At 42.7% G+C, this 288,358-nt stretch overlaps 2 long non-coding RNA genes across 2 annotated transcripts; one reads left to right on the forward strand and one right to left on the reverse strand.

Annotated features, from left to right (window-relative positions):
- Nucleotides 1-38,728: 38,728 nt before the first annotated feature.
- On the reverse strand, nt 38,729-210,146 carry LOC134758869 (uncharacterized). Its single transcript, XR_010134535.1, has 6 exons — nt 210,068-210,146; nt 178,496-178,677; nt 127,339-127,476; nt 73,932-74,058; nt 44,161-44,316; nt 38,729-39,506 (listed from the first exon to the last, which is right to left on the reverse strand). It is a non-coding gene; the product is annotated as an uncharacterized lncRNA (long non-coding RNA).
- Nucleotides 99,880-100,953, forward strand: LOC129534779 (uncharacterized). The gene is made up of 2 exons (XR_008681480.1): nt 99,880-99,965; nt 100,589-100,953. It is a non-coding gene; the product is annotated as an uncharacterized lncRNA (long non-coding RNA).
- Nucleotides 210,147-288,358: the final 78,212 nt, after the last annotated feature.

Here is a 288,358-nt window from a genome sequence, read left to right on the forward strand (position 1 = left end):
AAAAAACTAGTTCTTATGCAAGTAAATTGTTCTAGATCAGTGGCATTTACAGAAATTAAAAATTGCATGCACACAAAGCTAAAATGTGCATTTTGTAAGAACACATTCAAAAGGTGAGATGCGCAAACTATATATTAAAATGATTGCTTAGGGAAGAAAGGAGAACTGGAGTGAGTAATGGCAATTAAATGGAGTGAGTGAATGAATAAACACATGAATGAATGAATAAAAACAAGATGGGCCATGCACAAGTCCAGAGGGCATACATGAAGTAAGGAGTATGGCCAACTCAATTATCTTCCTCTAGAGTTCAAAGTGAGAAAGTATTAGCTAAAACACAACACCACGAGCTAGGCACTGTTGAAAGCACTTTGCATATATTAACTCATTTGATCCTGACAACATTCCCAAGCCTGTCCAGGTCCTATTTGCCTTTGGATGCAGTCTTGGCCATTTTCCTCTCTCTGCTGTATCCTAGCAGTGTTAACGTTGTTCCAGTGGCTTCTGGAGCAGCCAACATTGACCAACCAGAGCAGCAGAAGAAAAAGGTGGGAGAGTGGTCCTGCAGTTGGTTGGTAAGCCATCTAAAGGCGTGCACTGGGGACTGTGTTAATTTCATAGTGCTGCCGTCAGATATACCACTGATTTAGTGGCTTAAATCAATGCGAATGCATTATTGACAAGTCTGTAGGTCAGAAAATTGAAATTGGTTCCACTATGCTAGAATCAAGGTGTCAAGGGGACCATATTCCTCTTTCTGGGGGCAGTAGGGTGGCGGTCCCCAACTGCTTTGGAACCAGAGACCGAATTTGTGGAAGACAATTTTTTCATGGACCACCAGCAGTTGGTGGGGGTGGTAGTTTCTGGATGATTCAAGCACATTACATTATTGTGCACTTTATTTCTCTTATTCTATTATTACACTTTATTTCTATTGTTACATTGTAATATATAGTGAAATAATTATACAACTCATCATCATGTAGAGTCAGTGGGAGCCCTGAGCTTGTTTTCCTGCAACTAGATGGTCCCATCTGGGGCTGATGGGAGACAGTGACAGATCATCAGGCATTAGATTCTCATAAGGAGCATGCAACCCAGATCCCTTGCAGGCGCAGTTCAAAATAGGGCTCACATTCCTGTGAGAATCTAATGCCACTGCTGATCTGACAGGAGGTGGAGCTCTGGAAGAAATGTGAGTGAAGGGGTTCAATTGTAAATCCAGATGAAGCTTCACTTGCTCGCCCTCCACTCACTTCCTGCTGTGCCATCCAGTTCCTAAGAGGCCATGGCCTGAGGGTTGAGGACCCCTGCCCTGGGGGATAGTCTATTTCCTTGCCCTTTTCAGCTTCTAGAGGCTGCTCACATCACTTTTCTCAGTTCATACCCCTTTCTCTGTTTTCAAATCCAGCAACATTGCATCTCTCTGACAATTCTCCCATAATCACAGCTCCCTCTCTGACTCTTTTTTTTTTCGGATGGGGTCTTGCTCTGTTGCCCAAGCTGGAGTGCAGTGATGCTATCATAGCTCCCTGCAGCCTCAACCCCCTGTGCTCAAGTGATCCTCCTTTTTCAGCCTCCCAAGTAGCTGGGAACTACAGGCATGCACCATGATGCCCAGCTAATTTTTAAATTTTTCTTTTGTAGAGATGGAGTCTTGCTATATTGCCCAGGCTGCTGTCAAACTCTTAGGCTGAAGCGATCCCCCTGCCTCAGCTTCCCAAAGTTCTGGGATTATAAGCATGAGCCACTGTGCCCAGCCTCCCTCTCTGACTCTGACCGCAGCTGGAAAAGTTTCTTTTAAGGACTCATGTGATTAGGTTGAGCCCACCTAGGTAATCTGATATGATACCCTCATCTCAAAGTCCTTAACCTTAATCACATCTGCAAAGTCATTTTGTCCATGTAAGATAACATATTCACACATTCTGGGGATTAGGAACATCTTTAGGGGGCCATTATTCTGCCCACCAAAGAAATGAACTGAAATATTTTGGGGTGAAATGATGCCAAAGGAGAAAGACGGAGTTCTTCCTGGGCTGGGTAGAAAAGAAGGGAATTTGCTGATGATGTTGGTGTCCACGTGACCTCATGTTTAATTTAAACATTGATGAAGTCTGCCAACATTTGAGTTACACTTAGAATAGAGTCATTTGCAAAAGATCAAAAAAGATCCTGGAAAAAGAATAAGAGAATCCAAGGGGTTGAGGGAAGCAGTTTCCAGACTCAGATTAACTGCAGAGTGGGGAGGGTAGAGGTGGAGGGTGTGGTGTGGGAGGGTTGAAGGGGGCAGTGTGAGGGTGGGGAGGAGTTGCAGGCTCCCCAGATGTACTGTGAAATGTGAAAATGAATGGGTGAAGAGAAGAAAAAAGCTGAAAAGTATACATTTCCTAGTCTTTCATAAAATAAAGCTAAGATAGGTTGGGCACAGTGGTTCACGCCTGTAATCCCAGCACTCTGGGAGACTGAAGCGGGTGGATCACCTGAGGTCAGGAGTTTGAGACCAGCTTGGCCAACATGGTGAAACCCCATCTCTACTAAAAATACAAAAAATTAGCCAGGTGTGCTGGCAGGCACCTGTAGTCACAGCCACTCAGGAGTCTGAGGCAGGAGAATCACCTGCTCCCGGGAGGAGGAGGCTGCAGTGAGCCGAGATGGCACCATTGCACTCCAGCCTGGGCAACAAGAGCAAAACTCCATCTCAAAAACAAAAACAAAAACAAAACAAAACAAAAGACCAGAAAGCTAAGATAACTAAGCTCTCCAATAAAAATAGCAAAACCAGCTATTTTTTATTAGAGAGCTTAGTTATGGAGAGAGAATTTTGGTGTTAATGTTTTAAGGGAATTCCTAGCAGAATCAAAACTGCACGTTTGTCTTCCAAATAAGTGACAAAAATGAAAACAAGTAGAGCATTGCCCAGACATCAGAAGGCCAAATAGAAGATTCAATAGCAGAATATTAAAATACAGCATGAAATAGACTGACAGAGGCTGGATCTGTCAGTCCTCTGTCAGTCTATTAGTGTAAGGAGGCACTTACACTAATGATTTATACCTAATGGTGTAAATTCCACTGCCAAGAAACGAAGACTCTCACACTACAGGACTGTATTTGTTTAACGAATTGCTGCTTGTGAGACATCTCGCTAAAGCTAAATGACCTCAACAGTCTGAAAGCAAAGTTGAGAAAGACAATGTTAATTTAAACAGAAAAGGTGACTTCTAGTATAGAAAATAGTAAAATAACATCTAAGGCAAAACTATTGACCATGACATGCAGGAAAATTACTTATGATAAAAATCTATAATCAATAATATAATTTTGAGATTATCAAAGTTTTATTCTTTGAATCAATATAATAAATAAAATACAACCCATGGGAAAGACAATTCATAACTAGAGAATATATATATATATATATATATATATATATTTTTTTTTTTTTTTTTTTTGAGACAGAGTCTCGCTCTGTTGACCAGGCTGGAGGGCAGTGACATGATCTTGGCTCACTGCAACCTCTGCCTCCCCAGTTCAAACTATTCTCCTGCCTCAGCTCCCAAGTAGCTGGGATTACATGCACCTACCACCACGCCTGGCTAATATTTGTATTTTTAGTAGAAACAGGACTTCACCAGCTTCACCATTTTGGCCAAACTGGTCTTGAACTCCTGACCTCAAGTTATCCACCCACCTCGGACTCCCAAAGTGCTGAGATTACAGGTGAGAGCCACCTCACTCATCCTAGAGAATGATTTTGATTGTTATATGTTAACGACAAATTAAGGATCCAAAAATTAAATATGGATATAAATTATATAAACAATGAAAATAAATTAGATGGAATGAATAGAATAAGGTTTTTTTACTTCATTGAAAATATACCTTCTTTTCTTATGTTTATGATTATTTATACAAATGGTTATATGATACACACTAAAAAGCACAAAGATTCAAAAAAAGCATTCAATCAATATAGAATTTTGACAAACGTTTTATTAAATAACAATTGTCTCAAAACTCAAGGTTAAAACCACAGATTATTCAGAAAATAAGAAAACTTCTTTTTATTTTAAAACACTATAGAAACAGGCCTGGTGTGGTGGCTCACACCTGTAATCCCAGCACTTTAGGAGGTCGAGGCAGGTGGATCACCTGAGGTCAGGAGTTTGAGACCAACCTGGCCAACATGGCAAAACCCTGTCTCTACTAAAAATACAAAAATTAGCTGGGCGTGGCGGCACATGTCTGTAGTCCCAGCTAATTGAGAGGCTGAGGCAGGAGAATTGCTTGAACATGGGAAGTGGATGTTGCAGTGAGCCGAGATCGTATCACTGCACTCCAGCCTGGACAATGGAGTATGACTCTGTCTCAGAAAACACACACACACACACACACACACACACAAATAAAACAAATCCTGCCACCAAAACCACTGTAGAAACATATATTCAGTCATGTGCCACATAATGACATTTGGATCAATGATGAATTGTTTCTATGAGCCTGAGCAAAAGAGTGAGACTCCATCTCAAAAAATAAATAAATAAATAAAACACCAGCAAGTTTCAAAAAATGAAACTCTAAATACTTGAAATTAGAAAAAAGGAGGTGTAACAATAGAAAAGAATAATGCACTTCTAACGCATGATTACAAATGCAATTATGAGGTGTACATAATTACATTCTATTAATAATGAAACATCTTAATGAGATATATTATTTTTACATAACATAAATTGACAATGGCAAATTGATATAAGATCAAATAAGAATCTGAAATATACTAAGGGATGAAACAACTGAGAAATATTTAGTGTGGGCGTTTTCTGCTCCCTGTCTTTACAAAAGACAGAAAGCTATAAAATTTATCCTGTGGGCCGGGCGCAGTGGCACATACCTGTAATCCCAGCACTTTGGGATGCTGAGGCAGGCAGATCACCTGAGGTCAAGAGTTCAAGATCAGCCTGGCCAACATGGTGAAACCCTGTCTCTACTAAAAATACAAAAAAATTAGCTGGGTGTGGTGGCGGGCGCCTGTTATCCCAACTACTCGGGAGGCTGAGGCAGGAGAATCGCTTGAACCCGGGAGGTGGAGGTTGCAGTGAGCCAAGATCGTGCCATTGCACTCCAGCCTGGGCAACAAGAGTGAAACTCCATTAAAAAAAAATTATCCTATAAGGTAGATGTTTCTGTTCCCAATATCTAACCAAAATAACCAAAAGTATTTTAGAATAATCTCACTTGTGAATACAAAACTATGTGATTAATAACAATGTCAATAAGTAGAATGTAATGATACATTAAAATAATAAGATAAAAGCACAAAGGGTTTATCTTAAGTATAGAAGTGACCAATATTCAGAAAAACGTTAATATATTACTATAGCTTATATTACCATCTCTGAAAAATGAGTCTATAAATCAATAAATGAGTAGATATTAAAGGGTGTTTTATCAATTCAATCCATTATTATTTTAAGGTCTTAGAAAGACATATAGGAATAAGAGAACACTTCCTTAATATTATCAAGAATATATTATAAGCTATTAATAATAATTGACATCATGCTCCAAGGAGACGTAAGCCCTCTAAGGATTTCTCTTCAAACAAAGCACCTAAGAAAAATACCTTGCCTGCCTTTTTAGTTAGTTCACTTTTGAAAGTTATGAGAACCAGTTTTGTGTATCTTGGCTATCAGGGAGGTTAGGGTCTCAGCTTTTATCTGAAAGAACTCTAAGTATCTGATATAATTTGAAAGTATGTCCCCTTGAAATCTCATGTCAAAATATGATCCCCAGTGTTAGAGGTGTGTGGTCATGGGGCGGATCCCTCATGAATGGCTTGGTGCCTGCCCCAAAGTAATGAGTGAGTTCTTGCTCTGTTAGTTCACTGAAGAGCTGGTTGTTTAGAGGAGCCTGGCACCTCCTCTTCCTCTCTTGCTTCCTCTCTCTCCATGTGATACACTGGCTCCCCATTCACCTTCTGCCATGACTGGAAGCTTCCTGAGTTTCTCACCAGAAGCAGATGCTGGCACCATGCTTCTTGCACAGCCTGCAGAATCATGAGCCAAATAAACCTCTTTTCTCTCTAAATTACCCAGTCTCAGGTATTCCTTTATAGCAATTCAAAATGGACTAACACAGTAACCTCGAGGCACAACTCTCTTCCTGCTGCCAAGTGGGGCACTGCTTGCTTTCCCACCAGGCACTGCTTTGGAAACACAGCACAATGAAAAGCAGAGAGCTCACCTTGATTTCTTAGGGGTGATCTAGTCTTAACCCCTCATTTTGCACATGAGAACACTGAACTTCAGAAAGGAAAAGTGAGTTACGTAAGAGCAAACACCTACTGGCAGAGCTAAGGATAAAAAATCACAATTTACAGAACACCCGCCGCTCACTCCTCAAACAGCCTTAGGAAAAAAAATGCACTGCCTGTTACATTCTGTTATTTTGTTTTTTGTTTGTTTGTTTGTTTTTTGAGACAGAGTCTCGCTCTGTCACCCAGGCTGGAGTGCAGTGGCATGATCTTGGCCCACTACAACCTCCAGTTCCTGGTTTCAAGCAAATCTCCTGCCTCAGCTTCCCGAGTAACTGGGATAACAGGTGCCCACCACCACGCCTGGCTAATTTTTGTATTTTTAGTAGAGATGGGTTTTCACCATGTTAGTCAGGCTGGTCTCGAACTCCTGACCTCAAGTGATCCACCCCCCCTCGGCCTCCCAAAGTGCTGGGGTTACAGGCCCTATGACATTCTTGCAGGTGAGAAGAGTGAGACTTGGAGGCATTCAATAACTGTCCTAAGATAAAACAGTAAGAAGAAGCAGAGCAGAGCAGACAGAGCACCCAGGATGTTTGTTATTTTTATTTTTCATAACATTTCATAAAATAATGTTATAATGCTTATCTCTCTCTCTCTCTCTCTCTCTCTCTCTCTCTCTTTTCTGAGACAGACTCTTGCTGTCACCCAGGCTGGAATGTAGAGGCACAATCATAGCTCACTGCAGCCTTGACCTCCCCTGCTCAAGGGATCCTCCCACCTCAGACTTATGAGAAGCTGGGACTACAGGTGCGCACCACCACACCTGGCTAATTTTTTTTTTTAATTTTGCAGAGATGGTGGTCTCGATATGTTGGTTGGCTGATCTCGAACGGGGTTGAAGCAATTCTCCTGCCTCGGCCTCCCAAAGTCTTGGGATTACAGGTGTGAGCCACCATACCCAGTCTTGTACCTCTTTTAAATACTTGTTCACTATTTATTCAATGAGGTCAGGATCAGCATATCACCGACCATGTCAAGGGCAAATCACCAAAGCAGAAGTCCAGAGCAGAGACCACATTTCTGATTTAGTATGACAGGTTGACCTGCCCTGGGACCCTGTCTCTTAATCTGGTTCAGAGACAGAGTTTTGGATTGGAACTCAAATTTGCCGGTTCCATAGCCTGCGTACTGGGCTATGGCACTCAGACCTCCTGATTCCTGGACAAGAGTACTTTCCTTGTGAACCCCTCTCTGAAAATCGAAAATGAACATGGCACGGTTTTCTCCATCCAGGTCATTCCAGAGGTATTTCTTGTCCACCTACTTTGTGCAGAGTAATAAGCATGGGACCAGGCAGGCAGGGTCTTGCCTCACCTAGGGGATAAGACCAGGCTGAAACATGCAACTGCATTTGCAGGCTGTGGTTTAACATTTGTCTCTGGAAATTCCAGCCAGGTGGGGCTGGTCTTGACTTTTCTGGCAGGAATTTCTTTAGGAAGCTTTCTTTTCTGGTTCCTGATGTTTGGCTTTCTGCAGGAAGGTGCCTGTAAACCTTCTTCCCATGGATTCTGACCTTGCTGCTTGTAATCTGATCTTTGCTTTGCTCTTTCTTGCAGGGAAAGTCTTCCACTGCACAACTGGAAGAAACCACTGCCTTGGGAATTTTCTGTCCTGCAACCCTCAGCTACCCCCTTCTGGAATGCTGCCATCATGACTGCTAGAGACACTTCGTGGAAGCCCACAGGACGTGTCACCTTTTCTCATGGGCTCATTTTGTGGGCCAGGCACAAGCTTCTGTTCATTCCACCTACGGGGTTCGAAGGTCAACTCTCTGCAGCATCTGTTTAATCTCTAGAAGAAATGCTGATAAAACTTGGAAATGTCGTAGCTTAGGTATCTTCATTTTGATTGAAACCAATTTTGCAAAAATTATGACCGTGAGAGAAATATGACATAGAAAAATTACGACAGGGAAAGAAATCTCACCTAACTGATTCCATCTTGCTTCTAACCTCCAAGCTGCTTTTGTTCAATCCTGGGCATAGACCAACCTAACCATGGGAGAAACTTAATTTATAGTTTAACTCTGAATCAAGGATGAGTGTCGCTTTCTAAAACAGACCCTCTCCTTGTCCTGATACTGAAACCACCTTTGTAAGACCCAGGAAAGACCACGAGATTGAGATTATAGGAAGGGTCTGAATTCTGCTAAGATGTAGGCATAGTTAAATAATAACCTGCCATTGTTCCATAGCTTGCTTTCTTATAATCCCTAATCACTCAGGATTCATGAAGCCACAGGTCATAAGATTTGTGACTTCCCCAATTGCTCATATAAATAACATCACTACTGTAGAACCTCAGAGGGGCCTTTTGAGATGTTTTCCAGACTTTTGCATTGTGACAACTAGCTCCACTTGAACCCATGACTCATGACTCAACCAGTCCTGTGGTCCCCACCCAAAGGCTGACTCAGCAGACAAGGACTGTTTTCCACACCCCTGTGATTTTATCTCCAACCAATAAACAGCACCCATTGCTTAGCCTCTCCCAGCCAAATTATCCATGAAAACCTTAGCTTCCAAGCTTTCAGGGAGACTGATCTGAGTAATAAATTTCTATCTCCTGCTTAGCTGGCTCTGTGTTTATTAAACTCTTTCTCTATTGCAATACTGCTGTCTCTGTAAATTGGCTCTATCTGTGCAGTGGGGGAGAAGAATCCATTAGGCAATTACACAATTACTCCTTAATATTTAATTAACAGCAATAGTCATAAAGCACTATTTCTAAATATTTATTCAACACAGTCCTCAGAGGCCCAGTGACATAACCATGACACTCAAGCTCTTCAGACTGATACCTTAAACTTTCAGGGCTTTGTTCGCTTCCCAGATATGATGGAAATCAAGTTTCATTGCTTCCCTTTAGGAAGTTAAACTTATTTCTGATTCATGCCCTAACTGCATCCAGTTCTCTCTCCTGTAGTATTTTCTGCTCAAACCAAATGGGGCTTGTTGCATTTTTATCCTCATCCACAGCATGTATTACTACACCGCCACCCCTTTGTCCAAGCCATTCTTTTTGCCTGACATGCCCTTCTCATGGATGGATCTCTGCCTTCCCATAGTCCACTCACGCTTCAAAATGCCTCTGAAAATAAAGATATCAAAAAGACACCTGCACTTGTATGTTTATCACAGCATTATTCACAGTAGCAAAGATGTGGAATCCACCTAAGTGCCCATCAAGGGAAGATTGGATTTTAAAAATGTGCTATATAGACACCATGAAATACTACTCAGCCATTAAAAAGAATGAAATGAAATCATGTCTTTTGTAGCAACACGGATGGAACTGGTGGTCATAATCCTAGGTGAAATAACTCAGGAATGGAAAGCCAAATACCTCACGGTCTCACTTGTAAGTGAGAGCTAAACAATGGGTACACGTGGACATACAGAGAGAATAATAGACAGTGGAAACTACGAGAGGTGGGAGGCTGGGAGGGGCTGAGGGCTGAAAAGGTACCTACTGGGTACAATGTTCACTATTCGGGTGATGGGTACATGAAAAGCCCAGACTTCACCACTCCACAATATATTCCCTAAGAAACCTGCACTAGCACTCCCTAAATACATAGAACTACAAAAAAATTTAACCCAAAACAAACAGAAAAGCACGAAGTGCTTCCAAATGACAGATGTTTTATGCTGTGCTATGGAATGTGGGGAACACATTCAAAATTCAGAGAGTTTTTATGTCTGCCTCAGCAGGTTCTTTCCGCTGGGCTCCCTCTTGTCTCTGACAAACTAGGATGCATGGAGAGATCACACACACACACACACACGTATAAATACATATATACATACTTATAACTACATATATACATATTTATAACTACACATATGCATACATATGTATTTATCACATCTGTCTGTATCTGCTTATCTATCTCTATATCCATCTATAACTATCTACCTCTGTATCCATCTATTTCTATCTATCTATCTATCTATCTCTATCCATCTGTTTCTCTCTCTCCATCTATACATATCTATCTATGATCTATGTATCAATCTATTGATCTCTATGTATCTATCCCTATTCATCTATCCATATTCCTATCCATCCATTTTTTCTCTCCATCTATACATATCTATCAATCTCTTCCTCTATACCTGTCTATGTATGTATGTATGTATGTATATATGTGTCTATCTATCTATCTATCTATCTATCTATTCCTATTCATCTGTTTCTCTCTCTCCATCTATACATATCTATCTGTTATCTATCTACCTATCTATTCCTATCCTATTTATCTCTCCATCTATACATATCTATCTACCTATCATCTATTATCTATCTACCATCTATCTATCATCTACTATCTTTCTATCATCTATCTATCTATCTATCTATCATCTATCTCTCTATGTATCTAATTTATTCTTCACAGCATGGCTTTGTGTCATTTATCTTTTATTGCTTCCAACAACACTCTGGGGTATAAACTAGTGTTATCCTCATTTTCAGAAGCAGAAACTGAGATGCAGAGAGATAAAGCAACTTGTCCATTTTTCCTGAGTTTATCCCATTGGAACTTTGGGAGCCGATCTCTTATAAATATATTCTCCAGAGCATCTAGCACCATGCTTGCTTATTAAACGAATGAACACACATGTTCAAAAAATAAGAGAATGTCTCAGGATGCTACAGTCTGATTTGCTTCCAGGTCTACTGCTGGTTGGGTCCGTGCATGTAATGTCAGGGGTGGATAACTTGGCTGCTACGACATATTCCATTTGAGGAATAATTTAGAAGTGTGGCCGCAAGATAAAAATGTCAGTCTGGCTCTGGGTTAACCGGTGTTTCTAATTAAGCCACGATATACAGTGCTCACAGCCAAATACAGTGTGGCTCCGGCGATAACTCAGCAAATAGTGTGTTGTCTTCATTATCTCATTCCCTGACATTTCTCTGATGAGTTTATAAATCCCTGTGGAATCATGGCCTCGATCTCTTTAATGAGGCCTTTAAAAACCGGGGGAAATTATAGCAGCGGATAAGGTTGGCTCCACTGTAGACCTACTTTATAGAGATTTCTCCTCCCCCTAGTGAAGTAAACACCATTTGCTAGACCAAGGAGTTTAATTCCATGTGAATTGGTCAGGGCATATGATTAATTCAAGCAGCAAACGAATATTAAAAGCAGTTTCTGTCTTCCCTGACCTAGTGGGTAACAGAAATGGAAATATTCCTTTGCTCTAGTAAAGAGAAGAGTAGAGGCCAGTGGCTCACGCCTGTAATCTCAGCACTTTGGGAGGCCAAGGCAGGTGGATCACCTGAAGTGAGGTTCGAGACCAGGCTGGCCAACATGGTGAAACCCCATCTCTGCTAAAAATGTAAAAATTAGCTGGGCATGGTGGTGGGCACCTGTAATCCCAGCTACTCATGAAGCTGAAGCAGGAGAATTGCTTGAATCCGGGAGGCAGAAGTTGTAGTGAGCCGAGATGGTGCCACTGCACTCCAGCCTGGGCGACAGAGTGAGACTCTGTCTGAAAAAAAAAAAAAAAAAGAAGGGTAGAGTGGAGAGTCTGGCTTTCATAGTCATGAACCCAAGTAATAACTTTCTAATGTTCAATGTTTACTGACCCCCTACTGTGTGCTAAACCATGGGGTAGGTGCTGAGGTTACAGCAATGAGTACGGAACTTGGAGAAAGCTATGCAGTGGCATGGAAAGTACTGAGAACCATCAATCCATCAATGAGTAGGAGGAATACATAACCCTGATGGGCCAGACATGTGTCTGCAGCACGCAACCCTATTTCCAACCCCTTATATGCCCCCGTTGGGATTTCAGGTGCAGAACAGGACCTGGGGCCTTGTTTTCCCCATTTCCTTGCCAGCAGGATTCTGGTTTACATTCTGCTCTGAGAGTCACACATGCAAGATTTGGAAGGAGGAAGAGAAGCAGAAGCCGTTTCCACTCCCCTGCCAGTGACAGGTAGAATCAACGGTTTGGGCAGACGTGCAATTCGGCACTGCAACACCTGTTGGCGGTGCTGCAGGCAGCTGTGTTCTTCCCTGTGAGTTCCTGGCCTGAGCGACACTGGTGGTTTCTTGTTTCCTTGAATAGTAGTGCTGTGCCTTAGAGAGAGGAAGTCTTTCCTGACTTGCTGCTCTGCCCTTGATACTACTGCTTGGAGAAGACTGGGGCTATTAGTATTAGTGATTCTAATTAATATGAGCGGCTTGTCTTCCCCTCCAGTCATCTGCCCAATTCTACTGAGACACCTTAAAGGCAGAAGTAGCTCCTCCACGCCTGAGGAATCCCATCTCTCTTTGCTTAAAGTCTGCAATGATGTTACCTGAGAGAGTCATCTGGCAAAGAACCAACCTCAAGAAGTCTCTCAAGAGCCACCACTGCCACCTCTCATTGTCTCTAGGTGAAACCTCAGTTTTTCCTAGAGAGATGTGTGCAAGGTCTGACCTATTGTTATCAAAATAATAGCAATCATTTGTAATTAGTGTTGTTAGAATTTCAAGGAATATGGATGGGAATAAATTCGAAGAGGTGCAGATCTGAAATCTGGGAATATTTTTCTTTTGGGAGAGGCTCCTAGTAATTCCATTCCTTATAGTTTAAGTTGATTGAAGAGTGTAGCAAATATAGCCATGGCCACGTTTCATGAGGGATCTGATATTTCTTGATGTAAAGTTTGTTACCCAACCGGAGAGAAACCATAGCTGAGGGAACATGGTGTGGATAGTGGAAAAAGGGAGTTCTAAATAACACTTGTGGCCTCACAAACAATTATAAGCAAACAAGCAAAATGGAGCACTGTAAAATATATGCACCTCTTCTTCTTCGCTTTATGTAAATATTTGCTTACAATAATCAATTACCTTTTAAGATTCTTCTCTTCTCTTCCAATTATACATAAGGAATATTGGTGGTGGTTAAACCAAGTGTTTATTTTTTAGGTTAAAGAATTGATATGGTTTGGCTCTGTGTTCCCACCCAAATCTCATTTCTAGCTCCCATAATTCCCACCTGTTGTGGGCGGGCCCAGTGGGAGATAATTGAATCATGGGGTCTTTCCATGCTGTTCTCGTGATAGTGAACAAATCTCACGAGATCTGACGGTTTTAAAAATGGGAGTGTCCCCGCACAACCTCTCTCTCTCTTTGCCTGCCACCATTCATGTGAGACGTGACTTGCTCCTCCTTGCCTTTGATTGTGAGGCCTCCCCAGCCACGTGGAACTGTGAGTCCAATTAAACCTCTTTCTTCTGTAAATTGCCAAGTCTCGTGTATGTCTTTATTAGCAGCGTGAAAATGGGCTAATACAAGAATACTTAAGAGAGATTGGAATTGAGTAGAAGAACCAACATCTGCCAGAGATGGATACAGTATCTGATGGGACTAGAACCTTTTTCTTTTTGGGTAGAGAGTAAGTACATCTTTGTTTATACAATGTAGAGCTATATTATGTTAAGAGGAAGCATGATATTGCTGCTTTCTTTGAAGTTAAATATGAAGAATATATGCACAGATAAGGAGAAGTCAGAGGGTTGTCTGTGCCAGGTTTTCGTCTATTGGTATTTGGCACCATTCTCGCTTCTTTCTGTGCCTTCCCCACAGTGCAAGGCTCATTCTTTAAGATTTATTTAATCATTGTGTAGAGCGTGGACCATTTTCCATCACAAAGGACCAGTGAATGTGAGAAGCTGCAGAATTTACCTTCACATTAATTCACAATGAATACATAAATAAATAAAAAGATGGATTCTCTGTTGGGTGCTAAGCAATAGGAAGGAAATCCTGTAAATTTTTCTAATCTGTGGTCTTCCCCCCAAATCCAGCACATCTGCTCAAAACCTAGAAAAAAAAAAAACAATTCTGTTTTCTTTTTGCCATATTAGTCTGGTTTGTAAATAATAAAGAATTTTAAAGTGAAAAAACAAAAGAAAAAGTAAACTTCTTTCACAGGGCTGGAGGAAAGGGAGAATGAAGATTTTCTGGTCAATAATTCAACCTTTCACCATGTTACAAACCAGATTATGGTAATGCCTCTTGCTTTCCCTGTATTTTCCATTTGATTCCTCATTGTGCTGGATGTTTTTAAAATAACTTTGCATCATCACAAACCCTTCTAGAGTCTTTCCTACACTGCAGGAGAGAAGTCTGGAGATATATTTCTTAGAATCTCCATCTCCATGTGGTTCTAAGTTAGAACTCTCCAAAGACAGGGCAAGCAGAAAAAAAAAAAAAAAAAAAAAAAAGTAACACAAGCCAAAAAAGGCAAAAAAGAAAGAGGAGCTTTTAGTAGCAGTAGTAGTAGTAGTAGTAGTAGTATTGATGGCAGGTGCACATAGTCACATGGGCAGACAGCCAATATGAAGTTTGTAGTGCCTCTTGAGAAAGCTCCTGGAATTTACCCGGCTTGCAATTGTGGGCAGCTGACATTGGTGGTGTTGGCATTCTCTGAGCTTCCAGAGATTTGCTGTGGGTTCCAGATGAGCTCTTGTTAATTACTTCCTTCTCAAAGCTTCCCAAACAGTCATTCTTGCAGCCCTTCCAATAATTATGTAAGCCCTTGATGCCCTCTGTTAAAGCCTTTTTTACTTGGAATACCCAGGGTGGCTTCTGTTGATGGAATCTTGATTGCAAGACTATAATCATGAGGTGGAGTCTTCATCTAGTGCATATTTAAACAAAGAGCAAAATGTGGAGGAGATACCGATGCAGGTCTATAAGAAATCGGCAGCAAAACAATGTTTTGAGAATTACCAAACACATACTTCATGGGAGGAACCCTATATACTTTTCTCTGAATACGTATATTTAATGAATCACAAGAAATGTTTATTCCAGTTTATGTTGCATGGGAAGTAACAATAAAACTGAAGCTATAGGGCTAAAGCTCTAATTCTTCTTCAGAGTACACTTTCGCTCTTTCTGGTTCAGGAAGATCTCATGTGTCCAACAGTTTACTCATCCAGACTATGCGTCAGCTTCAGAACCTGCATTACACATCTCAGAAAGGATCTGGTGTTAGTTGAAGCTCAGCTTGCAGTCTCTAAACATCGAGGTTTTTGCCTTGTTTTGTTTTGTGCCAAAGAGAGCTCAGGTGCACAGAATAGATTCATTGTAAGCCTTGGTTCTTGGAGCACTCATTCTTGGTCCATGCATGGTTATTTGTCATTTATTTATTTGTCAATTAGTGTATCTTAATAATGAAATCAGCACTCATGAACCCATTACTCTTAGATCCTGTGAAAACTTTCTCTTCTTCAATGTGCTCTGAAAAATGCTGGCAGAATTTTACATCTTAGCAAAAAGAGCTATGTGATTTTGCAGGTGTCTTTTTAACTTCATCACTGGATCTATATCTTGGACAGATTCTACATTTTTTTCCCTTTTATGTGAAAACAAGGAACAGACATTTCAAATCCCTTTTGGCAGAAAGAATAATGTCCTCCTAGTAGTCAAAGCTATAAATGGATCAGTCTTGGGCAAAAATATAAATGCTTTGACGTTTCTGTTCTTCACGGTGATTTCTACATGACCAGGGTGGTGTGGCTTGCATTAAAACTTTGGAAACTCTCTTTTTGGATTAATAGCTGAAATGAACCTTTTAAATGTACCTATGCATTTTAATAGTAGATACTCAAAAATATTAAACAAATAAGTAAATACTGTTTAAAGGTTCTTAAGTGGCACATCTGTTATACTTTAATCAAAGGAAATTATATCAGAAGGCACGACAAAATATAAATGTAAAAAACGTGTAAACAATTATCTCACTACTTGATTGCAAAGTTTCGACTTTTTAAAAGTATAGGTTTGAACTGAACTAATAATGAAATATAGAAAACCATATTTAAATATAAACAATTTGCTTACCATTAAATTGAACAGAGAATATATTTATGTAAAAATAATAAATATATTATATTTGAATCCCAAAATAAAATTTGGGAATTCAAAACAAGTGAAAATAACAGCAAATGAAATAGTTGAATCAATTGAAATCCAAAGTGAAAAAAAAGTTTTCTGAAGTGATTGTTACGTAACCAAAAAGATATTCTCTTTTTTCTTTTAAAATTATTTTAGAGAATCATCTCTACATGAAAAGATAGTCTCTAAAGTAAATGTAAACCACAAGGCCAATTCTTTAAGACTTATTTAATTATTTCATAGAGAGTTGATCAGTTTTCATCATAGAGGGCCAGTTAATTTGAGAAGCTGCAGAATTTACTTTCATGTGAATTCAACATGAATAAACACATAAGTAAATAAAAAGATGGATTCTCTGTTGGGCACTCAGCAATTGAAAAGAAATCTTGTAAAATTTTCCAATCTGTGGTCTTTCCTCCAAACCCAGGACATCTGCCCAAATCTCCAGGAGTAATCGCTAAGCATTCAACCATGTTTATGATAAAACAGGGATTTCTCTTATGATGGACTAGACCTAATGTAGACATCAAAGGAACCCACTCATGTGCAATTAGCACCACAGATCAAGTCCACTTATGTTTAAGGGATCTTCATTCTCAGCCTCCAAATCTGTGCCTTCTCCAGCAACAGCACATATTCAGAAATGTATAGGTTACAGTTACATCTGTAAGAAAATGTGGAGGTCCCCATGTCTTCTAACCTACTAAGCAATAAAATAATAATTGCAATCACAACAACCTCTGTTGGACAGTGTATTAGTCTGTTCTCATGCTGCTAATAAAGACATACCTGAGACTGAGTAATTTATAAAGGAAAGACATTTAGTGGACTTACAGTTCCACGTGGCTGGGGAGGCCTCACAATCATGGCAGAAGGCAAGGGAGGAGCAAAAGCACGTCTTACTTGACAGCAGGCAAGAGAGAATTTGTGCAGGGAAACTCCCTCTTATAAAACCATCAGCTCTCATGAGACTTATTCACCATCATGAGAACAGCATGGGAAAATCCCACCCTCATGATTCAATTACCTCCCACAGGGTCCTTCCCACAACACATGGGAATTACAGGAGCTACAATTCAAGGTGAGATTTGGGTGGGGACACAGCCAAACCATATCAGACAGTGTCAAATACTTCCATTTATCTCTCATCCTCATGACTGCAGGGTAAATACTGTTATTTGAATTTCACAGGTAAAAAAAAAAAACTGAGGAAGAAAAGTGATGTAACTTGCCCGCAGCTGCACAGTAGCTGAGTGATGGAGCCAGGATGTTAACACCAATCTTTCCCTTAAACTCACATTTGCGTGTGTGTGCTACATTACAGCACCAAGCACATGATCTTTCCAGATGCTCCAACCCTCCCAAGGATGGAGAGAAGGCAGCCTGGCAATTTGTTAGCCAACTAAAATTATTAGAAGAATCTGTCCTGTCACTTTCAGTCACTAGTACTACCCTCTGAGGCAAAAGAAAAAATATCTTGTACCTTTTCTCCATGTGACAGATCCTCAAGTATTTAAAGACCCCTCTCTGGTACTCTAGGTTTTCTCCTCTCCAAGTAGATAGATGTTCCCAGGGAACATGTATCACTCAGAGTTTTGAGGAGAAACAGGATCCATAGGATGTCTATACATGTTCACACTAGAGTCACACTAGAATTCACAGGCTCAAACTAGATCTATTCCATATATATATATATATATATATATAGAGAGAGAGAGAGAGAGAGAGAGAGAGAGACAAAGACAGAGAGAGAGAGAGACAGAGAGAGAGATTAAGATTTATTTATTTATTTATTTTTTGTTTTTTGAGACGGATTCTCTCTCTGTCGCCCAGGCTGGAGTGCAGTGGCACGATCTCAGCTCATTGCAAGCTCTGCCTCCTGGGTTCACGCCATTCTCCTGCCTCAGCCTCTCGAGTAGCTGGGACTACAGGCGCCCGCCACCACGCCCAGCTAATTTTTTTGTATTTTTAGTAGAGATGGGGTTTCACCGTGTTAGCCAGGATGGTCTCCATCTCCTGACCTCGTGATCCACCCACCTTGGCCTCCCAAAGTGCTGGGATTACAGGCGTGAGCCACCGTGCCTGGCCAAGATTTATTTTAAGGAATCCACTCACATGATGACTTAGGGAACTGTCAAATTAGTAAGTAAATCTGTAGGGCTGACTGGAAACTCAGACAGTTATAGCCTTGAGGTAGAATTCTTTCTTCTCTAGAAACCTCAGTTTTTGTTCTTAAGGCCTTCAACTAATTGGAGGAACCCCTTCCAGGTTGTCTCCTTTGCTTGAAGTCAACTGGTTGCAAACATTAATCACATCTACCAAACACCTTCACAGCAACATCTAGGCTAGTGTTGAACCAAACAGCTGGGCATGATAACCTGGATAAGCTGACACTTAAAGTTAACCACCATAGAACGGTTAAATCGGAAAGCCCTGGGGAAGAGAGTCATGTTTTGTTTCTAACAAAGCAATAGCTGAAGGAAGTAAGAGTCAGCTATTAAGAGGGCTGGGGACAGAAATGGAAAGAGAGACCAACCCATTATACTCAACTTGGAAAGATTATCTGCATTCTGACAGCCAAACACATGAGAAGTGTATAAGACCTTTTCCCCTCCACAGAAGGAAAAATCATTTCACTGACGAGAGCCACAGTGCAATCTCAGGGTCTGTTTCAATGTGTAGGCAGCCCATTGGGAAACATCTCTTGAAAAGTCGCTAGATTGCATCAATTGTGAGGTTACACACACACAAAGAGATAGAGTTCCAGCCACCTCTTATTCTATTCTTGAGACTTTTTTACCAGCCAGTTACCAATAAAAGTGAGCCAGGTTTCCACAGGCTTCTTCCTAACAGAGCCTCTTACCCTGTGCCTAACGTGTTCCTGTTCTCATGCTTCATGCTTGGCATCTTCTTCTGTTTATACTTCTCTTCCTGTCCCTTAAACCTAAATTAGCCTTTAGTGTTTCATATCCCTAACTTTACTCAAACAGCTCTGCGAGAAATTGGGTCAGATTCACACTAGATCTCCTTATCTTCCTCTGTCTCTCTTCTCTTCATCCTCGTATGAAATCAGGGGGTTTTACTATGGTTAATCCTCTGGGAATACATTCCTAACTCCAACCCACTCTATATGATAAACCTATCAAGCTCCCCTCATGGAAGTGATCAGACAGTTGAATTTTGTGCTTCTGATGGTATACAGTGCATAGTGTATTAATCTGTTTTCACACTGCTGATAAAGACATACCCAAGACTGGGTAATTCATAAAGAAAAAGAGGTTTATTGGCCGGGCCAGGTGGCTCACGCTTGTAATCTCAGCCCTTTGGGAGGCCAAAGTGGGCGGATCACGAGGTCAGGAGATCAAGACCATCCTGGCCAACATGGTGAAACAAATTCTAGTTGTTCATGCTGGAAAACAGAGAAGAAATTGACATTTATGTATTAACTTTGGATACTGCAATCTTTCTATACTCACTTACTAGTTCCAGGAGATTTCTGTGGATTCTTTTGTATTTTCTATATAAGCAATCGTATCATCTATGGAGAAAGGTAGTTTTATTTCCTCCTTTCTAATCTGTTCTTGTCTGATTGCACTAACTAGAACTTCCTTTAAATGTTGGTTGATGCAACTTGATATAGATACATTAACTTATAAAATTCTGTAAGATAATGGCATTGTTCCCATTTTACAGATAAAGAACTTGAGGTTTAAGACATTTAATTGGTTGGGCGCATTGGATCATGCTTGTAATTCCAGCACTTTGTGAGGCCGAGACAGACGGATCACGTGAGGTCAGGAGTTCAAGACCAGCCTGGCCAACATGGTGAAACCCCATCTCTACTAAAAACACAAAAATTAGCCAGGCATGGTGGCGGGTGCCTGTAATCCCAGCTACTCAGGATGCTGAAGCAGGAGAATCACTTGAAACCGGGAGGTGGAGGCTGCAATGAGCCGATTTTGCGTCATGCACTCCAGCCTAGGCAACAGAGTAAGACTCTATCTCAAAAATAAAAAATAAAAAAAGACATTTAATTAAGTCAGAAAAAGGATAAAAACCTAGGTATTCTATCTTTAAGTAGGCAAGCACATAGCATGGTGCACCTGTCTTTGCCACTTGCTATTTGTGAGAGACTGAGCAAGTTGTTTAAACTCTTTTAAGTGTCAGTTTCCTCAAATGTAAAATGGGGATGATGATAACAGGCCCATCTTGTTAAATTAAGTTAAATTAAATGTGTTAAAAATTTTAAGTACCTAGAAAGGTATGTTGCACTACTGTAAAAAAAGAAGAGAAACCAAAAAAGCCCGAAGCTTTTCCTGTTTCAGCATCTGCCTTTGAACCTGTCTTTATCTGAGAGTGAAAGATATTAATAGAATCAATTTCCTGAGTTTATTGTCTGTGAAATACAGACTAAAGAGACAAGCACCAGGTAAGTACTCAACAAATATTGTCTGTAGTTATTAAAATATTTACTAACGTGGGTGTTCTCCCATATTTCACTATTACAGATATTCCTAAAATGAGCATTTTTACACACATATTTTTGCATGAGAATGATTTTTCTGCAGACTGAAATCTGAGAAGTGGGATTGCTGGGTCCAGGATATGGATGTTGTAAATTTCAATAGATGTCACACAATTTCCCTTTAAGAATTGACTACTTTAAATCCCTCACAATGTTTTTATCACAACTCCACCAAGTTTTTTTGTTGTTCCTGTTGTTTTAGACTAGGGGATCTTACTCTGTAACCCAGACTGGAGTGAATTGGCACAATTATAGCTCACTACAGCCTCCAACTCCTGGGCTCAGGAGATACTCCCGCCTCAGCCTCCTGAGTAGCTGGGGATACAGGTGTGCACCACCATGCCTGGCTAATAATTTTTTTTTTTTTTGTAAAGACAAGGGTTTCTCTGTGTTGCCCAGGCTGGTCCCAAACTCCTGGTCTCAAGCAATCTTCCTTCTTTGGCCTCCCAAACTACTGGGATTGCAGGCATGAGCCACCTCACCTGCTCTCAATTCAGGCTATTACCAACGGTTTTCCATTTTTATCAGAATAAAAGCAGAAAAGTGGTATTTTAGTTATTTCATTATAACTTATATTTATTTCTTAGTGAGATTAAGCATGCTTATATGTCCTTTGGCTTATTTATGTTTTTTATCCATTTTTAAAATTTTAATTTAATATTCATTTCTTAAACTTACGTATTATTATTTTTTTTTTGAGACCAAGTCTGTCTCTGTTGCCCAGGCTGGAGTGCAGTGGCAAAATCTCAGCTCACTGTAACCTCTGCCTCCAGGGTTCGAGCAATTCTCCTGCCTCAGCCTCTGAGTAGCTGGGATTACAGGCATGCGTCACGACATCCGGCTAATTTTGTATTTTTAATAGAGACAGGGTTTCACCATATTGTCCAGACTGGCCTCGAACTCCTGATCTCAAGTGATCTACCCACCTCGAACTCCTGGGCTCAAGCAATCCTTCTACCTCAGCCTCACAAAGTGTGGGGATTAAGGCATGGGCCACTGCGCCCAGCCAAACTTAATATTTTTTAGATTTTTTTTTTTTTTAGAGCACCTGTTATATGCCAGCATGGTTTCTGGGCACTAACCAAGTAGACAAGATTTCTGGTCTGGTTGGTCTGAGCTTGGGTACTGACATTTTTGCTTATTGTTTTGTAAAGGATCACTGTCAACTTTGGAAATTCATCCTTTGTCTATGATGCGCTACAATTTCTGGAGGGGGAAGAAATTGCATTATGAAGGCAGAGACACACATGGTACGTCTTACAGATACAGTACACCCCATCTTTACAATATAAATAAATAACTGCCATAAGTGTGACAAAATCTTAATTCTCGCTAGGCATAGAGGTGGCTTTTCCAAGCTGGAAATGCAATCACGATTGAGTGTTAATGATGTTCTTGATTTACCAGGAAGAATCAGATGCTGAGGCCCTGACAGCATCCTTGATCACAGCTGAAGGAGGGTAGGAACAGCAGCGTTAAGGTAATATCACAATCTGGAATGCCCTGATTTACAGCAATTCTTTCTTTTTATTCTATACTAATTAAACAACGCTGAGTGTTATGGCTTGACAATGAAATCTCAGGCCCAAATCCAAAAGTCAAAACTGAAGCAAGTTACCCAATGTGGCCTGATGATAGAGTCCTTTGGGTAGTAGATTGGAAATCAATAGTTTTCATCTGAGTATAAAGTGCTTTTATTCAAGGGGACAATTTGTATCTAATCCGTGCCAATGACTTAGCACCAAACATGCAGGGCTCTGATACCTGATGTTGATAAATGACAGCAACGTTTCATTACAATTTGCGTCAGAGGAGACTGGGGTGGGCACCAATTCTACTGACTAGGACAGTTCCTGGCAGTTTGCCTGAAAAGGTGAAATTGAGCTGCTGTCCTGGAGACAGCTATAAACACTTCTTCCGTCTTTTCTGTCAGGTGTTTTCTCACAAGGCAACCACATCCACCATGAGAAATCAGGTCAGGATCTGAAAAGCTATGTTCTCTGAGAAAAAAACAGAGCATGGTCCATATGACCTGGAGGGAAAGGATATTAAGGAAAGTTCTCAAGGCTCACACTTGTAATCCCAGCACTTTGGGAGGTGGAGGCAGGAAGATCTTTAAGGCCAGGAGTTCGAGACCACCCTGGGCAACATAGAGAGAACCCCCCCCCTCCCATCTCTACAAAAAAATTAGCCAGGTATAGTGGTGCATGCCTGTAATCCCAGCTACTTGGGAGGCTGAGGTAGGAGAATTGCTTGAGCCCAGGAGTTCAAGGCTGCAGTGAGCTGTGATTGCACCACTGCACTCCAGCCTGAGGAACAGAGCAAGACTCCATTTTTAAAATATGTCTAATAATATATAAATTAATTAATTTAAGGAAAGGGAAACTTTCCACAACACTCACACACACATACACACACACACACAGACACACACACACACCCCGAATCACCTTTGAAATATCCTTCTTTAACCTGAAAATATCCTTAGAGAAGTGATCCTTTAGATGTTTGTTTATTATAAGGTAACATCTTAAAAGGTATAATTTCCACTTGCCTCTTGCTGCCTCAAAGGGCCAAATTGTGACTTTTGTGACAAGTCCATGTGATTTGTATATTGGACATTTGGGGCTATGGAATATGATGTTGAAACCAACAGTGTTTGCTTTTCTCACAGAGTTGTAAGTAAGTATTCTTAGCCCAGAATTATGTTAACGAGGCAGGTGGATCACCTGAGGTCAGAAGTTCGAGACCGGCCTGGCCAACATGGTGGAACCCCATCGCTACGAAAAATACAAAAATTACCCAGGAATGGTGCCAGGCACCTGTAATTCCAGCTACTCGGGACGCTGAGGCAGGAGAATCACTTGAACCCGGGAGGCGGAGGTTGCAATGAGCCATGTTCACACCACGATACTACTCCAGCCTGGGCGACAGAGTGAGATGCCGTCTCAAAAAAAAAAAAAAAAAAAAGTCTGTTCATTGGAAAACACTATAGAACACAAATGAGATGTTACAACAGACTAGTGACCCCCAAATGTTTTCTCCATGTGAGCTTCTCAGGTTTATGATGCATTCTTCTGATTTTAAATTTAATAACAGATATTGTTTATTTAGCTTATGCTATGTAAATTTATAATGTATGTATTTTGCTTATACTATGCATCTATAAGTTATATATTTTGTTTATAGTATGAATGTTATTTATAGATAAACATATAGACACTGTATAACTATATATGTATATTATATATGGCTTATATTATTTTAATTATTATATAATAAGCCATATGTAATACCCAATTATATATTTGAAAATTCCCAATTATATATTAAATCATATATGTATACCATGTATATTTTATATGTATGCATTGTTTGTAATCCTTAATCTTCACAAGAACCACAAAATATCCATTATTGTACTCATTTTTGTAAATTAAAAAATTGAATGTCAGCAAGGATTGTTAGCTTGTTAAATGTCACACAGCTGATATGTAACAAAACTTTGATTGAAATACCTATCATTCTTCCTCAATCTCAATGCTAATATTAATAACAATGATAATGCCACTATGTTCTAGGCACTGTTCCAAGTACTCTCTCTCTCTCTCTCTCTCTCTCTATATATATATATATATATATATATATTCATTTTACCTTCATGAGATCGGTATTATCACCTCCCCATTTTATAGGTGAGAAAACTGAGACACAGCGAAGTTAAGCAAATTGCTGGAAGTCACGTACTTAATAAGGGTGGAAATGGTATTTAGACCTATGACGTTTAACTACAAAGACTAGAGATCTTTCTATTACATCTTTAGGATCTATTTCCTTTTATCTTTTTTTTTTTTGAGATGGAGTCTCACTTTGTCACCCAGGCTGGAGTGCAGTGGCGCAATCTCAGCTCACTACAACCTCTGCCCTCCGGGGTTCAAACAATTCTTCTGCCTCAGCCTCTCGAGTAGCTGGAATTACAGGTGCCTGCCACCACGCCCAGCTAATTTTTGTATTTTTAGTAGAGACGGGATTTCACCATCTGGGCCGGGCTGGGGATCTATTTCTTAATGTAGAATTTAAGGATGGAAAGAAATCACGTTGAACCTTTTATGAACATTGCCAAGTTGCTTTCTTAGCAGATTATTCATATTTCCTCACCTGCCAGCAAGGTACGTGAATGCCCATTTCAGCACACTCCTACTAAACACTTATTTTCTCAAAGAAGAAAAAAAAACCACCCAAACATCTTAGCTACTTTGGAAGATACAGTATGTTATATTGTTAATGTTTAGTGACTTTGCAAGTTTGTCACATATTTTAGTAGGTATTTATAATCCCTCCCTAGAATATAGTTCTCCTCCCTTAGGACAATGGTCTTGAGTGATCATTTGATCACCCGGAGGACTGGAGTCACTGAGAGCTGTGGCATCTCCCTCGTCTGGTCCTGTTGACCCTGGATGCTTCCAGCTTCCTTGCTGACTCCAAATGTCCCTGACAAAATACCCATGCCTCATTCTAGATCCACATTGAGTTCATCCATTACCATTTTCCCAGATTGGTCTTGTCTTAGTGAATGTATTTGATCCTGAAGGAAGAAAAGAAAAAATCTTTCTTGGGGTCCAGGAACCAAATTGCCATCTCTTTCCTCCATCTCTGTAGGCTGTTTGTTGTTGTTGCTGTTCCTTTCTTGTGTGACTCACTAAAAGAAGAAGAAAAGAAGAAGGAGGAGAAGGAGAAGGAGGAGGAGAAGAAGTAGAGGAGGAGGAGAAGAGGTAGAGGAGGAGGAGAAGAAGTAGAGGAGGAGGAGAAGGAGAAAGAGAAGGAGGGGGAGGAGGAGACAGGAGGAGGAGAAAGATGAAGAAGAGGAGGAGGAGGAAGGGAAGAAGAAGAAAAAGGAGGAGGGAAGAAGAAGAGAAGGAGGATTAGAAGAGAAAGAAGAAGAGAAGTTGAAGAGGAGGAGGAGAAGGAGAAGAAGGAAGGAGAAGAAGGAGGAGGAGGAAGAAGATGGGAGGAGGAGGAGAAGGAGGAGGAGGGAGGAGGGGAAGGAGGAGGATGAGGGAGGAGGAGGATGAGAAGAGGAGGAGGAGTAGAAGAAGAAAAAGGAGAAGGAGGAGGAAGAAGAGAAGAAGAAGAAAGCCATTCCTCTGGCTTTGGAAATGACACTCAAGTGCCAGGTTCTACAAGCATTTCTTTGATGAAAGAGCCAATGAGACTCACAGCATTCTCCAGAGAAGAGGCAGCATAGTGCAGTTATGACCACAGTTTTGGAACCAGCCAGCCCTTGGTTTGAATCCTGACTCAACCACTCATAACTGGGGTAATGTAAGGAGATATTTATAATGTAAGAAGAATTTAGCACAGGGCTGGCACATAATATGTGCTCAACCAATTCTAGCTATGATCATTATTATTATTAGATTTAGGAGATTTATATTAGGGGTATATGGGAAGAAATAAAGAAGAGAAATGTTAAGAGGAAAGGGGAGAGAGAGTAGTTCAGTAGTTCCTTAGGAAAAATAATGTCCCAACTTTACAATTTTTCCAGGAAGCAAAATCCCCCCATCTCCAATTTTAGTCATTTAGGCTATTAGCCATGTCCTCCTTCTTCTGATTATAATTTACAACCAAATGATGTGGTTTCCGTTTTTGAACAAATGGTGCAATGGACAGAAACCTCGAATATCCCCTTGACTAATTAGGCCACTCATCAATTGGGCTTTAGCTTATCTATTGAGTCAGAAGGCAGTCAGAAGACGTCAGACTCAGAGTCGTTACAACAGGCAAAGACATTACTAAGGGGTCAGAGATTGGAAAAGTTGAACCGTATCTCCTGGTAAGATTTTTGTGAGAACTTCATTTTCTAAACCTGCCTCTCCATATTCCAAAGATTTATACAGATGATTTAATGGTTTGATGTGAAGCTGAATATGCCTGTGGCTTCAGAAATATCAAAAATATTGCTTGAAAATGAATTTCAGCCTGCCAACTTCATGGTCTACATGGAGTTATAGAAACTGTTTGGTTAATTCTTGCCATCATATTATTTCCATAAGTTCCCTACTCCACTTCCCATATACAAAGAAAATAGCTGAACCCTTCTTTACATACACATGCATTTATTTATTCAGTGATCATCTGGATTGGCACCCTCAATCAGCTTAGTCGTACAACTAACTGGTCAACACAGTGATAAAGCTTGGCTTCCTCCACCTCTGCCTCTCTCACATCTGCCTCTTCTATCTCATCCTCACTGCTCTTGTAGTTTTGTGAAATCTTGTGTAGTTTTGCATGCTATTTTTTCTTATTTTTCCCCAAATTATCCTCCTGCCAAAGCTATTTTTCTAAAGTGCAAATAGTCACATAGCATTTTCCCACTTATGCAAATTCTACGGCTCCCAAACATCCATGGTAGTGCTGCCAATAGACAATGATGATGGGAATGTTCTATATCCCAGTTATTCAATATGGTAGCCACCAGCCACATGTGGCTATTGAGGATGTCAAGACTGGTTGGCTAGAATTTAAAATGGAATTTTTAAAAATTATAATTAATTTTAATTTAAATAACCGTATGTGGTTAAGGTGGTCCATATTGGATGCTACAGATCTCTGGGATAAAGTCCAAGTTAAGTACAGTACAGGGATGCCATGCTAATGGAAAATGATGGAGAGCCTCCAAGATTTAGCTCCTGACTGCCTTTTTAGTCTCAGCTACCACTCTTCTCTGGCTTGTATTTTTGCCAGCAATACATATACCTTGCAGCTCTTCCAGCATACTTTTCCAGGCAATGCTATGATGTCTTTGTACAACCCATTCCTTTGGCCTTGAATATCCGCCTCTCCTGACTTTGTAAAACTGACATATCCTGTAGGATCCTTTAAAATAGACGTGGGAAAGAAATCACTCTATCAAAAAGACCTGCACTTCTATATTTATCATGGCACTATTCAAAACAGCAAAGATAAGGAATCAACCTACGTGGCCATCAAGGGAGGACTGGATAAAGAAAACGTGGCAGATATCTACCATGGAATACTACTTAGCCATAAAAAATAATGAAATTATGTCTTTTGCAGCAACATGGATGGAACTGGAGGCCATTATCTTAAGTGAAATAACTCAGAAATGGAAAGTCAAATCCAACATATTCCCACTTATAAATGAGAGCTGAACAATGGAGGTAGGAGGCTGGGAGGAGGGTGAGTGTTGAAAAATTGCCTATTGGGTACGATGTTCAATATTTGGATGACAGGCACACTGAACGCCTAGACTTTACCACTACATGATATTTGCATGGAAGAAATCTGCACTTGTACCCCTAAATATATAAATTAAAATAAATAAATAAATAAATAAAATGGACCTGAGACTTATCCCTCCAGAGAATCTTTCTTATCTAACCCAGAAAATCAATTTCTTTCTTTTGATTATTTTTTCCTCTGTAGGTGGTTTTACTATTGCACTGAAAACATTAAATTATAATTACTTACCAAACTGTCATTTTCTTAAGAACAAATTCATGACTTCAGTTGTTTGTTTTTCTAGCATCTGCCACATTACCCAGGATAGAGTGGTCACTTAATAAACGTGTGTTCAATTAGATGTCACTGAATTATTTCACTGACCTGACACAGAAAAAAAATTATTATTTAACTGATTTTTTTCTAGTTCAGTGAATATCCTTTAGACTCAGTTTTAAGTACAGCACCAAGAAATCTCATTTCCTTAGCAATAGAAAAAGAGTTGGGGATAGAGTGAGATTACTGAATAGAAAATTGGCCACAAATGTCAAATATCCGGTTTCACCTGTTCATTCAGCCCAGTTTGAGAATCAAAACACAATAAAATCACAAAGCCTCTTTTCAAAAAATACTTTTTTTATTGTAAAATTGTTTCTCCTACAACCTCTTACCAGATTTTGGTTGCATTTAAAATATATATAGTGCCGGTGTTTTCAGGAAACATATATAAATTAGATCTGTCCTTTGCACGGGTTAAAATATTATAGTTATTTCTCCAGGTGGAGGGAATCAATTTTGCTTTTAGTGAGTTCATTCCTTTCACAGATGTCCATACAATTAACGGACTCCATGTGGGTATCTATGAATCTGACCTGGAAAACACCATGAATTGCTCTCTCATTTTTCCCTGGCTGCTCTTAAATCTAACACGTAATACTAGCCAGCAGAGTTTAGAGGCACACCTAGGCTTTATTCATAGGGAACTACAATAATATTGGGTTCTCAAATGCAAAGGATCTAGCGGACTCTGAAAGGCAGAAGTCAAAAGTCAGACATGAGACTGAAGCCTCACATCTGTACATCATTTCACAATTTGCCAAGCACATTTAACCCTATTATCTCATTGGATTGTTACAAGAAGCTTTTGAAATAAACAGCAAAACCCATTATCTGCTTTAATAAGAAAGAAAGAAAGAAAGAAAGAAAGAAAGAAAGAAAGAAAGAAAGAAAGAAAGAGGAGGAGAGAAAGAGAGAAAGCGAAAGAGGGAGGGAGGGAGGAAGGAAGGAAGGAAGGAAGGAAGGAAGGAAGGAAGGAAGGAAGGAAGGAAGGAAGGAAGGAAGGAAGGAATTGTTGGCCCTGTGGCTGATCTGACATGTCCAAGTTCTTACAGCCAGCACGGCAGGGATAGAAATCTTCTTCAGCCTGGCCAGAAGTCCAGAGCTATTTTCCCTACTCACTCTGCTGCTCAGATTATGGGTTGGCCATATCCCCTCTGGGACCAAGATCTTGCAGCCAACCATCCAAGTCTTCCCAAAATTGCAGTCTCAAAGTAAAAGTGTGTTCTCACCATGCCATCCCGCTATTTTCTTTCTGGAATGTTGCTTCTAGTAAATGAGGGGGAAAATTGCCAGCGATGGCTTGGTAAGTACCCCCAGCCATGGTCGACAGTGGTTACCTTCAGCCACTAGGTGGGAAGTGGTCTCCATGGAAACCCAGAAGCAGAGCTATTTCTCAAACACTTTCCAGCAGCAAGAGCTCAATTATAAACTCTGTCAAGAGTTTGAATGTGCTAAAGTTTGAATCAGACTGGAGTCATACCTCTGAATAGGGGAAAAGGACTCCAAATAATCAAGAGATATATTTCTAACATTTGTCTTTGGGTCACTGATGTGTGTGTGTGTGTGTGTGTGTGTGTGTGTGTACATCATATTGTATATCCTTTTAACCCAATTTGATACAACAATACCTCTATTTCATTGTCTCCTGGATTCAGGATTTTGGTAATACCCTAAAGGTGAAGGCATGTTGTCATGAGGATATTAGAAACATTCTTTAACCAAACCTTGTATGGAGTCCAAATGGGACCTACTTCATAATAAACATGACTTTGTCTCACATGTTCATACAGGGTTCTCTAGTGTTTTACATCAATGGATCAGTGAGTCTTACAAAACATTCCAGTGAAGTACTGTACTTTTTTTGCCAGATGCATTTCATACGCAAGAAAATAAAAGTATCTCTATTTTCCACTAAGGACCTGGAATGAAAAGGGAAACTTATTCAGTCCTTCCCCAAATACCAATAGCTTGCCCTACAAATATGAACTTCCCACTACATCTCTGGGGACCTCATGTTCCTTATGAGGGGCCTGCTATAGATTGTCCTCCAGATGAAAGACTCTCTTAATTTGTATTTTGTGTCACACAAAATAAGTAGTAGACCATTGGCTAAATGTTTCCACTTGAATTCAGATGCCTTGGCAAAATGTAAATATAGAATAACACAGAGATAAGTGATATGGTTTGGCTGTGTCCCCACCCAAATCTCATCTTGAATTGTAGCTTCCATAATCTCCATGTGTGGTGGGAGGGACCCAGTGTGAGATAATTGAATCATGGGGCCAGGTTTTGCCTATGCTGTTCTCATGATAGTGAATAAGTCTCATGATATCTGAAGGTTTCATAAAGGGCAGTTCCCCTGCACACGCTCTCCTGCCTGCTGCCATGTAAGACATGGCTTTGCTCCTCTTTCGTCTTCTGCCATGCTTGTGAGGCCTCCCCAGCCATGTGGAACTGTGAGTCCATTAAACCTCTTTTTCATTATAAATTACCAGTCTCAGATATTTCCTCATAGCCATATGAAAATGGACCAATACAATAAGTAAAGGTAAAATATAAAATAGAACAAACTCTTAGTCATTCATGAGAGAATTGTCTACAACTTGTGTTCAGTACCAAGCAGGTAACCTCCCTTTCTTCTGCTTCTAGATTGCTCACTTAAACAATGAGTTGTTATGAGTCTAAGCAAATGATACAATTTCAGTTACAAAAAAACCATTGCGAGAGCTTGTATCAGTTATTTATTGCTGTGTAACAAATAACCCCAAGCCTAATTGCCTAAAATTTATAATTTCTCATGGTTTTGTGTTCAGCTGGATGTTTCCTTCACTCCATGCCCTACTGGCTGGGGTCATGTATTCAGCTGCATTAAGCAGGGAGTTTGACTGGGGTTAGGACATTCACGATGATGTATGTCACTCACATGCCTGAAAGCACACGTGGTGTAGCCTGAATGGCTGGTGGTTGGTGGGTCCCCTCTCTCCACCAAGGTACCTAGATTCTTAAACAGGGGTTCAAGAGAATAAAAGCTAAAGATACTAGAACTTTTAATGACTAGGCCTAGAATTGGTACAATGTTATTTCCATTGAGTTCTTTTTTTAAATTATTTTTTGAGATAGGGTCTGGCTCTGTCACCCAGGCTGGAGTGCAGTGGTGCAATCATGACTCACTGCAGTCTTAAATTCCCAGGATCAAGTGATTCTCCTCCCTCAGCTTCCTGAGTAGCTGGGACTCCAGGTGCATGCTACCATACCCAGCTAACGTTTTGATTTTTTGTAGAGACAGAGTTTCCCCATGTTGCCCAGGCTTGTCTCAAATGCCTGGGCTCAAGTCATCCTCCCACCTCGGCCTCCCAAAATGTTGGGATCACAGGCATGAGCCACCATACCCAGCCTGTACTGCCTTCTGTTGATCACAGAGAGTTAAAGTCCAGGCAAGATTCAAGGGAAGGAGAGGGAGAGTCTACCTCTTAATGGGAAGAGTTGCATATGCATGCAGGGATGTAAGAATCGGACATGGAGAGAGTTATTTGTGGTCATCTTTGGAGATAATCTACTGGTCTTCCCTATAGCCACAACAATTTATGTGCCCCCATATGCAAATTTTACCCTTCCACCCCAAAGATAATCAGTTTCAACCAAACAGTGCCTCAATCTCAGGCCCAAAATCCAGGATTTAAACCAAGTTTGGATGTGGCTGGATATGGATGGAGCTACTCAGATATGGTTCCTCTTGATCTGGAAACTTGGAAACCAAAACAACAACAAATATCCAAGCTATCAGCTCCCCCTACCCGAAAAATCCACTCAACATACATGGTGAAATAACATACCCCTGTTGAAAAATTGTCTGTCGTCAGTTTCCCTAACTGTGGGGGCAGGAAACATTCCTTGATTAGGGCTCATTTCTGCACTCTGGGAGTGATTCCCTAATCCATAGTTCTCTGCTGTAGGTTTTGCACTCAGAGCCCTTGGGTCTGCCCTAGAAATCATTCTTCTTCTTGCATAAGAAAGAGCCAGTGCTTATGGCCAAGTAGCTTTCTCAGCCTGCTTTCTGCCAATATGTCGTCATTTTGAATCTTTCATTTCAGTTCAAGTGTAATTGCCCAACGGGTTCTTCTTGCCTGCTGCACAGATAGAGCCAATTTACTGAAAAAGTGGTATTGCAGTACAGAAAGAGTTTTATAAATGCAGAGCTAGCCAAGCTAAAGGATGGGAGATTATTGCTCAAATAAACCTCCCCAAGAACTCAGAGGCTAGAGTTTCTGTGGATAATTTGGCAGACAGGGGGTGAAGGAATGGGTGCTACTGATTGGGTTGGGGATGATATCATAAGGTTGTGGAAAACAGTCCTTATGCACTGAGTCAGCTTCTGAGTGGGGCCCACAGAACCCACTGAGTCATGAGTCACAGATCTGGGTGGAGTTACTTGGTCACCAGAATGCAGAAGTTTGAAAAACATCTCAAAAGACCAATCTTGGCTTCTATGATAGTGATACTATCTACAGCAGCAATGGGAAAGTTACAAATCTTGTGACTTCTGGTACAGCAAATGATTATAGAAAGGCAAGCTTTGCCTACATTTTCAGAATTCAGACCACCTCCTACAATCCTACTTTTGTGGGTTTTTATTAGTTGTACAAAGGCAGTTTTGGTCCCAAGCAAAAAATAGGTTAGTTTTAGGGAGGGACTACTATCATCCTTGCTTCAAAGTTAAACTATCAACTAAATTCCCCCCATGGTTAGCTTGGCCTACATCCAGGAATGAGTGAGGACAGTTAGCCCATGAGGCTAGAAGTGAGATAGAACCAGCCATGCTAGACTTCTCTCTCTGTCATAATCTTTGCAAAGGTGGTTTCACAAGCAAGGGTTGTTTTGCTGATACAATTGTTTTAAAACTTTGTGGGTTTCCTATGAATCTTAAGGAGTTCAATCCTTACCCTCAAAGCCACATTCATAATTCCCTCTAAAACATGCTTCTCTCTACTTGAGATCTGTCAGGGTGATGTGGAACACATCTTTAAGGTTCTTGGATGGTCTATCGTCTAGCTTTGAGAGTCTACTTTCAAAATCTTTCAAAGGTCTTAAAAAGAGGTCTTGCAACCCAGATTCAAGACGAACATACTGACACTTGTGCGGGATGGGTGTTGTGATGGTTAATATTGGGTATCAACTTGATTAGACTGAAGGATGCCTAGATAGGTGGTACAGCATTGTTCCTGGGCATGTCTGTGAAGATGCTGCAAAAGGAGATTGATATTTGAGTCAGTGGACTTGGAGAGGAAGACCCACCTTCAATGTGGTTGGGCACCATCCAATTGGCTGCCAGCATGGCTAGAACAGAACAGATAGAAGAAGGTGGGATAATCTGGCTTGCTAAGTCTTCTGGCTTCCGTCTTTCTCTCATGCTGGAAGCTTCCTGCCCTTGGACGTCAGCCTCCAGGTTCTTCGGTACTTGGACGCTTGGACTTATACCAGTGGATTGCTGGGGGCTCTTGGGCCTTTGGCCACAGACTGAAGGCTGCACTGTTGGCTTCCCTACTTTTGAGGCTTTTGGACTTGGACTGAGCCACTACTGCCTTCCTACCTCCTCAGCTTGCAGATAGCCTATTGCAGGACTTTACCTTGTGATTAGGTGAGTGAATTCTCCTTAATAAAGTCCCTTTCATATATACATATAGCCTATTATTTCTGTCCCTCTGGAGAACGCTGACTAATACAGGTGCTATGATGCTCATGGATGAGAGGCATTACTGGTGGCTATCTTTGGAAACAATGTACCAAAGAGTTGAAAGGGACCTTAAAGATCATATGACTGTACTCATTTTGGACCAAAATTAGCCCATTTTATTTATTTATTTATTTTTTGAGATAGACTCCTGCTCTGTTGCCCAGGCTGGAGTACAGTGGTATGACCTTGGTTCACTGCAACCTCCACTTCTTGGGTTCAAATGATTCTTGTGTCTCAGCCTCCAGAGCTGGGATTACAGGTGTGCACCAGCACACCTGGCTAATTTTTGTATTTTTAGTAGAGATGGGGTTTCACCACGTCGGCCAGGCTGGACTTGAACTGCTGGCCTGCCTCAGCCTCCCAAAGTGTTGGGATTACAGGCATGGGCCACTGCAACCGGCCCGAGCCCATTGTAGAGATTAAAAACTCAAGGCTTAAAGAGAAGAAAGGAGTTGACCACAGTAACAAAGCAAGAAAGATAAATCTTGTCTTGTATGTAGGTTCGGAGTGCTTTCTACTACATTTCCCTTCATGCTCAGTTGAAAAGAAAAACTGCTTTAAAACTCATTATTAGGCATATCAAAGATAAACTATCTTTGATGTATCTTTTTAAAAAATTCATAACATTGCCATCTTCCTTTAATATGCAGAATAGATTTGACTGTATCAGAAAGATATAAAACCAGAGAACAGCAAGCAATACAAAGTGAGAAAGCAACGTCCGGATTCTTGTATTTTTAGTGCATCTGGAGGAAAAAGAAAATGTCATTTACTGGGAGGTTATAAGGGTGCTACTTTTCATTCATTCTTCATCCATTCATATCACACACTTTTTAAACACCTTTTATGAGTCAGACTATATTCTTCACGTGAGATATTGGGCCTTTGATAGACTTTTAAAGGGTTGCAGGCAGTTGATAGTTGGAAATATAAACATATAGTGAGAACAGAGCAAGCAACTTTACCTGGAGCCGCTGAACAATATCTTGCAGAAGAAGGAGCAGAAATTCAACAGGGGTCAGTGCTTGCAGGGAGATCTGGGAGAATAGGCTGCCTGCAGTTGGACGCGATTAGAATGGAGTGTGAATGGTGGGCAGTGATGGGAAGGGAGATGCTGGGGAGGTTGGAAACATCAAGCAGCACTTTGAGTTGAACGAGGAAGCTGCAGTCAGTAGCTTCATAAGCAGAAGTAGAAAGAAGGCAACATAGCAGTTTCTGTGCCAACCTCAAATTAGAGTTTCTTTCACCCTGGATTAGAATGTAGAGTTTCTAATTTATTGGTCAACATAATGTCTACTCAACCAAGTTTCCTTTTGTCTTTTCCTTTTTTTTTTGTTTTTTAGACGGAGTCTTGCTCTGTCACCCTCGCTGGAGTGCAGTCGTGCAATCTCAGCTCACTGCAACTTCTGCCTCCCAGGTTCAAGTGATTCTCCTGCCCCAACCGCTGAGTAACTGGGACTACAGGCATGCACCAGCATGCCTGGCTAATTTTTGTATTTTTAGTAGAGATGGGGTTTCACCATGTTGGCCAGGCTGTTCTCGAACTCGTGACCTCAGATGATCCGCCCGTCTTGGCCTTCCAAAGTGCTGGGATTACAGGCGTGAGCCACTGCACCCGGCTTCTTTTGTCCTTTTTTTTGTTTGGTCATTGATGTTCCCTATGATAACACAACCTCATCATGGGAACCATGGCCAGAGATATTTGAAGGAGGCAGCTGGCAGAAAGACACACAGTCATAATATGAGCTAATCTTAGCAAAGACACATGAGTGCTAAGAAAGAGTCCATGCTGAGTGCACCTACATTTTCCATTTGGGTCACGCCTTTCACCTCCCTGCTCCCCCGCTAGCCCCCACCCCCCCCAAAAAAAACCATGTAGAATTTCCTTTTAAATCATTTATCCCTGCCTCAGGACCACTGCCATGAGACAGTTGGAACAGAAGTTGTAGAACATGCTTTAAGCAAAGTGAGTATACATTATTTGAAAACATCATTCATTTTTAGAACCTGCAGCATTTCACCAAAATGAACATTAGGGATCATTTAGCTGAAAAATCTGTTGCAAGATAAAAAAACAAAAAACAAAAAGGCCTCATTGTTCTGTGCCCAGATAAACCTGGGCAGGGTGACTTTGATCAGATTTGTGTTCAACCTCCAAAGGCTGGCTGCCTGTTTAACCTCAACTGTGGCTCAAAACAAGGCTGGGGCCAGACCAGTCATATTCTCAAAGAGGCAATCAAGCCGCCTAGCAAAGACAACAGAGGCAGCAAGAGGGCATGGTGCCATGAAATAAATTAGAATGAACATCCCATTTTTATCTCCATGGCAGTCAGCCCATTCCATTCTTTGCATGCTATTTTCATATGTTAACAGCAGTTTGAGAGCTGAATGGGAAGGGAGGAAGAATAGTTTAATGAAATGAGAGGGGAAGAGAGAGAGGGGAAGAGAGAGAGGGGAAGAGAGAGAGGGGGGAGAGAGAGAGAGAGAGAGAGAGAGAGAGAGAGAGAGAGAGAGAGAGAGAGAGAGAAACATGTGTCGACTATTAATCCAGACCTGGTAAAACCTGGTTGTGTCTATTGCAACCAAAAGTAACTGGAAATTGTTTCAGGGGCTTGCACTGAAATGATGGTATTTTCCTCACTCATCTCGACCCTCTCTGCCTCTCTCTTCAACCTGGCTTCCACGACTTTTGCAAGCTTTTAGTAAAGACATTGACATTCCCCTGGGTCTTCTCCAGGGATCTATCCAGTTGGGATTATGGAACCCTGATCTGGCGCTTAGAACTCTTTCTGGTGGAGGAAGGAGAGACTGTCACTTCTCATCCTTCTTTCTCCCAAGGGCTCAGCGGTCCTCCCACTCACGCATCCGTCTGGTTTCCCGCACTCATGAAGCACTGCAGAGAGCATGATACCTCATGATGGGCTGGGTGCCAAGCCCTGAGATCGCATGAGAAAATGGCCAGTTTCAATGGCAGATTTTGTCCATTAAAACCTATTACTAGTTTCCTCCCAGAGCCCAGCTGGTTCCATTATAGAAAATTGGAGTGAAATGATGTCAGGTTTGTGCCATAAAAATGAATAGGAATCTTGCTTTTCATTATTTTAAATTGCAGATTGTTGCACTGATAGGTATTTATTTTTGTCATTTCTCTCTGGCCCTGGTGAGGGTCTGACCCCTGAATAATGAATAAACAGAAAGACACATGTTGGCACTTGAGCCTTGCCTGTGTCACCCTGGCTTTTCCTTCCCATTTGTGACAAATTCAAAAAATGCAGCACTCTTAAATGGGTTTGTAATCTGTACTCTTTTAAACTGTCACTCAATCTCTGTCTCAGAAAATAGGCTATTGAAACTATGGAGGAAATATTTCACAGATACTTCAACATTGCAAACTTGCTTTCAGGATTAGAGGCAGTCCTTTGGTAGCTTTAGAATTAAAATAAGAACTTGGAGTAATTGTTGCTTATTGAGATAAAGGAGGCTCATTTGGAAATGCCACATGCACTTTAGCAACCTTAAACATGATGACTTCTTCTGTTTGGGAATAATCGAGTTTTTTAGATGTTTCTTTCAGACCTAGGATTTTAACACGGTGAAACTCACGAGTGGACAAAAAGGGAGAGCAACAGTGACTATAATAGTAATGAGTGTGGGTGCGGTTTTGTCTTTTAATGTTACCAACATTTTTTTATCTTGTTGATTTAGCACTTAAGTGGCTACTTAAAGTATAAGGACTAAAAATATAATAAGTCCTGGAACTACTAGACATATGAGAAGCAGCTGAAGTACTATAGAGATAAGAGAACTTATACCCCAGGGCAGCCTTGATTTTCATGAAAATGTACAACTCACAATGGCCTCGAGCCTTAGAATCACAGAACAATACAAATGAAAAAGCCTAGCAAACAAATAGTAATTGCTTGCCTTTAAAAAATTTTTAAACACCATTGTTCTAGTTTAGTTTGTTTTGTCTTGTTTGAGACAGGGTCTCACTCTGTTGCCCAGGCTGGAGTGCAGTGATGTGGTCACAGCTCACTGCAGCCTCAACCTCCCAGCCTTAAGCAATCCTCCCACCTCAGCCTCCTCAGTAACTGGGACGACAGATGCGCACCATCATACCTTGCTAATTTTTAAATTTTTAATTTTTTGCCAAGACGAGATCTTGCCATGTTGCCCAGGCTGGCCTGGAACTCTTGGCCTCAATTGGTACTCCTGCCTCAGCCTCCCAAAGTGCTGTGATTATAGGCATGAGCCAGCATGCCTAGCCTAAATACTATTGTTTTCATAGATGCATAAAATGTCCAGGCATGTATTTTTTTTCTTGGTTTACTAATTAAAAAACGCACCTAGTAGATCTCAGGGAAGACAGTGGCGTGAGGAGCAATCCCACAAACGTCTTCCACTCAGTCCCATTCTTCTAGATGAGTCAGAGTCCACTCTTATTAGCAATGGCCACAAGAACTGCAGACCCTGGGCTGTCCCTGAAATTGTGCCATCTTTTTCTTTTTTTTGAGAGGAGTCTCACTCTGTCACCCAGGCTGGAGTGCAGTGGCACCGTGTCGGCTCACTGCAACCTCCATCTCCTGGGCTCAAGCAATTCTCCTGCCTCAGCCTCCCTAGTAGCTGGGATTACAGGCATCCACCACCACTCCTGGCTAATTTTTATATTTTTAGTAGTAACGGGGTTTCACCATGTTGGCCAGGCTGGTTTCGGACTCCTGACCTCAGGTGATCTGCCCGCCTTGGCCTCCCAAAGTGCTGGGATTACAGGCATGAGCCACCGTGCCTGGCCAAAATCATGTGATCTTTATATTCAGCCCTCTGGCCAATGGTTAAAAGCCTGGGCTTCAGAGAGATGGAGAATGAGGGTGGGGGGCAGGGCATGATCCTCCCACTGTCAAATTTGAATGTGAGAAATAGAGAAATGTCAAAAATCTCTTATTCCCCTTAAATCAAAGTAAATCCTATCCTGAGCTCTCTCCTGGTATGTTGAGAAATTCAAATTTGGTCATTATTGGAACTCCCTACCCCTAAATTCATGACTGTGTGAGAGAAACTTGGGGTTTCATGAAGACTCGAATATTTAAAAAAAGGCTTCCAAAATGTATGTCTGTGCTGGTTATCCATGATATGAACTTTTTTTTTTCTAAGTAGAAAGTCCTTTGCATAATTGCATGTTCACCATTGTGTGTCATAGTTGAAATGAGTTCCTTCTTGAGACTAGAAGTTCCCCACACCCAGGCGTCATGACCTTGGTGTGACTCAAGATCATTCGTCTCTGAGATCCACCAACTTGCCAGGGAGTTGAACAGCAGTTAGCCTTGTTCTCTTCCCAGTCTTGGAGAAGCTCTTCCTTTCTCTTGTTGGCCAATTGTGTCTTCCTTTCCAACATCTTTCCTCCATTCTTTTTCTTCTGGGAAGATCTCCTGCCAATAGCCTTTGGAAACACAAAGAAAACATTGATGTCCTGACCCCATCCCTTTGTGAAAGGAGGAGCTGAAACTTGACAACTCTAAAGCATCGTCTTAAATCTGGATTTCTTTTATTTATTTCTTTATTTTTGAGATGGAGTCTCGCTTTGTTGCCCAGGCTGGAGTGCGGTGGCACGATCTTGGCTCACTGCCATCTCCACTTCCCAGATTCAAGGGATTCTCCTGCCTCAGCCTCCCAAATAGCTGGGATTACAGGTGCGTGCCACCACACCCTGCTACTTTTTGTATTTTTAGTAGAGACAGGGTTTCACCATGTTAGTCAGGTTGGTCTTGAACTCCTGACCTCAAGCAATCCACCTGCCTTGGCCTCCCAAAGTGCTGGGATTACAGGCATGAGTTACTGTGTCTGGCCTTATATCTGGACTTAAATTTTCATGCCATCACTTACTACCTCTGGGACTTCGGAAAAGTTAAATAAGCTCTTTGTGCCTCAATTTTTTTTTTTTAGTGGCACAATTTCAGGCCAATATTATAAGATTACTGTGACAATTAAATGAAAGAAAAAAAGGCATGCACATTTCTTAGCTCAGTGCACACAAAACACTCATACAAGACCAACCATCAAGATGGAATTGTGGGCTGGGCACAGTAGCTCACATCTGTAATAACAGCACTTTGGGAGGCTGAGGCACGTGGATCACCTGAGGTCAGGAGTTTGAGACCAGCCTGGCCAACATGGTGAAACCCTGTCTCTACTAAAAATACACAAATTAGCCGGGCATGATGGTGTGTGCCTGTAACCCCAGCTACTCCGGAGGCTGAGGCATGAGAATCACTTGAACCCTGGAGGCAGAGGCTGCAGTGGGCCGAGATGGCACTGCTGCACTCCAGCCTGGGTGACAGAGCAAGATTCTGTCTCAAAAAAAGAAAAAAAAAAGGTGTAATTGTGGCTTACCTATTCATTAGGCTTCAGATCTCGGTTGCAGTAGTTCTCCTGAATAAACTGTATTTCTAAAACTAGATGGTGATTTCTACCAGGAGGTGCCAATAACAAGATACAGGCTCTCATAAAAAAGAATGAGATCGTGTCCTTTGCAGCAACATGGATGGAGCTGGAGGTCATTATCCCGAGCAAACTAACGCAGGAACAGAAAACCAAATACCTCATGTTCTCACTTAAAAGTGGGAGTTAAACACTGGGTACACATGGACACAAAGAAGGGAATAACAGACACTGGGGCCTCCTTGAGGGTGGAGAATGAGAGGTAGGAGAGAATTGAAAAACTACCTATTAGCCACCATGCTTATTACCTGGGTGACAAAATAATCTGAACACCAAACCTCCATGATATGCAATTTAGTTATATAACAAGCTTGCATAAGGACCTCTGACCCCAAAGTTAAAAAAAAAAAAAAAAAAACAGATGCAGACTCCAAAAAATAAGAAATAAGGTGCCTCTCTGTGACTTGTTCTCCAGCCAGAGCTCAAATAGGACAAGCCACAGAGGGTAGATGCATGCCCCATCGTGTGGCTTTATACATGGGTGTTTCTCTTTATGTGTAACTATACTGTGCTCATGGGCTCAGAGACCTACACCTACACCCAGGATGCTCTCCAGCCTCAGCTCAACACAGAATTCCTCCACACAACTCACAGATCATTGCTTTTCAAACAAAGCTAACACAACAACAGATGCAGATGTTTTAGAAAGAGGTCTTCAGAGAAATTATTTCTCTGGGTCGTGGGTCTTGGCAGAATCGTTTCTGAAGGGTGCTTTAAGCTGAACAGTGGTCACCTACAGATACAGCTATCAGATTTTAATCCTTGGAACCTCTAAATGTTATGTGATTTGAAGAAAGGGATTTTGCAGATGTGAATAAGTTGACGATCTTGAAATGGGGAGATTATTCTGGATAATTCTCTGGGCCATAAATGCTCACAAGCATTCTTCTAAGAGAGGAGCAGAGAGAAATTAACACACAAAGAGAGAAGGTAATGTAAAGACAGAGCAGAGAGAGACTTGAAGATTCTGGCCTTGGAGATGAAAGTGGTGTGACCACAAGCCAATGAATACCAGCAGCCACAGGGGACAGGAAGTAGCAAGGAATGGATCCCCCTCAAGAGCTTTTGGAGGAAGAGTGGCCCTGCCAACACCTTGATTTTGGTGTAGCAATGCTGAGTTTGGATTTTCGGCCTCCAGAGAGAATAAACATCTGTTGTTTTAAGCCAACAATTTGTAATTTATTATAGCAGCCCCAGGTAACTAATACAGTAGGAAGAAAAAAGAAAGTTGATGACAAGAAGACAAGAATATTTGATGACAATAGAGGGAAGAAGACAATGTATCATCCTTCCTAAAATTAATGCTTCATTTCCTTATGAAGTTAAACAGAGTTCTGAATATGGGATCTGTGGGGTTTTGAAGGTACATAGGCGTGGTATATAGGGTATGAGGATATATAGCTTTTGAGGGTATATAGGTATTTATTGAAATGGCTGTGAATTAGATATAGGCATAGAGCAAATCACTCTATAAGCACAAGAGAGTCTGGCAGAGCAGTTTATAAGGCAAAATGAAAGGGCTTCCACTGCAGTAAACTATCTCAAGTGTGGCATCAATGAACAAGGCCAAGGACATGGTGATGGAGAGGAGAATGTTTTTCCCCTTCCCTCCATAGCTACTGAAATAATGTTAAATTTTGTGTTTGCTAATGAAACAATATAATTCTGTGCCAGTAATACTTGCAATATCTATTCCTGGTATATGACCACCACCTGCTTTATTGTAATAGGAAAACAGATTAAACAAAGTTTAATACTCATAACATTTTTCAGTTGGGTCCTTTGAGTCAACAATGGGAAATGGCAGAGGATACATAAACAAACTGGGATAACTAGAAAAAATCTACACACACACACACACACAGACACACACCATAGATATAACATTTTCCTCAGAAAATAAAAACTTATTTCACAAAACAGAACAATATTTGAAAGTGGAAGTTTTCTATTCTGTTTGGAAAAAAGAGTACCACTATCGCTTAAATAAGAAGAGCTTAGGTTTTAAAAGATAAAGAAATGAAGCAGATAAAAAGAAAGTAAACAGTATGCAGAATAAGCTACAAAACATGCTCAGATTTATATCTAAGAAATATCTCCAGACTATAGAAGACAACTTTAAAAATAATTGAAAAGAATGTGCAGAAAGATAAATGGATATGTTGTAAGAATTCAATCCTTTTATTTTTACTTTGAAAAGTAAGATGGTGGATATAGAAGTTAGAATAAAAAGATCCAATCTGTTAATAAGAAAAGATTCCTTTTCCCCCTGAAATAAAATAAGTAGTTTAAAATTTTATCTTTAAAACTGATATGGAAGAAAAAAAATCCAGAACTTATAAAAAAAATCCAAAGATGAGAAATCAGGTGGACAAAATAAGTTCAAATAAACCAGACAAATCTCTTGCAAAAATTTGAAATGTAAAGGATAGAAATACAATCCTGTAAGCTTCAAACAAGCAACCATTTACTTTCAGAGGAGTTAAAACCAGATTGGCTTCAGATTTTCTTTCTGGTACTATTAATATTTAAACATCTAGTTCTATAGCACTTGTCAAGGCCCATATAGACACTCTCAGCTCTTCAGGGTCTCAGGCTATATGCTGTTCAATGTGCCTTTTCAAAAAATATAATAATAGTAAAATGGGAAAGTGTTTTGCATGGTGCAGAGATGACAATTTTAAAGAACAGAAAATGGTCATTGAGATAAAGAGTTATTATATGGATGATTAAAGATACTGAGCAGTAATGAAATACAGATTGTTGCAGATGTAAGCTGAGTACCCCCAAATCCTCCAGCATGCTTTCCTGTAGTATCCAAATACAGTAGCCAGAGGCTCATCCCACAAACCCAAAGCATGCCCAGGGCCCACCTGTCCTTGTTTTTTTGTGGGGGGAGGGGGTCCCTGGACCACTTCACCCCCAAATGTGAATATAACTGACCATATCCATTCCTTAAGCAACTACAAAGATGGTACTAAAATATAAATCTTATGAAACTAGGGATTTTGTCTGTTCCATACATCATGGTATCCCCAGGGTTTAGAGTGATGTTGCATGACTGAATGGATAAATGCTATTGTCAATGACATTTTTTTTTGAGGCTTTGACAGTGGTGTTGGAGGTCAATGGCATCAAGCAAAAAATACTCAAAATTGTATTTAATGCATCACTGTTCTTAAAATTCTACGGCCATTTCTACCATTGTGTCATCTTTTTCATACAACATTCTCTGTCCTAAGGCTTCTGACCTCCTGCCCAGTAGCGAGGCTGGTCCTCTCTTTCAGACTTTCTCATCTCCTTCCTTCTCTGAGCAAAATGGGCCCAAAGGCTTTCTGTCTCAATCCCTCAATAGGGAAAGTGGAAATCCATTTATGTTGAAGCACACCCTTATTTTTACTTGAAGCAGCCGTGCACTCTAAGGCAAAAGATGTGTTTCCCATCCCAAAACAAAACGTTCCATTTGACTAAAGTTCAAAAAAATAATATATTACCCTACATACATGGCTTTATTTTCCTTGGTCCTGTGCGATTGGTAACTTGACATGCTGAAAGAAAGAAACACTTGACTTCCAGGGTTCAGGCGATCCTCCCACCTCAGCCTCCCAAGTAGCTGGGACTACAGGTGCACACCACTGTGCCTGGTTAGTTTTCTTTATTTTTTGTAGTGACAAGGTCTCGCTCTGTTGCCCAGTAAAATCAGGTCTTTAATACAAATGTTCTGACTCCCATGGAGAATTCTTTCCTGTTGGCTGGGGAGAAAGAAAACATTACTCTCCATATTTCCTATATCTAGATCTATTATATCTATGTTTATCTCTGTTGCTATGTGTATGCCTGTGTCTCTCTCTCTCTCTCTCTAGATCCCCTCACATTCAAGTTTTCTATTTAAGAGAGAACCACAAATTCAGAGTATTTAGCAGGATCAAGAGGTCCCATAGGGCAGACCAGAAGGAAGATATGCTCTCTGAAATCAAGTTCTTTATTATTATTATTTTATTTTTATAAATTTAGGTAGTACAAGTACAGTTTTGTTACATAAATATATGGCCTAGTGGTGAAGTCTGGGCTCTTAGTGTAACCAATATACGCAGTTTAACAATCTTCATGGACTAACTGGTTAGTTTAACTACCTGCTCTTTTTGTTAGACTGTAGAAAGGTAACGTGATATACCATAGAGATCTCTGAACCAGGAGACAGCAGAACCTGGTTCAGTTCCCCACTCACCCTTTCACCAGCTGGGTTACCATAGACATGTTAATCCACCCCCATCCCCATGCCATAATTTTAACAATTTATAAATAAGCTACATCAGTGTTTTCCAGATATTGACTCATGTAGCAGCAGGTGCATCAGGCTCCACATTCAAAGATACTGACTCAGAATCTGTTCTATTTAAGCTCCCCAGGTCATTCTGATGTAGAGGCAGGTTTGAGAATGACTCACATCGCTGACCTCTGAGGTCACTTGGCTAATTCTGTATGGTGCTCACTTACATGAATACACCACAACTGATTTATCCATTCTCTTATTGAGGGATGGAGTTTATTTCCAAATGTTTGCTATTATGAGCAATGTTGATATGAGCATTCCTTCTTGTGTATGTGTAAAACTGTGCACCTGTGCAAGAACTCTGTAGGGTAAATTCCTAAGAGAAAAATCACTGGGTTATAGGATATGTGCATCTTCACATTTCCTAACTATTACCCATTTGTTTTCTAAAGTGGTTACACCAATTTACACTCCCATTAGCAGTGTATAGCAATTCTTCTTGTTCTATATATATGCTTACTCCTGATGTTGCCAGACTTTTTCATTCTAGATATTTTGAGTAAATGCTTTGTATGAAATTCATCAAAAATAAACTGTTGGCCAGGTATGCTGGCTCACGACTGTAATCCCAACACTTTAGAAGGCTGAGATGGGAAGATCCCTTGAGCCCAGGTGTTAGAGACCAGCCAGGGAAACACGAAACACAGAAAGACCCCATATCTACAAGAAAAAATAAAACGAGCTGGAAATGGTGGTGCACACCTGTTGTCCCAAATACTCGGGAGGATGAGTTGGGAGGATCACTTGAGCCCAGGAGTTTGAGGTTGCAGCAAGCTATGATTGCACCACTGCACTCCAGTCTGGGTGACTGAGTGAGACTCCATCTCTAAAATAAAATAAAGAAAGAACTTTTTTTTTTTTTTGAGATGGAGTCTCACTCTGTCATCCAGACTGGAGTGTGGTGGTATAATCTCAGCTCACTGCTACCTCCACCTCCCAGGTTCAAGTGATTCTCCTGCCTCAGCCTCCCAAGTAGCAAGTATTACAGGCAGCCACCACCATGCTTGGCCATTTTTTGTATCTTCAGTGGAGACGGGGTTTCACCATGTTGTCCAGGCTGGTCTTGAAATCCTGACCTCCAGTGATCCGCCTGCCTCAGCTGCCCAAAGTGCTGGGATCATAGGCGTGATCCACTGTGCCTGGCCATGAACTGTTGTTAATGTCTGGTGTTGGCTGGTGTCCTTTTGCTGGTGCTGCATGTATGTGCTCAGTCTGCCTCAAGAGTAAGTTTATTAAGCAAGCCCTTGCCTTAATATTCTGTGCACTCAGCACATAAACAATCTGAACCAAACTTGAGAAGGAGAAATTCTTTTCTGGTGTCTCTTGTTTAGATTCCGGCTTGTTTGAAGACACCAAGTCTATAGTTGTCCATGATGGTGTTTATTATAGCTTGCTATGAAGTTAATAAGATAATAAATAAAAGTTTGTGAGGTTTAGATCAATGTTAACTGCAGTAGTAAATGTAATAGTGATTTAGAAAATGACTTTATGTTACTAGATCAATGGAAAAGAGATATCCTCTAAGTGGGTGGTTAGAATATGCCGGTCGTATGCTACCAGAATAGATGGATGGCTAAAGAATTTCTTCTTTGTATGTACATGGATGTATATATGTGAAGTCCTTTAAAGAACTTCTCCAGTGACAAATCCCTTGAAAACTGTATCCTTAGCCTTTGGAGACCTTGAGGGGATGTCTTAGGAGAATACATGTAGGAAATAGAGAATGAACAGGCAGCTGCCCTTGACCATAAAAAGTTAGACATAGAGTGCTTTTAGAGAATGAGAAGCTACCCTGCAACTAATAGGTTAAAGCTCATAAAAATATTAAAATATGGGCTGGGCGCGGTAGTTTACACCTGTAATCCCAGCACTTTGGGAGGCCGAGGTGGGTGGATCACAAGGTCAGGAGTTTGAGACCAGCCTGGCCAACATGGTGAAAGCCCATCTCTACTAAAAATACAAAAATTAGCCAGGCGTGGTGGCAGGCACCTGTAATCCCAGATACTCAGGCGACTGAAGCAGGAGAATCAACTGAACCCAGGAGGTGGAGGTTGCAGGTAGCCGAGATTGCACCACTGCACTTCAGGCTGGGCGACAGAGCGAGACTCCATCTCAAAAAAAAAAAGAAAAAGAAAGAAAAGAAAAGAAAAATGAAAATATGAACCCCATGAAGGTATCATAGACTTTTTTGTGTCCCTTTTTGTGTCCCAATATCATGGGATATTGAAAGAACCATTGGAGATAGCATGATTTTGAGAATGTCTTGCTACATTCCCAAATGCCACATTTGACAGGTCCCTGATTCATAGTGTGAGATGTCAGTCTGCTTCCAGATTCAGGAGCAAAGTTATTTGGTTGTCTGCCTGCCTGGGAGCCATGAGAAGATGACTTGGAAAGAGACACATTCAGAGTGTTCTGATTGTCTAGGAGCTGTTTCGTGTTTCTCTCCTTATGCCAGCATACCAATTCGGGGCTCAGAAATCGATATCCCGAAAAATCTCACTTTGTACATGCTGAACTGAAAAAGAAGGCTTAAGGTGTCTTTGACATTCTGTCCACCTTCCACACCCCACCACCATCTCTCCCAAAGCACAGGACAAAGTTATTCTCTGAAATTCCTTTATCTGCTTAAAGTTCAGCCCTACCAAAGAAGAAGACAATTACCTCCAGTATGGTCCCTGCCCTGATTTTCATTAACTAAACTTATATGGCAGGAAGAATGGCTGAGGTCAACCAACCCGGAGAGATTTTTGTCACAAACCATTGTCTGCTCTGCAAGCCCAGCAGACTTTGCCAGAGGCCATTGTATGTTCTTCAAGCCCATTGAAATCTCTCTAGTAATCATTTATTTCCCCTCAACAAAACTCCTCTTTTTCCCCTCCTATAACCTGTTTTGCCAAGATCCAAGCCCCATTCTTTCTGTAACCTCAAGATGGTTTATAAGCTTCTGCACCCCACTGGGGGATTGAGTCTTCATTCTGAAGGCTCCTGTGTAAACACATGAAATAAATTTGTTTGCTTTTTCTCCAATTAATCTGCCTCTACAAGGTGATTTTTAAGTGAACCTTTTGAGGGTGAAGGAAAATTCCCTTTTGTTCCTACACCAGCCTCTAAGCAGCAGTGGTTGGGTGGTTCAGAATTTGTACAATAAGGCAGGCATAGTAGTGGAAGGAGATCCAGACAGAGAATTCAGAATGAAATAAATGACTGAGGTAATGAAAAGAACTTGAATTTCACTGAATGTTTTTCTGAGAGAACCTCAGATTTTTATAACCAGATTGAATTGCAGAAATCATTGGACTGGACTAAGATTTAAGTGGGAAAGGAGCGAAAAATGTGATGTTTATTCTAGTGGTTCAAGTTTCAGAACAGAGTGCAGCTGTGAGATTAAAACTAGCTCTGTGTTTAGCCACGGCTGAGATGAGATTCCTCACACAGGCTGACGATTATTGTAATTTTCTTATTATAAAAATAATACATATTTCCCACAGAAAATGCACTTTGTCTTTCCTCTTGATTTTTCTATAATTTTAGTTGTTGGTTCCTGCTTATTCTGGGAGTCTTTTAGAGAAGGTATGGGCTAGGTCACCTAGAATATGATGACTTTCACTGCCATATTGAGTCTGTGTGTACAGTTAAGGTGTCCTTCATTGTTGGTGACCAAGAGAATCAAAAGGTTTTTTTTTTTTTTTTAGGAGATCAATGTATTTTTATGAGGAGATCCATGTACTCCATTCTCACACTGCTATAAAGAACTGCTGAGACTGGGTAATTTATAAAGAAAAGAGGTTTAGTTGATTCACAGTTCTGCATGGCTTGGGGGGGCCTCAGGAAACTTACAATCATGACCAAAGGGGAAGCAGGCATGTCTTACATGGCGGAAGGAGAGAGAGAGAGTGTGCGAAGGGGAAGCACCCTTTATAAAATCATCAGCTTCTGTGAGAGCTCCCTCACTATCACAAGATCAGCATGGGGAAAACCACTCCCTTGATCCATCACCTCCCACAAGGTACCTCTCTGGACACATTGAGATTATGGGGATTACAATTTGAGATGAGATTTGGGTGAGGACACAGAGCCAAACCATATAAATCCATTAGGGGAAAATATCTATGTGATAGGGCAGAGAAAGAACAGGCAGTTACATGCTACCATATAAATGTAGAGGTAGAATTCCTCTAGAATTTCATTTAGAATTTATCTACTCTGGCCTGGTGCAGTGGCTCATGCCTGTTATCCCAACACTTTGGGAGGCCAAGGCAGGCAGATCACGAGGTCAGGAGTTTGAGACCAGTCTGGCCAACACAGTGAAACCCCCTCTCTACTAAAAATACAAAAAATCAGCTGGGTGTGGTGGCAGGCACTTGTAATCCCAGCTACTTGGGAGGCTGAGGCAGGGGAATCACTTGAACTCAGAAGGCAGAGGTTGCAGTGAGCCAAGATCATGCCACTGCACTCCAGCCCAGGCGACAGTAAAAAAAAAAAAAAAAAAAAAAGAATTTCTCTATTCCTATAACTTCATCCTATGCACCAGGATTACAGGCATGAGCCACCATGCCAGCCTAAGTGGTAACTTTTAGGGCATGATACAGATAATCCAGTCACCTCCAGTTACAAGTCATCAGGAAATAGACCATTTGATGAATTAAACTCTTGTCTTCACAAACACCCCTTCACATCTGTTAAATGCCTACTTGAGCTAAAGCATTGAAAGGAATAAACTACCAGGAATAAAGGTGTTGGAGCTTGATTCTTAAAGGTCAGCTTGGGGTGAGGGGGAGCAAAATTTCTTTCCTTTATGTCTAAGTTGCAAAAAAATGATTGACCTCTGATATTTCCTACAAGTTTATCTTTGATTTCATGAAAAGAATTGATTTAAGTACTAGGAATTCTAAAGAAAATTCTAAAGGAATTCTACCTCTACCTTCAAATGGTGAATTTCTTTTATGAATTCCCTTTGGGGAGAAGACGTGGCAATTTTTCTTGGCTGAATTCACATATCTTGAGCTTTATGAACTAAATGATGAGGAAGACTGTTGAGGACTGTTGGAGCAAATTCCTCCTACGCAACTAAGTCACATAAGTAGATTGTGTCATTTGAGAAATGATAGCTCAGAACTCCAACACGTTACAGAGAGGTTGTTGAGAATATATTGAAGGCCAAAGGTAGTGAATCACCAGACAGGCGTAAGTGTGCATTGAATGGTGTTTTGAGCTCTTACCGTATTCAAGGCAAAACACATTTACTTGAATTACTTCATTTAACCCTCACAGTAACCCCATTGAGTTGAGTGTTATTGGCCTCATTTTATAGGTGAGTAAACAGAAACTTTAAGAGATTTAATAACTCTCTCAAGTCTCTGAACAAGTGAGTAGCAGATTCAGCCCTCAAATCCAGTGTATAGTTTTGCTCTTAACCATTTTTTTTCATATTTGGTTGTGTTACATGCAGTCTGGAATATGATCTTGCTTTCATAGCATGATTTTGCTGTCAAACCATATTTTTATCTGGACTGAAAGTTACATTCTCCAGAGAACCAGAGTGTTATAAATGCAGATTTTCTAATAAACTTAGACTCAAGAAGGGAGGTTCTTATTGCAGAGTTTGGTTTCATGCACAGAAAAGGTAGAGTTCCTTATTTTCCAGGTATCTAGGAAATGGTGATGAACACCAAGAAGGATCTTAATGGATGTGCTTGTTTATTTTATTTATTTATTTATTTGTTTTTGTGATGGAGTCTTGCTCTGTTGCCCAAGCTGGAGGGCAGTGGTACAATCTTGGCTCACTGCAACCTCCGCCTCCTGGGTTTAAGTAATTTTCATGCCTCAGCCTCCTGAGTAGCTGGGAGCGTGCAACTACACCTGGCTAATTTTTGTATTTTTAGTAGAGATAGGGTTTCACCATGTTGGCCAGGCTAGTCTCGAACTCCTGACTTCAGGTGATCCACCTGCCTCGGCCTCCCAAAGTGCTGGGATTCAAGGCTTGAGCCACTGTGCCTGGCCTACAAGTTTATTTTTGATTTCATGAGAAGAAATCAACTTAAGTATTAGATAACCTTAACTCTGGTTCCACTTCTCCCATTATCTTGTTGTGTGGTTTTGGAAAAGTTAATAAACCTCTCTGGATGTTGGGTTTCTTAAAGCAGGCAAAGCACATTTACCATCCTTCATTCACAGCATTATTAGGAACAAATAAAATATTATGTGTACAACAACGACAAATATTTCAGTCCCCAGTAGTGAATGGAGAAGGCCATAGTTGTGTTTGAGGCGGTTTTTATGTATCTGTGGCCAGGATGTAGCCTTGGGCTGAATGTATTTTTAGGTTCTTGCATTTGTAGGAAAAGCAGTATAGATACAGGAAGATTTGGGCTCAGACTGGGTGCAGTGGCTCACACCTGTAATCCCAGCACTTTGGGAGGCCTAGGTGAGAGGATTGCTTGAGGCCAGGAATTTGAGATCAACCTGGGCAACGCAGCAAGAGCCCATCTCTACACACAAAAACACAAAAAACAAAATTAGCCAGGTATAGTGGTGCACACCTGTCATCCTAGCTACTTGAAAGGCTGAGGCAGGAGAATTGATTGAGATCAGGAGCTGGAGGCTGCAATGAGCTATGATTGCACAATTGCGCTCCAGCTTGGGTGAGAGAGCAAGACCCTGACTTGCTTTCTCAATATAGGGAGACTCCATCTCTACAAAAAATAATTTTTAAAAATGAGCTGGACATGGCAAGACATGCCTGTGGTCCCAGTTACTCAGGAGGCTGAGGCAGGAGGATCGCTTGAGTCCAGGAGGTCGAGGCTGCAGTGAGCGCTGATCATGCCACTGTACACTGATTAAGCCTGGGTGGAGTACTCCCTCCCTTCAGAGGGAGACCCTGTCTGAGAAGAAAAAATAAAAAGATCTGGGGTTGGTGTTTCAAGTAAATAAAAATTTGCCAGTGAGTAGGGGGGCAATTGGATATCACTAAAGGGGGACACTTCAGGGAGGACTTTGATCACCACTTCAATGTTACCTAGAATTATCCTCCACCCCTACCATTAGAATAGCGACCCAGCTTGGGAAGGATAGGGATTCCCGCCTCCACCCCCCGCCTCCCAGTTTGGGTAGTTTCTTCATACACATGCACAGAGCAGTATTCAAAGATTCAGACAGAGGCTCACTCCTTCTGTCGCCTAGGCTGGAGTGCAGTGGTGTGATCTCAGCTCACTGCAACCTCCACCCCCACCAGGGTTCAAGCCATTCTCCTGCCTCAGCCTCCCCAGTAGCAGGAATTGCAGGCGTGCACCACCATGCCCGGCTACTTTTTGTATTTTTAGTAGAGACGGGGTTACGCCATGTTGCCGAGGCTGGTCTGTGAATCTCTGGATCTCTCTCTGGCTCGGCTTCCTTATCTCCAGGAAACATCCATGCAAACTCCAGCCTCCTGGCCTCCTGCCCTAGAACCACACTCTGTCTCCTTGATTCTGCAAGGCTTTGCTGTGCTCCCTGGCCATTGGGATTAGCCATGGTACCTCTCTGCAGGGACTGAGTTGGGGCACTCCTACAGGTCACCTCATTTGCTGGTCTTCTTGCAGCGATCAATGTCCTGTGTTGTCTATTGTTCAATCTCCAAAAACTCTTGCTTCTTCCATTTATCTGATGTTCTAGTCATTTAAGGCTGGAGTGGAACTCTGATCCTTGTTTTTCCTTCATGGCTAGAAATGGAAATCTTTCACTTTATTTATGTATTTATTTAATTTCATTTTATTTTTTTTGAGATGGAGTCTCACTCTGTCACCCAGGCTGGAGTGCAGTGGCGTGATCTCAGCTCACTGCAACCTCCACCTCCTGGGTTCAAGCGATTCTCCTGCCTCAGCCTCCCGAGTAGCTGGGACTACAGGTGCATGCCACCACACCCAGCTAATTTTTGTATTTTTTAGTAGAGATGGGGTTTCACCATGTTGGCCAGGATGGTCTCAATCTCTTGACCTCATGATCTGCCCACCTCGGCCTCCCATAGTGTTGGGATTACAGGCGTGAGCCACTGTGCCTAGCCTTTATTTATTTATTTATTTATTTGAATTTTTTTATTTTTTGAGACGGAGTCTCGCTCTGTTGCCCAGGCTGGAGTGCAGTGGTGCGATCTCGGCTCACTGCAAGCTCCACCTCCTGGGTTCACGCCATTCTCCTGCCTCAGCCTCCTGAGTAGCTGGGACTACAGGCACCCACCATCACGCCCAGCTAATTTTTTGTATTTTTAGTACAGACGGGGTTTCACCGTGTTAGCCAGGAAGGTCTCGATCTCCTGACCTCGTGATCCACCCACCTCAGCCTCCCAAAGTGCTGGGATTACAGTAGTGAGCCATCACGCCCAGCCGGGCCTTTATTTTTAATATGTGATTCAGGATTGCCTTTTCCCCGTAGATTTCTCCAACTATTTCAGTACTTATGCTCTCTCTCTCTATTTGGGGGGACAGGGTCTCGCTCTGTCACCCAGGCTAAAGTAGTGGCACTGTCTCAGCTTACTGTAACCTCCACCTCCCAGGTTCAAGCGATTCTCCTGCCTCAGCCTCCCGAGTAGCTGGGATTATAGGTGCACGCCACCACGTCTGGGTAATTTTTGTATTTTTAGTACAGATGGGGTTTCATCATGTTGACCAGGCTGGTCTCAAATTCCCGACCTTGTGATCTGCCTGCCTTGGCCTCCCAAAGTGCTGGGATTACAGGCGTGAGCCACTGCACCCGGCCTCACCTTGTTTTTAATATGTGATTCAGGATTGCCTTTTCCACATAGATTTCTCCAACTATTCCAGTTCTTATTCTCTCTCTCTCTTTCTTTAGGGGGGACAGGGTCTCACTCTGTTGCCCAGACTGAAGTACAGTGGCACGATCTCAGCTCACTGCAACCTCTGCCTCCCAGGTTCAAGGGATTCTCATGCTTCAGCCTCTCAAGTAGCTGGAACTACAGGCACACGCCACCACACCCAGCTAATTTTTGTATTTTTAGTAGAGATGGAGTTTCGCCATGTTGGCCGGGCTGGTCTCGAACTCCTGGCCTCAAGAGATCTGCCTTCCTTGGCCTCCCAAAGTGTGGGATTACAGGTGTGAGCCACCGCACCCTGCCCCGGTTCTTACTCTCTATCTGTCTCCTGATAGATGGCGTGATGTGCAGCAGCCCCTTGTCCCTGTGCTAGGAAGCCAATTAAAACAAATCTCACTAATTCTGTATGCAGCAACTCACAGGAGATTCACAAGCAATCTGTATGGTAGGTGAGATCATTTTTGCTTCCGTGAATCAAAAGTAACATAGCTGATGGCAAAGACAGGATTTGGACCCATGTCCTCTGAGTCTTCATATCGCATGTTAAAATAACATCTATATAGAACAAAGGGTTAGAAGGAAGAAATGAGGGCCAGGCACAGTGGCTCATGCCTGTAAACCCAGCACTTTCAGAGACTGAGGCAGGAGAATTGCTTGAGGCCAGGAGTTTGAGATCAACCAGGGCAACATAGCAAGACCCTATTCCGACACACACACACAAAAATCCCTACAAAATTAGCCAGGCGTGGTGGTATACACCTGTAGTCCCAGCTACTTGGGGGACTGAGGCAGGAGAATTGCTTGAGCTCAGGAGTTGGAGGCTGCAGTGAGCTATGATCACACCATTGCACTCCAACTTGAGTGACAGACTGAGACCCTGACTCTGAAAAAAAAAAAAAGAAAAGAGAAAAAGAAAGAACATCAGGTCAGGCATGGTGGCTCATGCCTGTAGTCCCACCACTTTGGGAGGCCAAGGCAGGCAGATCACTTGAGGCCAGGAGTTTGAGACCAGCCTGGCCAACATGGTGAAATTCCATCTCTACTAAAAATACAAAAAATTAGCCCAGCGTGGTGGCATATGCCTGTAATCCCAGCTACCTGGGAGGCTGAGGCAGGAGAATCGCTTGAACTTGGGAGGCGGAGGCTGCAGTGAGCCAAGATTGCACCACTGCACTCCAGCCTGGGTGACAGAGCAAGACTTTATCTTAAAAAATAATAATAATAAAAATAAAAATCTAGAAAAAAATACAACTGACTATTTAGCTTATCTACAGATATAAACAAAAGCATCGGGTGAAAGAAATAACATATTTTGTTGTAGGACTATACTGTGACCAAACCAGATTTCTAGATTGAGTCATTTTTAATTTTTCACCCACTTTACCCCAGTAATAACAAGAGTGTAACGAATGTCTTTTTGTATAAAACTTTTCTTTCCTCACCAATCTTGAATTATTGCTTTAAGATAAGTTTTCAGAACCAGAATTTAGAGATAATGTTTCTGTGTACTTTTACTATTCTTTACAGATAATTCTGAAAAGAGGGAACTAATTCATATTCTAACCAAAAGTATATGAGGCTGCACATTGCATTATATATTCATCACAATTTGGGTCATCATTTTTCTATCTTTGCTAATTTCACAGACAGAAAAGGACCTCCTACTTTATTGTATTTTTCCCCCATTTCTGCTGTGGCTATATATTGTTCTAAAAGTTTGTTAGAAATTCTTTGTGTTTTTTGTTTTATGAGTGGATCTCTAAGTGTTTATTTAAATTATTCCTTTGCTCTGTAGAAGATAATTAAATATTAAATACACGAATCATTTGTTATATTTGTTGGAAAATGTTAATTATTTTAACTGCAAATTTTTTTCATGTAAAATATGGAGGTTGCCTGCCTGAAGCCCTGATATTTAAGCAAGCAGTTTAGAAGAAAGCAAGGCTGTGCTTGCATGAAATAAACATCTCTGCTGTCAGTTAACTATATCCACCTAATCCCCCGGATTTTACCTTGTATGTAACTGGCTTCCTCCCCACCCCATCTCCGCCTTCCATTTTTGAGCTGCAATTCCTCCTCTAAGTGGGATTTGAAATATGAACAAATGGTAATTGTCTTTTATCTCATCTCCATCTCTCTCTCCTCCCCTCCCAGACTCTGCTTATGCATTAAGTACCATAACATTCACAGGATGGGCCTGCGAACCATCTGCCATTACACGGAGAGAGCAGTTGAGAAGAAATCATGTGTAGATTAAAGGCTGTCTCCTTCTGTCACTTAAACAAGCACATCCCAGATTTGTACTGTAATATAAATGAGAGAGGTAAGCTAAATGTCTGGGCAGTTTAAGTTGCATGAAATTAGTACCGTGTGGTTGGACAATTCCCCAGAAGGGACTGGTAGAAACATCATCCCATGAATATCTCGGTGGAATTTTTTAAAATATAGGATGGAGGGCCAGGCACAGTGGCTCACGCCTGTAATCCCAGCACTTTGGGAGGCCGAGGTGGGTGGATCACGAGGTCAGGAGATCGAGACCATCCTGGACAATATGGTGAAACCCCGTCTCTACTAAAAATACAAAAATTAGCTGGGCATGGCGGTGCGTGCCTGTAATCCCAGCTTCTCGGGAGGCTGAGGCAGGAGAATTGCTTGAAACTGGGAGTCGGAGGTTGCAGTCAGCCAAGATCATGTCACTGTAAAACAGAGATAGACTCCGTCTCAAAAAAAAATTTTATATATATATATATATATGATGAAGAGCAAGAGAAGATAGTAGCAGTTAATCAAGGCAGAAAGCTAAAGACAGCAAAATAAAATATTTGTTCAAAATCTGTTACACGTGATTGCATCTGTGCCATGTGAAAAATCATTTGTTCATTGATTCATTCACTCATCCACTTATTCACTCAACACACGGGCATGGCATGCTCAGGGCAAGGTGGTGACTGTGTGTGAGTGTGGTACACTCTTGGCTCCTATAAACATCACGGGCTAATGGAGGTGTAGACAAGCAAATAAATAACCAAGTGCTATGATCAAGATGAGGTTCTTAAAAGGGCCTGCCCTTTGCAGCTGACACATCTCAATTAGATTTTGAGCCTAGGAAACTCACTGGCTGTATGACTTTGGATTTAAAACTTTCTGAGGCTTAAATCTATCATTTATAACATATGCATAAAAACATCTCTCTCTGGCCAGGCGTGGTGGCTCACACCTGTAATCTCAGCACTTTGGATGCCCTCCTAGTTTGGGTAGTTTCTTTTTCCTCAGTTTGGAGGCTGAGGCAGGAGGATCTCTTGAGATTGGGAGTTCAAGACCAGCCTGGGTGACATAGGGAGACCCCATCTCTACAAAAAGATTTTTAAAAAATTAAGCGGGCATGGTGGTACATGACTGTAGTCCCAGCTACTCAGGAGGTCAAGGCAGGAGGATTGCTTGAGCCCAGGAGTTTGAGGCTGCATTGAGCTATGATCATGCCACTGCACTCCAGCCTGGGTGACAGAGTAAGACTGTGTCTCAAAAAAATAAAAAAACTCTAAAAGGCATTTTTGTGAGGATCGAATACAGAAAATAGCAAACTCAGAGCCTATATTCAACAGGTATTTAATAGGTGATTAAAAGCAAAGGCACAAAGTACAATGGTAATTCCAAAAAAATTAAAAATAAAAACACTTAAAAAAGAGTCATCACAATAGAGGGGATATTTGGGATTTGGGGGAAATGTAGGAGTTCTCCAGGTAAACAAATCAGAGAGAAAATTCCAGGTAGACAGATGAACATACACAAAGCCTGAGAAGAATGAAACTGCCAACAATTTGGGATAATACTTGAAGAAAGCCCTGTCGTAGAGGTGGAAAGTCACCAAGGAAGTTTGACATATTTCCTGTCATGAGGCTTTGCATGGGGTCATGGTCAGTGAAATGTCCCTCTGTTTGGCAAGCCTAGAAACTTGATATCGTCAGTGCACTCTCAGGGGAATTGATCTTCAGAAAGACTAACACTAACCCAACTCTCAATAGACTGATGTATAACCAGAAAGCCTGTGTTACCTCTCATTGAGATCCCTATAAATAAAGGGTACTTACAGTAGCATATCAACACCTTTCCCCCTTCTACATAGGTGCATGGAAGATGGCTTCTCAGATCAGACAGCTTGAGATACATTTTTGTCTAATAAGAAGAGTGAAAGGGCTGTAGTGCTCTCTCTCTTTTCTGCTGAGGGATATCACCAAGATAAAAGATGCCTCTCTGAATCTTTGCCACACTGACCAACAACTGCCCATTCTAGTTAAAAAGAGAATAATTTTCGAGATTGTTAACTCATTTGCTTAGATCATGGTTAATCTTGCTCCTGTCTGGGAGGCAGTCAGTACCCCAGCAACGACCATGTGCCTTTTTGCTCTGATCCTTCAGGTAACTTGCCTCTCATTGTAGCTATACTTCCTAGAACAGTGCCTCTCCACTGTCAGCACACAGCAGATATCGCTTAAAGAATGAATGAGTGGCTCACAACTGCAATCTGGCATTTTGGGAGGCTGAGGTGGGAGGATCGTTTGAGCCCAGGAGTTTGAGACCAGCCTGGGCAATGTAATGAGACCCCATCTCTAGAAAAAAATAATTTTTTTTTTTGAGACAGAGTCTTGCTCTGTCGCCCAGGCTGGAGTGCAGTGGCCTGATCTTGGCTCACTGCAACCTCCGCCTCCTGGGTTCAAGCAATTCCCCTGTCTCAGCCTCCTGAGTAGCTGGGATTACAGGCACACGCCATACAAAAAAATGTTAAAGGCACCAGACATGGTGGCTCATGTCTGTAAGTCCCAGCTACTCAGGAGGCTGAGGTGAGAGGATTGCTTGAACCCAGGAGTTAGAGGCTGCAGTGAGCCGTGATCATGCCACTGTGTTCCAGCCTGGGCAACAGAGCAAGACCCTGTCTTTATAAAAAATAAATAAATAAATAAAAAGACATAGAGAGAAAAAAATGAATAAGACATTTAACTGAAGAAGATATACGGAGGGCAAATAAGCACGGGAAAAGATATTCAGTATCGTTAGCCATTAGGGAGATGTAAATTAGAACGGCAATGAAATGCCATCCTACACCTATCGGGATGGCTGAAATTTTTTAAAAAATAGTAATAACAAATGCTATTGATCATGTGAGGAAACCAGATCATTTATACACTGCTGGTGAGAATGTAAGATGGAAAAACAGTTTGGCAGTTTGCTAAAACAAGTCAATAGAAAAGAAGGTTGGAGGGAAGTGGGCGTGGCTATAAAAAGTAACAGGAAGGGTCCTTGAGGTGAAGGAAATGTTTTGTATCTTGGTTGTATCAATATCAATATTCTGATTTTGTTATTGTACGGTACTTTTGCAAGAAATTTCTATCAGAATAACTGGGTAAAAATTACATGGAATCTCTGATTTATTCTCTATAACTGCATACAAATCTATAATTATCTCACAAATTAAAGAATACATAAATTATTGGGTTTGCAATATTCTGATTTTATACCTAGCTTTCAGAAGGCTGTCTTTTGGCCGACTGAGGTGACTTCAATTCTGCTCCCTTTCCTCAGTGTTCCCGCTGCAGCCTTGTGGAACTAGAATTTAGAGAGTGTGCGGGCTGGTGGGAGACTTGGGGGAGAAGGTTGGGGTATAAAGAGTCTTGTTTTTTGTTTTTTGTTTGGTTTTGTTTTTTGAGACAGAGTTGCGCTCTTGTTGCCCAGGCTGGAGTGCAATGGGTGCAATGGCGCAATCTTGGCTCGCGGCAACCTCCACCTCCCAAGTTCAAGCAATTCTCCTGCCTCATCCTCCCGAGTAACTGGGATTACAGGCGTGAGCCACCGTGCCTGGCCCTAAAGAGTCTTGTATTTTAAGCCAAGGAATAATAATCAGAGGCCTCAGTGAGGTCTTCCTCTATGTCTTCCTCTTCTGCACTGAGAAAACTATCGTTTCTTCTGCCTTGGTTGGGTAATTCAAGCCTCTATGATGGTTAATTCCCAAATCTCAGAGGTTAAACACACTCTGGCTGGTCTCTCACTCAGAGCCCCAGGTTGGTATTTGCTGGTTGACCTTTCTTGTGTGGTGATTCAGGAATTGAAGCTACTTGCATCTACTTTTCTGCCACCCTTGAGAGCAGAGTTTCTCTAATTGTGGTCCTGAGTCCAGTTGCATCAAGACCACCTGGGAATTTGGAAGAAATGCAAATTCCTCTGGGTGCGGTGGCTCATACCTCTAATCTCAACTCTTTGGGAGGCTGAGGCTGGAGGATCACTTGAGGCCAGGAGCTCGAGATTAGCCTGGGCAACAGAGCAAGATCCCATTTCTACAAACAAATTTTAAAAATTAGCCGGGTGTGGCGATGCATGCCTGTGGTCCCAGCACTGGGGAGGGTGAGGTGGCTGGAGGATCACTTGAGCCCAGGAGCTGTGGGCTGCAGTGAGCTATGATTGCACCACAGCACTCCAGCTTGGGCGAGAGAGAGAGAGAGAGAGAGAGAGAGAGAGAGAGAGAGAGAGAGAGAGAGAGACTCTGTTTCTGAAAAACAAAAAAATAAAACAACAACAAAAAAGCAAATTCCTGGGCCCCAGTGCAGACCTACTGAATCAGCAATTCTGAGGGGCGTGCCCAGCCATCTGTGTTTGAACAAGCCCTTCAGGCAATTCTGATAAACCTGACAATTTAGAACCACCTTTCTAAGAGGAAGGTGGCATTTTAGTGACTTGAGTTGGAATTTGTTCCAAAGACATAATTTTATTTTGAGAAATTATATGTAGTAGAAATGGTAATTGTACTGTAATTCAACAAGCACTTAACCGAGCGCCTGCTGTGTGCCAGGCCCTGTAGCAGGCACTGGAGATGCATCAGTAATTAAGATGTTGGTCTAGTGGGAGGGAGGTAGGTGAGGGATGAGATATTATCTAATGGGTACAAGGTACATTATACTGGTGATGATGGTTACAATAAAAGCTCAGACTTCACCACTATGCAGTATATCCACATAAAATCCTCAAGTGGATCACTTGAGGCCAGGAGTTCGAGAGCAGCCTGCCCAACATGGTGAAAGCCCGTTTCTACTAAAAATACAAAAATTAGCTGGGCGTGGTAGCACATACCTGTAATTCCAGCTACTCGGGAGGCTGAGGCAGGAGAATCGCTTGAACCTGGGAGGCGGAGGTTGCAGTGAGCCGAGGTTGTGGCACTGCACTCCAGCCTGGGCAACGCAGCTAGACTCTGTCTCAAAAATAAATAAATAAATAGAAAAGAAAAAGAAAAAGATAATAATGGTAATAATAAAGTGAACAATTAGTGATCACAGGCTGAGTGCCAGGCACTTGACACGTGTTATTTTACAGAATCTTCACAATCTTTGGGGTGAAGTCACTTTCATTTCTTCTACATCAGAGATGAAGGTATCAAGACAGAGATTCAGAAAATTGGCCAAAGCCACACATTTAGTAATTGGGAGAACTGGGATTCAAGTTCAGGCTGTGTGTGGCTCTAAAGTCAGTGTGTGTAACTTGTAGCTTCAACTATGGAACTGACGTTAAACTTATGGAAATAGAAGAAAACCCTTATGCCACAGTGTGAAGGAGGTGAAACAGAAGAGGAAGAAAGCTGTTGATGAAAGCTTCTGTTGCATATTGATAGCAGATGTGTCGGGGCAGTGAGAGAGGCCCTTTGGTAGAGACACACAAGAGGAAGGAAGCCTCTAGAACAGAGAGATGAAGGTTCAAGCCTCTGTGCGCCTGGGTCCTAGCAGAGCCCCCACCTAAAGGCTGCAGGACCTTGGACAAATCAATTAACCTTTATGAGCTTTACGAACATATGGCCTATAAAATGAGGGTGATACCTTTAATGACTGTCTTACATGGCCATTTTAAGAGTCCAGTGAAAAAAATTATAGCTCACATAAAAATGGTACCCACAGAAGCCGTTCTTAGAAAGCCGAGTAGTCCGGGCACTTTAGCTCACAACTGTACTCCCAGCACTTTGGGAGGCTGAGGCGGGTGGATCACCTGAGCTCAAGAGTTTGAGACAAGCCTGACCAATATGGTAAAACCCCGCCTCTACTAAAAATACAAAAATTAGCCAGGCATGGTGACAGGCACCTGTAATCCCAGCTGCTCGGGAGGCTTAGGCAGGAGAATTGCTTGAACCCGGGAGGCAGAGGTTGCAGTGAGCTGCTATCGCACCACTGCACTCCAGCCTGGGCGACAGAGTGAGACTCCATCTTAAAAAAAAAAAAAAAGCAGAGTGGTACTGCAGGCCTTAGTACGAAGCATCTAACATTGCCAGGTTAACAATGGTGGGTTAAATAAGGAGATCCTTGAGCTGGTCAAAATATATTCCTGGAAATTCTGCAGACAGGTGAGAGAAAAACATCCAGCGCAGAGAGAGGGACAACCCCATGCAGAGACGCAGGGGCAGGTAACAACATGGTGTGTGTGTGGCTAATCATAATTGACTTGTGTGAGTGGAAGGGTGAAATGTGACTAAGGAATGAGAAGCCGGGGATGGAAAGAGACAGGTTGCAGTGATGCTTCTGATATTTTCCATGAGAATGAAAAATCGGTATATTTATATTGAAATGAAAACAAAAATACTGCTGGAGCGTAAATGAGAAAATGTTTCCAGAAAAACCTGTGCTGGCTTTACAGCACCAGGCAAACATCAGTTATTGCTGCTGCTGCCCATGTTGTCAAGTGACAGAAAGCTAGAGAATGCTATCCTTCAAAGATTGGATGTAATTTCAAACCGTTGTAGGAAATGCAAACAAACAAACTAGCAAACAGAACAAAAAAAGCGTGCATAAAACATCCTTAGCCAGCGGGGAGGAGGGATGCCATCTCGATCTAAATTGAAGGTGATTTATTACTGTGAGTAATCAATAGTAGTAGGTCCACATCAATTTTATATCTAATTTAAAATTTTGAGGTCTCCATGTGCTCATTAAAGAATATAATGGATTTACATATTTTAATTAAGTTTTATGGATTGTGAACATAATGTAATTAAGAGACTTTTCAGGAGGTGTGATTAATGAACAGGGTGGCCCGACATATGGCAACAGACACCACACCGAGTGGACTCGGGTGAGAGGACTCCAGCCCCCGCAGCTGACAGCCCAGGACTGAGTGTTTATGACACTATTCACGGGGACGGGTGATCGGAGCCTCGTGATGCTGCGTGGCAGCAACATGGCAGAAACAGAAGCGATGGGGAGCAAGTGAGGCCAGCAAGAGGCCAAGTGCAAAGTCTGAATGAGTGTGCATGCCTGTGTGCCACAAAAGATCCTTGCTTTCTGCCTCTTCAGCCTCCCCCAGTCTGCCCCCGATCACCTTCCCCACTGCTGCTGCCTTAGTTTCCAAGCCCATTAACTCTTTTTTTTTTTTTTAATTTTGAGAGAGTCTCACTCTGTCACCCAGGCTGGAGTGCATTGGTGCGATCTCAGCTTACTGTAACCTCCACCTCCCGGCTTCAAATGATTCTCCTGTTTCAGCCTCCTGAGTAGCTGGGACTACAGGCATGCGCCAGCATGCCTGGCTAATTTTTGTATTTTTAGTAGAGACAGGGTTTCACCATGTTGGCCAGGCTGGTCTCAAACTTCTGACTTCAGGTGATTCGCCTGCCTCAGTCTCCCAAAGTGAACTCTTTTACTTTATTTTTAATTGCAAAAAAACCCACATAACATAAAATATACCATCTTAACCATTTCTAGTGTTAAGTATATTCACATTGTTGTGAAACAGATCTCCAGGAATTTTTCATCTTGCAGCTCTAAAATTCTACCCATTAAGCAGCAAACTATTTTTTTCTCCTTGCCCCAGCCCTTGGCAAGTATCATTCTACTTCCTGGCTCTATACATTTGAGTACTCTAAGTACCTCATCTAGGTGGAATCATACAGTCTTTGTCTTTTTGTGATGAGCTTATTTCATGTAGTATAATGTCCAAGAGCTTCACCTATGTTGTGGCATGTGACAAAATTCCCTTCCCTGACTTTTTTTTTTTTTTTAAGGTCAGGGTCTCACAGTTTTGCCCAGGCTGGGGTACAGTGGCAGGATCATAGCTCACTGCAGCCTGGAACTCCTGGGCTTAAGCAATCCTGCAGCCTCAGCCTCCCAAGCAGCTGGGACCACAGGTGCATGCCACCATGACCAGCTACTCATTTTTTTTTTCTGTGAGACAGAGTCTTGCTCTGCACCCAGACTGGAGTGCAGAGGCACATGGCTCACTGCTGCCTCATCCTCCCAAGCTCAAGCAATCCTCCCATCTCAGCCTTTTGAGTAGTTGGGACTAGAGGCGTGCATCACCACACCTAATTAATTTAAAAATATACATATTTGTAGAGACTGGTCTAGAACTCCTGGACTCAAGCAATTCTCCTGTCTTGACCTCCCAAAGTACTGGGATTACAGGCATGAGGCACCATGCCCAGAAGATTCCCTTCCCTCTTAATGACGAATAATATTTTGATGCATGGACCAGGCACCGTGGCTCAAGCTTGTAATCCCAGCACTTTGGGGGGCTAAGGCAGGTGGATCATGAGGTCAGGAGTTCGAGACCATCCTGGCCCACACTAAAAAATGCAAAAATTTCTAAAAATACAAAAATTAGCTGGGCGTGGTGGTGCAGGCCTGTAATCCCAGCTACTTGGGAGGCTGAGGCAGGAGAATCTCTTGAACATGGAAGGCGGAGGTTGCAGTGAGTCGAGATCGCGCCACTGCACTCCAGCCTGGGAGACAGAGTGAGACACCGTCTCAAAAAAAAATTTTTTTGATGCATGTATATACTGCCTTTCTTCTGTTCATCCCATGATGGACTTGACAATTTCATTAGCTCTTTCTGCTGTAGTGATGCCTCTCAGCTGGCCTTTCCAGCTCCAACCTCAGGAATCCTTAGGCTCACCTCTTGATAACCCACAGGTGGGGTCTTCCTAAGATGATAGGTCACTGTCCCGCTTAAAGCCTGTTGATCTTTGGACATTTGTGATCCCATAGTCAGGTTTACGGCACTCTCGTGGCCTGGCTATAGGTTGGTGCAAAAACGATTGTAGTTTCACCTTTAAAGTAATGGCAAGGCCGGGTGTGGTGGCTCATGCCTGTAATACCAGCACTTCGGGAGGCCGAAGTGGGCTGATCACTTGAGGTCAGGACTTTGAGACCAGCCTGGCCAGCATGGTGAAACCCCGTTTCTACTAAAACTACAAAAATTAGCCGGGCATGGTGGCACGTGCCTGTAATCCCAGCTACTTGGGAGGCTGAGGCAGGAGAATTGTTTGAACCTGGGAGGCAGAGGTTGCAGTGAGTTGAGATTGCACCAACGCACTCCAGCCTGGGTGACAGAGGGAGACTCTGTTTCCCCCAACCCGACCCCCCCGAAAAAGTAATGGAAAAAATCGAAATTGCCTTTGCACCGATTGAATACTTCATGGTGCAATTCTGCCTCTGCTTCAGTCATGTGGTACATCTATTCCAGGCTCTGACACCTGCATCCAACATTCACCACTTCCAAATACACTTGCACCTTCAAGTCTGTGCACACCTGGTTTCTGCGCCCGGAAAGTCTGAGTTCACTGTGTGTTGGCCTTTCTGGATCTACCTTTCTCTAGGCGATCTTTATTTTTTTTGTGGGGGGATGGAGTTTGGCTCTGCCACCCAGGCTGGAGTGCAGTGGCACAGTAATAGCTCTCTGCAGCCTCAATCTTTTAGACTGAAGCGATTCTCCAGCCTCAGCCTCCCAAGCAACTGGGACTACAGATGTGCATCACCATGCCCGGCTGATTTTTTTATTATTATTTTTTGTAGAGATGGGGTCTCCCTGTGTTGCTTAGGCTGGTCTTGAACTTCTGGTCTCAAGCAATCCTCTTGCTTCAGTCTCCCCAGGTGCTGAGATTACAGGCCAAAGTCTAGGCCATAATTTTATTTTATTTTACTCACTCTGTTGCCCAGGCTGCAGTGCAGTGGCACAATCTCGGCTCACTGCAACCTCCACCTCTGGGGATCAAGTGATTCTCCTGCCTCAGCCTCCCAAGTAGCTGGGATTACAGGTGCCTGCCACCACGCCCAGCTAACTCTTGTATTTTTAGTAGAGATGGGGTTTCGCCATGTTTCCCAGGCTGGTCTTGAACTCCTGACCTCAAGTGATCTGACAGCCTTGGCCTCCCAAAGTACTAGGATTACAGGGATGAGCCACTGCGCTGAGCCAGTAGTAAGCATTTTAATGATGATTTATGGGTTTAAAACATGCTACACAGCAGCAGCAGAAAACAGACACTCAGGAAAAGTCAGTTTCCTCTCTCCTTTCCTCCAGTCTATCTTCTAATGATGAAATAGGCAATTCACAGCTCTCATGGTTTGCTTTGCTCTAATAACTTTACAACATCCTTCTTCCTACAAGATCATCGTGAAGGGGCCTCCTGGACTGATGCGCCTGAGCGAGCCCCCTCTCCTTTCTCTGGGTCCTCGTGCAGCCTCGCCCTCCCTCTCCAGGGCAATGATCTAATAATGACTGTCTTCTATATTGGCCTGCAGTCTCCTCTCCGCTTTCCCCGCCTTGGAATTACTATTGGCCTCTAGGGGGAGCTCAAGACCTCATCATGTTGTAGGCCCATGTCCAAGGCAGGAGTCAACTCACAGATATTCAGTAAATATTTGTGGAATGAAGGGACAGATGACTGAAGGGATGGATGTCAAGAATAAGGATGAACCTTGGCTTCTGAAGCTTTTTCTCCGTCAACATTTTATGCTTTTGGATTCTCTCCTCTTTGCTTCGTGTTTGGCTCTGGGGCACTAAGGCCATCTTCTACTTGGATGGAAACAAATAGACCTGCCATTCCCCCCACCATTTCTCTTTAGAAAGCCAGGTGCCCAGCCGGGTGCGGCGGCTCATGCCTGTAATCCCAGCACTTTGGGAGGCCCAGGCGGGCAGATCACCTGAGGTCAGGAGTTCGAGACCAGCCTGACCAATAATTTACTAAAAAGTACAAAAAAATCTACTAAAAAGTACAAAAAAATTATCTTAATTAATCTACTAAAAAGTACATTTACTAAAATTAAAAAATTAAAATTAATCTACTAAAAAGTACAAAAAAATTATCTGGCCATAGGGGCGTGCACCTGTAGTCCCAGCTACTCGGGAGGCTGAGACAGGAGAATCGCTTGAACCCGAGAGGCGGAGGTTGCAGGGAGCCAAGATTGTGCCACTGAACTCCAGCCCGGGTGACAGAGCGAGACTCCATCTCAAAAAAAAAGAAGGCCAGTTGCCCAGTAAAGTGAGGTCCAGAGGCAAAGAACAGCTCGGTGTGGGCACTTAGGCCAGCTATTCCAGGTCTTCTAGAGAAATATTTTCACGCCAGAAGTATTTTCCTTCATGTCTTTAAAAATTGTATTTTAATTTTTTTAGACAGGCTTTGTTGCCCAGGCTGGTGCAGTGGTGCAATCATAGCTCACTGCAGCCTTGAACTCCTGGGCTCAAGGGATCCTTCCCATTAGCCTCCCAAATAGCTGGGACTATAGGTGTGTGCCACCACATGGGGCTAATTTTTAAAATTTTTGTAGACGTTCGGGCGCAGTGGCTCATGCCTATAGTACCAGCACTTTGAGAGGCCAAGGCGGGTGGATCACTTGTGGTCAGGAGTTCAAGACCAGCCTGGCCAATATGGTGAAATCCTGTCTCTACTAAAAATACAAAAAAATTAGCTGGGTGTAGTAGTGTGTGTCTGTAATCCCAGCTACTCAGGAGGCTGAGGCAGGAGAATCGCTTGAGCCCAGGAGGCGGAGATTGAAGTGAGCTGAGATCGCACCACTGCACTCCAGCCTGGGCGACACAGCGAGACCCCATCTCTAAAAAAAAAATTTTTTTGAGACGTGGTCTCGCTGTGTCGCCCAGGCTGGACTTGAACTTGTGGCCTCAAACTCCTGGCCTCAAGTGATCCTCCAGCCTTGGCCTCCCTAAGTGCTAGGATTACAGGCTTGAGCCACCACACCCAGCTGATTCATTGGTCATTGCCTTGGCTCATCCCAGAGTGATGAGGTCTTCTGACTCCAGAATTGCAGTCCTCTGGGAAAGAGGTAACAGTGGCTACCGAGCCTTGGTTCTTTTTTTTGAAACAGAGTCTTGCTCTGTCACCCAAGCTGGAGTGCAGTGGCATGATCTCGGCTCACTGCAACCTCCACCTCCCGGGTTTAAGCGATTCTTCTGCCTCAACCTCCTGAGTAGCTGAGATTACAGGTGGACACCACCACCTCTGGCTAATTTTTGTATTTTTAATAGAGACGAGTTTTCTCCATGTTGGTCAGGCTGGTCTCAAACTCCTGACCTCGTGATCCACCCGCCTCAGCTTCCCAAAGTGCTGGGATTACAGGCGTGAGCCACCGCGCCTGGCAAAGCCTTGGTTCTTTGTTCACATCCTGGCGACACATAAAATCTCTGACAACTTATTTGGTGGCTATGCTGCTGCTTGAGAACAAAAGTTTCAAATAGCAATAAAATGTTGCTTAGCCTGGACTTTTTCTCTGTTTCATGAAAATGACTTAAGCCTTGTGTGTGCTTGGTTGAGGATTTTGGAAACTGAATCTTAGCTTACTCATGTAGATACATATTTTTTTCTCTCTCTCAAACCTGGAGACAAACAAAAGAATGGTTGCATGGAGGAAGGATTGGTTCATTGTCAGGAAAACGTCAGAGAAACTTTCTCAAAGGGAATTACGTTTTGAGAATAAAGGAAGGGGGTTCCAAGTATAACAGATTGTATGGGAGCGAGATTTCACCACGTGCGAATGCCACGTACAAAGGTAAACAAGTGGCACAAAGCACAGGACATGGTGTGTTGATGTCAGGGAAGGTTGAATCTTAGGATCTAAGGAAGGAGTGGTGAGAGATAAGGCTAGAAGTCGAGAAGTTTTTTTGTAATAGCAGACCCAGGATTCATTCTTCCAACAAGCAATTTTCTCAGCCTCTATTCTGTCTTCTGTCCCAAGGGCTGTGGGTGAGTAAATAAGAAGACTCGTTTTTTGTTGTTGTTGTTTTTTGCTTCAAGGAGTGTAAACTCCCCCCCCACCCCCCACAAAACCCAGAGGGGCTCCGATCCCTCCAGTGGTATTGGAGAGTTAATAGAGAAAATGTCCTGCAAAATGGTCACACGATCACTGCTGTGTTTTTGTTGTTGTTGTTGTTGTTGATGTTGTTTTTTCGTTTGTTTGTTTTCGTTTTTGAGACACAGTCTTGGTCCGTCACTGAGGCTGGAGTGCAGTGGCGTGATCTCGGCTCACTGCAACCTTGTCCCCCCAGGTTCAAGTGATTCTCCTGCCTCAGCCTCCCGAGTAGCTGGGATTACAGGCGGCTGCCACCATGCCCGGCTAATTTTTGTATTTTTAGTAGAGACGGGGTTTCACCGTGTTGGCCAGGCTGGTCTCAAGCTCCGGGCCTCAAGTGAGGCCCACCTTGGCCTCCCAAAGTGCTGGGATTACAGGCATGAGCCACCTCGCCCGGCCCAGAGCTGTGTTTTAGAAATGTTGGTGATGCTGGTGTGGAGGATGGACTGGAGGCAGGAGACCCTAGAAGTGGAGAGCCCATTGCAATGACACAATGAAGAGAATATTTGGCTGGGCATGGTGGCTCATGACTATAATCCCAGCACTTTGAGAGGCCTAGGCAGGAGGATCACTTGAGCCTAGAAGTTCAAGACAAGCCTGGGCAACATAGTGAGACTTGTCTCTATTAAAAAAAAAATAGACTGGGTGCTGTGGCTCACACCTGCAATTCCAGCACTTTGGGAGGCCGAGGCAGGCAGATCACTTGAGGTCAGGAGTTTGAGACTAAAAATACAAAAAATTAGCCAGGCATGGTGGTGCACACCTGTAATCCCAGCTACTTGGGAGGCTGAGGCAGGAGAATCGCTTGAACCCAGGAGGCGGAGGTTGCAGTGAGCTGGGATCATGCCACTGCACTCCAGCTTGGGTGACAGTGCGAGCCTCCATCTCAATAATAATAATAATAATACTTGAGGCAGATTGGGAGGAACAAAACCAGGGGATAGAATTGGAAGTTTTTTCAGAGCTAGATTTCAGAAGTACATTGGGAAGAACTTGATAATATTTTATAATCAGTTGATCACTGGAGGTTAGGGATAAAGGAATGGAAAAAGTGAGAAAGGTCTCGAGTCGTAAGGAAGAGATATATGACACAATATACCCAGATAGGTGATACAGAAGGAAAAATAAGTTTTCAGGGGAAAGGAGAAAGGAGGGTTTGGAAATGTTGAAATAGCTGTGCCTGACATTCTTACAGAAATACGTCTGGTAAACAGCTGGATGTTGTCAGATGTTCAAGATCCTCTCAGCAGGATTCAAGATACAGATTTATAAGTTATAGGGGAATTTCTCCAAGCAGGGTAAGGAGGAAGAGCTTGAAATGACAACATAGTAAACAGCACTCAGAAAGGAAGGAACAAGATTGAGAGCGTGTAGTGGGGAAAAATAGGAGTAGAGAAACTTGAATGAGAGAGTGGTGAGGCTGAGCATGGCAATCTTGCCTGTAATCCCAGCACTTAGGAAGGCTGAGGTGGGAGGATCACTTGAGCCACTAAGTTTGAGACCAGCCTGGGCAGCATAGCAAGACCCCATCTCTACAAAAAATACAAAAAAGTATCTGCTGTGGTGATGTGCACCTGTGGTCCCAGCTACTCGGGAGGCTATGTCGGGAGAATCACTTGAGCCAGGAGTTCGAGTCTGCAGTGAACTATGATTGAATCACTGCACTCCAGCCTTGGTCACACAGCAAGAACCTGCCTTAAAAGAAAAAGAAGGAAGAAAGGAAGGAAGGAAGGAAGGAAAGAGGAAGGAAGGAAGGAAGGAAGGGGAAGGAAGGAAAGAAAAAGAAAGGAAAGGGAAGGAGGGAGGGAAGGAAGAAGGAAGGAAGAAAGAAAGGAAGAAAGGAAGGAAGGAGGGAGGGAAGGAAGAAGGAAGGAAGAAAGAAAGGAAGAAAGGAAGGAAGGAGGGAGGGAGGGAAGAAAGGGAGGGAGGGAAACAAGGGAGGGAGGGAAGGAAGGAAGGAAGAAAGAAAGAAACAGGGAAAGGAAAGGAAAGGTAAGGAAAGGAAAGGAAAGAAAGGAAGGGAGGGAGGAAGGAAGGAAGGAAGGGAAGAAAAGGAGTGGTGAAAGGTAACAAAATCCTTGGAGAGATCTAATCTACAGACAGTGAGAAAGGATATTGGTGGCTAAGGCAGGCCATGTCATTGTTGAGATGAAGACCATGGCCACAGACTGAAGGATAGAAAACAGTAATTCAGAGAATGATATTAAGAAGCTAGCTAATGGTGGTAACTAACCTTTAGGCTAATGGCTTGAAAGTCAGGAAGGGTTGAGAATAGGAATTTTCAAAAAGGAAAAGTAGCTGGGTGTGGTGGCTCACACCTGTAATCCTAACACCAGAAGAGTCCAAGGCGGATGGATCGTTTGAGCCCGGGAGTTTGAGACCAGCCTGGGCAACATAATGAAACCCTGTCTCTACAAAACATACAAAAATTAGCCGGGCATGGTGGCACACACTGTGGTCCCAGCTACTCAGGAGGCTGAGGTGGGAGGATCACTTGAGCTTGGGAGATCAAGGTTGCAGTGAGCTGAAATTGTGCCACTGCACTCCAGCCCAGGCAACAGAGTGAGACCCTGTCTCAAGAAAAAAATAAAAAAAGTGACTGGCCTTACTGTTGAAACCTTCCCAATGCCATCGGGTGGGAATTTTGACAAAATCATTATTTTTCTTGGGTAAAACTGCTCAAATGCTGGTAATAAGTGGAGAAAGTTTCTCAATATACATCTCCCATTTCTGTCTGCTTAAAGTGTCGTGTCGTGTTATGTGACATTATGTGTAATATCTGTGAGCATTGAAATACCTGGAGTGTTGAGTACTCTGAAAAAAATTAATTATGCAGAGAAATGGCCTTTCTCACTAAAGAAAATCAGTGCAGGTGAAAACCCTGCTTCTCCGTTTTTTTTTTTATTTTTAGGTTACAGTGCAGTGGCGTGATCACTGCTCACTGTGGCCTTGAACCCCTGGGCTCAAGTGATCCTCCTGCCTCAGCCTCCTGTGTAGCTAGGACTACAAACACATGCCATGATGCCCAACTCATTTTATTTTCTTTTTTGTAGAGATGGAGTCTTGCTATGTTGCCCAGGCTGGTCTTGAAATCCTGGGCTCAAATAATCCTCTTGCCACTGCCTCTCCAAGTGCTGAGACTACAGGTGTAAGCCACCACATTTGGCCCAAATTTGGCTTCTTGACTTTTGTGGCCACCAAAGCCTCTGCCTCTTACTAGTCATGTGACAATGGGCTAGCTACTTATTCTCTCTGAGTCTCAGTACTCTTATTTACAGAACAGCAATAATATCACATTATGAGGATGTTTCTGTTGACATGCATTGTGCACCATTAATTTTCTTGGAGCCTGGCAGAGTTAGGCACTCAATAAATGTTAGCTCCCTCTTCCCCATCCCCTACCTGCATTTGATCACCAAGCATTTGATTACTTTGGCCTGAGCGAACTCCCTTAACAAATGTTTCCACCTTAGATTAAAATTAATTCAAAGAGAGGGACGGGCAACACATCCTATAAGGGACTAAGAAAATGGCATTAATTTTGCAAATTAATAAATATGCAAATGGCAGCTTTGCATAGACTAGGCTATATAAGCAGGAGTTAAATTGTGCTGTAAATTATGCAGTGCCATATGGAGCAGATACCCTTGACTTCGCATGCAAGGCAGAGAAAGCAGAAGCAGCCCTTGCTGTAATGGCTTCTGAGAGTGAGTGGCATGTTCGTCCAATGGCAAGCCCAGTGCTGAGTCACGCAGCTGACTCTGGAGTGGCAGTGGGAGCCCCATGGCGAACAGGCTGCAACCCAGTTATTGCTGAGAATAGTCTGGTAAAGAACACTCTGTAGTCACCAAGAGGATGGTCACCCACCAGCTCATGTGAGACAGCCACTTGTGCACTGATCGCACCGCTTGGGGGAGGTGGTAGGACGGGAGGGCTCTCTTGGGTTTCCGGAGCCTGAGCTGGTATCGCCACCATTCCAGCTTCAAGGCAGGTGTGACTGGCCTGGGGACATGTGAGTTGCTGCTAGATTGATACATCAATCACTAAGAAACAAATAGTCTAAGAACGGTCCAGGTGTTCTGCATTTTGCTAAATAGATGCTGGAGGGCAGCAGTTTCTTGTTGTGATTATTCAGCAGTATCACCCAGGGAACTTTTTAAAAATAGATTCCTGGGCTCCTGCCTCTGGAATTCTCATGCAGCTGGTCTGGGCTGGGATCTGGGAACCTGTTTTCTTTTTTTGAGACAGGATCTCACTCTGTCGCCCAGGATGGAGTGCAGTGGTGCGATCATAGCACACTGCAGCCTCAACATCCAGGGCTCACGCAATCCTCCCACCTCAGCCTCCTGAGTAGCAGGAACTACAGGTACACACTACCATGACTGGCTAATTTTTGTATATTTTTCTAGAGACAAGGTATTCTTATGTTTCCCAGGGTGGGCTTGAACTTCTGGCCTGAAGCAATCCTCCTGCCTTGGCATCCCCAGTAGCTAGGATTATAGGGTACACCATGACTGTCTAATTAAAAAAAAATTTATAGAGACAGGATCTTGCTATGTTGCCCAGGCTGGTCTTGAGCTTGTAGCCTGAAGCCATTCTCCTGCCTTGGCCTCCCAAAGTACTGGGATCCACCAGTATTTTCAATGTGGCCTCCCCCTCACACTTCTGCAATAAAATAGGTTTAATTGGCTTATGGTTCTGCAGGTTGTACCGGAGGCATGGAGCTGGCATCTGCTCAGCTTCTGGGAAGGCCTCAGGAAACTTACAATCATGGTGGATAAGGCAAAGGAAGGCAAAGGATAAGTAGATACTTCACGTGGCTGAAGTAGGAGCAAGAGAGATAGGGAAGAGATGTTACACACTTTTGAAACACCCAGGTCTCAGGAGAACTCTGTCATAAGAACAGCACTAAAGGGATGGTGTTAAAGCATTCATGAAGGATCCATCCCCATGATCCAATCACTTCCCACCAGGCCCCACCTCCAACACTGGGGATTACAATTCCACGTGAGATTTGAGTAGGGACAGAGATCCAAACCATATCACCTGGACTTATACACTTGGCATGATGGAAAACACCCATTCAGAAAACCACACAGAAAACAACGCCTGCACAACTGTGGCACTTACCACGCAAACTCAACACTGCAGTAGAAGCATGGGCTTTGCGGTTTTCACGACTTGCCAATAAATCCTGCGTGCTTCATGTTCAATGCTGGAAACTTGGACATAGTTCCTCAAGTCTCGGTATCTTTAACTGTAAAATGGGAATGATTAAAAAAGACATGATCTCCCAGAGCAGCTAAGAGGGTTAAAAGAGAAAACACGGCCGGGCGCGGTGGCTCATGCCTGTAATCCCAGCACTTTGGGAGGCCGAGGCAGGCGGATCAGGAGGTCAGGAGATCGAGACCATCCTTGCTAACACTGTGAAACCCTGTCTCTACTAAAATTTTGTAAAAAATACAAAAAATTAGCCGGGCGTGGTGGCGGGCGCCTATAGTCCCAGCTGCTCGGGAGGCTGAGGCAGGAGAATGGCGTGAACCTGGGAGGCAGAGCTTGCAGTGAGCCAAGATTGCACCACTGCACTCCAGCCTGGGCGACAGAGCGAGACTCCAAAAAAAAAGAGGAAACACATTTTTTTTGTTTTTGTTTTTGTTTTTGAGACGTAGTCTCACTCTGTCACCCAGACTGGAGTGCAATGACCCAATTTCGGCTCACTGCAACCTCTGCCTCCCAGATTTCAGCAATTCTCCTGCCTCAGCCTCCCAAGTAGCTGGGACTACAGATGCCTGCCACCACACCCGGCTAATTTTTGTATTTTTAGTAGAGGCGGGGTTTCACCATGTTGGTCAGGCTGGTCTCGAACTCCTGACCCCAGGTGATCCACCCCCATCAGCCTCCTAAAGTGCTGGGATTACAGGCTTGAGCCACCGCACCTGGCCTAGGAAACATGTTTAAAGGCAGAAGGGATTTAAGGAAGTAATGAGGTGTTTTAAGTAATTAAGACTATGTCCTGAGCCCGATCTGCCTCTCTAAAACATCCACTGAATCCGGCTGCTGTTTCTATCCTCTGAGCCAACCCTTTTCTACTTGGCAGGGCTTCATATCCTCTCTAAAGCCTGAGATCCTGCCCCTCCGCATCTCATTTCTGGGCTAAACATTTCCATGGATCCATGAGAGCTGGCTGTGTTTGCCATCCCTGGAGATATCTCATTTTACAGCTGGGCAAACCCCAGCATGCACAGTTCGTGTCTTTGAAAAGTCGTGCCGTTACAGAAATGTCTAGGCAGCAGGTGGCAAAATGGTGTTGTTATCGGAGCCACATAGATAATCACGCCTTGCTACTAATCATTCTCCATCTCTTTCGCGCTTTGTAATTTACAAGGGCCTTCCACGTCCATTACCCCACCCCACCCTTCCAGCAACCGGTGCGAGGTGATTGAATATGGAGATGCTAGCCATGCCCTTGGACAGCACGCTGTCCTTTTCAAAGCACTTCTACTCCCATTATCTCACTGGATCTCCCTCACACCCTCAGAAGATGGAAACTGCGGGAATGATCAGAAGAAGAAACCAGGAAACAGAGCACTTGCTGGCAAAGATCCCATACAGCCAATGACTACATCCAGGCCTGGACTCAGATGCAGCCTCTCCTAACACTGTGTGCTGATTCCTAGACATAAAATCCACTGCCCCTACCACTCCTTTCCTAAACAAGTGGATTTTTTTTTCTTTCTTTCTTTTTTTTTTTTTTTGAGACAGGGTCTCACTCTGTCACCCAGACCGGGTGCAATGGCATGATCACGGCTCACTGCAGCCTTGACCTTTCCTGGCCCAAGTGATCCTCCTGCCTCAGCCTCCCAAATAGCTGAGACTACAGGCATGCACCACCATATCAGGCAATTTTTTTTTTCTCCTTTTTTTTTTGAGGCGGAGTCTCACTCTATTGCCCAGGCTGGAGTGCAGCGGTGCGATCTCAGCTCACTGCAACCTCCGCCTCCTGGCTTCAAGCGATTCTCATGCCTCAGCCTTTTGAGTAGCTGGGATTACAGGCACATGCCACCATGCACAGCTAATTTTTTTGTATTTTTAGTAGAGATGGGGTTTCGCCATGTTGAGAAGGCTGGTTTTGAACTCCTGACCTGAGGTGAACCACCCGCTTCAGCCTCCCAAAGTGCTGGGATTACAGGCATGAGCCCCTGCACCACATTCTTTAAGCTATTATAAAATATACACTTAAGTTATTATTGACTATAGTCACCCTATCGTGCTATGCAATACTAGGTCTTGTTTGTTCTTCTATTTTTTTTTTTTTTTTTTGTAACCATTAACTATTTCCTCTTGCCCCCAACCAAACTTATTTTTGGAAGCTTCATCCTATGATATATAAAAATGTACCATATCCTGCAATAAACACTCACACACACACACACACACGTACATATATATGTAGGTCAGTGGGTTGCAGTTGGTTTGTCACCTTAAGATCTGTAAACAAGGGCTGGCGTGGTGACTCACAACTGTAATTCCAGCACTTTGGGAGGCCAAGGCGGGTGGATCACCTGAGGTCGGGAGTTCGAGACCAGCCTGACCAACATGGAGAAACCCTGTCTCTACTAAAAATACAAAATTAGCCGGGTGTGGTGGCACACGCCTGTAATCCCAGCTACTTGGGAGGCTGAGGCAGGAGAATCAACTGGTGGAGGTGGAGGTTGCAGTGAGCCCAGATAAAGCCACTGCCCTCCAGCCTCCAGCCTGGGCAACAAGAGTGAAACTCCATCTCAACCACAACATCAATAAAAGATCTGTAAACATTTAATTAGACATGCATATTAATGTTTGGCTTTGTAGTTTTCTTCTCACATTTTGGGACCATTTGGGAAACTCTGTCTCAGGTGCGGCTATGAGGCTCTACGGGGTTCTTTGTTTTCTGCCAAAGCATTCTGGTGAAATATTTCTCAACATGAGCCTCCGTGTGCTTTTCCATATGCTTAACGCGATAGCTCAGGATGTCTGCACAAGTGACTTCACTCCTCGGGGACTTTCCTCCTTCTTACATCTGTGTGCCTGAGGCTACAGTCTCCCTCCTGAGCTGCTCCCATCTGCATCAGCAGATCGGGAGGCCTGTGGCACGGCTGTCTCCTGAGGTCCTCTTTCATCATCACCCTGGTGAAAGCATTCATCTCTCTCTGATGTTAGATTCTTTGTTTTGGGAATCCCAGAGCTTCCACTTTCTTAATGCATTCCCTCATTTTAGCAAAACAACATCATATAGGGGAATTATCTCTCTGTCTCTCCCTCTCTTGCTCGCTCGCTCTCTTCTGTTTTTTAGAGATGGGATCTCGCTTTGTTGTCCAGGCTGGTCTCAAACTCCTGGACTCAAGTGATCTGCCTGCCTTGGTCATATAGGGAAGTCCTGAGAAAGGTGCTTGAAAGTGTGGGAAGTCTTTTCCTTTTATTTTTAGGTGTCTTTTTTTGTTCTCAATAATCTCAATAAGATGTATTTGTGTCTGTGTGTGTGTAAGGACGTATTTGTGTCCTTATACACATGGACATAAATATGTCTTCACCCTCTCCCTTCCCAACACACACATTAAGAGGTTTGTTTTATAAATGTGGAATAATAGACACTGGAGGCCTAAAAAGGTGAGGGGGTATGTTGGGGGGAGTAAGCATTGAAAAATTACTTATTACTATTACTATTTAGGTATATTTTTTTTTTTTTTGAGACGGAGTCTCACTCTGTCCCCAGGCTGGAGTGCAGTGGTGCAATCTCGGCTCACTGCAACTTCCAGCTCCCGGGTTCAAGTGATTCTCCTGCCTCAGCCTCCCGAGTAGCTGGGATTACAGGAATACACCACCATGCCCAGCTAATTTTTGTATTTTTAGTAGAGATGGGGTTTCACCATGTTGGCCAGGATGGTCTTGATCTCCTGACCTCATGATCCACCCGTCTTGTCCTCCCAAAGTGCTGGGATTACAGGCATGAGCCACCGAGCCTGGCCTGGGCACTATTACTAACGGTACCCAAATTACTATTTTAGCAATGGCTGAACTAAAAGTCCAGACCTCATCACTATGTAATATATGCATGTAAGAAACCTACACTTCTGACCCTTAAATATATAAACATATTTTAAAATTACTGTTTGCCCCATGAATATGTACAATTATTATTTTTCAATTTAAAAAATTAAAAATATAGGCCAGGCGAGGTGGCTTACACCTGCAATCCCAGCATTTTGGGAGGCCAAGGTGGTTGGATCACCTGAGGTCAGGAGTTCAAGACCAGCCTGACCAATGTGGTGAAACCCCATCTCTACTAAAAAATATAAAAATTAGCTGGGCATGGTGGCTCCCAACTGTAATCCCAGCTATTTGGGAGGCTGAGGCCGGAGAATCGCTTGAACCCAATAGGTAGAGGTTGCAGTGAGCCAAGATAGCACCACTGCATTGCAGCCTGGATGACAAAGTGAGACTCCGTCTCCAAAAATAAAAGAAAATAAAATATAAAAAATACCCCCCCATAGAGTTTTGTTTTATAATATGACAGTTTTGATCTTGGATTCTATTTACATTTTTCTTGAAACAATCTAATTTGCCTCAAGGCAATGTAGATGACTTTGACTACTGTAAGGCGTATACATGTAAAGGTAGGGGAAATAAAGCAGCAAAGTGAATGTTATTTAGTGAATTGTGTACCCCACACCAAGATTCAGATGTTGAAGCCTTAACCTGCAATGAGATTGTATTTGGAGATAAAGTCTTCAAGGAGGTAATTACATTTACACGAGGTCATAAGGGTGGAGCTCTAATCCAATAGGCCTAGGGTCTTTATAAGAAGAAAAAAGGCCAGGCGTGGTGGCTCACACCTGTAATCCCAGCACTTTGGGAGGCTGAGGCGGGCGGATCATCTGAGGTCAGGAGTTTGAGACCAACCTGACTAACAAGGTGAAACCCCGTCTCTACTAAAAATAAAAAAATTAGCTGGGCATGGTGGCACACGCCTGTAATCCCAACTACTCGGGAAGCTGAGACATGAGAATTGCTTGAACCTGGGAGGCAGAAGTTTCAGTGAGCAGAGATTGCACCACTGTACTCCAGCCTGGGCGACAGAGCAAGAGTCCATCCCCCCCCCAGAAAAAAAGAAGAAGAAGAAGAAGAGACACCAGATACCAGGGACGTGCACAGAGAGAAAGGGCCATCTGAGAACACGGTCTGCAAGCCAAGGAAAGAGGCCTTGAGAGAAAGCACAAAAATCAGTGTTACGGAGTGATTGTGTCCCCTGCCCCAAGATTCAGATGTTGAAGGCTTAACCTGCAATGTGATTGTATTTGGAGATAAGGTTTTGTTTTTTGTTTTGTTTTGTTTTTTGAGACAATGTTTCACTCCAGTCACCCAGGCTGGAGTGCAGTGGCGCCATCTCGGCTCACTTCAATCTCTGTCTCTCAGGCTCAAACGATCCTCCTGCCTCAACCTCCCAAGTAGCTGGGACTACAGGCACACACTACTGTGCCAGGCTAATTTTTGTGGTTTTTTGTAGAGATGTGGTTTTTCCATGTTGGCCGGTCTGGTCCTGAACTCCTGATCTCAAGTGATCCACTGGCCTCAGCCTTCCATAGTGCTGGGATTATAGGCATGAGCCACCAGTTCCCAGCCAACATAAAGTCTTCAAGGAGGTAATTAAGTTTACATGAGGTCATAAGGTTGGAGCTCTAATGGTATCAGGACTTAGTGTCCTTATAAGAAGAAGAAGAGGCCAGTCGCAGTGGCTCACGCCTGTAATCTCAGCACTTTGGGAGGCTGAGGGGGGCGGATCACCTGAGTTCGGGAGTTCAAGACCAGCCTGACTAACATGGAGAAACCCAATCTCTACTAAAAATATAAAATTATCCAGGTGTGGTGGCGAGTGCCTGTAATCCCAGCTACTCGGGAGGCTGACGCAGGAGAATTGCTTGAACCCGGGAGGCAGATGTCGTGGTGAGCCAAGATCGTGCCATTGCCATTGCACTCCAGCCTGGGCAACAAGAGCGAAACTCTGTGTCAAAAAAAAGAAGAAGAAGAAGAAGAGCTCTATGCACACAGAGCAAAGTCCATCTGAGGACAGTCTGCAAGCCGAAGACATAGCCTTGGGAAAAAGCAACCCTACTTGCACCTTGATTTCAGACTTCCAGCCTTCAGAGCTGGGAGAAACACATTTCTGTTGTTTAAACCACCCAGTCTGTGGTATTTTGTTACAGCTGTCCTAGCAGAGTAATACAATGAGTATTTTAAGGTTTGTAATCTCACTCTGTGGTAGTATGTGTTCATCAGCATCTTATCTGATGCTGAGAGAAATTCACTGAAATAGTTAAAAAAAAATAAACATAAAAATAAGGGCCTTGCGGTGGCTCACATCTGTAAACCCAGCGCTTTGGAAGTCTGAGGCGGGAGAATTGCTTGAGCCCAGCTGGGAGTTTGAGACAAGCCTGGGCAACATAGTGAGACCCTGTCTCTACAAAAATATAATCAAATTAGCCATGTGTGATGGCGGGTGCCTGTAGTCCCATTTACTCAGGAGGCTGATGTGGGGGATCGCTTGAACCCAGGAGGCAGTGAGTTGTGGTGGTGTGCCATTGCACTCCAGCCTGGGCAACAGAGCAAGGCTCTGTCTCAATCAATCAATCAATCAATCAATCAATCAATCAAAGGGTCCCACTAAGAGACATATTTCCAAGAATGATCAGGACCAGCTGAACAGCTCAAAAGCAGCCTCCTGTAAACGCTTTCTTCCCTAGTAGCCGCACAGCTCCCTGGAGTCTTCTAACCCATAGATCTCACCTGCCTGTCTGGATCTGCTGGGTGAGTGTTCTTTGTGCCGGTGGGTTGCAGCATTTGTGTCTTCTGCTGTGATGGAGTGATTTGGGAGCTAGGGAATGCCCGCGTGTCATTGATTTGTCATTTGAAAGTTAAATCACAGACCTGGATGGTGGCCAGGAGTTGAGGCTGGCTCTCCCCTCTTCTTCCTTTCGTTTTACGCACCTGTGTATTGACTGATAAGTTGCAGTGCTCCCTGCTGCATTTCACAAATAATCCGGCAAATCCTCGAGATTTATTTTAACGATTGATTAGAAAAGTCAATGTTGTACACAAAGGATTAAAAAAAGAAATATTTGGAATCTACTTAAGTACCTGTTATCGCAAAGACAGTCTAGACTGCTCCAAATTTATACGCCACAGACAGGAAGAGAAGGAAAATTTCTTTTTATAAATTGCATTGTCTATAAAACAGAAGGAACATGAACTGGTCTCCAAATGACATTAATCCTACCCTGTTTCTATCTACTGGTCAATAGAGTGACCTTGATCAATTTGTTTAACCTCCCCAAATCCCAGTTTAGTTATTTTTTTTTGTTATACTAAAGAAACGCATATGGCTTCAGGATTCCTCAAGGATCTAGAACCAGAAATACCATTTGACCCAGCAATCCCATTACTGGGTATAGACCCAAAGGATTATAAATCATTCTACTATAAAGACACATGCACATGTATGTTTAATGCAGCACTGTTCACAATAGCAAAGACTTGGAACCAACCCAAATGCCTATCAATGATAGACTGGATTAAGAAAATGGGAACATATACACCATGGAATAATATACAGCCATAAAAAAGAATGAATTTATGTCCTTTTCAGGGACATGGATGAAGCTGGAAACCATCATCCTCAGCAAACTAACACAGGAACAGAAAACCAAACACTGCATGTTCTCACTCATAAGTGGGAGTTGAACAAAGAGAACACATAGACACAGGGAAGGGAACATCACACACTGGGGCCTGTCAGGGATAGGGGGAAAGGGGAGGGACAGCATTAGGGCAAATACCTAATGCATGCAGGGCTTAAAACCTAGATGATGGGTTGATGGGTGCAGCAAACCACCATGGCACATGTATACCTATGTAACAAACCTGCACATTCCGCACATGTATCCCAGAACATAAAGTAAAATAATAAAAAGAAAAAAATGCATAACATAAAACTTATCCTACTTTTTTTTTTTTTTTTTTTTTTGAGATGGAGTCTTCCTCTGTTGCCCAGGCTGGTGTGCAATGATGCGATCTCAGCTCACTGCAACCTCCGCTTCCCAGGTTCAAGTGATTCTCCTGCCTCAGCATCCTGAGTATCTTAACCATTGTTAAGTGTACAGTAGCATTAACTACAAGCATGGTGTTATGCAAAAATCACTGGAATGTTTTTGTCCTGCAAAACTGAAACTCTAAACCCATTGAACAACTTTTTCTCCCTCCTCTCTACCCCTGGCAACCCCCATTCTACTTTTCATTTCCAAAAAGCTAGACTTTTTTTTTATCATTATTAATAAAACCCATCTACAAAAAGAGAGATGCCATTCCAAACTTTCCTGCCTCCAGTCTTTGTTGTGAGGCAATACTGAGTCAAGGTCAATGAAATTGCTCTGGAAGCAAAATCACTCTTCGAGTGCCAGCGGTTATGTAAAACATGAGCCCGCCTCACCAAGTTAAGTAAGGAGGATCTTGATGTAAATCTGGCATTAGGCTTAAAAATTCTAACAGTCTGGTTATTTGGAGATACGCAGAATTTCTTATTGTGTTTGTACACTCACAGTTTTGAGGAGAACTGGAAAAAGAGATTGAAAGGTTGTGTTTCAGGGAAACCTCTTTTTTTAAATATAGATAAGCAAATGTTAAGTTGAAAATTATTCTGGCTGGGGCCGGGTGCAGTGGCTCACGCCTGTAATCCAAGCACTTTGGGAGGCAGAGGCAGGCGGATCGCCTGAGGTCAGGAGATCAAGACCAGGCTGGCCAATATGGCGAAACCCCGTCTCTGCTAAAAATACCAAATTTATCCGGGGGGTGGTGGTGGCGGGGGCCTGCAGTCCCAGCTACTCAGGAGCCTGAGGTAGGAGAATGAATCGCTTGAACCCGAGAGGCAGAGGTTGCGGCGAGCCAAGATCTTGCAACTGCACTGCAGCAGTTTGAGAGGCCGAAGCGGGCAGATCAATTGAGGTCAGGAGTTCGAGACCAGCCTGGCCAACATGGTGAAACCCCATCTCTACTAAAAGTACAAAAATTAGCCGGGAGTGGTGGCGCCTTCCTGTAGACCCAGCTACTAGGGAGGCTGAGGTGCAAGAATTGCTGGAATCGGGAGGCAGAGGCTGCAGAGAGCTGCCATTGCCCACTGCACTCCAGCCTGGGGGATAGAGCAAGACTCTGTCTCAAAAAAAAAGAAAAGAAATTGACTTGGACTTTCATCTTTGTTTATCCTGGTTCAGTTCTTATTATATTGCAATCATTGTAGTTTGACCTTTGTCACCTGTCACCTTGGTCAGCTGATTTCCAAAAACTGTGAGGATGCCTTGGTGAATGCACAAAGGAAATGCTTCAACTTTGAGTTCCAGTTATTTATTTATCTATTTTTTTAGACGGAGTCTCACTCTGTTGCCAGGCTGGAGTGCAGTGGCATGATCTCGGCTCACTACAACCTCCACCTCCTGGGTTCAAGTGATTCTTCTGCCTCAGCCTCCCAAGTAGCTGGGATTACAGGCACCTGCCACCACTCCTGGCTAATTTTTGTATTTTTAGTAGAGATGGGATTTCAACATCTTGGCCAGGCTGGTCTCGAACTCCTGACTGCAGGTGGTCTGCTTGTCTCAGCCTCCCAAAGTGCTGGGATTACAGGCATGAGCCACCGTGTCGGGCCCATAGTTCATCCTTTAAAATTAATCTATTTTTGTGTTTTGTAAAGTATACAACATATTAGTACTTGGGTACATGTAAATAATTTCTAAATAAATATATACGTATATTGAAGTGTAATGTGTCTTTTAAAATTTAATGTTATTTTTAACTTATGGCATGCACCAACAAAAAGCTTCAAAGGCCAATAACTGATTTCCTGTGTCATTCAGTTCTCCAGAGAAAGAGAACTGATAGGATTTATTTATCTCTTTCTCTCTCTCCTAGGGATGAGTATTATGAGAGACATTGAAACAGAGAGAGTGTAAGAAATTGGCTTATATGGGCCAGGCACGGTGGCTCACGCCTGTAATCCCAGCACTTTGGGGGCCAAGGAGGGTGGATCACCTGAGGCCAGGAGTTCGAGACCAGCCTGGCCAACATGGTGAAACCCCATCTCTACTAAAAATACAAAAATTAGCCAAGCATGGTGGCAGGTGCCTGCAATTCCAGCTACTGGAGAGGCTGAGGCTGGAGAATTGCTTGAACCCAGGAGGCGGAGGTTGCAGTGAGCCGAGATCGTGCCACTGCCCTCCAGCCTGGGCAATAAGAGTGAGACTCCATCTAAAAAAAAAAAAAAGAAAAAAAAAAGAAGAAATTGGCTTATATGATTATAGGGACTGGCAAGTCCAAAATCTGTAAGGGCAGGCTGGAAGCTAACTGGGGCAGAATTTGTCTGTTACAGTCTTGAGGTAGAGTTTTTTCTTCTCCAGAAAACCTCAGTTTTATTCTTTTTTTTTTTTTTAATGGAGTTTTCTTCTTGTTGCCCATGCTGGAGTACAATGGCACTATCTTGGCTCACCACAACCTCTGTCTCCTGGGTTCAAGCCATTCTCCTGCCTCAGCCTCCCAAGTAGCTGGGATTACAGGTTCCTGCCATTATGCCCAGCTAATTTTTTGTATTTTTAGTACAGACAGGGATTTTGCCATGTTGGCCAGGCTGGTCTCGAACTCCTGACCTCAGGTGATTCACCTGCCTCGGCCTCCCAAAGTTCTGGGATCAGAGGCATGAGCCATCACACCCGGCCCTCAGTTTTATTCTTAAAGCCTTCAACTGATTGAAAAAGGCTCTGCCATATCACAGACTTTACTTAAGCCCACTTCACTTAAGTCTACTTTAAAGTCAACGGATTGGTCAGGCATGGTGACTCACGCCTGTAATCCCAGCACTTTGGGAGACTGAGGTGGGAGGAACACCTGAGTCCAGGAGTTCAAGAACAGCTTGGTCAACATGTTGAGCCCCTGCCTCTACTAGAAATCCAAAAATTAGCCGGGCACAGTGGTGTCTGCCTGCAATCTCAGCTACTCAGGAGGCTGAGGCAGGAGAACTGCTTGAACCTGGGAGGCGGAGGTTGCAGTGAGCTGAGATTGCACCACTGTACTCCAGCCTGGGCAACAGAGCAAGACTCTGTCTCAAAATAAATAAATAAATAAATAAATAAAAAGTAAAGTCGATGATTGTAGTTGTTAATCACATCCACAAGACACCTTCACAGAAACACCTAGATTAGTGTTTGATTCCATAAGTGGGTACCACAGCCTAAGCAGGTTGACACATAAAACTCACCATCACCCTACCCTATTGCCAGGTTCCCTAAATTTGCATCCCAACTCTAGTCTACACCTATTCTGAGCGCCTTCCATGCCATTTCCAGGCTCAGCTTACTGAAGGAAATCTCTGGCCAGGTCTCTCCTCTGCTTAACTTCCACCACCCCCAGAAAAAGACCAAGACTGACATCTGCTCCTCTTTAGACTGTGGTCCAAGGTCTCCCTACCCCTCTCCCCTGGCTTTCTGTCAACATAAACATCTCATTCATGCTCACTCTTGCTCCCTGCTGCTCTCCATCCCATCACACCCCCATGCCTGGGCTTTTCTGTTACTGTGCCCTGTATTAGGCCATACTCGCTTTGCTATAAAGAAATACCTGAGACCAGGTAATTTATAAGAAGAGAGGTTTAATTGGCTTCTGGTTCTGCAGGCGGTATAGGAAGCATGGCGGGATTTGCTTTTGGGAAGGTCTGAGGGAACTTTCAATAATGGCAGGAGGCAAAGGGGGACACAGGCACTTCACATGGCTGGAGAAGGAGCAAGAGCGGGAAGAGGGGGGCGGAAGCGGTGCTACACACTTTTAAACCACCAGATTTCGAGATAACTCACTCACTATCATGAGAACAGCCCCAAGTGGATGGTGTTAAACCATTCATGAGAAATCCACCTCCGTGACTCAATCACCTCCCACCATGCCCCACCTCCAACTTTGGGAATTACAATTGAAAATGAGATTTGGGTGTTGACACACATCCAAACCATATTATGGCCCCTGAAAACATGCCATTCCCATCAGTTGTCACATCTTCTTCTGGCTTTACCTGTCAAAATCCTACACTCTTCAATCAATATGTCCACTCTCCAACCTTATCTTACTCTGAAATGTGCTTCTTCCACTGTATTTCTGGGGCTCGGTTAATGTATTCCTTCTCCTGGCATCAGCTAGAAATTGCAAATACAAATTATATAGATAGTAGAGTGTGAGAAGATATTCCCAATGCCTAAAACAGTCAAGGGAATAACTTCTAGAATATACAAAGAAATCCTGCAAACCAACAACAACAACAAAAAGGACAAAAAAAAAAAAAAAGAAAAATATTTCTATTGCCTAATATATTTCAAGGCAATGCACAGAAGAACGAGCTCTGGTAGGCAAAAAGAATATAGATAAATACTTAAATAAATGAAAAGTAGAACAGCATTGAGATTGTTCTACATCACTACAGATGGCAAAAATTAAAAAGACAGGTAATACCAAATATTGTATAGGAGGTGGCTGACTTCATGTCTTTCTCTGTCTTTACCTATCACTCTATTGATTTTATTGAATTCCTTAGCTCAGCTTTGTCTCTGAACCCTACACATGCAAATCCAACCCATTTTAGATATCTCTGCTTCAAAGTTCCATTGGTTTGTTAAATACAACATGTCCCATACTGAACCTGTGCTATGCTTCTCTAAATGTGTTTCTCCTCCTCTGTGTCCTGTCCCAAAGAGGCACCCATCATTCTCTACTCTACCTAAGTCATTCAAATCCCTGGCTCCTCCTTTCCCTTCACCCTCACTGTCTGTGACAAAGTCCTGTATATTTTCCAGCTAAAGTGTAGCAGATATCTGTTCCCCATGTTCCATTCTTTTTTTTTTTTTTTTTTTTTTTTTAATTTTTGAGATGGAGTCTCACTCTGTCACCAGGCTGGAGTGCTGTGGTGCGATCTCAGCTCACTGCCACCTCCGACTCCCTGGTTCAAGCAATTCTCCTGCCTCAGCCTCCTGAGTAGCTGGGATTACAGGTGCACATCACCATGCCCAGCTAATTTTTGTATTTTTAGTAAAGACAAGATTTCACCATGTTGGCCAGGATTGTCTCGATCTCCTGACCTCATGATCCGCCCGCCTCAGCCTCCCAAAGTGCTGGGATTACAGGCTTGAGCCACCGCGCTGGGCCTCCATACTTTACAAACGTGACCCTAGCTCAGGCCACTCTCATTTCTTGCCTGAACTACTGAAATTGTTTGTCATTTGTTTTTCCTCCGTACAATCTTGCTAGCTAATATAATACTGACAGATTTCTAAGAATATGGCCCACTCCATGACCTGAAAACACTTGCCTTTCTCTCTGGTGGGAGGGAAGGACATGTGAGCAAATCATTACAATCCTATCCCATGAGAGGCTTGCAATGAGGGAGGGGAGAAGCGTAGTAACTACGGGAGCAGGGAGGAAGACTAGCCAATCCTACCATCCACCCATCTCTCAGAAACCATGCAAGTGATCTTCCTAAAACGCAGGTCTCACCAAATGCCCCAGTCTTTAAACTTTCCAAAGGCTGCTTTTAGGATGAACTCCTTGACACAACGTAAGCCCATGCATGGACAGTCTTTGCCTACTTGTATAAATTTTTTCTTTCTTTCTTTTTTTTTTTTTTTTTGAGATGACGTTTCGCTCTTGTTGCCCAGGCTGGATGGAGTGCAATGGTGAGATCTCGGCTCACCACAACCTCCGCCTCCCGGGTTCAAGCAATTCTCCTGCCTCAGCCTCCAGAGTAGCTGGGATTACAGGCATGCGCCACCACGCCCGGCTAATTTTGTATTTTTAGTAGAGATGGGGTTTCTCCATGTTGGTCAGGCTGGTCTTGAACTCCCGACCTCAGGTAATTCGTCAACCTTGGCCTCCCAAAGTGTGGGATTACAGGCATGAGCCACCGCACCCGCCCTTTGTATAACTCTTTTACAAATTCTTGGGCAATGATAGACTACTCATAATATTCAACACACACACAAACCATCCTTTCTATTCCCCTTTGATGGACAAACCTTTACAAACTGCTTTAAATTGAATGTTAATTTGAGTTGGTGAAAAAAAAAAAAAGTTCCAGTTTGGATGAAGTTGCATTTAAAATATTTCCAGTTGCCTCCTGTCACTTCCTTGATAAAGGAGGTAAATAATAATGCAACACACATTACGGTCATGAAATGCCTGCAGTGTGCAATGCATTATACTAAACATTATGGGGAAGGCAAAGAGAATTTAGCCAAACTCAACCACCTGCTCTCTCCCAATCTCCCCAACTCCACATCAATAAGCTGTCTCTAGACAGACTTGCAAGCTCTCTGTCCTTTCATCACTCCACATTGAACTCCTGCCTCACCCATGCAGCACGATTCCTTCCTATTCTATGTTATTCCTGCTTACGTACACGGCCAATCCCTGCCCACGTTCAGAGTCTGATCTCCTTTAATGTAGGGGTGCATTCTGATTTATCTTTGTATGGGGTCTGGCACTACAGTCTGCTACTGAATAAATTCACTGAATTAATGAGAGATAGTTCTTGTTTTCTTTTTTTTTCTTTTTCTTTCTTTCTTTTTTTTTCTGAAACAGAGTCTCGCTCTGTTGCCCAGGCTGGAGTGCAGTGGCATGATCTTGGCTCACTGCAACCTCTCCCTCCTGGGTTCAAGTGATTCTCCTGCTTCAGCCTCCCGAGTAGCTGGGAGTCCAGATGCCCACCACCATGACTGGCTAATTTTTGTATTTTTAGTAGAGATGGGGTTTCACTATGTTGGCCAGGCTGGTCTCGAACTCCTGACCTCAAGTGATCCACCTGCCTCAGCCTCCCAAAGTGCTGGGATTACAAGCATGAGCCACTGTGGCCAACCAATACTTTTTGTTTTCTAGGAGCTCACAAATTGTCTACCGACTATGATATTAAGAGCAAATTTCCCAGCAAAGATGTCGGAGTCTTCTGGAACTAGGCACTGCCTTACATGTTCAGCGGGCCTGACTCATTCATTCACTTAGACGATGTTCATTGAGATGGGTAGTAAAGACATACATTCAGAACCGACCCCACGCTAGGCCCAGCTCTAAGATGCTCAGGATAAAATAATAATAATAAAAAAAGATTGGATGTGACCCTTGCCCTACTAGCATGTATAGGAGAAAGAGGCTACCAACCCTAAATAAATGAACAACAATTGCAAATTGTGAAAAGCTCTATGAGAGAAACAAGTGGTGCTTTATGAGAGAGCTTAGAGTGGGGCACTCAGCTATTCTCCTGGCTGGAACGTTCATTGACCTCTCTCTGCCAATCTGAACCCCAGACCTCTTTTAACCCATGGCTGAGTTCCCGGAAGTCTTCCCTGATTACTGCAAGCCCTGCCTGACTCCTAAAACATTTATTATGTGCACCACAAAATACGCATAACTCTTCCAGCCAAGAAAGCTGCATTGGAGCCTGTGACACATGCTTATCTAGTACACGAGCTACAGAGGTGATCTCTGTAGCCACCAGGCCCCCTTTCAGTCATCCATCACGCAGGCCCTTCCATGCTAATAGAACCAGGCTCATGGGCAAAACAGTGCAATTTCTGGGATCTTTTTGTATACTCATTTAGCGACGGACAGAAAGGTCCCCTCCACCGCAGCCACCCCAAAGGCACAATCGCAGTAAGCTGATTGCAAAGTTCTATATCCATCCGTCTAACCTACCCTTTCTTGACCCTAGCTTGACTCATCCTCACTTGGAGGTAGCCATAAGTACTCTTTCTTCCCTTTCCCGCTATCTCTACCTCATGCTGAAGACTTTACTCATGATTAACTCATTTGTAATGGCTCAGTCATTCCTTGTTGATGCGTGGAATAAGCCGCTTATTTCCCAAAACCCTAACAGACTCTTCTCCCGGAATTATACCTCCTGGATGGGTCTATTTGGCAAGGCAACGGGCAGTTTCATATGAAGACCATCACACAAGGCAACCATGAATACACACTTCGGAGGTGAGAGTGGAGGAGTCTGGAGGGAACTAATGCGTGAGATATTTATTAATTCTAATTTTAAGCATTCCTGTAACGTAATATCGTGTTCAGGATTAGTGAGTTCTTGGTCTCGCTGACTTCAAGAATGAAGCCGCGGACCCTCACAGTGAGTGTTACAGTTCTTAAAGATGGTGTGTCCAAAGTTTTTCCCTTCAGATGTGTCCAGAGTTTCTTCCTTCTGGTGGGTTCGTGGTCTTGCTGACTTCAGGAGTGAAGCGCAGACCTGCAAGGTGAGTTTTACAGCTCTTAAAGGTGGCAGGTCCAGAGTTGTTCATTCCTCCCCGTGGGGTCATGGTTTCGGTGGCTTCAGGAGTGAAGCTGCAGACCCTCGCAGTAAATGTTACAGCTCTTAAAGGTGGTGTGGACCCCAAGGGTGAGCAGCAGCAAGATTTATTGCCAAGAGCAAAAGAAGAAACACTCCACAGCACAGAAGCCAACCCCACTGAGTTGCCGATGCTGGGTCCTGAGGCCTGCTTTTATTCCCTTATTTGGCCCCACCCACATTCTGCTGATTGAGCCATTTTACAGAGAGCTGATTGGTCCATTTTACAGAGTGCTGATTGGTCCGTTTTACAGAGTGCTGATTGGTCTGTTTTTACAGAGCGCTGATTGGTGCATTTACAATCCTTTAGCTAGACAGAAAAGTTATCCAAGTCCCCACCCCACCCAGAAGCCCAGCCACCTTCACCTCTCAATATCATCATTCCTTTTTTTTTTTTTTTGAGATGGAGTTTCACTCTTGTTGCCCAGGCTGGAGTGCAGTGGTGTGATCTCAGCTCACCACAACCTCCACCTCCCAGATTCAAGCAATTCTCCTGCCTCAGCCTCCAGAGTAGCTGGGACTACAGGCATGCACCACCATGCCTGGCCAACTTTGCATTTTTAGTAGAGATGGGTTTTCTCCATGTTGGTCAGGCTGGTCTCGAACTCCCAAGCTCAGGTGATCCACCTGTATCAGCCTCCCAGAGTGCTGAGATTACAGGCGTGAGCCACCGCACCTGGCTAATCATTCCTATTTTTAACAGATGAGGAAAATTAGGACACAGGAAGGTAAAAGAATTTGGCTAAAAGCAAACTCTTATAGGACAGAGTCATATGTTTAAGCAAGTGATTTTGAAAGTGTAGGAGGCAGGGTAAAGTGGAAGTTTGCATCGAGCTATTGTTCTCTAATGTGAGTGTGCATCAGAATCACGGGAAAGGCTCCTTACACAGGTTGCTGAGTCCCAGCCCCAGAGTTTCTGGTTCAGTGGGTCCACGATGGAGCCAAGTAATTTGCATTTCTAACAAATGCTAAGGTACAAAAAGCTCACTATAATAATAATAATAACAATAAGTGGTATTTCTCAAGCCCTTACTAAAGTGATACTGGCCTAATATGTGCCCAGATGATATTGCTTCTGGTCCAGGGACCACACTTTGAGAAGCACTGGCATAAAATATGCTGTGAGCCCAGAGGAGAGATAAATGACCAATGCTTCAGGGAGGCCAAAGGATGGCTTCATAGGGAAAGGGGCATCTAGGTTGGGCACTGAAGCTCATATAGGAGTTCTAATTCACTGTCCCATCTACATTTGTTGGTCATAGAGGAAAGGACTGAGCACATGCTGTGTTCAGACTTATAGGTACAAGTCAAGCTCAAATGTGGTGAATGTTCAGTGAGTTTGTATAATTTCGGGTGGCTCAGCAGAGCTTGTACTGACAGGGAGAAGGCCGGTAGGTAAGCCTGGGGCCAGATGGAAAGCCACACGAAAGAGTTCAAATTTCATCCTTTGGGTACCAGGCTTTTAATCAGAAGAGTAATGCAATTCTCTTTGCTTAATTGTGTTCTAATTGTTCATTCATTAACTATAAGAAGGTGTTAATCACTCACTATACCAAGGAATGCTAAGGTATAAAAGCTCACTATACAAATAATAACAACAACAAGAGGTGGTATTTCTCCAGCTCTCACTACAGTGATACTAGCCTTGCATGTACGATATGACTTATTCCCTACAGCAATCTTTTGCAGCAGATGCTACTGTTATCCCATTTTAGAGAAGAGGAAACTGAGGTGTAGGGAGGCAAGGACACAGTGCTTGAAAGTAGCTGAATGCCAGTTGGGCACAGTGGCTCACGCCTATAATCCCTGCACTTTGAGAGGCCAAGGAAGGAGGATCACTTGAGACCAGGAGTTCCAGACCAGCCTGGGAAACCTCTCTACAAAAAATTAATATTTACAAAATTAGCTGGGCCTGGTGGCGCATGCCTATGTACCAGCTACTCGGAAGGCTGAGGCAGGAAGATTGCTTGAGCCCAGGAGTTTGAGGCTGCAGTGAGCTATGATCATGCCACTGCATACACTTCAGCCTGGGCAGCAGAGTGAGATCCTGTCTCCAAAAATAAAATAAAATAAGGAAAGTAGCTTATAGGGATTTTGGTTTAAGTTTAAAGGGTCATTTTTGCATCTTAAACCTTGCTTTCCATTATGACATCCTTGAGTTCAAGGACTGTATCCTTACCTTCCCTTTCACCCAAACTTGTTGCCTCTAATATGAAGCCGTTCCTACTGTGCTCGGTAAAAGTAGCCCAGGCTCTCCCAGCAATGCCCTTTCCCTTGCAGGTATCCTGACCTCTATACAAAGGCATGAGGCAAACAGGAGCTACTGCTTGTTATCGGAGGATCTGTGGTCTTCATAGTGCAGGAATGTCATCCCGGGGGGACTGTAGGATCTATCACTGTCAAACCCGAGGCCTTTTTTTTTTTTTTTTTATTCTTGCAAACTCAGGGCTTTTCAGATCTTTAGGGCTGATCAGAGATAGGGCACTACAATAGACGGCTTAAATCGCAGCAAGTGGGAAGAAGAGGCAAAGAGAGGTACCACGCATAAAATAAAGTACACTGACTCTTTTTGGGAAGATAACACATAACTCTTGGTACACGCAGCACAATAAAAGTCCTTGGAGAACAGAGAAGATCTTTGTCAGAAATTGTGTCTCATTTAGCAACATTGTTTCACTGTGTTCCTTTCAGAATGAAAGTGATTCATCTTGCTTTTGTTTCGGGTGGCCTTTTATTTTTTCCCTTCCTGGGAAATTTCTTTTCCATTAGGAGGCAGGCACTTTTTCCTTTCACCTGTCTTCACAAACCAGGACTTTCATCTGCAACGTGTTTATGCTCAGCTCTCACAGTCCAATTTAACTCTCTCTCTCTCTCTATATATATATATATATAATTTTTCATTTTGCCAAGTAGTGATTCACATAACACGGACAATATTGACGTGAAATGGGTTAAAAAATATTTTAATGATCCCGTTCCTTGGAAATGGTGTGTGTCTGTGTGTGCATCGCATTACAAATACTATCATTTATTCAGTCAGGAAGTATTTTTGCATTTTTTTCTAACTTCATGGCGCTGCCGAGGACATGAAGTATTTGCTAGGAGGCAGTCATTGCACTGGGACTATCTCTAAATGAAAGGCAACACAAAAAGTAGTTAATTCCGTTGTAGATGTTGAAGAGCAAAACGTCATGATACGAGACACCCCAAGGGCAACTTTAGAGGCTGTGTTCACCGCATCGAGAGAAGGAAGGAGAGGATTCATAATGAAAATTCATAATTCATTTTGACTTCTATCAGAAGCCTTTTTGACAAAAGACAGAGACTGAAGTAACGAATATCTTCTTGGAGGCCCGTGTCTGCCAGGTATTAACCACTTTATTTCATTGTCTCTGTTCAGCTTCAAGCAGCCTTAGTAACGAGGTGCAGTGGCTCATACCAGTAATCCCAGCACTTTGAGAGGCTGAGTTGGGAGGACTGCTTGAGGCCAGCAGTTTGAGACCAGCCTGGGCAACATAGCAAGACCCCATCTCTACAAAAGATTTAAAAAAATAAATTAGCCAGGTGTGGTGGTGCACACTTGTAGTCCCAGCTACTCAGGAGGCTAAGGCAGGAGGATCCCTGGAGCCCAGGAGTTTCAGGATGCAGTAAGCCATGATTGCACCACTATACTTCAGCCTGTGTGACAGAGTGAGACCCTGCCTCAAAACAAAATAAAACAAACAAAAAAAAAGCAGCAGATTGATTAAACCTAAGTTTACAGCAATTGAGCACCTAGATTTACAGCAATTGAGTGACTTTCAGAAAGCTCTATAGCTCAAGGATGGGTACGGTGGCTCATGCCTGTAATCCCAGCACTCTGGGAGGCCGAGTCGGGCAGATCACCTGAGGTCAGGAGTTGAAGACCAGTCTGACCAACATTGTGAAACCCCATGTCTACTAAAAATACAAAAGTTAGCTGGGCATTGTGGTGGTAATACCAGCTACTTGGGAGGCTGAGGCAGAAGAATCACTTGAACCCGGGAGGCGCAGGTTGCAGTGAGCAGAGATCACACCATTGCACTTCAGCCCGGGAGACAGAACAAGACTCCATCTCAAATGAAAAAAAAAAAGAGTCCTTTCAGCATTGAATGGTTTTGGTTCTAAGTCATTTGACCACATATACAAAGGTTTATTTCTGGAATTGATTCTATTCCATTGATCTGTTGGTCTGTCTTCATGCCCTATCAGTTCATTTTCAGCACCAGAAGGTTAGTTCCATGAGGGCAGGTGCCCTGCCTGGCTTTCCACAGCCCCACCCCTGACACAGAGGAGCTCACTGAATTTCCAGTAGCTGACGAGCTGTGATAGTTTCTAGCCTTCCCTTGCACAGCCCAGATGGACTTCCCTGCATGCCTCCAGCTTGTCCTGTGTTGGGCATATCACCTCCCCTGGGCAGTCTGTCATGCTCTTCTTCCTCAGACTTAAAAGGGTCCTGCCTTCCCTCTCTCCAAACCCATCTCAGTGTCTGCTGGATTAGTTTGACCTTGCCTAGCCCCGTCGTCATTCTGTTCATAAGTGGAGCTTGTGCATCCAGCATTTGCCATTTGCTCACCCTTCTTCCAGGCGTCCTTCTTGCACCTATGTTCCTGTCCTCCATAGACCTATGTCCACCAGTCTCTCATGGACCCCCACCTGCTTTCTGGGATTTCCTTGTTTTACTTGAGTCCTGGCATCTCAGGGGCATGTGAGGACAAAGGAAAGCTAAGCCTTGGGCTCTGTTCCAGCCTTGTTTAAGTCACATCAAAAGGCCATCCTGGTTTTTTTCTTGTTTTTGTTTCCAGTCTCATAAATAAGGCCTCCGTAATGGCAGGGAGGAAATCCCGAGGGCAGGAACACAGCATTACATCATCACATTGCCTACAGGGATGCATTTTCAAGGCCAGCAAACTCAATTAGCTCCTTGATAACAGCAGTTCCAGGACCAGGACGCACACAGCAGAGTTCATCGTGCTGAAGAAGGACACGGAAGACAGATGACAATGTGGTCCACCATGCAGACCCACCAGCAAACTAGCCCAGAGAGACAGCTCCGTACCAAATGTGGTTTGCTTTCAATAATTTTGGGCTGCTATTTTTTATATATTTAAGTCTTGAGAAATAGAATGCTCTTTGTAAGCTTCATCCTCGTTATTTGTTTCATCACCCATCCCTGAGCAAACTTTCTTTTCTTCTGCAAATTTCCAGCTATTGTGCTGGACCCTTGTTGACTCCAATAGAGATGGCACCATGTCCCAGAAGCCAAAGAGGAGACCTGGAGCCAGTGAAGGTGACATAATATCAGTGGCAGGAGGCAGACAAATTCCTAGGCAGACAGGGCCAGGTCCCTGGTGAAATCCGACCTTCAAGCCAAAGACAGCCCAAAGCCTGAAACCTAGCTACTACAGCCCAGGACTGGAGTGAGAACTTCCTCGATGGCTTTTTAGCCAATCAAATGATGCTTTTTCCAGGCCCACCCACGGACCAATCAGCACGCACTCGCCCATTCTGAGCCCATACAAACCCCAGACTCAGCCACACACTGGAACTACCTGATTTGGGGAAGGGGCTGCTTACTTCGAGTTACTCTCTCATGTTGAGAGTTGTTATGTTGCACAGTAAAACTCTTCCCCACCTTGCTCACTCTCTGGTTGTCCATGTAACCTTATGTCACAGGACAAGAACCCAGAGCCTGCTTAACAGCAGCAGTGAAAAGGGTTGTAACATGTTTCTGGCTGGCTTACCAAGCTGCGGGTGGTGACACACTCTCATTTGCTGGACTGTGAGGGAAGACCGGTAACCCTTCTGGGGGCCCAGGTCTTGGGACTCCCTGAGCCAGAGCTGTGACACACTGTAACACCCACTTAGGCCTCTGTGGTTGCTGGTGTCTTTAAATTTTTGGGCACCAACATGTTCCCCTCATCCAGATGCCAGCACCCAAGGCAGAAACCGCTTGAGGCACATCTGGTCCAACCACAGCCTTGTACAAAGCTCGTGCGCGTGCTGGCACCTGGAGCTGTCCATCCCGCCATAGCAGCTGGCACACTTGGCTGTGCCCCACGCTTGCTTGATCACACACCCCTCGCCACTCTGTACCTGACTCACTCACAGTGGGTGTGGGATCTGGGTCGGTAGCAAGAGCCGAGCAGAGCCAGCCCAGCACAGCTTGCTGGGCTAAGTGGGCAGAGCCAGCCCGGTGGTCATGGGTGAAACTCGGGCATCTCTGCCAACCGCAGAGGTTTCCAGCTGGTGAAGCAGCATCCAAAGAATCCTGTGTCAATAGGGTTTATTGAGGACTTACAAATGGGGCAGTCCAGGAGTGGCAGGCTGGACAGGAGACTCCCTGCTTTTTAAAAAAATGCACACAGGGGCCAGGTGCGGTGGCTCACGCCTGTAATCCCAACACTTTGGGAGGCCGAGGCAGGTGGATCACCTGAGGTCAGGAGTTCGAGACCAGCGTGACCAACATGGTGAAACCCTGTCTCTACTAAAAATACAAAATTAGCTGGGTATGGCGGTGCATGCCTGTAATCCCAGCTACTTGGGAGGCTAAGGCAGGAGAATCGCTTGAACCCAGGGAGTGGAGGTTGCGCTGAGCCAAGATCGCGCCATTGCACTCCAGCCTGGGCGACAAGAGTGAAACTCCATCTCAAAAAAAAAAAAAAAAACAATGCACGCAGGTTGTAATACTTTGTCACTTAGCAACCTCCACCTAGCAACCTCCATGTATCCCAAAACAAAGGGCCTCGAGCCCCTGTAGAGCCTGCATTTCAAGGGATGGTCCAGGGATTCTGATGTCCTTTACAGATAAGCAATGAATCTTCAGGTTGGCCATTTCCGGATTCCTTAGCTTGGAGCTTTTTTTTTTTTTTCTTTGAGATGAAATCTCACTTTGTCGCCAGCCTGGAGTGTAGTGGCACAATCTCGGCTCACTGCAAACTCTGCCTCCTGGGTTCAAGTGATTCTCCTGCTTTCAGCCTCTGAGTAGCTGGGACTACAGGTGCCCACCACCATGCCCGGCTAATTTTTGTATTTTTAGTAGAGACGGGGTTTCACCATGTTGGCCAGGATGGTCTCGATCTCTTGACCTTGTGATCCGCCCGTCTCAGCCTCCCAAAGTGCTGGGATTACAGGCGTGAGCCACCACGCCCAGCCGGAACTTTGAACACACATTTCCTTAGACGATAGTGTTATTTTCAGGGTGTGCTTAAGTTATTGCTCTCAAGTGTGTCTTCCATACACTAGCATTGAGGCCTAGAGAGGTTAGAACACTTACCTACATACATTTAGCAAGTGGCCTTATCTCAGTCACGGTTTAGTCATTGTTCAGTGTGTCAGATCATCAGCTGTGCGAATGTTTTGGGTAAGTTAGAGCAGGCATAAAATCCTCATCCAGAATCAGTGGGGAAAAGGACAGTCAGGATTACTGAGAAGTCAAAATAACAAACTATTTTAACCAGAGTGTCATGAGAGCAGAGAATGTTTTAGGCTAACAGTTCTGAGAATTTAACTTGTCCAACCTTGTAATTTTACAGATGAGGAAACCTAGAGCTGTAGAAAGTTAAATTGTGTCTGCCAGGCAGCCATGGCTCATTAGCACACGTGCAGAATGACTATAAATAAGCCACAGTCCACTTACAGCTTTTCTAGCCACTCTTGCAGAGTCCTTTCAGAGCGTGCTTTATCACCCAGAGATGAGGCGGATTCCAAAGCAGCACACAGTGGGCCTTCAGGTGCTGTCAAGTTTATGTTGATATGTTATTTGCTTTTATCTGCAAACTAAGCAAGCCCTTCAGAATCTCAGTTAACTTTCTATTTTCAATAAGGAGTTCTTTGTTTATAGTGCTAAGAGAAGTGTTGGTTATGCTGGTAAACAGCAAAACTGTCGAATTAGAGGCATTCAAATACTTTTGCAGGAAGGTTATGTGAACCTGAAAATCTGAGACCGGTCTCAGTTAATTTAGAAAGTTTATTTTGCCAGGGTTGAGGGCGCACACCTGTGACACAGCCTCAGGAGGTCCTGATGACATGCCCAAGGTGGTCGGGGCACAGCTTGGTTTACACATTTTAGGGAGACATGAGACATCAATCAATAAGTGTAAGGTGTACATTGGTTCAGTCCAGACAGGTGGGACAACTCTAGGCAAAGGCCAGGCAACTCGAAGTGGGGAGGGGGCTTTCGGGTCATAGGTCAATAAGAGACCAATTGTTGGATTTTTTTGTTTCTGATTAGCCTTTCCAAAGGAGGCGATCAGATATACAGAGGGGTGACTTTGAATAGAATGGGAGACAGGTTTGCCTTAAGCAGTTCCAAGCTTGGCTTTTCCTTTTAGCTTTGTGATTTGGGGACCCCAAGATTTATTTTCCTTACATCATACTTCTCTCAAAGCAACCTCTGTTTCCCAGGCCTCTTTAGCCCTAAGATGCATTTTTCATCTCCTGCCTTTTCTGGAAAAAGAAGAGGAATCCTGTGTACAGAGGCCTTTATATCTTGGCTACCAACAATCCCTGCTTCTATGCAGAACGCACTTAGAAAGCATGTGGATTCCGGCCTGTGTTCTAAAATGGCTCATTAATCATGCATTTCCTTAAGAAGGATTCTAAAGAGCTCCGATTTGGTGGGGAGCATTCTCCTTCTTCCCTCGGGCAGACTAGCAAGTGCAGAGTCTTGCAGTTCTTTCATCTATTTACAGCTCACAGAAGCCACCCCGAAGGGGATGATGGTGATGTGTGATTCCTAAGGAGAAATCACTCAAATTCATGAAGATTATCCCTGTGCCTTTATAACGTAGGTACATCGTTAAATGCGCTTTGTTGAAGCTATGCTAAAGTGTTGGACATTTCAGTGGATAAACAAAACAATAAAAACAGTCAAGATGGTTTTCTAGTTATGGGACTCTTAATACTCTACTTGAATTTAGCAGGGATTAGGTATATGTGTTTGTGTTGCTTCCTTTCTCCTCCCTCCCTTCCTCATTTTCTCTATCTTTATCTTTGTAACGAGGCCATGCATGTTACTGGGAAATACAGTAAATTTGGAGACAGGCTTGGGTTCCCATCCAAGGTTCATCATCACTCATAATTGAGTGACCCCATACACATTATGTGACTATTCTGACTCTTAGCAATTGAAGGATAACAATAGAGAAAAAAATTGTATAAGATTACATATAAATGCATAAGATTATATATAAATTGTATAAGACTATATATAAATGGATAGATAGATGGATAGATGGATGGATGAATGGATAGATAGATAGATAGATAGATAGATAGATAGATAGATAGACGGATGGATGGACGGACGGAAGGAAGGATGGATGGACGGACGGAAGGAAGGATGGATGGATGGATGGATGGATGGATAAATGGATGAATGGATGGATGGATGGATGGATGGACGGACGAATGGATAGCTAGCTAGATGGATAGTTGGTTGGATGAATGGATAAATGGATGGATGAGTGGATAGATGATAGACAGATATGTAGATGGATAAATGGATAGACGGATGAACTGGTAGATGGATAGATAGATAGATGAATAGAGTCCACAGGACAGTGCATAAATAGATCATAGACTCTTTTCATTCTTTTTTTGTTTATTCTTTTTTAGTGATGAAGTCTCACTCTGTCACCCAAGCTGGAGTGCACTAATGTGATCGTAGCTCATTGCAGTCTGGAACTCTTGGGCTCAAGCAGGTATTTGTCATCATGCTTAGCAGATTTTTAAAAATATCTGTAGAGATAGGGTCTTACTATGCTGCCCAGACTGGTCTCAATCTACTGGCCTCCAGCAATCCTCTCACCTTGGTCTCTCAAAGAGCTAGGATTACAGACATGAGCTACTATTCTTTATTCAATAAAAATGTGTTTCATTGAGCACATTGTTTGGCCATCCCACTTGTAAATGCTAGGGATATAACACTGAATATAAAGCGACAAACCCCTGCTGTTGTAGAACTGATATTCTAGTGAAGGAGCCAAACCTGAATTATAGTATATAGAATGCAACACCCGTCATAGAAAGAAACAAGTCAGGGAAGTAGGGCAAGAAGTGTGGCTGGGGAAGAGGTGTTTCAAATTTTAAATGGGTCATCAGGGAAGGACTTATGCAGAGGATGGCATTTGAATAGAGGCCTTGAGTGGTGCTGGAGGGTGCAGCAGATAATCCAGGGAAGAGGGATCCCTGGCAGGGGCCTACTGCAATACACAGTGATAATTTATATGTAAAGAGAAGCTGTTCTGCCTTCTTATGAATGGGATGAAGTTACAAAGCAAGCGCAGTTCTTTATACCAATCCCTTTCCTACTTATCTTCCTCAGATGTTGGAGCACAGAGGAATGCGTTGACCAGTGACCCAGCTGCTGCTCTCAGAAATCTACCAATCGCCATGTTTCCATGGAGGCCAAGCTTTCCCAACTGCTCCCAGACAGTGATTGAGCATGGCAGGATTCTCAGGCAAGCCCACTCCTGGGAAATGCACCACCTCTATCATGGGCTCCCCATCAGCTTTGCAGAAACTTTTGCAGAACCTCGTGCGAAGTCTTGCCCTGCCCTGTGTTCCCGTCTTTCCCTTCTCCCCTGGTGCTAGACTTGCGCTGTGGTCTGATGACTCTCCTGGACTCTGCTGGCTTCCTTCCCATTTTCCCTTGCAGGAGTTTTCTCTAATAAATCTCTTACACTCTTATTAGAGTTTTCCCTAATAAATCCAGACTTAGCGTCTGCTTGGAATACCAAGACTGACACAGGCACCACTGAGGAACTTTAGGTGCCCAGGTAACAGCCAGCACAAACTGTTGGACCTTTGAGTGAGGCCAGCTTGGACCTTCTTGTGCAATTGATAAATTACAGCCATGTGAGATATTGAAATCCTTGTGAACTATTGGTAGGGATGTAACATGCTACAGCCATTTTGAAGAACAACGTGGTGGTTCCTCGAAACATTAAAAATAAAATTGGCCTGGCACGGTGGCTCATGTCTGTAATCCCAGCACTTTGGGAGGCCAAGGTGGGCGGATCACCTGAGGTCAGGAGTTCAAGACCAGCCTGGCCAACATGGTGAAACCCCACCTCTACTAAAAAATACAAAAATTAGCCGGGCGTGGTGACGGTTGCCTGTAACCCCAGCTACCTGGGAGGCTGAGGCAGGAGAATTGCTTGAACCCAGGAGACGGAAGTTGCAGTGAGCCTAGATTGCACCACTGCACTCCAGCTTGGGCAAGAGAGAGAGACTCATCTTAAAAAAAAAAACAATAGAATTACCATATGATGCAGCAATTCTACTTCTGGTTATACACCCAAAAGAACTGGAAGCAGGGACTCACAGAGATCCTTCTGCAGTCACGTTCATAGCAGAATTATTTACAATGGCCCAAGTGTCCATTGCACATGAATGAATAAGCAGAATGTGGTATATACATACAATGGAATATCATTCAGCTTTAAAAATAATGGAAATTCTGACACATGATACAACATGGATGAAACTTAAGGACATCATGCTAAGTGAAATAAGCCAATCCCAAAAAGGCAAATACTGTATAATTCCATTTATATGAGGTACTTAGAGTAGTCACAATCATATAGACAGAAAGTTGATTGGCAGTTTCCAGGGACAGGGGAGACAGGAAAATGAGGAGTTATTGTTCAATGTATATAAAGTTTAATTTTTTTATTTTACTTTATTTTTTTTTAGATGGAGTTTCGCTGTTGTTGTCCAGGCTGGAGCGCAATGGCACAATCTTGGCTCACTGCAACCTCCACCTTCCAGCTTCAAGCGATTCTCCTGCCTCAGCCTCCTGAGTGGCTGGGATTATAGGCATCCACCAACATGCCTGGCTAATTTTTGTGTTTTTAGTAGAGACGGGATTTCACCATGTTGGCCAGGCTGGTCTCAGACTCCTGACCTCTTGATCTGCCCACCTCAGCCTCCCAAAGTGCTGGGATTACAGGCGTGAGCCACCATGCTGGGCCTAAAGTTTAAGTTTTTAAAATGAAAAGAATTATGGAAGTGGATAGTGATAAAGATTGTACATTATAAATGTATTGAATACTACCAAAATATACACTGAAGAACTGGTGAGTTAGTCTGTTTTGCCATGCTGTAAAGGAATACCTGAGGCTGGGTAACTTATAAAGAAAAGAGGCTCACACCTGTAATCCCAGGGCTTCGGGAGGCTGAAGCTGGTGGATTGCTTGAGTTCATGAGTTTGAGACCAGCCTGGGCAATATGGTGAAACCCTGTCTTTACAAAACATATGACAGTTAGCCAGGTGTGGTGGTGCACACCTGTAGTCCCAGGTACTTGGGAGGCTGAGATGGGAGGATGGCTTGAGCCTGGGAGTATGAGGCTGCAGTGAGCTATGATTCCATCACTGTAGCACTCCACCCTGGGTGATAGAGCCAGAACTTGTCTCAAAAAAAAAAAAAAAGGCTGGGCGCGGTGGCTCACGCCTGTAATCCCAGCACTTTGGGAGGCTGAGACGGGCAGATCACAAGGTCAGGAGATCGAGACCATCCTGGCTAACATGGTGAAACCCCGTCTCTACTAAAAATACAAAAAAATTAGCCGGGCATGGTGGCAGGTGCCTGTAGTCCCAGCTACTCAGGAGGCTGAGGCAGGAGAATGGTGTGAACCGGGAGGCGGAGCTTGCAGTGAGCCGAGATTGCGCCACTGCACTCCAGCCTAGGTGACTGAGTGAGACTCCGTCTCAAAAAAAAAGAGGTTTATTTGGCTCATGGTTCTACAGGCTGTACATGCATGCCACTAGCATCTGCTAGGCTTCTTATGAGGCCTCAGGAAACTTACTCACGATAGAAGGTGAAAAGAGAACAGGCAGGAACATCACATGGGGAGAGAGAGAGCAAGAGAGGGAGAGAGAGGGAGCAAGAAAGAGAGAGAGAGAAGGAGCTCCTGGAAACAACCAGCTTTTGTGTGAACTAACAGAATGAGAACTCTCTCATCACCATGGGGAGGGCACCAAGCCATTCATGAGGGATCCACCCCCATGACCCAAATACCTCCTGCCAGACCTCACCTCCAACATTGGGGATCACATTTCACCATGAGATTTGGAGGAGACACACATCCAAACCCTATCAGATGGTAAATTTTAAGTTGTGCATATTTTAGCACAATTTAAAAAAAGAAAAAAATTATAGCCAGATGAAAGAGCCCAGGAAAGTCAGCAGAGTAAACTTGTACCCAATGCACAGAAGTGTAATTTTGTTTTTGTTTTTGAGACGGAGTCTCGCTGTGTGGTCAGGCTGGAGTGCAGTGGTGCCATCTGGGCTCACTGCAACCTCCGCCTCTCGGGTTCAAGCGATTCTCCTGCCTCGGCCTCCCAAGTAGCTGGGACTACAGGCACGCACCGCCCCCACGTCCAGCTAATTTTTTTATTTTTAGTAGAGACGGGGTTTCACCATGTTGGCCAGGATGGTCTTGATCTCTTGACCTCATATTCTGCCTTCGTCAGCCTCCCTAAGTGCTGGGATTACAGGCGTGAGCCACTGAACCCGGCTGTATAATTGTTTTAAGGCACTTATGTTTGGGGTGCCTTGTTAGGTAGCAAAGGCTAGGGACGCAATACCAGGAGAAGACTTAGAGGAACCAGGAACAGAGGAATAAACTAGCAGCTGAGGCAGGAGAATCCTTGAACCCAGGAGGCAGAAGTTGTAGTGAGCTGAGAGTGCACCACTGCACTGCAGTCTGGGAGACGGAGACTCAGTCAAAAAAAAAAAAAAAAAAAAGAGAGAGCTCACAGTTCTGCAGGCTGGCTCAAGTGTGAAGAGAAGATATGACCAACCCAGCACGTGCTGAGGAGCCCTGCCTGGGTCCTTAGCTGAGCAACCATTCCCGGACCAAACTGTCTTTCCACAACCTACTCCTGTCAACCTGATTGTTTAGTAGAGTGTCATACTATGCCTGTGTTCACACTTTGATTTAGGCCTCAGTAAGTCCCACATTAGATTCTGTTCCTGCCTCTAACTGGGCCCTTTAATGTCCACCCATTCCTGTCTTACCAATGTATATTCAGACTTGGGCTTTTTAGCTAAATATTTGGCTGGGCACAGTGGCTCACACCTGTAATCCCAACATTTTGGGAGGCCGAGGCAGGAGGATTGCTTGAGGCCAGGAGTTTGAGACCAGCTGGGGCAACATAGTAAGATCCCAAGGTCTACAAAAAATAAAAATACTAGCTGAATGTTGCGGTGCATGCCTGTATTCCGAGCTACTTGGGAGGCTGAGGCTGGAGGATGGTTTGAGCCCAGGAATTCCAGGCTGCATTGAGCCAGCAGTGAGCCATGCAGCCTGAAACTCCTGGGCTCAAGCCATCCTCCAGCCTCAGCCTCCCAAGTAGCACTTGTACCACTGTCCACCAGCCTGGGCAACAGAGCGAGACCCAGTCTCAAAAAATAAAATAAAATAGAATGAAAATATTAAATATTCACCTGCATGCCCCATCTTTTGCTGTTTCCTGCTGATCTCCTAAATCTGACCTGGCTCGCCACCTCCTTGTTCTGGTCCTTGGTTTTACCTTCTTACTCCAACCCATCAAGTGCCTTGGCAAACTCTGCATCAAGAAATTGGCATCACAGCTGAACCTTGGGGCTGGAACCCAGCCTTGGTTGTCTTTCATCATTTCCTTCTCAACATTGCACTCCCTTCTGCCACTGGAAGGCTGTCTTCTTCATTTATTTTTTTTTTTCAGATGAAGTTTTTGCTCTGTTGCCCAGGCTGGAGTGCAATGGCACGATCTCAACTCACTGCAACCTCTGCTTCCTGGGTTCAAGCAATTCTCCTGCCTCAACCTCCTGAGTAGCTGGGATTACAGGCGCCTGACACCAAACCCAGCTAATTTTTTTGTATTTTTAGTAGAGATGAGTTTTCATCATGTTGGCCAGACGGGTCTCGAACTCTTGACCTCAGGTGATCCACCCGCCTCAGCCTCTCACAGTGCTAGGATTACCAATGTCAGCCACCTTGCCCGGCCCTGAAGGCTATCTTCTAATGCGCTCCTGAATCCCTCACTGTCCCTGTGTTCTCATGGCTAACCTGCTTTCCAGCACATCAAGATGTCACTTGCTGAGAATTTCAACTTCTGCCAGCCAGAAGTTGAAGGCAGCCAGTGGCAGGCAGTCTGGTGAAGGCAGCTCTCTCCACCTGACCCCACAGAAGGGCTGCATTTCCGAAGTCAGCGGCTACCTCCTCCAAAGGATTACTCAGGACTTTCCTGGCAAGGGGGATGATTATGCCTGCCACAAAACTTACTAACTTGTGAATCCTTGGCAGAAGGGTTGAGCCTGAAAACTGTTTTCAAGTAGCAAGAATGCACTTGATTCATGGAGAGAGGCATTTTTTATTTGAGAAAAAAAAAAGTAAATCCCTTTTCTGCACTCCGATAAATGAAAAAATCCATACTATTAAATAGCACTAGGAAAAACTAGCTCTTAGAGGACTCATGAATACTTTCAAATTATGGTGAAACAAAGACACACAGAAGACAATGTCACAAATATAAGATACTCTTTTTTTTGAAACAGGGTCCTGCTCTGTCATTCAGGTTGGAGTGCAGTGGTATGATGATAGCTCAATGCAGCCTCCAACCCCTGAGCTCAAATAATCGTCCTGCCTTAGCCTCCCGAATAGCTGGGATTAGAGGTGAGCACCACCATGCCTGGCTAATTTTTGAATGTTTTTCTAGCAATGGGATTTCACCATGTTGTCTAGGCTGGTCTCGAACTCCTGACCTCAAGTGATCTGCCCACCCTGGCCTCCCACAGTGCTGGGATTACAGGCGGGAGCCACTCGCCCAGCCCATATCACTTTTTGATCCTAAAAATCCCTTTATATGTCTTTGGGATATTTAAGGATTTAAATATCCCAAAATTTAAATAAAGAGATTTAGTGGGCCAGGCACTGTAATCCCAGCACTTTTGGAGGCCGAGGTGGACAGATCACCAGGTCAGGAGATCGAGACCAGCCTGGTTAACATGGTGAAATCCTGTTTCTACTAAAAACACAAAAAAATAGCCAGGTGTGGTGATGGACACCTGTAATTCCAGCTATTTGGGAGGCTGAGGCAGGACAATTGCTTAAATCTGGGAAGCGGAGGTTGCAGCGAGCTGAGATGGCGCCATTGTACTCCAGCCTGGGCAACAAGAGCAAAAGTCTATCTCAAAAATAAATAAATAAATAGTAGAAGTTTCCAGGTGTGCATTTCAGGGTGACAGGAAGCTTTGCTCCATGTAGTAGCTCAGGAATTCAAGCTGATGGCTTCAAAAGTTACTGAGTGTCACCTTTTCTGACAATGTGAAGATGGAAAGAGTGGAAGTTTAAACCTCCAAATTTCCTTTTCAGTAAATGAGGCAGAAATTGCACATATTACTTCCTTTCCAGTTCCACCAGCAGTATAGTCACACGGCCACCCTAATCAAACAGGGCTGGAAAATGTAGTCTCAAGTTGGACTCAGGCCTACTACAACAATAGCAATAGATGTGTAAAACTGATTACGATTGCAGCTTGCATCTCTACCACACCATGACTGGCATAGACAAATTGTGATTCATACCCCATAGTGGATGAGGGACATTCCTTCTTGAGATCAAAGGATGAGATACTACTACTACCTGCACTCAGCACGGAGATTTCATTAGGAGAAAAAGTGAGAATTGGCTATAGGTGAGGTAATAAATAGTGTCTACTGTATACTTTTCATATAAATAAACTGACAGTTGGGAAAAAATAAATTAAGGCATTATATCTCTGCTTTGGTTTTATTACTCTGTGTCTGACATGTTTAATTCTACATGAGTCTTCAGGACCAGACTCTGTCCTCTGAGGACAAGGATTTTGTTGGTGACATCCCTTTGCCCCCAACCTCTCCCTGTGGCTCTATGCTTGAAACACTGGAGGTGTTCCATGTTTGCTAATGACCAGAATGTACAAGGTTCAGGTTTCCTCACTGTTACGCATGTGCATGTGAAGAGACCACCAAACAAAAAAGAACTGGAATTGGAAGGACAGGGAGATTGAAGGGTAGTGAGAGAGGCTGGAGAAGAGAGTGAAAAGACTGCTTCCCTGATTTGAAATTGGTGAGATGTTCCTTGGACTGGTCTGAGGACCCGAGGTTGTAGGTGGATCTCCTCACAGAGTGAGGGCGAGGACAGGGAACCAGTCTCCCAAAGGAGTCCTCCTGTCCCGGGTTTTGGCACCAAATGTCATGCGCGTCCATGTGAAGAGACCACCAAACAGGCTTTGTGTGAACAATAAAGCTTTTTAATCACCTGGGTGCAGGTGGGCTGAGTCCGAAAAAGGAATCAGCAAAGGGAGATAGGGGTGGGGCAGCTTTATAGGATTTGGGTAGGTAACGGAAAATTACAGTCAAAGGGGGTTGTTCTCTGGTGGGCAGGGGTGGGGGTCATAAGGTGCTCAGTGAGGGAGGTTCTGAGACTCATTGTCCAGGAGAAGGAATTTCACAAGGTTAATTGATCAGTCAAGGTGGGGCAGGAACAAATCACAATGGTGGAATGTTATCAGTTAAGGCAGGAACCAGCCATTTTCAATTCTTTTGTGGTTCTTCAGTTGCCTTAGGTCAACTGGATGCAGGCTTGGGCTCGGAGGCCTGACAACGGCCGTAGCCCTGGGCTGTGTATCTACCCACATCAAGGAAAACAAGGAGTTGGAAATCAGGGTGGTTAATGGTTTTAACCATTGAGCCAACTTATACCAATGGTTGAGGACAGAAACAGAGTGATAGTAAAGTGAGCACACGTGGTTATAGTAATTGCAACATTGGGTTGGTATCATCCTTGACCTCTGTGTGTCGGGTTGGTTCTATGTCTATGTATTGAAATTTTCTCTGCTTCCCCCTGTCCTGTGGTGTATACACTTGGTACATTGCTTTGTATAACTCAGTCATGTTGCCAAAATAACCAGCTGTGTGCATATCCCTTCTCTTTCCTTGAGAATTTATGATCCTCAAAATCAAGGGACATTTATTAATCTTATTTTTTCCAGCATCTTTTATAATGCCTAGGAGAAAGGGTTTTTTTTAATGTTGAGAAAACTGAATGAAAAAATAGTTTGCTTATGCTGACATAATACATCTTTCAAAACCCCTGACATGATAGGCCAATTATATAAATATTACTCACCATGACTTTAGGACAATAAGCAACACTATTGAATTTATAGATTAAACACATATTTATTGAGCATGTATTATGTACAATAAAGTCGTCTACTACACAGCAGGGAGTAGTTCAAATGCAAAGTGGCTCCATGCAGCGAAGGCATTATCTAACACTCCTAATTATAGGAATATGGGCCCTTTTTCTATTTAAAGTTGAATTTAGGGATTAGTGAGATGTTATGGGGATTTCTACCAATAGTGAACTTTCTATAATTAGCCATATCCAAGTAGATGGTGAATGATCACCAGAACAGAATATTACTCAAGGGAGGTAAAGCTCCATTTCTGAAAAAGCCTCTTCCAAAACAAAGTTTCCATAATTATAAGGGGCAAAGGGTGATGCTTTGGCTACATCCTATAGGAACTAAACTTACACCATCTTGTTCAACCATTGGTAAGGACTCTGACCATTCACTAATGAGCTGAAATATCAGGATAATTTTTTTTCTTTTTTTTGAGACAGAGTCTCACTCTGTCGCCCATGCTGGAGTGCAGTGGCATGAACTTGGCTCACTACAACCTTCCCCTCCTGGGTTCAAATAATTCTTGTGACTCAGCCTCCTGAGTAGCTGGGATTAGAGGCATGTGCCACCATGTCCAGCTAATTTTTGTGTTTTTTGGTAGAGATGGGTTTCACCTCATTGGCCAGGCTGGTCTCGAACTCCTGACCTGAAGTGATCCACCCACCTTGGCCTCCCAAAGTGCTGGGATTACTGACATGAGCCACTGCACCTGCCAATGCCAGAAGAATTTGATAGTGATAATATGGTGTTTAGGGGCTAAGAATGGTCTGATTTTGTCCAATGCCCTAATTACTCATCATAGTGATATAGGAGTTAAAAAGAAATTACTTAGGCAGATAGTGAGGGTATGGGTGTCTTCGGTAATGTTTTCCTTCTTAATGAAAAGCAGCCTGAAAATAATTTTCTACCAAAGAGCAGCCTGTAAAGAACTGCAGACAGAGACAAGCAAGCTGGAAGCTTGCAAGGGTGAATGACGGTAGGAAAAAGGTACCTGGGACTAGACATGTTCAAAATAACCATCTTCCCTTCCCCTTGCCAGCCATGTGTGCAGTAAGGAGCAGACAAGACGGCACCTGTCAAGGGGACAGTCCATTTGCATAGTAAGATTAGGGTGGGATGGCCAGACTTCCTAGTGACTATGTGTACCTAACACCTGATCAGACCAATCCGTGAGCGCTGTGTAAATCAGACACTGCCTCCTTGAGCCTGCCTATAAATCTGGTGCACTCCACTGGTCTTTTTCCTTTTCAGAAGCCCCTCTCTCTCACTAGAGAGAGAGCTCTTCTCCTTCCTCTTTCCTCTGCCTATTAACCTTCTGCTCCTAAACTCCTTGCATGTGTCCATGTCCTAAAGTTCTTGGCGCAAGACGACGAACCCCAGGTATTTGCTCCAGACAATGATGCCATGTCAATGGTGAGTTTCAGAAGGAAATGTCCTCACTTTAGGGGCAAAGCCAAGAGAAAAGAAGAAGAAAAAAAAAACCAACATGACTAAGGATAGCTGGGCCTGGATCCTAGACCCCAATTCAGAGCTCAGGTAAGCTCTACTGGACCACATGTTAAAACATTTATCCTAAATTCTTAGGTATTAGCTTTTTCACATACAGTCTAGTTTCTTATACCTGCCAGTCCCAGTGGAGAATCAGTCAGGACATATTCATTAAGATTGTCACTGCTGGCTGGGCACAGTGGCTCACAACTGAAATCCCAGCACTTTGGGAGGCCGAGGTGGGTGGACTACCTGAGGTCAGGAGTTCTAGACCACCTTGGCCAACATAGTGAAACCCTGTATCTACTAAAAATACAGAAATTAGCCAGGCGTGGAGGTGGATGCCTGTAATACCAGCTACTCAGGAGGCTGAGGCAGAATTGCTTGAACCCAGGAAGCGGAGGTTGCAGTGAGCCGAGATTGCGCCATTGCACTCCAGCCTGGCTACAGAGTGAGACCATATCTGAAAAAATTTTTTAAATTAGCCAGGTGTGGTGGCATACACTTGTAGTCCTCCTAACTACGCAAGAGAGTGAGGCAGGAGGATTGCCTGAGCTCAGGAGTTCGAAGTTTTGGTGAGCTATGATTGTTAACACTGTACTCAGCCTGAGTGACACAGAAAGAGCTCATCTCTAAAAAATTTCAAATATTCACTGGGCATGATGACATGTGCTTGTAGGCCCAACTACTTGGGAGTTGGCTTGAGCCAGAAGTTTGAGGCTGCAGTGAGCTATGATCATGCCACTGCTTTCCAGCCTGGGCCATAGAGCAAGACCCAGTCTCACAGAAATTAATAAATAATAATAAATAAGTAAAGGGCTGGGGGTTGAAGGGAGGGCTCTCTCTTGTTCCTCTTCTCTTCTGCTATATCTCTTCCATCCAGAGGATATAGCAATAAGGCATCATCTTGGAAACAGAAAGTAGCCTTCACCAGACACCAAGCCTCCTGCTGGCACCTTGATCTTGGACTTCCCAGCCTCCAGAACCAGGATACATCAATCTCTATTCTTTATACATCACCCAGTCTGTGGTATTTTGCTATAGCAGCACAAACGAACCAAGACACTATTGACATATGGAAGAAAAATGGGTCCCAGAGGCCCCCCTCCCCCGATCTGGCTTTCACCTGTACCCTTTGTCATGGAAGCAAGAGAGGTGGACATCGCTTTCTAGTCTTCAGGTTTCCAGAGCATAGACAGAAGAGTGTTGATAAAGGGGGGTGTCACAGAAAGTCAAATAACTTCTGGCAGGTCTCCACTAGGATATTATGTTGTAAATGACTTTAATAAGGAGACTTTCAGGCTGGGTGCAGTGGCTCATGCCTGTAATCCCAGCACTTTGGTAGGCCAAGGTGGGAGGATCACCTGAGGTCAGGAGTTTGAGACCAGCCTGGCCAACATGGTGAAACCACATCTCTACTAAAAATACAAAAATTAGCCAGGCGTGGTGGTACATGTCTGTAATTCCAGCTACTTGGGAGGCTGAAGCAGGAGAATCACTTGAACGTGGGAGGTGGAGGTTACAGTGAGCTGAGATGTGCCACTGCACTTCAGCCTGGGCAACAGAGTAAGACTCTGTCTCAAAAAAATAAAAATAATAAGGAGACTTTTAGAGGCTGCAACCTAGAAACTCAGCCTCGGGTTGGCAACAGGCAGACACTTAATCAAGTTGGAAAATGCATTCTAATGCAAAAGGAGAAGAATTGGCAGACAGCTGGCAGGGATGCTGTACCCTGGCTGGGCTCTGGAAGGCCCTGCTAGGCAACTTTAACAGGTTGCAGCCGAGAAACAAGAGATGGGTCACATAAACGAACTTTCAATGGTCTTCAGCAAATGTGGCTGGTCAATGGCTTACAATGCAACTCCCTGAGATTCTTTCCCCTACTCTGGATGTGGAAGGGTATAGAGGGGTATGAAATAGTGTCCCTCTAGGTTGAGCTCATGGGCCAAGTGTGATGAGATGGAATGTAGTAGATATAATGCAAACTTCCTCCCTTTAGTTCTAAAAACAATTGCATGAAAATCAAACAGGGAACTTGGCTTTGACTTATTGGTTTTGACTGGCTCAACAAAGGTTTTTTATTCTGATGCTTAGTTGTGTAGAGATCTGCCTTATTGTGCATGGGCTGGACAAGTTCAGATTTAAATGCTATATTTAAGAGGAACAACACAGGCAACCTATATATTGTTTAGAGGACATTAATAAATGGTATAGGAAATTGAATTAGCAAGTGCCTAGTTTATTTAATCTTTAATATTCCAGGATTTCAAGTTTGTGAAAATATAGCTGAAAAGGATGTGGTCCCTGGCATAGTGGCTCATATCTGTAATCACAGTGTTTTGCAGGGCTAAGGTGGGAAGATCACTTGAGCCCCTGGGTTCAAGACCAGCCTGGGAAACATAGCAAGACCTCATTGCTACAAAAATTTTTTAAAAATTAGCTAGGCCTGATGGTGTATACCTGTATCCCAGCTAGTCAGGAGCCTGAAGCAGGAGGATCACTTGACCCCAGGAGTTGGGGGCTGCAGTTAGTTATGATCATGCCCCTGCACCCCAGCCTGGGCAATAGAGCAAGACCGTGTCTCTAAAAAATAAATAAATAAAATAAAATAAAAAATAAGGGGGCTTGGGGTTGTTGAATTCCCACCATATCCTAAGCACTACGGTATATAATGCTGTGGCTATGTTCTCCAGTTTGATCATTCTGGTCATTGTTCCCATTTCACAGATGAGGAAACCAGGGCTTTGAGAGGCTAGGCAGTTTTCCTACTCACCCAGCCAATCAACAGCATACCTTCTTTCTGCCCAATTCAATTCCACAACATCAAGCATGTCACATTCTGTGACTGTAAGATTCTTTGCTTCAGTGATCCTATGAATGATTCTTTGTATTTTTTGTTGTTGTTGTTTGTTTTTGTTTTTTTTGAGACACAGTCTTGCTCTGTAACCCAGGCTGGAGTGCAGTGGCGCTATCTCGTTTCAATACAACCTTTGCCTCCCAGGTTCAAATGATTCTCCTGCCTCAGCCTCCCAAGTAGCCGGGATTACAGGCAAGTGCCACCACATCCAGCTAATTTTTGTATTTTTTGGTAGAGGTGAGGTTTCGTCATGTTGGCCAGGGTGGTCTCAAACTCCTGACTTAAGGTGATCTGCCCACCTTGGCCTCCAAAAGTGCTGAGATTGCAGGCATGAGCCACCGAGCCTGGCCCCTATGAATGATTCTAACATTGCAGTGTTCAGAGACTGCACAGAATGGCTGTGCAGGAATAGAAAGGTTGCAAAGGGGCATGGGGAGCATGAGGTGGAAGAAGGAACAGAGAAATTACAGAAGTGGTCATTCATTAGGTCCCCTGCCCCGCAAACAAAACATTCTTGTTTATTTCTCTGCATTTCTGCCAGGCAGCCATGTGACCTGAGAAGAGCTCCCTTGTGAGACAGGATTTTTCTCATTTCCTGGCTCCTAATCTAATAGAAATGTCTAAACTAGTTGGCTGGCTCTGCCTGAAGAGGGGGGAGTGGGGAGAAAAGGTAGAATCAATCACTCCATTTGAAACTGCATCTGCTGAAAAGATGTCACGAAGAGGCAAGGAGGACCAGAATTCTGTTTACCCAAGCACTTCTCCTAGCAACCGCTGGCCCATTTCTTGTTTCTTGGCTGCAACCTGTTAAAGGTGCCCAGCAGGCCTTCCAGAGCCTGGCCAGGGCACAGCGTCCCTGCCAGCTGTCCGCCGATTCTTCTCCTTTTACATTAGAACGCGTTTTACAACTTGATTAAGTGCCTGCCTGTTGCCAACCCTAGGCTGAGTTTCTAGGTTGCAGCCTCTGAAAGTCTCCTTATTAAAGGCATTTACAAAATAATATCCTAGTGGAGAGCTGCCAAGAGTTATTTGAAACTCACAGTTATTCCCATGGGACAGTCAATGTGAGTTTTCCCCAGTTAGAATTCATTTGGCTGGAAGACAGAGTCCTTGATACACACTTGTAAAAGTAACTTAATATTTGTGGGTTTTTTTTTTTTTTTACTTTTTATTAAATCTTTTTTTATTTGTACAGATTTATGGGGTTCAAGCGTGATTTTGTTACATGCATAGATTGCATAGTAAGGTTAGAGTTTTTGGGTATCCATCACTCAAATAACATACATTGTATCGATTAAGTAATTTCCCGTTATCTGCCCTCCCTCTCACCCTCTCACCCTTCGCAGTCTCCATTTTCTATCATTCTACACTCTACATCCATGTTTAAATATTTATAATTAAAGGAACTGCAATTGTGATTCAGCTCCGACGTGGGTGGCAGAGACCTTACCTGTGTCCTAGCTACAAACGAAAGCTGCAGAATCTATCAGTTCTTAGTCATTTGTAGTGCTAGATCTCAGGAGGCAGATGAGTTCTGCAATAAGCTCACACTTCCTTGGATGTTTAAGATCATTGCACAGGCTGAGCATGGTGGCTCACACCTGTAATCCCAACACTTTGAGAGGTGGAGGTGGTTGGATCACTTGAGGTCAGGAGTTCGAGATCAGCCTGGCCGGTATGGTGAAACCCTGTCTCTATTAAAAACACAAAAATTAGCCAGGTGTGGTGGTGCACGCCTGTAGTCCCCGCTACTCAGGGGACTGAGGCACGAGAATCACTTGAACCAAGGAGACGGTGGTTGCAGTCGCGCCACTGCACTCCGGCCTGGGCGACAAGAGCGAGACTCCATCTCAAAAAAAAAAAAAAAGATGCTATCTTGTTGCTCAGAGTTTTGGCAGAGATCACAAAGGCCAAGACAAGCATGAAATGTGTCAAGGACACGAACATCCTTCATTAAGGTCCTGGACCTTGTTCAGGACATGCTAAGAGATGCCAAACCGCTTCAGCTAGCATTGGTCTTGTGACAGGCTGCTTATATAGGAATGGATTAAGAAGGGTATGGAGGATTTCTCTGGAGAGACTTGTTAGTATACCATATCTCCACTCAGGGCCTCAGGAGGCCTCAGGGCAAGAGAGCGGGCTAGAAGAAAGCCATCTGGGGGTATTCTGTGTGGCTCTGGGGTTGGAACATCATAGGGAACTAGGCATCTGACTTGCTTGTGACTGAGCTGCAGAAAGGGGCTTGTACTCTCACACCTGGCCATCACACAGAGAAGGAACTGTACCAGAATGGCCTGTAGGTCTAGAGTGGGAAGGGCAAACTCTAGTGAGGTCTCTATGTGCCAGATATGGACCTGCTAAAGGGGCTCTTCCATAAGGGTCAAGATAACTCCAACAGAGGGTGAACTTCAGGACAGGAGCTGAGCAGAACACTAAAAGCCGTGAGGGGAAGAGGCATTGCCCACTTCAAGGGAAGCTCAGGTGCGGGATTCCTGATGACCGAGAGGGGATGCCCAAAGAACCCTCAAGAGACCCCCATAAGGAAGAGAATTAACACACACCCAGAAGTTCCAATGGTAAATCCAATGGCATCAGTCAAGTGTACCTTTCCTCTCCTCCCTCAACCTTTCCAACTCGCAGGGACCCAAAGTACAGTCAGAGAGTGACAGAGGGAAGGAGAAACAGGGAAGGAGGCCACCATCATCTACGGCCCACTCCCCACTCCCCACTGCAGGTTTCCCAGCCACAAAAAGGCTGAGCTAGGAGACTGAAAGGGGGACATTTTATTACCCAAGAATGACCTTAAAAGCTGAAGGAACCTAACTGAAATTTCATGTAGCATTAGTGGAGATGAAAAAACCAGGGAAGTGGTCAAAAGTTAAAGTACAGTGACAGATAGAATCGTGTTACATCCAAGTCTACATCCAAGTCTAGTTTAATTATTAAATCTGTTGGTAGAGTCTTCCTAAAAGACAGAAGACTCCAGAACCAAAACAACAACAAAATAAAAATATGTGCATTATCAATCAAAAACTACAGTAATCATATGATTGGAACATATAATATACATTTTTTGGGGGAGGTTGTTTTTTGTTTGTTTGTTTGTTTGTTTGTTTTGAGACGGAGTTTCTCTCTCGTTGCCCAGGCTGGAGTGCAATGGTGCAATCTCGGCTCATTGCAACCCCCGCCTCCCAGATTCAAGCGATTCTCCTGCCTCAGCCTCCCGAGTAGGTGTGATTACAGGCATCTTCCATCTCACTCGGCTAATTTTTTGTATTTTTAGTAGAGACTGGATTTCACCATGTTGGCCAGGCTGGTTTCAAACTCCTGGCCTCAGGTCATCATCCACCTTGGCCCTCCAAAGTGTCGGGATTACAGGCTTGAGCCACCGCACCCGGCCTGAGTTTTTATATGAGAAAAACTGTTAGCACAAGATCATGCCTCCTTCCTGCTAACTAACAACATTCTCATGAGTCACTGAAGGGATAAAATATTCTAACACTTAGGCCATCTTAGTCTCAATCTCACAATGTCCCTGTTGTACTCTTATAATGCTACATACCACTGGAAATGTTCTGTTCAGAGTGTTACATTCAATACCCTGTCACTGATTTCTTTAAGAAATAGAATACGGTTTTATAGCTTATGAAAGCATTGGTGTGCAGAAAAACATACCGTAGCCATATATTTTCTTTCTCATACCCTCACATTTCTGGAGAAACATAATCTACCCATTTAATAAGAAATGCAGAATTCTGCATTTAGTTGAAAGAAGCCCCTTTTTCATAAGAGATTTTATAATTCCTGAGTCTCGTGTGCAAATGGCAGAGAGTTACTCCCACAGCTCCCCTGCCAAACCCTCTCTTGCAGTAGATGAGACGTATCATTCCTTTTCTTATCTTGCATACAGAGTTGGCCACTGACAACTTATAATAGCTCCAGCTGACATGGGTTTCTCACATCTGGCCAGACACTCATTCCTCTTTTCCTTTTTATATGTAGTGGTCTTAAGACATGTGTTTAAATTTTTTGACATTTCTACCCATCAAGTCTAGTCCTCCTTCCCTAGAACATGAGCTGGTCTTAAGGATTCACTTCTCAAAAATAGAAAATGGCAGAAGCAATATTGCGTGGCATTCAGAACTAGATCATAAAAGACAATACAGCATCAGCTTGGAATAATTTGGAACTCTTGCTGTTGGAACCCAGCCACCAGGCTGGGTCCCAGGCCACACAGAACAAACTCATGTCAGTGATCTGGCCAACAGCATGGCTCAGACCCCAACTCACAACCAGCATCACCCATCAGACAGGTGAGTAAGGAAGCCTCAGCTATGGTTTGACTACAACTCCATGAGAGATCCTGAGTGAAAACTGCCCAGCTGAGCCCAGCAACATGAGAGATTATAATACATAATCACTGCTGTTTTATCCCACAAAGTGTATGGTGGTTTGTGACACAGCTGTAGGAAATCATCACACTATCAAGATGCGATTCTTTAGGCATGAAAAGAAGTAATACCCAAAAATTCCGTATCTGGCAAAACTATCCTTCTGCAAGGAAAGAGAAATAACTTTCTCATAGTAAAGAAAACTCTTTAAAAAGTCCCTGGCTTAAAGAACTGGCTAAAAGAAGTTCTTCATACAAAAGAAAATGATAAAAGAATAAATCTTGGAGCATCAGGATGGAAAAAAGAACAATGGAAAGAGCAAATCTGGGTACATACAATAGACCATTGTTTTCCTCATGTGCTTTATAAATCATATTTGATGATTGCAACAAAAATTATGAAACTATCTGATACTCAGGACTGACACGTGAAAAGGCAGAGAAGGCAAAGAGACCCCACTGGAAGTAAGATTTTCATGCTTCACTCAAAGTACTGGAAATTCTGGTACTCTTAGACCATGATAAGTCACATTATGTATATTTTAATTTCCACAGCAACCACTAAAAACACTATACAAAGAAATACCGTCAAAAACATTATAAATCAACTGAGATGGAATATTTAAAAAATATTCATGGGATCTTCAGGAAGGTGAGACAAGAAAAACAGAGAGAACAAATCAGGAAAAAAGGTATATTTAAGCACTAATAAATCAATAATTACTTTCACTGAACGTGGCCTTAAGACATCATCAACAAAATTTAGACCTTGGTAGGGTAGATAAAAACATTGTGACACAGCTATATGGTGTTTACAAGAAACTCACATCAAATCCAGATAGGAGGTCAAAAGTGAAAGGATAGAAAATATACACCAAGAATACTATAATAAAAGAAAATCAAGGTTGGCTATAATAATATCTGTTAAAGTAGACTCTTGGGAAAGGAAATTACTACAAAGAGAGACATATCATTATTATATATGATAAACAGATCAGTTCTCCAGGAAGACCTGGATGTGTATGGACCAAAGAACAGAGTGTCAAGATCCATGAAGCAAAAATCAATAGAGCTGAGAGGAGAACTAGACAAATCCACAATTAGAGTTTAAGAATTTAACACTTCTCTCCCAACCACTAATAAAACCACTAGGTAGAAACTGGCAAAGATATAGAAGATTGGAATCATGCAATCAACCAACAGGTTCTAATTGACATATGTAGAACGCAGCAAAAAGCAAAAAAATAATAAGCTATTTTTTTCCCCTGTGCTCATGGAACATATTCTAAGATAGGCCATATCCTGGACCACAAAATACACTTCAGCAAATTTTTAAAAACTGAAATTATAGCCGGGCACAGTGGCTCACACCTGTAATCCCAGCACTTTGGGAGGCTGAGGTGAGCAGATCACGGGGTCAGGAGTTTCAGACCAGCCTGGCCAACATGGTGAAATCCTGTCTGTACTAAAATTACAAAAGTTATCCAGGTGTGATGGCGTATGCCTGTACTTCCAGCTACTTGGGAGGCTGAGGCAGAAGAGTTGCTTGAACCTGGGAAGCTGAGGTTGCAGTGAGCCAAGATCATGCCACGCACTCAAGCCTGGGCAACAGAGTGAGACTCCATCTCAAAAAAAAAAAAAAAAAAACCACAAACAACAACAACAACAACAACAAACCACCACCACCAACAAAAAAAAACAACATTGAAATTATATACAGTGTGATCTCTGGTCATGGATTCAAACTAGAAATCAATAGGACAAAAACAATGAAAACTAAACAGGAAAAATTAAACAACATACTCCTAAATAATCCATTGGCCAAGTAGGAAGCTTCAAAACAAATAAAAATGCATGCAAGCAAACAAAAATAAAACATAACAAAATATTGGGATGTAGTTAAGAGATTTTGAGAGGAAAATTTATAACACTAAATGCTTACATAAAGAAAAAGGAAAGATCTCAATAAGTAATCTAAGTTCCTATGCCTCAGGAAATCCAAAATATCAAAATCTAAAGCAAGCATAAGGAAGGAAATAATAAAAATTACATCAGGAATTAATTAAATTAAGAAAATAAAAACAATACAGAAAAATCAATGAAACAAGAAGATGGTTCTTCAAAAGAGTACATTTGATAAACCTTTAGGAAAAACTGACAAAAATAGAAGACACAAATCATCAATATCAAAAATATAACACCGTACATATAGAGTATATTAATATATTCTGGGATATCACTGCAGATTCTGTAGCCATTAAAACATTAAGAGAACACCAAAAACCACCACTTAGGAGAAATGGACAATTCCTGAAAGCCACATACTGCCAAAACTCAACCAAAATGAAGTGGATCACCTGATCAGCTCCATAATGATTCAAAAATTGAATTTGTAATTTAAAATCCTCCCCAAATTAAACTACAATAATATATTTCTAGACATCTAGCAAAATGACCAAATCAAAAAATAGTAAGAACACTAAATGCTGGTGAGGATATGGAGAAACTGAATCACTCAGTCACTGTTGGTATAAATGTAAAATGGCACAGTCACTCCATAAAACAGTTTGGCAGTTTCTTATAAAGTTAAATACACAAATGTTACACAATCCAGAAATTGTGTGCTTGGACATTTAACTCAGAGGAATGGAAACTTATGTTCACAAAAAATCCTGAAAATAGTAGCTTTATTAGTAACAGTCTATGGAAATAACCCAGTGTATTTCACCCAGTGAATGATTACACAAACTGTGGTATATGTATACTGTGGGTACTATGCAGCAATAAAAAGGGAATAAATTATTGATTTTTTAAATGAAAAAATTTGGATGAATCTCCAGGAAATTTATGCTAATGAGAGGTGACAGCGTTCTGGCAGTCCTCACGGCCCTCGCTAGCTCTGGGCGCCTCCTCTGCCTGGGCTCCCACTTTGGCGGCACTTGAGGAGCCGTTCGGCCCTCCGCTGCACTGTGGGAGCCCCTTTCTGGGTTGGCCAAGGCTGGAGCCCACTCCCTCAGCTTGCGGGGAGGTGTGGAGGGAGAGGCGTGAGTGGGAACCGGGGCTGCACACAGAGTTCTGGGTGGGCGTGGGCTTCGCGGGCCCCGCACTCGGAGCAGCCAGCTGGCCCTGCCGGCCCCGGGAAGTGAGGGACTTGGCACCCGGGCCAGCGGCTGCGGAGGGTGTACTGGGTCCCCCAGCAGTGCCGGCCCACCGGCGCTGTGCTGGATTTCTCGCCCCCGGCCTTAGCTGCCTTCCCGCAGGGCAGGCCTTGGGACTGCAGCCCGCCATGCCTGAGCCTTCCCCCGCCTCCGTGAGCTCCTGTGCAGCCCGAGCCTCCCAGAGGAGTGCCTCCCCCTGCTCCAGGGCGCCCAGTCCCATCGACCACCCAAGGGCTGAGGAGTGCAAGCGCATGGCGCGGGACTGGCAGGCAGCTCCACCTGCAGCCCCAGTGCGAGAGCCACTGGGTGAAGCCAGCTGGGCTCCTGAGTCTGGCGGGGCCTTGGAGAACCTTTATGTCTAGCTCAGGGATTGTAAATACACCAATCGGCACTCTGTATCTAGCTCAAAGTTTGTGAACACACCAATCAGCACCCTGTGTTTAGCTCAGGGTTTGTGAGTGCACCAATCGACACTCTGTATCTAGCTGCTCTGGTGGGTCCTTGGAGAACCTTTGTGTGGATACTCTGTATCTAACTAATCTGATGGGGAGGTGGAGAACCTTTGTATCTAGCTCAGGGATTGTAAATGCACCAATCAGCGCCCTGGCAAAACAGACCACTGGGCTCTACCAATCAGCAGGACGTGGGTGGGGCCAGATAAGAGAATAAAAGCAGGCTGTCGGGACCAGCAGTGGCAACCCGCTGGGGTCTCCTTCCACACTGTGGAAGCTTTGTTCTTTAACTCTTTGCAATAAATCTTGCTGCCGCTCACTCTTTGGGTCCACACTGCTTTTATGAGCTGTAACACTCACTGCAAAAGTCTGCAGGTTCACTCCTGAAGCCAGCGAGACCACAAAGCCACCAGAAGGAAGAAACTCCCAACACATCTGAACATCAGAAGGAACAACCTCCAGATGCGCCACCTTAAGAGCTGTAACACTCACCGCGAGGGTCCGTGGCTTCATTTTTGAAGTCAGTGAGAACAAAAACCCACCAATTCCGCACACACACTAAGTGAAAAAAGCCAACCCCGAAGTGTTACCTATTACTGTATGATTTTATAGAATATTTTTGAAAAGACAAAATTTTAGAAAAAATAAGATTACCAAAGGTTAGGGGTGGGAGAGGAAAGGAAGATGGGTGTAGTTATGGAAGAGTGACATGGCCTGGCGCTGTGGCTCACGCTTGTAATCCTAGCACTTTGGGAGGCCCAGGTGCGTGAATCATGAGGTCAAAAGATCGAGACCATCCGGGCCAACATGGTGAAACCCCGTCTCTACTAAAAAATACAAAAAATTAGCTGGGGGTATTGGCGGGTGCCTGTAATCCCAGCTACTCAGGAGGCTGAGGTAGGAGAATCACCTGATCCCGGGAGGCGGAGGTTGCAGTGAGCCGAGATCGCACCACTGCGCTCCAGCCCAGGCAACAGAGTGAGACTCCGCCGTCTCAAAAAAAAAAAAAGAGAAAAGAAAAAGATAGAGCGACATGAGGTGTCCTCCTGGTAATGGTGTTGCTCAATGTCTTGATGGTGGCCAATAAAGCTTCAGATATGATATCTTTGTATAAAATTAAATGTGCATGCACACAGACACAAATGAGTTATACATACAATTGGGGAAATCTGAAAAAGATGAATTGATTATATCAATGTTGTAATATTGTACTATAGTTTTTCAAGATGTTACCATTGGGAAAACTGGATATAGAGTGCTCTGTAATTTTTCTTAGAACTGCATGTGAATCTGTAATTGTATCAATAAAACCTTTTTTTTTTTTTTTGAGACTGAGTCTCGCTCTTTCACCTAGGATGGAGTTCAGTGGCACAATCTCAGCTCACTGCAGCCTCTGCCTCCTGGGTTCCGGTGATTCTCCTGCCTCAGCCTCCGGGGTAGCTGAGATTACAGGCGTGCATCACCACGCCCAAATTTTGGTATTTCTAGTAGAGACAGAGTTTCATCATGTTGGCCAGGCTGGCCTCAAGCTCCTGACCTCAGGTGATCCGTCTGCCTCTGCCTCCCAAAATGCTAGGATTACAGGTGTGAATCAATAAAACTTTTAACTAAACATTATGTTTATAAAGTGGTTGTGATAGTATGAGATAAATTGTTTGTAAAATAGCCATAGGCTTAAAAAGCTAAAATGTATGGCCATTTTCACGATATTGATTCTTCCTACCCATGAGCATGAAATGTTCTTCCATTTGTTTGTATCCTCTTTTATTTCCTTGAGCAGTGGTTTGTAGTTCTCCTTGAAGAGGTCCTTCACATCCCTTGTAAGTTGGATTCCTAGGTATTTTATTCTCTTTGAAGCAATTGTGAATGGGAGTTCACTCATGATTTGGCTCTCTGTTTGTCTGTTGTTGGTGTTGCCATTCTAACTGGTGTGAGATGATATCTCATAGTGGTTTTGATTTGCATTTCTCTGATGGCCAGTGATGATGAGCATTTTTTCATGTGTTTTTTGGCTGCATAAATGTCTTTTTTTGAGAAGTGTCTGTTCATATCCTTCGCCCACTTTTTGACGGGGTTGTTTGTTTTTTTCTTGTAAATTTGTTTGAGTTCATTGTAGATTCTGGATATTAGCCCTTTGTCAGATGAGTAGGTTGCGAAAATTTTCTCCCATGTTGTAGGTTGCCTGTTCACTCTGATGGTAGTTTCTTTTGCTGTGCAGAAGCTCTTTAGTTTAATTAGATCCCATTTGTCAATTTTGTCTTTTGTTGCCATTGCTTTTGGTGTTTTGGACATGAAGTCCTTGCCCACGCCTATGTCCTGAATGGTAATGCCTAGGTTTTCTTCTAGGGTTTTTATGGTTTTAGGTCTAACGTTTAAATCTTTAATCCATCTTGAATTGATTTTTGTATAAGGTGTAAGGAAGGGATCCAGTTTCAGCTTTCTACATATGGCTAGCCAGTTTTCCCAGCACCATTTATTAAATAGGGAATCCTTTCCCCATTGCTTGTTTTTCTCAGGTTTGTCAAAGATCAGATAGTTGTAGGTATGCGGCGTTATTTCTGAGGGCTCTGTTCTGTTCCATTGATCTATATCTCTGTTTTGGTACCAGTACCATGCTGTTTTTGTTACTGTAGCCTTGTAGTATAGTTTGAAGTCAGGTAGTGTGATGCCTCCAGCTTTGTTCTTTTGGCTTAGGATTGACTTGGCAATGTGGGCTCTTTTTTGGTTCCATATGAACTTTAAAGTAGTTTTTTCCAATTCTGTGAAGAAAGTCATTGGTAGCTTGATGGGGATGGCATTGATTCTGTAAATGAAAAAGTCAGGAAACAACAGGTGCTGGAGAGGATGTGGAGAAATAGGAACACTTTTACACTGTTGGTGGGACTGTAAACTAGTTCAACCATTGTGGAAGTCAGTGTGGCGATTCCTCAGGGATCTAGAACTAGAAATACCATTTGACCCAGCCATCCCATTACTGGGCATATACCCAAAGGACTATAAATCATGCTGCTATAAAGACACATGCACACGTATGTTTATTGCGGCATTATTCACAATAGCAAAGACTTGGAACCAACCCAAATGTCCAACAATGATAGACTGGATTAAGAAAATGTGGCACATATACACCATGGAATACTATGCAGCCATAAAAAATGATGAGTTCATGTCCTTTGTAGGGACATGGATGAAATTGGAAACCATCATTCTCAGTAAACTATCGCAAGAACAAAAAACCAAACACCGCATATTCTCACTCATAGGTGGGAATTGAACAATGAGATCACATGGACACAGGAAGGGGAATATCACACTCTGGGGACTGTTGTGGGGTGGGGGGAGGGGGGAGGGATAGCATTGGGAGATATACCTAATGCTAGATGACGAGTTAGTGGGTGCAGCGCACCAGCATGGCACATGTATACATATGTAACTAACCTGCACAATGTGCACATGTACCCTAAAACTTAAAGTATAATAAAAAATAAAAAATAAAAAATAAATAAAGTTACAAAGCCAACAATAAAAAAAAAAAAAGCTAAAATGTTCATGAAATTTACCTACACCATGAATATAGTTAAACAGAAAGCAAAATAAGAAGGGTATAAAATGTAAAATTGGGCTGGGCATGGTGGCTCACGCCTGTAATCCAAGCACTTTGGGAGGCTGAGGTGGGCGGATCACCTGAGCTCAGGAGTTCAAGACTAGCTTGGCCAACATAGTGAAACCCTGTCTCTACTAAAAATACAAAAAAATTAGCTGGGTGTGGTGGCAGGTGCCTGTAATCCCAGCTACTCGGAGGCTGAGGCAGGAGAATTGCTTGAAACCGGGAGGCAGAGGTTGCAGTGAGCCGAGATCGTGCCATTGCACTCCAGCCCGGGCAACAAGAGCGACACTCCATCTCAAAAAAAAAAAAAAAAGAAAAGAAAGGTAAAATTAAAAAAAGAGGCCGGGCATGGTGGCTCATACCTGTAATCCTAGCACTTTGGGAGGCCAAGGCGGGTGGATCACGAGGTCAGGAGTTCAAGACCAGCCTGGACAAGATGGTGAAATGCTGCCTTTGCTAAAAATACAAAAATTAGCCAGGTGCGACAGGCACCTGTAATCCCAGCTACTCAGGAGGCTGAGGCAGGAGAATCGCTTGGACCCAGGGGGTGGAGGTTGCAGTGAGCAGAGCAAAGATTGCACCACTGCACTCCAGCCTAGTCAATAGAGTGAGACTCTGTCTCAAAAAAAAAAAAAAAAAAAGAATGGAAAGGTCAAAAGGAGGTGAAGTATACTGTGTTAAAACTTTTGTTTTTCAAATTTTTTATAATGAGCATATGAGACTTTTATAATAGGAAAACATTAATTTGATTAAAATATATACTTTTATTCATTCTGATCCTTTCTGGGTCCCTGGTACTTGTCGCATTATCAGAATCACCCACTTTTCTCTTGCTTAAGGCTGCTTACATGGCTTCCTTGTGGATTTCTTCCCCATTCCTCTGCTAATGTACTTTGGGCTTGTCTTGAAATTATCCAGCTGTGAAGACACAGAATTTCAAATTTGCCTGCCTATGCACAAACATCGCCACAGCTGGGAGGATTCTCTAGGGAAATGTTGAAAGCAAGTCGAGATGCTAGAGGAGTTTGGAGAAGATTTTTTCACATGGAGAGTTCCGGCTGCAATTAAGTTGTACTCAAAACCAGATAGGCTAGAAAATATTGGGGAGGCAAATGTGGTTCCATCCTTTATACAAAGAATAGTGTTTCATATCCAGATAAAAGAAAATCATCAGTGAATTGCAAAATCTTTAGAGGCAGAAGGCACCCAAGAGACAGGTCACCATGCAGAACAGTTCTAGGTGGCTCCATTCACATTTAGCCTATGTACGTAGTGGCCCCTGGGATTGTGCAGTGCGCAACTTACACAACTGTATGCAGGGATTCTGCTGAATCCAGTCATTACCATCCTTGCCCTTCCTCACACATAGATTTAGGATCCTTTTACAGAGGAGGCAAGTGAGGCCCAGAGGAGGAAAGCAAGTTGTTCAAAGCCACCCTGCTAACCACAGAGCCAGACTAAAATCCAGATTATTGAATTTTAGAACAATATTCTTTCCTCTCTACAATGATGACTGGAAAGGATATTGTCACTCAAAACAGCCACCTCCACCACAGCAACAAGTTCATTCTTAAAAGTATTTGTTTCAGGCCAGGCGTGGTGGCTCACGCCTGTAATCCCAGTACTTTGGGAGGCTGAGGCAGGCAGATCACCTGAGGTCAGGAGTCCAAGACCAACCTGGCCAACAAGGTGAAACCCAGTCTCTACCAAAAATACAAAAATTAGCCGGGCGTGATGGTGGATGCCTGTAATCCCAGCTACTCAGGAGGCTGAGGCAGGAGAATCGCTTGAACCTGGGAAGGCGGAGGTTGTAGTGAGCTGAGATCGCACCATTGCACTCCAGCCTGGGTGACAAGAGCAAAACTCCATCTCAAAAAAAAAAAAAAAGTATTTGTTTCAGATCCACATGACTGTAGGCTAAACCAGGGCTATTTTTATAGCATCTCAAATTCTAAATTGAGTGAAAATTCTAAGTACACTTTTCTCACATATGAAATGACAATGATAGTACCTACCTCTTAGGGTTCTTCTGGAGATAGATGAGTTAATATTTGTGGAACACTTAGAACAGTACCTGTCATAAAGTACTATATAGGTATTGGATATTATTATTATTACTATTAGCATGTATTTCTCCCCCATTAATACATGGGTTCTTCAGAGACCACATGTTTTATCTGTGGTTTCATTGGACCTCGCATGACTTTGAGGAGTGATGTATCAATGTTGTTTGATGGTGGAGGGATGGATGGGTGGATGGATGGATGAATAGATAAATGAATGGATGGATGGTTGGATGGATGGATAGATGGATAGATGAGTGGAGAGATAGATGGATAAAAGAGTATGGATGAATGAAAGGATGGATGAATGGATGGAAAGTGGATGGATGGATGGATGGATGGATGGATGAATAGATGAATGGATGGATGGATGGTTGAATGGATGGGTAGATGGATAGATGAATGGAGAGATTAGATAGATAAAGGAGTACGGATGAGTGAAAGAGGATGGATGAATGAATGGATGGATGAAGGAGGATGGATGAATGGACGCGTGGTGGATGGATGATTGAATTCAAGCTCTTGTTAGTAACACAACGGAATGAGTATTTCATTGGACTTTTTTTCATGGAGAACAAAGATATGACACCATTCACAAGTGATATGTAAATGCTTTAGTTTCATTGAATTCTAGACAGTTCAAGGCCTTTGATGACTCATCTTACCCAACTTATGGCTTGATGCAGGAAATCACATGACCAGTAGCCTGAACATGCAGCTCTAGTTTAAAAACTGTGGCAAAGTGAGAGCTCATTCCATGGGAGGCAGACAGTCCTGTGACGGTACCACTGTAATGATTAGCAAGTTCTTCTTAGGTCCATTCTATGCCTTCAACTTACCTGGACCTCCTGGTGACACCAAGAAGGAGTCTAATTTCACCACCACCAGGTTTTTTGTTCACTTGTTCAGCAAATATTTAGTGAGCATACAATGATTAAAGAGTAAACATGGTTCCTGCTGTCTTGGAGATGACTTTGCTATGGAAGAGACAGAAGAGAAAATGATTTGCTGAAGATATAAGGACATACTATGGAAAGTGCTACAGAGGAAATGCACAGGGGAAGCTGTTCTGACCAGGGCACCCCTGAATCTGCCCCGAGATGCAGGAGAGAGGAGGGGTGCTGGTTTTCAGTGCTGCAGAGTCTACTAATAGTGTAGATAGAAGCAAGGCGCAGTGGCTCACACCCATAATCCCAGCACTTTGGGAGGCTGAGGTGGGCGGATCACGAGGTTGGGAGTTCGAGACCACCCTGGCCAACATAGTGAGACCCCATCTCTACTAAAAATACAAAAATTAGCCAGGCGTGGTGGCGAATGCCTGTAATCCCAGCTACTCAGGAGGCTGAGGCAGGAGAATCACTTGAACCCAGGAGGCGGAGGTTGCAGTGAGCTGAGATTATGCCATTGCACTCTAGCCTGGGTGACAGAGCAAGACTCCGTCTCAAAAAAAATATATATATATATAGAGAGAGAGTGTAGATAGAAAAGTGTCAGGACCACACATTAATTCAATGATTGTTCAACTCTCAACTAGGTGAGGTAAGAAAGACAGTGTCAGCCAGGCATCTGCTTGCAGATGCTTAGGTATTCTGAAAAAAAGCACCCCAAAATTGAACAGCCAGATGGATCATCCAAATTGGAACAGACCTTGGAAATCACCCGGGTCATACTGCTCCCTCAGCATGTGCTCCTTGTGCACACACCCACACACACAAACTGACGACGCTTAACAAGAGAAAGGGGTAAACTTCAGATGTCCTGATCCCAGCTCTCTCTCTCTGACCATTGGTACATTGTCTTTGCTTATGCTAACTCCTATATGCTGTGGTCCTCAGGATTTTCTTAATGAGTTTAGAAATGTCATTTTACTAACTCATTCAATCATTTATTCGTTCATTCATTCATTTGGCAAAACTGAAGCTGAGATGTTCCAAAAAGCACTATCTACCCCTCTCTTCCCTTCCAAATCCCCTATCACAGTTTTTTTTTGGGGTTTTTTTGTTTGTTTGTTTGTTTTTGTTTTTTTTTGAGGCAGTCTTGCTCTGTTGCCCAGGTGCTGCAGTGCAGTGCTGTGATCTCCGATCTCGGCTTAATGCAACCTCCACCTCTTGAGCTCAAGCAATTCTCGTGCCTCAGCCTCCCAAGTAGCTGGGATTATAGGTGTGTACCACCACACCTGGCTAATTTTAGTATTGTTAGTAGAGACGTGGTTTCACCATGTTGGCCAGGCTGGTCTCAAACTCATGAACTCAGGTGATCCTTCTGCCTTGGTCTCTCAAAATGCTGGGGTTACACGCGTGAGCCACCATGCCTGGCCCCCTATGTCCTCTACTATAGTCTTAACCCCACAATGTGCCTAAACAACTAATCCCAAGAAGGAGGCTATATTAGAATCAATATATTGGTATATTGATTCTATACATATATACCTATATATATACCAATATATATTGGTTTATATCAATATATTGGTATATTCCTAAGATACCAATATCATTTGTTTTAATCATCAGTTTAACCCACTGAGGGTTGATCATGCCCATTTTACAGATAGAAAACTGAGGCACAGTGAAGGAGAAAAATTTGTACACAGTGGGTTCAGGAGAAACCCCAAATAGCCTGGCCTTACAGCCTTATGACATTGGCATTAATGCTGCGTTAAATAATGTTAAATAGATGGGTGTCTGTCTGAGTGAATGTAGAGCTGAATAACCGTTCAGGTCAGGTCAGTTCTTATAAGGAAGGAACATGGACAGTAACAATCCTTGAGTCAGTGGTGTATACTCCTGGACACAAATGAATTCCTCATGGAAAGGGTTAGACATTTCTGCCCTCTGGACCTTAAGGGTTCCTGACAAGTCTTTTACATGTGTTTCCCTAATGGATGGCTCGGAAAAATCACTGAAATATATTATGTGTGGGAGGGAGGAAGAAAGAAAATAAGTAAGCGGGGTGGGGGTGTCAGAGACATTCGAACCAGAGTGACTCCATTTGGAATAGGGGCTGGGTAGAATTAGGCTGAGACCTGCTAGGCTGCTTCCCCAGGAGGCTAGGCATTCTTAGTCATAGGATGTTTATGGTTAAGGGAACAGGTTAACAATGTTTGCCAAACAGATCTAGGATTTAACAGACCCAGGAAATGGCCTGCTGTCTTGATATCTTAAGAACAAAAGCATGATTTGTTTAAAAATAAGTTTTGCCGCCTGGCCTGCAATCCCAGCACTTTGAGAGGCAGAGGTGGGAGGATTGCTTGAGCCCAGTAGTTTGAGACCAGTCTAGGAAACCCTGTCTCTAAAAAAATACAAAAATTAGTCAGGCATGGTGGTGCACCCTTGTAGTCTTAACTACTTGGGAGGCTGAGGTGGGAGGATTACTTGAGCCCAAGAGGTTGAGGCTGCAGTGAGCTATGATCATACCACTGCACTCCAGCCTGGGTGACAGAGCAAGACCATGTCTCAAAAAAATAAAAAATAAACATAAGAACAGAATGAGTTTTGCTTTAAATATAGTAATATAGATTCTTGCAGAAAACAGTAGTTACAGAAAGATGAAAAATCCTTTGTCCCAGCACCTGGTAGTAGAGCACACCACCCCCGTGAGTTTTTGCCTTTTTTATCATATATGAACAAACGTTGTAACTAAGGTGGGCGCATTCTTCCTTTTGCTTTGGGGGGATGTCTTGCTGTCGGTGGAGCAGCCTTTCTTTTATTTCTTTCTTACTTTTTCATTTTGTTTTGTTTTGTTTTGTTGTTTGTTTGTATTTTTGGGACAGAGTCTTGCTCTGTTGACAGGCTGGAGTGCAGTGGTGCGAGCTCAGCTCACTGCAACCTCCACCTACTGGGTTCAAGTGATTCTCTTGCCTCAGCTTCCCGAGTAGCTGGGACTACAGGTACACGCCACCATGCCCAGCTAATTTTTGTATTTTCAGTAGAGATGGGGTTTCACAGTGTTGGCCAGGATGGTCTCTATCTCTTGACTTTGTGATCTGCCCGCCTCAGCCTCCCAAAGTGCTGGGATTACAGGAGTAAGCCACTGCACCCTGGCTATTCCTTTACTTTCTTAATAAACTTGCTTTCCCTTTACTCTGTGGATTCACCCTAAATTCTTTCTTGCATGAGATCCAAGAACCCTCTCTTGGAATCTGGATAGGGACCCCTTCCGATAACAGGGGGAGAAGATGGAAGAGGTGGCAGTGAAGGAAAGGAGGAAAGAGAAGGTTTAGAAAAGGAAGACAAAGCAACTCAAATTCTATTGAGGGTAGAGAGTCTTCCATTTATCTCTGGCAACCACTGATCTCCTTTCTGAATGTAGAATTTTTTTTTTTTTTTTCGAGATGGAGTCTTGCTCTGTTGCCCAGGCTGGAGTGCAGTGGTGCGATCTCGGCTCACTGCAAGCTCTGCCTCATGGGTTCACACCATTCTCCTGCCTCAGCCTCCCCAGTAGCTGGGACTACAGGCGCCTGCCACCATGCCCTGCTAATGTTTTGTGTTTTTTCAGTAGAGACAGGGTTTCACTGTGTTAGCCAGGATGGTCTTGATCTCCTGACCTCGTGATCCGCCTGCCTCGGGTTCCCAAAGTGCTGGGATTACAGGCTTGAGCCACTGAGCCTGGCCATGAAAGTAGAATTAATGTGTGTTTGCAAAGGCTTGGAGCATCATCAAGGCTCATTGTTGAACAAGGTAAGGAAACTATAGCCTGTCTTGTATCTAAGGCCTGGTCTTTACTGGCACTGCCTCCTCTAGAGTGTGTAAAGGGTCTGCTTGGTGAGACCCTCACAGATTCCCCATTTCTCAAGAATAGGAGCCTGTAGACAGTGCAATACTACATCCTAGACAGAAGCAAAATCTCCTTGGCTTTCTTAACATCCTCCCTCTATGCCCAACTCTGCTGACACTATTCAACAACCCTCATTGACTTTGGGAGGAGAAAGAAAAAACGTAATTGTTAAAGTGTAAATCCCCTTAAATGCTAAGATCAAAAGGAAAGTTTCCATCCAATGACACGTAATTAAACATGCAGATGTGCCCCACTCTGATTCATGAATGCTTATGCACTTCTAAATTGTTGCCAGGGAGATCAGGGCCTGAGAAAATTAAAACCATCACGTCTTAAAAGGATACATGATTTTCACAGCTTTCTAACGTGATTTCCTGTCGTGCAGAACTTTGTGTTTTCCCATATTCCGCTCCTTGCCTCTGTACTGCTGTTCAGGACTGAACGGAAGCAGCTTTGCAAACAACCTTCAGTCAAGAATTTCTGCAGGCCCAGCCTGATGTGAGCATAGAAACAGACAGCAAGGCCCAACATTGTCCTACTGCTTCATGTTCAACCAGAGGATAAATGCCCCCATTACAAAGTACACTGAGGGTAGTCTCAGGGGCGAGGGGTGGGGAGAATGTAGCATTGTAAGTAAAGTTACAATGTAACTCAAAGTTATGAGGTGTCTCAGTTTACATCAGGGTGACCTGCACAATTTATTTAGTTTCTCTATGTCTTAATGTGTTCTGTTGGGTTCCCCCAGAAGTAGACAAGGAGACAAGTATTTTTGGACAGAAAAATACAGGAAACAGCAGTAGAAGACTGGGCAGAGAAGAGGAAGTATACTAATAAAGCCAATTACCACTGTGGATCCTACCAGGGATTGCTGGGAAATGGTAGAGAAGTTCTGATATAGTTTGGCTCTGTGTCCCCACCCAAATCTCATGTCTAACTATAATTTCCAGTATTGGAGGAAGGACCTGGTGGGAGGTGTTTGAATCATTGAGCAGACTTTTCTTTTTGCTGTTCTCACGATAGAGTTCTCATGAGATCTGGTTGTTTAGAAGTGTGTAACACTTCCCCTTTCACTCTCTTTCTCTCCTGCTGGCCATGTGAAGATGTGCCTGCTTCCCCTTCACCTTCCACCATGATTGTAAGTTTTCTGAGGCCTCCCCAGAAGCAGAAGCCTGTATAGCCTTAATGTTATTGGTTGGGAACCATGACCAATTAAACCTCTTTTCTTCATAAATTACCCAGTCTCAATTATGTTTTTATAGCAGTGCGAGAATGGACTAATGCAAGTTCACTTCAAAGCTTTCTCTCCAAAGAGGCAAGGGAGTTGGAAATTTATCTAACTCGCATTGGACATTGCCTGAGGTTATTCACAGGTAACGGTAATACTTCTCTTTGCCTTGAAAGCAAGTAGAGAGGACCTTCCTGGCATCAGTAAAAGGCCCCCAGAAAAAGAGACACAAGTACTAGCAATTGCAAATTATCCAGAGCCCTTCTAAGTTGTAAGATCTGAAGGAAATGCCTGCCATCTATAGTCTCAGCCACACTTAGTTTCTTAATCTGCAAAATGGAATTAGTACTTACTTTATGAGGCTGTTGCAGAAATTCATTGAGTTGCTACATGCAAAACACTGAGAACTCAGCTGGGCATATAATAAGCATTCTATTGCATGGCATTATTGCCATCATTTTTACTTCTGTTACTGCTGCTACTGCTTGTATTACTTGTGCTTTTTTGATATGAAAGTCCACCATCAGGGAGCACTGTAGTGGAAAAGGTATTAGGCCGGGCATAGCCTTTAGTTCTCTGGCCTTGAGTCCTTCATTTGTGATATTCAGTTAACAATACTGTGCCAGTAGGGGTATTAAAGATTAAATAAATGTGAGAATGTGCCTGATGCTAAATCTTCCTCAAAGCATTATGGACTCTCAGAGCCAGAAGGAGCTCATCTCTCCTGTGCCCCTGATATGCTGGGATCTGCAATATTACTGGCAACAGGTGGGTCTCCAGAATCTGCTCCAGGGCTTTTGGAAGTCCTGACACCCTCTCGATCTTCTTCTCTGTAACATGCACACTTTGGCCTGTGTCAGTTTGCTGGACCCACATCAGGCCAGCCCTCTTCCTAGGACAAAATTTTCTTTCTTTCTTTCTTTCTTTCTTTCTTTCTTTCTTTCTTTCTTTCTTTCTTTCTTTCTTTCTTTCTTTTCTTTCTTTCTTTCTTTCTTTCTTTCTTTCTTTCTTTCTTTCTTTCTTTTTTTCTTTCTTTCTTTTCTTTCTTTCCTTTTTTAGACAAGATCTCACTCTAGTGCCCAGGTTGGAGTGCAGTGCAGTGAACATGGCTCACTGCTGCCTTGACCTCCTGAGCTCAAGCAATCCTCCCAGTAGCTGGGACTACAGGTGCATGCCACCATACCCAGCTAATTTTTGTATTTTTTGTAGAGACAGGATTTCACCACATTGCCTAGTCCGGTCTCAAACTCCTGGCCTAAAGTGATCCTTACACCTTGGCCTCCCAAAATGCTCAGATTACAGGTATGAGCCACCACATCTCTGCCCAGGAACAGAATATTGACTGTCATTTTAAAAGAATTCAAGAAGTTTGCTTGAATTCATGATCTAGCAGCTCACCAGCTGGGAATAATATAATGCCAATTTTTAGAGTAATGGCAAAATAAATCAGGATATAGCCATAGAACAGAATACTATGTAGAAAGTGAGAAAGAATGAAGTATTCCTTTATTTCTTCTTAAGGAAATAACTCTAAGCATAACATTGAGAAAGAATGATGTATTGCTTTATTTCCTATTAAAGAAATAACTCTGAGCATAATGTTGAGTGATAAAAGCAGGTTGTATGCTATAATAACATTTAAAGCACGCAAAATATAGCATATTTTAATTATATAGGAATGTTTATATGCATTCCATATTGCAACAGTTAATTTTAAATATCACATGGTTAGGCCATGGCTGAATACTATCTTAGATGTTTCTGTAAAGATATTATTTAGTTGAGATTAACATTTAGATCAGTGTGCTTTAAGTAAAACAGCTTACTCTCCATAGTGGGGTGGGCCTCACTTAATCAGTTGAAGGCCTTAAAAGAAATAAGGCTGACCTCCCCCAGGGAAGAAGGAATTATGCCTCCAGGCTTTCTTTGGACCCAAGTTGCAACATCACTTCTTCCCTGGGTCTCCACACTGATGGTTGGAGCTACCCTGTCTGCATATTTTGGACTTACTAGCTTCCACGATTGTGTGACCCAATTCCTTACAATAAATCTCTTTCTCTTCTCTCTCTTTCTCTCTGTCCCTCTGTGTGTGTGTGTATGTATATATATTTATTTTATATATATAATTATATATAATATATATAATTATATATTATATATTATATATACATATATGGGTATATATGTATATATGTGTATGTGTGTATATATCAATACATACACACACATAAATATGTATCGATATATACATGTATGTATATATAAATAAATCTATGTATACATATATATTCCTTACCAATTCCTTACGATAAATCTCTGTTCTCTTTCTCTCTCTATATATGTATATATACATATACATATATAGATATATACATGTATGTATACATAAATCTATGTATGTATACATAGATATGTATGTGCACATATCTATGTATACATACATATATTTATGTACACAGATATGCATGTGTTTGTACACATATATTTGTACATATATGTATATTTGTATATACATATGTATATGTGTGTATATATGCATGTGTACGTCATGTATATATACATATATATGTATATATGTGCACATACATATACACACACACATATATACACACACACACAAATTCTCACCCATGCACCTGCACATACACACTTCTGGAACCAGGTAGGGAAGGAAGGACAGTAGGAACTAGGGACATTTTAGACTTATCTGTATTGTTTTCACTTTTTAACAAAGAAAACTTATGCAAGCATTAATTTTGCAATTAAAAGGCTTTCAAACATTTTGCTGCAGGCACTGACTAATATCCCCTGTGAACTGTCACTAATGTCATGCTACACCTGTCAATGTTACAAAATTACACTATTTCTGTTTTCTGCTTTCCTAGTTTCCTGTTGCGCCGTTTTTGATCTCTGCATGGTTCCACTGTCATCTAGCTTTTTGAAAAAAAATCATTTTGTTTGCTCTTCTTCCAGGTCCTGGCTTCCTGTCCTGGCCATCCAATCTAATCCACCGCAAACAGGCCTCGTTCCCCTTTGTCACTGCAGGCCAGCTCTGAACCGTCTATTTTCTTTCACTGACATAGAAAGATGAGATGCGTCAGCATCCTTGCAAACATGAAAGCCTAGCCGGTGAAGTGCTGAGTGCTGGAAACTTTGACTGGGCATGAACAGGTAGAGAAACTGGAGATTCTGTATCAGATGAAGTGACTCAAAGGGACAGAATGGCCATCGTTGGACAGTTTAAGTGCTTTCATAAGGAAGAGGAATCAGGACTCACTTCATGTGGTGCATGGTGCAGAATCAACGGGATGAATGTTTCCAGGAAGCAGATTTCAGTCCATGATAAAGAAGAACTTTCTGGTACATGGAAGGACTCCACAGTGGAAGGGGCTGACACTACAGAGTGAGCTTCCTATTACAGGAGATATTCAAACCAGATAGACGTATCATTCTCAGGTTCCTAGACTTAGCGTAAAGTAAAATTAGATAGCCTATAAGTTCTAATACTATGATTCTCAAAAAACACTAGTTCTGTAGTTTAGATCACACCAAGATTTCAGTTAGACCATGGAAAAGAAGGAAATTCGATCTGGTGTTTTCAAATCAATTATTGGGCAAAGAATCAAGATATCCAGTTTCTGCAGTAGAACTTCGGGGCTTGAGGCTTGATATGGTTTGGCTATGCGTCTCCACCCAAATCTTATCTCCACCCAAATCTCATCTCAAATTGTAATCCCCATGTGTTAAGGGAGAGACCTGGCGGGAGGTGATTGGCTCATGGGGACAGTTTCCCCCATGCCGTTCTTGTTATAGTGAGTAAGTTCTTAAGAGATCTGATGGTTTTATAAGGGGCTCTTCCCACTTTGCTCTCGTTCTCTTTCATGCCACCTTGAGAAGAAGGTACTTGCTTCTCCTTTGCCTTCCGCCACGTTTGTAAGTTTCCTGAGGCCTCCACAGCCAATCAGAACTGTGAGTCAATTAAACTTCTTTCTTTGGTAAATTACCCAGTCTTGGGTATGGACTAATACAAGGCTCCACGAAGGTTCTACACCACACCAAATCGGATTAGTCATTGGGGCATTACGCAAAAAAATTTCTCTTGATGAAAATAGTGTGGATCCAGAGTCATCCGCAATAAAAGGGATGATCTGATAGAATTAGCAAATGTTCCAAACACTTCACCGGTTTCCTAAGAAGTCCTCTTGAGTTCTGGGAGCATGTGACTCATTGGAGCATCTGTGGAATCCATTCCTTTGCTTTGACATACATTCGTGTTGAATTTAGAGAGCTCTGGCTTTGCTAGTACTGGTCTAGACTGAAGACAAAAGGAGAATTGATGGCTGTAGTTGGTTGAAGTCAAGACAGAAGGCTGGAGTAGCAAGGGCACTCCCCGAGCTGGGAGTGCAGGGACCTTGACAGTCTCATTATCTCATCCCTTATATGGAGCCTGCTATGGAGTAAGTGTGATTCATGCTTCCATTTGAATGAGAAATGAAGCCTGAGGAATGTGTGATAGCCAGGGGTTGGCAACCCCTTTTCTTAGCCCATCGTTTCTTGCAGCTAATTATGGTGGTTCCCCAAATGCAAAACTCATTCTGGCTCTTTCCCCACCCAGAGTAAAGTGGGAACATCTTCATATTCCACACGAATAAGAAGCAATTCCTCTTGCCCTTCAAGTAAAGTCCCAAAACTACAGCCAGCTGTCTCATGTGATACCACGGACTCTGCCATTGTGTCAGCCCACCTGGGCACTGCTATTATGTATCTGTTACAAGGAACAAGTTAAATGGTGGGAAGTTGCCCAGACTGAAAGAGCCCCAGGGGAGAAAGGAGCAGTCAGCATCAAAGCATTCCCTGCTCACTCAGTGACTTTCAAATGTACTTCAAGCAGGCAGTCACGCCACTCTAGCTAAGCAGGGGGAAGATGCAGGGAGGATGCGCTGGCTCTTGCAATTAAGCATACTGGAACCCTGTGGCTCAGGCTGGTGTTGTGGGAGGAAGGCAGGACTAAGTGACTCATTTATGGCTTGGCACTTATGTGTTCAGCCAAGCAGCTGGTGCATGGAGATCAACAGGTTCAGCAAGCTCAGGTGTGGTTCTGGCAGGTTTCTGTGACCAGGAGACAGACAATACTCAGAATCATGATTGTCGCAGGTGGGCTGAAACCAGACTCCAGTTCCCTGAGAAAGAGTCAAAGTGTGTATAGTAGACCTCATCATTAAGCAGGCTGCAATCCAGGCAGAGCATATATTCCTGGAAGGCACCTGTAGGGTTGGGCAGGAAAGCTGAGCTGGAAGCCCAGATATACTGAACTGATGAAATCTACTGAGCACTGGGATGATAGGGGGTTCATGCCAGTATATCTGACACGTAGTGCCAGTAACTTCACGAATGCCCCTTGTCCCTCGCTCAGGTAGGGGACATCCACATACCTTGCTTAGGATCATTTCAGGGCCCAATCAAGACTGAGACTATAAAAAAGGCACCAAGGACTCCATGCAAGAGGGGCTCAGGGCTATAAGATTGTTCAGAAGTCTAGGAAAATTGCATCATCCTCTAACAGGACACATCTCTGCCCCAAACAGGCAGCAATGGCAAAATCGCCAATGCAGCATGGTGTCATAGAGAGTTGATTGTGGCTGCTTTCCATCCTGCGCCAGTGGGATGGACCATTAAATGAACACGTTGCCAAATAATGATTTTGTTGTAGCATGTTATTGATAACGAGAAAAGACTAGCTCACAGACTCTAGCTCACGGACTCTCCGTGTCGATCCAGCAGACAGCCCAACTCCCCACTTCCCACAGGTAATTACCTGTTCCTAATTGGGTCTGAAAGCAGTGAGTTTGTATTTAAAGGTAGGAGTACAGAACACTTTGTATTTTTTTCAGAGACTGCATGGAGTTTAGTGCTCTGTGTAACTGTGGCTTAAAGAGCCAGATGGGTTCTCCATACAACCCAGGTCCTGCTCATAAAACTCTGTGTCCTTGGGCAGAATGTGTCACTTCTCAGAGCCTATGTTTCTTTATTTATAGATAGAAAAGGAGGGCTATGATATTTAAATAACAAACACAAAAGCAACTGTCCCAGTGTCTAACACATGTGAGGTGTTCAGGGATTGCTAACTGGACCTGAATCTTTCTTGTTCAATGAACAGAAATGTTTTTTGAACTCTACCTCTTGTTGCTGTGGTGTGTGTTGTAAATACTGTCATCATTGGCCAGGCATGGCAGCTCATGCTTGTAATCCCAGCACTTTGGGTGACCAAGGCTGGAGGATCACTTGAGACCAGGAATTCAAGACAAGCCTAGGCAACACAGCAAGAACTTGTCTCTAGAAAAAAATTAAAAATTAGCCAGATGTGGAGGCATGTGCCTGTATTACCAGCTACTTGGGAGGCCAAGGCAGGAGAATTGCTTGAGCCCCGGATTTTGAAGTTACAGTGAGCTATGATCATGCCACTGCATATCAGCCTGGGTGACAGAGTAAGACTCTGTCTCTGTAAAATATAGTGTGTGTGTGTGTGTGTGTGTGTGTGTGTGTGTGTGTGTGTGTATTATTTTGTATATTATCTCATTGAATTTTCTGTCTTTTTTTTGAGACAGAGTCTCACTCTGTTACCCAAGCTGGAGTGCAATGGTGCGATCTCAGCTCACTGCAACCTCCGCCTTCTGGTTTCAAGAGATTCTCACGCCTCAGCCTCTACCACGCCTGGCTAATTTTTGCATTTTTAGTTGAGACAGGGTTTCACCATGTTGGCCAGGCTGATCTCGAACTCCTGTCCTCAGATGACCCGCCCACCTCGGCCTCCCAAAGTGCTGGGATTACAGGTGTGAGCCACCGTGCCTGGCCTACCTCATTGAATTTTCAATACAGCTCTGTCACACAATCAAGACAGGCAAAGTTATTCTCAGTTTACAGATGGGAACATCAAGGTTGGCAGAGGGGTTGTGCCCATAACTAAGACGATAATGTCAGAGTTTGTTGCAGCAGGGTCCAAAAGAAATATTGAGCTTCAAGGAAGGGGAAGTCGGAGAAAAGCCTGCATGGATGCCAAGAAGATTCAAGGAAGCCACAGCCTTGAAGAAGCTGGACAATAGGTACAGTTCTCAGCCATCCCTTGATGAGATGAAGGGGAACAGGAGCAAATTCCAGTTCCCAGGACAAGAGATACATCCTTTCACTACCATGGATGAAATGTAGGATGGCTGGGGAATAACACAGGGTTTCCCTTCCCAAGGGACTATTGCTCTGGGGGAACCCTGAAAACTCAAAGGCCCAACTAGAACTGGGGGCAGGTATGGCGAAGCCACTGCCTAGCCTTAGCTTGAGAAGTCTGAATTAGCTGATGAGCCCCGGAGAAGGCAGCAGATTCCACCTGCATTTTGCTGCATGCTCTTTGAAACAGCAGCATTGAGACCAAGATGGGGCAAAGGCTCCTGCTGAGCCTGCCCTGTTCAAGCCCTTTCCATTCACCAGAAACATTCTTGGAGGTTTGCTCATGGAAGGCACAGAGGCCACTCTGGGTGCCTGCCCTTGACCTGGGGAGTTCTGCTAGGCTACCTGCAACCTTCCTGTCTAGCTTCCCTGGTCTCCTGTCCCACTTTGGTGCTAGATCTTAACTCCCACTCTCTAGTGAGTTCTTACATAATGCTGTGGATAGATTTAGAACAAGCATGGCTTTTGTCCCAGTCTCAAAATGCAGTTATGTTTTTTAGCTACCTTACTTTCTTGCTGAAATGTAAGTACCTCCAGGGTGAGGTTTTGTCTTTCTCACCTTTGAATCCCCCAGACCTGCTGCTACACCTGAACCATGGTGGGTGCTTCTTGAATGAGTGAATGAATGAGTGAATGAGTGAATGAGTAAATGAATGAGTTAATGAATTAGTGATTTAATGAATGAATGATGGTGACTAACTGAATGAACTAGTAGATGAATGGGTTAATGAATGAATGATGCTGAGCGAATGAATGAATAAATGAGAGAGTGAATGAATAAATGAGAGAGTAAATGAATAAGTGTGAGTAAATGAGTGAGAGAATAAAATGAGTGAACAAATTAGTGGGTGGACGAATGAATGAGTGAGTTAATGACTGATGAGTAAATGAATGAGTGAATGAATGAGTGGATGAGTGAGTGTGTGGATGACTGAATAAGTGAGTGAATGAATAAGTGAGTGAATGAATGAGTGGGTGGATGACTAAATGAGTGAATGAATGAGTGAGTGAATGAGTGAAGTGAGCAAATGAATTAGGGAGTGAATAAAGTGAGTGAATGAGAGTGAATGAATGAATGAGAGTGAAAGAATGAAGGTGAATAAATGAGTGAGTGAATGGAGTGAGTGAATAAGTGAATGATGAATGAATCTGGCATCCCCCAAATCACTAGAATTTAAGCTTCACAAGGATAAGGAATGTTATCTGTCTTCTTGTTCATTGCTGAATTCCATGCCTGGTACCTGATCGACTTTCAATAAATATTGCTGAATGGGTAAAAGATGGGTCTTAGCAGCACTGACCTTCACATTCTCCTCTGATTTCTGTAGCACTGAAGCTGAGGGAGACTTTAAAGAAGAATTGGGCCTCAGGAAAGTGTGGCTCAGTGAAGGGAAAGGCATTGCCCAAGCACACATGGCTGGGCTGGAACCGGAGTGGGGATTCTGGCTTCCAGTCCAGGGCTCTCTACTTACCACCTGCCCCTTCTTCATGAAGCTTACACTCTATAGAAAGTACATTGGACATCCAGCCTCACATTTGCTCAGCGCCATACTTGTGGCAGAGCAGTGGAAGTGCATGCTCACTGGGTGTCTGAGAATGAACTCTGTCTGTTCTGTTTCTTGGTCAGAGGGACCCAGGCCCTGCGGTATGCATACAGCAAGGCCATAGCAATAGCAAGAGCTGGAGCTTGAGCTAGGAAAGCCCCCAGGGCAGACTGCTCACACTGCCGGGGGCCTGGGAGCCTTGGGTTCACTTGTTTTTCCCTCCGGGTTTGTCTCTTCTTGAGCTCCCAGGGCTCACAGCCTTCATCCTCCACAGAGGCAGGTGCTGCAGAAATAAACAGATGTACCACTTGGCTACCTCCCTGAAGGCAAGAGGTTAGCCCAGCAGCACTGGCTTCGGAACACCTGGATTCAAAGGTTGGCGCTGCCGCTTCCTTGCAAAGAAAACTTGGGCAAGTTACTGATCTTCTCTAGGACTCGGTTTCGCCATCTGTAATAACACCCATGGTAATATGTTTAGGGGAATAACAAAATGAAACATGTGAAAATACTAAGTACAGTGTATGATGTGTGGCAAGCATTGAAGCAGGTGATACACTCAGCTGGAGAGATGATGTAGTAGGGTGCTTAGAGCAAGACTGCCTGGGTACAAATCCCAGCTCTGCTCCTTAGCAGCTGTGAGCCTGGGTGCAGGTTACTCAACCTCTCTGTGGTTCAGTATCAATATCAATAAGATAAGGCTCATAATGGAGCAATTTCATTGGGTTTACATCTGACTCAAATGAGCTAATTCACAGAAAGCATTTAGGACAGTCTGCCATGTGCTAAGTGCTGAATAAGCATCAGCAATTCTACTCTTTTTACTTTCTAGTTTTAAGAATGAATTTAGAGAGCCAGATTCTTTCTACTGAAAGCCTCTGCATTGAAGAGATTAATGCAGGCACCAAGACATTGGTGCCAACATTGAGCTTATTGGCTGGTAATCTCATTTGTTTCTCCTTGCTGTTTTCAAGCGTGACCCATACCTAGCAGAGCAATATGCTTGTATGATACTCACGAGCTGGGTTTGCTGGGCAGTGACTTCTCCACTGCATGCTATAAATGGCTGCCAGCAGTGAAATTACATTTGTATTGATCTAAAGAACATTTTATTGATCAAACACAAGGAGTGAAACCTTTGAAACATAAACCCGTTATTTTAACAATTTGTTGCCAGGAGTAGGCAAAGGCGGCTTTTCCATTTCTTTTGGTGACTTGGCCTTCCAAGAACAGTTTCTGGGCTATATAGAGGGTCTGGAGACCCAGCCCCATGAGCTTATTAATGACCGTCTCTGTGTCTCCAGCTCCCTTACCCTCATCTTTCTTCTCCATGGTTCTGTTCCTCGAGGCATATCTGCAGGCAGGCCTTTCTACCCCTAAACACATTTTCTCCCTCTTCCTTGCCTGAATCACCCTTTCACAGCCTTTAAAACTCCTTTCCATCCTTATCTCACGCACTGGGTTAGAGGTCCTACCCCTCCATGTTCCTGGATCATTCTGAGGAATCAAGGATGATGGTCAAGGCACCAGCTTTCCAGGACTCCCCTGGGAAGCTCTCAAAGCTGTCTTGGCAGGTCTGGAGCACAAAGTCATCTGAATCCATTATTCCTCTAGCTCCTGCATCTGATTTCATAATCGAAATTAACATTGTTGAGGGCTATCCAAGAAACTTAGGACCTCTAGGTGAAAAAATACTCACAAGGGGGTAGTAGCTCAGCAGCAATTTCCAAAATATTCAATTAACATGTGCACTCAGTCTTTGAATAAACCTGTGCCTGGTCTCTTGGGAGGAGCCAAAGATTCATCCTCTGTCTCAGTGGGCTGACAATCTAGCCTGAGAGAGGAGAAACCCACATAAAGGGGTGAACCATAGGAGAAAGGATTTTACTAGGAGTTATAAGAGTAGCACAACAACTCAATGAGGGAAAGAGTAGTCTCTTTAACAAATGGTGCTGAGACAACTGGATATCCACATGCAAAAGAGGGAAGTTGAACCCCTGCCTCACACCATACACAAAAATTAGCTTAAAACAGAGTAAAGACCTTAATGTAACAGCTAAAACTATACAACTCTTAGAAGAAAGGATAGGAGTAAATCTTCATGACGTAGGATTAGGAAGTAGTTGCTTAGATATGATGCCTAAAGCAGAAGCAACCAAATGAAAAAAATAATTAGGTAAATTGGACTTGATCAAGATGAAAACATTTTGTGGTTCAGAGGATGGCCATAGAATATGCAAATCTCATATCCAATGAGTCGAATATCTATAATAAAGAACTCTTACAACTCAACAATAAAAAGACAAATAACCCAATTTTATAAATGGACAGATAATTTGGACAAACATTTCTCCAAAGTAGATATATAAATGGCCCATAAACACATGAAAAGATACTCAACATCACTAGTCACTGAGAAAATGCAAATCAAAACCACAATAAGATATCACTTCATACTCACTAAGATGGCTATCATCAAAAAGACAGAAATAACAAGAGTTGGCAAGGCTACAGAGAAATTAGAATCCTTGTACATTGTTAAAAAAATGCAAAGATGGTGCAGCCACTTTGGAAAACAGTTTGGCAGTTTCTCAAATGTTAAGCCTAAAATTAACATATAACTTAACAATTCCACTTTTTGGTATTTATTCAAGAGTATTGAAATATTTTCACACAAACGTGTATACAAATGCACATATCAGCATGAATGATACAGCCAAAAGGTGTAAACAACTCAAATGCCTATCAACTGATGCATAGATAAATAAAATATTGTATATTTATACAATAAAATATTATTTAGTCATAAAAAGAAAAGAAGTACTGATGTTTTCAAGGTTTACTAATGAACCTTGAAAACATTCTGCTCAGCGAAAGAAGCCAGACATAAAGGCCATATATTATATGATCCCATTTATTTATTTATTTATTTTTATTTACTTATTTATTTTTGAGACGGAGTCTCGCTCTGTCACCCAGGCTGGAGTGCAGTGGCGCCATCTCGGCTCACTGCAAGCTCTGCCTCCTGAGTTCACGCCATTCTCCTGCCTCAGCCTCCCAAGTAGCTGGGACTACAGGTGCCCGCCACCACGGCCAGCTAATTTTTTTGTATTTTTTAGTAGAGACAGGGTTTCACCGTGCTGTCAATCTCCTGACCTCGTGATCCTCCCACCTCGGCCTCCCGAAGTGCTGGGATTACAGGCGTGAGCCACCGCCCTGGCCTATATGATCCCATTTAAGTGAATTGTTCAGAATAAGAGAATCCATAGAGTCAGAGGTAGATTAGTGGTCGCCTGGGGGTGGGAGGAGGAGAATGGGGACTGAGTACTAATGGGCATGCAGTTTCCTTTTGGGGCAATGAAAATGTTCTGGAATTAGTGAAGATAGTTGTGTAACCATTTAAATATATATACTAAAGACACTAAATTGTACATTTTTGAAAAGTAAATTTTATGCAATGAAAATTATATTTCAATTAAAAAAAATTAGTAGCATAGGACCCAGGGTGCTTTAGATGATGGGAGGAAGGAGAAAGTGGTCAGACCAGGGCATCACTGGAGCTGGGCTGGAGTGAGGGCTCCCTCCCCTTTCCCTGCAACTTTGTCCTGAGGGTTTCTGTCTCCCCACAATGACCCCTGTGACTGAGAGAACAACAAAACCATGATTTCTGGCAAATAGAAGTCCTATGGCCCAGGATGCTCATTCTTGCATGCAATTTTAAAGGGAATTTACTTTTGTTTTTGAATTTCCATTTTCTCTTGGAGAAGAGAGGCAGAAACTGTTGACAAGTCTGGAAATTGGAAATGTAAATGAAAAAGGGAGTCCCTGGGGAGAGCGTGGGTATCCAGCCTCCCCAGCTCAATCACCTTGTGCCAGGGAGGCTCACGGCTCAGGGACTCAGCAGCAAAACTGGCTGAAACGATTTCCCATCCATCTCTCAGACAAGGTAAGCTACCCTGGGAGTGACGCCACAATGAAATGGAATAGATCATTCCTTCATGTACACCACCAGGCATGGTAGCCAGAGAGTGCCAGTCTCTATTACCTCTGCATAGAACACAGCACCAGTTTAGGCAGTGGTTTTGACCTTGACTGGCACGTAGTTATGGTATAGTGTGGACAGCCACCCGGGAACTGATGGAATGGGCTGACTGTTTATGGGGAAGTGGGACAAATCCTGCACATACACTCTGGGCAGTGGCAGACAGGCTGGGTGTGTGCCCGGAGAGCATGTGCAGGCACCTTCATCTCACAGGGGTGCAGAATGGCTGAGTGGCTTGGCCAAGGTGACAAAGCTTATTGCTAATAGATCAAATGCTAGAAGCCAGATCAGCTGTCTCCAGATTTATTGTTTACTCCCTTACTTCATGCTTCTCAAATGAAAGATGCAATGACCGTGGACTCAAACCCTGGCAAACACCCTGACTTTGACTATGTCTCTCTTTAGACAGAATTTCTCTTTCTCTTCCTCCTCCTTTTCTTCCTCTTCTTTTCCTCCTCCTCTTCCTTCTCCTTCTCCTTCTTCTTCTCCTTATTCTTCTTCTCCTTTTCCTTCTTCTTCCTCTTCCTCTTCTTTTCTCCTTCTTCCGCCTTTCCTCCTCCTCCTTCTCTCCTCCCCTTCCTCCTCCTCCTATTCTTCTCCTTTCTCCTCTTTCTCCTCCTCCTCCTTTTTCTTCTCCTCTTCCTCCTCCTCCTACTTCTTGTCCTTCTCCTCCTCCTTCTCCTCCTTTGTCCTTTTCCTCCTCTCCTCCTGTTTTTTCTCCTGTCCTCCTCCCTCTTCTTCTTTTTCTTCCTCTTCCCCTTCTCCTTCCCCTTCCCCTTCTCCTCCTCCTCCTCCACCTCCACCTCCTGCTCCTGCTCCTTTCACCTTTTCTTTCTCCTCCTACCCACCTTCTCCTCCTTCTTCTCCTCCTTCATCTCTTTCTGTAACCATCCAATGGGTTCACTTTGCCTGCTGCCTAAACAGAGCCTATTTCTCAAGACAGGGGAACTGCAATAGAGAAAGAGTAATTCATGCAGAGTCAGCTGTATACAGGAGACCCGAGTTTTATTACTACTCAAATCAGTCTCCCCGAGCATTTGGGTGAGTAGAGTTTTTAAGGACAACTTGGCGGGTGGTGGGGAGCCAGTGAACCAGGAGCACTGATTGGTCAGGGATGAAATCATAGGAAATTGAAGCTGTCTTCTTGTGCTGAGTCAGCTCCTGGGTGGGAACCACAAGATCAGATGAGCCAGTTAATTGATCTGGATGGTGCCAGCTGGTCCATCAGGTGCAAGGTCTGCAAAATATATTTCAATTGCTGGTCTTAGGAGGAGTTTATGGAGAGTCAGAATCTTGTAGCCTCCAGCTGCATGACTCCTAAACCATAATTTCTAATCTTATGGCTAGTGTTAGTCCTACAAAGGCAATCTAGTCCCCAGGCAAGAAGGAGGTCTGCTTTGCTAAAGGGTTGTTATCATCTTTGTTTTAAACTATAAGCTCAGTTTCTTCTAAAGTTAGTTCAGCCTATGCCCAGAAATGAACAAGGACAGCTTGGAGGTTAGAAGCAAGATGGAGTCGGTTAAGTTAGATCTCTTTCACTGTCTCAGTCATAGTTTTGCAAAGGTGGTTTCAGTTCTCCTTCTCCTCCTCTCTCTCTTTCACTCTCTCTGCCTCCCTCTCTCCCTTTCTTTTCTGACTGCATCAAGTATAATTCACCGATGTACATAGTGTACAAAGGCAACTCTAGAGCAGTGATTCCCAAACCTGAGCAAGCATCAGAGTCACTTGGAGGGCTTGCTAAGAGAGATGGCTGGGCCCCAACTTCAGAGAGCCTGACTCAGTAGGTCTAGGGTGGAGCTGAGAGTTTGCATTGCTAATCATTTCCCAGGTGACAAGACTGCTGCCTTAGGGATCACACTTTAAAAACCCTGCTCTGGAGTATAAAAGATCCACTGCCCAGCCTGCAGACAGGACCCCTCCTGCACCATTGTACACAGGTGAACACCTCTCTCATTTTTATAAGTTTCCAGAAAATGAAATTCTACAGGCAAGTAATTATTATATCATAATAATTTATTAAACACTTACCAAATGTCAAGTGAAGTAAATTCCATAAGGAGGCTTTTCTGATTCCAAGCCCCTGTACTGCAGTGAGTTTAAACTCATTGTTGGTTAAGAAACAACCTCCCTTTGCCTCTCAGTGCTGAGAGCAGGACTCACGTGTGACTGACGCTGGAGATATTGAGTGATGGAAATGATGCAATTGTCACTCACTGACTTCTCAGCTGCAGTCAGTTCTGGGAGCATTTGTTTAAGGATTTTGGTTTACTTGCTTCCAAAATATCCCTAGAAACCCAGAATCATAGACTTGCATATCTGGATAGGAATCTACATATCACATCACCTCTCTTCATATAGCAACATCTACCTTTCTCTTGGTTTTCTGCTACAATCCTTCATTAGCTCCTATCTACAATGCCACAGCTTCCATAAAGCCTTCCCAATACCCAGAAGGAGATGGGCTCATTCCCTCTTCTGTGTCTTCATTGCGTTACTCCTTTTTGATATATCTACAGAGAGGAAAGCAAGTAAATGCCAGCTCTTGGAGGATTCTTACAGACTTAGTATGATTATTTTATTTGATAGGACGGAAAACTTAGGCCCAAGGAGAAAATTAGAATGTTAAGGACTCCTGCACTCATATGTTTATCACAGCACTGTTCACAATAGCAAAGACATGGAATCAACCCAGGTGCCCATCAGTAGTGGGTTGGATAAAGAAAGTGTGGTATATATACACCACGGAATACTATGAGTCATAAAAAAGAATGAAATCAGCTGGGCACGGTGGCTCACACCTATAATCCCAGCATTTTGGGAGGCCAAGGTGGGTGGATCACAAGGTCAGGAGTTCAAGATCAGCCTGGCCAAGATGGTGAAACCCTGTCTCTGCTAAAAATACAAAAAATTAACTGGGTATAGTGGCGGGTGCCTGTAATCCCAGCTACTCGGAAGGCTGAGGTAAGGAATTGCTTGAACCAGGGAGGTGGAGGTTGCAGTGAGCCAAAATTGCACTCCAGCCTGGGCGACAGAGAGAGACTCCGTCTCAAAAAAAAAAAAAAAAAAATGAAACCATGTTTTGTTTTTTTTTGTTTTTGCAGCAACATGGGTGCACCTGGAAGCCATTATCTTAAGTGAATGCAGAAACAGAAAACTAAATACCACATGTTCTCACTTTTAAGCAGAAGCTAAACATGGGGTACACGTAAATATAAAGATGGGAACAATAGAGACTGTGGACTACTGAGTGGGCAGACAGGGAATAAGGGAGAAAAAGCTACCTATTGGGTACTATGTTCACTACTTGGGTGATGGGATCACGACAAATCCAAACCTCAGCATCACAGAATATACCCATGTAACAAACCTGGACACGTGTTAGCCTTCCTTGGATCTGTAACATTTTCTAACCATCTCCCATATATTGGGTATTGAGTGATCATGGATTGTTGCCAAATAGTTGGTAGAAATGATGGTTAAGAGAAAAGAGCATTAAATACAGAGTCAGGAGACTGGAGTGGGGTCCCCATCTTTTGAGACATTACTTAATGTGTCCAGGGAAAAGTTGCCTGAATTTTCTGAGCCTCAGTTTCCTTTGTGTAAGAAATGAAGGTTGAAGGCAATAGCTTCCAAGGTCGTCTCCTCTACACTTAATAAAAAATGAAAAGATCTGGTGATATTTGATACATTACCAATGATACCACCAACTGAGGGCCAGGAGTCCCTGCCTTAAGAACTGACCTCCTACTACCCAGACTCTGTGTTCTACCTTTAGGGTTCTGAAACGAACGAAGTACCGCAAAGCCCAGGAGGTGGGTCAGGAAGTCTGGTGGCTCCAGGCAGTGACAGCTTCATGCTCCAGTGAACTCACAAAATGCAGTGTAATTTCCTCTTCCATTTAACCAGCAGCACGGAAGGAGAGCCACTCTCTCCTCCCCTCCTTTCCCTGCCTTGGTTAGTCATGACTCATTAATTGCCACCGGCGAATGAGTATTATTCTAATTTTCCAAATCTAATTCACAGATGTTTTCAGCTAAAGATCAGGATATAGGTTTTTGGCTTAGCTAATGAAATATCTAATGAATTTGCATTAGTGACAATTACAGACAGGACACCCATAAGAGAAGGGCCAATCACAGCCCTCAGCTGATGCCACTTGCTAATGGCTGCTTTAAGGAGAAAAGTACAGTTCTTGAGGTCCTCTCCCTAACTGACAATGCCATTCAGGAGGCAGGGGCCAGAAGAAGGGAATTGAAGAAGAAGCACTTGCCTTTCCTTTATCTTCTTTTGTGCTGTGGCTCTGCCTTCAAACCAACAGCCGGAAGTGAGAGTGGGCCTTTCAAATGTAAAAATGGCGTCCTCAAAATAGGATCCATTTATAAACTTGGACGCAAGTGAGATTATCTTAATCTCAACAAACAGACAAGCAAGCAAAAAAACCTGGACCCTAGAATAATGACTCACCAGGGAAGGCAGATTATTTTCCTAATCAGATAGGAGTCTAAGGCAAATAGTCACTATGGAAAGCAGGTCTTGGGACCTGCTCATGCCTGTAATCCCAGCACTTTGGGAGGCCAAAGAGGGAGGAGCACTTGAAGCTAGGAATTCAAGACCAGTCTGCACAACATAGCAAGACCGCTATCTCTAAAAAACGAAAAAAAAAAAAAATTAGCTTGGCATGGTGGTACACACCTGTAGTCCCAGCTACACAGAAGTCTGTGGTGGGAGACTTGCTTGAGCCCAGGAGTTCAAGGCTGCAGTGAACTATGATCACTCTCTAGCCTGGGTGACATAGCAAGGCTTGCTTTAAGAAAATAAATAAATTGATTAATTGAACAAAACATAGTCTTGGAATTCTTGTTCAGCCCCCATGTAAAAGAGGGTGTGAGTCTGTGAGATTCCTCTTTTGCCCCCACACTCCTCTTTCTTTGTTTCATAGGGTGCAAATCTCAGTTGAAGTCTGCAAAACCTAGAGACAGAAAAGCCTTTAAAACCACAGAGCTCGATCAGTTGGCATTGACAATTTTTATGATCTCTGTTCCACTGCAAGCCAGTTGTCCAATCAGAGTCTAAGACAAGGTCTAAGCGAGTTAAGGCTGTGAAAGCAAACTAAAATCTTGGGACCTCAAGCTTCTTATGCCAAAGAGAAAGTTAAGCTTGGAAATTGAATCCTGCAAAAAAACGACCTTCCTTTTGTTCCCAAGTGGATAGCTGTAATTTTACATGCTGACTTTATCTCATGTAAAATGTAGATTTAATAAGTGGGAGACAAATGCATGATTGACTTTCACCCCACTCCCTTCTTTTCACACATAAAATGTAGATTCACTGAGTGTTAATTAAAACAAGAATGTGACCACTTGCTTCATTGCCTACCTTCCCTTCCTCCTTCTCTTTTGTCTCTTTCGTTCCTGCTTACTCTTTCTCCTTTAAATACTGAAGATCCCAAAACCCTTTCTGGAGATATCACAGGCCACAGATCCTACTGTAACTTGTGTTTCTTTTTCCCAGGGACATCCTAAACCTTAGCAAAATAAACCTCTAAATTGATAGAGATCTGACTTAGTCACTTTTTGGTTTACAAGGCATAGGCTGTAGGAACAGAAAAAGCAGTCCCTCAGTGAGCTGAATGTATGCCAACCTCCCTGTTACCTGGTTGTGCCCGTCTCCCTATATAAGCCCAAAGTTGTAGGGGAACAAATGGGTCATCCCCCATGTGCAGGTCATAGCCCCCAAGTTAAATGCAATCACCACTTTGGGGAATGAAAGTTGGAGGGGTTTGATATATTTTTTTTCTTCCTCCCTTGCTCTCCATCCTCCTTCTTCTTTCCCTTCACTTGGATATTAGATCACCTCTGTTGACCTCCTTGGATCTTTTACTGGCCCTATTACTGGACATTCTTTTCTATATGAAGGTGAAAAATGCTTTCTTTAATCTCCTATCAGCTCCCTAATCATGTGGAGTGCCTGGTTTGGCCAGTTCTTCTCAGGAGTTTGACAGCCTTGTGCATGAGCTAGTGTTTCTTATGTAACCTTGATTGCTTTTTTTATAGTCAGAGAGTAGCTCTCTTAAATGTAAGAGATGAAGATGGGTCAGGCACAGTGGTTCATGCCTAGAATCCCAGCCCTTTGGGAGGCTGAAGTGGGAGGATCACTGGAGGCAATGAGTTTGAGACCAGCCTGGGCAACAAAGGGAGACCCCCATCTCTACAAAAATTAAAAAGAATAAATTAGCTGGGCATGGTGGCAAATGTCTGTAGTCCTAGGTACTCAGGAGGCTAATGTGGGAGGATTGCTTGGGCCCTGGAGTTTGAGGCTGCAGTGAACTATGATTGTGCCACTGCACTCCAGCCTGGGTGACAAGGCAAGACTCTAACTCTAAGAAGAAAAAGACAGAGAGGTAGAGGGAGGAAGAGAGATCAAGATGGTGGCATGAGAGAGGGATCTAGTACAAGGATAAAAATAAAAATTATTACCTGCTTGGGGAAACCATCATACATTCTCTAGCCCTGGTGACCATGGCGGTAAGGAGAGACAAGCCATGTCTTACCCATTTGTGTTGCCCCAACACTTTGCATAGCACTTAGTACAGTTTTGGGGCTGGAAACGTGTGTGGAGTGAATCAACAGATGGATGAATTCTGGGGTGTCTTCCTAGAGTAAGAAAGCTGGAGGCCAGGCATGGTGACTCCCGCTTACAATCACAGCACTTTGGGAGGCTGAGGTGGGCAGATCACCTGAGGTCAGGAGTTCGAGACCAGCCTGACCAACATGGAGAAACCCCGTCTCTACTAAAAAAATACAAAATTAGCCAGGTGTGGTGGTGCATGCCTGTAATCCCAGCTACTTGGGAAGCTGAGGCAGAAGAATCGCTTGAACCTGGGAGGTGGAGTTTGCAGTGAGCCAAGATCGTTCCACTGCACTCCAGCCTGGGCAACAAGAACAACACTCTGTCTCAAAAAAAAAAAAAAAAAGAAAGAAAGAAAGAAAGAAAGCTGGAGATAGACCATCGTCACAATTGAGATGTTAATCTCCAGAGGAAAAGAAAACAAGAGTCGCTGATGTAGAGATCAAATTTGGGGTTGGCGTTGTAACCTTAAGCCATTCTGTGTAAGAAGGAAGTTGACTGCCAAAGAAATTTCATCTTGATTATCCTAAACACAGGCCAAAGCTTAGCCTTTGCTAAGCCCCTTGCCCTTTCACATGTACTTCCCATTTTAAAAAGAGACAAACAGGATTTCAAAAACATATGCCATCATGAAAAGCTAGCACTGGAAGGAGACAGAGTGATCCAGCCCATTGGTAGGTAGGAGGTTCCATGCCAGGCATCCTAACTGACTCCAACAAGGTGTTTGACCCAACGATGGAGTGGCCTGAGCCAGTGCTGAGTGTGCAGACTCGCCAAGCAAAAGAGGAGAGAGAAAAAACCAAGGGGGACAGGGAAGAGAAGCAGCAATCTCTCCTCCTGCTTGGGTAAAGGCCGGAAGAGGAGCAAGGCATTGTCCATCTTTGCACCAGACAGGGTGTGAGTTCAGATGGTGAAGGCATAGACGAGTGTGGTAGTCACACAAAGAACGTGAGCTATTGAATAAAACAGGTCTGTTTTCTTAGCTGAATAGATATGCAGCCTACTCATTGAACCTTCTGGAACCATTCTTATTTATTTGAGATGCAGTCTCACTCTGTCGCCCAGGCTTGAACGCAACGGTGCAATCTCAACTCACTGCAACCTATGCCTCCCAGGTTCAAGCGACTGTCCTGCCTCAGCCTTGCGAGTACCTGGGATTACAGGTGCCCGCCACCACACCTGGCTAATTCTTGTATTTTTAGAAGAAGGGGGGTTTCACCGTGTTGGCCAGGCTGGTCTCAGACTCCTGGTCTCAGGTGATCCACCCACCTCGGGCTTCCAAAGTGCTGGGATTACAGGCATGAGCCACCATGCCTGGCATCTTATTTTATTTTCGAGATAGGATCTCACTCTGTTACCTAGGATGGAGTGCAGTGGAGTGATCTTGACTTACTGCAACCTCTGCCTCTCAGGCTCAAGTGATCCTCCCACCTCAGCCTCCCAAGTAGCTGGGACTACAGGCCCATGCCAATATGCCTGGTTAGTTTTCATATAAATATATTTTTATAAATATATATATTTAAAATATATTTAAAAATATATTTATACATATATATTTGAAATATATATTTTTATATATATTATATATATATGTATATATAATATATATATATTTGTTGTTGTTGTTGTAGAGACCGGGTCTCAAACTCCTGGGCTCAACCAATTTGCTGGCCTTGGCCTCCCAAAGTGCTGGGATTACAGGGATTACCTCATCCATAAAATGGGCATAATTATAGTCTGCCACTCCTGGGATTATAGAGAGGAATAAATTAGATACTTAAAATTTTTACTGAGGGCTGAGCATGGTGGCTCAGGCCTATAATCCCAGCATTTTGGGAGGTCAAGGCAGGAGGACTGCTTGAGGCTGGGAGTTCAAGACCAGCCTGGACAACATAGTGAGACACCATCTCTAGAGAAAATAATAAAAAAATAAGCCATGCAGGGTGGCATGCACTGTAGTCACAGCTACTGGAGCAGCTGAGGCAGGATGATCGCTTGAGCCCAGGATGCAGTGAGCTATGATTGTACCACTGCACTACAGCCTGGGTGACAGAGCGAGACCCTGTCTCAAAAAAACAAAAATATTTCGCTGTGACTCCAAGCCAGGAAGTATTCTGAGCTCAGGGGATAGAGAATAAGACAAATAAGTCTCTGCTTTTGTGGAACTTACATTCCAGTGAGAGGCAGCACTTAAACACTCAACAGAACAAGGTAACTTTAGGTTAAGATACATGCTATGATGAAAGTAAAAAGAGCTGATGTGTAGTAGCTCCAGACTCAGGGGTAGAAGGCAGAGAAGATGTGAATGGGGTGAGCAGGAGAGCAGGCCAGATGACAAGGGCCGCTAGAGGATCCCCGGGAGGGGGAGTGTGATCTGGTTTATGTCTTTAAAAGATACCTTTAGGGCCAGGCGCAGTGGCTCACGCTTGTAATCCCAGTACTTTAGGAGGCCAAGGTGGGCAGATCACCTGAGGTCAGGAGTTCCAGACCAGCCTGGCCAACGTGGTGAAACCCTGTCTCTACTAAAAATGCAAAAATCAGTCGGGCATGGTGGCGCATGCTTGTAACCCCAGCTACTCGGGAGGCTGAGGTGGGAGAGTGGCTTGAACCCGGGAGGCAGAGGTTGCAGTGAGTCAAGATTGCGCCATTGCACTCCAGCCTGGGTGAAAAGAGTGAAACTGTCTTAAAAAAAAAAACAACAAGGTGGCTTTAGGTAGTAAGGTTAGGCATATAAAACAGCTAAAGCCATATGTTAGGTGTGCATTGTTGGTGGAGATTATAGAAATGTTTGTAAGGAGTTTAACAGCATCAGGCACATAATAAGGGTTATCAGAGGTTTTTATAAAGCATGTAATGTGTGTTTAGCTACTTCTGAAAGATTGTAATCCAAGGATAATTAAGATAGCGACCTGCCTTTTGCAGTTTATAGTCTAGTAAAGACACACCAACCGATCTTTAAAATCCACAGCAGTAAGTTCAAGAAGAAAGGTGTGTGCATGGGGTAACATTTGGCCACTCAGAAGCTAAAATTGTTGGAGTAAGGTGGGAAGGAGTTAGCCAGGAGGAAAAAGAGAAAGATAGTTTCATTTGAAAGAGAAACTGGATGATGCATGCTGCTATGCGATGTTTTGCATAAGTTCAAAGTGCTGGGTGGTGCTATGAGAGGCTGGAAGCCAGGTAGGGCTCCCATCACGAGGTATTTCTGAGTCCAGATAATGAGCAGAACTGTGTCCTATTGGTGATGGGAGTCATCAGAAAGTTTTTGACAAGTGGACCTTGCCAAGTGCTGCTACTTTGAAAGATCCCTTGGGGCTGGAGGGTGGTTTGAAGAAGACAGAACGGAGGCAGAGAGATCCTGTCAATGAGAAGATTTTTTGCTGTTGCCTGGGTGATAGAGAGGAGGTGACGGCTGGACCAGGGCAGTGGAAAATATATGGAAAACAGGCAAACAGGTTAAATAGATACTTTGGAGGCAAAAAAAATCAGCAAAATCTGATACAGAGTACACACTCAATGATTATCTTTAATTAAATTGATGGGATTAGAGGAATAGAGTGGAGATAATATCCTTCTCCTAGGGTGGTAGCATGACAGTTAATGGTCAGATGCTAAGCAAACACTCAATAAATACATGCTATGGCCATAATTGTTAACAGACACAAGCTATGGCCATAATTATTATCAGAGTGGCAGGCTATCCAGGGAGATCTTTTCAAGGCAGTAAAGAAGCTCAGGAGACGTTCCTGGACTCAGGAGCTTTGGGATTGAGGAATGACGGGTAGGCTGGTGGACTAGGATCTGGGCATTATTCCAGGTTCAAGGAAAGAGAGTCAATAATTATGGACCTCACAACATGCCCTGTAAACTATTATTGATCCCAATTCCCTGCACTCAATTTGTCAGTTTCCACTCACTGTCAGCAGTTTCTACTCACTGTCAGCAGTTTCTACTGATTGAACAACATCCACGTTTGAAGCTGTAAGGGAATGGATTTGGGGTCATCCCCTGAGGAAATGTCCACCAGCATTGCCCTTTTATGTTACCAGGAGGTCTCTCACAATAGCTCCAGGCTATCTTCACCCTCACCTCCTCTTGGCCTTCAGAAAAGAAACCAATCCACACCATGGGAACACTGAAGGGGCCCATGGCAACCTTTGCATTTCTGTGTTTGCCCCAAACATCACCGGACCTTGAAACTATTAAATATAGTGAACCCCAAGTTTCTCTTCAAAGAATCAGTATGTCAGTATGTTCAGCTCTCTTATTCTTTGACTCTCCATTTTAAAATGTAACTTCCTTATTCTCTTTGCCTCCTTGCTTCTAGTTTCATTAAACAACTTTTTCCACCAGTTATAATCAGTAGTTCACATCTGTTCCAGGGTCGTCTGCTCCATCCTGACTCATCTTGGCCACCTTCTTTGACCTGAGTCACCCCTGGTCACCTGCTCTGACCTAAGTCACCTGTTCCTAACTGTCCTTCTCACCAAACTACTCACTCCACCACTCTGGCTCATACTCCTGCTCTCTTTAAAATAGCCAATTGGAATTAGCTTAGACTGTGAGGTCCAACCCTAGCCAATAGGGGAATGACACAGCAATAGGGGCTACCTGCATCAGCAATAAGAACTCCTTCCCCTCCGCTGTTCAGGTGTGCTCTCGGCATTGTTCCATCTGTGAGGAGCACCCTTTCTGCAGACAGTGAAAATTGCCTTGCTGAGAAAATTAAATTTATGTTCAAGCGCTATTTCTTTGTGGCACTGAGGAACAAGCATTTCTAACAAAGCCATGATATGTTCTGTTAGGGAGTTGAGGATAAGGGTAAGCCGTATTATACCATAGTAGCCTAACTTTAGGAATACCACTGCAAGTACTATTGATCCATTGATAGGGGCTTCTATGTGGGCTTTGGGGAGTCATAGGTGATGTCTGTATAGGGGTATTTTTACTCTAAAAGCCACAATACATGCTAATCATATAAGGTCTTTGGATCAGGAGGCTAATAGCTCTTGGGTGGTAAGTATTATTACTAGTGCATTTAGTGAACCTGAGTCATAGGTGAAGTCTGTATAGGGGTATTTTTACTCTAAAAGCTATAATACATGATAGTCATATAAGATTACTGGATCAGGAGGCTAATAGCTCTTGAGTGGTAAGTATTATTACTAGCACATTTAGTGAACCTGAGGTATTTTGAGTATAAACAAGTGTAACAAGTAGAGGAAGGGACCCTACTAGCGTATAAAATAAGAAATATTAGTTTGCATTGAGGCATTCTGGTTGGTTACCTCAGCAGGTGATGGTAGTTAGGGTAGGAATTAGTGTAGCTTCAAGCTTTGCTGGACTTTAGGCATCTGCTTTAGCTGAATTCATTTGATTTTGGTGACTCTTCATCTGATGTTTCTGCCACATCTGATCATTGCCTTCAACACAAGCAAGACTGTGTTCATCTTTGCTGAACAATCTAGACAAAGAGTTGGCTCCTTCCCTGTGCATGGGGCAGGGAAGGAGCCACATGGGGCATGTGTCTTAGGAAAACAGCCACCCATTGCTGACACTGTGCGTAAGTCTCTGAATCCTTTTGTCTTCTTGGACTATCAGATGCTGAAAAGTCCCATTTCGTTTTGGGTTGAAATCTAGTTTTCTCTTTGGCTAGCATTTCATCAGCTCCAGGCCTGGGAGGAGCAGTCTGATGTCTGGAGGGTCTTTGCAGGCATCAGGGGGCCATTCCTGACCACAGTCGTCAGCTTCCACCCACCCTGGCATTTTCCTTATCTCACTCTACTGATAGCACCTTGCGGGAATGCTCAATAATGAACCTGGGCAACTCCCTTCCAATAGCAAACTAAAGCTGATGCTTTCTCATCTCATTCTTCTTATTATTATTTTTTAAAAGAAATGAAGAACATTGTCACATCAATAAAAGAGAGAAAAACGCCTTATCTCAAAATAAAGAACAGTAATCATAAAGAAAAAATATTTGGCAATGTTTCACCACTGGGTACATTGTAATATCCATATTTTTCTTTTACATTTTCCCCTGAGTAGTGAAAACTCCATTGCAGATGCTGAATGCTCAGATTGCTGTTCTTGATTCTTAAGGGAAATCCCCTTGCTGAAAGCTCCAGGCAGCTTGTGGAATACAGTCAGGGTTGGGTGAGTGGGTGTGGGAGGGGGTGGGGAACTCACAGAATCACAAGGACGTTTTAGAAGTAGAAGTAAGTTGAGTATTAGCCACAGCTCCACTCCTATTTAATAGACAGAGAGACCAAATCCAATGACGTTGCAATTAAGTATCCAAGGTCACTATTTTTTTTTTTTTTTGAGACAGGGTCTCGCTCTGTCACTCAGGCTGGAGTGCAGTGGCACCATCTCAGCTCACTGCAACCTCTGCCTCTCCGGTTCAAGCAATTCTCCTGCCTCAGCCTCCCGAGTAGCTGGGATTACAGGCACCCACCACCATGCCTGGCTAATTTTTGTATTTTTAGTAGAGATGGGGTTTCACCATGTTGGCCAGGCTGGTCTCAAACTCGTGACCCAAGGTGATCCACGTGCCTCAGCCTCCCAAAGTGCTGAAATTACAGGCCTGAGCCACTGCATTTGGCCCTTAAACACTTATGAACAAACTAGCTTGAGAATAGGTCTCACCTTGATGCCCGTAGTTTCAGGAGTACAAGTGATTGTGAGTACGTGGCCCAACCATTGCATTGCGTGTGACTCTCCCTCTCCCAACCAAAGACCACATGAGAATATGGGCCTCATGGTCTGAGCTAGACAAAGCCACTAAGCCCTCTGAAGCCTCATGCACTGAGAGACATCCCTCAGGGTGAGGTCTCTGTGTTCTGGGTGAAGCCAGCTCCATCCTTCATGCTTCAGCTCATTCATTGATCAGAAAGATGGTGACATCTCATCACCCAACTCAGGACCCTTCATTTGCTGCTTATCTGGCATAGCTTTCATTTCTAGATAGAGAGAAAGAGCTATCTTAGGTACAGTGAATTAAATTCCTCTCTATCTGAGAGCAAAGTACAAAAGAGCCTGGCAGAACCCAGTCAGTTCTGCCTCCAGCTCTGGGATCCCCTAGACACTCTGGTCAGCACTATCATGATCACTGTGAGGTGAACTTGCAGTGGCATTTTCCCTACAGCCCCTCTGAGGTCTTCTCTCAGGCAGCAAGAATGCCAGCAGGCTATGGACCTACCTTTCTTTCTTTCTTTCTTTCTTTCTTTCTTTCTTTCTTTCTTTCTTTCTTTCTTTTTCTTTCTTTCTCTTTCTTTTTTCTTTCTCTTTCTCTCTTCTTTCTTTCTCTCTCTTTCTCTATCTCTCTCCCTCCCCTCCCTCCCTCTCTCCTTTCTTTTTCTTTCTTTCTTTCTTTCTTTCTTTCTTTCTTTCTTTCTTTCTTTCTTTCTTTCTTTCTTTCTTTCTCTCTCTCCCTCCCTCTTTCCTTCCTTCTTTCTCTCTCTCTCCCTCCCTCCCTCTTTCCTTCCTTCCTTTCTTTCTCTCTCTCCCTCCCTCCCTCCTTCCCTACTTCCTTCCTTCCTTCCTTCCCTCCTTTCTTTCTTTCTTCTCTCTCTCTTTCTTTCTTTCACTTTTGAGAAATAGGATCTCGGGCTGGTGTGCAGTGCTGCGATCATAGCTCACTGAATTCTCAAACTCCTGCACTCAACAGATCTTCCTGCCTCAGTCTCCTGAGTAGATGAAACTACAGGTGCATGCCACCACACCTGGCTAAATTGTTATAATGTTTTGTAGAGATGAGATCTTGCTATGTTGCCCAGGCTGGTCTCAAATTCCTGGCTTCAAGTGATCATCTCATCTTGGCTTTCCAAAAGACTATGGACTTTCTAAAAGACAAAACCTTGGAGGGAACTGATCCTCAGGGATGAATGTAACACTTCCTTTCACCTAGTCCTGGCTAAGGCACAGTTTTGGCTCATCCCTCACCCTAAGTTCCTAAAGTCTTTAAACCAAGTCTGACCATACTAAGCAGACCCAGGTTGCTGCAAAAGAACAGCTTGGAGTTATTTTCCAAGAGCCTCCTCTCATCCATGAGTCTGCATTGGTCTGACTCATGCATTTGAGGCAGATTGTGGACCCTGGCCAGGAACTCACAGAAGCAAATTCTCCCTCACCATTGCCCACTTGCTGTCTGACTCTGAGCTCGTGACTTAAATGTTTACCCAGTGTTCTCATGTATGAAATGAGGTAGAGGGACTAGGCTTGTGTGTGTGGTGTGTGTGTGTGTGTTGCTGAGGGTTTTTTTCTGGCTTAAAAAATAAGTGTATTCACTTCTTCTCATGCTGCTAATAAAGACATACCCAAGACTGGGTAATTATAAAGGAAAGTGGTTTAATTGACTCACTGTTCCACATGGCTGGGGAGGCCTCACAATCGTGGCAGAAGGCAGGGAGAAGCAAAGCCACATCTTACACGGAGACAGGCAAGTGGGCGTGTGCATGGGAACTCCCCCTTATAAAACCATCAGATCTCGTGAGACTTATTCACTATCATGAGAACAGCATGGGAAAGACCCACCTTCATGATTCAGTTACCTGCCACCAGGTCTCTCCCACAACACGTGGGAATTATGGGAGCCACAATTCAAGATGAGATTGAGGTGGGGACACAGTCAAACCATATCAATAAAATTGCAAATATGGGGAAAAGAATTCCTGTATCCCCTTGGCTTAGATGCCCCAAATGCTTCTGCTTTCATAACCACAGAAAAATTACCAAAATTCAGGATATGAACATCGATACCACACTATCATCTAATCTATAGACCTTATGCAAATTTTTTTCCAATTGTTCCATGGATATTCTTTTTCTGATCCAGGATCCAACCCAAGACTGCACATTCCATTTGGTCGTCAAGTCTATTTAGTCTCCTTTCATCTTTTAGTCTCTTTTATTTTATTATTGTGTTACTATTGCTATTATTATTTATCATCTTTTCAATGTTATTATTATTATTCTCCCTAAATCTTTAGTCTCCATGTCAAATAAATTAGATTGGTAGTGTGAAAATGAACATGTTACCTTAACTTGTTAAATCCCAGCTAAGCTCATTGGTCTTAAACATAAGTATCTTTCACCCAAAGAAAAGGGAGGTAGCCAACTGGGTGCAGTGGTTCACACCTAGAGTCCTGGTTATTTGGGAGGCTGAGGCAGAAGGATTCCTTGAGCCAAGGAGTTTGAAGCTGCAGTGAGCTATGATTATGCCACTGCACTCCAGCTTAAGTCACAGAACAAGACCCCAACTCCAAAAAAAAAAAATGTGTGCTAGAGAGGGGTTGCACCCTGCAAGGGGGTGGGAAGGAAGTAACCAGGAGGAGGAGAGGGTGCTGACATCCAGCCTGATTTCTGCTCACCACATTCACCCCCTGGCTCTAGGCTGGATCTGACCCCAAGGGTGCCTGTAATCCCAGCACTTTGGGAGGCTGAGGGAGGTAGGTCACTTGAGGTCAGGAGTTTGAGACCAGCCTGGGCAATATGGCAAAACCCCGCCTCTATTAAAAATACAAAAATTAGCCTGGCATCATGGTGCACGCCTGTAATCCCAGCTACTCGGGAGGCTGAGGCAGGAGAATCGCTTGAGCTCAGGAGGTGGAGGTTGCAGTGAACCAGGATTGCACCACTGCACTCCAGCCTGGACGACAGGGAGATACTCTGTCTCAAAAAACAAAAATGAAAACACATTGCTGTAATTATATACTATCATGCTTTTTATCTTTCTATTAAATCATGGATATTTTGATGTTATGACATTAATTAATGTGTTCCATCAATTTTACAATATTTTTTTCAATTTTAATAACTGTATAATGTCACATCGAGTGACTAGACTCTGGGTTTTGTAGCTTTTGCATCATAATGGAACATCCATGTGGTCTTCAGCTTTTGCCATTATAAAATACACGCTGCCCCTTATTTAGAACTATTCTCTTAAGATAGAGTCCCATAAATACTATTACTTGGTGAAAGACCACTGAGCCATAAAGCTGGTGTGCACAGCAATACTCCATCATCAAATGGAAGTGGTGTATAAGTGATTGAGCACAAGTGGGCTCTGTAGGCATAAGTGAGTTACATAAAGAAGTGGCCCAGGCTGGGCACGGTGGCTCACGCCTGTAATCCCAACATTTTGGGAGGCCGAGATGGGTGGATCACCTGAGGTCAGGAGTTCGAGACCAGCCTGGCCAACATGGTGAAACCCTGTCTCTGCTAAAAATACAAAAACTAGCCGGGTGTGGTGGTGGGTGCCTGTAATTCCAGCTAGTCGGGAGGCTGATGCAGGAGAATCGCTTGAACGCAGGAGTTAGAGGTTGTAGTGAGCTGAGATCAGGCCATTGCACTCCAGCCTGGGCGACAAGAGTGAAACTCCATCTTAAAAATAAATAAATAAATAAATAAAAAGAAGTAGCCCAAATACCCATGGTTCTTACTCCTCCTCCAATGCCTTGTCTCTCCCAGTCTGCAACTATGACCTCATGGAGAGTTCTTTGTGATCAGCTGACAAAGGAAGAGAAGACTCAGGCCTGGTTTACAGATGGTTCTGCATAATTTGCAGGCACCACTTGAGAGTGGACGGCCCCTGCACTACAGCCCCTCTCCGGAACATCACTGAAGGACAATGATGAAGGGAAATTGTCCAACGGGTAGAACTTCACACAGTGCACCAGGTTGCGCATTTTGCTTGAAAGGGGCAATGGTCAAACATGTGATTATGTACCAATTCATGGGCTACAGCCAATGGTTTGGCTGGATGGTCAGGGGCTTAGAAGAAACATGGTTGTAAAATTGGTGACAGAGAAATATGGGGAAGAGGTGAATAGATTGACCTCTCTGAAGAGCCAAAAAAAAAAAAACATGTCCCATGTGATTGCTCACCAAAGGGTGACCTCAATAAAGGAGCATTTTAATAATTAAGTGGATAGAATGACCCATCCTGTAGATACCAGTGAGCCTCTTCCTCCAGACAACCCTGTCATCATCACACAGTGGTCTCATGAACAAAGTGGCCATGATGGCAGGGATAGAGGTTCTGTGTGGGCTCAGAAACATGGACTTCCACTCACAAAGGCCAACTTGCCTACAGCCACTGCTGAGAGTCCAATCTGCCAGCAGCACAAACCGTTACTGAGCTGCTGTTATGATGTCGTTCCCTGGGGTGATCAGCCAGCTACCTGGTTGCAGGTTGATTACGTTGCACCTCTTCCATCATGAAAGGGGCAGCAATTTGTCCATACTGTAATAGACACTTAACTCTGGATATGGATTTTCCTTCCCTGCAAAGAAAACTTCTGCCAGGACTATCATCTGAGAACTTACAAATTGCCTCATTCCCCATCATGTTATTCTACACAGCATTGCTTCTCATCAAGGAATTCACTTCACAGCAAAAGCAGTGTAGCAACGGGCGCATGCTCGTGGGATTCAGTGGTTTGATCAGGTTCCCCAGTATTCATAAGAAGCTGGTTTGGTAAAACAGTGGAATAGCGCTTTGAAGACTCAGTTACACAACCAACTAGGTGATGATACCTTACAAGACTGGTACAAGGTTCTCCGGAAATCTGCACGTGCTCTGAATCAGCATCCAATATTTGGTAGTGCTTCTCCCATAGCCAGGATTCACAGGTCCAGGAATTAAGGGGTAGAAACGGGAGTGGCACCACTCCCTATTACTCCTAGTGAGGCACTAGCAACATTTTTCCTTCCTGTTTCTTCAAGTTTATACTCTACTGGCCTAGAGGTTTTTTTTTGTTGTTGTTTTGTTTTTTTTGTTTTGAGACAGAGTCTCGCTCTGTTGCCCAGGCTGAAGTGCAGTGGTGCAATCTCAGCTCACTGCAATCTCCACCTCCCGGGTTCAGCCAATTCTCTGCCTCAGCCTCCCGAGTAGCTGGGATTACAGGCACCCGCCACCATGCACAGCTAATTTTTGTATTTTTAGTAGAGATGGGGTTTCATCATCTTGGCCAGGCTGGTCTTGAACTCCTGACCTCATGATCCACCTGCCTCGGCCTCCCAAAGTGCTGGGATTACAGGTGTGAACCACCGTGCCCAGCCTCGCCTAGCAGTCTTAATTCCAGAGGAAGAAATGCTTCCACCAGGAGACATGACAAGATTCCATTGAATTGAAAATTAAGCCTACCACCTGGCCATTTTGTGGCACTTTATGCCTCTGAGTCAATAGGTCAATATAGGGGTTACGGTGTTGGTTGGGAGAAATTGGACTGCTAGCCCATGATGGCAGTAAAGAAGAGTATGTCTGGAATACAGAGGACCCCTTAAGGCAACTCTTATTGTTACCACGCCATATGATTGATTATAGGCAATTAAAAAAAACCACAACAATCCAATTTAGGCAGGACTATTAATGAAGGTTTGGGTCACCCCATCAGATAATGAACCACAACCAGCTGAGGTGCAGCTGAAAGCAAAGTAGGTACAATTCTGTACCTACTACAGAATAGGTAGTAGGAATATATAAGTATAATAAGTATGTAAGTATAAATATCAGCTATAACCACATGACCAGTTACGGAAATGAGGGCTGTAATTATCATGAGTATTTCCTTTTTATTTTGCATGAATACAAATATTACGTATATACACATATCTATACATATTATACACACACACATATACAAAAACACACACACACGTACATATAAAGCAAATAGCTTTGTTTTCTTTTCTCTCTTAGTCCCTTATCATGTATTAATACATGTATCATGTATTAATATTATGTTAGTATTTAAATATTGCTAATTTTATATCCTAGTATTTAAGTTAAGGTATATCAGGAAAAGAGGAAGCATCACTGAAAAACTTTATTTTCTCTTCTGAGGAAGGGATTTGTGCATTTTTGGTTGTATGAAGGATAGTCGTATCATGTTCAGTGGAAGTATGATCTTGTTAATGTCTTTATTTGGAGACTACTATGGTTTAACAAGATTGACCTGGGTGCCAACTGACAAGGAGGTGACTTCCGATGGTTAATTTTAAGTATCAACTTGACTGGGCTCAGGGATGCCCAGAGACCTGGTAAATTTCCGGGTGTGTCTGTGATGGTGTTCTCGGAAGCGATTAGCATTTGAATCAGTAGACTGAGTAAAGGTCATCCTCACCAGTGTGGGTGGCCATCATGCACTTCATCACGCACTTCACTGAGGCTCTGACAAGAACCTAAAAAGCAGATGAGGGGTACATTTGCTCTCTGTGCCTGAGCTGGGACATCCATCTTCTCCAGCCTCAGACATTGGTGCTCCTGGTTCTTTGGCCTTTGTGTTTAGACTAGAATTATGCTACTGACTTTTTTGATCTTCAGATTTCAGATGGTAGATTGTGGAACTCCCCAGACTTCATAATTGCATAAGCCAATCCCTTACAATAAATATATTTCTATATATTTGTATCTATTTATATAATCTATCTATGTAATCTATCTATCTGTCTGTCTGTCCTATCTATCTATCTATCTATCTATCTATCTATCTATCTATCTATCTATCTATCTATCTATCTATCTATCTGTCTAGCTATCTAGCTATCTATCTGTCTGTCTGTCTAATCTATCTATCTATCTATCTATCATCTATCTATCTATCTATCTATCATCTATCTTCTATCTATCTATTCTATTCTATTCTATTCTATTCTATTCTATTCTATTCTATTCTATTCTATTCTATTCTATTCTATTCTATTCTATTCCATTCTATTCTATTGTTTCTGTTTCCCTGGAGAACCCTGACTAATATAGTCATTGAGATATTGGAGCTGTTTGTCACAACAAGTAGTGTTGATGTACTTGATACTTTGTACTGCCACGTAATACTTGGAATTAAGTAAATTGATATACAGTATGATAATTCTGATACCATCTCATGGGCTAGATGGTGGAGAAGAACATATATTGAGAAATGGAATGAATTGAAGACAGAGTACAAACAAATCTGTATGCCTGCTAAGGCATTTATTCATTGTGTTCTAAAAACAGAGAGCAAATAGCCTTTTTTTTTTTTTTTGAGATGGAGTCTCACTGTATCGTCCAGGCTTGAGTGCAGTGGCATAATCTTGGTTCACTGCAACCTCCACCTCCTGGGTTCAAGTGATTCTCCTGTCTCAGCCTCCCTAGTAGTTGGGACTACAGGCATGTGACACCATGCCCGGTTAGTTTTTGTATTTTTAGTAGAGACGAGGTTTCACCATGTTGGCCAGGCTGGTCTTGAACTCCTGACCTCCGGTGATCCACTGGCCTCGGCCTCCCAAAGTGCTGGGATTACAGGCTTGAGCCACCGCGCCTGGCCACCAATAGCCATTTTCAAGCACAAGAGTATCAAGATGAACTATGACTGTCAAATGCTTTTTTATTCTCTCTCTTCCCACTATTTGCTCCCTGACATCATGCTGTGATCACTGTCAGTGTTTAGTAAATAACTATTTAAAGCAATGCAGGAAGGAGCCATTTGGAATGGTGTCATCAGTATCTTCATAATTCTGCTGTGCTTAGCAGTTACATGATTTTCATTCTTTATTAATTACACCCATTACTTTGAGTTACAGTGTCAGAATTTCTTACTTGAATTTAGTTTAATGTCTGTAGCTTTGCTTTGCTCCCTTTTAACCCTCTTCAAGGAATGCACTAGGTCTCTGCTCATCTTTGGAAGGACTCGCTGAAATAGCTCCCGACTGTGAAATGCATATCTCTTTATTGATTTCTGTAGGAACCTGTCAGCAGGAAGCCAGCCTGAGCCTGATGTGAAGTTTGTATATTCTCCTCTTCCTTTCGTAATAAGGGACTCATCATCTTTTAAGGATAACATTAAAATGTAAAGTTCAGAGAAGGTCTATAAATCACCATAAACCTTCACGTTCTCTTTCTTCTTTCCTTTACTATAGATTTCTGTGCCTAATTCGTTACATTCAATGAGAAATCAGTTATACGATCCTCCTTCCCCATCCATTCTCCATCCGCTTTGTATGCGACTTCCTTTGCCCTGACTTGTTCATGATTATTTTGCCCGGTGAAATAGAAAGCTCCAGGCTGCTCACAGTATATTTATAGTATCATTTAGTTAAAGAGAAGATACTGAACATAAGCATTTTTATTTTATAAGGTCTTCCCATCCGGTCTATGACTAAGAAATTAGCAGATTGACCCTTAGTTGAAACTTTAGCTCTCATATTAATGGTTTGTCCACTTAACTAGCCAATGATTGCCAGCCTTATTAAAGGATACTAATGAATAAAAAACGTTATCAGAAAACAATAATTAACCTTGAACATAAAAGCATTAACCAGAGGTGATCAATCACTTTCCAAGGCTTAGTAAACACTTAGAATGCATTAAGTGTCCCTAAAGGAGCAATTAAAGAACACAGCTATTCTGTTTCAAACAGGAGTAGCAAAGGGTCAGTCATACACGACATGTAAATTTGGTGGTTGCTGGTGAAATGTAAACCAAATGGTTGACCCTGGTGTTGCACTCTTAGAGCCTGAGGCTTCATCATAGGTGAGTCTGTAACATATCTAAGCATGCGTTTCTCTAAAAGGACAAATCGGAGGTTAACACCACCTGACACAAACCGCTTTGATCATCGCCAACTTTGGCTGGTTCTTTTACATTTTTACCCATATTATAATAAGAATAGTAGTAACAATTTATGATATACCTCACAAAATTGCTTTCCTTACAGGTGATAAGCATGTGCACTGTTATTAAAAGTGTGTAGTTGGCTGGGCACAGTGGCTCACACCTGTAATCCCAGCACTTTGGGAGGCCGAGGAGGGCGATCACCTGAGGTCAGGAGTTTGAGACCAGCCTGGCCAACATGGCAAAACCTTGTCTCTACTAAAAATACAAAAACTAGCCAGGCATGGTGGCATGTGCCTGTAATCCCAGCTACTTGGGAGGCTGAGGCAGGAGAAATCACTTGAACCCATCAGGGGAAGGTTGCAGTGAGCCAAGATCATGCTACTGCACTCCAGTCTGGGTAACAGAGCGAGACTTCATCTCAAAAAAAAAAAAAAAAAAAAAGAAAAAACAGAAAAAAAGTGTGTGGTTATACAGGTTTCACTCCACACTGGTCAGTATCGTGTAGTATTATGTTTCCCAGCTGTGTTGAGAAATAATTAGCATACAGTAAGTGAACATATATGAACTGTACAATTTGATACATTTTGACATGTATATACACACATGAAACCATCACCACAATCAAGATGAAGACGATACCTATCACCTGTCAAAGTTTTCTATTCCCCTTTGTAATTCCTCATTCTCCAAGCCCCTGACCCCTTTCCAGGCAAGCGCTGATCTTTCTGTCACTATCGATTGGTTGACATTTGCAAAATTTTAAATAAATGAAGACATTCATTATCCTTCACTCAGAACACTTATTTTGAGATTCTTGCATTTTATACAGGTCTCAGATCTCAGTATACCATCTATTTTTATTGCTGAATAACATATATGTATTTATTTTTTATTTATTTATTTTTTTGAGACAGTCTCGCTCTGTCACCCAGGCTGGAGTGCGGTGGCGCGATCTCGGCTCACTGCACGCTCCGCCTCCCGGGTTTTACACCATTCTCCTGCCTCAGCCTCCCGAGTAGCTGGGACTACAGGCATGCACCACCTATGCCCGGCTAATTTTTTTTGTATTTTTAGTAGAGATGGGGTTTCTCCGCTGAGTAATATTTTATTATACAGATATGCCACATTTTACTCACTCATTCACTTTTTGTGAGACATCTGGGTTGGTTTGAGCTGTTGGCTATTATGAATAAAGCTGTTATGAACATTTGCATGCAAATCATTGTATGGACACATGACTATTTCTTTTGGTAAACATCTATGGGTCATACAGCATGTATACTTCTAATTTTTTAAGAAATTGCAAAACTGTTTTCCAAGGTAGTTCTACTGTTTTACATTCTAAGCTGCCATGTATGAGAGTTTCAGAATCTCCTGAAATAGAATATAAAATATTATATTTATTATACATGCTCATTTCTCTTAAGAGGATGTCCATAACTTAAATATTTGCAGCTGCTGTATTTCCAAGGTGTTATTTTTCATTTTCTTTCCTACTTAAAATTAATTATTTTTTTTTTGAGACAGAGTCTCACTCTGTGACCCAGGCTGGAGTGCAGTGGCGCCATCTCTGCTCACTGCAAGCTCCGCCTCCCGGGTTCACACCATTCTCCCGCCTCAGCCTCCTGAGTAGCTAGGACTACAGGTGCCCGCCACCACGCCTGGCTAATTTTTTTTTGTATTTTTAGTGAAGACGGGGGTTTCACCGTGTTAGCCAGGATGGTCTCAATCTCCTGGCCTCCTGATCTGCCCGTCTTGGACTCCCAAAGTGCTGGGATTACAGGTGTGAGCCACCGCGCCTGGCTTTTAAAATTAATTTTAACGCTTTAACATGAAATCAGTTTATCTTTTGTCACTGGGTCCCGATTTAAGAGAAAAAGTAGTTATTTATTTCTACCTTTCTCCACTTTATAAATAAATCTATTTCATGGCAAAGATTTCCCTCTTGTCCTCACATCTTTTATCCTCAAATCTTTTTTTTTTTTTTTTTTTTGAGACAGAGAATTTCACTTTTGTTGCCCAGGATGGAGTGCAGTGGTGTGATCTTGTGAGGCTCACCGCAACCTCTGCCTCCCAGGTTCAAGCGATTCTCCTGCCTCAGCCTCCACAGCAGCTGGGATTACAGGCGTGCACCACCATACCCGGCTAATTTTGTATTTTTAATAGAAACGGGGTTTCACCATGTTGGCCAGGCTGGTCTCAAACTCCTGACCTCAGATGATCTGCGTGCCTCGGCCTCCCAAACTGCTGAGATTACCGGCGTGAGCCACCGCGCCCGGCTGTCCTCAAATCTTACATAATTTGAGGAGAGGTTTCAAGGTATCTGACTGCATGTATCTGACACTCACCTCTTCCACGGAGAAGAACCAACACAGTGAGTAGGTAATCACACTTCGAACAGATCATCTATGAGAGTCCAGTGGGATTCAACAGAGAAGTGATAAGAAACACCTAGGCCGGCACGGTGGCTCATGCCTGTAACCCTAGCACTTTGGGAGGTCGAGATGGGTGGATTGCCTGAACTCAGGTGTTTGAGACCAGCCTGGGCAACATGGTGAAATCCGGTCTCCACTAAAATACAAAAAAAATTAGCCGAGTGTGTTGGTAGGTGCCTGTATTCCCAGCTACGTGGGAGGCTGAGGCAGGAGAATTGCTTGAACCCAGGAGGCGGAGGTTGCAGTGAGCCAAGACCGTGCCACTGCACTCCAGCCTGGGCAACAAAGTGAAACTCTGTCCAAAAAAACCAAAAAACCAAAAAAACAAAAAAAAAACACCTAAAGCAAGGAAAGAGAGGGAAGTGAGGCAGCATGTTTGTCTCAGATTGACAGGAGCCTGGCAAGGATAAATGGGAGACGCCCCCACCCCCCAACCCATTGTTCCACGTTCCTACCACAGGCTCCTGAGTCCTCCCCACAGGAGAGCCCCTCCAGCCTTGCAGGCCCTGAGAAAACAGAGAGAGCTGCCCGGAGATGGCATGACAGCTTTGCTCCAGAAAGGGAGTTCACCCTGAGTCCCCCACCCATCCCCAAGCCCTAAGCAGCTACAGCACTTTGCCATTTTGGGAGCCAAACCCCCACCAGACTGCATCCTGCCTTGGAGCCCAACAGCCCTTGCGAGTCCACATCCATGGAGCCTCATGACATCACCTTCACAGCTGGCTGCTGCCACCAGGGCCAAAGTACAAATCATTGGCAGCAAACTTCCTGCTCCCAACATCAGAGCCTCCATGCATTCTCACACGTTTTGAGGACAGAATCCCCCACCCAGAGCTGCTGCCACAAGCAAAGCCAAAGTGTGAACAACAGGCAGTGACCCCACTGCCTCAGCGTTGAAGCTGACACACATTTATAAGCACCCCAAGGAGAAGACAATCCATCCACAGCTGCCATGTAGGGCCAAAGCACGTGTTCCAGCTGCCTGCCTATGGCTGCTGCCACTGAAAGCTATGCTGTCATGCCCAGTAGCAGGGCTACAGCACAGTAGCCCAGCCACTGTGCCTCCACCCAAGCATTTTACCAGGAGCCTGATGATCACCCTGCCCCTGCCTATCACAGCCAACACCCGCACACACCACTGGGGACTTGAGGACAGGTTCGTACAGTCCAGCTCCACACCCTCCTGTGCCCAAACATGCTGTCTGGGGGCCTAGTGATCACCCAACTTTGTCCACCACCATTGGCACCTGAGCATTCCTTTCAGCGATCTAAAGTTTGGCCCATCCAACTTGTCACTGCCACTATCGCCGGCATCCACCCATATGTGCCATCTGCAAGCCTGGGGGCTGGCTCATGCAATCCATAGCAGCCACTGCCAACTCCAGTGTGGACCAATGGGAACCAGAGGATTGTTCTACCATTGCTGCTTCTGTCATTCATGCCATGCTTGCTCCCAGGGGCCTGAGGACCCGCCCAACTGCCTGGCTCACTGCTGTCAATACCAACTTCCAAGAAAGCTTCCTGGAGGCCCCAAAATCAGCCTCCCTAGACTCACTAACACCAGCGCCAGTGTGCACCACATTAGGACCCAAGAACAGGCGTGTTCAGAGTACTGCAGCTACCACTGGAGCCTGAGGACTGACTCATCTTGCATTCCTGTCACCAGAAACACTTTACCACAGCCTCCACTAATAAGCACACCTGAAGCCACTGAGAAAAACACAGATGCCACTGATGCTGTTTACAGCTGAAGAAATCATAGGGAAACTACATACTGCATACACTTAGAATTAAAGCCAAAGTGGGCCAGGTGCAGTGGCTCACACCTGTAATCCCAGCACTTTGGGAGGCCGAGGTGGGTGGATCACCTGAGGTATAGAGTTTGAGACCAGAGGAGTTTGAGACCAGCCTGGCCAATATAGAGAAACCCCATCTCTACTAAAAATACAAAAATTATCTGGGTGTGGTAGTGCACACCTGTAATCTCAGCTACTTGGGAGGCTGAGGCAGGAGAATCGCTTGAATCCAGGAGGCAGAGGTTGCAGTGAGCTGAGATTGTGCCACTGTACACATTGTGCCAGGGTGACAGAATGAGACTCTGTCTCAAAAAAAAAAAAAAATTAAAGCCAAAGTGCACTACTCAACCAACATCATAGATATAACATCTTCAGGAAAAATTCCTTACCTATGAAAGCAAATTTAAAACTTGGAAGAAGCAACTATTACACCAGATGTACAGATATCAACATAAGTGCACAAAAACATGAAAAAGCAAGGAAATATGATACCTCCAAAGGAACTCAATAGTTCTCCAGCAACAGATTCCAGGGAAAAAGAAATGTATAATATCCTGGAGAAATAATTTAAAATAATGATATTAAAGAAGCTCAGGGAGATACAAAAGGACATAGATAATACAAAAAAGTAGAAAAACAATTCAGAATATAAATGAAATATTTACCAACGATATAGTTATAATAAAAAAGAACCAAACAGAAATACTGAAACTGAATAATTTATTGAAGGGAATGCAACATAAACATTTGAAAACTTTGGCAATAGTCTACATCAAGCAGAAGAAAGAATTTCAGAACTTGAAGACAGGCCTTCTGAAATAACACAGCCAGACAAAAGTAAAGAAGAATAAAGTAGAATGAATAAAGCCTCTGTGACATATGGGACACCATAAAGTGATCATATATTTGAAATTCTGGTATCCCAGAAGTTGAAGAGTAAACAAAATGGATAGAAAACTTAATTAACCAAATAATAACTGAAAATTCCCAAGCCTAGCAAGACATTTAGACATCCAGACATAAGAAGCTCAAGAATCCCCAAATACACACAATTCAAAAATACCTTCTTTATGGCACATTATAGTGACACTGTCAAATGTCAAGAAAAACAAGATAATCCTAAAAACAGCAAGAGAAAAGTGTCTAGCCACTAATAAGGGAACCCCCATCAGAATAACAGTAAATTTCTTAGCAGAAACCTTATAAGCCAGGAGAGACCGCGATGATGTATTGAAAGCGCTGAAAGAAAAAAAAAAATTACCAGCCAAGGATACTCACTATACTCAGTGAAGACAGCAAAGATACCCTTCATAAATGAAAATGAAATAATATCTTTCTCAGACAAGAAAAAGCTGAGAAAATTCATCACCACTAGACCAGTTCAACAAAAAATGCTTAAGGGAATCCTACACATATAAGTGAAAGGATCATATCTACCTTCATGAAAACACATGAAAATATGCAATCCACTGATAAAGCAAACCTACAAATAGGGAAAAGAAAAAACTCAAATGTTACCACTACAGAAAACCACCAAACCACAATGATAAATAATAAGAGAGAAAGAAAAGGACAAAGGATATACAAAACAACCACAACTCAGTTAATAAAATGACAGAAATAAGCCCTCACATATCAATAATCACCTTGAATATAAATGAATTGAACTTTCCACTTCAAAGATATAAAAAAGGATTTTTTTAAAAAAATGACCCAACTATATGCTGACTACAAGAAACTCATCTTATCCATAAAGGCACATATAGACTGAAAGAAAAGGAATGGAAAACTATATTCCGTGGAAACGGAATCTAAGATTGAGCAGAAGTAGCTACACATTAAGTATACTTTAAAACGTACTTTAAGTCAAAAACAGTAATAAGAGACAAAAAAAGTCATTATATAATGATAAAAGGATTAATTCAGTAAGAGGATATAAAAATTCTAAACATACATGAATACAACACTAAAACACCCAGATATTTAAAGCAAATATTATTAAGTTGAAAAGGATAGACTCCAATACTATAATAGTCAGATACTCCAACATCCCACTTTCAGTAGTAATCAGGTCACCTAGACAGGAAATTAACAAAGATATATTGGATTTAAACTGCACTTTAGAACAAATGGACCTCAAAGACATTTACTGAACATTTTATCCAACAGGTACAGAATACACATTCTTCTCATCAGTACATGGAACATTCTCTAGGACAGATTATATGTTGAAACACAAAACAAGTCTCAACAATAAAAAAATTGAAATCATGTCAAGTATCTGTTCAGACAATGGAATACATCAAAATCAATAACACGAGGAACTCTGAAAACTGAAAAAAATACATGAAAATTAAACAACATGAAAATCAAAACACAACACACCAAAATCTATGGGATGCAACAAACGCAATTCTAAGAGGGAATTTTATACCAGTTAGCATCTACATCAAAAAAGTAGAAAGATTTCAAATAGACAATCTAATGACGTACCTTGAGGAACTAGGAAAGCAATAATAAACCAGATTCAAAATTGGTAGAAGAGAAAAAATGATAAAGATCAGAGCAGAACTAAATAAAATGGAGACTAAAAAAGTTACAAAGGGTCAATGAAACAAAAAATTGTTTTTTGAGAAGATAAACAAAATCAATAAACTGCTACCCAACTAACCAAGAAAATAAAAGCAAAGACTCAAATTTTTAAAAATCAGAAAAAAAAAAACAGGAGGCATTGCAACTGGTACCACAGAAATACAAAAAGTCATCAGAGACTTATGAACAAGTATACATTAACAAACTAGAAGATCTAGAGGAAATACATACACTCCTGAACATATTCAACATATCAATATTGAACTGGGAAGAAATAGAAACCTGAACAAACCAATAATCAGAGTAATCAGACTGACTCAGCAATAAAAAGACTCCCAAAAAAGAAAAGTCCAGGACTGATGGCTTCATTGAATAATTCTATCAACCTTACAAAGAACTAACACCAATTCTCCCTATTCCAAAAAAAATGGAGAGAAGGGGATTCTCCCCATTCATTCTATGAGACTAGTATTACCCTGATATCAAAACCAGGCAAGGATGCAATGAAGAAAAGAAAAATACAAGCCAACATCCCTTTTGAACATAGACACAAAACTCCTCAACAAAATACTAGCAAACTGAATGCAACAGTACATCAAAAAGATAGTACACCATGATCAAGCAGGATTTATCCCAGGGATGCAAAAATGTTTTGACATACACAAATAACTAAATGTAATACATCACATCAGTAGAACAAAGGACAAAAACCACATGATCATCTCCATAGATGCAGAAAAAGAATTTGATAAAATTCAACATTTCTTCATGATGAAAACTCTTAACAAACAAGGCACAGAAGGAAATACCTAACATAATAAAAGCCATATATGACAAATCCATGGCTGATATTATACTGCTTGGGGAAAAGCTAAAAATCTTTCCTCTAAGAACTGAAACTAGACAAGGATACATATTTTCACTACTCTTATTCAACATACTACTGGAATTCCTAGACAGAGCAATCAGGCAAGAGAAAGCAATAAAAAGTATGCAAATTGGAAACAAAGAAATTAAATTGTCCTTCACAGATGACATGATCTTACCTCTACAAAAACTTAAAGACTCCACCAACAAACTCTTAGATCTGATAATTAAATTCAGTAATGTTGCAGGATGTAAAACCAACATAAAAAATCAGTAGCATTTCTATACATCAATAATGAACTAGCTGAGAAAGAAACCAAGAAGGTAATTCCACTTACATATCTACCAAAAAAAACCCTTCCTAGTAATATATTTAGCTAATGAAATGAAAGAGCTCTACAAGTAAAACTATAATACAAAATGCCAATGAAAAATTTGAAGAGGATGCAAACAAATGGAAAGACATCTCATGTTTATGAATTGGAATAATTAATATCATTAAAATGGCTATACTGCCCAAAGCAATCTATAGATTCAAAACAATCCCTATCAAAATATCAATGCCACTTTTCTTAGAAATAGAAAAGCAATTCTAAAGTTCATGTGGAACCAAAAAAGAGCCTAAGTAGCCAAAGTATTTCTGAGCAAAAAGAATAAAGCTAAAGGCATTAAACTACCTGACTTTGAAATATATTTCAAGACTATGGTAACCAAAAAAGCATGGTATACATCAATGGAACAGAATAGAGAACACAGAAATAAACCTATGTATTTACAGCCAACTGATTTTTGACAAAGTCAACGAAAACAGGCACTAGGGAAAGAACATGGTCTTCAATAAATGGTGCTGGGAAAATTGGATATCCATAGGCAGATGAATGAAACTGGACCCCTATCTTTCACCATATACAAAAATCAACTCAAGATAGATTAGTGACTTAAAAGTGAGACACTGGACACAGTGTGTCACGACTATAATCTCAACACTTTGGGAGGCCAAGGTAGGAAGATCACTTGAAGCCAGGAGTTTGATACCAGCCTGGGCAAATAACAAGAACCCAACTCTACAAAAAAAAAAATTAATAAAAGTAAGACTCAAAACTATAAAAATACTAGAAGAAAACATAGGGGAGATACTTCAGGACATTGTTCTGGGCAAATTCTATGAAAAAGGCGATGGCTAAGGAAACAATCAACAGAGTGAAGAGACAATCTACAAAATGGGCGAAAATATTTGCAAACTATGAATCTGACAAGGGATTAATATCCAGAATATATAAGGAACTCAAACACCACAACAGCAAAAAAACAAAAACAAAAACAAAACAAAACACAAATAATCTGGCTGATTTAAAAATCAGTAAAAGATCTAAATAGAGATTCCTCAAATGAAGACACACAAGTGGCCAATAAGTTCATGAGAACATGCTCAACATCACTAACAATTAGGGAAAGGCAAATCAAAACCAAAGTGAGATATCACTCACCCTGGTTAAAATGTCTATCATAAAAAATAAACAAAATAAGAAGTGCTAGCAAGGATGCAGAGAAAGGGAAACTCTTATATACTATTGAAGGGAATGCAAAACTACACTTACGAGCAACAGTAAGGAGGTTTCTCAGAAAATTAAAAATAGAACTATCATATTATCCAACAATCCTACTAGTGTGTATATATCCAAAGGAAATGAAATCAGTATGTTGAAGAGATAATGCAGTCCCATGTTCATTGTAGCATTATTCACACTAACCAAGCTATGGAATCAATGTAAGTGTCCACCAATGGCTGACTGGATAAAGAAAATGTTGTATATGTGCGTAGTGGAATACTATTCAGCCATAAAAAGGATGAAATCCTATTATTTGTAACAACATGAATGAACCTAGAAAACAATTACGTTAATGAAATAGGCCAAGCACATAAGGACAAATGTTGTATGATCTCACTCATGTGTAGAATCTAAAAAAATATTGATCTCATAGAAGCATATAAAAGAACAGTGGTTACCAGAGACTGGCGAGTGTAGGTGAGGAGAGGGAAGGAAAGAGAAGTTGGTCAATGAGCACAAAGTTACAGTTAGACAGGAGAAATAAATTCTGGCGTGCTGTTGCACAGCAGAGTGACTATAGTGGACAATACTGTATGGTACACTTCAAAGTAACTCGGAGAGAGGATTTTAAATGCTTTTTTTTTTTTTTTTTTGAGACAGACTCTTGCTTTGTCTCCAGGCTGGAGTGCAGTGGTGCAATCTCGGCTCACTGCAACCTCTGCCTCCTGGGTTCAAGGGATTCTCCTGCCTCAGCCTCCCAAGTAGCTAGGACTACAGGCACGCACAACCAGGCCCAGCTAATTTTTGTATTTTTAGTAGTGACGGGGTTTCACCATGTTGGCCAGGATAGTCTCGATCTCTTGACAGTGTGATACCCCTGCCTCAGTTAAGTGTTCTTACTACAAAGAAATGGCAGGCATTTGAGATGATCAATATGCTAACTATTCCGATTTGATCATTACATAATGTACAGCAAACATCACACTACATCTCATAAATATATATAATTATTATGTGACAATGAAAAACAAAATAAAACTTATTACAAAAAAGGAGTATGATTTGACTGCCACCCCTGTCCCCGACTTATTTCTCCTGGTACCTAATACCTGGTTTATCTCCTCTCCTGCTGGTGTTGGTTGTTTCTAGCAGTTGTGGCTGCTGCAGCTGGAGATGGGCTTGCCTGGGCAGAGGTAGGAATATCTATAGGCATCCCTGGAGGCAGTATCTGACTTCCTCCAGAGGTTCCAGAAGCTGGACACTGAGCTACAATTCATTGTCCTAATATCCCCCACTGGGAACCAGCTGGAGAGGTATTATGTATACCCTTCTATCCCAAATAGCCCCTTCTTCATTCTATCAACTTTCTCTTATTCCAGCCCTCTGACATCTTTTCTTTAGATGCCCTAGGAGCAAACTGCTTCAAAGAGACTCCAGGGAGAAAGAAGACATCCACACTACATTGATTAATTGGCTTTAAATGAAAAATAACAAATCACTATCCTTAAAGTGAACTTACATAGATAAGTCTTATCTTAACAACAACAGAAAAAGATTTACTTCTTTTCTCGGTCAAATGAAGATTGACTTTCTCATTTTCTCAAAGGGACCTTTAATTAAAACTGATTTGAGCAAAGGATGGGAGCAAATGTTTACTGATTTCCCACTCTGTGCCAGACATTGTGTTAAGCTCTTATGTAATCCCATCCCATGGGGTATGTGTTTTTACCTCCAGTTTATGGGTGAGGAAACTGAGGCCCAGAGAAGGTCGATGACTTGGCCTTGTTCATCCAGATAGCGATTGAAGTCCGGGAAGGAATTGAGACTTTGCTGGGCTTGGCTCCAAAACAAAGACTGCTTCCAGGCCATTATGCTGTAGATCTCTGGGACAGGATGATCTATAGGGCAGACCTGGCAAAATAAATATGTTACATCGTAAACATCAGACAAGTCAGATATTTGTCAAAGCAAACAAATTCTAATGTGAGGTGAAACAGGAGAGATCCTCTTGTCTCTGAATCTCCATACTACCCTTGAGTGAACAAAGTAATTATTGGCTGAGGCAAAATCATGGCATCTGTATAACTCATTAGCTCTTATTTGTTTAAAGTCTGATGGTGTATGACAAAAGAATTTGTTCCAGATGTCAAATCAGCACAATAGAGCTTAACAGTCTGTGTTAGAAAAGCTCCAATGCAGAAGACTCAGGAGGCTACCGAGGCAAAAAGAGCAGCTGGTCAAAACCGGTAGAACCTCTCGGAGAGTCCCCACCTCCGGTCCAGGGAAATCGCCACATCCCACCCCTCAATCCAAGTTCTGTCCCTCCTCAGCCATCAATTATTTGCCTATGACTCTGAATGTTAATGCTTTTTCCATTCTCTGAAGTTAAGGTATTTAAAAGGATTATTAAGGTACATACTCTTTAGAGTTTGATGCTGGAAAAACATCTTATCTGAAAAAAATACGTATACATGAGGACTAAGCTCTGATTTTTTTTCTTGCCCAAATTCCTATCCAAGGGGTCTGGAGAGTCATGGCCTACAAACCATAAATTCTCATCAGATGGGTTTTATTTTACATTTTTATTTTATTTATTTATGTATTTATTTTTTTGAGACGGAGTCTCTCTCTGTCGCCTAGACTGCAGTGCAGTGGCGCGATCTTGGCTCTCTGCAAGCTCCGCCTCCTGGGTTCACGCCATTCTCCCGCCTCAGCCTCCAGAGTAGCTGGGACTACAGGCGCCTGCCACCAAGCCCGGCTAATTTTTTGTATTTTGTTAGTGGAGGCAGGGTTTCACCGTGTTAGCCAGGATGGTCTCCATCTCCTGACCTCGTGATCCGCCCGTCTCGGCCTTCCAAAGTACTGGGATTACAGGCGTGAGCCACTGCGCCCGGCCCAGATGGGTTTTATTTAACCCTATATTTTGTGACTTACATTCTAATCTAACTCTGGCATAACATTATGTGACAAAGAAGAAAGTCAAAATATTTTACCCCAAAATACGTTTCTTTGCCATATCTTGAAATGGCCCTGCAAAGCTGTCCTTTGTGGGCAAAAACTTGCATCTGTAAAGAATCTCTATCAACATAGCTAGATCTTTTTGTTCCAGGCCCTCTCAATCCTAAAGACATTAACTAAGAGTCTAGCGCCTTTTGATGATCTGAATAGGAAACATTTGTCATCTATTGTCTCTAAGGGCAGCCACTATAACACTTCAAAAGAACCTTGGTCTCCACAATCTTTTACCTTAACCTGGACATTTCTTTTGTATGGATCCCAGGTCTTTAGACAAACTCAACCAATTGTCAACCAGGAAATGTTTAAATTTTCCTATAGCCTGGAAGCCCTTACTTGGAGTTGTCCCGCCTTCCTGAATGTATTTCTTAAATGTATTTGATTGATGTCTCATGCCTCCTAAAAATGTATAAAACCAAGGTGTACCCTGACTACCTTGGACACATGTTCTCAGGACCTCCTGAGGGCTGTGTCATGAGCCATAGTCACTCACATTTGGCTCAAATCAAATCTCTTCAAATATTTTACAGAGCTTGACTCTTTTTGATGACATACATATGTCTATATTTTTTAATTGCATAAGTTAAATGACCAAATTCAGTATGTTTTGCTCACTGCTTGTCAGAAAGCTCAGTGCCCACTTTTCTACTTAAGTGCAAAGTGCAGCATTGCCTAATTTCCTCATAAAATTATATGCTGTATTAGGGTTTCTCAGAAAAACAGAGATTATATATAATCTCTGCTGTTGCAAAAGTTTTATTTTAAGAGCTACCACGGTTATCTGAACTTGGCTGTTGCATAGAATTTATTCTAAGACCTAAACTCTCCATATATATTTGGAGCACTTTGCATTGTTATGCAAATAATTATAAAATTATGAAAATTGGTTTATGTGATTATGGAGGCCAGGAAGTCCAATGATCTGTTACCTGTAAGCTGGAGAACCAGGAAAGCTGATGGTGTAACTTTCAGTCCAAGGACAAAGGTCTGAGAACCAGGGCAGGGGTTAGGGGACAGGCTGGTGGTATAAGTCCTGGAGTCCAAAGACCCAAGAATCAGTAGCTCCAATGTTCAAGGGCAGGAAAAGATGGATGTCCCAGCTCCAGAAAAGAAAAATAACTAGCCCTCCCTCAGCCTTTTCATTCTATCTGGACCCTCAATGGATTGGTTGGTATTCACCCACGTTACTCTTTTTTTTTGAGATGGAGTTTTGTTCTTGTAGCCCAGGCTGGAGTGCAATGGCGTGATCTCGGCTCACTGCAACCTCCGCCTCCGGGGTTCAAGCAATTTCCCTGCCTCAGACTCCTGAGTAGCTGGGATTACAGGTGCATGCCACCACACCCAGCAAATCTTTGTATTTTTAGTAGAGACGGGGTTTCATCATGTTGTCCAGTCTGGTCTTGAACTCCTGACCTCAGGTGATCCACCCGTCTTGGCCTCTCAAAGTGCTGGGATTACAGGCATGAGCCACCGCACTCGGCCTTTTCCCACATTACTAAGAGCAGCTCTTCTTCACTCAGTCTACTGATGCAAATGCTAATCTCCTCCAGAAACACCCTCAGAGGCACCCCCAGAGATAATATTTTGCTAGTTGTATGGGTATCCCTTAACCTAGTCAAGTTGACATATACAATTAACTCTCACTTATGCCCACCCTGTTATATGTCTTCTTTTATCACTATTTAAGTTTTCCTCTATTGTTTGTATGAATTGTTATTCCTTTTATCCTAGTTTATTGTTTCCTTAGTAATTATGACCACCTGGCATATTATTTATTTGTAAATCAGTTTGTTATCTATCTTCTAACTTAAATGTAAAACCCCAAACTATAAAAATCCTGGAAGAAAACCTAGGCAGTATCATCCTGGACCTAGGAACGGGCAAATATTTCATGACAAAGACATCAAAAGCAATCACAGTCAAAACAAAAATTGACAAGTGGGATCTAATTAAACTTAAGAGCTTCTGCACAGCAAAAGAAACTATCAACAGAGTAAACAGACAACCTACAGAATGGGAGACAATATTTGCAAACTATGTATCTGACGAAGATCTAATATCCAGCATCTGTAAGGAATTTAAACAAATTTACAAGAGAAACCACCCCATTGAAAAGTGGGCAAAGGACATGAACAGACATTTTTCAAAAGAAGACATACATGCGGCCAACAAGCATTTAAAAAAAGCTCAATATCACTGATCATTTGAGAAATGCAAATCAAAACCACAATGAGATACCATCTGAAACCGATCAGATTATTAAAATGTCAAAAAATAACAGATGCTGGCAAGGTTGTGGAGAAAAGGGAACACTTACACACTGTTGGTAGAGGTATAAATTAGTTCAACAACTGTGGAAAGCAGTGTGGCAATTCCTCAAAGAGCTAAAAGCTGAACTACCATTCAACCTAGCAATCCCATTACTGGGTATATACCCAGAGGAATATAGATCTTTCTACCATAAAGACACATGCATGCAAATGTTTGTTGCAGCACTGTTTACAATAGCAAAGACATATTATCAACCTAAATGGCCATCAATGACAAATTGGATAAAGAAAATGTGGTATATATACACCAGGGAATACTATGCAGCCATAAAAAAGAATGAGATCATGTTATTTGCAGGAACATGGATGAAGCTGGAGGCCATTACCCAGGAACAGTAAACCAAATACTGCAGGTTCTCACTTGTAAGTAGGAGCTTAATGTTGAGAACCCATGAACACAAAAAGAACAACAGACTCTGGGGTCTCCTTGAGGGTAGCAGGTGGGAGGAGGGAGAGGAGTAGAAAAGATAGCTATTGGGTACTGAGCTTAATATCCAAGTGATGTAACAATCTGCAAAACAAACCCTTGAGACACGAGTTTATCTGTGTAACAAACTTTCACATGTACTCCCGAACCAAAAAAATTTTTTTTAAAAAAGAATTCCCATTAAAAGTATGCAAGGTGAAGACAACCATACACCTCACTTTCATAAGCCTTAGAAGTAAGAAAGGAAAGTCAAGACGTGGGTAGCATTTGAGCAATCATGATCCTTTCCAATATTCTTCCTTGGGAGATTAGAAAACCATTTATCCGGCCGTGCACGGTGGCTCATGCCTATAATCTCAGCACTTTGGGAGGCCGAGGTGGGTGGATCACCTGAGGTCAAGAGATCACGACCATCCTGGCCAACATGTTGAAACCCAGTCTCTACTAAAAATAAAAAAATTAGCTGGGCATGGTGATGTGCACCTGTAGTCCCAGTTACTCGGGAGGCTGAGGCAGGAGAATCACTTGAACCCGGGAGGCGGAGGTTGCAGTGAGCTGAGATCGTGCTACTGCACTGTAACCTGGGTGACAGAGCAAGACTCCATCTCAAAAAAAAAAAAAAAAAAAAAAAGGAAAGAAAAAGAAAACCATCCATCTGTTATTAAACCATTGTAACCTATACACATGCTTGATATCTGTGGCCATAGAATGATGGTCATTCCAGCTTTACTGGTTGCAATTGCTCAGGATCCTCTGATCTTTTTCTCCCGTTACAGCTCATCTAGTTTCCTCCCCCTTTATTTTAATTTTGTCCATTTTTTTACTTTCACCATAGCTCTTCTTTAGACTTTGTGTCCTTTCAGCTTGTTGACTTGATTTCCTTGCTTGACGCTGTATTCTCTACGAAGAACTTGGGAGAGAAATTAACCATTTGACCAGCTTACTCTTGAGTGTTGCCTATAAAACTCCTGAATTTTTTACCCCAGGAGTCCTCTGAGAAGGAAGGCTTGGTGTGTGTGCAATATTCACAACCCTGCCCGCATTGACCTGCACTCACCAAGTCCCTGGGAACCTGAACTTCTCAGTTCTCTCCTTTTTCTGCCTGGGTCCAGCATGGTTGGGGAGGCCATTTGGCAGCTATTTAAGTGTTTCTGGTATTGGTGACAGTGCCATTCATCTGTCACCAGCTTTATGACTTGATTGTGTGATTTCTGTTTTGTAAGCTTTCTTCTTTCTCCATAACTACCTTAATTTGGCCAAAACAAGAAGAGATATTCTATGAACTACATTCTCAGCCTATTAATAACTCATATAAGGATGCCCACATTTTTCTACGAATAAATAGTTACCTATACTAAAGAAATTAAGACAAGTTGCCAAGACTAGGCTGAACAACCATTCTGTGACCAACCACTATTTATTGTTTTCTGCTATTGACATGGGCCAAGTCTTCAATCTTCTCCTCCCCTTAGGTTGGCACAGCTTCAGCCATCATTTCGAAAGCCCTCACTGGCACTTAGAATGTTTAGTAGATCCTCTTTAAAATAAAACAACTTTCTCTAATTTTCCATAGTTATAGGGTGACATGATCCACCCCTCACTAATATCAAATATGAAATATTGCCCTTATTGTGTGACACATACAAGCATTGATCCTTCATTTTTGTGCTTGGTTCTCCCTCATCTGTGAGGGCTGTCTTTCTGACAGGAATATGAGATCCTCAAAGACGGACAATGTTTCTTAACATTCCTGCATTTTCAAATAACCTAGAACAGTGCATCTTACATGGGGAGTGATTGATAAATATTTGTCATTGGAAATAGATATTCACTTTTATTTCATTTTATTTTGAGACAGAGTCTTGCTGTGTCACCCATGCTGGAGCGCAATGGCATGATCTCAGCTCACTGCAATCTCTGCCTCCTCAGTTCAAGTGATTCTCGTGCCTCAGCCTCCCTAGTAGCTGGGATTACAGGCGTGCGCCACCACGCCTGGCTAATTTTGTATTTTTAGTAGGGCAGGTTTTGCCATGTTGGTCAGGCTGGTCTCAAACTCCTGACCTCAAGTGACCCACTCACCTTGGCCTCCCAAAGTGCTGGGATTACAGGCATGAGCCACCAGGCCTGGCCAATATTCACTTTTAGATTCATTAATTACCTTTGTATCTTTTTGGAACTGGCACTAACAGAAGAATGGGATACACATAATTTTAGGATAAAGTGTTATCCTAAACTCAACTTGGGTCCACCTACCCAGTGCAGCAAAGCCATCAGGACTGGGCATCAGAATTGCAGCAAGAGAAAGTGAAGCATTTATTTGCAGGGTGCCGAGCAAGGAGACTAGGGCAGCTCATTCTTAAGACCTGAACTCCTGCCTGGCTTACAGGTAAGAAATTTTAAAGGCAAGGAGGCAGAGGTAACAGGAAAGTTATTAATCAATACGTGAATGCCATACATTGGTTTGACCTAAAAAAAGACGGGACATCTCAAAGGGGGCTCCCACAGGTCGTACGGATTCAAAGATTTTCTGATTTGTGATTGGTTCTGGAGGTAAAGTCTTGTCTAAAATTCTGTGGTCAGCAACAAAGAATACTAACTCTGGCCCACAGTGTGACCCCTCCAGACCCCTCAAAAAGAAATTCAGGGGCAAAGGAGGTGGTTAAAGTTCAGTCTTCAGTTTCTCTTTATCTGACATCTATGTGATGGGGGTGTAGGTTTTTAAAAAACAACTCAGGGACATGTGTTAAGATGTTTCTTTAGTTTCTGTAGGGAACCAAACTCTAACTTCCTTGGCTATTGTTTTAAGCTACTATCTTCTTGCTTATCAAGTTGCTCACTTAATCTTCAAGGTTAGCTAGGTGCCTGGGATTTCCCTTTATTTTTATGCTTGGGAGTGAGGGGTGTCCAACAGGCCCCTAAGAGAGGATTTCTGCTCTGTCTTAAGTGGAACCTCTCTAAGCAGTCACCCCAACATTCTAGAGCAGGGGTCCCCAATCTTTTTGGCACCAGAGACTGGTTTTGTCAAACACAATATTTCTATGAACTAGGGGTAAGGATGGTTTTGGGATAATTCAAGTTCATTATGATTACTGTGCACTTTATTTCTATTATTAATACATTGTACTATGTAACAAAATAATTATACAACTCACTATCATGTGGAATTAGTGGGAGCTGTGAGTTCGTTTTCCTCCCATTTGGGGGTGATGGGAAACCGTGACAGATCATCAGGCATTAGATTCTCATAAGGGGTGCGCAACCTAGATACCTCACGTGCACACTTCACAATAGGGTTCATGCTCCTGTGAGAATCTAATGCCATCACTGATCTGACAGGAAGCAGAGCTCAGGCAGTAGTGAGAGTGGTGTGGTGCAGCTGAAAATACAGATGAAGCTTCCCTTGCCTGCCACTCACTTCCTGCTGTGCAGCCTGGTTCCTAACAGGCCACGGAGGATCGGTTGCAGTCTATGGCCCGGGGGTTGGGGACCCCTGTGTTAGACGATTCCATGGCTTTCAGTTTCAGTCTTGTTGGAGCTGCCTGCATTATTATATCTTCCCAGCCCAGGCATTCACTGATAGAAGAAGATGTTGCCCTCCAGCTAGGTCTGCTCAGTACCTATTGTTGAACTGAAGTGGTTTGTGTAGCTGACTTGCAGCCTGTCTCCATCAGCTCAAATGCTCACACACGTTTTCCAACCTTAGAGCCTTTTTATTTTCCCTTTCACACCTCCCGTGCTGCTCTTCAATTCTCCAAGCACAGTTATCTGAACTTGGCTATTGCAAAGATTTTATTCTGTGTCTTCAGGATATCTGTGCTGCTTCAATCAGTCTGAACTTCCTTTGTCCAAGGCTGACCCTCCTTGCTCTCCAACCCCTCCTCTCAATTCTCTTCCCTTAACTCCTTCCTTTGCCAATACTATGCATTTCTCAGCCAGGTCAGGCTAAGTGCTATATAGCACACAAACCCCAAGACTCAGTGGCTTAAACCCAGATCACAGCCCAATATGTGTTCATGGGGTTGTCAATGGAAAGAGTCAAACTCTAAAATATTTGAAGAGATCTCTTCTGAGCCAAATGTGACTGACCATTGGCCTGTTGACATAGTCCTCAGGAGATCCTCAGAACATGTGCCCAAGGTGGCTGGTCCACAACTAGGTTTCTTAACATTTTAGGGAGATAAGTAAGGCATCAATCATACACAGAAGACGTACATTGATTCAGTCCAGAAAGGCTGAACAAACAGAAGTGGGGGCTTCCAAGTTGCGAGTAGATTCAAAGATTTTTGGATTGGCAGTTGGTTGAAAGAGTTATTATCAATAGAAAGGAATGTCTGGGTTAGGGTTACAGTAGGGGGTTGTGGAGACTGAGGTTTTATGATGTAGATGAAGCCTCCAGGTAGCAGGCTTCAGAGACAATAGATTGCAAATGTTTATCAGACTGAAATAGTCTGTTTTATAAGTAATTCCAAAGGGGCGGCGGGTATAATGAGGCACATCTGGCTCTCCCTTCCCATCATATCCTGAACTAGTTTTATCAGGTTAACTTTGGAATGCCCTTGTTGGAGAGCAGGGGTCCATTCAGATGGTTTGGGGAAGACCTTAGAATTTTTTGTTTGTTTGTTTACAGGGTCATTCAAGGACCCACACTCTACTATCCCCTAGAACCCCAGAGTTCTCTACTGGATATTCTGCAGTTGTCTAGAGATCTGAGGGTTAGAGAGGCATGCAGTGTGCATCATTCTGTTCATATTCCATTGTTCAGAACTCAGCCACAGGCACCTTCCACTGCAAGGGAAGCTGGGAGGGTTCTCTTGCTCTGTGCCCAGGAGGAAAAGAAAGTGAACATACAGCAGTCTTTGCCACAATCAAAGTCACAGGATATATTGAACAATACCTTATACTTTTTTTTTTAACATCCTGGGATTATTTTGTGGTTAGAGGGACTAGGCTCGAGGAAAGAATGGGGTGCATTTAATATTGGAAAGTCAGTTACTTCATAGTTGTAGTGGGTTTATTAGCAGAGATTAACCAAAAGATACAAGTCTTTTGATGATATTCATAGCATTATTTATGCTGTACCATGCACTGTTTTCTTTTTGTTTGTTTGTGTTTGTTTTTGTTTTGTTTTTCAAGACGGAGTCTTGCTCTTATTGCCCAGGCTGGAGTGCAGTGGCGCCATCTCTGCTCACTGCAACCTCTGCCTCCCAGGTTCAAGTGATTCTCCTGCATCAGCCTCCCAAGTAGCTTGGATTACAGGTGTGTACCACCAGGCCAGGCTACATTTTTTTTTTGTATCTTTAGTAGAGACGGGGTTTCACCATGTTGGCCAGTCTGGTCTCGAACTCCTGACCTCAGGTGATCCGCCCACCTTGGCCTTCAAAAGTGCTGGGATTACAGGCATGAGCCACCATGCCCAGCCCATGCACTGTTTTCTAGGCACTTAAATATTATTTCCTTCACAACATTTCTGTGAGATATGTACTACTATTGTTCCCATTTTACAGATGAGCGAACCAAGAAAGAGATAGGTAACTTTCTCAACATCAAGCAGCTAATAAATGGCAGAGCTGAGATTTGAACCCAGTCAGTCTGATTGCCTAGGATTTATGGATATGGCAATTGTGCCTATTCACAGCTGGGATATTCTGCCCTAAAATGGGATGTAGTTAGCCAAGGCATTTTCTTGGAGGCTAAAATATATGTGTGAAGATGTGAGTGTCCCATCCACGAGCACTGAGATATGCTATATTTTTACAGCCCACATGTAGGAGGAGCCCATTCTCCTACTTTTCCATCTCTTTATTTTTAAAATTTATATTATTTGTATTTTGAAAATAGAGATGGGGTCTCAATGTGTTGCTCAGGCTGGTCTCGAACTCCTGGGCTCAAGTGATTTTCCCATCTCAGCCTCTCAAAGTGCTGGCATTACAGGCATGAGCTTTTAATTAATTTCATTTAATTAAGATGAAAGGTGCCTAGCCTTTTCAGTCTTTTTCTGACACAAATGGTTACAAAGGACACATGGCGTTTAGCAGTTTGCCCTTTAAATTATATCTGTTGACCCTGAGGGGTATTAAAGGGGAATCAGAATGCTTCACCTTCCAATTTCTGTGCTCTTTCTCCATCTCAGTATTTCAACAATAAGAGATGTTTAATGAGCAACTACTATGTGCCAGCCATTTTTTTTTGGGGGGGGGGGGGTTACTGAGGATTGGAGAAGATAGAGGCAACATGACAACTAAATGCAATGCATGCTCCTGGATGGCATTTTGGATCCTCAAGGAAAAGAGGCATCATGGAGCAGTAAACCAAGCATATCAAGTGCCCACCTCTGTGTGGCCAATAGGTAATTACCTAGTATGATGTTGGCTGCTTATGAGTGCCACAAAGAAAATAGCTAGAATCAAGGGTAGCCAGGGGCATTCTTTCCTAAGGATATTTAAGCTAAGACATGAATGGCACGAGATAATCCACCCTTTTAAAATGTGGGGTTAGAGGTTGGGTGTGGTAGCTCACACTTGTAATCCTAGCACTTTGGGAGGCCAAGGCAAGAGGATTCCTTGAGGCCAGGAGTTTGAGACCAGCCTGGGGTAACATAGGGAGACCCCATCTCTACAATAAATAAATAAATAAATAAATAAATAAATTTATACAGGTGTGGTGGTAAATGCCTATAGTCCCAGCTACCTGAGGGGCTCAGGTGCGAGGATCACTTGATCCAGGGAGGTTGAGGCTGCAGTGAGTCATGACTACACTACTACATTTCCGATTGGGTGACAGAGCAAGACTCTGTATTAAAACAATGTGGGGTGAGACAATTCAGGAAGGAGGAAGAGCATGTTCAAAAACTCTGAGCCAACAAATTCTTCTCTGTTGATAATTATACCATTTTCTTTTTATTTACATTGTCCCCCCGCCTTTTTTTTTGTGAGATAGAGTCTCACTCTGTCAGCCAGGCTGGAGTGCAGTGGCGTGATCTCGGCTCACTGCAACCTCCACTTCCTGGGTTCAAGTGATTCCCCTGCCTCAGCCTCCCAAGTAGCTATGATTACAGGCATGCACCACCACGCCTGGCTAATTTTTGTAGTTTTAGTAGAGGCAGGGTTTCACCATGTTGGCCAGGCTGGTCTTGAACTCCTGACCTCAGGTGATCCACCCGCCTCGGCCTTGCAAAGTGCTGGGATTACAGGTGTGAGCCACTGCGCCCAGCCCATTTTTTACATTTTTAACATTTATATTCTGCTATTTAGAAATACTGTATTTTGAAATTATTACAAATGTATAGAATAGTTACAAGTACAGTTCAAGTTATTCCCATAACTGCTTCATCCATATTTCCCAGCTGTTACCATCTTATTGCATTTTTACATATCTTCCTCCCTCTCTTGTCCCCACTCTCCCTCCCTTGCTCTTATTCTTTCTCTTTTCACACACACACACACACACACACACACACACACACACACTAGTCTTTTCCTTCACCACTTGAGAGCTAGCTGTGGGAACAGTATACCTTCACTTGTAAATACTTCCGTGTGCATTCTCTAAAACAAAGATCTCTCATCATGCAAACTTCTAAGTCAGGAAGTCAACATTTTCACAATGCTCCCATCCAATCCATTTAGAGCCCATTCAAATTTTACCAACTCTCTCAATGATGTGTCTTTTTCCCTTGGGGTCCAAGATGCCATCCGGGAAAATGTATTGCATCTATTCTAGTTGTCATGTCTCCTAGTGTCCTCCAACCTGGACCAATTCCTTAATCTTTCCTGTCACTTATGTCCCCAACAATTTTAAAGAATACAGGCCTCCTATTCTGTGGGATGACGCTGAGTGTGGGTCCATCTGATGTCTCTCTGTGACCAGACTCAGATCAAGGATTCCTGGTAGGGATGTCACTGACATCATACTGTGTTCTCTGCATTAGGAGTGCACGATGTCGGCCAGGTGCGGTGGCTCACGCCTGTAATCCCAGCACTTTGGGAGGCCAAGGCGAGCGGATTACCTGAGGTCGGGAGTTCAAGACCAGCCTGTCCAACATGGTGAAACCCCGTCTCTACTAAAAATACAAAAATTAGCCTGGCATGGTGGCACACGCCTGTAATCCCAGCTACTCGGGAGGCTGAGGCAGGAGAATTGCTTGAGCCTGGAGGCGGAGGTTGCAGTGAGCTGAGATCGTGCCACTGTACTCCAGCCTGGCCGACAGAGCGAGATTCTGTCTCAAAAAAAAAAAGAAGTGCACGATGTCAATCTGTACCACCCACCGCTGGTGACACTAATTTCCAGTCACCTGGTCATGCTGGAATCTCCCGGTTTTCTCCACCAGAAGGACACTAGTTTTGCTCTTGCAATTGGGTATTGTTTTGTGGGAGCATATTCTGAGATCATGCCAGCATCCTGTACATCATCAACATACCATCCGCCTGCCTTAGCATGCCTGAATGTGCGACCACAGGTCCACTATGGCCAAAGGCCACTACAATGGTTGCCAAATGGTGACTTTCTATTTTCTTTTCTTTTTTTTTTTTTTTTTGAGAGACGGAGCCTCGCTCTATCACCCAGGCTTGAGTGCAGTGGTGTGATCTCAGCTTACTACAACCTCTGCCTCTCTAGTTCAAGAGATTCTTCTGCCTCAGCCTCCCGAGTAGCTGGGATTACAGGCACCCACCACCACACTCAGCTAATTTTTGTATTTTTAGTAGAGATGGGGTTTCACCATGTTGGCCAGGCTGGTCTTGAACTCCTGACCTCAGGTGATCCGCCTGCCTCGGCCTCCCAAAGCCCTGGGATTACATACATGAGCCACTGTGCCCAGCCTATTTTCTATTTTCATAAGTTCTGTTACATTTATTAGCTGAACTTTTATTATAAGGAAGAGCTTTTCTTTCTTCCTCTATTTATTTATATCAGAATGAACCCAGATTCTTTTTTTTTTTTTTTTTTTTTTGAGATGGAGTCTCACTCTGTCGCCCAGGCTGCAGTGCAGTGGCACGATCCCAGAGATTCTTATTTTATTGAATGGATTATAATCTAGAACACTTACTGTTTTGAAACCACTTTTTTTCTTTTTTAGTTTAGTCCCACAGTTAAATTGATTCAATGTTTACAGCCAGTCTGTTTACCATAACGTTACTGTTCATTTCTTGGTTGGCTGAAGTTTATCATCTAGTATTTCTTTAACAAGACCCTACGGGATTTACATTCTTTAAATTCTTAGCCACCTTACAATGGTCTTCTTTTTTTTCCTGTGACAGCTTTATTGAGTTATAATTCACATACCATGCAATTCATCCATTTAAAGTGTACAATTCAATGCCTTTTTAGTATATCCACAGAGTTGTCCAACTATCAACACATTTTTAGGACTTTTTTATCACTTCCAAAAAGAACCCATTACCCATAAGCAGTCACTCCTCATTTACCCCAGCCTTCACCTCCCCCCCAAATCTAGATAACAACTAATGTACGGTAACAACGAATGTACTGTACTTTCTGTCTCTACAGATTTGCCTATTCTGGACATTTCATGTAAATGGAATCATACAATATGTGGTCTTTTTGACTGACTTCTTTCACTTAGCACGTTTTCAAGTTTCACAAACGTGGTAGCGTGTATCAGTACTTCATTTATTTGTATGTTAAATAATATTCCATTATATGGATACACCACAGTTTATTTATCCAAAATGTTTATAAACATTTGGGTTATTTCTACCTTTTTGGCTATGATAAATAAGGTGATATAAACATTTGTGTACAAGTTTTTGTGTGGACACACACTTTCATTTGTCCTGGATACATACCTTGAAGTGGAACTGCTGGGTCATATGGCAATTCTGTGATTAACATTTTGAGTATCAACCAAATCAACCAAACTGTTTTCCAGAGTGGCTGCACCAGTTTACATTCTTACCAGCAATGCAGAAGGTTCCAATCTCTCTCCATCCTTACCAACACTTATTATTATCTCTCTCTTTATTTTATATTATAGGCATTCTAGTGGATATAAAATGCCATTTCATTGTGATTTTGATTTGCTTTTCTCTGGTGTCCGCTGAAGTTAAGCATCTTTTTATTTTTCTATTGGCTATTTGTATATTTTCTTTCTGTTTATTTATTTATTTATTTAGACCGAGTCTTGCTCTGTCACCTAGGCTGGAGTGTAGTGGCATGAACATGGTTCACTGCAATCTCCATCTCCTGGGCTCAAGCAATCCTCCCACCTCAGACTCCCAAGTAGCTGGGGCCACAGGCACGTGCCACCATGGTCAACCTTGTATATTTTCTTTGGAGAAAGGTCTACTTCAATCATTTGCCCGTTTTTAAATTGGGTTATTCTTTCTTATTATTCTATTGTAAGAGTTCTTTACATATTCTAGATACAATTCCTTTGTTAGATATATGATCTGCAAATATTTTCTCCAATTTGTGGGTTGTTTTTTTACCTTCTTGATCATGTCCTTTGAAGCACAAAAAATATTTAATTTGGATGAAGCCAATTTACCTGTTTTTCCTTTTGTTTCTTGGGTTTTGGTGTCATATATAAATAATTATTGCCTAATCCAAGTTATGAAGACTTATGCCTATGTTTTCTTCTAGGAGTTTTATAGTTTTAGCTCTTAACATTTAATCTTTTAATGCATTTTGAATCAATTTTTTGTATACGCTGTGAGGTAGGGGTCCAACTTCATTTTTAATATGTGAATATTCTATTTCTTCAACAAAATTTGTTTAAAAAATTGTTCTGGCACACTTACCGAAAATCAGTTAACTGTAAACTTGAAGGTTTGTTTCTGGACTTTCAATCCTATTACATTAATGTAAATGTCTTTTCCTATGACAGTGCTAAAATTTTTTTTTTTTTTTTTTGCCTTTATGCTTTAGCAAAAGTTGTGCTGGATTTAAAATGATTGGGTCACTGTTTCTTATCTTGAAGAAATTTGGTATAGCCCCACTGTCTCTAGCACTGAATATAGAGAAGCAAGCCTGAGGCCCATCCTGTAATTTTTATGCACAGGATCAACTTGATATTTTGATTCAATGACCAAGGAATTATTTCTTTATCCATAATGTGTACTATTTTTGTTTTTTTTTTTAATTGGATGATTGGGATGCAGGTATCTGAACCTGGAATTGGAAACAGTTATATCCTTTGATAGTCCCTTTTGAGAATGATTTTTTTTGTTTGTATGTTTGTTTTCTTTGTTTTGTTTTTGAGACATGATCTCGCTCTGCTGTCCAGGCTAGAGTACAGTGACACAATCACAGCTCACTGCAGCCTTGAGCTTCTGGGCTCAGGTGATCCTTCTGTCTCAGCCTCCTGAGTAGCTGGGACTACAGATATGCACCACCACACCTGGCTAATATTTTTTTAATTTTTACTTTTGTAGGGACAAGGTCTCACTATGTTGTCCAGGCTGCTCTCAAACTCCTGGCCTCAGGCCATCCTCCCATCTCAGCCTCCCAAAGTACTAGGATTACAGGCATGAGCCATCATGCCCGGCCATGTTTACTATTTCTTAGGAAATATTTTGGTGCTGATAGTTGCATGTCAGCTTTCCTGAGAGCCATGGTTTGCTGTTTCTGTTACATCGATTTAAACTTTTTATGGAAAATTTTCTTACAGTAAATCTTAAAATATATATTTTTGTTTTGTTATTTTAATCTTTTTCTTGGGGACAACAATTATGACATGTTGGAACTTTTTTTTTTGCTTTATTCTCCCCATAGATAGATAGACAGATACATGATATATAGATATAGATTATATAGGTACTCTCTATATACATATATGAAATAGGTGTATAGGTGTTTGTTTGTTTGTTTGTTTGTTTGAGACAGGGTCTCACTCTGTCACCCAGGCTGAAGTGCAGTGGTACAATCATAGCTCACTGCAGTCTCAACCTCCCCAGGCTTAGGTGATCCTCCCACCTCAGCCTCCCGAGTAGCTGGAACTACAGGCACGCACCACCACGCCTGGCTAATTTTTTTGTAGAGACAGGATCTTGCCATATGGCCCAGGCTGGTCTCAAAGTGATCCACACACCTTGGCCTCCCAAAGTGCCAGGATTACAGGCGTGAGCCACTGTACCCAGCTATTTTGCTTGCTGTTCTCAACTCTTTTCTTCATAATAATTCCTGTGCTCTCAGCTATGCTAATTCTTCTTTGTCCTTCCTTTAACACAGCTTATGTTTCTCAGTAGCTTTATCTTTCTCTTCTTCTTCCTGCTTGTTCACTTCTTTCTTCCAGCTAACATTTCATCTCTGTTGTCTTGCCATATCTTCTCTGCATGCTGCTATTTCTGCTTGAGCTCTAGTTTCATAAATGCCTCTTTAAGCTTTTCTTTACTGAATGAAAGCCTGGTGACACTGGTCCTCTTGCCAAAGACCCTATTTTTCTCCATGCATTTCTCATTTGCCATTTCCCTCTGTCCGTTTCCTCCTGTTTTCTTTTATAGCTTCTATCTTGGTCTCTTTTATATTACAGTTTGTCTTTGACTGAAATGAGCTTTTTTTTTTTTCTGAATACAATTTATGGAAGCATCCTCCTGTGGTAGGAGGGCCGGGGGCTGTGATTCAGGCCAGAAGTTATTCCCCCTGCTTAGGACTCTTGATGAGCAGACCCTGACTCTTCCAAGGCAGCAGGAGCCCTCACGTTCCAGTCCCTGTGACTCACCCTACCTTGGGGATGGACTTCTTCCTATAATGAGGATGCACTTGTCACAGAGATGTTCATTTTTTAGTGTTCTTAAGCATACACAGAAAATGAGTCTAACAATATGACATCTGTGGCTGTCTCTGCAGCATGTGTTATATGATGCTTTTATTCTTTTTGGTTGGCTTGTTGGACTTTTCTATATTTTCCTTTTTTTTTTTTTTTTTGAGACAGGTTCTCACTCTGTGACCCAGGCTGGAGTGCAGTGGCATGATCTCAGCTCACTACAACCACTGCTTCCAGGGTTCAAGTGATTCTTCTGCCTCAGCCTCCTGAGTAGCTGGAACTACAGGTGCTCGCCACCAAGCCTGGCTAATTTTTGTATTTTTAGTAGAGATGGAGTTTCACTATGATGGCCAGGCTGGTCTCTAACTCTTGGCCTCAAGCGATCTTCCCGCCTTGGCCTCCCGAAGTGCTGGGATTACAGGCATGAGCCACTGCACCCAGCCTATATTTTCATTTTTAACAAAAATGTATACTCCTTCTATAATCATAAAATCAATACATTTTATTAAAAATGGAGGCTTGATCGGTACAAAAATAGAAAGACTAAGAATTGTTATGTGAGAGCACAACAGGGTGACTATAGTGAACAGTAACTTAATTTTACTTTTTTTATTAGTTTATTTTTATTTTTATTAATTTATTTATTCATTTGAACTTTTATTTTTAAGTTCAGGGGTACAGGTGTAGGTTTGTAACCTAGATAAACCTGTGTCGTGGGGGTTTGTTATACATATCATTTCATCGCCCAGGTATTAAGCCTAGTACCCATTAGTTATTTCTCCTGATCCTCTTCCTCCTCCCACCCTCCACCCTCTGAAAGGCCCCAGGATGTGTAGTTTCCCGCTATGTGTCCATGTGTTCTTACCATTTAGCTCCTACTTGTAAGTGAGAATGTGCAGTATTCAGTTTTCCATTCCTGCGTTAGTTTGCTAAGGATAATAGCCTCCAGCTCCAACCATGTCCCTACAAAGGACATAAGCTTGTCCTTTTTTATGGCTGCATAGTATTCCATAGCATGTATGTGCCACATTGTTTTTATCCAGTCTATCATTAATGGACATTTACATTGATTCCATGCCTTTGCTATTGTGAATAGTGCTGCAATGAACATATGCATGCATGTGCCTCTACAATAGAATGATTTACATTCCTCTGGGTATGTACCCAGTAATGGGATTGTTGGGTCAAATTATATTTCTGTCTTTAAGTTTCTAAGGAATTTCCACACTGTCTTCCACAATGGCTGAACTAATTTATAGTCCCTTAATTTTACATTTTAAAATAACTTAAAGAGGGTAGTTTGATTGTAACTCAAAGAATAAGTGCTTGAGGGATGGATACCCTATTCTCCATGATGCACTTATTTCACATTGCATGCCTCTATCAAAACATCTCATGTACCCCATACACATATACACCTACTATGTTCTCACAAAAATTAAAAATTAAAAATAACATAAACATAAATAAAGCTGATGATCCTCCCCTGTCCCCTCAAAAAGTGGAAGTTTGCACAGCTACAGTGGAATGAGGGACGGACTTGGGTGAGTGGGAAAGTCGGAGCTACAAGCCCATGCCTCTGAAGCACTCATAGACAATGATGGGAAAATCGAAGTCATAGAGCTCAGACCTGGTAATGCAAGATAAGCCACTGCAGTTAAAGAAATCACTGGACTAAGGAAAAAAAAAAAAAGAAATCCCGACTTGATGCTGGACAGGGAAAATCTTATACATCCGGATTATTATCATAATATCGATAATTCCCATGTGAGAGGAAGCTGGAACTCGGAGAGGTTTGGTTAATTTCCCCAAGACTCTCTCTCTATTGTAAAGATGTCAATTACATCCTGCTTTTCTAATTCCATATCCTCAGGCCTTTCTACTCCTTCTTGCCTACTTATTAGCTCTCCAGCTGGGGTGACTCAGTATATGGTGGTGCTATTAACCAAGAGAGGGAAGACGGAGGAGGGAGAGATAATGAGCTCTGTTTTGGACAGGATGAGTTACTGTGAATGTCATGCTTGCAGCTCTGCTGCAGGAATAACAAGAAGCGAGAGGCATCATTTTATGTGAAAGCCCACTGTTTCTGTCACCTCGTTCCTGTCAGTCAAATGAGGAAAGAAAATCATGTTTCTAGAACCCTGCAGGTGGCTGTCTTTCTCCCAGGATGAAATCACCTAGTGAGGATGACATTGGCAATCAGGCTCCGACAGCACCTTCTCTGAGTCATCCATGAGCCAAATAGCATCAGGATCATTTCTCGGCATCCACCCTCCTCCCAGCTCTTGGACGGGGGCATTCCTGGCACCCTTGGGTTGGAGGTGGAATGGGAGAGCAATGACAGCCTTATTGAATTATCCCCAAACCTTACAGATTCACCTTCCCTGTTGTCGCCCTAAGCAGCTAGCCTTATGGGAATTTTACCAGGGCTGAGTTTTTTCCTTAAGGTTCACAAACACAGCATCTGGAATAATTCTCTGTTTTCGCACACAGATCATTTTGCCAAGACTGATTATGAAGCTTCCAAAAACAACCACCACGACAAAAATATATCCAGCCAAACTAATGCAACCTGTGTGTGATACACTTTTTGCCCAAGAGCCAGTTGTTGAACTTCAAGCCTATTTTTTTTAAGCGTATCTATATGGAAAACAATAGTAGTGTACTATTGTATTTCCAGTTGAGATTGTATTATATGCCTGTATCCTGTATATTTTTATTTTTATATCAGATGGGGATTCGAACTCACACTCTGCCACTTTTCGGTTCTGTTCCCCTGGGTAAGTAAGTTAGTTTCTAAACCTTAATTGCCTCATGTATAAAATCGTTATAACGATATCAATTTTACTCTTGTAAGGATCCTATTAAATGAGATAATGCATAGAAAACATGAGCACAAATCTTGGAGCATCGCAAGTGCAAAATAAATAGCAGCTATTATCAATATTCTTCTGCAAAAGACAATATTGACAAAATTTACCCCAATTGTGTATATAAGATGCTCTTTCTTTTTTTCTTTTTTCTTTTCTTTTTTTTTTCTGAGGCAGAGTCTCGCTGTGTCACCCAGGCTGGAGTGCAGTGGTGCCATCTCTGCTCACTGCAAGCTCCACATCCCGGGTTCACACCATTCTCTGCCTCAGCCTCCCAAGTAGCTGGAACTACAGGCACCCACCACCACGCCCGGCTAATTTTTTGTATTTTTTAGTAGAGATGGGGTTTCACTGTGTTAGCCAGGATGGTCTCGATCTCCTGACCTCATGATCTGCCCACCTCAGCCTCCCAAAGTGCTGGGATTACAGGCGTGAGCCACCACGCCTGGCCCATATGATGGTCTTTCATGAGGACATTGCCTTGTACACAATTCCAGTGTGGTTTTCGTGTTTAAGAATGAATGTGGCTGCCATGATGCATTTCAAGGCCTTCTTAGGTCTTCCTCTATGACTGCACAGAACTCCCTACTCCAGCATTTATGCAAGTAGAGTCTGTTATCAACATACAACAATAGCAGTGTCTATCAACTCTAGATAGTAAAAAAAAAAAAAAAAAGAGAGAGAGAGAGAGCAGAGATCACTTTTTGTTTTATGTCCCAATGTGTCCCAAGCATCTGGTACATAGTAGGATCCTAAAGATTGAATAAATAAATCACCTTCTATAAGCCAAACACCATGCAAGAGGCTTTGCCGCTCTGCTTCTATAGAGGAGTCAGAGATCCCCTCCAACACACATTTAACTCTTAGCCGGTGGGCTCTATAGTTGGATCTAGAAACCAAACTGACATCAGGGAGATTAACAAGAGCAAACTACATAAATTTTCTTAGTTTTATGCGTACATGGGGATCTTCACAAGAGAGTGAAGACCAAAGAAGTGGCGAAAGCAAGATGCTTTTGTACTATTTAGACAAAGAATGATAAAATTGAGAAGAAATGGCAAGACAAAAGAAAATCTGGCTGGGGGCAGTACATTTTCTGGAGGAGTTACTAGGAGATGTATAGGGGAGTGAAAAAGAGGTTGAAGATAAGGGTTACATTTTTTTTTTTTTTAAAGACTGAATCTTGCTCTGTCACCCAAGCTGGAGTGCAGTGGCATGATCTCAGCTCGCTGCAACCTCTGCCCCCCAGGTTCAAGTGATTCTCATGCCTCAGCCTCCAGAGTAGCTGAGACCACAGGCACATGCCACCACAACCGGCTAATTTTTGTGTGTGTTTTTAGTAGAGATGGGGGCAACATGGGTTACATAATTAAGTACGTTTATTCAGGTCCTTTGAAGCTTTCCATCCAAAGTCTCTGGTGATAGAGCTATTTTCTATTTTCTCACCTGGTGTGAGAAATCTTTCATACTTGCTACATGTAGGAAGAGACAGGCCAGCCAGCCCTTTCTGAAACTACAATTTCTCTAATGTTTTCAACTTGAAATAATCAAGATCCTAATCTGGTATGTTTTCAGATGGCACACGCTTCACTCCTTTATGTCCTTTAATTTTCCTCTATCTCCTTGAAAACTAACTGATTCTTGTATCAGGACAGGCTAACTTGTGCTATGGTAACGAATAACCCTCCAATCTTAGCAACTTACAACAACAACAGATTCTTACTCACACCACATCTCTAACTGTTGACCAGCTGATAGCTTAGCTCCCAGGTTTTCCGACCCTAAGACCCAGGAAATGGAGCAGCCACTCTTGCTAGTCTCAGGGATGCAGAGAGAGAGACAGAGAGAGCAGGTGAATCACAAGCTGTCTCTCAGCTCACAGCCAGAAGTGACACGTGTCTGTTGCACCTCCATTTCTTTGGCCTAGCATGTCATCTGGCCATGCCTAATATCAAAGGGGATGGGATAAGGGAAATAGCATTCTATTAAGCTCCTGGAAGAAGAAATAGAATTTCTGTGAAGAGTCCTTGCTTCCTCACAAGGGAAACTGAGGTTCTCGGTTAAGTCACTCAGCCAGTTGTTCAGGAATTGAATATTGATCTGACTCCAAGGCACCAGTGTACAATTTGTCTTTTTGGTCAGCCTGCTTCTCATGTCTTCATGGTGGCCGATAAGGAGATCTGCTTTTTCCTAGACCTGAATAGTCTGAGTAAACAAAACCAGGTTGCCATTTCCTATAAATATCAAATTCCAGGGAATTGTCTCCTAGGCAAGAGGGATCTCTCCAGAACCACAGGAATTGCTAGTTGACAAGGCCCCAGGTAACACCAAGAAGCTTGCCTTTGTCACTCGGATGTGGCCCAGATTTCCAAGCTGTCGAGATCCAAGTGCCAAATGATATCAGGATTCGTTGTGGAGAAGCTGTCCTTGTAATCCCGGGAGATAATCTCTATTATCTAAGAGAGGAAGGGAGCTTGCCAGAGATAAAAATGCTCACACAAGGCCAAAATTCCCCCGAAAGTAAGTTTAAAGGGACAGTGGCGACAGAACAAAGTTTTCACATGACCACAAGACCACTTAATCCAATCCCAAGCCTCCATTTCCAAAATGGCTGGCTGGCTCAGCTTTCTGCCCTACAAAACCAAAAGGCAAATATTGTTACTGGTGCTCCAATTTCAGCAAACTCTTAGAATATTTCTACTTATATAAATGTAATGGAGGAGGAAAAAGTGTATACCTTCTTTTCTTTCTTAAACAATCACTTAGTAACTCATTACTCATCAGCTGACATTTGGAAATAGCATGGTAGCCTGAAGTCAAATCTTTTTTCGTTTCTTCAATCACTCTCCTTCACTTACAGAGTGAGTCTCAGTTGTATTTTTTAAGCAGACTGTGGAAACTCACAATTCACAGGTCATGAATTGTTGGTTTCACCATCTTCAGCTACTGGAACCTTATTCAAACCACTTATAATAATATGAGTATCGGTTGGTGTTTTTAGCCTTTTATGTTGCCCAGCCATCTCTTATGCATTAGAGTATCAGGCTGGGCACGGTGGCTCACTCCTGTAATCCCAACACTTTGGGAGCCCGAGGCAGGGAGATCACTTGAGGTCAGGAGTTCCGGACCAGCCTGACCAACATGGACAAACCCCGTCTCTACTAAAAATACAAAATCAGCCAGGCGTGGTGGCACACGCCTGTAATCCCAGCTACTTGGGAGGCTGAGGCAGGAGAATCGCTTGAACCCGGGAGGCAGAGGTTGCAGTGAGCCGAGATCGCTCCATTGCACTCCAGCCTGGGCAACAAGAGTGAAACTCTGTCGCCAAAAAAAAAAAAAAGTGTAAGTTTAACAGGTGATAGAAAGAGAAAAAGCTCTCTGCCCTGCAGAGATGGAGGGGCTCCTAAGTGGGTCTTCCAGTTCCATGGTGAAATGCACGGGGTTTTATAGACTAGCTTGAGGAGGTGGTGTCTGATTTACATAGGGCCCAAAAGATTGGTTGGACGAGTTGTGCCATTTACATAGCGTGTGAAGAAGCTGGCCGTCCCATCCTCATCCTGCATTATGAATATGGGGTCTCTACCTGGCTGGCGCCATGTTGCCTGTTCCTTTACTGTACACAAGTTTGACAAAGAAGAGAGAAGATGGAGCCGCCATGTTGAACATGCCTGGCCCCCAGGTAGCTTTTTCTGATTGGCACAGCTGCCAGCATTTCACCCGTGCAAGCTTCCAGCTTGCTTATCTATGTCAGCAGCTCGATTTTACAGGCTGCTTTTTGTTAGAGAAGAAAAGATTTGGCCGGGTGTGGTGGCTGAGGCCTGTAATCCCAGCACTTTGAGAGGACAAGGCCAGCGGATCATGAGGTCAGGAGATCGAGACCATTCTGGTCAACATGGTGAACCTCTGTCTCTACTAAAAATACAAAAATTAGCTGGGTGTGGTGGCACGTGCCTGTAATCTCAGCTACATGGGAGGCTAAGGCAGGAGAATGGCTTGAACCCAGGAGGCGGAGGTTGCAGTGAGCCGAGATTGCACCACTGCATTCCAGCCTGGCAACAGAGCAAGACTGTCTTTCAAAAAAAAAAGAAAGAAAGAAATGATTTGTGGTGAAACCCCATCTCTAATAAAAATACAAAAAAAAAAAAAAATAGCTGGGCGTGGTGGCAGGCACCTGTAATCCCAGCTACTTGGGAGGCTGAGGCAGAAGAATTGCTTGAATCCCGGAGGCAGAGGTTGCAAATGAGCTGAGATCATGCCATTGCAGTCCAGCCTGGGTGACAGAGCAAGACTCGTCTCAAAAAAAAAAAAAAAAAAAAAAAAGAAAGAAATAATTTGAGGGCTGCTTTTTATTAAAATGGAAACCTTACGAAGGACTTACTTACCCTCACTAACTGCCTAAATGATTTTTTTTAGCTCCTGTGTCTCTACTGACTGCTCACACTATGCTTACATGAGTCATCTACAAGAGGGCACTAACCTGCCCTTAAACTCTGAATTTTCTGACATTGACGACATGCCTGTCCTCCCACATCCACCTATCTCCAGGTCTCTGACATTTACCTTTCTCATTGGCATGCAAGAAAATGATTGCCCTTACTTATTATTTATGTTAGTATCAGGGGTAAAATGAGGTGGTACTTGGCACCCATAGCTGAGTCACTTTGACCATCACAGACACAGTTTTAATGAGATTGGCTGTGTAAGGCTATGATGTGGAAGGTGAATCTCTAAAGTTCTGGGATAATTCAATAAGGTTGTCACTGCTCTTCCACCCCAGCTTCATCCCCCAAAGTGCTTGGAATGCCCCCATCCAAGAGCCAGGAGCAGGGTGGACGTCAAAAAATAATCCTGATGCTATTTGGCTCATGAATGATTCAGAGCAGGTGCTGTCGGAGCCCTAATTTCCCTTGTTTTTGAACTATCATGTCATACTCCTTCGTGCATAACATTTTATCTCTCAGGATCTTCCTTCTTTCCCCCCACAAATAACTTTCTGTTGCTTTCCCACCTGTAATGTGGACTATTTAGAACCTCCCCTCCTCTTGCTCTTTCACCCAGGCTGAAGTGCTGTGGTGTGATCATAGCTCACTGCAGGCTCAAACTCCTGGGCTTGAGTAATCCTCTCACCATAGCCTCCCAAGTAGCCGGGACTACAGGTGTGTACTACCATACTCGGCTAATTTTTTCATTTTTATTTTTGTAGATATGGGGGGGTCTCACTATGTTGCCCAGGCTGGTCTCGAACTCCTGGCCCCAAGTGATCTTCCCACGTCGGCCTCCTGAAATACAGGGACTACAGGCATGAGCCACCATTCCTGGCCTTAAATCTGCATTTTATATTTTCTTCCCATTATATGGTTTGCCTCTACTGGAGACAGTCAGGCGGGATTTCCACTGTAGAAGAGGGACTTCCATAGAGTCAGCTTCCAGATCCACAGGGCATAGATTTGCAGCTCAGATCAGAAAGCAGGCTGACAGGGAATGAGGAGTGAGGAAGGATTGAGATGGGAAGTTATGTTAGAATCTTCCTTTTAGGCTCTTTCCAGTGTCTGGATAACTTTTTGTGCTAGCCAGGATGACAGACTTCCCAAGAAAAGAAAGAACAGTGGAGCATGAAGGTAGACTAGTTGCTTCCTGCCTCAGTTTCCATTTTGTGCCAATGATAGTGTTACTGGTGGAGGGTGTCCAGGTTCTTGACCTCTTGAACAAGGAATTGGACAAAACGCACAAACAGAACAAGGAAAGAATGAAGCAATAAAAGTAGAGATTTATTAAAAATGAAAATATGTTCCACAGGGTGGGAGCGGGTCCAAGCACAGGGGCTCAAGATCCCCATTATCCAGAATTTTCTGGGGTTTAAATACACTCTCGAGATTTCCATTGGTTACCTGGGGTATGCCCTGTGTAAATGAAGAGGATGAAGTAAAGTTACAAAGCTGGCCGGGTGCGGTGGCTTATGCCTGTAATCCTAGCACTTTGGGAGCCGGAGGCAGGCAGATCACCTGAGATGGAGAGTTCGAGACCAGCCTGACCGACATGGAGAAAACTTTTCTTTACTAAAAATACAAAATTAGCTGGGCGTGGTGGCACATGCCTGTGATCCCAGCTATTCAGGAGGCTGAGGCAGGAGAATCGCTTGAACCTGGGAGGCAGAGGTTGTGGTGAGCCAAGATCGTGCCATTGCACTCCAGCCTGAGCAACAAGAGCGAAAATCTGCCTCAAAAAAAAAAGTTACACAGTCATTTACTTAGTGTATGTCCTATGAAAATGGAGAGGATATTTCCTGTCATAGCTGAAGTGTTTCTATTTGATTTAGTTCTAGGAAGTCCCCATGAGTCGGCCTTATGTTCCCTGCCTCCAAACCCTATTCTCCTGCCTCAATAGTGTTTGGTTTCAAATTGAGAATGAGGTAAATCTGCATATGCTGCTATTTTCAAGGAAATAAAGAGAATCTGTACTGTGGATTATCCAGGATACTCACAGGGGCCAGAGTGAGTGCTGCAACAATATTCCTACAAAGGGGATCTGTCGTGCTGAATCGCCCCCTGTGAAGGAGGTAAAGGAAAGAGAGTTTCAAAAGCAACATTCAGAATTTTAAAAAGTGCTCCCTGCTTTTGGGAGACACTGGGGAACTGATACCTGAGAATGTTAAAGTGCTTTGTGAATGGAGTCAGACTCGTAACCCAAGATACTGGAGGGAAGGGCTGACCACCTGCCCTGAGGGTAGAGCCTGGGGACGATGGTCTTGGGATTGGCCAGCAAAGGGTCTGCCAAGCATGGGGAAGATGAGTGTTTCCTGTGGCGCACACGTGGCCAGTACTGCACGTAGAGCAGCTTTGGGTCATCTTGGGTCCTTTTCAATAAGGCTGTCCCAGGGGGCAAAGAGATTCCAGGGAAAAGAGGCTGGAGAATAACAGTTGCATGCACAGGGCTGAAGAAATACTTGTAAGTCATGACCTACTAGGTGCCTAGACCCCAGGTGGACTTTTCCTATTGGCACAGCTGCCAGCATTCATTCACCTGTGCAAGCTTCCAGCTTGCTTTTCTATGTCTGCAGCTTAATTTTACAGGTTGCTCTTTGTTAGAAAAGAAATGATTTGGGGGCTGCTTTTTTTTTTTTAAAGGAAAACCTTACTGAGGGCTATCTTCCCCTCACTATCTGCCTAAATAATTTATTTTTAGCTCCTGTATCAGAATCAAACCACCATCCATAGCCAACTTTCCCAGGAGACACTAGGAAGACACAGAAGTCAAACTGGGTGAAGATAATGTTTAGATAGAGCTTTACTTTGGGCAACTGAACACAGAAAACTTTAACTGTGGCTACCTTTCATCACCGGAAGATTTATTACATTCTATAAATTTGCCTGGAAAAAAGCAGGTTGAAAATATATGAACACCATTAAATTTAGTGGAGTGGAAAACTTCCCTGAAGAGGAGATTGGTGGCCGGGCGTGGTGGCTCACGCCTGTAATCCCAGCACTTTGGGAGGCCGAGGCGGTTGGATCACCTGAGGTCGGGAGTTCAAGACCAGAATGACCAACATGGAGAAACCCTGTCTCTACTAAAAATACAAAATTAGCTGGGCGTGGTGGCGCATGCTTGTAATCCCAGCTACTCGGGAGGCTGAGGCAGGAGAATCACTTGAATCCAGGAGGCAGAGGTTGTGGTGAGCCGAGATCGCGCCATTGCACTCCAGCCTGGGCAACAAGATCGAAAATCTGTCTCAAAAACAGAAACAAAAAACAAACAAAAAGAACAAAACAAGAGTAGAGTGGCTTCAAGGGTTTGTGCTAAATAAAGGAGAATTTAAATGTGCTTATTTGGGGGTTTGGTTTTCTTTAAAAGGGGACCTTGTCTACTCCTCCCTCGTTGCTACCCTACAAACTAGTGTCAACCTATATAGTCTTGTTACCAGAAAGGAGTCCTGATCCAGACCTCAAGATGAGGGTTCTCGGATCTCAGGCAAGAAGGAATTTGGGGCGACTCCATCGAGTAAAGTGAAAGCAAGTTTATTAAGAAAGTAAAGGAATAAAAAAATGCCTACTTCATTGGCAGAGCAGTGGCATGGACTGCTTGACTAAGGACGCTTATAGTTATTTCTTGATTATATGCTAAACAAGGGGTGAATTACTTATGAAATTTCTGGGAATGGGGTGGGCAATTACTGAAACTGAGGCTTCTTCCCCTTTTTAGACCATATAGGGTAACTCCCAGACGTTGCCATTTGTAAACTGTCTTGGCATTTGTAAACTGTCTTTGGTGCTGGTGGGAATGTCTTTTAGCATGCGAATGCACTATAATTAATGTATAATGAGCAGTGAGGATGACCAGCAGTCACCTTTGTCGCCATCTTGGTTTTGGTGGGTCTTGGCTGGCTTCTTTACGGCAACCTGTTTTATCAGCAAGGTCTTTGTGACCTGTATCTTGTGCCAAACTCCTATCTCTTCCTGTGACTAAGAATGCCCCTATTCAAGATGGAGTTGCTGTGGTTCAAATGCCTCTGACAGTGTCATTGAAGAGATGATTAGACTTAAGTTGAAAAACAGGTACATAGTATTGATTGAAGATGTAGGGACAATGCCTGGGTTTAGTTGCCAGCATGGTGTAGTCAGCCTTACCATCTCATTCCCTGCCTTCTGGGTGGGGAAGTGAGTCCAGCAAGGCCGAATGCCCCCCACATTTGTGCATCTTCTTGGAAATTTCCACTTTATCATGGGAGGCATGTATTTCAAGTTGCACCAGCTGTGTTCTGGGCAACTCTTTGGATGCCTTCTTTTATAAAGTGGCATTGAGAAGCTGAGAGGATACTGAGAGAGCAATTTGCAAACTTGGTTCAAATTTTGACTCTGTGGCTAGCTCTATGAGCTGAGTATGTCACCTAATGGTGCTAGGTCTCTGCATGATCAACTCTAAAACCATGAAGGGTTGTTCTGAGGATTCAATAAAACCATGTCCAGTCCTCCCTTGATATACATGGGGGATTGATTGCTTTCAGGACCCCTGTCTTCCACCTTCTAGTCCCCACCCACCTTGGATACCAAAATCCAAGTATGCTGAAGTCCCTTATGCTACAGAATGGTGTAGTAGTTGTGTATAACCTACGTACAACCTCTTGCACACTTTCAATTTTATCTTTAGATTGCTTCTAATACTGTATACAATGTAAATGCTATGTGAATGGTTGTTATACTGTATGTATTTTTAATTTGTATTTTTTTATTGACTTTTGTTCAGTTTTTTCTTTTTTTTTTTTGTTTTTTTGATAGAGACTGAGTATCTCTCTGTCTCCCGCTAGAGTGCAGTGGTCCCATCGTAGCTCACTGCAGCCTCAAACTCCTGGGGTCAAGTGATCCTTCCCACCTCAGCCTCCTGAGTTGCTGAGATCACAAGCACAAGCCTCCCACATATTTTTAATCCTTGGTTGGTTGAATCCATGGATGTAGAACCCACAAATACAAAGAGCCAATTGTATGTAAAAATCTTTTGCACAATGCTTGACACATAGCCAGTCCTTGATAAATGATAGTTGAGCATTATGAGTCTATTTTGATAATAAAACAATAACCCTGGGAGTTCACTACTAAGATATTATAGCTCACAAAGTCGATAAATAATAATAATAATAATAATAGTTATTTTGAGACAGAGTCTTGGTCTGTTGCCCAGGTTGGAGTGCAGCGGCGCAATCTTGGCTCACTGCAACCTTCACCTCCCAGGTTCAAGTGATTCTCGTGCCTCAGTCTCCCACTCAATAAATAATTCTTGAATAGGACTCAATCAATGGCTGCGAGTTAATGGACAATCAATGCTCAGCTTACTTGAAGTCCAGGTAGCACTGAGTGTGGTTGCAAAGGGAAAACTTAATATTCAGCCTATTCCAGAATGTTACATGATCATGAGTTTCTAAACACTAAAACTGAAGAAGACTTTTGGACATTCTGTCTCTGCCTTTCCACTCCCTTTTACCTGGCTGCCAGCCTACTTAAACATTCTTCTACTTCTCATTGGTTTGTTCCAGTGAAAAGGTTTGTTGAGTAAGCCACTGAAATTTTTAAAGCCATGTTGGAAATACCTAAGTAAGCAGAGCACAGCTTGACAAACAGAGGATATTAAAGAGATAAATTGTGGATTGAAAGAGATAAAGATGTGCTACATGGCCGTGTGTGGTGGCTCACGCCTGTAATCCCAGCACTTCGGGAGGCCGAGGCAGGGGGATCACGAGGTCAGGAGTTCGAGACCAGCCTGGCCAACATAGTGAAACCCCATCTCTACTAAAAATACAAAAAATTAGCTGGGTGTGGTGGCAGGCGCCTGTAATCCCAGCTACTCAGGAGGCTGAGGCAGGAGAATTGCTTGAACCCGGGAGACGGAGGTTGCAGTGAGCCAAGATTGCACCATTGCACTCCAGCCTGGGTGACAGAGTGAGACTCCAGCTCAAAAAAAAAAAATGTGGTACATATACACCATGGAATACCATGCAGCCATAAGGAACAAGATTATGTCCTTTGCAGGGGACGTGGATGGATTTGGAAGCCGTTATCCTCAGGAAACTAACACAGGAACAGAACACCAAACACCACAGGTTCTCACTCATAAGTGGGAGCTGAACAATGAGAACACATGGACTCAGGAGGGGAACGACACACACCGGGGCCTGTCAGGGAGGGGGAGTGGTGGTGGGGGGAGGGACATCGTCAGGACAAGGATAAATAGCTAATGCCTGCAGGGATTAATACCTAGGCGATTCGTTGACAGGTGCAGCAAACCACTATGGCATACATTTACCTATGTAACAAAACTGCACGTCCTGCACATGTACCCTGGGACTTAAAATAAAATTAAAAAAAAAAAAAGGAGAGAGAGAGAGAGAGAGTGGCCAATGAAAAGTATGTGAAGCATTGCATGGAGCCAGTAGCTCTTTAAGGCATCTCGAGTTCTTCACATGCCACATAAGCCTTCCAATAGGTACAATGTGTTGTCCCTGGAAGTTCCCAAAATGCTCTTCGTGGAATGGGTTAACCCCTTCTCTGCCAAGAATTCTCACTCAGGAGGAGCAAATGTTCACTGAACTGCCTGCCAAATGAGTCAGTGTCATGATTTCGAGTCCCTCCCACCCTGGTGTCTCTCTCCTGTAGCCTCCTGAGCTTTCCCATGTTCCTCTTTCTCTTCCTTTGATGGGAGCACCAGGCTGTGTTAATGGGGCTAGGGTTCCCGTAGGCTTCTATGGCACCCAGGTGAGTCTTGTTAAGCCTGTGGCCCATGTTCCCATCCCAACTTATTTATGTGAACAACCCTTCTCCTGAAACACTTAAAAGCAGATATTCAGTTTTATCGCCATTACAACAACATCATTTTATGACTGCCCACCAAATTCCAGATTCTGTATTAAAGGTTTCACATGTATTACCTTGTTTAATCCTCAAACCAGGAATCAGCAAACTCTTTCCATAAAGGCCCTGATAGTAACTCTTTGAGGCTTTGCAGGCCATCTGGCCCCTGTCGTAGCTGCTCAGTTCTGCCACTGAAGCATAAAAATAGCCATAGACAACATGTAAATAAATGAGGTTGGCTGTGTTCCCATAAAACTTTATGTAGAAAAACAGGCGGCAGGGGTGAGCTTGCACATAGGCGGCAGTTGGCTGACCCCTGCTCTAAACATCCATGGAAGTAAGCAGGTTGTTAATACCCATTTCACAGATGAGTAAATGAAGCATACAGGAGATCAAGCAACTTTGCAAAGATTGGAAAGATTGTAAATGGCAACCCAGGGTCTGTGTGATACCAGGTCCTATGTAAACACTATGTCCTAGCGGCTGCAAATGAAAAATACATGAGGCTTAGAAAACAGAGAGACGGAGGACAGGCACTTTCTCCAGCAGCCTGACCCTTCCTCATGACCACAAGCTTCCCCCTGACTTCTGCACCAGCAACTCACCTTTCCTTGTGGGCTGGGATCTTGCTCATGGCAGCAGTTGCTTGTAGTGCTCTGATGTGATTGTGAGGCAGGCAGGTTGACTATTGTTCTCTATTCTGTACTAGAATGCAACTTCCAGGAGCTCTCTAGATAAAGACAACAGCTATTTCTTGCTTTTCCAGGAATGTAAATAATATTTATTGCTACATGTGTTAATGGCATTTACTGATTGAATAATGAAATTATTCAGTGTGTGTGTCTCTAGCATGTGTCTATATGCCAGACTAATATATAATATTATATATTACATAATTATTATTATGATATAATTACTACATATTATATTATATAAAATAATACAATTATTATATAGTATATAAAATAATATAATTATTATATAGTATATAAAATTATATAATTATTATATATTATATTATATAAAATGATATAATCATTATATATCATAAAATGATATAATCATTATATATCATAAAATGATATAATCATTATATATCATAAAATGATATAATCATTATATAGTATATAAAATGATATAATTATTATATAGTATATAAATAATGTAATTATTATATAGTATATAAATAATGTAATTATTATTGTATATTATATATTATATAAATAATATTATTGTATAGTAGATCATATACTATATGAGGTAATATAATAATTATTATATATTATATATAATATAATTATAGATTATTATCTATTATCTATTATATATACTATAATTATTATATATTACTATAAAATATGTATTATGTATTATCTGTTACTAAATTATTATATTTTATCTATTATAATATATCATAAAGTCAGTAATTCTTTTTTGAGACAGAGTCTTGTTGTATATACAAGACTGTATATACAGCTCTATATGCTGTATATACAAGACAGGGTCTTGTATGTATAATACATACTATATTATATATTATATTATATAGTGCACTAAGTACTGGAAATATACCATGAAACAGTAAAAATGACAGGTCCTGGTATTAGCCCTGTTGAAATGATCATCTTCACGTGTGTGATTGATGACATTTTTTCACTTAGGTCTCTACAGTTTATCTGGTTCCTGTTTGAATTATTTTGATGGACTCTTGCAACCTGAGATCAATATTATTAACTCCACGTTAAGGGTGGAAAAGCTCAGGCTGAGAGTTGCACAGAGTTGCAGAAGGTCATACAGTGACAACGTTGGTGCTTAAGCTTAGTCACTGGCTGGGGGCCTCTGTCTCCTGACCCCCACACCCTTTCCTACCACACCTTGCTGCTCCACTATTACACAGCAATGCCCTGGGCCATTCTCCCTCACCACCTCCAGCTGGCAGCATCTTTGTCTGAACTTCATTTAACCTGGCTCCCTTCCAGGCCCTCTGGCAGCTGTCCCAGTTCTCCTTTGCTATCTGCCCAGCATCTCCCAGGTTCATTTCTTAAGCTCTTATCCTTCTTTGACAGCCAAATGCCCTCTATTTTATTTTCTCCCTTGGGCACGCTCATAGGATGGAGAAAAGCCGAGAGATTGTTCACTTTCTTAACAGGAGCTGCTTTTGATTCAGCCACAGCTGCTATACCTTTCAGAAGTGAGATGGATCCCAAGACAGATGGCTCAGCAGTGACTATTTTAAGCCCCAGAGTCACAAGAACAGATCCAAAATAACTCAGTCCAGCAGGGGTCAAATGCAGAGCAGAGCTTGCTGGCTTTAAAGAAAGCATGACCCTAGATCTTTGAAGTCACTGAGTTAAGTCAGCACTGGTGTTTTCTAGTTAATAAGACTTTTTCAGCACAGTTTTCTGTGCTGATGTTTCAGGACAGACTCGCTCCTACGTTCTGAAAAAATCTTCCTCTGATACTTAAAAGCTCTTATTTGAATATTTTTTGCTGCTATCAAGATTTGTACCAGGGGATGTTCTGTTTACCCTTATGCGTCAATCAGAAAATTGCAACAATAACACCGTGTAAGAAAATATCTCATAATTCAGTGACTTTCAGCAACACTTATTCTTTTTCACATGCCTGGACTTGGCTTGGGGTCAGCTGATCTGGACTCAGCCTGGCTGATCTTGGCTCCAAGTTGTAGATTTGCTTCTGTTGCCTTACTTAGCTGTCATCCTCCTTGGATCAGCTGCAGGCTATACCGAACATGTTCCCGTGGTCGTGGTGGAAATGCAAGAGGGAAAGTTCAACTACACATGCATGTTTCCAGCTCTTGTTTGCATGTGTCTGCTAACAACACATTGGTCAAAGCAATTTACATGCCACGCCCTCTATCAATGGGGCAGGAAAGATACTCTACCCAAAGTGGAGGTGGGGAGGAACTGCAAAATCGCATGCCGAAGGTTGAGGCTAGGAGAGGGGTGAATCATGAGAGAAGCAATGCTATTCATCATGCCCGGGTGGCAGAGCACCTGGAGAAGAAGGCTATCTAGAGGGCAACAGAGAAATCAGGTGATTCTTTTCCCTTCTAGCAGCTGTGGCTACTCATTACCCTTTCCTCTCCAGGGAGGAGACAAGGCCACGGAAGATGGTTTGACATCTCCCTTTGGAATGACCTTAAGCTATCTCTGCACTCTTTTGTAAAGACCGCTTTCTTGTCTTCTGTTTATTGAGTGAGCTGCCCATAGCTGTTGAATTCTTCAAGCTGGCTCCTCGGAGGTATTTAAGAGATTTCAGGAGTTCAGAGACGCACACCGGATGGAAAGTATAGGGTCGTTTAAAGGAACCCTTTTCTTATCGTATCTCCATCCCTGCGTATAAGAGCACCTTCAGTTTCAACAAGAAGACTATTACAGAACCATACCGGGGGCTGCTTACCTGGCACAGTAAGACCACGTATCCACACTGAGGCTTTGCAGTCATAGAAAGAAATGTGGATATTCGCAGAGTGCCCAGCAAGGAGGACCAGGCGGATAATGCTTAAATCCTGACTTCCCCACAGATAGCTTGCAGATAAGGGATTTTAAAGGCAGGGGTAAATTTCAGGAAAACAGAAGTTACAGGCAAAATCATAACTCAATACATGGAGTTTACACATCAGTTTTGGCTTAAAGGGGCAGGATGTCTTGAAGCAGAGGACCACAGATTACAGGGGGAGTCAGAGATGTTCTGATCTGCAATTGGTTCTGGAGGCAAAGCTTTGTCTACAGATTTGGGATGGGCAGAGAAGAATGTTAGCTCTGCCTCACGGGTGTGACTTCTTCCAGATCTCACAGGAAGAAATTTAGAACCAAGAGCAGGGGCCCAATTTCAGTCCTCAGTTCCCCATTATCTGAGGTCTATAAGCCAGTGGACTGATTTGATGGGGGGCTGGATTTCTGAAAAACAATTCAGAGATATGTGTTATGTGTTAAGATGTTATATTTAGTTTCCATAGGGAACATCTCATGACTCTAAAGGCTTGAAACTTCCCTGGCTGTTGTTTTAAGCTACTATTATCCTCTTGCTTATCAAGTTGCTTATTTGTTTCTCATGGCTGGCTAAGTGCCTGGAACCTTCCTTGAAGGAACTTAGGATTTTCTTTTATTTTCATGCTTGGAGGAGGACCACAGGCCCCAGTAACAAGGCCCCTGCTCCCTCTCAAGACCAGAGGGGTGAGCTCTCCATCAGGTTGCTAGAGATAAAAGCATATGGGATAAACATTGCCCTGTTTTGGAGGCCATCGTAATGTGTCTGAGGGCTGTCACTGGGGGTAGGAGAAGCCCTGCCTACCCGTAGGGATAACACTAGACTGCACAATTGATAGAATCCCACAGAGCTCTCCATCACACATGCCTCCATGTAGTGTACTGAGCTTTGGTGATAGTGAGAGACAGGACTAGCTGGATTTCCTAGGCCGACTAAGAATCCCTAAGCCTAGCTGGGAAGGTGACCACTTCCACGTTTAAACACGGGGCTTGCAACTTAGCTCACACATGACCATTCAGATAGTAAGGAAAGCTCACTAAAATGCTAATTAGGCAACAACAGGAGGTAAAGAAATAGCCAATCATCTGTTGCCTGAGAGCACAGCGGGAGGGACAATGATCGGGATATAAACCCAGGCATTCGAGCCGGCAATGGCAACCCCCTTTGGGTCCCTTCTCTTTGTATGGGAGCTCTGTTTTCACTCTATTTCACTCTATTAAATCTTGCAACTGCAATCTTCTGGTCCATGTTTGTTATGGCTTGAGCTGAGCTTTCGCTCACCGTCCACCACTGCGGTTTACCACCGTCGCAGACCTGCTGCTGACTTCCACCCCTCCGGATCCAGCAGGGTGTCTGCTGTGCTCCTGATCCAGCGAGGTGCCCATTGGCACTCCTGATCGGGCTAAAGGCTTGCCATTGTTCCTGCACGGCTAAGTGCCCAGGTTCATCCTAATCAAGCTGAACACTAGTCACTGGATTCCACGGTTCTCTTCTGTGACCCATGGCTTCTAATAGAGCTATAACACTCACCGCATGGCCCAAGATTCCATTCCTTGGAATCCCTGAGGCCAAGAATCCCAGGTCAGAGAACATGAGGCTTGCCACCATCTTGGAAGCAGCCTGCCACCATTTTGGAAGCGGCTCGCCACCATCTTGGGAGCTCTGTGAGCAAGGACCCCCAGTAATAATAGGAGCACCTTCCCCCAGGATCATGGGACAACATTCAGCACCTTCTGTCTCTGATCACTGTATCCCTGTTGGCCTGTTTAAAGTGTTCATAAAATTTATCACCACATGACATTATTTATGTTATCTATATATTTATTTATTTATTGCCTGACTCTTCCACCACTTCTTGTGGGCAAGATCGCTATCTTGTTTAAGGCTGTATGCCCAGAACCTAGACGGTACACATGGTATTTATCAAAAAGGGATGTAATAGGTATTTGTTAAATGAATACGTGAATAAATATGCAGACTTGTTACACTGTGTAGTACTGGATAGGAGTTTAATACATATTCATTCCCTCCCTCCCTCCCTCCTTCCCTCCCTCCCTGCATATACAGATTAATATCCCTGCCTAAAACCCTACTTCATTTTGCATGATTCTGTAACAAGTTCTCCAATGTGCAATGCCAACTTCCCTTTAGCTATATTAAAGTTTGGAGCCAAGGTGATTTCAGAGGGGAAAAGTAGTGAGTCTTGGCTCAGGTAGGCCCATGAATTTTGAAATTCAGATATGAGAGGGCACTTTACAAGCATTGGTATAACAGGACACCCTCAGTTTCTAAGAATGGCCTTTGCAGTTTGTCCTAGAAGAAAGGAATGCAGGCCGGGTATGGTGGCTCATGCCTATAATCCCAGCACTTTGGGAGGCTGAGGCAGGTGGGTCACTTGAGGTCAGGAGTTCAAAACCATCCTGGCCAACATGGTGAAACCCCGTCTCTACTAAAATACAAAAAAAAAAAAAAAAATTAGGCAGGCATGGTGGTGCATGCCTGTAGTCCCAGCTACTCGGGAGGCTGGGAGGCTGAGGCAGGGGAATCACTTGAACCAGGAAGGTGGAGATTGCAGTGAGCCAAGATTGTACCACTGCACTCCAGCCTGGTGACAGAGTGAGAAGCTGTCTCAAAAAGAAAGAGAGAAAAGAAAGAAAGAAAGAAAGAAAGAAAGAAAGAAAGAAAGAAAGAAAGAAAGAGAAAGAAGAAAGAAAGAGAGAGACAGAAAGAAGAAAGAAAGAAAGAAGGAAAGAAAGAAAGAAAGAAAGAAAAGAAAGAAAGAAAGAAAGAAAGAAAGAAAGAAAGAAAGGCAATGACTGTCTGTTGCATCAGCTGGTGCCTGGCTGCTGTGATAGGAAAGATACCCTTCCTTTTTTTTTTTTTCGAGACAAGGTCGCACTAAGTTCCCCAGGTGAGAGAGCAATGGCATGATCACAGTTCACTGTAGCCTCCACCTTCTGAACTCAAGTGATCCTCCTGCCTCAGCTTCCCAAATACCTGGGACCATAGGCACACACCACCATGCCCAGCAAATTTTAAAAATTTTTTGTAGAGATGAGGCCTCATCATATTGCCCAGGCTGGTATACCCTTCTTTTTTTAGCCAAAAGAATAAGGATTTGTAGAGAAGTTTTAGGATTTGTTTGTTTTTCCCATTTGTGATAACCTTAAGTTCATAGATTCCACTGGGAGAAGGGATAGTCATTAGATATTCACAAATTATCTTACTCTTCATTCACAAGAAAATATTTAGAAATGGGTGAAAGAGGACATCATCTGGGAATTAGACATCTTACATTCTGGTATAAACTTAAACTGACCAGCTGTGGTCAACAGAATAATGGTTCCCCAGTGATGTCCACATCCTAGGCCTCAGAACCTGTGAATATGTTGGATTGGATAGAAAAAGGGAATTAGGGTTACAAATGGAATTAAACCTTCTAATCGATTGACCTTGTGATAAGGCGGTCCTACTGGATTATCTGGATGGACTCAACTGTTAAAAAGATAAGGGTATTTTTTTTTTCCATGGAGCAGAGGGAGGCAGAAGAATCAGTGACAAAATGATGTTATGTGAGAAAGATTGAGCAAGCCATTGCTGGCTTTGAAGATGGGAGTGAAGAAAGTCAAAATACTTTACACTACAATATATTCCTTTAATATATTTTGAAATGGCTGCTTCAGGGCTTGCAGACTGAGATGGAGAAAATTTGCATCTGTAGAAAATCTCTGTAAATTTAGCCATACCTCCCCTTTCTATGCTTCTCCTGGATCTTGGAGAGATTGAGAATATGACACCTTTAAAAGTCTAAACAGACACATGCACCTGTATGTTAATTGTGGCATTATTCACAATAACAAAGACATGGAATAAACCTAGATGTCTATCAGTGGTGGATTAGATTTTAAAAAAATGTGGTACATATACACCTGGAATACTATGCAGGCATAAAAAGAAGGAAATGATGTCCTTTGCAGCAATGCAGATGCAGCTGGAGGCCATTATCTTAAGCAAATTAACTCAGAGACAGAAAACCAAATACTGCAGGTTCTCACTTATAAATGGAAGATAAGCATTGGGTACACACAGACATAAAGATGGGAATGATAGACACTGGCAACTACAAGAAGAGAGAGGAAGGGAGGGGGGCAAAGGTTGAAAAAGCACTTACTGGGCCAGGCACAGTGGCTCACGCCTGTAATCCCAGCACTTTGGAAGGCCAAGGTGCGTGGATCACTTGAGGTCAGGAGTTGGAGACCAGCCCAGACATCATGGCAAAACCCCATCTCTACTAGTAATACAAAAATCAGCAAGGTGTGGTGGTGCACACCTGTAATCACACCTACTCAAGAGGCTCAGGCATGAGAATTGCTTGAACCCAGGAGGCGGGGGTTACAGTGAGCCGAGATGGTGCCACTACACTCCAGCCTGGACAACGGAGTGAAACTGTGTCTCAAAAGTGAAATAAAACAAAATAAATAAAAAGTACCTATTGGGTGCTATGCTCACTACCTGGGTGATGGGTTTGATTGTACCCCAAGCCTCAGCATCATGCAGTATACCCTTGTAATAAACCTGCACATGTACCCCTGAATCTAAAATAAAAGTGGAAAAAAATATCTGGAAAGAAACATTAACCACCTTTTCTCTCTGAGGGAGACTTCATCTACATAAGAAGACCACCTTTGCTAGCCAGGCCTCATTTTTATCTTTCTCGTAACCTGTCTTGCCACTAAACCTGATTTATCAACATAACCTGCTTCTGGCTTCACTGGGTCTGCATTCTTTCAAATATAAGCTTCTGTTTCTTACTGTTGGGTTGGGTGTTCATTCTGAAGGCTCCTTGTACACACATTGAATAAACTTGTATGCCTTTCTCCTATTAAGCAATCTGTTTCATGCCAGTGAAATTCCAGCAAACATTTAGGGGGACAGGAGCCTGTGGCCCCCATGGGGACCATCAGCCAAGGAATATGGAGACTTCCAGAATTGCAAAAGGCAAGAAAATGTACTTTTCCCGAGAACCCTCAGAGATGAACAACCCGTGCTGACACCTCAGTTTTAGTCTATTTTGGACTTTTGACCTCCAGAACTGTAAGATAATTCTGCATTGCTTTAAGCCATTAAGATTTTCTTATGGCTTTAATTTGTTACAGCAGCAATGGAAAACGAATACACTTATGTACTAGACAGGATTTTTTTAAAAAAAAATATTTAAAACCAAGGGAGTTGAGCTGGATAGCTCCAACGATTGTTTCAGTTCTAATCTCCTGTCTTTAGAAAAATCTTCAGTTTTCTAAACTCTCAAGGAAGCAAATGGGGTAATGACAGGACGGTGGAGTTGAGCTGACCTTGGATGACCAGGGGACCCTCAGCTCCATCTGAGCCTGCTTGCTCACTGGCGGATCATCCATCCTCTTCCCACAAGGCTGCAGTGAGCAATGATGAATCCATCATAGTTCAATATGCTGTGTCTTCTTCCATCTTTCTTTCTGTCTTCCTTTCTTTAATGAATATAGGGGAAGGTTGGCAGCAGGGAAAGTATGGAATACAGTAAACAGTGAAGAGACCAGCCTAGCATTAACTAAAGCAACAATGCTGGGTGCGTTGGTCGGTTTTGTTTGTTTACTGCTGTATCTTAGTCAAGTAAAGGGAAATAAAAATCTCAGGGTCCTGCAAACTACTTATGCAAAAGAGAAGGTCATTGCAACACCCTCTTCCAAATGAATACCTGTCACTAATATTATGCATCAGCCAGGTTGCCCGTGGAGAGGTAAAAGACCTAAGGCATCTGGGAAGGACAGCCTCCATATCATTCATAAGCAAATTCTTTTTTTCTTTCTTTCTTTTTTTTTTTTTTTTTTGAGACGGAGTCTCACTCTGTCACCCAGGCTGGAGTGCAGTGGTGCCAACTCGGCTCACTGCAACCTCTGCCTCCCAGGTTCAAGTGATTCTCCTGCCTCAGCCTCCTGAGTAGCTGAGGTGTGTGTGTACTCCTGAGTAGCCAGGTGGTGTGCCACCACGCCTGGCTAATTTTTTTGTATTTTTAGTAGAGATGGAGTTTCAGCATGTTAGCCAGGATGGTCTCGATCTCCTGACCTCATGATCCACACGCCTAGGCCTCCCAAGGCGCTGGGATTACAGGCGTGAGCCACCGCACCCAGCCCATAAGCAAATTCTTTGCTGACTTTCCATAAACAAAGACATACCAACTGTAACTTTAAATCTGCAACCTAATTCTAGCTCCTAAAACTCCACACTGATAATGTTGATTACAAGCTCATCTTCCCAGGTGCAGAACAAAGTCAAGATTCCTTCTTCCATCTACCCAGAGAGGTCTGCATAACTGACTCTTCCTTTATTCCCCTTTTTCTCTCTGGACATTCACATTATCTTATGCAAAACGTAGATTTACTAAACTAACTAAATTCTCTCAGGAATGTAGCTATCCGCTGCCTGCCTCTCTTCCATCCCCCACTCTTTAAGGAAATCTGTAAGTACTAACCTCCTGTTTGGGCGCCCTGGTTCACACCTGTAATCCCAGCATTTTGGGAGGCTGAGGCGGGTGGATCACTTGAGGTCAGGAGTTCGAGACCAGCCTGGCCAACATGGTGAAACCCCGTCTCTACTAAAAATACAAAAATTAGCTGGGCATGGTGGCTGGCACCTGTAATCCAAGCTACCTGGGAGGCTGAGGCACAAGAATTGCTTGAACCTGAGAGAAGGAGGTTGCGGTGAGCTGAGATTGCCTCTGCACTCCAGCTTGGGCAATAGAGTGAGACTCAGTCTCGAGAAAAAAAAAAAAAAAAAACTAACCTCCCTACCAAAAACCTTCTCTGAAAAACAGCCTCAGATTTATCTGTGGCTTGTGTTTTTCCTGGAGGTGCCCTGAAGTGGCTTGATAAACCTTGATGATCGAGGCAGGGCGCCATGGCTCACATCTGTAATCCCAGCACTTTGGGAAGCCTAGGCAGATGGATCACTTGAAATCAGGAGTTTGAGACCAGCCTGGCCAACATGGTGAAACCCCGCCTCTACTAAAAATACAAAAATTAGCCAGGTATAGTGGTGTGTGCCTGTAATTCCAGTCACTCAGGACGCTAAGGCATGAGAATCACTTGAACCCAGGAAAGGAGGTTGTAGTGAGCCAAGATTGCACCACTGCACTCCATCCTGGGCGACAGAATGAGACTCTGTCTCAAATAAATAAATAAATAAATAAATAAAACAAAACAAACAAACAAACAAAAAAAACAAGAAAACCACCCCACAAAAAAACCTCGATAATGGAGACTTATGCCTCACTCACTCATTTTGGTTGTCAGCCATATTCACGTTCTGTTTCCGTCTCTGTGCTCCTCAGCAGTGACATCTCAGGGACATTTTTTAAGAACAAAGATGATTGTGTCATGCTGCCATGGGCCAGGCTGTCAAGGCTCTCTCCCCCTCCACCTTGATCAGCAGTTTCTTCTTCAGAAAATGCTCCAACTACAGCCAGAAGAACAATGAGAATCCTTGAGGATGCACTAGTTCAGAAAAGAGTCTGAGGTTCTCCCCTTGGACTAAAATTTTATGAATTTGGTTAAGGGGAGGAAAATAAAATTCAATTAGGCATTCAGTACGATCAGTAGTCCTTGTTAAGACAGCTTGCCCTTTGTTACACTTCCTTTAGCTGGATGCTATTTATCCCAAGACTATTTGTTCTGTAAATAAAATCAAAGACATTATGAGATGATAAACTCTCTGTTTGAGTTTCTCCTTTAGGTTCTGCATACCAACAAAGCTACCTTACACTACCGACACCAGCTGGTCTGCAGGCTCCACAAGAAACTGACTCATGGAAGAATGCATTTTCCACATCCTGATAATTTCATCCCCCCTACCTCAACCAATCAACAATCCCAATTTTCCAGCCCCTCACCCTCCGTGATTTCCTTAAACACTGAAGCCCAAAACCCCTCAGTGAAATGGATTTGATGCTCAAGAATTCCTCCCGTTTCCTTGTTTGGCGGGCTTGTAATTATTAAACTCTTTCTCTGCTGCAAACCCTGCTGTCTTGGTGTGTTGGCATGTTGCTGTGCAGTGGTCATACCCATCTGGCAGTCCTGTAACAACCTCAGAACCACTGACAAAAGCACAATGGAGTCATATTGTAGGATATCTGCACAGGTTCTGGACAGAAGAATCTAAGGAAGGGAGGCAATTAGGGCTGAAGAGAAGGCAGCTTGGAAGGTTACGAGACTTTGGTGTGACCTCACTCAGAGGCAAATAACCAAATTATCAGAAGGTTCAATTTGATGAATTATTGAGAAATAATTCATCAAATTATTGAGAAAGGCCCCCATCCCAGGTAACCCCTTTAGTGTCTGCAGTTACACATTTTTCTTCTTAAGTGCAATTCATTTTCAATCCAAAACTAATTTATATCTTTCATAGGTAGTTTACAATATTTAAAGTGATTCTGTACTTTTGTTTCACAGATAATAAAACCTTATATTTTGGTCTAGCACAGTGGCTCATGCCTGTAATCCCAGCACTTTGGGAGGCTGAGGTGGGAGGATCACTTGAGCCCAGGAGTTTGAGACCAGTCTGGACAACATAGCAAGATCCCATTTCTACAAAAAAAAAATAATTAAAAAAATTAGCCTGGTGTGGTAGGAAGCACCTGTAGTCCAAGCTACTCAGGAGGTTGAGGTGGGAGGGTTGCTTCAGCTCAAGGGGAAAAGGCTGCAGTGAGCTATGATCACACCACTGTACTCCAGCCTAGGTGACAGAGCAACACTGTCTCAAAACAATAAGCAAAAAACAAACACACACAAAAAACTTATATTTTATATTAGAGATCAGGTTTAACATACAAATACTGAAAATACCTCTGAAAAGGTAGCACGGTTAGGTAACCCCATGAAGGCATAAATACCTGGCATGTTGTTCTTGCCAAGGGCTGAAAACTCAGGCAAAAGCAGACTCACAGGGTTTCTCAAAATCAGGCAACGTTGACCTGAGGAGAATAAACAGAAAATAGGATGCAGAAAGAGAAAGCTGAGGGGCATTAAAGGCAAATTTTACTGACTTCCTTGTTGGATTTCTTCAACCAGGTCATAAACACTTCTCCAGAAGGGAAATCAGGAAAGCACTTCTCTGGAAAATGTTTGCAAGGAGAAAATAATCCCTTTTGTTATATGGGAGTCATTCTTGTCTAGGTGTTAATGCTTTGGTTTCCTACATGGTTATCCCATAAAAGCCTGAAGGGAGAGTAAGTGAATGTGGCCTCAAGTAGGAGGAATATTTTCCTTATAGACATCAAAGACGAAACACAGCTTCAGACACATAGTCTAAGGGGAGGTTCCAGGTATGCGAAAAAAGCGTTTCTTTTTCTTTTTTCTTTTATTTTATTTTAGAGACAGGGTCTTGCTCTGCCCCCAGGCTGGCATGCGATGGCACTATCACAGCTCACTGCAGCCTTGAACTCCTGGGCTCAAGCAATCCTCCCAACTCAGCCTCCCAAGTAGCTGAGACTACAAGTGACCAACACCACACGTGGTTAATTTTTGTATGTTTATTTTTGTACAGATGGTTTCTCACTATCTTGCTCAGACTGGTCTCAAGCTGATGGCCTCATGCAATTCTCCTGCCTCTGCTTCCCAAAGCACTGTGATTATAGATGGTGAAGTCCTAAAAGGGTCCCCACCATGGGGAGGCAGAATGGGAAGCAACAGAGGACCCTGATAGGGGACTAGTGGCCCTCTCTACCTTAACATGAGTGTGCAATTACTCAGATTCGTGACCTTTTCTGTGTTTATATTTCTAGCACCAAGTCTCTATTAAAAGATGTATACTTTTAAACTCTCCACTTGCTTTTATTCAACAGTACTGAGTTGCCTAGTCCCTTTCTCTCCTGGTCTAGGTAAGTATCACAAACAGAAACTCAGGTTGGATCTGGTTCCTGCTCATTAGCAACTCTTGGCTACACCTACACAGTATTAAAACGTTAGCCCCAGCAAACCTTGTACGGTAGATTACAAAATTCACCACAATATAGTACAGCTTCTGCCATCAAGGAATTGGGTCTACTTCTCCAGTCTTTGAATACAGGTTAGCCTTTGATTTACTTAGTTTTTTTGTTTGTTTGCTTGTTTTTGTTTTTTGTTTCTTTGTTTTTGAGACAGAGTCTCAATCTGTCACCCATGCTGGAGTGCAGTGGTGCAATCTTGGCTCACTGCAACCTCCACCTCTCACGTTCAAGTGATTCTCCTGCCTCAGCCTCCTGAGTAACTGGGATTACAGGTGCCCACCACCACACCTGGCTAATTTTCGTATTATTAGTAGAGACGGGGTTTCACCATATTGGCCAGGCTGGTCTCTAACTCCTGACCTCAGGTGATCCATCATCCTTGGCCTCCCAACATGCTGGGATTACAGGCATGAGCCACCATTCCTGGCCTTGGATTTGCTTAGAATGTGGTGGAAATTACCCTGTGGTTTTTTTGTTTGTTTTTTAAAGGAGACAGGGTCTTGCTCTATCACCTAGGTTGCAGTGCTGTGGTGCAGTCATAGCTCACTGCAGCCTCCACCTCCTGGGCTCAAGCAACCTTCCCACTTCACCCTCCTAAGTAGCTAGGACTACAGGTATGCACCGCCATGCCTAGCTACTTAAATTTTTTTTTTTTTTTTTTTAGAGAGATGGGGTATCCCTATATCACTATGTTGCCAGGCCTGCCTTGAATTCCTGGCCTTAACCAATCTCCTGTCTCAGCCTCCCAAAGTGCTGGGATTACAGGCATGAGCCACAGTCCCTAGCAGCCCCTGTTTATGTTTCATTCCTAGGCCTGAAGAGCACTTGCAGCTTCCTGTCTTCCTGCTCTTACAAACCCTGCAATAACCAATTTTTGAACCAGCCTGGGCTAGCCTACTGGATGGTGAGGATGTATGGCCCAGTAATCCTGTTCTCTTAGCCAATACCTAGTTATTTCAGTGAAGCTGTTGATTGTCTGCTGACCATAAACACTTGAATGAGACCACAGCAGAGGAAGCATCCAGCTCATCCCAGCCCCAACTGACCACCTATGTAAGTGATGAAAGGTAGAGTTTTTAATCTACCAAATGGGGCTAGTTATTAGGCAGCAAAAGCTAACTGATACACCTTGAGCAAATGATGAAAGAGAGAATCTTGAAAACAATGAGGTTCCACTTATGATGACATTGGGAAGAATAATCATTTATTAATTGAAGTCCTACCTAGAGACTTGATTATGAATGTTTGTAGCAGGGGAAAAACAGTGTGGCTCAGGATAAAAGAGAAGAGGTTTTGAGGTTCAAACTCACCTTTTTTTTTTTTTTTTGAGATGGAGTTTCACTCTTGTTGCCCAGGCTGGAGTGCAGTGACGCAATCTCAGCTCACACAACCTCTACCTCTCGGGTTCAAGAGATTCTCCTGCCTCAACCTCCTGAGTAGCTGGGATTACAGGCACCCGCCACCATGCCTGGCTAATTTTAGTGTTTTTGGTAGAGATGGGGTTTCACCATGTTGGCCAATCTGGTCTCAAACTTCTGACCTCAGGTGATCCACCTGCCTCAGCCTCCCAAAGTGCTGGGATTACAGGCGTGAGCCACTGCACCGGCCTCAAATTCACTTTCTTTTATTGATGGACACTAATGACTTTGTAACTTATATAACTTGCTCTTTTTTTTTTTCCATTAGAGCAGTAGCTGAGATGATACAAAAAATCAGCATAGCCTCAAGTGATGACTTTACTAATTGTTTCCTGCTGGAAGGGATTTGGCCTTAAAGTATATAGGCTAAATATCCAAATTCTGTCATCATAAGACAATGTCCCCCACCCATCCTGACCCAGCACTTGCCATGGAATGTGTTTGCTCCCGCCCTCAGCACAGTGGGTATTATTGGCTGACAAACCGGGGGGAAATGTTCTCAAAAAGAGACCCTGGCTCTCCATTTCTTTAGGCAGGTTCTTGTGTCATTGCTTCTTTTTGGAAACAGAGCTCCCACTGACATCAAAAAGAATCTTTCTCAAAGTGCCTGGAAACCAGAGGGCAGGCAGCGTGGCTCCCCCAGCGGCAGAGATTCAGCCCCTGATGCATTCACTGGAGATCAAATTGGATTAAATGCCCCCTTCTAAGCAAACCTGCAAAATTGCCCAACACAAGGTCTTTCATGCATTAGACCTCGAACGAAGGGCAAGCCTCAAAGCCTGGCCTAGTTCTAAATTTAGATAAGTAATTTTACCAAGAATGTAACCGTGTAGTGACTATTTCTGCTTTTCCTCCTCTTTGAATGCCCGAGTGGGGAGGATAGGTCTACATTGATGCCTTGACAATTTTGAGGAGGTGTCACGTGGATATTTCTCGGTGAAAAGAGCAAAAGTAATAGGAGACCAGCTTAAAATGTCAAGTCACATTATTGGCAGACACCTGAGGTGATCTTTGCAGCTTTCCTCTGCTCTTAATTCAAGCAACATTACATGTGCTATGACAACAGTGAGCAGTCTGGAACAGACTGTTTGATCTCCGGGAACTGGCTGCTCTGGGGACAACCTCAATGCTTCTTCACGTATTTTCTCCTCCTTAAAGAGGAGCTTATTATCTGGGGGACAGTTTATATACTCTAAGGGCTATGGCAGTGGAGATGGAGTGCAAGGCTGAGAATCTGGGTATGACTGATTTTAAGTTGAATTAATATATGAATATTTCATAGACACACACACACACACGCACACTAAGGATGCATGTCCAATTAAACATCTGGTGTCTCTGCTTTGTAATAGAATTATCTCAACTCATCCTGACTATCCGATGTGGAAAAGAAGTTCTTGGCTGGGGGCAATGGTGCACGTCTGTCATCGCAGCATTTTGGGAGGCCAAGGTGGGAGGATCACTTGAGCCCAAGAGTTTGAGACTAGCCTGGGCAACTTAGCAAGACCTCCATCTCCCCAAAAGTGAAAAAAAGAGTTAGTCCTGGCATGGTGGTGCATGCCTATAGTCCCATCTACTTGGGAGGCTGAGGTGGGAGGATCACTTAAACCCAGGAGTTTGAGGTTGCAGTGAGCTAGGATTGTGCCACTGCATTCCAGCCTGGGTGACAGAGTGAGACCCTGTCTCAAAAAATAAAAAAATAGAAAAGAAGAAAGCAAGCGAGAGAGAGGGAGAAGGAGAAGGACAGAGGGAGGGAAGGAGGGAGGGAGGGAAGGAGGGAGAGAGAGAAAGAAGAAAGAATGAAAGAAAGAAAGAAAGAGAGAGAGAGAGAAAGAAAAAGAAAGAAAGACCAATTGGCAATTCTATATATATTCATTTAACAGAAAAGTAAGACAAAACTAATGATTAGGCTATAAATTCAGTATGTTTAGGAGTCAGGGGGAAGAAGAAAGAGTCTGTTTATCCTGCTCTGGAATTAAAAGCTCTCCTAAAAGGGTGAAGCCAAGGAATTAAGCGCCTGCTTTAGGAGAGGTTAGTGTTTCTTTCCTTCTTTCTTTCTTTTTGAGATAGGGTCTCACTCTGTTGCCCAGGCTGGAGTGCAGTGATGTGGTCATGGCTCACTGCAGCCTCAACCTCCCAGGCTCAAGTGATCCTCCCACCTCAGCCTCCTGAGTAGCTGGGACCATAGGCACACACCACCATGGCCTGCTAACTTTGCTTAGTTTTTGTAGAGACAAGTCTCATTATATTGCCCTGGCTAGTCTCCAACTCCTGGCTTCAAGTGATCCTCCCCTCTCAGCCTCCCAAATTACTCGGATTATAGAGGTGAGCCACCATGCCTAGCCGAAGCTCTTGTTTCTGCCATGGTTAACAGTGTAACCACTGGAGATGCAGATGTCTAAATGAAGATTTTTCAGAACCATCCGCACACTCTAGAGGCAAATCTTGGACTTACCTGTCTCTCTTATAACCTGAAGAGCGAGGCGCGGGGTTTTGATTGAATTGCCTAGTAATTCCGTCGTGAACTGCACTGTTTTTTCTCCCTTGAACACATTACTGATGGTAACAAGGGAGTTATTTTCAATCAAGGCATGCTACAACGAAAAAGATTTCTCCTAACATTGTGATCCCTTCCTCTGAAATCCATTTCAGATTGGCGGATAAAATGTGATTATATTTACACTTCCCTGACACAATTCAGGCAGCAAAATAACAGCCTGTCGGAGACATTTTTCTTCTTCATATTTAGATCTGTCAGTGTAGTGCTCAGGGAACGGGGAGGGGTGGCGGAGGCAGCTGGGGCCGCTGATATGCTTTTGTTGGCTCACAAATAGAGATATTCTGTGTACTGTAGGGCTCACTATCTCCTCATCTCAGAGTTCCTTGAATGCCGTCTTGAATGGTTTTCAGAGCGATGATACAGTATGCTAATCAATAGTACTCTATGCAAATAGAATTTCTCATTTTTGCCTTGACACAGCCCATACATTATTTCAGCGTAATCCTTTAATTGCTTCATACTCATTAGCGAATGTACAATGTATAACTCGTTAGTATCTGTGGAAGTCACAGTTGCCATTTGTGTTAAAAATCCAGATTGCAAGGCTAATATGGAGGATGGGGCAGGGTTGAGGCAACACAGGATTGCAGAGAAAGAGCCCGGGATGGAGTGAGGAATTCTGGTTCCAGTTTTCAGCCCATAAGGGATTCGCCAAATCTAAATGTAGGCAACTCATCCAACTTCTCTGAGCCTAGGCGTCCTCATTTATTAAATGAGTGGGTTGGTTTAGGGACCATCAAGTTTCTATGTGTGTGTGATAGCTCTGCCTGTACTCCTCAGGGAGATAATATCAAACTTCTATTCAAGTTTCTATGTACAATTCCAAGTTCTACTCTCAGTAAAGGATGTATTGTACATTCTATTTCAACGAGACTAGAAAGATCATAAGAATCTCATGTACATCACCTTGAAATCTTTCTAAGCAATCAGTGTTTCTAACCAAATATAACACTGGACACCAGAAAAGAAGAGGACACTACTCTTTAACAGGTATTCTCTGAGCTCTTGATATACAGGGAATGTCGTGGCCCAGGAATAAAACATGTATTATCCCAGTTGCTGGGATGCTACCAACAGACACTCTCTATGGGAACTACCTTAGCAGCAGAGAGACACCTCACCCCAGGCCACACCCAATTCCTGGAACAGCCTACATCCCATGATTGATGGATGTCAGGCTGTAAAGGCTAGGTCCTCTCACCCTAATATGGGCTAGCTGTAGAGGGTTATTCCATCTTGAGAACTCCCCAAAGGGTTGGCTGAAGCTTCTGTTGAGACTTCAACATGGCTCAACGTCTCCGTCTGCTTAACATTGCTTCTTTCCCCTCCTTTCCACTGGTGTTGGTCACAATGAAGCAGTGTTGTTGTGTGGGGTAAATACCCGAGGTTCGTCATCTCACACCAAGGAAATTGGGGATGCAGACACATAAGAAGTGAGCAGAGGTTTAATAGGAGCAGAGGTTTAATAGGCAAAAGGAAAAGAAAGAAGAATAGCTCTCTCTCCTGTGAGAGGGGTGCCTGAGTGGGACTTCCGGCTTTGTGGTGAAGTTCATCTGATTTTATAGACAGGCTTGAGGAGGTGGTATCTGATTTACATAGGGCCCAAAGATTGGTTGGACCAGGTGTAACGTTTACATAGTGAGCAAAGAAGCTGGCCACCCCACCCTAATCTTCTATTATACAAATGGCTTCTCTGCCTGGCCGGCCACGTTGCCTGCTCCTTATTGTACACATGGTTGGCAAAGGAAAGGGAAAATGGAGCCGCCATTTTGAACATGCCTAGTTCCCAGGTAGCCCCTTTCCTATTGGCATAACTGCTGGGATTCACTCTTGCAAGCTTCTAGCTTGCCTTTCTATGTCTGCAGCTTAATTTTACAGGCTGCTCTTTTTAGAAAAGAAAATGATTTTGAGGGTGCTTTTCATTAAAAGGGAAACCTTACCAAGGACTTCCTTACCCTCACTATCTGCCTACATAATTTCTTCTTAACTCCTATATCAACACGAGCATTTCCTAGTCAACTTCTTACATGCTTGTCTCCATCTCAGTGTCTGCTTGCCAGGGAGCCCCACCAGCACCATGACAGAGTATTTCCTCTAGGAGAGGAAGTTTAAATGCCTTTCATTCAGCCATACAGTGTGGACCCTAGACCTGGGTTCAGTACTAAACCTTTGAAAAACAGGAGACATTATAATCAACCGACAGATTGATGGATTAAATCCAAACTACAGATTTAAAAGATTACATCAATCATTTATTAATTTAAAATATTACATAAATCCACACTACAGATTTTGCAGATTCTTTGGAAAACTGAAAGGTTTCCCAAAACTGAGACAAACCCAACAATCAGCTGAGACTGAGTATCTTCTATCCCCTGAGACAGGATGGATCCCTCCTCCCAAACTTACCACAATCCTCCTCTCTATCCTAGAGAGGGTGCAAAGCAAAGCTCCCCAATGCAAATCTCAGTGCTGACAGCTACTTTTCATTGTATTTGCAGAATTTATTTTATTTTGGTAAACTCAGAGGAAAATAAAACATTCTTTATTTTTATTAAAAGTGAGGTTGAGGTTGATTGCATAAAGAAAATGTGGTATTACACACACACACACACTCACACTTACCATGGGATACTATGCAGCCATAAAAAAGAATGAAATCTTATTCTTTACAACAACATGGCTGTATCTGGAGGCTATTATCCTAAGTAAACTAACTCAGAAACAGAAAATTAAATACTGCATGTTCTCACTTATAGGTGGGGACTAAACAATGGGTGCACGTGAGTATAAAGGTGGAAATTATAGACTCTGTGGACTCCAAAAGCGGGGGAAGAGGAAGATGGTTAATGGTTGAAAATTACCTATTGGGTACAATGTTCAATATTTGGGTGATGGATATACTAAACGCCCAATCCCCACCATTATACATGCAATACCCATGTAACAAACAAGCACATGTAGTCCCTGAATCTAAAATAATTTTTTTTTTTAAGTGCGGTTGAGGTAGGAAGGGGTGGTGTGTTTTTAGAAAAACGGGAGAACATATTTATCTGCGGAAGTAAAAGATACTTCCTTATATAATAGCCCCAGACTTCATTCATTGATTGACATTACCTGTGCAGCAATTTTGGGCAGTTGAGTTTCAACACCTCTTCTGGGGCCTTAAGCCATCAGTAGGCCTTCAGCATATTTTCTTCATGTTACAAATCTATGTACCTGCCCCAGTAGTAAGAGGAAGGAGGAATAAAGGCAGAGAAGGGAAAAAGAAAGAGGAGAACAAAAAGAAGAACTATATTCCTGTGATCTTTATCACCTTTTAAATACACTCTCCATGTTTTCTAGAATCTTTGGAAGTTCCCACCTTCTCACTCCCTCTCCCAAAGTCTTCAATCACTGCAGTTGTCCTTTGTCAACATTATTCCGGTCAGGCACTGTGGCTCACGCTTGTAATCCCAGCACTTTGGGAGGTTGAGGTGGGAGGATCACTTGATTCAGGAATTTGAGACCAGCCTGGGCAACATAGTGAGACTCCTTTTCTGCAAAAAAAAAAAAAAAAAAAAAGTTAGCCAGCCATGGTGGAATGTGTCTGTAGTCCTAGCTACTTGGGAGGCTGAAGCAGGAGGATCTCTTGAGCAAGGGAGGTCAAGGCTGTAGCGAGCCATGATCACACCACTCAACTCCAGCGGGGACCACAAAGCAAGACCCTGTCTCAAACAAAACAAAACAATAACACACACACACACACACACACACACACAGACACACACACACACACGCCATCCTTCTACTAAAAGTGCACCAAGAAAAGTTACTACTGAAGACAATGGTTGGTCAGTTTTAAAACATGGCTGCAAATTCTTAGGTATCCATCTAGTCAAGAGGTGGGCTCTAAGTCCCCTCTCCCTGAATCTTTGACCAATAGGTCAAGGGTCTTCAAACTATGGCTTGGGGGGTGAAATCTGGCCAGCTCCCTGGTATTTTATGATGTGACCTGAAAATGGTTTTTATATTTTAAAATGGTTCTGTTTTAATCAGTCATGTAAGAACCTGCCTAATACCCTTCTTTTTGCCTCTTGTGTCACAAAACTTAATATTTTTACTACCCGGCCTTTTAAGAAAAAGTTTGCCAACCCCTGGAATGGGTTATGACAGGAGTGATGGTGATGCTATAGGACTTCCAACGCTAGGTAGCTTTCTCTGTTTTCAGTGGAATATTTACTCTTACAGCCATGGGCCACTAGGTAAGAATCCTGACCACCTTCAGGCGGCCATGTTGTGAGGAAGCCCAACACACAGAAAGGCCATGCACATGTGTTCTGGTTAATAGTCTCAGCTAACCTCAATCTCCAGTAGTTCAAGCCCCAGCCATTTGAATTTTCCCATCTGGTGCTCTCTATATTATGGAGCAGAGACAAGCCATTCATTCTGTGCCCTGTCTAAACACCTGATCCACAGAATCTTTAAGCATAATAAAATGATGGCTGCTGTATTCCACTAAGTTATAGAGTCATTTACTAGGCAGCAGAAGCTAACTGGAACAAATATCATATAATTTATTGTTGAAGCCAAGACACTTTGAAAGGGAAGTTGTGAATATAGGAGAACCACAGACATTGCCTAGAATTCTTTAGGGCAAACCAGATTGTATGATTTCTCTGCCAATGAACCCCAAATTTTTGACCCACTGCGTTCATTTTAGCTCTCATCCTATTTAACTCTCTGCAGTATTTGAAGTCATTAACCACCTAATCTTGAAGTTCTTTCATACAATGTTTTCTAAGGTATTACTGCTTCTTTCTCTTTTTACATTTTTGAGAATTCGCTTTCAATATTTTCCTACTGACATTCTTCCTCAGACCACTGAGGACCCCAGGATCCAGGCTGTCTTCGATTTTGTCAAACAAGGAGAAGCCAAGATGGGATTAGCCATGCAAGAGATGGATTGGGGTAACAGCTGTGAAGGACAAAGCAGGGAAAGCAGGCATTGTCAGAAAGAGCTTTCAGACCATGCTGCTGGTCTGACATCTGTGCTAAAGTAGGGGGAAGGAAGGGGGATTGGATAGAAAAGGGCTCAGACTGCAAGAAAGTTTTGCCCAGGTCAATGAAAAGCCAAACTCACTCATTAAAAGAGTCCCACATCGGCCGGGGATGGTGTCTCACGCCTATCCCAGAACTTTGGAAGACCAAGGTGTGTGGATCACGAGGTCAGGAGGTCGAGATCATCTTGGCCAACATGGTGAAACCTCGTCTTTACTAAAAATACAAAAAATAGCTGGGCATGGTGGTGCGTGCCTGTAAGCCCAGCTGCTAGAGAGGCTGAGGCAGGAGAATCCCTTGAACTAGGAAGTCACAGATTGCAGTGAGCCGAGATCAAGCCTCTGCACTCCAGCCTGGCGACAGAGTGAGATTCCTCTCAAAAAAAAAAAAAAAAAAAAGAAGTCCTACATTGTGCAGGAAGGAGTCTGTACTACTTCCCCTACTATCCCCGTTAACTGGATGGGAGAACCTGGGTGAAAAGTGACCTTAGAATGAACATGATGATGGACCCAGAAGCTGATACTATCAGTAGACTATCTTTCTGGCAGCAGGGATCTAACCAGGCAATTTTGATGGTGACCACAGTCTACCTGTCCACATATGTATAGGGAACAGCTACACTATGGCCTCTCTTTCTAAAAGAAATTTGGTTTGTGGGACAAGGTACTGCCCCATTGCTACAGTAGGTCTTGCAGTTAACAATACTTGGCAAACAATACTTGACTAGATACATGTTACAGTGAGAATACTCTTGACCCTTTGTGGATGGAGGGGATCCAACATAGTTGACTTATCAACAACAGTCAGTTGATCTTTTCGAACTCTATACCACCCCCACCCTCTATACCACCCCCACCATCAGCTTTCAGTTTGGCAGGTCATAGTGGCTTGATTGGCAGATGATGGTGGCTTCATTGGCAAGTCATGGTGGCTTATCTGGTGGTTTGATTCAAACTTGGTTTCTTAGGGAATGAGATACTTGGCAATCCTACCCTTCTGAGGCTGGAGTTGCTGCATGTGTTCATTCACAGTTACAATGGTGCAGGGAGTCCCAGGAAACACCCAGGAAGATCACCTGGGTCCCCCTGCTTTTGTCCTTGTCCTCATTGGATAAAGTGGCCATACAACCTCCTGCCAATGAGACTTAATCACACTTGCCAAGTTGGTGACTCTTCTTTGCATCTGCTGATTGCTGGACACAAGGAGTCCCAAGTACCTTCGTCACACTTGTAGAATGCAGTTCAGCAGGACCCTTACTGTGTCCTCTGTTAAGTATGTTCCTTTTAGGGACCAGTTGCTAGAGTCCAGGATTCCAGGAAAAGAAAATACAAAGTCCCCAATGGGTCAATGGGAGTGATGAGAAGTGGGGATAAGCCTACCTCTACCCCTTTGTTTCCAGGCCCATATTTTCTTCCTATATGGGGCACAGTACCATATAAAGCACTCTAATTTGATATGTATACTGTATCCTAAAAAATGCCCCCATATCCTTGAAGACTATTGGCTACACAATGGTACTTCCCCGGTGCCTTTAGAAGTCTGTTTCCGCACTCTGTGAGGCTATTTCCTTCTGGATGATGTAGCGCATCATATTATAATAGTCGACAATCCACCCATGCCCACATCTTTACTATGATTTGGGTCCCTGGCTGGATGCTATGTGATGTGGGTTTCCATACCTGCGGATCCAGCATTTATAAGCCTCCAGATAGGTGACTGACTGGGGCTTTCTGGGCAAAAGAAAGCAAAGCAAACAATACTTGACTAGATATATATTACTGTGAGGATACCCTTTACCCTTGTGGATGGAAGAGATCCAACATAGTTGACCTATCAACAACAGTCAGTTGATCTCTTTGAAGCTAGTGCCATATTGGTAGAATATACTAGAGCCAGTTTATACCAGCTCCCAGTAGTTACTTGTGCACATCTTTTTTCTTTTTTTTTTTTTTTTTAATGAGACAGAGTCTCACTCTGTTGCCCAGGCTGGAGTGCAGTGGCGCTATCTCAGGCTCACTGCAAGCTCCACCTCCCGGGTTCATGCCATTCTCCTGCCTCAGCCTCCCAAGTAGCTGGGACTACAAGCACCTGCCACCATGCCTGGCTAATTTTTTTGTATTTTTAGTATAGACAGGGTTTCACCATTTTAGCCAGGACGGTCTCGATCTCCTGACCTCATCATCCACCCACCTCGGCCTCCCAAAGTGTTGGGATTACAGGCGTGAGCCACGATGCCCAGCCACTTGTGCACATCTTTTTGAAACTTTGTGTTCAATAACATAATGTTAAGCACTTAGAGTTTTCTATGGTAAAGTACTTACACCCTAGAAATTGGAAAATATAAGTGAGAATCCTGACTCTGCCCCAACTCTGCCAGAGAGCTGGTTGTTAAACATTTACCAGCATACCACTGCTTATAGTTTAAGCTTCTATATACATTGTAGCATCATTCCTAATCCTTAGCCTAACTGAACAATTTTGGTGGCTGAAGTCTAAATTATTGAGGGTATCTGCTTTCAATTATAATGGCCATCTTCTATTAGAGGTATCATCTGACAAGAACAACTGTGAATTCTTGACTAAATCCAAAACCAAATAAATTTTTTAAAAAACTTTGGGCCGGGCACGGTGGCTCATGCCTGTAATCCCCACACTTTGGAATGCCAAGGCGGGCGGATCACCTGAGGTCAGGAGTTAGAGACCAGCCTGGCCAATATGGTGAAACCCCGTCTCTAGTAATAATATGAAAATCAGCCAGGTGTGGTGGTGGGCACCTGTAATCTCAGCTACTCGGGAGGCTGAGGCAGGGGAATCGCTTGAACCCGGGAGGCAGAGGTTGCAGTGAGCCGAGATTGCACTAAAGTACTTCAGTCTAGGAGACAGAGTGAGACTCCATCTGAAAGGAAAAAAAAAAAAGTTGATGGCATCAGACAATTAATGCAACCAAGTATTGGAAAGCCAAGTGAGCAGTATTTTCTCTTCCTTAGGGCATTTTCTGAATCCCAACCTGAAGTCTACAGGACCAGCAGGAAGTAACAGCCCAGAGCTTTCAGAACTATCATGGGAATTGATGAAAATGAGAGTTCAGAGCTTCTGAGACTTCCATGACTGAGGGGTAAGATCCTGGAGAAAAGGAACTAAAGAGACGTTCTATTCCACTCTCCCCCTCATGGACAAAAAGCTGATAAACACAGCATAAAATTGTGACCAAGGGAAAAAAAATTTATATATATATATATGCAGTATTTTTAGCAGGCTCATGGTGCCAGGAAAACAAAATTATATTTCAGAAAGAGCCAAGAAGTTGATGAAGCACTCATAGCCGCATACCAATTCAGACCCAAGCAGGAGTAAGTATAGACCTAAAACAAACAAGCTCATGTAGAAGCTTAAACCTAATCTCAAATCATTTCACTCCCTGATTGAATAAAGGCATTTATACCTATTAACCAGAGTAATTTTAAATCCTCTACAGAAGAATGGAGCATAATGCAGAACCTTACAACTTTTTATGCAAAATATCTGGCAATGAAAAAATTATCATGCGTGCCAGGAGACCTGAGAAACTAAATGACCAAAATCCCAGGAGAAAAACTAAAACAGAAGAAAGAAACAGACCTAAAGGTGATGCAGCTATTAAGGCAAAAACTTCAAAATAACTGTGATGATATGTTTGAGAAAATAAATGGCAAGATAGAGAATTTCAACAGAATATTGGAATCTATTAAAAAAAAACCAAAGAGAAATTCTAGGACAAAAATAATAGGAATGGTCAAAATTAAAATTCAATAGATGGTTTAACAGTATATTAACAAAGCAGAGGAAAGGAGTCATATATTGGAAGAGAGCTTAGTAGAAAAACATACAGACTTAAACACGAAGAAAAAGTGCTGAAAATTACAGAAATGAGGCTGTGGGGCATATGAGACTCAGTAAGCGGTCGAACATACTTATACTTAGATTCCTGGAAGGAGAGAAAAGAGAATGGGACAAGTAATGTTGGAAGAAATAATGGCTGAAAAATTTCTCAAACTAATAAAAGACATCAAGCCACACACACATTCGAAAATCTGTCTGGGTTCCTATCAGGACAAAAACAAAGGGTGTCACATGTAGGCATATCATAATAAAACTCCTGAAAGCTAAAGAAAAACTCAAAAGCAGTCAGAGAAAAAAGATGTGTTACCATCGAAGGTACAAAAAAAAAAAAAAAGCCTAAGAGCTGTTCTTTCAGTAGAAATTATGGATCAAAAACACAAGGAAATGTGCTTTTTAAAACTTATTTCTAGGCTGGGTATGGTGGCTCATGCTTGTAATTCCAGCACTTTGGGAGAATGAGGCAGATGAATCACTTGAGGTCAGGAGTTCGAGACCAGCCTGGACAACATGGCGAAATCCCGTCTCTACTAAAATACACAAAAATTAGCCAGGCATGGTGGTGGGCACCTGTAATCCCAGCTATTTAGGAAGTTGAGGCTGGAGAATCGCTTGAACCCAGGAGGTGGAGGTTGCAGGGAGCCCAGATCATGCCACTGCTCTCCAGCCTGGGTAATAGAGCAAGACTCTGTCTCAAAAAAAAAAAAAAAAGAAAGAAAAGAAAATTGTATTATTATAAAACTGTGCTTATTAGGACCATTGATATGATTACAAGGCTAGACCAACAATAGACCGATGGAATACAGTGAAACAAGCCCAGGAATACTGGCCACCTAATCTGGAATGAATGTGCTGCAGCCAAATTCTTGAGATATCATTTCCCAAAAGACGGCATCCAAATGTCCAGTAATTAAGTGAAAATTGTTCAACGTCACTGGTTAACAAAGAAATGTATATTAGAACTATGAGATACCTACTCACATGGTTAAAATTAAGGGGTAAAAATTGGCAATGCTACGCATGGGTGAGAATGTGGAGCAACTGGAATTTTCAGTCTGATGATGAGAGCATTGTTTGATACAACCACTTTGGAGAACGTCCCATCAGGTATGGGGAAGAGGGAGGGCAAGGAGTAACAGTGGAGATGACAATGACACTCGATCTGGTCCTGCTACTCAGCATTAAGAGCCAAGGGACTGCCCCTCATATACCAACTGCTGTGAGAAGGAAAAACAGACTGCTCAATCTTTCTCCCCTGCTCAAACTTGGGGTTTGATAAATCCCAGTAATTAATCTTACCAAGAAATACCTGATTTCCTGGGAATAATATTTTTCTTTTTTTTTTCTTTTGAGACAGAATCTTGCTCTGTCACCCAGGCTGGAATGCAGCAGCATGATCTCAGCTCACTGCAACCTCTGCCTCCCAGGTTCAAGTGATTTTCCTGCCTCAGTCTCCAGAGTAGCTAGGATTATAGGCACACACCACTACACCCAGCTAATTTTCATATTTTTAGTATAAATGGTGTGCCACCATGTTGGCCAGGCTGGTCTCGAGCCCCTGACCTCAGGTGATCCACTCGCCTTGACCTCGCAAAGTGCTGGGATTACATCACATAGAGTTTTTCAAGAGATCTCTGTATCATAGCTCACTGCAGCCTTGAACTCCTGGGCTCAAGTGATCCTCCTGCCTCAGCCTCCCAAAGAGCTGGGATTGCAGGTGTGAGCCACCACAACTGGTTTTTTTTTTTTTCTTGGTAGAGATAGGGTCTTGCTATGTTGCCCAAGCTGGTCTCAAATTCCTGGCCTCAAGCAATCCTCCTACTTTGCCCTCTGAAAGCACTGGAATTACAGGTATGAGCCAACACAACTGGCAAATTTATTTTTGGTTTGTAGAGATGAGGGTCTTGTTGTGTTGTTGAGGTTCGTCTCAAATTCCTGGCCTCAAGCAGTCTTACTGCCTTGGCCTCCCAAAGCACTAGGATTACAGGTGTGACCCACTACACCTGGCAACTTTTTAAAATTTTTTGTAGGGACAGGATCCCACTATGTCGCCGCAGGCCTCAAGCAATCTGCCCAACTCACCCCACTTCCCTTAAGAGCATGAGGCTGAATCTACTTGACACTGAAACAGTGGCTTACTGTAGTCAGTTCTGGTTGCTTTCAAATGCCAGGGTCCTTTTCCTCCATTCAACCTGCAGGCTCAGTTCTGGAACAATGAATGAGGAAACTGTCAGGCTCTCTTTACTAGGCTGCCTTCTGAAATTTGATCAGCTCTTCCTACCTCGTATCAGTCCTAGATGAGGATAAGTAAGGTAATGACTGCCATGCTTAATCCCCGCCATGATGTCTTTGGCCCTGATTCCTGGTTTTTCTTTTCACCTGCTAAAATAGAAGCTCAACTCTAAATTCTGGCACGCTGGGCAGAATTCCTAACAATCTTGCTTAGTTTCTTCTAGCACATTTCATAGCCCCAGAATTGGACACTGCTTCTGTAATATCTAACTATTAGTGTTATTATTATTATTGAGACGGAGTTTCATTCTTGTTGCCCAGGCTGGAGTAGAGCGATGTGGTCTCAGCTGTCTGCAACCCCACCTCCTGGGTTCAAGCAATTCTCCTGCCTCAGCCTCCCAAGTAGCTGGGATTACAGGCAGCCGCCACCACGCCCAGAGAATTTTAGTATTTTTGGTAGAGACGGGGTTTCACCATGTTGGCCAGGCTGGTCTCAATTTCCTGACCTCAAGTGATCTGCCCGCCTAGGCATCCCAAAGTGCTGGGATTACAGGCATGAGCCACTGCATCCAGCCATATCTAGCTATTATTGATTGTTTTCTAAATAAACGCTGAAAGATATTTCTGCACCACAGGTAGGTACTTCTAGAGCAGAAGACACGGATAATTCCACCTAATATCTTATCAATACACTCAAATTAGATTCTTCCACCCCACTCCCCTAAATTTGGCCATCCTACATCAGGCTAAATCTCACTATATCCCCAAGATTTTGCGCTCCCACTATCTGGTTTAATAGCTTCACTCCATTCTTAGCCTCTTCCTTACAGGGTGTTTCTAGCCTGCGATATGACTCATGGAAAATCTGTGAAAAATTCATCAAGCCAGTTGTTGGAATTCATGTGTGCTTGTCTGGCAAGAAATTTAACATTTCAGAAGCTTTAGGGAAAATTGTGTCAGGACAGAGGATACTTAGGATAATGGATTTACAACATCTCTGTTCAGTGCAGCCTTGCTTGGTTCTGTAAGCTGTTACTTAAAGATAAATTTTTCAGTTTGATTTAGTTTAAACATTGCGCTGAGATTCATACACATTCCCAAAGGCCACTGCGCAATCAGTACAACTTAAATAAATTGGGCATGTTCGAATCGATAAATAAATGCATGTGTCTCCACCCACTTGAGCGTCATGTGCACGGAATATACCCTGGGAAAAGTCGTAAGAAAGCCTTCAGAATTACCACCAAGCAGCAGAAAATATACTTCCAGGGAAAATGTAAAGTGGTACACAGGAGTTACTGTGAGATGATGAGTCAGGCTTACATCAAAGATACTGGACAGACCTGGGCATGGGTGGTGGCTCACACCTGTGATCCCAGCACTTTGGGAGGCCGAGGTGGGCAGATTGCTTGAGGCCAGGAGTTAAAGACCAGCCTGGCTAACATAGTAAAACCGTGGCTCTATTAAAAACAAAAACTAGCTGGGCATGGTGGTGCACATCTATAATCCCAGTTACTCGGGAGGCTGAGGCAGAAGAATTGCTTCAACCTGGGAGACAGAGAGGTTGCAGTGAGCCAAAATCGCACCATTGCACTCCAGCCTGGGCAATAGATTGAAACCCTGTCTCAAAACAAAACAAACAAACAAACAAACAAAAGATACAGGACAGGATGTATTGCTGGGATGACATTGGATTACAATGAGCAGGTTAATTTTTTTTTTTTTTTTTTTTTGAGACAGAGTTTTGCTCTTGTTGCCCAGGCTGGAATGCAATGGCACAATCTCTGCTCACCGCAACCTCCGCCTCCAGGGTTCAAGCGATTCTCCTGCCTCAGCATCCCAAGTAGCTGGGATTACAGGCATGCACCACCATGCCCAGATAATTTTGTATTTTTAGTAGAGATGGGGTTTCTCCATGTTGGTCAGGCTGGCCTCAAACTCCCAACCTCAGGTGATCCACCCGCCTTGGCCTTCCAAAGTGCTGGGATTACAGGCGTGAGCCACCGCGTCCAGCTGAGCAGGCTGTTTTATGAATTTATGACTACCAGTCACAGTGGAATTTGCGCATGGTTAATTCCTCTGAAGAGTTACAAATTAAGAAAATCATGAAGTGTTCTGTGTGTGTGTGTGTGTGTATGTGTGTGTTTTGTTTTGTTTTGTTTTTGCTATAAAGACTGTAGTGCATAGTAGTTATCTGTAGCTGGGATGGAAATGGGAGCCACTGTCAGCTCTGTGTCAAGCTGCCTGGGCTCAAATCTTGGTTCTAAAACATAATTGCTATGCAATTTTGGACAAGCTGCTTAACTTTCTCTGCATTGGACTCTTAGCCTGTAAAAATGGGAACAAGTAAATGCGAAGCATGTAAGGACCATATGAATATATGTAAGGCCCTTAGGACATAATCAACATTTCGTGAGGACCAAATAAACAGCAGCCATTATTATAATGCAGAGATCCCCAGATGGCTATTTTTGGAGATGCAGGAATAAAGGTATCTATCCTCATGGAAATCTTGGAACTTCATTGCAAAAGAAATCTGAAATGCAAAATACAGAAGTGACAAGAGAAAGTGATTATGGGCCACTTATGAAAACATTTTATGGCCGTCCCAAAAGCAAGCAGAAAGTCCAGAATATGGTAAATTCTTAATGCGTTTTTAATTAATCCGTCAATTATTTAATACAAGGGCTAAGCTGTGTTGTATTTAATTAAAGTGAAGGATACTTTGAAAATAAAACAGTTGGCCAGGCGCATTGGCTCATGCCTGTAATCCCAGCACTTTGGGAGGCCGAGGCAGGCAGACTACCTGAGGTCAGGAGTTCAAGACCAGCCTGACTAACATGGAGAAATGCCGTCTCTACTGAAAATACAGAATCAGCTGGGCGTGGTGGTGCATGCCTGTAATCCTAGCTACTTGGGAGGCTGAGGCAGGAGAATCCCTTGAACCCAGGAGGCGGAGGTTGCGGTCAGCCAAGATGACGCTATTGCACTCCGGCCTGGGCAGTAAGAGCAAAACTCTGTCTCAAAAAAAAAACAAAAAACAAAAAACAAAAAAAAAACAAACCAAAACAAAAACCGTCAAAGATGATTTCATGAATGAAGGTGGAATAGAACCAAATCTTGAAGGATTTAGTCACATTTGGATCAGTAGAAGGAGAGAGGGCCCTGTAGTTGGGTACAGCATGCTGACAAATGGCTGGAAGGGTGGAATGAGCTCAGAACATTCAGAAAACAGAGAAGAGACCAGCCTGGCTGTAGAGGAAGTGAGGTAGGGAGAGAAAAGACAGATTACTCGACAATGAATCGTGTCAGCTGCCAATTTCCAAACCAGTTTGTACACATAGAAACTATTTAATTTTTTTAATGCTAGATTTCAGCTTATAAAACAAATCTTATTTAAAAATCTTATCTAAAAATGGTTATTGAATGCTGCTTTTAAAATAACCAGGGGTTGGCTCATACCTGCAATCCCAGCTACTCGGGAGGCTGGGGCAGGAGGATTGTCGATTGTCTGAGCCCAGGAGTTCAAGACCAGCCTGGGCAAGATTGGAAGACCCCAATTCTTTTTTTCTTTCTCTCTTTCTTTCCTTCTTTCTTTCTTTCTTTCTTTCTCTTTCTTCTTCTTTTTTTCTTTCTTTTCTTCCTTTCCTTCTTTCTTTCATTTTCTTTCTTTCTTTCTTTCCTTCCTTCCTTCCTTCTCTTCTTTCTTTTTTCTGTTTCTCTTTTCTCTTTCTTCCTTTCTCTTTCTTTCTTTCTTTCTTTCTTTCTTTCTTTTTCTTTCCTTCCTTCCTTCTTTCTTTCTTTGACAGAGTTTTGCTTATGTCACCCAGGCTGGAGTGCAATGGTGTGATCTGGGCTCACTGCAACCTCCTTCTCCCAGGTTTAAGCGATTCTCCTGCCGCAGTCTCCTGAGTAGCTGGGATTTCAGGTGCCCACTACCACGCCTGGCTAATTTTTGTATTTTCAGTAGAGATGGATTTTGCCATGTTGCCCAGGCTGGTCTTGAACTCCTGACCTCAGATGATCCACCTGCCTCAGCCTCCTAAAGTGCTGGGATTACAGGTGTGAGCCACTGCACCTGGCCCCCATTCCTTTAAAAAAATTAATAAAAATAAATGAATAATCAGGTACTCTATTGTGCTCCCTTGGACATTCAAGACCAAACTCCCCCAAATAACTTATTTCCCCTTCTGGCACAACTATAATAAGATCCATTTTTCCACCCTTGGGAGAATGCAGTATAAAGGTGTTTTGGAATTCTCTTCACATATTCAGAATCATAGGTCATTCAGGCTTCTAGTAACGTGTTTAAGTATTTACCCCCACTAAATGTTTAACTATTGGTTAAAATTAAATTTGATATCCCACTAATTTGAAAACACACTGATGAAAACTGCATGTTTATGAAGCTTAATTCATGGTTGCCAAAAACTAGATGCAACTAAGATTCCTTCCCTAAGTGAATGGATAAACAAATGGTGGAATACTATTCAATGAAAACATTATTCAGGCCAGGAGTGGTGGCTCACACCTGTAATCCCAGCACTTTGGGAGCCTGAGGTTGGTGGATCACCTGAGGTCAGGAGTTCAAGATCAACCTGGCCAACATGACAAAACCCTGTCTCTACTAAAAATCCAAAAATTTGCCGCGCATGGTGGTGGGCGACTGTAATCCCAGCTACTCAGGAGGCTGAGGCAGGAGAATCGCTTGAACCTGGGAGGTGGAGGTTGTAGTGAGCCAAGATCGCGCCACTGCACTCCAGCATGGGCAACAAGAGGGAAACTCCATCTCAACCAAACCAAACCAAACCAAACAAACAAACAAACAAAATTATTCAGCAATAAAAAGGAATATGTTATCAAGCCGTGAGAAGATACGGATGATTCTGAAATGCACATTGCTAAGTGAAAGAAGCCAGTACTGAAAAGACTTAGAGATACTATATTTTTTCCATTTATATGATGTTCTGGAAAAGGCAAAACTGATTGTACACAGATCACTGGTTGCCAGAGACTTAGGGGGAAGAAGGAGAGTTGAATTAGTAAAATGCATGCGATGCATTTTTGGGCAGAAACTATTCTGTTTGATACTGTAATGGTGGATCCTTGACCCTACACATTTATTAAAACCCATAGAATTTTACAATGCAAAGAGTGAACCTTAATGCATGCAAATAGAAACAATCATTTAGAAGGTCACGGGATCCCAGGATAGAATACAGATTATCATGAAAAAAAAATTCTAAGTGAATTGCAAATGTATTAAACAACCTCATTAGAGAAGGTTGAAAGGAAATGGTGCTGATTCTAAAATTCTAGAAGGGAGCAGACACAAGGCCTAGCCTACAGCACTTGTGTGTGGGTGGCCCTTACCTTCCCAGGGCTGCTGGGAAGGCACCACCTTTGGCACCCTGAGAAAAGCCTCTCCCCACACCCTCAGGAGGAGCCTTTGCCTTGTAAGTTAGCCAATTCCCCCAGGTGCCTCCAAGATCCTTTGCCTGCATGCTGGGCACGTCGTACGTACCAGTTCAGAATGTTTGCCCAGACTACAGCTACTCTAAGCTGTGCCAAAATCCTGCAATAGCTCCCTTTGGGTCCTGCAATAGTTTAGGGTGGGAAACCAAGGTCAAATTCAGCAGACGCACCCTCAGGCAGTGGTGGCTAAGGTACAGGTAGGTCAATAGACTGCGGTGCCCTTTCTAGACAGCATGTCATTTTATGCATTTAATTAGTAAGCCAAGGGCGGTGCAGAGACACGTTCTCACAGGCTGTCAACTCAACCACCCTGTTCTCTGTGCCAATTGTTTTGAACTGTACTTGAGATTTGTTTTAATCAGGTAGAGTAAGATAACAAACATGGAGACATCTGCCTTGAAAGAAGTTTATTACTCACAGTCCCGAGAGGAGGGGGCACGACACACCAGGGCCACATGAGGAGCAGCAGGGACAGTCAAGATAAGGCAGGAGACCACTAGTACTCCTGCTGCCCTCCTCTCCCCACCTTGCCTAGTTCGCAAAACAGGAGGAGAAAAAAGCAAAAAGTTGGAAAAAACAAAAGTAAGATAAACAGCCAGACAATGTTGGCACCACCACCCAGCCCTAGGAGTTAAAAAAAAGTAATAATAATAACATCAACCCCTGACCTAAACTACTTGTGTTATCTGTAAATTCCAGACACTGTATGAAAAAAGCATTGTAAAACTTTTTGTTCTGTTAGCTGATGCATGTAGCCCCCAGTCATGTTTCTCATGCTTGCTTGATGTATCACGACCCTTTCACGTGGACCCCTTAAAGTTGTAAGCCTTTAAAAAGGCCAAGAATTTCTTTTTCGGAGAGCTCGGCTCTTAAGACGCGAGTCTGCCGACTCTCCCGGTTGAATAAAAACCTCTTCCTTCTTTAATCCAGTGTCTGAGGAGTTTTGTCTGCAGCTCGTCCTGCTACAAAGAGGCTGGAGAAGTTAGGGGAAAGCCTGGGTGAGAACCTTTATTTCTCTAATGGTGGAAAGTTGTTAGGTCAGGATGTCCATCCTCTCTATTGGGCAGAAAGCAAAACACAGATGTTTGGGGTTCGTGGTTGAAGGGTTTGTTATACGATTTCTGTGCATCTGCAATATACAGAGATGGTAGGAATGTAAACAGCTTTGACTGTCAGTTTGGTCTATGACCACAAGATGCCAAATAATCAACTATAGGAAATAAAAAATAATTATTACAACATGATCCTGAAACAGAAAAATATTATGTAAAAACTAGGAAGAGGTGGATAAAGTATGAAATTTAGTTTATGATAATGTGTCAGTACCAATTCATCAATTGTAACAAATACACCATATTAATGTAATACAGTCACATACTGCATTATGATGTTTAGGTCAATGGTGGACTGCATATACAATGGTGGTGCATCTATAAGATTATAAGAGTATAATAAGGCTGGGCACGGTGGCTCATGCCTGTAATCTCAGCACTTTGGGAGGCGGAAGTGGGTGGATCACCTGAGGTCAGGAGTTTGGGATCAGCCTAAGCAACGTGGTGAAACCCTATGTCTACTAAAAATACAAAAATTGACCAGGTGTGGTGGCAGGAGCCTGTAATCCCAGCTACTTGGGAGGCTGAGGCAGGAGAATCGCTTGAAACCGCAAGGTGGAGGTTGTGGTGAGTTGATATTGCACCACTGCACTCCAGCCTGGGTGACAGAGCAAGAGTTCATCTCAAAAAATAAAATTTAAAAAAAGAAAATTCCAATTTAATGGAGGAGATTTACCCACAAATCCCCAAATTGCCTCGCAAAGTGACGAGTGCAGTGTCAGGATTTTGTGCACAATACCATTAGATATTCAAAGAAATGTCTGGAGGACTCCAGGAGAGCTTCTTATCAGAGCCAACATTTAAAGAGCACCTTGAAGGGTAAGGAACAATTTAAAAAGTGGAGGCCAGGAGCGGTGGCTCACGCCTGTAATCCCAGCGCTTTGGGAGGCTGAGGTGGGCGGATCATGAGGTCAGGAGTTCGAGACCAGCCTGGCCAATACAGTGAAACCCCGTCTCTGCTAATAATACAAAAATTTGCTGGACGTGGTGGCACAAGCCTGTAGTCCCAGCTACTCAGGAGGCTGAGGCAGAAGAATTGCTTGAACCTGGGAGGTGGAGGTTGCAGTCACCTGAGATTGTGCCATTGCATTCCAGACTGGGAGGCAGAGGTTGCAGAGCCAAGATTGCATCATTGCATTCCAGACTGGGCAACAGAGTGAGACTCTGTCTCAAAAAAAAAAAAAAAAAAAGAAAAAGAAAAGTGGAACAAGAGGAGAACAGGCGTGAGAACAAGGCTGGAGACAGATGCGGGAACAAAGAATCATAATGTTTGAGAGACAGCATTGGACAAGAACATAGTGCTTATGGTTGGGAGTGGTAGAAGATGAAACTAGAAAAGAGTATAAGGACTCCAACCTCTAGGAGACATTTAATGAATATTTGCTGCTTGGCTGATTGACTGAATAAATAAATAACTAGAAGCTGAAACGCCTGGTGTGATTTGCAAGGAGTCTAGACTTTATTCTATAGTCAACAGGGAACCATCTGAGGTTTTCAAGGTGGGGAATAACATGACGTGCTGATGGTTAGACTCTGGCTACTGAAGGTGTGGTTTACGGTTCAGTCATAGCAGTAGCAGCAGTATCACAGGAGTACTTATAGGAAACAGAGAACTCCAGGTTAGACCCAAGACTTAACTGCATTAGAATCTGCACTTGATCAAAATTCCCAGGTAATTCGTATGCATGGGCAAGTTCCAGGAGGGTGACTTTTAGAAAGATCATTTTGTTGGTAGATTTCAAAAAAAAGTAGCTTTTTTTTAAAATAAAAAAATACCAAAAAAAGGAATAATGGGATGAAGGGAGAGAGAAAAAAGAGTGGGGAAAGAGAAGGGAGACCAAGAAAAGAGAAAGAAAAGACAGAAAAAAATAGTGATTCACATAAACTGTATGGACAAACAGCATTGCTCTAATTGCTTTCTTCCACCTGTCTCCTGGAAGCAGCATCAGTGTTTCTAATTAGAAGACTTCTGGCCTGGCGTGGTGGCTCACACCTCTAATCCCAACACTTTGGGAGGCTGAGGTGGGTGGATCACCTGAGGTCAGGAGTTTAAGACCAGCCTGGCCAGTATGATGAAACCCCATCTCTACTAAAAATACAAATAATTAGCCAGGCATGGTGGCGGGTGCCTGTAATTCCAGCTACTTGGCAGGCTGAGGCAGGAGAATTGCTTGAACCTGGGAGGCGGAGGTTGCAGTGAGCCGAGACAGTGCCACTCCACTCCGGCCTGGGCAACAAGAGCGAAACTCCGTCTCAAAAAAAAAAAAAAAAAAACCAAAAAAAAGAAGAAGAAGAAGACTTCCGGATGCTAGCCAGCCTCCAGAAGAGGGCTGTGTGGTTGCCCTTTGGAAAGGCTACCCTGGAACTGGGAGGGAGGGGAAGCCGAAATGAAACGGCTGGTGGCAGAGTGACAGGCAAACTTGTAACTCTTATTCCCGCTGCAAGCAGATGAAACATGCACTTAATTTCCAGGAAAGAGGCTGCTGGGATGGCAGCTGAGGGAAATGAAAGGCTCAGCAGGCCCCCATAATTCACACTCATTTTGTGTAGCCAGAACGGATGATGGGATGGCAGGGTAAAAATGTCCCCAGTTCTTGCTAGCACACTGCTGCGTTGAGGCCGGCCCCACCCCTCTGTCTCCCTCTGCCTACATGCCTAGGGCAGCCAAAAATCTGGGTTCGTGCAGGGAAAGAAAATGGAAATGTCCTGTTTTGCACATGCTCAGGGCTGCTCAGGCAGCTGGTGCAGACAAGTGACCCACTTCCACCACCTAAAATCTGTATTGTCTGCGCTGCTGGGTCGTCCTCCTCCGAGCGACGCTCATTGTGATCTATTCTATTTACCCACAAATGCTGAATTTACTTCTGAGGAGCGACGCATGATAATGATATCACTGTGTCGAAGACTTTTATTTGAGATGAAAGACCAAACAGAGTCTGGCTTGTCTGATTAGTGCCTGAAGTTCTGCGATTATTCACAGAATACAGGCAGGGATTTATTGGGGGATTTTGTTCTTTCCCTCCCCTACATGATTGGGTTACTGAGAGCTAAGCTCATCTTCCATTGAAGCCTGGTATCTGGTAGTCAGTCATCTGCTCTGTGTCAGGCACGTTCACATACATATTTTTTTTCCTTAAAACTTCTCATGATGACCGGGCGCGGTGGTTCATGCCTGTAATCTCAGCACTTTGGGAGGCCGAGGCAGGCAGATCACTTGAGGTCAGGAGTTCGAGACCAGCCTGGCCAACATGGTGAAACCCCTCCTCTACTAAAAATACAAAAATTAGCCGGGCTTGGTGGTTCGTGCCTGTAATGCCAGCTTCTCGAGAGGCTGAGGTAGGAGAATTGCTTGAACCCGGGAGGAGGAGGTTGCAGTGAGCCGAGATCACACCACTGCACTCCAGCCTGGGCGACAGAGTGAGAGTCTGTCTCAAACACACACACACACACACACACACACACACACACACACACACACACACAAAAGAAAAACAAACAAACAAAAAAACTTCTCATGAGCTTCTCTTGTCCTCATGAGCACATTGTAAGATGGTTTTCTTTTCCCTGTTTTACAGACAGGGAAATTGAGGTTGACAGCCAACTAGTAGCCTAGTCAGAATTCTGTCTAGGACTCTGCTCTTTTCTCAGTACAATTAGTTACTATGTTAATTTAGAATCCAAATCCTTTAGCAGACACCATCCAGGTTCCCTGAAATAATATTCTCCCAACTACCAATCTTCACCCATGTGATGTTAATTTAATGTGTCAACTTGACCGAAATACGAGATGCCCAGATAGCTGGTTAGACATTATTTCTGGGTGTGTTTGTGGGGGTGTTTCCAGAAGAGATTCACATTGAATTGGTGGACTAAGTAAAGCAGATGGCCCTCTTCAATGTGAGTGGACATCATCCAAGCCATGGAGGCCCTGAATAGAAGAAAAAGGTAGAGGAAGGTTGAATTAACTCTGTGTGACTTTGAGTAGGACGTTGATCTTCTCCTGCCCCCTGTGCTCCTGGTTCTCCGGCTTTTAGACTCAGAATGAAATCTATACCTTTGGCTCTCTGGCTCTCAGGTCTTCAAACGACACCAACAACTTTCCTGGGTCTCCAGCTTGTACATGTGAGACTTTTCAGCCTCCATCATTACATGAGCCAATTCCTTTTCATGTATCTATATATATGGTCCTTGACTCATACAACCCAAAAGGGTGTCAAGTTTCTTATAATAACACTGATACCTCATGTTTGTCGGAGCTTTGCACTTTTTTCCCCCCTCTCTGTCACCAGGCTGCAGTGCAGTGGCGTGATCTTGGCTCACTGCAACCTCCGCCTCCTGGGTTCAAGCGATTCTCTCCTGTCTCAGCCTCCCCAGTAGCTGGGACTACAGGCTACAGGCACGTGCCACCATGCCTGCTTAATTTTTGTATTTTTAGTAGAGATGAGGTTTCACCATGTTGGCCATGATGGTCTTGATTTCTTGACCTCATGATCTGGCTGGGCCTCCCAAAGTGCTGGGATTACAAGCGTGAATCACTGCGCCTGGCCACTTTGCACTTTTTGAACTGTGTATCACATCTAGTCTCATTTAATAATCAAGATTGTATCATAAGGTCTACAGAGCTAGATTAGTATTCCTAGTTGTTTGGAGAGAGGGACTGAGAATCCCAGAGAGCATTAGAAGCATTAGAAGCAACATGATGTGGAGAGAAGAGGTTGGCTGAAGGACTCAGGAGGCATCAGGCACCTCTCCTCCCTACCTGTGTGCATTTGCACATGACCTCACTCACCAGAAATTGAAATGTGTAGCGTAGAATTAACCAGAAATTGAACTGGAAAAAAATACTTGGTGCCTTTGAAAAGCTGAAAATTCCCACAAGGAAGAAACAATTGTATATGTGTGTGTGTGCGCGTGTGTGTTCTAGAAGGCATATGACAAGTGAGAGAGTTCAGCCACTGACTAGGTTCCCAGTGAATGCCAGTCACCTCCCAGCTCAAATAGAGTTGATTAAATTCAGAGATAAAAGTGCTGAGTGGAGCGTGTTAACAACTTTTTTTTTTTTTTGTAGAGATGGAGTCTTACTCTGTCGCCCAGGCTGGAGTGCAATGGCACAATCTCTGCTGCCTGCAACCTCTGCCTCCTGGGTTCAAGTAATTCTCCTGCCTCAGCCTCCCGAGTAGCTGGGACTACAGGTGCACGCTGCCATGTTCTTTTGTATTTTTAGTAGAGATGGGGTTTCTCCGTGTTGCCCAGGGTGGTCTTGGACTCGTGAGCTCAGGTAATCCACCCGCCTCAGCCTCCCAAAGTGCTAGGATTACAGGCGTGAGCCACCAAGCCCAGCCAACAAAAACATTTTTTAAAAAGTAAAATTTTTCAAGAGATTTATTCTGAGCCAATATGAGTGACCATGACCAAGAGAACAGTCTCAAGAGGTCCTGAGAAAGTGTGCCCAGGGCTGTTGAGTTACAGTTTGGTTTCTTGGTTTGTTTTTTTTGTTTTTTGTTTTCTGGTTTTTGAGACGAGTCTCAGTCTGTCATGCAGGCTGGAGTGCAGTGGCCTGATCTCAGCTCACTGCAACCTCCACCTCCCAGGTTCAAGTGATTCTCCTGCCTCAGCCTCTCAAGTGGCTGTGATTACAGGTGAGCGTCACCACACTCAGCTAATGTTTGTATTTGTAGTAGAGATGGGGTTTCACCATGTTGGGTAGGCTGGTCTGAATCTCCTGACAGGCGATCCACCTTCCTCAGCCTCCCAAAGTGCTGTGATTACAGGCGCGAGCCACCACACCTGGCCCTATACAGCTTGGTTTTATACATTTTGTGGAGATAGAAGTTATAGGCAAAGACATAGATCAATATATGTAAGGTATACATTGGTCTGGCCTAGAAAGACAGGACATCTTAAGGCAGGCACATACCAATCATATGTAGATTCTAAGATTTTCTGATTGGCAATTGGCTGAAAAGAGTTAAGTTTTGTCTAAAGACTTGAAGTCAGTGGAAAGAAATGCTAGAGTTAGGATAAGGAAGAACCTGGAAGCCAGGGTTGTAGCCTTCAGACAGAATAGATGATAAGTGTCCCTTTTTGGATCTTAAGAGGTGTCAGACTTTGAGTTAATCACTTCTAGATTCAGGAAAGGCCTGGCTGCATTAATGGAGATTCTCTACAGATACAAATATCCCCCATAAAATATGGCTTTATGGGGCCATCTTAAAATATGACAGGCGGGGAGCAGTGGCTCACGCCTGTAATCCCAGCACTTTGGGAGGCCGAGGTGGGCAGATCACGATGTCAGGAGTTCGAGACCAGCCTGACCAACATGGCGAAACCCCATCTCTACTAAAAATACAAAAATTAGCTAGGCATGGTGGTGCGCACCTGTAATCTCAGCTACTCAGGAGGCTGAGGCAGGAGAATCACTTGAACCTGGGAGGCGGAAGTTGCAGTGAGCTGAGATTGCTCCGCTGCACTCCAGCTTGGGTGAAGGAGTGAGACTCCGTCTCAAAATAAAATAAATAAAATAAAATAAAATAAGACAAAGAAATAAATTTGGGGGTAAAATATTTGGATTTTCTTCAGGGTCTGCTGTCTGTCATGTAATGCTAACCAGAGTCAGGTTAGAATTTGGTACCTTACTTCAGTAAAGTGTCTGTTGGGTCAGTCCTAGGATCTCTATTTTAATGTTATTGCTGGTGAGTTGTGCCTACATCCAAAAGGAGAGGAAGTATAAGGAGGCTTGCCAAACCTCCCTTCCCATCATGGCCTGGAATTCAGTTTTTCAGATTTCTCTGGGGTCCCTCCTTGGCCAAGTCGGGGTGTCCATCCAATTGGTTGGAACACTTAAGATTTTATTTTTTGCATGCAAGTGTATTGCAAGAACTGGGAGGACCTGACAAAGCAACCATTTATCAGAGCACTATTCGCCTGAAGATTTCATAAGCTTTGTGGGTAGAAAGCTCTTGGGACAATGGTCATCCAGGACTAAGATTCTTAAACCAGTTGGAGAGTAGAGCGCCTCCCCTACACTGCTCGCCTGGACAATATAATAAAAATGCTAGTCATGGGACTCAGACCTGAGAAGATTGTTGGTTGTTGGTAAGGAGGACACATTTTCAGGCATTTGCCATCTCTTCTGAAGGGAATTGATTCAAGATCCTAAAGAGAGTGATTGTAAGACCCTAGGAAACTCAGAAAGGGTGTACAAGAAACTGGGTGAGCAGAGCTATCCATCACAGTGGCCTCCAAGGAGGTATGCACCACAGCTAGGCAGAGGGCCATTGCCTACCCCAGTGTGAACAATTGGCATGCAGAAGCTGCAAAAAGCATGTGGCAGTAACATCAACTCAGCCTACTGTGGTGAAAGGTCGCATGAGACCCTGCATTGGCGAGGACAGGAAAAGAGGAAAAGGCACAGTGGGAGTGTCCAGCTGTGACCTTGGAGCAGTTGAAGAGGCAGGAGTGGCTCAGGCTAGGAGGTAGGGAACAGCTGGGTGGGATCAGTGATAGCTAGAGAATTTCAGTGACCTCCTGAAATTCAGGAGTGTAAGCTGCTCTGCGATACCTGAAGGTGGTAGTCATAGAAGGGGCTGAGAGATCAGAAGTTTCCTCTTTCTACCTGATTATGTCTTACTCAACCTTTGAAATCCAGTTCCAAGGACACTTCTCAAAGTGTTTTTTTTTATTTTTTATTTTTTAGAACTGGGTCATCTTCTTTCAAACTCCCCAAGCTCCCAGAGCTCTTAACCTTATTGCAATATTATCTTCCGTCTTGTACTTTGGCTGTCTTCGGTCTTATTTTCCCTTTTAATTTTTCTAGACCATAAATCCCTGTGTTAGGTTCCTTTCTCCTTTTTACATTAGGTATCTCCTAGATCCTACACTTATTAAGAGAAGAGACCCTGTTTCAGAATCTTGCCCACAACCTGGCCAGAATGCTTCACAACTTAATGACATGGTGATTCTTTTCTTCTCCTCTTCCTCTTCCTCCTCCTCCTCCTTCTTCCTCCTCCTCCCTCCTCCTCCTCCCTCCTCCTCCTTCGCCCTCCTCCTTCTTCTTCTTCTCTGCTTCTTCTTTTTTTTTGAGACAGCGTCTCACTCTGTTGCCCCAGCTAGAGTGCAGTGGCACGATCTCAGCTCACTGCAACCTCCGCCTCCTGGGATCAAGCGATTCTCCTGCCTCAGCCTCCTGAGTAGCTGGGACTACAGGCACGCACCACCACACCCAGCTAATTTTTGTATTTATAGTAGAGATGGGGTTTCACCATATTGGCCAGGCTGGTCTCGAACTCCTGACCTCGTGATCCACCCACTTCGGCCTCCCAAAGTGCTGGGATTACAGGTGTGAGCCACCACACCTAGCTTCTTCTTCTTTCCTCTTTCTTCTTTCTTCTTCTCCTCATGATCTGCCCACCTCAGCCTCCCAAAGTGCTGGGATTACAGGCGTGAGCCACGGCACCTGGCTTCTTCTTCCTCCTCCTCCTCCTCTTCTCCTTCTCCTCCCCCTCCTTCTTCTCTTCTTCTTTTCTTCTTCTTCCCCTTCTTCCTCTTCTTCTTCCTCTTTCTCTTCCTCTTATTTTTTATTTTTATTTTTTGGAGACAGAGTCTTGCTTTGTTCCCCAGGCTGGAGTGCAGTGATATGATCATAGCTCACAGTAGCCTAGACCTCCTGGGCTCAAGCAATCCTCACACCTCAGCCTCTCAAGTAGCTGGGATTACAGGCACACAATGCTATGCCCAGCTAATTTATTTTATTTTATTTTTTGTAGAGATGGGGTCTCACTGTGCTGCCCAGACTGGTGTTGAGCTCCTGACCTCAAGTGATCCTCTCACTTCAGCCTTCCAAGTACTGAGATTCCAGGTGTGAACTACCATGACAAGCCATGATATTGTTTTTGAATGAATGAATGAATGCCTAATGAAGGAAGTCAGATGGAGACCAGATTAGGGAAGAGAAGGGAGTGTTCTCGTTGGTTCTCCAGGAAAGAAATCACTGTGGCTTTGACTCCACTGCAGCCTTATTTTCCCAGGAGGCGTCAAGTCTCGCTCCTATTGAGAGAGCCAAGAGATGGAGGGAGGGAGACAGCCAGTGCCTGTGGATCAGTCCACATCAGAGGAAATGCTCTTGACAGGGTCAACATGGTGCCTGGCAGGCATGGCCATGGGTACTTGTCATTCCCAAGGCATTCCCATGAATTAGAAGCAGGGGACACACGGAAAGAAACTCATCCCAGAGGCTAGGGATGGAGGGAAAAACACTCATCTGGGAGGCTAGAGGATGGAGGGAAGGGGAGGGGAGCACTGTGGCCGGAGACAGCACCTAGGCTGACTAATTAAACCCTTTGGTATCTGGGCCCTCCAGCACAAGCAGATTATCACTGCTGAATCAGCTTCCTGCCAAGACGAGACTCACACTCTTTTTTTTCCTGCTTGATTTGCTTAATGGAAGCTGACAGTGAAGTTCAACCCTGATTGTCAGATTTCAGTAGGAACCTCAAGGGGGGAGAAGAAGGCAGACATTTGGGGAATTAAAAATAGCACACATAATGAGATCCTTTATTTAGCTGAACCACTTCTTTAATATTTCACTTCTCTCTCTCTCTTACACACACACACAGAGTTGTGCACACAAACATCTGATTTTCACTTAGGCTGGAGGCCTTGCCAGAGTCCTGTGGGGAAGCCAGAACATTCATCTTAGATAGTAGAAATCTGCAAAAGAGGATGTCCCTTTTTTTTTTTTTTTTTTTTTGAGACAATATCTCGCTGTCACCCAGGCTGGAGTGCAGTGGCATGATCTCGGCCCCCTGCAACCTCCACCTCCTGGGTTCAAGTGATTCTTGTGTCTCAGCCTCCCACGTAGCTGGGATTACAGGTGTGCACCACCACGCCTAGCTAATTTTTTTTGTATTTTTAGTAGAGACAGGGTTTCGCCATGTTGGCCAGGCTGGTCTTGAACTCCTGACCTCAAGTGATCCGCCCACCTCAGCCTCCCAAAGTGCTGGGATTACAGGTGTGAGCCATCAGGCTGGGCCCAGGAGCTGATTTTAACCAATTAGGTCACTGCATTCCACACAGAGTTTAGAAAGAAACAGGCTACAGGGCAGGAGGCTGTGAAACAGGCTGATTGCTCAAGTTGAGTAAAGTCCCTGGAGCCCCTCCCTGTTGGCTTACAGCACTATCAATATCTAAGGGCTTCACATGTATTAATTTGTGTAAACCTCATCACAGCCCTGTGAGATGCAGATACTCATGTCCCCACCTTACAGATGAGGCAACTGAGGCACCGAAGAGTTAAGTACCTTGCTGCAAGTTGTCACAATGAGTCCATGCTGAACCTGCACTACACACTTCTGACACCAAACTTGTGTGGGTTTTCCACACCCAACAATTCTCCAGTTTTCTGTGGATACCAGTTGGGTGGTTCACATGGGTTTACTACATTTGTTGATTTATTATAAGAGATTTATTTTATTATTTTATTTCAGTAGTTTTTGGAGAGCAGGTGGCTTTTGGTTACATGGATAAATTCTTTTTCTTTTACTTGAGATTCTGGGATACATGTGCAGAACCTGTAGGTTTGTTACATAGGTATACATGTGCTGTGGTTGTTTGCTGCACCTATCAACCCATCATCTAGGTTTTAAGCCCCGCATGCATTAGGCATTTGTCCTAATGCTCTCCCTCCCCTAGCCCCCCACCCCACAACAGGCCCCAGCGTGTGATGTTCCCCTCCCTGTGTCCATGTGTTCTCATTGTTCAACTCCCACTTATGAGTGAGAACATGTGGCATTTGGTTTTCTGGTCCTGTGTTAGTTTGCTGAGAATGATGGCTTCCAGTTTCATCAATGTCCCTGCAAAGGACATGAACTCATTCTTTTTTATGGCTGCAATGGACAAATTCTTTAGTGGTGATTTCTGAGATTTTGGTGCACCCGTCACCTGAGTAGTGAGCCAATGTGTACACTGTATCCAATGTGTAGTGTTTTATCCCTCACCCCTCTCCCACCCTTTCCTCTGAATTCCCAAAGTCCATTATATCATTCTCATGCCTTTGTGTCCTCATAGCTTATCTCTCACTTACAAGTCAGAACATACGATATTTGGTTATTTGGTTTTGCCTTCGTGAGTTACTTCACTTAGTGAATAATGGTCTCCAACTCCATCCAGGTTGCTGTGAATGTCATTATTTCATTCATTTTCATGGCTGAGTAGTATTCCATGGTGTACATATACCACATTTCCTTTATCCACTCATTGATTGATGGGCATTTAGGTTAGATCCGTATTTTTGCAATTGCGAATTGTACTGCTATAAACATACTTGTGGAAGTGTCTTTTTCACATAATGATTTCTTTTCCTTTGGATAGATACCCAGTAGTGAGATTGCTGGAACAAATGGTAGTTTTGCTTTTAGTTCTTCAAGGAATCTCCATACTGTTTTCCATAGCGGTTGTACTAGTTTACATTCCTACCAGCAGTGTAAAAGATAAAAATGAAGAGTAGATGAAGAGGTACCCAGGGCAACGTCTGGAAGGGTTCTGGGAACCGGAGCTTCTATCCCCATGTAGTTGGGATGCACCACCCTCCAAGAACATAGAACCCTTCATCAACTCAGAAGTTCTCTGGATCTCATAGTTAAGGGACTTTATGGGGGCTTTGTAACATAGGTTTGATCAATTATTATTAACTTACTCTCTAGCCTCCCTCCCTTCCCTAGAAGAGAGAAGTAGAGCTGAAAGTTCCAAGCTTCTAATCATGGGCTGGTCGTTCCCTAGTGGCCAGCCCCCATCTTAAAGCTCTCCAGGAGCCCACCAAGAGTTGACTCATTAGAATCAAAGATGCCGTTATCACCCAGGAAATTCGAAGGGATTTAGGAGCTCTGGGTAAGATGCTTCTTTCACCCCCATCACTCAGGTAATTGCAAGGGTTTTAGGAGTTCTGTGTCAGGAACCAGGGACAGAGACCATGTCTATGTTTCTTATTGTGCTATAGTGTTCACCACAGAACACTAGGTACAGGACAGGCAGGGAGGTAAAAAGAAGAAAACCCAATTAATGACTCAAGGAACTTGAACTTACTACTCTCTGTTGACCTGTTTATATGCTGCTAATGTGGCCATGTTTGGGAACCACACAGATCACCACTTGAGATGCCTGCATTTCTCACCATGGACATCTTCATGGTTCTGTTGGTCTCTCCACTGCAGATAAATCTCCACTCTTATTTTTAGGATTCTGAACTCAAAGTAGCCCTGGCAAACCCACCTACTCTCTTCCTTCCCCACTGATATGGTTTGGCTCTGTGTCGCCACCCAAATCTCATCTCCAATTGTAATCCCCATGTGTCCAGGGAGGGACTTGGTGGGAGGTGATTGGATCATGAGGGTGGTTTCCCCCATGCTGTTCTTGTGATCCTGAGTGAGTTCTCACAAGATCTGATGGTTTAAAGTGTTTGGCAATTCCCTCCCACCCCCTCCAGCCACCTTGTGAAGAAGGTGCTTGCTTCTCCTTCACCTTCTGCTATGATTGTAAGTTTCCTGAGGCCTCCCCAGCCATGCAAAACTGTGAGTCAATTAAACCTTTTATCTTTATAAATTACCCAGTCTTAGGTAGTTCCGTATAGCAGTGTGAAAATGAACTAATACACCCACCCTATGAAAAGGACAATTTTCATATGCATTTACATTTGTGATTGTTGAAAAAAATTTGTAAATTCACCCTCTACTCATTGTTATGCAAAGCCACCAAGCCGCCACTTTTTCAAGTGTATCTGAGTGATGTTTAATTAATACAAATATTTAACTGTATTTCCAAGAAGCAGGCATTATTTTTATTATTCATCAGTTTCCCATTGTCCATGGAATGGTAACTTTCAAGACATAACAAATAATAATAATCGTGACAGGAAGAATTTCCCAATCTTTCCTCACTTCATGTTCCATCTGCTCCACTACCAAAGTGACTAGGAAATTGGCCAGAGGGCTGGGGATAAGAAGCCAATAGCAAGAGAAGTCCCACTCAGTGAAACCAGTGGGACCCAACCAGCTCCTCACCTGTCAGTCAAGCTCACTACCTCCCTGCTTCTCCTATGCCTAGTATTCTATGGTGAGCACTATGGCACAATGAGAAACATAGATATGATCTCTGTCCCTGGTTCCTGAAACAGAACTCCAGAAATGTTTGTAGTTTCTTGAGTGCTGAGGGTGATAGAAACATCTTACCCAGAGTTCCTAAATCTCTTCAAATTTTTGGGGGATGATAAGAGCATCTTTGGTTCTAATGAGGCAACTCTTGGTCAACTTATGGAGAGCTTTAGGATCACGACTGGTCACTAGAAAGCCTAAGCCATGGTTAGAAGCTTGGGATTTTCAGCTCCATTCCTACCCTCCAAGGAGGGCAGAGGGGCAGGAGAGTAAGCTAACAATAATGATCAAACCTATGTGATGAAGTCTTCATAAAGTCATTCAACACCTATCACAGCTTCTACTTTCTCCCTATCATAGAAGTGAACTGATCACCACCAACACTGCTACAGAGATCCCAGAGGAATGCAAATAAAATTAAGAGAATGTACATGCCCAGCTCTTAGGGAGGTGGAAGTGGTAAGATCGCATGACCCCAGGAGTCCGAGAGCTGCCTGGGTAACATAGCAAGATCCTGTTTTTCACAAAAAGGAGGAAAAAAGAAAGAAAAAGAAAAGAATGTACACACAAAAGAGAAAGAAAGAAGGGTCATGGATGTGGGGGGCTGTTGTTAGTTGTGAGGGGTCTCAATGCATTGAAGAAGATGAACATCAGATGAAAGTACACGGATGGATACAACAGAAACATCCCCAGCCCAGAATATGCTAAAGAAGAGATGTCATGGTGTGGGAACTTGTCTCCTGGGAAGAGCTCAGGACATACCCTAGACTAGAGGTCTGGGAGAATAGAGGTTGAGAGTGAGAGGGGGAGCCTGAGCAAAGAACTGAATTGAGCATGTATTTGTTCTCCAAACAGATACTCCATTTAGGGCTCCACTCTATGCTTTGTTCTTCATAGAGTAGAAACTAGTGAGGTTCCAGGATGGAACCCAGGAAGCAGATGGACTGAGATGGAGAAAAAAACTTGGGAGGTTCCAGGAAAGTTTTTTTCCAGTAAACAAACTGGGGCCAGGCACGTGGCTCACACCTGTAATCCCAGCACTTTGGGAGGCCGAGGTGGGCAGATCACAAGGTCAGAAGTTCGAGACCAGCTTGGCCAATATGGTGAAACCCCATCTCTACTAAAAATAAAAAAATTAGCCGGGTGTGGTGGCAGGCGCCTGTAATCCCAGCTACTCGGGAGGCTGAGGCAGGAGAACCACTTGAACCTGGGAGGTGGAGGTTGCAGTGAGCTGAGATTGCGCCATTGTACTCCATCCTGGGCGACAGAGTGAGACTCCATCTTAAAAAAAAAAAAAAAGAAAAGAAACTGGATGCTCCCCAATAGCTGGAATTATCGACAGACTGGATAATTTTGGAGATATGGCAAAGACATAATAGAATTTTACTAACAAGAAAAGGGAGGAAAAAAAGGAAGGAGAAAGGAAGGTAGGAAGGAACTTCAAGTTTGAGGGAAAACCAGAATACGAATCTCAGGACTAAATATAAAGCAAAATAAACCACGACTGTTTCTGAGCCATGAATAGTGTTTAAAAAAAAGAGAGAAATCAATTTGATATGCATGATAAGAACATTTATTCTTGAGAGGCATTACCCCTTCAAAAGGAAATGTAACCCTAGATTACTATCTGACTCTGCAATCTGAGAAACTGACATAGTCATGATAAGTGAATGTTTTTGTTGTTTTTCCTTTTGTTGTTTTTTGTTCTTGTTGTTTTGTTTTGGATAGGTTTGGTTTTCAAGATTTAGAATTAACCTATGGGAAAAATAAAGAAGTTCTCCTTTTGGTTATGAGGAACAATTGCATTTGTGTTTTCCATCTTAATAGTGTAAAAAAAGTGATTTTATTTCTTAAAAGAAGTTGGAGAACAGAGAGAAGGATAGAATAAAGGAGAGAAAGGGATGTGATTGCTAAAAGCCTCAACTTTGGTGGTCTGGAGTCAACACTCCACTAAAATTGAGGCAAGAAGAAACAAAAGTTTAAATATATTATTTAAAATTGTAAGGGGTAACCATGAAAATAACTACAAAATATAAATATAAAAAAGTAAGGCCGAGTGTGGTGGCTCACACCTGTAATCCCAGCACTTTGGGAGGCTGAGGCAGGCAGATCACCTGAGGTCAGGAGTTTGAGACCAGCCTGGTCAACATGGTGAAACCCTGTCTCTACCAAAAATACAGAAATTAGCTGGGCACGGTGGTGGGCACCTGTAGTCCCAGCTACTCAGGAGGCTGAGGAGGAGAATCGCTTGAACCCGGGAGGTGGAGGTTGCAGTGAGCTGAGATCATGCCACTGCACTCCAGCCTGGGCAACAGAATGAGACTTCAGCTCGAAAAAAAATAAGTAGGACTGAAAGACTTTCGGGGGCACAGCATGGATCTATTCCAGGGAATGTTGTTTTACTGTTGTATTCTATAGAAAGCAAAGGCAGGGACCCTGGAGGTAAGGGACCAACAGTTTCCTCTTCTATATCAGAGAGTCTATATATAATCTTTATGGTTGATAAGTCACAAAATATTGGTGTTAGTATATTATTTGCAAGAGAAACAGAAACAGGAGTTAAAAGTTGTAATTTCTATCAAAGGAGAAGCCTGTTTCTTTGTTGTTAAAGACTTTTTGAACTCTGATGTTTTTATAGGTACATTTGATTTTTTCATTAAAATTTAAATTTCAAAAATTAAAAGGTCATTCTAGCAACAAAATATAAAAGAAAATAACAATGTGAGCATTACATTCTCTCCTGGGAAACTGTGACTTAGCTGAAGATAACAGATTCATCTGCTTTAGACCAAATTTGAGAATCTTAAGTTTTGCACACGACTTGGATTTTCATAAATTAATAAAAATGCACCAGTGACTCTTGCACTTTACTTTTGACCTCAGTCTCACTGCATGAGTGACATGCTTTTGCAGAATCTTCTCATCCCTGGTCCAAGGCACCATGCAGTCAGCTTATCAAATAACCCTCCATTTGGTCTTCCTCATAAATCACACCCAGAGCCCCATCACGTAAGAGAAATTCATTTTTCTGCTCCTGTTCCTTTCCCATGTAAGATCCTGACCTTCAGATATCATATAAGTTCATCTCATACAGAGGCTTCCCGTCTGATTTTAATTCCCTTCCCTCCCTGCTTCCTGCAACTATTCCCCACTGCCCACTCGCTCCTGCTACAGTCATCGGCAAGACCATCTCTGATTCTCTTTCTTTTATTTCTTCCAAGGCCAGTCAGATAGCAACCTTCAAAGCCACAGTGATGGCAAAGAAAGAGAAACAGCTAAGAAATGCAGCTGGTGATGCAGGTATTACTTCCTTTCTATTATAGACAAGAAATCAAACTTTGTAAAAGTTAGGCACCTGCTCTGGTCACACTGCTGCTATGGAAATGCTAAGTTTGCTAGATCCAGTTTTTCTTTTTAAAGAGACAGGGTCTCACTAAGTTGCCCAGGCTGGTCTGGAGCTCCTGGGCTCAAGCAATCCTCCTGCCTCAGCCCCTCAAAGTGCTGGGATTACAGGAGAGAACCACCATGCCCAGCCCCTAGGTCCAAATTTGAAGTCATGTCTATCTAACTTCCTGTGTCTTTTAAAAATATAAACCCACAGTGCAATTCCTTTGTGGCTAGCTTTTAACATAAGGCAACTGACATTGAATAACAAAATGGAGTAGAATATTGCTGTATTTTTAATGTAAATTTTTTATTTCCATAGGTTTTTGGGGAACAGGTGGTATTTGGTTACATGGATACGTTCTTTAGTGGTGATTTGTGAGATTTGGGTGCACCCATAGCCTGAGCAGTATATACTGAACCCAATTTGTGGTCTTATCCCTCATCCCCTTCCCACCCTTTCCCCCGAGTCCCCAAAGTCCATTGTATCATTCTTATGCCTTTGCATATGCATCCTCATAGCTTAGTTCCCACTTATGAATGAGAACATGCAATATTTGGCTTTCCATTCCTGAGTTACTTCACTTGGAATAGTAGTCTCCAATCCCATCCAGGTTGCTGTGAATGCCATTAATTCATTCCTTTTTATGGCTGAGTAGTATTCTGTCATATATATGCCACAGTTTCTCTATCCGCTCATTGATTGATGGACATTTGGGTTGGTTCCACTTTTTTTTTTTTTTTTTTTTGAGACAGAGTCTTGCTCTGTGGCCCAGCCTGGAGTGCAGTGGTGTGATCTCGGCTCACTACAAGCTCCATCTCATGGGTTCAGGCCATTTTCCTGCCTCAGCCTCCCAAGTAGCTGGGACTACAGGCGCCCGCCACCAAGCCCGACTAATTTTTTGTGTTTTTAGTAGAGATGGGGTTTCACCGTGTTAGTCACAATGGTCTTGATCTCCTGACCTCGTGATCCGCCCACCTCGGCCTCCCAAAGTGCTGGGATTACAGGTGTGAGCCTCCACGCCCAGCCGGTTCCACATTTTTGCCATTGCGAATTGTGCTGCTATAAACATGCATGTGCAAGTATCTTTTTCATATAATGACTTGTTTTCCTCTGGGTGGATAAACAGTAGTGGGATTGCTGGATCAAATGGTAGTTCTACATTTAGTTCTTTAAGGAATCTCCACACTGTTTTCTGTAGTGGTGGTACTAGTTTACATTCTAACCAACTGGCTTGTAGAACATCAGCAACTTGGAGCTGGTACCACACGTTGGGAATGAGAAAAAAATCCAGGATTCTTTTATGGATCTGGGGTCTGATCTTGGTTCTATGAGCAATTAACTCATTTTGTTTGCATTTTTCTCATTTATAAAACAAGATGCTTTACTGGATAATCATTAAGTTCTCTTCCAACCCTGAATAATTTATATTCCAGAAAGAAATAAAGCCCATTAAGGTCATTTTCAAATTCAGATATCTTGCAAATCACTGAGGTGAATGCGGTGGAAAAGTGGATTTAAGGTTAAATAGTAAGACAATAATTTAACTAAAAATAAAGTCTTCATATTCTAACACAAAGCTTGATATTGTCCAGTATGGAATGGATTTAAGGTACTGTAGTGTATTCATCTGCTTGGAGTGCCATAGCAAAATGCCACAGGCTGGGTAATGTACAAGAAACAAAAATTTATTTCTCACAGTTCTGGAGGCTGGGAAGTCCATGACCATGGTGCCAAAAATGTAGGTTTTATTCTAGGACATCTTGTCTTGGTTCCTGGGTAACCGCATCTCACTGCCCACTCACATACTTTCTGGGATAAAGACATCTCTCTGGTCTTTCTTCCTTTCCTTCCTTCCTTCCTTCCTTCCTTCCTTCCTTCCTTCCTTCCTTCCTTCCCCTTCCTTCCGTCCTTCTTTCCTTCATTTCTGTCTTTCTCTCTCTCTTTCCTTCTCCCTCTCTCTCTTTCTCCTTCCTTCGTTCCTTTCTTCCCCTTCCTTCCACCCTTCTTTCCTTCCTTTCTCTCTCTTTTTCTTTCTCCCTCTCTCTCTCTTTCTCCTTCCTTCCTTTCTTCCCCTTCCTTCCATCCTTCTTTCCTTCCTTTCTCTCTCTTTCTTTCTCTTTCTTTCTCCCTCTCTCTCTCTTTCTCCTTCCTTCCTTCCTTCCTTCCTACCTTCCTTCCTTCCTTCTTTCCTTTTCTTTCATTCTTTCTTTGAATATCGGGAAGCAAAGATGGTGTGTCTTCTTATAAGATCACTAATTCTATAGAATCAGGGCCCTACCCTTGTGATTTCACTCAACCTCAACTACTTCCTTAGAGGCCCCACCTTCAATTACAGCCATACTGGGGGTTGGAACTTCAACATATGAATGTTGAGGGCACACAAACATTCGATCCATAACACAGAGCATCAGAAGATAGTGGCATGGGCGCATCAGATTTGAATTGCTAAATTATTTCTCCTAAGAAGAGTGGAAAAAAATAAAGCCTGGGTGTGGTGGCTCATGCCTATAATCTCAGCATTTTGGGAGGCTGAGGTGGGCAGAAAACTTGAGCCCAGGACTTCCAGACCAGCCTGAGCAACATGACTAAACCCAGTCTCTACAAAAAACACAGAAATTAGTTGAGCATGATGGCACACAGCTGTAATCCCAGCTACTCCTAGGGAGGCTGAGGTGGGAGAATCATCTGAGCCCAGGAAGGTTGAGTTTTCTGTGAGCTGAGATTGTGCCATTGCACTCCAGCCTGGGAGACAACAGTGAGGTTCTGTCTCAAAAAAAAAAAAAAAGAAAAAGAAAAAAAAAGTGAAGAAAATACTCTTGTATAAACTTTAAGTCCAAAATAATACAGAGCTATGCTGTCTCAAACTTTAGAATGCATAAGGAACATCTACAGAGACTGCTTAAACATATAATTTACTGTGAAATTAGCTCTCGGATTGCTTGTGACCACAGCAAAAAAGAAAACATGCCGGTTATATACCTTCCAGTGTCCATAAGGAGGTTTTATATGAATCCTTTATGGGAACTAATTTTTTTGCCATTAATTAATTCTAAAATAAATGTATCATCTTTACGTCAATGAGAAATGAATGAACGGAGCTCTTAACAAAATCCTGATAGTAACAAAGCTATTTCTCATATCATCTCTCAATAAACTATAATGTCAAAACACAATCAATAAAATCATTTTTCTGGAATGATGGATTATAGAATGTTTTTTAATACATATAATTTTGTTTCTTCCAAATGCATAGAATAATTAAAACTAGGTTAACAAAACATTGCATAACCAAAATCCACAGGCAACACACTTTTAGATAAATAAGACATTAGTGATAAGCATGACTCTCTCTCTCTCTTTTTTTTTCAGAAACGATATTTCTGCAAACCTTTTTTAAAAAGTTGTTTTTTCTTTAGCAGTTTAATCATTCTCCTGGGGCTTTGGTTTATACGAGTAATTTGCATAGAAACTCTTTGTTTTTAGAGGCCCATGGGTTGTATTTTGAAGTAGGAATGTTAATGAGAGGACAGGCTGTATCAGATTTGGAAATACTATGTTCCATATCTTTTATATTTAATGTATGTAACTAAATGTAGTTTAAAACTAAATGTACCCTGACACCTGTCTTTGTGGTATCTACCGACACGTAGCAAAAAGTCTTATTGATAAAATATTCATGAAATTTCACCTTGAGATAACAGATTGCAATGGATGGGACATAGTTCTCTAGTCCTAAGTCTTCTTCATAATATTGGCTAAAAACATTCCCAGACAAATGTTTTTCATTAGCCTTGATATTATATATCTTACCCCTTTTTTATGTCAAGGAGTTTTGAAGAGATGAGGCACAGGGAAAGGAAACAATAGCAGAATTCCGTTGTGTTTGGTTTATGGATTTGTTCTACTTAGAGCATCTCAGAGAAGCTCTTTTTGATACGAGCCATAACCAATTACAAACTAATGGACTGTGGAAAAGAATCCAAAGATAGTGAGACTAGATCGCCACTGAGCTGAAACTAGTAGCATTTACACAAAATATCCTCTTGCTATCAGCTTCACAAAACGTGGATGCATTCCTGTTGTCATGTTTCTTATTTCCCAAGAACTAGGATGAAGCGTTGAAAGCACCAGCAAAAAGAGTGGGTATGCCTTTGTGTTTAGCAATTATGTTACCAGGTGATGTTGCCTGTTTTGAGCCAAGTGAGTAAGTGGGTTGGTACTGTCACCTTTCTAGGACAGATACTTGCATTTCCTAAATTTCTGCTGTGTGGCTGAATCTAGTCACTGAAACTGAAAATGTTCACAGACTATGTTTGTCTCCCATTGACATGGATTGGCCACAAAGATTTGTGATGGGTTCCAAAAGCATGCACAGACTCAAATTATCTATTTTTAGATCAGGACTGTCTCATTAGATCACATCAGTGGAAATTCAGCCAGAATCCAGTACATACAATCACCCCTAATTGCACTAGACATTCCATAGACAAGTTCATATTTTTGATCTTTGCTATCGTACCTACCCAGCCATTTTTTCACCCAGTCATTTATTCAAAAAATGTAAACTCTGTACTGAGGGAAATATAAGACCAAACCTCACTGTGTTTGTCCTAACCCTTTATCCTACAGTATTTATATTAGGAAGGGAGAATAATTCTACTATTCAGGGATCTGGTGGACAATATCAGCAACTCTTTTCATATCCGTGAGGATTTTACAGACTTGAATTATGTTTTCTTTGGCTTTCCTATCTAATTCTAATCCTTTTTATGTTCCTCCCTGGAAGCTGTTTGAATCATCTGACACTTAACTGGCAGAAAATCATTCCAGACCCAGTGTTTCAGGGAATCAAAGAAATCCAGGAAAAAAGAGACCCAGATTCTCTAGTGTCTCCTGTCAGTCACCTTTCCTAATGCTCTCCATTTTCAGTTAGCTTCTCATTTATACATCCAGGCCAAAAAGACCCCAAGCCCCTGCTACACATATAGATGCCAATTTCATTGAATGGATCACTGAAATCCAATTATGGTGCTGTAATAATACACACCAATGTGTATAATAATACACACCAATATTATTTGATATATTTAATTCTAATAAAAGCCGAGGTGGGAGGGTCACTTAAGGCCGTGAGTTCAAGACCAGCCTGGACAACATAGCAAGACTCCATCTCTACAAAAAATTACAAAAATTAGCTGGGTATGGTAGTGCACATCTGTAATCCCAGCTACTCAGGAGGCTGAGTGGGAGGATTGCTGGAGCCCAGGAAGTCACGGGTACAATGAGCTATGATTCTGCCACTGTACTCCATCTTAGGTGACAGAGTGAAATCCTGTCCCTAAAAAACTTAAAAAAGCAAAAAAGTGAATGTATTTATCAGGCAAAATATGTAAAGCTGAAAATGTCCCAGAAAATTTGTAATGCACCAAAATGGCAGCACAGAGCAAGCATTTGACCCTTTAATAAATAGAGGTCATGTTATAGTCATAAATATGATATGCAATAGAATGGCAATACCTAATTAATTTTAATAATCTAGGTTTTACGATTATTCATCCTGGTAAGAAACTGAAGTTTATTTTAAGAAAGAGAACTCTTATCTGACTTGTCAATTCACATAAATATTCCTTGGGCATATTTAAGCAATCTCTGTGTGTATAGGTTTGAATTAAATTTGTAGGCAAAAGTAACCCTGGACCATAGGACTCAAAATAAAAAATAACCCAGTGCTGCAAATTCTGTTAGTTCTTCTAAGATTCCCTCCCGATTTTATTGCATTAGTTGACTCATGGGTGCTTGGAATGCTCCTTAGCTTGCTCTGAGAGAGTAATAAGTAGAGACTTCAATCACTTAGTTTGCAGAGCCTTGATCACCTTGGCCCCCAAATTGTTTAATTCCTGATGAATGTTCTAGAAATAAAATTGGAAGAGGCATGTTATCCTCTTTGGTCAGTCAAAATACCATATGAGTGTCAGCATTTCCACCTGTGTCCTCCTAAAGCATTGCTTCCCTCTCTCTCCGACAAAATTGGGCTCTAAAAGGCTCCACCTTCTCTGCAGCCACTCAGATGAAGGTGCTGCAGGGCCAAGCCCCACACCAGTGTCATACACTGCTTGTATATACTCAGGTCCACCAGGCTTCTCCTTCCATGAAGAAACAACATCTTACCATGCAACAGAGAAGCTCAAACCAAAGCCACCAGAGGTAGAATGTTCCCTTGCAATAAAAGATGCTACATCTGCTTCCTGCATGTTGCTCTTCTGTTATACACTTCCCTGTTTTCTCAAAGGCAAAGTGGACACCACTCTCTACTGCCTCTACCATTAGATTTGGCGTGTTAATGTTGGCTGAGCCCACTCTTCTTGCCAGTACTATTCTACCTTCCCAGCACATTCTTCTCACCCGCAATGTGCTGAAGCAGCTTATGGAGCTCAGAATAGATCCTAATATTTCTCTGACTTGGGCATAAAAGGATGCTGATTCCAAGATGTGGCCTTTCTGAAGCCAGTTCTTTGTAGGGGAGTCTGACACTAGCTCTATTTTCTAGGGTCCTTCACTTCAGTGGAAAATATAAAGAAATAATTACTTTCTTAACTTCTGCCACTTGGTTTCCAGGTAATTGATCCTGCCACCAAAACTAACGCCATTTAATATGAATTCACTACATTCTAGGCACTATACTGCGATCTTTGCAAGATGTATGCTAGGGTTTGGATGTGGTTTGCCTCCATCAAAATTCATATTGATATTTGATTTCCAATGTGGCAACGTTGGAAGGTGTATCCCAATGGGAGGTGGTCTCCCACTAGGGTGAGAGTGTTCTCACTGTAGAGGACTGATTAGTTCCTGCAAGGGCAGTTGTTAAAAAGAATCTGGCTTCCTCAGTCTCTCTCTTGCTTCTACTTTCACCATGTGAACTCTTCACATAAGCCCACTCACCTTCCACTTTCTGCCATGAGTTGAAGCAGCATGAGGCTCTTACCAGATGCAGCTGCCCAACCTTAGACTTTTCAGCCACCAGAATCATGAGCCAAATAAACCTCATTTTTTTTTCATAAATTACCCAGCCTCAGGTAGACTGTTATTGCAACACAAATTGGACAAAGATAATATAACTCCTTAAATTTTCTTTAATTCTCAAAACTACCCTTCAAAGTAGTTGTTGAAGTATCTTCCTCAGAATAGTATTTGTGTTCACTGAGGTTAACTAACTTAACTAAACCTGCACAGCTAGTAAGTGACCAAGTGACCTTATGTCCAATTTTTCCCTTCTCCACTGATGCCACAGTACCTTGTTATCTTAAGAATCTCTTTCATGAGGGAGTTTTCTATTTTTATAATCATTTCCATTCTTAGTATGTAATAATTCTTAATAATAGCAAACTTGATTTGAGACTTCTTAGATTGACTTTTCTAATGCCTTCGTCTTCCTGAGTTTCAAATGCACAATAAATATAGGGCCTAAGACCATTAGTTACCCAGCCTCTTCTCTTAAAGGTGAAAAGCATTTAGTTAAGTGCCTACATGGCTAAATGACTATGAGTTCCATTGGCATTTAATAAACAAATCATAAATGACCTTAAATCCTTCAAGTGGACTCAATAGGACTTCCATATTTTCATATTTTTTGTTAATAGTGAGATAATGAGTCATCAAAAATACACATTTCTCTAGAAAATACCCAGCAATTGAAATATCATGTCAATCAACTTTCATTCTCCACAATCACTCTACACTTGTGAGGATTGACCACATTCCATTTCGACCTAATATGAGTGTTTAAACGATTCTTTTTAAAATTAAGTTTGTGTTAATCTGAAAAGCCATCCACCCTGCCTCCAGCCCTTTGAACTAGCTGAAGAGGTTCATACATCACAGCTCCTGCCTAGTGAGGAGCTGCTGAGCCCCCAGAGCTGCAAAGCCATTCATAGCTACTGCAAGGATTGTGCCTTTTTTTATTTTTCAGATGTGCATGTCTCCAAACCTTATTAGCACTCAGCTCCACTCCCAACTTCTTGAGTTGTAGCCATGTCTTCAACCTTGCTTCTGGCTCATGAATGTGAGCTTGTCCTTCATTTCTCCTAGCCTTTGATGTAAACATTCCCCAACCAACTCTGAGTTGAGTTCTCTCTCTCCTTCTCTTATTACTAATTTCCTAGTTCCGACCCCTAAAAACCAGAGAAGGCCAGCACTGGGCTCTCACAAGGAGGATATTAGGCAGAGTATTAGAGTTATGAATATGTGTGCTTCCATCTAAGTTTGTATTGTCTATCAGGTTATGCAAAATACATATGTTCATTTTCATGCCCATTTAACACAAAAGTATCTATCTCCTGGGGTAATGTGCCATTTTATCAATAGTTTTTCTATCATGTGAAGATCCTAACATCCTTATATTCTCAGCTCTGCCTTCCAATTCTCCAGGGAATCCCCTTTCTCAGGTATTAATTTCCACAGTCGTGCTCATTAATGTGATAAGCCTCTCCAGTTTTAAATAGCTCTTCATACCCAAACAGGCCATAATTGAATGGAAGATTTAATTGTTTTTTCTTTTTTTTCTTTTTCTCAGCAAACAATCAGACCACACAAGCAAGGACACAGCAGACAAAACACCGCTCAACTCAGGAATGAAAGACGTGTGTTTCCATTCACTAATAGGTAGAAATGTCACTGGATTTCAGAGAGGCTGACTCAGGGCTCAGTTTAGAATGGAGAGCTATTGAATTCCCCTTTCAGACTGGCAGACAGCTCAGCCGCACGGCTCTCTTCCCGTCATTCCTGTTGATTTGCCTTCAAGGTGGTCATTCAGAGAGAGTGAAAGGAAAAGGCCACGGTTTGCCATTTCAGGCCCAGAGATTTAGCTCTGACTCCCACTGATATGGATTGGCTCTGTGTCCCCACCCAAATCTCATCTCGTAGTTCCCATAATCCCCACGTGTTATGGGAGGGACCTGGTGGGAGATGATTGAATCATGGAGGGTGGGGGGGTCTTTCCTGTGCTGTTCTCATGATAGTGTATGGGTCTCATGAGATCTGATATTTTTAAAAACTGGAGTTTCTGTGCACAAGCTCTCTCTTTGCGTGCTGCCATCCAGGTAAGATGTGACTTGTTCCTCCTTGCCTTCCACCATGGTTGTAAGGCCTCCCTAGCCATGTGGAACTGTAAGTTCAATAAACCTCTTTCTTTTGTAAATTGCCCAGTCTCGGGTATGTCTTTACCAGCAACATGAAAACAGACTAATACACCCACCCAGCTCCAGCTTTCAACTCACAGCCTGGTCCAGTGCTCTGGCACACAGATCATATGCTTTGCTTTGGTGTTGTCTTTCGTTCACATGAAGTGGGATCCTCTTGCAGAACGACAATAACTGCCTCACCCCCCAAAAACCTGTGGCTGGCCCTGGATCAGCAAATTCCATTTTCCTCCATACATCAACTCTGTAAATTATGTTTTTCTGTAATTCTGTAAAAATTTGGGGTGACTAAGTGTCCCAAGCAAGTTGATTCATATGAGGTTTCAATTTCATTTCAATGGTTTTTAGGAGTCAGAACTAGGAAATCAGTAATAAGAGAAGCAGAGAGATGATCCAACTGAGAGATGGTTCAACTCAGAGTTGATTGGGGGATGTTTATATCAAATGCTGGAAGAAATGAAGGACAAACCACATTCATGAGCCAGAAGCAAGGCTGAAGACACGTCTACAAATCAAGAAGTTGGGAGTGGGTGCTAATCAGATTTGAGGAAAGATACACCTGCAAAAAAAAAAAAAAAAAGCACAATCTTTGCAGCAGCTATGAATGGCTTTGTAGCTTTGGGGGCTCAGCTTGGTCACTAGGCAGGAGCTGTGACGTATGAACCCGTCTATCTAGTTCAAAGGGCTGGAGGCAGAATGGATGACTTCAGATTAATACAAACTTAATTTTTCAAAAGTATTAAACACTCATATTAGGTCAAAATGGAATGTAGTCAATCCTCACAAGTGTAGAGTGATTGTGGAGAATGAAAGTTGATTCATATGATATTTCAATTGCTACGTATTTTTTAGAGACATGTGTATTTTTGATGACTCATTCTCTTGCTAATAACAAAAAGTATGAAAATGTGAAAGTCCTATTGAGTCTGCTTGAAGGGTTTAAGGTCATTAATGATTTGTTTATTAAATGCTAACGGAACTCATAGTCATTTAGCCATGTAGGCGTTTAACTAAATGTTTTTCGCCTTCAAGAGAAGAGCTTGGGTGACTAACGGTCCTGAGCCCTATATTTGTGTGCATTTGAAGCTTAGAGAGATCCAGGCAATGGAAAAGTCAACCTAAGAAGCCTCGTAGACCAAGTTTGCTCTTATTGCACACAAATGATGCAATGCATTATTGCATACTAATGATAGAAATGATTATAAAAATAGAAAGCTCTTCCATAAAAGAGCTTCTTAAGATAACAAGGTGCTGTGGTATCAATGGAGAAGAGAAAAATTGGATGTAAGGTCACTTGGTCACCTACTAACTGTGCAGCTTTGGTTGAGTTAGCTAACCTCAGTGAACATAAGTACTATTCTGAGGAAGATAATTCAATAGCTACTTTGAAGAGTAGTTTTGAGAATTAAATTATTGACAATTGGCACTTAGTCTTCTTTTATCCGCTGTTGCCCGACTTTGCTGTCTTTCTTTATTGGCACTTGGTTTTCAAGCTATCTGCATTCCAGTTTGAAAACTTTGTAAACTCAAAATATTCAAGTTTATTTTAATTTTTTTGGGAGGGGAGGTTCTGAGCAAATGTGAGAAGGCATGTCCCGTACTGTATAGATCATATCTTTGCCATTTTTAGATTCTTAGAATCATAGAGCAAGTGTATCATCTGGTTTCAGGGGTGATAGAACTTCTGAGCAGGGAGCGGGGTGCTAAGACTGGACACATTTTTGACTTTGCTGGAGCCAGATCTCCAGATTTGGCTCTTTGTTGTTGGAAAGGAATCCCAGAACATCACACATGCCTAGGTCTATGGTAGAAAGAGTAAAACACATTTTAAAGCCAAGTGACTCTGAGTTTGAAATGAACCATATCCAAACTCACTTCCAACATGATCAATAATCAGAATAGGACCCATTGTCTCTGTTGTAGTGTGGCTGAAAGTGCTGCAAGTTTACCAACACCACTATCCTTTGCATAACTTTTGCTTGAGCATGAACATGGAATACAGACACGTTTATACACGGTGCTCATTTAATACTTTTTCCCAGACCTCTTTTGGTCAGTCTTCCAATTTTGCGTTTTTCAATTCCTGACCATCCAGCCAGAACCTTAGGAGCTGTGCATAAATCAGGGTCAATCCAAATCACTGATCTCTTAGCCCGGGCAAAGTGGACAACCCAAAGACTGCCCCAAGTCTTGCCTTCTGGGAGGATTTCCTTTCATCAATATCTTTCAAGAATACTCCCGAACAGGGGGGCTATAACACTGCATCAGTTCGTTTCAGGTTGGTCACTACACACTGTGAAGAACAATGTGTATGCCAGGCCCTGGCCTTTTCCTCTTCAGTAAGTGCCCATCTTTGAGGCTGTTGATGTGGATTGAAGGAGAGGAGTTGCCGCAGCAGAACTAGATATATTAGGAGTCTAAGCCTCCTGCTCATAGAGCATATTTATCTTTCAGACCTGCTTAAGCTTAATCTCTTTTGTTACATTTCAACTTTATGGTAGATGGATGCTGTACATATTCAAATATGGTGAGTCAGTTTAGACCTAGTGTCTTAATTGGTAGAGAAATAGGTACTTTGGCGGCCCTGCCCAGATTTTCCCAACACTCACCATTCTAGTACATGCCAATGATCTCCTCTTGCAATCACCAGTAATTCTCTGCTTTAGGGCTTTCTGTGAGGCTGTGCACGTGGCAGGGTGGGACTACAAAAGAGTTAACACCCCAGGGAGCATACCTCAGCAGTGACAAACAGAAGCTGGAGAGCAAGTACACTGGCTTCCTCATCCCTCAAGTACTACGTCCCACACTATCTCCCAGGGGATTATAGTGTGACTTAGCCATTATGAGTTATTCATGGATGTACCCACATTAGCTTCTTTCTCTTTCCTGTCCCCCACACCCACTTCCCTACCAGTGCTTTCTGAGATCAACTTTCAAACAAACTACATGCACTCAAATCCTGTCTCAAGGTATGCTTTTGGGAGAACCCAGACCATGACAGATAGCTCCAATTACATGGCAACTGGATGTCAGGTACTCAGTTTCTTTTCAAGCACAAGTCAGGAACGTTTTAATCTCAAGAAAAGAATATTTATATGAAAAAGTATCCATGGCATTGCTCCAACACTTTGGTCTGTTTATAGCTGGACTATATTTTTTATATCCCTTAAAGTTTAGTGTAGAAAGATCTGAATTCTAGTCAACGGAATGTTAGCAGAACCAGGAAGAGCCTTGGAAGCAGAACCTTCCAAGCCCAGCTCATACCGAAAAAATAAAAAATAAAAAAAAAGAAAAGGAAAGGTAAGACTTTCATGAGTGCATTTGTTCATGCTCTATTTCCCCTTTCTGCTATCTGCAATGGCAACACTCAGTGATATGGTTTGGATGTTTGTTCCCTCCAAATCTCTCACTGAAATGTGATTCCCAGTGTTGCAGATGAGGCCTGGTGAGAGGTGTTGGATCATGGGAGAGGATTCCTCATGAACGGTTTAGCACCATGCCCTTGCAGATAAGTGAATTCTCACTCAGTTAGTTCATGCAAGATCTGGTTAAGCGTCTGGGACCTACCCCTGCACTCTCTTGCTCTGTCTCTCGCCATGTGACAACTGCGGCTCTCCTTCACCTTCAACTATAATTGTAAGCTTCCTGAGGCCCTCACCAGAAGCAGATGCTGGAACCATGCTTCCTGTACAGCCTGCAGAACTGTGAGCTAACTCTTCTTCTTTTTTTCTATAAATTACCAAGTCTCAGGTATTCCCTTACATTAATGCAAAAATGGGAAACACCCACTGTGGCACTGGGTGGTAAATGATGAAGATGGCAAAGACATGTCAACCTGGGTGCCTGAGTGACCATGTGGAACAAAGCACCCCTCTTCCCAGCTGCCCTGGAACTGCACTAGACTGTTAGGTGAATAAGAAATAAATTTCTATTTCCTTGAGTCAATGCATGTTCATGTCTTTGTCTTACTGTTGCCTAGTCTACCTTGACTGACATATGTAAACCTCCAAATTACTATTTGAAATGGAAAAAAATGGGAAACCATAAGCAATAAAAAGAACTTCAGAGAAAATTAGATCACTAAACTATGCTTGATTTTGTTATTCTAAATCTCTGTTTTTTCTACATTACAGCATAAAAACAAAATAAAACAACAAACAAATTTACAAATGTTCATCCAACTTAAACCTCACAAGAACTCACTGGTCACTCCAAAGTTCTGCAGAATTATTCGACTCTTCCTGAGAACAACTGCTCATATATTATCTAACCTTTGCCTACTTCATTAAGAGGAAATCTTTGTTCTCTCCCTCATTATTTTCTACTTAATTTGTTTTCTGGCCAGGAAACCCATCTATAGAGATTAGTTTTTCCGGCCATCTATAGAGATTTGTTCTCTTCAAATATTTCTCATAAGCCTCATTTCTTCATAGGCTGCCCATACCACCATTGACAGGTTCAAATCATAGATTGGAAGTCACTTATTAGATAAATCAATTAAAGACAGAATGAATGAGACTTTCAATTCCAGTAATTGCGAAGCAGTTTATATTTAATTAAACTGCATGCAGATAACAATGAAAAAATTGAGACCAAAAAATCCCTCAGAACAAAGATCAACCTTTCTGATGGCACTGGAGAACAATCAAAAGGCATGCAGAAGCTGGAATTAATTCAACCTTGAATAAAAGAAACTCTACTAGGTGAGACCTGTGCTTATATAGCTTTTCCCTTGAAGGCTTCTCTGGTATGCTTAGCGCAGATTGCCTAGAACTCAAGCAAAGAAATACGTGGCCTTGTTTGTCTGATGTGTCAGAATTTGAGTATTCCAGACTGCTGGAAATTTTAGAAGATGATGTAAAAATGTGGGAGCCACAGAAAGGAAAATTCCCAAATCTACATATAAATTTCCCTTAAGTCCTTGAGTGACATTTGAATTATGCATATGCAGAGGGAGATACCAAGACACTCAGCACAGTGCAATAGCTGGAAAGTTGAAAGACTTGAGCAGAGATCTTAGCTGTGACTTACTTAAGGAGAGATAGAATTTGGAGTTTGAATCCTATCAAGTTATAGGGTTTTGATAAATACCTTGGACTTTTCATTAATTTTAAAGAGAGCTATCCTTATTTGCAAAGACTGCTTCCCAGGAATAAGGATTTAGCCTAAGACTAAAAGAAGAATAGAAATAGACCAACATTAATAAAGAATTTAAAAAAGCATCCACATGGTGAAGATAGTTATCCAGCAATTAAATCACTCACTAGAGCAAGAAACAATTCACCCAAGGATGATAATAGTATCTTGTGTTTCTGCAGCATAACATCCACAATGTTCAGTACACAATAAACAATTATTGGACATGGAAAGGACAGCTAAATGTGATCTGTGGTCAAAATAAAATCGGTCAATGGATAAAGACCAAAGACAACCTCAATGTTGTAATTAAAAAGTAAGGACTTTCAAGCAGGAAGTAAATATATGATCAAGGATGTCAAGTAAAGCAGGATTATTATTAGTAAACAGAAGAGGAATATCAATAGAGAACAGAAAAACTATTAAGTCAAATTTAAATCCTGGAACTTAAAAATATAATGTTTAAAATAAAAATGTTATTTGAAGGGCTGAACAGCAGATTAGATACCATAAAAGAAAGTCACTGTGAACTTGAAAGAGAACAAAAGATTGAAAGAAAATTGAACCGATTTTTCAGAAACATATGAGACAATATCAAATACTTTAACATATGCATAATTGGAGTCTCAGCAGCAGACAGTAGAGATAAAGATCCAGGGGTGTGGCAGCACGCACCTGTAGTCCCGGCTACTCAGGAGGCTAAGGCGGGAGAATGATGTGAACCCTGGAGGCAGAGCTTGCAGTGAGCCAAGATTGTGCCACTGCACTCTAGCCTGGGCGACAGAGCGAGACTCCATCAAAAAAAAAAAAAAAAATCCAGAAAAAAAAAGTTTAAAGAAGCAACTGTGAAGTTCACAAAATTTGGTAAAAAACATCAACTTACATATCCAGAAAAACTCAGATAGCCTCAAACAAGATAAATATAAAGAAAATCATAAGTATATTCTCCTAGTTACATTGCTGGAAGCCAAAGCTAAAGAAACAGTCTTGAATGCAACTAGAGGTAAATGATACATTATATATAGCACAGGGGAATAGTGATACTGTTTATGACTGACTTCTCTTTTGGAACAATGAAGAAGACAAAGAAATTGTCTACCCAGAATTCTATATCTAGCAAAACTATCCTTCATATATGAAAACAAAATAGACACTCCAGATTAATAAAATTTGAAAAAGTCATTGCCAGCACACATGAATTAAATAAAATGCTGAAGAAATTTATTTGGGTTGAAAGTAAATGAAACCAGATAGGAACTCAGATCTGTAGAAAGAAATGAAGAGCACCAGAAATAGTAAATACAGGTGACCCTTCATATCCACAGGTTCTGCAGACATGAATTCAAATAACTATGGATCAAAAATATTTTTAAAAAGTTAAAAATAATAATAAAATATAATACAGTATAACAACAATTTACATAGTATTTATACGGTATCAGCTATTATAAGTAACCTAGAAACATCTTAAAGTATATGAGAGTATGTGTGCATGTTATATGCACATTTTATGCTATCCTATTTTATATAAGAGACTTGGTGTCTGTAGATTTTGGTATCCAAGGGGGATACTGGAATCCATTCCCCACAGATACCAAGGGATAACTGTACAGTCAATCTTCATTATTTGTAGATTCCATATTTGTGAATTTGTCTACTCGCTAAAGTTTATTTGTAACCTCAAAATCGATACTGGTGGTGCTTTTGTAGGCATTTTCGCATATAAGCAACTCAAAATATTTGAGCTGTTTCATGTACATGTTCCCAACTGAGGTTGAACAAAGCAACACTCTGCCTTCTTCTGTCAACTTTCATGCTATACAAAAGTAACCCCTTTGTGTTCTATTTAGCACCACATTTTTTACACTTTTGTGCTTCTTTTGGTAATTTTGCTGTTTAAATGGTCCCCAAACAAAACACAAAAGGGCTTTCTGTGAGTGCAGATAGGCTGTGATGTGCCTTATGGAGAAAATACATGTGTTAGGTAAGCTTCATTCAGGTGTGACTTGTTGGCCATGGGATCACTGTGAATGAACCAACATAACTGAGATGTCTATGAATACAAACACACAGAAAACAAAATTAAGTACTGATCAGTTGATGAAGATTTTGTTACCAGAGTCTCATAGGAACTTAACCCTGTATTTCCTCTAGAACCAACAGTTTAGTATTTGCTAATTCAGTTTTCACAATGACCTTGTAGAATGTTCCTGTGAATAATAAGAATTGAGTGTATATGGGTAAATAGAGAAGTCAATCTTTTTTTTTTAATTCTTTCTTTATTCTTTTTTTTTTTTTTTTTTTGAGACAGAGTCTCACTCTGTTGCCCAGGCTGGAGTGCAGTGGCGTGATCTCGGCTCGCTGCAAGCTCCTCCTCCTGGGTTCAAGAGATTCTCCCGCCTCAGCCTCCCGAGTAGCTGGGAGTACAGGCGCCCGCCACCACACCCGGCTAATTTTTTGTATTTTTAGTAGAGACGAGGTTTCACTGTGTTAGCCAGGATGGTCTCAATCTCCTGACCTCGTGATCCACCCGCCTAGGCCTCCCAAAGTGCTGGGATTATAGGTGTGAACCACCACGCCTGGCCTTATTTTAAATTATTTAAAGACACATGACAATGTAGTGCAAAAATGTTAACACTCTTCTGGGCTTATAAAATATGCAGATATAAAATATTTGCCAACAAAAATACAGAAATAAAGGAAAGGAGTAAATTAAGTTATACTGTACTGTTGCATGATTCTTACATTTCATATAAAGTGGCTGTTCTGTGTAGGAAACGCACAAGGGGAGAATAAAAGACACACACACAATACCTTTAAGGGTAAACAACCTTTATCCCATGTAAATGACAATGCAGATATAATAAGCAAATCACATAATAAGCAAATGATATAATAAGCAAATTGTAATGGGAAAGGGAGAAGGGAAAAGATATATATATAGATATACAGATATATAGATATATCCTCTGTAGTCTGGTGAGTGTGTGTGTACATATATATATATATATGTGTACATATGTACACACACACTCACCAGACTACAGAGGATTCATCACTGGGAAGCTATAGCCTGGGGTCCAGTGTTGGCCGCCCGTCCGTGCACAGATGAGGGGAGGTCTTGAAGCTTTGGTGCGGTCTGGGGCCCTAGCTCTTTTTGTAATGAGTTGTTTGGCATAAGGCCCAGTCACGAGGGCCCTTTGCGACTGAGCTCAAGGAACACAAAAAGATCATCTTGCTTTTGCGATTGTCTATTGTTTTTCAATAACTAATGTATCAGAATAGGTTAAAATAGACATTTCTTTGAAACAGTGCTGGATGAATGCCTCAAAGAGCTCACAAAACCTGTTCTGGGACTCGGTGACCACTGTTTGTGTCTATGTTCAATTGAATTCAATTTTAATATTTAACTTTTCCTCCACAGTGGCACAATATTAAATCTAAGTAGATAACAAAAATGAGACATATTATAATCCTTAGAACAACCACCAAAAATTTAATATGGAAAATAATATCTTAAAAGTCTAGTGAATGAATTAAAATAGAATCTTAAGAATATTTGATTAATTCAAGAGAATGCAGAAAGAATGAACAGAGGAACAAAAAACAAATGGAACAGATATAAAACAATTAGTAAAATGGTGGGCCTAAATTCCACCATATATCAGTAAGTACATTAAATATAAATAAACACTCAGATGAAAAAGCAAAAATGTCAGACTGAATAAAAGAAGACTGCATGAATTAGTAAGCAAATGAATGAACACACTATCTTGGAACAAATGAACCAAATGGCATTAGCAAATATTTTCATCATTAAAGGAAACCAGTTAAGAAACTATTATCCCACATTCTCTGTTCATAACAGTGTATTTCTGGGTCAAGTCCCACTCCTGGCTTCAAAACTGGGCATGTCACCCAGATCTGGATATTTAGAGCACAGTCTCTCCCTATCTATAGTGATTGAATAAGAAACAGATATATGACTGAAAGTGTACTAATGTGAATTATGGCAAATATTTTTGCTGGAATATTGAGAAAAAGAAGCTATTTTCTCACACGTTTCCAAGCTAATATGATGTAAACATGAATCTGCTGGTTGCCTCTGCCTGTTTGATAGTGAAGACAACACAGAAAAAAACAGAATTGGAAAACATGAACATACTTCCGATGTCATCATTTTAGCCATTGGATCCAAGCATGCCTTAAGCCATATACACTCTGTCTTTTCAGTTATTTGAGCAATCAAAAAAAAAAAAAAAAAGAAAATCACCATTTGTTGGTTTCTATTCTTTATAGCCAAAAGAGACAGGATGAACACAATTAGCAAATGAATTATTTTCCAAATAATCAATAATATCAATTGAAGTAAGATACAACTATTGAATGAGTTTGTTTCTAATTCCTGACACACTTCCTTCAACCATAAGAAATCTCTGCAAACTCATGCACCAGAAATAATATAGAGGGTTGGCTTCAATCCTATTGTTCATGAAAACACTGTGCCCTCTAATTTCCACATGACATATTAGTAGGGCCCAGAGGGTGTGCTCTCAACCAACAGAAGTCCCCCCTTGGCTGTTGTCCTTAGAAGAATTCTTTATCTTTTCCCCAGACTATGCAATCTCTATCACTGTGGGTTTCACTCGCATCTGTGTGAAAAGACCACTAAACAGGCTTTGTGTGAGCAGCAAGGCTGTTTATTTCACCTGGGTGCAGGCGGGCTGAGTCCAAAAAGAGAGTCAGCGAAGGGAGATAGGGGTGGGGCCGTTTTATAGGATTTGGGTAGGTAAAGGAAAATTACAGTCAAAGGGGGTTGTTCTCTGGAGGGCAGGGGCGGGGGTCACAAGGTGCTCAGTGGGGGAGTTTTTGAGCCAGGATGAGCCAGGATGATCGAGGAGAAGGAATTTCACAAGGTAATGTCATCAGTTAAGGCAGGAACAGGCCATTTTCACTTCTTTTGTGGTGGAATGTCATCAGTTAAGGCAGGAACCACCATCTGGATGTGTACGTGCAGGTCACAAGGGATATGATGGCTTAGCTTGGGCTCAGAGGCCTGGCAGTGGGTCTACGTATAAGGATATTGACCACCTCCTTCTCACATCATTGAAACACTGACTATTGATATACACAGAAACTAAAGCAGGATAGATTTCAAGTAGATCTCTGTTAATCGCTGATGTTTAAGGGAATTTGACACAATTAATAACGTGCATGACTGAAAAGGGAAATTATCTCCTAATCTTGATAAATCACCACCCAAATAATTGATTTTCTCATATCTCCTTACTCTTTGGAATGAACGTATTTTTAGAAACTTGCAAAATTAGCTGTTTTATGTCTTAGGATCTTCCATGAATCTCAGATTTTTGTGAAATGGACAGACACCAATGGCATCTACAACTATTTACTGTCACAGATACAAAGAATGAGTACAATGCCAGCTGATTAATACATGTACACCAGTGCAGATATGATATATTGACCAGAACTGGCTCTGCACTCAATTCAAGAAAACTGTCTTGGGAGGCTTTGCAAGTAAAAGCAAAATGGCTGCAATATTCTGTGTTTATTCATAAAACATGGTACATTCTCCATAAATGCCTGATGCATTGAACTGGATATATATTAGAACACAGTTATTGTATTAGTCTGTTCTCACACTGCTAATAAAGACATATCCAAGACTGGGTAATTTGTAAAGGAAAGAGGTTTGGTTGACTCGCAGTTCCACATGGCTGGGGAGGCCCCACAATTATAGTGGAAGGCAAATGAGGAGCAAAGTCACATCTTACATGGCAGCAGGCAAGAGAGCTTGTACAGGGGATCTCCTCTTTATAAAACCATCAGATCTCGTGAGATTTATTCACTACCTCGAGAACAGTATGGGGGAAATCACCCCCTATGATTCACTTATCTCTACCTGGCTCTGCCTTTTAGGGATTATTACAATTCAAGGTGAGATTTGGGTGGGGACACAGCCAAACCATATCAATTGTACACAGAATATCACTGGAATACATCTGAGAAAATTATTTTCTTGGATAGCTTAGAAAGCTGAAAGAGAGGGTATTACTGTCCCTGCCTTAAATCATAGAAACAGAGTCCTCAGAAGGAAGCACAAAGCTGGATTGAGAAATGAAAGGGATGAATGGGGCTGGGACTAGAGTGAGCCAATTGAGGGTCTAGGGGTACCAAATAAAGGAAGTGTGTGCTCTGTGGCACTTTCACGACCTTGGCAATGAAGACCTGCTTCCATTTTGCAGTAGGTGCCTCCCTTGTCTTGCCCCAGTCCTGTCCCTGAGTGTGGGGCATGCATTGTGGGAAAAGAAGGATGGAGAAAGCATTCTACATATAAAAAGCAATGTGTGTTGAGAACCAGAGATGTGACAGAGAAGAAAGAAGCAAGTTCTTTTAACTACAGCAAACAATGCAGGAGTTGGGGGTGGGGTGTAAAAGATGAAGCTAGAGAGGTGGGCTGCTGCCAAACTGGGAAAAGTCTCATATGCTGTGATGAGGATCTTTGACTCTTCACCCTTGACAAAGGTGAACTGATGCAATCTTCAAGGTCAGGATGGTTTTTATAAAAGATCATTGTGATAAAGCAGTGTGAAAAATGGCTTAGAAGAGAAAAACTAAAGCTTGTGAATCTTAGGTAGCTGCAGTAGCTTCTTCAGAAGAGTGGGTGGATGTCCTGGAGGCATAGAGAGTGGACTTCGCCTGGATTTGGTCACAGAATGTGTCTGATGAGGCCACCTGTAACTCAGTGGTCTCTCAGCTGGGCAAGTAGGCACTTCCACCAACTAAGCAAGACAAGAGCAAGAGCTGATGAAGAGAGCAAGCTGTTAAGTTTTAGTTTGGGACATGTTTTAAAACATTTGAGTAAGTTAGCTCAGATACCTTTTTGATTTAGTTGGCAAGAAAACCGATCCTAGTTTTCTGACACTCCTTAAACAGAGAAACCAGAGTTGTCTTTAATCTGTTTTTCACATTTTTTTTAGCTGGTCACCAGGACTTGGTGGGCAAATAAGATCTCACCAGTGACTTGAACCACTTTAGCTGAGAAAATATTTAAAAAGCAATTCCCAGTTTTACTTGGAAAAAAAAAAATAAGCAAGCTTGTTCCCAGAACCCTGAATCTGAACTCATGGCTACCACTGATAATTTCTTGGCTTTGGAAATCCATGAAAAGCATCTCCAGGGCCTTACCATTTTTCATAACCTTTATTTTAAAATCAGCTTCTTGTTGCTGATCACCTAGGCCCCTGCTGAATAAAAGTTGAACTAACTTAAAACAAAAGCATGCATGCAGAATGCATACTACTCTACTCTATTAGTGAAATGTCAAATTCTCCTGCTGCCTATTTTCAAAATGTACCTTTTATCTCTGCCCTCATCATCCTCAAATAAAATCCTCATTAAAAAAAAAATCTTTTGGCTCTCTCATGGCTCAGACTTGACATCAAAACCGCAGACTAAAAAGTAGGCGGGTTTTATTTTATTTTTTTAATTTCACCTTTTGTTAGCAGAAAACACACACAAACAGAAACTCCATTCTCAGCTGTGATCATAACAACAGTTCACTTTTTACCTGGTGAAGCGGTGTCTTTGTCTGGGGTAAATATCCAGGGTTCGTTGTCCCACACCAAGGAAATTTAGTACGTAGACACACAAGAGGTGGGTTTAGGAGTGGTCATTTAATAGGCAAAAGAAAGAGAAAAGGCCAGGTGTGGTGGCTCACGCCTGTAATCCCTGAACTTTGGGAGGCTGAGGGAGGATGGATCACCTGAGGTCAGGAGTTCAACACCAGCCTCACCAGCATGATGAAACCCCGTCTCTACTAAAAATACAAAAAATTAGCCAGGCCACTGGTGGCCGGAGCCAGCTGCTCAGGAAGCTGAGGCAGGAGAATCCCTTGAACCCAGGTGGCAGAGCTTGCAGTGAGCTGAGGTAGCACCACTGCACTCCAGCCTGGGCAACAAGAGTGAAACTCCATCTCAAAAAAAAAAAAAAAGAAAAGAGAATAGCTCTCTCTCTTGCTGGAAAGAGAGGCCCAGTGGGACTCCCTGCCCACAGCAGAATGCACCGGATTTTATAAACAGGCTTGAGGAGGTGATGTCTGAATTACATAGGGCCCATAGATTATTTGGACCAGGTGTGATGTCTACATAGTGCAGAGGAAGCTGGCCACCTGCCCTAATCTTATTTTGCAAATGCAGTCTTTGCCTGCTGTGCGCCATGTTGTCTGCTTCCGACTGCACCCGTGGTTGGCAAGGAGACGGGAAGATGGAGCCGCCATGTTGGACATGCCTACTCCCCAGGTAGCCCTTTTCCTATTGGCATAGCTGCTAGGATTCACCCGTGCAAGCTTCTAGCTTGCCTTTCTATGTCCGCAGCTCGATTTTACAGGCTGCTCTTTGTTAGAAAAGAAAATGATTTGGGGGCTGCTTTTAATTGAAAGGAAGACCCTGCCAAGGACTCCCTTACCCTCACTAGCTGCCTAAATCATTTCTTTTTAACTCCGATATCACTTGTATAGCACCTTCTCTGTGGAGTTTCTCCAGCTTTCACATTGTGGGCAGAGCCTGACCTCACAGCCCTTGTGCATTTTGCAGCTCTTAGCACACTTTGTGGTGATAATCTGTTCCCTCCCCTGGCTTCTCCATGAGAATGCGGAGACCTGAACTCTTTTACCTCCAGGATGTAGGTAAATATTCCATAAATGAATGAGTGACTGATGAATAGGCACTAATGGGATGGAAAAATTGTCCTGTCTCTGAAAAGTGGTGTCATAGCAGGACTTCTTTCCTTTGCCGCTGTCATTGGCAACAACAAAGGCCCTGCCCTCCCTGGTCCTTATCACCTTCCATGTTGACAGGCTTGCAGGACAGCAGGTGGGGGTAAGGGCTGCCTTTTGAGGCCCACGCAGAGCCAGGTAATAGGTTTGCTGGTGGAGGAACACACTGCCCTGACCTCATTAGCTCTGAGCTCTGGCTGCAGGAAGTCATCCTTGCCTCACCTAATGGCCTTCCCTCATCTTCCTCTCAATGCACTCCCAGGGAGACCCTCCAAAGCCTGTGACATAAGCAATGAGAAAGGCACTCTGCCTTCACAGCTGCCATATGATTTACTTTGAAGCCCATAAGCTCCAGGATTGCAAATTCCAATTCAAAAACAGCAGGAAAAATGATCAGAAAAGGACGCGCTGATGCTCCAGTTTAGAAAAGACATGTTCTCTCCTGATGTGCTGAGACATGCTAGTTCCTCTGTCTGCTGTCGTTGGCCCCACTTTTCTAGCTGATGAAAATCTGTTCTGCGTGGGCCCTTCAGGTGCTCGTGCATTCAGTCAATGAACACTGCCGAGCCCTGTAATGGGGCCAAGTCTATCTCATACACCACTCCTTCGAGGAAGCCTTCCCCAACTTCCTCAGTCTAAGTTGATTCAGGCATAGTACATTTCATATTTGTTTTAATATGCATTTGCTGCTTTGACTCTCCTGCCTCCATTGGGAAATGGTTGGGGAACAACCATGAATGTCTGTATTTCCAGCATTGAGAATGTCATTCGGTGCACAGTAGAAATGTAGCAAATGAGAAAGTGGTGTTCAGAATCCCACATTAGCTGTAGAATCCCACTTTTCAAAACCAGAGATTTTTCAGAGATAAATATATTTTTTCGCTATGGGTCTTGAAGAAAATGCACATATTTCCTACTGTTTGTTCTTGACACTAATAATTGGGTTTTTTATGAAGATCCCTGTCTTGCATCGATATTTAAGGTGCATCTCAAATGATCATCAGTGTTACTGGAGAATAACCCTGAGCAGATATCTACAAGTATTGGGTCCTAGAAAAGCAATAAAAACACAAACAACAAAAGAAACATCACTTCCTGAGAATACTTAAAGTTCAAATCTGGAGTACACAAGAATTTCAGATAAAAGCCTACAAATTGGGTGTAGTGTATAGTGCTCGGGTGATGGGTGCACCAAAATCTCACAAATCACCACTAAAGAACTTACTCATGTAACCAAGAATTTCAAGACACTAAAGACAAACCAATAGTTCTAAATTTGTGGTCAATTCATAGCTGATTGTTACGCTGGAATATCTTGTGTCCCAAGTTTATAAAAAGGACCATGGCGTTATTAGCCAAATGTCGTAAGGCATTTGCACACATTATTAATTAACCTATGAGATGTAGCATGCCTAAGAAGGCCCGCCATAGGACATCAGCATCCTAAAATAGAGCAAAGAATTGGTAGCACCTTAGTTTATAAAGTCTCTTGTAGAAATAGGTATGTGCTCACCTATAAAATAAGCGGTTAGTAGGTCCCTTTATAAGTGGCAGCACTTTGTTGGTGATTCTGTGGAGTAAATAGATGGGTTTTCCAAGGATATGGGGTTGAGGAAAAGAGAGAAGGATAGATGGATAGAGACAGAGAGGCAGAGAAAGAGGAGAGATAAGGAGAGAGACAGAGGAGAGAAGAGATTAAAATGTTTCTCCTCTTAGCTATAATTTTAAGGTTAACAAGAAGGACAAATAAGGTACATTGGTACCCACAAAACACAAAATAAGCACTGGATGATGCTGAAGGGCTTGCCTCACGTCTTCTACCTAGTTATAAACTTGCTATCTTTTGTTGGCGTAGATGCGGTGAGCAGGGAACACTTCTACACTGCTGATGGGAATGTACACTAGTACAACCAGTATGGAAAACAGTGTGGAGATTCCTTAAAGAACTAAAGGTGGCCGGGTGCGGTGGCTCACGCCTGTAATCCCAGCACTTTGGGAGGCCGAGGCGGGCGGATCACGAGGTCAGGAGATCGAGACCATCCTGGCTAACACAGTGAAACCCCGTCTCTACTAAAAAATACAAAAAAATTAGCCGGGTGTGGTGGCAGGCGCCTGTAGTCCTAGCTACGCGGGAGGCTGAGGCAGGAGAATGGCGTGAACCCGGGAGGCGGAGCTTGCAGTGAGCCGAGATCGCACCACTGCACTCCAGCCTGGGCGACAGAGCGAGACTCTGTCTCAAAAAAAAAAAAAAAAAAAAAAAAAAAAGAACTAAAGGTAGAACTGCCATTCAATCCAGCAATCCAGCTACTGAGTATCTACCCAGAGAAAAAGAAGTCATTATACAAAAAAGATACTTGCATACGCGTGTTTATAGCAGCACAATTCGCGATTGCAAAAATGTGGAACCAACCCAAATGCCCATAAATCAATGAGTGGATAAAGAAACTGTGAGAGAGCTATATATATATACACACACACATATGCATATTATATATACACATATATATACATATACACACATATACACATATACACATATACACACATATATACACACATATATACATATATGTATATATACACACGTATATACACACACGTATATACGTATACGTATATACACACACGTATATACGTATACGTATATATACACACATATATACATATATACGTGTGTATATATATATATGATGGAATACTACTGAACCATAAAAAGGAAAGAATTAATGGCATTTCTTAATTGGATGAGATTGGATGAGATTGGAGACTATTATTCTAAGTGAAGTAACTCAGGAATGGAAAATCAAACATCGTACATTCTCACTCATAAGTGGGAGCTAAGCTATGAGGATGCAAAGGCATATGAATGACACAATAGACTTTGGGGACTCAGGGGGAAAGGATGGGAAAGGGGTGAAGGATAAAAGTCTATAATTGGTTGTAGTGTATACTGCTCAAAATCTCACAAATCACCACTCAAGAACTTACTCATGTAACCAAACACCACCTGTTCCACAATAACCTACGGAAATAAAAAATTTTAACTTAAAAAAAAAAAAGCGAATAAAACACCACTACTTCAGCCATGTTCTTTTTTTTTCTCTCTCTCTTTTCTTTTTTGAGACAGAGTCTCACTCCGTCGCCCAGGCTGGAGTGCCGTGGCGTGATCTCAGCTCACTGCAACCGCCACCTCCTGGGTTCAAGCAATTCTCCTGCCTCAGCCTCCCAAGTAGCTGGGATTACAGGCATGCGCCACCACACCTGGCTAATTTTTGTATTTTCAGTAGAGACAGCGTTTCTCCATGTTGGCCAGCCTGGTCTCAAACTCCTGACCTCAGGTGATCCTCCCGCCTAGGCCTCCCAGAGTGCTGGGATTACAGGCATGAGCCACTGCACCTGGCCAGCCATGTCTTATTTCATACCCAGACAGTTTTTGGTAACAATCCAAAAGTTGAATAAAGTTAAGTTTTTCAGTACAGAAAATCAAAATAGAAATAAAATTGCCATCTTTGCCACTTGGTTGCTGCGAATAGCTCACCCCCATTGTAAGCGGCGTTGGGACAAGTTCCCCAAACCTCTTTAAGGAAGAAGGGTATTTTGAGAGTGGAGTATTATTGCATTGAGAATTAAAAAAATACAAAATCCAGTCTTCATGGCCAGGGGTTGTGACTCATTAGGAATGAAGTGGGGGCAGCAAACTGTAGTTTATTTATTTATTTTTTAATTTTTTTTTTGGAGACGGAGTCTCGCTCTGTCACCCAGGCTGGAGTGCAGTGGCGCGATCTCGGCTCACTGCAAGCTCTGCCTTCCGGGTTCACGCCATTCTCCTGCCTCAGCCTCCAGAGTATCTGGGACTACAGGCACCTGCCACCATGCCAGGCTAATTTTTTGTATTTTTAGTAGAGACGGGGTTTCACTGTGTTAGCCAGGATGGTCTCGATCTCCTGACCTCGTGATCTGCCCGCCTCGGCCTCCCAAAGTGCTGGGATTACAGGCAA

Source organism: Gorilla gorilla, chromosome 6, assembly GCF_029281585.2.
Source record: "Gorilla gorilla gorilla isolate KB3781 chromosome 6, NHGRI_mGorGor1-v2.1_pri, whole genome shotgun sequence".
In the NCBI taxonomy this organism is placed as follows: domain Eukaryota; kingdom Metazoa; phylum Chordata; class Mammalia; order Primates; family Hominidae; genus Gorilla; species Gorilla gorilla.